Raw genomic sequence first — 288,358 nt, 5'->3', positions numbered from 1 at the left:
GAACAAAACAAGACAGAAAATGTGTGATGAATTGACAGAAGCAGGCTTCAGAAGGTGGGTAATAACAAACTTCTCTGAGTTAAAAGACCATGTTCTAACCCAATGCAAAGAAACTAAGAACCCTGAAAAAAGGTTAGACGAAATGCTAACTAGAATAACCAGCTTCGAGAACATAAATGACTTGATGGAGCTGAAAAACACAGCACGAGAACTTCGTGAGACATGCACAAGTTTCAACAGCCAAATCGATCAAGCAGAAGAAAGGATATCAGAGACAGAAGATCAAATCAATGAAATAAAATGAGAAGGCAAGATTAGAGTGAAAAAAAGAGTCAAAAGAAATAAATAAATGAAATAAAATGAGAAGGCAAGATTAGAGTGAAAAAAAGGGTGAAAAGAAATAAATTAATGAAATAAAATGAGAAGGCAAGATTACAGTGAAAAAAAAGAGTGAAAAGAAACAAACAAAGTCTCCAAGAACTATGGGATTATGTGAAAAGACCTACCCTACACTTGATCTGAGTACCTGAATGTGATGGGGAGAATGAATCCAAGTTGGAAAACACTCTTCAGGATATTATCCAGGAGAACTTCCTCAACCTAACAAGGCAGGACAACATTCAAATCCAGGAAATACAGAGAACACCACAAAGATATTCCTCAAGAAGAGCAACCCCAAGGCACATAATCGTCAGATTCACCAGGGTTGAAATGAAGGAAAAAAATCCTAAGGGCAGCCAGAGAGAAAGGTCAAGTCACCCACAAAGGAAAGACCAGCAGACTCACAGCGGATCTCTCAGCAGAAACTCTACAAGCTAGAAGAGAGTGGGGGCTGATATTGAACATCCTTAAAAAAAAAGAACTTGCAGCCCCAAATTTCATATCTGGCCTAACTAAGCTTTGTAAGTGAAGGAGAAATAAAATTCTTTATGGACAAGCAATTGCTGAGAGATTTCGTCGCTACAAGACCTGCCTTATAAGAAGTCCTGAAGGAAGTATTAAACATGGAAAGGAACAACCAATACTAGCCACTAGAAAAACATACCAAATGGTAACTAAACATAGAAAGGAACAACCAGTACCAGCTACTCCAAAAATGTACCAAATGGTAAAGAGCATTGATACAATGACGAAACTGCGTCAACTAATGGACAAAACAACCAGCTAGCATCAAAATGGCAGGATCAAATTCACACATACCAATATTAACCTTAAATATAAAGGGACTAAATGCCCCAATCAAAAGACACAGACTGGCAAATAGGATAAAAAGTCAAAACCCATCATTATGCTGTATCCAGGAAACCCATCTCACATGCAAGGACACACATAGGCTCAAAATAAAGGGATGCAGGAAGATTTACCAAGCAAATAAAGAGCAAAAAAAAAGCAGGAATTGCAATCCTAGTCTCTGATAAAATAGACTTTAAACCAACAAAGATCAAAAGAGATAAAGAAGGGCATTACATAATGGTAAAAGGATCAATGCAACAAGAAGAGCTAATGATCCTAAATATATACACGCCCAATACAAGAGCACCCAGATGCATAAAGCCAGTTCTTAACGACCTACAAAGAGACATAGATTCCCACACAATAAGATGGGAGACTTTAACACTCTACTGTCAATATTAGACAGATCGATGAGACAGAAAATTAACAAGAATATCCAGAACTTGAACTCAGATCTGGACCAAGCAAACCTAATAGACATCTACAGAACTCCCCACCCCAAATCCACAGAATATATATTCTTCTCAGCACTACATCACACCTACTCTAAAACTGACCACATAATTGAAAGTAAATCACTCCTCAGCAAATGCAAAAGAATGGAAATCATAACAAACAGTCTCTCAGACCACAGTGCAATCAAATTAGAACTCAGGATTAAGAAACTGACTCAGAACTGCACAACTTCATGGAAACTGAAAAACTGGCTATTGAATGTTGACTGGATAAACAATAAAATAAAGGCAGAAATAGAGAAGTTCTTTGAAACCAAAGAGAACAAAGACACAATGTACCAGAATCTCTGGGACATATTTAAAGCAATGTCTACAGGAAAATTTATAGCAATAAATGCCCACATGAGAAGCAAGGAAAGATCTAAAATCGACACCCTATCATCAAAATTGAAAGAGCTAGAGGAGCAAGATCAAACAAAATCAAAAACTAACAGAAGACAAGAAATAACTAAGATCAGAGCAGAAGTGAAGGAGACAGAGACACAAAAAAAAAAACCCTTCAAAAAATCAATAAATCCAGGAGCTGGTTTTTGAAAAGATCAACAAAATAGACAGACCACAAACCAGATGAATAAAAAAGAAAAGAGAGAAGAATCAAATAGATGCAATAAAAAACGATAAAGGGGATATCACCACCAATTCCACAGAAATACAAACTACCATCAGAGATAACTACAAACAATCTATGCACATAAACCAGTAAACCTGGAAGAAATGGATAAATTTCTGGACACTTGCACCCTTCCAAGCCTAAACCAGGAAGAAGTTGAAACCCTGAATAGATCAATAACAAGGGCTGAAGTTGAGGCAGCAATTAATAGCCTACCATCCAAAAAAAGGCCAGGTCCAGATGGATTCACAGCCGAATTCTACCAGACATACAAAGAGGAGCTGGTACCACCCCTTCTGAAACTATTCCAAACAATCCAAAAAGAGGGAATTCTTCCCAAATCATTTTATGAGACCAACATCATCCTGATACCAAAACCTGGCAGAGACTCAACAAAAAAAGAAAACTTCAGGCCAATATCCATGATGAACATACATGCAAAAATCTTCAATAAAATACTGGCAAACCAATTGCAACAGCACATCAAAAATCTTATCCATCACTATCAAGTAGGCTTCATCCAGGGATGCAAGTTCAACCTATGTAAGTCTATAAATGTAATCCACCACATAAGCAGAACCAAAGACAAAAACCACATGATTATCTCAATAGATTCAGAGAAGGCCTTCAACAAAATTTAACAGCCCTTTATGCTAAAAACCCTCAATGAACTAGGTATCAATGGAATGTATCTCAAAATAATAAAAGCTATTTATGACAAACCCACAGCTAATATCATACTGAATGGGCAAAAACTGGAAGCATTCCCTTTGAAATCTGGCACTAGACATGGATGCCCTCTCTCACCACTCCTATTCAATATAGTACTGGAAGTTCTAGCCAGAGCAATCAGGCAAGAAAAAGAAATAATGGGTATTCAATTAGGAAAGGTGGAAGTCAAATTGTCTCTATTTGCAGACAACGATTGTATATTTAGAAGAACCCATCATCTCTCAGCCCAAAATCTCCTGAAACTGATAAGCAACTTCAGCAAAGTCTCAGGATAAAAAAATCAATGTGCAGAAATCATGAGCACTCCTATACAGCAATAACAGACTTAAAGAGAGCCAAATCAAGAATGAACTGCCATTCACAATTGATACAAAGAGAATAAAATACCTAGGAATACAACTAACAAACGATGTAAAGGATCTCTTCAAGAAGAACTACAAACCACTGCTCAGGGAAATAAGAGAGGACACAAACAGATGGAAAAACATTCCATGCTCGTGGTTAGGAAGAATCAATATTGTGAAAATGGCCATACTGCCCAAAGTAATTTATAGATTCAATGCTATCCCCATCAAGCTACTATTGACCTTCTTCACAGAACTGGAAAAAAACACCTTTAACTTCATATGGAAACAAAAGGGAGCCCACATAGCCAAGACAATTCTAAGCAAAAAGAACAAAGCTAGAGGCATCATACTACCTGACTTCAAACTATACTACAAGGCGCAGTAATCAAAACAGCATGGTATGGGTACCAAAACAGATATATAGACCAATGGAACAGAACAGAGGCCTCTGAGGCAACGCTATACATCTACAACCATCTGATCTTTGACAAACCTGACAAAAACAAAGGATTCCCTGTTTAATAAATGATTTTGGGAAAACTGGCTAGCCATGTGCAGAAAGCAGAAACTGGACCCCTTTCTGACACCTTACACTAAAATTAACTCTATATGGATTAAAGACTTAAACATAAGACCTAATACCATAAAATCCCTAGAAGAAAATCTAGGTAAAACCATTCAGGACACAGGCATAGGGAAGGACTTCATGACTAAAACACCAAAAGCATTGGCAACAAAAGCCAAAATAGACAAATGGGGTCTAATTAAACTCCAGAGCTTCTGTACAGCAAAAGAAACAATCAATCATTAGAGTGAACTGGCAACCAACAGAATGGGAAAAAATCTTTGCAATCTACCCATCTGACAAAGGGCAAATATCCAGAATGTACAAAGAACTAAAACAGATTTACAAGAAAAAAAAAACCGATTCAAAAGTAGGCAAAGGACATGAACAGACACTTTTCAAAAGAAGACAATTTATGAGGCCAACAAACATATGAAAAAAATATCATCATCACTGGTCATTAGAGAAATGCAAATCAAAACCACACTGAGATACTATCTCATGCCACTTAGAATGGTGAGCATTAAAAAATCTGGAGACAACAGATACTGGAGAGGTTGTGGAGAAACAGGAACACTTGAGAAAAACTTGTGTGCTCATGGTACACAGTAGAAATGAATAGATTATTTTTCTTTTTTTTTTTTTTCTGAGACAGAATCTTGCTCTGTCACACAGGCTGGGGTGCAGTGGCGCAATTTCAGCTTACTGCAACCTCCGCCTCCTGGATTCAAGTGACTCTTGTACCTCAGCCTCCCGAATAGCTGGAATTACAGATGCCTGCCACCATACCCAGCTATTTGTTTGTATTTTTAGTAGACATGGGGTTTTGCCATGTTAGCCAGGCTGATCTTGAACTTCTGACCTCAAGTAATCCACCAGCCTTGGCCTCCCAAAGTGCTGGGATTACAGGTGTGAGCCACTGTGCCTGGCCAGAAGTCAATAGATATTGACTAAAGAAATGTAAGAATATGGGTATTATTATATGAATATTTAATTAGAAAGATAGCTACTGGAACACAAATATAAACATCTCTATCTTTTAAAAGTCATTAAAACACACAAACACACACACACACACACACACACTTAAACACAACTAATAGACCCCTAGGAAATTTAGTTAAGATTTTAATAACATTACAAAAACAGAAAACATTACATAAAATGACAGGAATAAGATCAAATACAACGTATGTGTCAAATGAGTACATGTAAATAAGTTTAAATCATTTACTAAAAAGAAAAAATCTTTTAACACTAGATCAAAATGGAAAACTCAATTCTTGATTTTTATAAAAGATAAATTAAGACAAAATGAAACAAAAAGATGAAAAACAAAACAATAGGCAAAACTATACTTGGCAGAGATTGGAACCTCCAGCTGTGGTGGGGTATAGAGATTGGAAAATCTTTGCCAAAAATAAAAAGTGTAAAACTGGTCAAAATTGTCAAAATCAACTATTCCAGGCTTTCCAATGGGAAGTCAGCCATTATTCATATTATTCTTCCCTTTACTGAATACGTTGACTTTGTCTTCCTGCTTAAATTTTTTTTGTCTTTGGTCTTCATCAGTTTGATTATGATGTGTCTGGGTGTGGATATCTTTGTGTTTATCTTACATGGATTTTGTTGAGGCTTCTAGAATGTGTATATTAATGTTGTTTTTCATTAGATTTGATCAATTTAAGACCATTGTTTCTTCAAATTTTTTTTTCTGTTCTTCTATCTCTCTTGTCTTTCTGGAATTCCACTGCCCATATGCATGGAATCGAACTGATGAATCAAACTGAAGAATCAAACTGATCATTCTAGATTTTTGTGTCATTTCATTTTAAACAAACTGAAATCTTTGCAAACAAAAATAGGCTCTGCAGTACAAAGAGTATGGATAATAAAATTAGAGAATAACAAAATCAAAGATGAAAAAGGCCCTTCCAACACACACACACACACACACCCCAGGGATTAGCTGATTCTTACACTAGGCAGTACTTAGACCAACAATGCAGGAAGAATCAAATGGCATCTCAGATGCCTATTAGCTGCTACAACAGTCAGAAAAGATCATCTAGAGTACTCAATACAAGTACAGGCTGTCCTGGCCTTTCTGGATCATGCAGAACTGATGAATTATTAAGGTTGGTGGAGGACAGTAATGGACACACACACAATGGAAGCTCACCTGGGATTAGAAGAGTGATAGTTAATACGTCACAATTTATGTGACAACAGGTAAAACAATAAAAACTGTCACAGCAATAAATAACTAGAAAGACTGAACATGCTCACCAGATGAAAATTAACTTCATCAGCAATGCATTTCCTCCCCAGAGCCTCTAAACATCTCATAGGCTTTTACTAGTCAAATCTAGAGAAACTGTGCTCAGTTGGGAGGAATAGGTTAGAGGGTAGCATTGGGGTGAGGGCAGGGGAAAGTAAGAGATGACCAAGATGGCTTCTTCCTGCCCCATGTGGTGACTTGAAGCAGCCACTCCTCATCTGGGAGCTCACACTTAGTCAACTGCAGCCTCCAACAGCCTTGTTGTATCTCCTGCCTGTGCTGCTTCTCTTTCTTTCTTGGGCCCGCCTGCCTTCTGAGGGCATCGCTTCTTTGACAGTTATGTTCCTGCCTCCTTCCTGCAGCTTCATGCATGACCCTTTTCTCTTTGTGATGTCTTCAGATCTCTCTTCACTTTTGCTTCCCTCCTTCTTCATTTCAAAGCACTCACAGCCCTGGCCAAATAGAATCCTCTTCAGGTGGTTTCCCATTCAGACTGGTCTCTGTTTGAGAATGGATCCAGATAGGAAAATGACAGTTGAATTATGAGCAGAAAAGTAAAGGAGAAAAAAGCTTTCACCTAGAGTACAAGAAAACCGGTCCAGAAATTGTGCAAGGATGGTATTCGTACAGATTTAAGAGCTAGATTTATATGAACCCAAAAGTTATTTCCTAAATAGTGCTACAGATTATAACAAGTGCTCTAAAAAAATGAAGTAGTTGCTTTTTCATGGCAGAGCTATAACTTCCCAATATGCCTCTGGCTTCAGTTATTTATGTATTTAACCTGGGTGCTCAATAAATATTTGCTGAATGGTGAATGAATGGGTGAATGTTTGTAGTTTTGATTAGACATATTATAGTAGTTGGTCCTTTCATGGCAGTTGAAAAAGATAATAATGTCATTTTGAATTATTTTAAGACTACATCACTGGAATTATGTGAGTAGAGAAGGCCTCAAACCTGTGCCAAAAGATTCCATTGAAGAACTGGATTCCTTGGAGTTAACTGCTTCATTGCAGACTCCCCACCAATGCAGCAGCTCTGAGCCATGACCGAAGCTTACAAAATCAGAAAGTGGGAGTGGGGATGGTTCCTAGCCCTACCTTAGCCTCTCACTATAGTTCATATGTACAATTTCCTCCTGGCTCCCCAAATAAACATCAGCTAGCTCATTCCTAAGCCTGTTGGGCTTGCTATTCTTTTCCATTTTACAGTTTTCTGTCCTCTAATCTCCTAGTTCGCTTATTTTAATGTCGATGTCTGACTCTTCTATACTTTCTCTCTCCTTAGGGTCCTTCCTCTGCTCCAAGTCAGTCATACCTCTCAATCTTCTGTTCATTCTGATGCGGTCTTCTTTTCATTATGTATTAATTGCATTATTAGCCCATGGCTCTTGGTTTTGTGTTTAAGACTCTGGCTGCTAGATTTTCCCCAGTAAACCTTGGTGTGATTCTGCGTTCAACAAGGCAACTGGCAAGCAAGATGTCCTTCTACTGTAATGAGAGGGCCATGACCACATAGCAGATGGACCCAAATGCTATATCATCATTATATGGAAATTTTTAGAAAAAAAATATGTATTAAACTAATAATTAAAATGGATTGACTTGGGAAAATATCTGTTGATAAAATATTGGTTGATAACAGACACTGCCTTGGAAGAGTTTGGTCTACTGAAGGTCTTCCTTGTGGCACACCAGGAAGACAGAGCAATATTGTTCTTCAGTACCAACAGGACACTCAATACTTAGACCTAGGAAGAGTGGGTAGGTTAGCACAGGGGGTGCAAGCTCTAGACCCAGAACCTGGGTTTGAATCCCAGCGCTGGTTTACCAGCTATGTAAACTCAATTCTCTCTGTATCCATTTCCTTAGCCATAAAAATGGAGATAATAATAGCAACTTCTTTAAAGTGTTTTTGTGACATGTACATGAGTTAATACATGAAGAGTGCCCAGAACAGAGCTTGGCACTTAGTAAGTATGGAGGACTATTTCTATTCAGCAAATATTTATTGAATATGTACTACAAGCAGGCACTGTGTGTTAGGAAATGGAGATGCAAGAAGGAACAAGATACAATGTCTGCTCTCCAAAAGCTTGTAGTCTAATGGCTCCATAGCAGATCATTCTCTTTGTATTAAAATAACATCTAAGCACTTGGCAATAAGCACTATGGCAAACCCTGTAGTTATTCTGTTGACACTCTGGCCATGAAAAAGATGAGCTGAGATATTTTGCACAGAACATCTTGAAAGTGAATGGGAAAATTGCATTTATTATTTGGGACTGTCAATGAGTTACATATTTCATTTAGACCAAAATGCTTTGCACCTGAGTTACTTGAAGAAATTGTCTGTCTCCACTTCCTGAGGCATGAATGAACCAAGCTCAGGGATTCAAATGCTAATTCTTTATAAGGCTTCCAATCTCTCATTGCACCTAAACTTGTAAGAAGCAGTGTGATAGCTATGTCAACCCAAAATCCATGCAGGTATGGAAAACATAAAGATAAAATTTCACATAACCCAGCTTCAGTGGGAGAAATCCCTAGATTCAGACACAGATCTCTGATTAACATCATTATAGAAAACAAGTTGCTAAATTAAATTGGAGAGGATGGCAAGATTGAGACCTCTGAATCCAGCACTTCCCTCCTTGAAATTATAAAATCGCAATTATAAAATGAAAATGACTGAAATCCACTTATCTTCAGGGATTGGTTTACGGATTACTCTGTAATAGACACACCAAATGATTGCAGTAATTGAAGTTGGGACAAGGTAACATTCAGTAGGCCTCCCACCTGAAATCTCCAAGGAAGCTGTAAGAAATCAGGACCTTTTTTCATTTCTTTCAAATACAATAATGTCCAAATTTTCTAAATAAGCTATAAATGTTAGTATCTGAGACGCAGGTTAAAGGGACAACAAAATTTTGTTCCTCGGTTTTCTTCTCTGCCTGCGGAACAAGAACAAACTTGGTTTGAAAGATGTTCAAATAGTTCTTTTCATGGGAATTTTCCTGTAATAGCACAAAGCTTCTGCAGGACCAAGTCAGTGGGATGTTGTAACTGTGATGTTATCCATTCCAACCTGCTTAAGAATTCCCAATGGGAATTCAGGTACCAGTAGAACTGATGAGTTTGCAGCCTAAAGGGAGAGTGTGGTGGCCTGGAAGCAGGGTGGAAGGTGCACCTACTCCTCCAAGCTAAACAGATGATAATAAAGAGAAACACTGAAGGAAACTGAAGAGTGAACAAAGGAGACTGGCCTCTCACTCTCAAACTGTACACCTGCAGAAATGCAGAAACTGGTTAGCCCACCTCACTCTGTCATCAGAGCAGAATACAGCAACAGGGTTCTTGAGCAAAACTAACAGGTATCCTCATGAGATTGAGGCATATATGAACACAGAGACTCATGAGTCCCCTTTTCTGTAAAATTCTGAAGGGAAGCCACAACCCATAACAAAACAGAAAGAGAAGGCAGCAGGGTGTCAGTCTGAACTCCCACTCCGGGGCATGGCAAGGACGATACCGTTTCCTTTGGGCCAAGTGCGTACCTAGAGGGAAACAGGCCTTGGGCTATCACTGCGGATACCTCATTCGAGAGGGTGCCAGCAGGAACAAGGAGAATTCACAGTAAGAGGCTACAGGATGTACTGCAAAAAAGCAGAAAATAGGGGGTTTGCAGAAGATTATTTAACCAAAGAGGGTGATACCAATGTTTTGGAACTGTGCAATGTGCACAGCTGGAACTTCCAGCTGTGCAAGGTCTTTGGAAGGCCTTTCAAATTACTCAACATGGACCCTACAAGGCAGCTTACCACATCCACCTGCAGAATAGACAAGCACCATTTATATGTTTCTTTCCCTTGTTCCTCTAATTGTCTACCCCTACAAAATTCAGGGAAAAAAAGAGAAGAAAGAGAAAGAATAAAGTATATGGAATGTACCTTTTTCTCACTACAAACAGTAGAGATGATGTCAGTGGCATGTGATGAATAATTTTTTATTTAGGCTGCATACTTTTAATGTTTGAAAGACTCACCATTATAGAAAACAGACTGATCATTATTACAGAAAAGGAATTAGAAAGTTACATGATCTGCTTAAGATTTGATCAAGAGGTAGAGAACATCTTAGATAGGGGTTGGAAAACAGTCATTTTCTATTAGTTGTCTAAGACATTCAGACTATCCCATAAACAATCATAAATGAATCAATCAACCAGGAAGCTTTTACTGAATACCAACTCCGTGAGAGATGGTGTGTTCTGCATAAACAATTTATAGTACCTTTATTCCACCTAGCAAAATTGGGCTAGACAGTAAATGGAGCTGTATTGCCTAGTAGAGACAGCCTACCATCTCTCTATATAATTTTGTACCAATGCTACCCTTCTCTATGAATGGGAATGGACTAAGTAGAGATGCCTGCTAGATTGGTAGTCCTGTCAACTATCTGGACTAGTACAGTAGTGGAACCTAATGTCTCTTCTAAAGATAGAAAAGTTTGGATACAAATAAATGACAAATGAGGGGAGAAATGCCAGATATAGGTGAAGGGGAGGGAGGCAGCAAATCATACTGCCACGTATGCACCTATGCAACAACCTTGCATGTTTTTCACATGTACCCCAAAACCTAAAATGCAATAAAAAAATAAAATAAAATAAAATAAATGACAAATGTTGATAAAAAATAGTAGCTGGGATAAGGAATAAAAAAATTGTTATATAATAAGGCAAATCCTATTGGATATTAAATTGGTAATTTCAGAGACATTCAAAGCAAGAGAAGGATATTGTCTCTTAAAACAATCATACTAGATACCCAAAAGGATAAAGCCATGTCTGCCGAGACCACCCCTGCTTTTGGAATCTGACAAGATCTAATGGAAGCCTGCAAATGTGAGAAGCATCACTTCAGGAAGTATTGTAGTCATATGATATGATGATGAATAAAACCAATTGTCGATGGCTGAGTGGAACACTAGTAAACTATCTTTTGACTCATTTTTCAGGCTGCATCTGCTATAAAGGACATTGTTTGGGGAGAAATTTCCAGAACCTACTCCTCAACAGGCCATGCAGTGTACAACTCCCAATAGACTGATCACTGTGAAACTGTAAACCTTGACATCCAAATACTCAGAAAGGTCCCTGGTGATAATGCAGAAAATGTAGCAGCCGCATTTCTGACATGCCACAGTGTACTTCTTACAAGTATGTTATTATCCTTATTTCCGTTGGTGGAAAGCTGTAAAACAGAATTTAAAAAATAAAATAGGTTTTGGAAAAGAATAAAGCACTAGGCTTCAGATGCTGAATTTTAATTTCCCAAGGGAGCAGCCACAACTTAAGGAAGTCTATGCGAGGCCTTGTGGCTTACTCAAACTATCAGCTAACCCTAGCATGAGGGACCCAACATTTTGAGATATGAAACATGTATCCTTATTGCACTTAGCCCTCTAGTACACAATGGTGTACTAATGTGTAGTGTACTAATGGTACACTAATACATGGCATATTAATTAGTACATTGGTGTACTAATACATGGTGGATTACACAACTTTGGCTCACAAAACAGAAAGTGTTCTGGGGGAGATAGGTAGCAGCCTAGACTTCATAGGACAAATTAAACTCACTTTTAAATGAGGAGATGTATTCAGAAGAAAAAGATGTATTAACTAGAATAAAGAGATTTGAGGAAATTCTTTTCCAGGAAGGATGCAAGGAATAGAAGTCATCTTGTCAAGATGATGAGGCTCTAATGAAGGGAGTGAGCAAGACTCAACAAATAATGACAGATAATGCCAGGATCCAGCACTGGACCATGGCCCTCCATCCTGGCTGCTGGGGCTCTAGGGCAACCCGTATGGGACCCTATGGATCTCTAAGCTCAGGGAAGTTATTGGGAACCATTGTGATTTGCACTGATGCACAATGACTGCCCTCACCCCAAGAACAGATCATATAAAAATTATATATAAGAACACATCTATATATCTATATATACATATATAGCTATATGTTTTATAAGAGCACACAATGGAAACCATTCTCAGTATAAGACTGTGAACAAAGGCAGGGTAACTGGGTTCATCCCTGCCTGGCTTGAAACCCACAAATAACCAAATCATGGCCAATTGTAATGTCAGCCCACAGTAATATCTGGCATATGGACAAAGGCCAATTCAGTTGGGAAGACATCACAAATACCTCTGTAGTTCTTACTGATTTTTTATGTAATTTACATAAATGGTACAATGAATTGTACCATTACTATATTACAATATGGTGTAAGACTGGCTTTGTTGGTAAGATTAAACTACCTTATATAAATAACTTATATAATAATATTCATACTAATGATCAAATATATTGGAAGAGGAAGTTCAAACCTCCCCAGGATGTATTCATGAAAAATGACAGGTCTGAGGAAGAACTGGATTTAGCTAAACATCAACTTATTCCTATGCTAAATAGTTCTGCACAAGTTAATCACAAGATACGAATAAAGGTAAGTGAGCAATTAAATTAGTACAAAAATACAAATGCATTAGTGCTCTTATAAAGCAGATTAGTTGTTTCTTCAAGTCTATCACTACCTCACACTAGTTCCTCCAAATATTCAGTATCTTCATGTTGATATTATTGTTTCATCTCTTATATAAATGCTATACTAAGTACAGATGCTCAGAAAGTTTCATCACTTTATTAAGAGAGCGAGGCAAGGAAGCAGGGGTGTGGACTGTGTGGGAAGGGGGTTACCGAACAGGCCTGGGTTGCTCAAACTCTGCATATTCCCAATAAGTGCCTACTTTGGGATTGGCCTTTGGCTGGCTCCTGGGAGATGAGCGCTAAGCATTTGGACTATTCTGCATGATAAGAATGCTTTTGTATGCCTGAGGCCTTGGGCCATCCAGTACCAGTTTGAGCAGATGGTTTATACTAACAATGTGATATGGTGAGTGCCCATTCTTGCTCTGGGGGGCTGGAGTCCGAATAGTTGAAAACATATATGCCTATGTGACTGAGCCCAAGTAAAAAGCCTAGACACCAAGGCTCACGTGAGCTTCCCTGGTTGGCTACGCTTTGCACATGTTGTCACACAGCAATGCTGGGAAAATGACGTACATCCATGTGACTCCCCAGGGAGAGAACACCTGGAGGTTTGCACCTAGTTTCTCCTGGATTTTACTCCATAGACCTTGAGCCTTTGCTTAGTTTAATCTGTATTCCCTCACTGTAATAAACTGTAACCAAGAATATAACCATGTTTTCTGAATCCTAATCATCAAGCCTACAGATGGTTTTGAGGGTCTCCTAACCTGTGAAGTAATTGGGAAGGGCTACATAAAGGAAATTGAATATGATCTGAGACTTGAAGGATGGGTAGATATCCTAAGAAAGAATAGGTAATTCAAGACAGGAAGGAGGCTGGACACATAGAAGAAAGTCCTCTACTGCAATTAAAAATCTTGAAAGAGAATAAAGAAAAACATTTCATCTCATCTAGAAGTTTTCATCCTGCTTTATGGCTTCCCGGAGATCTCTTTATGACTACTTGCTAACCCTGGCAATAAATACTATGAAACTGCATCTTTGTTTTCTAAATTATGTTTCATAAGTTTGGAAACATATTATTAACACCTCTCCAGTTAATTCATCCTCCTCAAAACAGAACAGAAACTTGTTTCTATTTTGAATGTTAATAAGTTGTGGATTTTATCTTTCACAGAATCTAATTCTTTAATTTGTATAGATAAAGCCCGCCTACAAATACAGGCCCCATTGACTGTCACTTTCTTGAGAAAATTCACAAATTGTGCCATATGATAGAACATGTACTATAAAAAGTTATTCCACATCATCTATCACCAAAAGCATCTTAATTTTTTTGTTTGGCCAAGGCTTTTTGCCAAGCATCTAAAAATGTTTTATCATGGACAATTAACTTCCTAATAAAGCTTCTAATTCATATATATATAAATTTATTTGTATTATATGGTTCAAATTTGCCTGTTATTCTAATTATACGAAGATATCTGCACCACAAAATGCCCTTCTTTGGGTATTTTTTATCACCTCTGCTATTAGCCTTTTATTCGTGACTGCCTCCAAATTTGAGGAAATTCTTTCTTGGCTCTCTAGCTCCCAAATCCAAGTTTGAGCTGTCAGAATGAAAACCTTCCACAGATATTTCAGAAGGTTTTTCTTCTCTGAAGCACCATGAAAATTATGGCTAACTTCTCATAGAAATTTTTCTTCTGTATTTTATATAAAAAATATAAAATAGCAATGATGGGTGAAAGCAACTCTATAGCAGGTAATCAATTAAGGAGTATATCTCGTGAGAGTATGTTGAGCTCAATTGATTATTCTGATTTGCTTCCTACCTGAGATGTATCTTTCAAGGACCTAACAGTTCTGAGTTCCTCCAAATAGCAAGACTTGTAGTAACATAAGCCAGCTTGCTAAATCACAGACTAGACACCCCAGAGCTATCAGTTCTCATTCTTATATTAAAATATAACCTGGTTAAAGTCCAGTCACCTAATTCTGCTCCTGTGTCACCAGGTGGAAGACAGTGCCAGGAGTACTAACCTGTCTCATTGGGTTGCTTAAACATTATCAAAAAGGGAAATTCTAAATAATTCTCCCAGCATAAAGCATTATACCAATGCTAAGTAAAAATGCATCAGTGATTTTAAAATATGGTGAAAGTGTGCTATAGTAGAGACTATAACAGCCTCTCACATTTTGTATTTACACTGGCAAGAATGATATTGTTGGCAGATAATCTTTGTGAAAGTAACAACAATAGTCAGCCAAGGACTTGCCTTGAATGTGGAAGCAAAGCAAGATGTCTTGGGTACTTCTGAAGTTGGCACTCTCAACTACAATTCATCTCTAAGCCCGGCAGTTACATTTAACTTGTATGAATTAGTTAAAATGGAGTGCATTTTACCCATTTACAACTTGGCCTAATTTTATGATTTGCTCTGTTCTTTAGGCACCTGGCACCTGACAGATTCTAATTTCAATATTTTAAAATCATTAGTAAGATTGCACTAAGCTTTACTTTTAAATGCTTGTAATCACTTGCTATAATCTGTTTCAACAATTTTTTAAATTTTTAATATTTTTTGGCTGTAAGGAATGAATGAGAAGGAGCTTCCTTGCTCAGAATTTATCCAGAGCTTCTTTCACTAGAAAGATAAGAAACCTGAAAGTCAGCAAGCACAAACAACAGAAAACAACAAATTTGCATTTTCTAAAAATAACTATTGAAAATCTAGGATTAGATAATCGCTTTACAAGAATAATTCTCCTTTAATGCCTCCTTTATGGTTTCTGAAGCTGACAGGTGCAAAAAGCATTTGATTCTGAGCTACATCTGTACAGAACATACTTATGAATGATGCTTCTTTTCAATCACATCAGAGAGACCCTGCTATGACCCCATTCCACTCAATACCCAACTTCTCCAAACTGCATCAGGAATTCAGCCTTAGTAGATAAGCATGCCAACAACGTCAGTGTAGAAAAAGTGGCAGACTGTGTCCACACTCTCTCTGCAGTCTCACTTCCTCAAGCAGGGGAGATGTGCTGTTCATTCATCATTTACAACTTGCTGCCATGATTCTGCAAAGTCAATACACACTACTACCTTAAAGGGAAAAGAAAAGAAAATTGAATTTCCTCTAGTCTGTATATACCTACCTATAGTGCAAACATATTTGTTTAAACATGTATGTGTGTGTGTGTGTGTATATATATATAAACATATATATAAACATATATATATGAGAGGCAAAATTCTGACCAAAAGTTTAAGATTAACTCTTACATTTCTGCTGAGACTGGAGCATGGGAAGGACCATGCAAACAAGAGTCACAGGAAGTAAAATGTAGGCAATTAGCAAGGTGTCTGTGAACTCTTTATCCCAGATACCATTCACCTGCCTGGAGAAGTTTGATTTTACCTAAAAACACAACTTAACTTTGTAATAAACAGTCAGATTCCAGTTTTTATATTTGGCTACTGACAGCTTTTAAGCTCCACAGCTTTTCTTCCCCTTCTCCCCACTGACTGAGCAAGCTGCTAAGAAAGCCCAGGGCTCCCTCCCTTGGGGTCAGCAGGAAATTCAAGCATGGAAGTCCCAGCTTTGTGAGGGAACTTTCATCCCAGCCCCGTTCCCAAATCACAGTAAAAGCCAAGTCAGTGCCCTTCCCTGCTCTCTCAAGCCATTTTCATACGTGCTCACAAGCCTCCCCTGTCCTCCCCAGAAAGCCTCATTATGTGAGTAGTAAACCTTTTCATCCCCTCTTGGTGCATGTATGACATCAGTTTAATAATGAAACCAAAATTTGGTGTGGGTGACATAGTCCACGGTGTCTTTGTGGTAGCCAGAAAAAGCACCATCTAAGTGTGATCATTATTAATAAGGTAAACTAGGATTTGAGTCATTACTACTTTCACTGTTTAGTCCAGCATTTTTTATTTATCAAGGAAGTACTATTAACCAGCATTTTATGACATTATTTATGTGAAACCGGTTGTAACTCTTTGATCATGATTATGGGAATAGGACTCTAATTTGTCTCTGGGAGTATCACAAGTCCCTTGCCTAAAGTTCTCCAGATACCTTGGGAAATTTTACTGGGCAGCTTAGTATTTTTAACACCAACTCCTTACATTGTAAGCACACATTCATTACAACGAATAAGATCAAAGGTTTAGTTAAATAAAATTTAAAACTATCAAGCATCATCCCACACTACATCATAACCTGTCATAAATTTTTCTGTATCTAATTAGTAAATTAATTCCAAAGACAAAAAGGACCCTAATAAAACAAAGAGATGATTTGGGGACATCCAAAATCAAGAAAAATGGGTTTCTACCAAAATCTTAATCTGTTTCTATCTTAATAAAAGCAAAACAAACTGACAAAAACTCAATAGGAGACACTTAGGAGATGCATAAGTGTCCCCTGAGTCTTGGGCTAAGAGCGACTACTACAAAGACAGGAGAATAAAAGGCAGACAGAAATACAGAGTTCACCCAAGTACTGTACTCTCCTGGTGGAGGGTGGGCTAGCAGAAGATATCTCCCTTCCTTGAAAAGACAATAGTGGTATTAAATACACAAATCAGGATAATAATGATCAGCTTGCAGTTATGAGCATCACACAACTTTATGAATTGAAAATGCTGTGTAAACTTAAGCACTGCATAACTTGTACTTGTGACTGTTTCTTTTTCCATATCTTACATGGATCTCCTAAGAAGCCATGATAATTCAAGTCATACAAGAAGTTCAGCTTGATATAAGTTCTTTTTATTACCTTTTCATTTGTCTTCTTAAATACCTGTGCGTGTTTGCAACAAGCAGATGTTGTATATTTGTAATGCAGAACTAAAAACAATAAATACAAGTCTAACAGGGTGAATTTTGTCTAGTTATGAGAAGAGACTTTCTAATTAAATCTGCTCTACAAAGAAATGGGCTTTCTCAAAAAAGAATTGAACTTCCAATGCCTAGAAATACTCAGAAGTCATCTGTCACGGGGTTGCAAACAGCATGTCTGCATTGGGAGGAAGATTGGAATAGATGATTTGTAGGGTGTCTTTCCATTTATTACTAAAATGTGATGACTGATTGTTCATGTGAACAGAAAAAAACATGTCATGAACATGAACATTATTTTTGTCCTCTTAAAAATTTTTTAAATCTCTTTTCTAAAGGAATGTTCCTAAGGCATGTGGTGTTGATCATCCCCTGGAGGAAAGACAAACTACTCAACCTTGATTTCTCCTCTCTGAGACATAATTTCAGATTAAGAGCCAGGGGTGGGGGGATAGTGGGGAAAATAACATAGTTAATAAACCTTATAGCACAGCCAGCACCATCAATTCACCAACAGCTGCATATTGAGTAGCTATTGTGTTGCAGGCAATGCGGGAAATAAAGGTTGTATAAACACAAAGTCCCTGGCTTCAGTGTCCTTGAAATATGTTTGGACAAATAAGACATAAAAAGTAAATGCTTTTAAATAAATAAAATAGGCTGCAAACAGCCTGCCAGGGACTAGATCCAACCTGCATGGTTCATTTGGCCAATACTGTCTTTAAAATTTTTAACTTAGAACGGCATTAGGTAGGAGATGCACCTTTCCATTCACCATGTTACCACTTCTCACTTTTTGTACTGGCCTGACTCATACATTGGCATCAAATACCTGACCTCTACATGCATTTACATTTTTGGCATGCTGATCCACAACATGAAAAATGAATAGCAGTAATAATATAGATTGGCATATGGTTACTTTCAAATAAATATTACAAATCACAAATACTAGGGAGGTGAATAAACCGGTGTGGGCTGTCTTCTCCAAGACTTCATTTGAAAGGGAAAGTCTAATCTGAGTTTTTTAAAAAAGGAAAAAAGTCAAAAGAAGAGGAGAAGCAACCCCAGGCATGATGACAGCAGAAAAAGTCAGAAGTAGAAAAGTACAAATTATAATTAGGAAGATGTGTTGACAGCAGTATAGAGTAGAAGAAAAAGATGAGGATGGGAAGGTTTGATCAAATTGTACAAGGGTTTGAAAGCCAAGCCATATTAATTAGAAGAATTAGCTAAAAGTGACAGAAGCCCAAATCAAGGGAGTTTAATCAGAACTAGGAATTCACTGGCTTTCCCAATTGATAAGTAAAGGGTAGAACTAAATTCAGATACAGCTGGATCCAAGCACTCAAATGACATTACCTACTTCCTTTCTTACTGTTTTTCTCACTCTTGCACTTACGAAAGGACTCTGAGTCCAGGGAAATGGGGTCCTGGGCCACATGCTGATCACTGTGGTCAGAGGAAAGCAAGTCTGTTAACAAAAATGATGTTCTGTGCTCTGGGCAGTCATAATAAAGGAAGGGTTTATTTCCTTTATTGCGCACCCAGGTTCAGGCTAGGGGAAGCCACTGATGTTTTTACATTGGAAAATGCTATGACCAAAACACTCTCTTAAAAAGTTTGCATGATAAATTGAGGAAAAGATGAATGAACATGGGGAGGCCAGTTGACAGGCTCATCTGGTAGCCTAGGAATGAGAACATAAAGCTCAGATTAAAACAGAGGACAATAAGAAACATACAAATGCAAGAAATATTAAGGAAGACAAATCAATAGGATACAAAGATTGATTGGATATGGGAAAGGGAGATTTCAATGATAATTTATTCAACAAATAGTCATCGAGTGCCAATTCTGTTTTAGAGGCTGCTCTAGGCGCTGGTGAATAAAGTAGACAAGATATTTGCATCATAAAGCATACATTCTTCCTGGCAATATAAAAGAGAGATACATAAGCTGATAAGTAATATAATTCCAACTTCCAATAAATGCTCTGAAGAAAAAAAAAGTGTAAATGGCATAGAGAGAAGTGAGCGGGAAGGTGCTATTTTAGATAGGGTCCTCTGAGAAAGCCTTTAAAGGAGGTAACACTGAAGCTAAGAGCTAAATGGTGAGAAGAAAGCAGACATATGAGGATGTGAGAAAGAAGTGTTCAGGCAGAGGACCAGCAAGTCAAGACTCCAAGACAGGAATGAACGTGGCAGAGTAGAGGGGCAGGAAGAAGACTGCTTGTCTAGAGAAGAGTGGACCAAAAGAGATGGAGAGGAGAGGCAATCAGAGCTGAGTAAGAGCCAGATCCGGCCGGATCACCTAAGCCGTGGAAGATAGGGTTTGATGTAAATTGCCACAGAAATTCATTGGGCAGGGAAAAGGCAGGATCTCATTTGGGCTGTTCGCAGACCACCCAGGCTTCAGTGTAGAGAATGGAGCATAGGCAAGAGGAGAAGCAAAGAGGACAGATATCAGGTTACTGTGGAGGTCCAGACAAGAGAATCTGGTGGCTTCTGCTGGGATGTTGGTGGTGGAGATGATGTTAGATGGTCAGAAAAATCCCGTATATTGTGCCTGAGTAAAAATGGGTTTACCATAAAGAGAAAAACAGACATGAACCGAAGAACGTCTTCATACTTAAACCTGAATGTATCTGCTACTCAGGATGTATAAACTGTTGGATTATATTCCCTTTACAAGAGTAAAGGCAGGCAAGTGTTTCCTTCTGACTCTAAAGTGAGAGAAATGTGAGCTTGCGCCTAAGAACTGCTTTTGACTAAAAGTTTTCACCAAGAGTGGAAGACTGTTGACCATAGCTATTTCTGACCTGGGAAAAACCCTAAAGGATATCCCAAAGAAAGAGAAAATATAGGAAAGGAATATAAAAAATAAATCAAAATGAAATATTTAAAAGAAAAATTATTTCACAGAGGAATTCTTGAAAACTTCATAGGAAAAAAAAATGAGTGTTTTTGGCCTCTGGCTTTGACAAATTTTGTACAATAACAACAAAAAAGACATGATTCCCTCCATTTTCTTCATCTTATTCTTTCTATTGAATTTTTGGTGATTTGCCAGAACAAAATACATTACAGAGACATTTCTATGTAGCTATTTAAAGTGTAAATATGTACAGATTTTCTGGATGGGATTTCGGCAGAATTTATAAAAGTAAAACACATTTATATCCTCTAGTCTGCTAGTTCATTATAGGAATTTATCCTAAAAAAATACATTTTTAAAATTTATATTAAAAGTTTATAATTTATATTAAAAGTTATTAATTACAGAATTACATATATCCATTAAAACTCTGAAATAACCTAAATGCACAACAGTAGGGGATGAACATCCATGCCATCAATGAGTTTTCTGTATCCTTGTGTTAAGTACAAACACATATGGGCAGGATGGGAATCTGGGGAAATCCAACAGAAGGGCCCTTCTGGAGTCTCAATGGATAAGCAAGGCTCTTCAGCTAGCACCTGGTTCATGAAAAAAAGTGAAATTCTGGCTTCATCAGAGGAATTCCCTGGATTATTTACCTCAGACTTCAAATTCCAGTTTTGAAATGAAAATAACCAATAAAAAGAACCAAAAAATTAAAAATCCTGCAGAACTGTAGGCTCATCATTCAGAGATTAAAGCCAACTGGTTAGCACCTTGAGACTAAAGACAGAGCAGTTCTGTCAATCATAGTTGTTTGCATTTTGATCTGGAATCATCTGTGTTTTGCAATGTTGTTTCTCTCAGGCATTCCTTGGCTGTATCAGAGATCTATTGCTATATCAGAGATCTATTGCTATTTTGTTCCTTGAAATGTCTAAAAATCGTTACAGTCTCAGCCTTTATCAAGTTTAAAGAAGGGACCCAAGGAGCCACACAAAGAGGATAAAAAGAATTAGTTGTCAATGGCTGTTTCAGTTTCATGTTGCAAAAGAAAGAAGGGTGCGGGGAGGGAGGGAGAGAGGGAGAGAAAAAAAATGCATGCAGAAATGAAGCACATTTAACGACTACCTTAAGGACTGTCTATGACACTAACACTCCCTCTCCATCTCCTTTGGGCCACTTCTGAATTATTTTTCACATTAATGAGAGAAATGAATAAATAAATGGGAGAAATGAATAAATAAATGGCAGAAAATTTAATTGCAGATGATAACCCTTAGTGCAATAATTGAGGCAGAGAATTTAATCTGATGACTTCAGGTACTAAATCAAAAAAGAAAGAAAACACAATGTGTTTATATTTTTTCATTTTTAATTAGTGACTTCAAAGAATTTTAAAAACCTGAGTTTGGCCCCTCAAATATCCCATTTTAATTAGTTTCCTGATTTCTCTTACATTGTGAAAAATAATGTTCAGGGTTTCTTTTCCTTTGAGTGACAAACAACTTCACATACTGTGACAAAGCCCTACTTTAGAACTTTAAAAAATACAGATGTGTTATAAACAAGATTTACATGTGGGTGACTCTGGTTTAAAATCTGTTTAAAACATAACCATGTGCCCTTGGTTATGATGACATTTGTATCACACTCATTTGGAAAAATTCTCAAGAGACATCATTCATGTTTAACGAAACACATTTGGTGCAATCAAAGCTGTATTTTAATGTTCTCATTTGCAGTATTGTCTCATAACATTGGCCTCTGCTTTGGAGGCTGAGAAAAAAGAAACAAACAATCCAGATCCTATTTTTCTTTGCTTCCTCTGACACTTAGTAGATTTCCATGATTATAAAATAGGGCTTTTTGTTTCTTTATGCATGATGATTTAAGTTCTTGCCTGAAGACCACTTTTTACATCACTGAGTTTCCCATTCAAGGAATGAGAGGATAATAACTCTGCCGTTGGATTGAACTCTGGGTCCATCTAGGTGTTTGAAGGGACATTTTCATCTTAATGACAAAAATGCATCTACCTCTCCTCCAGTTCTTACACTAAAAGGAAGACTGATATAACCAAAGATCCAAGTTCAATGAGGAATATAATCATCATTTAAGCTGTGTGAACAATTCTCACTCATATGATTGGGTTGCCAAGGACTTTTTGGTTGAATGAGAAATCACTCAAAGGTCACATTGTCCTAGAGAATCATGGTAGTCAAGGAAATGAAAGTGACAGCCCGAAGTGATAGCAGTTTGACATTGGTTGAAGAATCTGAAAACTTCCATAGCATGGCTTGTGAGTATTTATTTTGGAATATGCAGTGGTGACTGACTATGGCCATTAGCTTTTTCCTGTTGCGATCTTCCTTTTTTCATTTTGTGTGAGATTAATTTGTGACTGAGATTTATTAGCCTCAAGGAGACTGTGGTTGATGAGATTTTGTTGATATACTGCATAGAACACACATCAAGTCAAAGAGAAAAGATGAAAAATTGAAATGATAAAGTTGTATTGCTAGCTTGTGGCTGAGGTAATTGAAGTCCCTTGTGTTGTGCTGTGTTGTGATGGGTAGAAATAAAATATGTACGAATTTATCTAGATCATGCTTCCGAAGAAAAGGATGACAAAATATGTTCCCCCTCTATTTATGTGTTGAGAAAATCTCCCAAACCTTTGTTGACAGTGATATTGAAACAAAATGAAACAAAACCCATTCCGAATGAGCTCCAGGAGTGAAGCCAGCTCTGTGTTATCCATGGAAATATGCTAAGGGTTAGCATTGATCATTGAAATATGAGCATAATGTAAAAAACAAAACAAAAAAAAGGTGTTTTGTCTCCTAGGTGAAACCACAGCTCCATATAATTTCTTTTTAACAAAACTGAAATAGGGCAGCAAAATTGATTCAATTTTTTTTTTTTTTTCCTGAGATGGAGTCTCGCTCTGTCAACCAGGCTAGAGTGTAGTGGTGCAATCTTGGCTCATGGCAACTTCCACCTCCCAGATTCAAGCAATTCTCCTGCCTCAGCCTCCCGAGTAGCTGGGACTACAGGCGTGTGCCACCACGCCCGGCTACTTTTTGTATTGTTAGTAGAGATGGGGTTTCACCATGTTAGCCAGGATGGTCTCCATCTCCTGAACTTGTGATTCACCCACCTCGGCCTCTCAAAGTGCTGGGATTACAGGCGTAAGCCACTGCACCAAGCAATTGATTCAATTTTTTAACCTGATCAGCTTTCCCTCAGATGGAGATTCTAATTATCAATGAAATGCCTAAAATATACATACTCACTAGAATAAAAATATATGTAGAAAAAGTAAGGGTCATGACATTCATGAGGCACTGGAGTATCAGCGGCACAATCACAGGGATCAGCAGCTCACTGATGTGTCCCAAGCTCCGGGAACTCTGCTGGCACAGGAAAGGTGCCCACTGGGACTTTGCTGAATTAACCAAGTGCATGCTTGATCCTTCACTGCAAAGATCTGACTGGTTGGCATGGTATGATCATAAATCTTTCTTTACCTTCCAGAGTCATCTGGCAGATATACATGTCACATGAGGATCTGGTGCTTCAGAGAAGTCCCACAACACATGGCCAAGGATAATGGGCCACAGAGCAATTCTAGTGGGCACCCCCCTGCCAGGGTTGTAAAGAGTCCAGAGACTTTGGGAGGCCGAGGCAGGTGGATCACGAGGTCAAGAGATCGAGACCATCCTGGTCAACATGGTGAAACCCCGTCTCTACTAATACAAAAAATTAGCTGGGCATGGTGGCGCGTGCCTGTAATCCCAGCTACTCAGGAGGCTGAGGCAGGAGAATTGCCTGAACCCAGGAGGTGGAGGTTGCGGTGAGCCAAGAAGATCGCGCCATTGCACTCCAGCCTGGGTAACGAGCGAAACTCCGTCTCAAAAAAGAAAAAAAAAAAAGATTCCAGAGACTGACTGATGTTCTCCCAGTGAAGCCCATAATAATATTCCAGGATTGTTCTACAAAATTCTATTTCTTTAGTTCACTCAAACACATAACAGTGACCAGGTAATAGAGGACCTTCACAAGGTGATAGGACTTGTCTGTGTCCTCACCCAAACCTCAGCTTGAATTGTATCTCCCAGAATCCCCATGTAAGAAGTGCCTCCCAACATGATTCTGAGGCCTCCATGTGGAATTATAAGTCCAATTAAACCTCTCTTTCTTCCCAGTCATCAGTATGTCTTTATCATCAGCACGAAAACAGACTAATACAGTCAATTGGTACAAGGAGTGAGGCATTGCTGAAAAGATACTCGAAAATGTGAAAGCAAATTTGGAACTCGGTAACAGGCAGTGGTTGGAACAGTTTGGAGAGCTCAGAAGAAGATAGGGATATGTGGGAAAGTTTGGAACCTTCTAGAGATTCATTGAATGGCTTTGACAAAAATGATGATAGTGACATAAACAATAAGGTCCAGGCTGAATTGATCTCAGATGGAGATGAGGAACTTGTTGGGAACTGGAGCAAAGGTGACTCTTCCTATGTTTTAGCAAAGACACTGGTGGCATTTTGCCTGTGCCATAGAGATTTGTGGAACTTTGAACTTGAGAGAGATGATTTAGGGTATCTGGTGGAAGAAATTTCTAATCAGAAAAGTATCCAAGAGGTGACTTGGATACTGTTAAAAGCATTCCATTTTAAAAGGGAAACAAAGCATTAAAGTTTTGAAAATTTGCAGCCTGATGATGCAGTAGAAAAAAAAAATTTTTTTGAGGAGAAATTCAAGCTGGCTGCAGAAATTTGCATAAAAAGCAAGGAGCCTAATGTCAATCCCCAAGACCTTGGGAAAATGTCTCCAGGCCATGTCAGCGACTTGCATAGCAGCCCCTTCCATCACAGAGGCCTGGAGGCCCAGGAGGAAAAAGTGGTTTCATGGGCCAGACCCAGGGTCCCCATGCTGTGTGCAGCCTAGGGAGTTGGTGACCTGTGTCCCAGCTGCTCCAGCCATGACTGAAAGGGGCCAATGTATAGCTCGGGCTGTTGCTTCAAAGAGTGGAAGTCCCAAGCCTTGGCAGTTTCCACGTGGTGTTGAGCCTGCAGGTACACAGAAGTCAAGGATTGAGGTTTGGGAACCTCTGTCTAGATTTCAAAAGAAGTAGGGAATTGCCTGTATGTGCAGGCAAAAGTTTGCTGCAGGGCTGAAGCCTGAATGGAGAACCTCTGCTAGGACAGTACGGAAGGGAAATGTGGGGTCAGAGCCCCCATACAGAGTCCCTACTGGGGCACTGCCTAGTAGATCTGTGAGAAGAAGGCCACCATCCTCCAGATCCACCGACAGTTTCCACCATACCCCTGAAAAAGCCGCAGGCACTCAATGCCAGCCCATGAAAGCAGTCAAGAGGGAGGTAATTCCCTGCAAAGCCACAGGGGCAGAGCTGCACAAGACCATGGGAACCAACCTCTTGCATCAGCACGACCTGGATGTGAGACCTGGAGTCAAAGGAAATAATTTTGGAGCTTTAAAATTTGACTGCCCTGCTGGATTTCAGACTTGCATGGGCCCTGTAACCCCTTTGTTTTGGCCAATTTCTCTCATTTGGAATGGCTGTATTTATCCAATTCCTGTACCCTCATTGTATCTAGGAAGTAAGTAGCTTCCTTTTGATTTTATAGGCTCACAGGTGGATGGGACTTGCCTTGTCTCAGAGGAGACTGTGAACTTTTGGGTTAATGCTGAAATGAGTTAAGAGTTTGGAGGACTGTTGGGAAGGCATGACTGATTTTGAAATGCATGTGAGATTTGGAGAGGTCAGGGGTGGAACGATATGATTTGGCTGTGTCCCCACCCAAATTTCAACTTGAATTGTGTCTCTCAGAATTCCCACATGTTGTGGGAGGGATCTAGCGTGAGGTAATTGAATATTAGGGGTCCATTTTTCTGTGCTATTCTCGTGATAGTGAATAAGTCTCATAAGGTCTGATAGGGTTATCAGGGGTTTCCACACTTGCTTCTTCCTCATTTTCTCTTTCTGCCACCAGGTAAGAAATGCCTTTCACCCTCCCACAGTGATTCTGAGGCCTCCCCAGTCATGTGGAACCGTAGGTCCAATTAAACCTCTCTTTCTTCCCAGTCTTGGGTATGTCTTTATCAGCAGTATGAAAACGGACTAATACACAGGGTTAAGCAAAACATAGTCTGACATCAGTGTCTTCTCCATCCTTTTATTAACCTGCTATTCTCACATAAGTGAAATGAGGTTTAAGTCAACAAAATGCCTTGAAGAAGAAAAATTAAAAGCATGAAAGGAAACTCTGAAAGAGTTTTGAAAGAGGTTAATGAAAGCAAATGTGCTTCATTTTGATGAGTGAGGGCTATAAAAACTGACAGTATTTCTGAGACTCCAGATTTTGGAGGGGGCAATGGGAAGAGGTCTTTTTTGTGCAAATGAGAGTCATTTCCTTTCACTTCAGACTGCCCTCCACATAACTTTTGCAGCAAACCAGGGGTCTCTAGCCCCAAAGTGTGTCTATTTCAACGCCTCAGGGAAAACTAACCTGGGAAGAATCCACCTTAACAGCCTTAACCTGGGAAGAATCCACCACTGTTTTAGTACCTATTTATTTTAGTCTTTCTCACAACAGCCTATGCCCCAAAAGGCACCTGGAATATACTTCACATTTCTTGAATAAAGGTTCAGCTTGTGCCAAAGGACCCCATTATAGTTCTGCTCTCCCTCAAGACAGCTCTGACGTCAACAAGGAATATCTAAGACCCTTTTCTGCATTAATCTCTGAAAGGACATCAAAGTCTCAAACTGCCCCAGACAGAAGAAGTGTCTCACAAGTAGAGGAATGGCTAAAAGTGCTGGTTCTGGAAATTTATTAGCCAGGTGACCTTGGCAAGTCACCTAATTATTTCAAGGTGTATTCTCTTCTTACATTAATTGGAAATACAACACACAAATACCCACCTCAAAAGGCTGCTGTCTTGATTAATACATGTAAGATATTTAGAACAAATAAAGTACTGATCCATGCTACAACTTGTATAAAGCCTGAATACATTATGGTAAGTGAAATAAACCAGTCAGAAAAGACCACATGTCATGCAATTCATTCATATGTAAGCCCAGAATAGAGACATCTATAGAGACAGAAAGCAAATCCGTGTTTGTTTTGAGTTGGCAGAGGGATGAAAGGATGGGAAGGAATAGCTAAAGGGTAGATTTGAAAAAATATTCTAAACTAGATTGGTGATGGTTGCACACATCTGTAAATAAACTAAAACCATTGAATTGTACACCTCCAATGAGTGAATTATTTGGTATATAAATCATATTTCAATAAAGTTGCTTAAAAGGATACTTAGCGCAGTGCCTATCACATATTAAATGTTTTTTAAATGCCAGCCAGTATTATGTATTGATTCACTAAACAGATATTTATTAAGCTCCTATTATAAATCAGGCACTGTCCTTTTTGTTCTTCTTACAACTTTTTACCAATTTTACATTTTAAACTTTCATATGTGTATGAAATACGTGAAAGTTTTATTATTGCAGGAAAAGTCCAGAATGCTGTAGTAACTAAAATGCCTCACTTGAAAAGATAAAATTAATTTTGTGACTAAAATTCTTTAGGTATAAAGTTGTTACCTGAGATATAGTCATAACAACCCTGCAACCATATAAGCTCTTAAGAATACCAACAAAAAAGTTTTCATTAATTTAAAACTAGGCAATGTATTTATAGTCAATTTAGAAAGTTTTCCAAATGAGAAATACATAATTTAGTGACAGCAGAGCAGTTCTGTGTTCCTGTGGATTTGAGCATTTCATATTTAAGCATCGTATAAATGTGCATTGAATAGTTTAAATCAAATAGCAAGTTCTAAAAGCCGTATTTGCAACTCAGAAGACATTAGACAATTATTCTAAGTAGCTCTAAAGGCGCCATTCTCCCTACAATGCTTCCCATGGCTTTTCTAAAGCAATGAAATTCTCCTTCTCCTTGCCCTTTTCTCCATCATTGACTCCCTCATTTCAATTTTCCAAGAAAGACCATGGATAAAAGGCAAAATAATAGATTTATAACCAAAAAAATATATAGCAAAGAAAAGGAAAAGATAGAACTGTAAAAGCTATGCCTGAATGGGAAATTCTTTTACCAAAATAAAAAATGGATCTGCTTTGGCAAATACAGAGATTTAAATGGTGTCAGGTGATGCCAAGTTGGTGTGTGTGCCAGCTGGAAGCTGCCTTCACCATAATTGTGGCCTTAAGCACAAAACAGAACAAAGAAGCAAACTGAAAAGACAATTCCCCAGCAGCCAGATTTCCCTCTGCAAATCCCAGCTTCTTTGTTTGTCCTTTCAGATAAGTAGGCTGCCCATCAGAACCAGGGAAGAATGGAACGCATTGAGGACCCCTGTAACCTGATTTCTCCTAGAAAGATCGACTGAGATCTTGGCTGCAGAGGCAGGAACCCAGGTAGAAAAAGTAAGTCTGTGCTGGTGCAGGATTTTTATTTTAAAATAATGCTCTGTTGGCGTCCTCAATTCCTCCATAAACACACCAGTTTTGTTCGTTCACACTGTTCACTACATCACGAAAAGTCATTGCAAAAATGGGGGAAATCACCCTGAAAATAAAGCATTCTAGGAAGTATTTTTAACATGTAGGTGTATTCAGGATTCCTTTGCAAGCACAGATTCTGAAGCGAATCAAAGTAAAGAAATTTGAAAGGCTGAAAAAGCAGGAATTCACTCAAGGCTTATTACCAAATTTCCATGAGGATCTCACTACTATCTCTACTCCTCGAACACCCGGCTAACTTATACTGCTATATTAATGATGTTGTAAATTTAAGTAATTGAAAATTTTCAAATTATTACAGCAGAACACTGTCAGTTTTCTTTTTATACCAATATATACTTTGAAACCAGACTATATAAAGCAAACATCATCATCATCACCACCACCACCACCACCACCATCAGCATCACAAGTGATTTCTTCCTTCTACGAGACTTTTTTTGATGAATTAAATGTCCTATATTACCAATAATACAACGATGTCCTTGTAATGTATTTGTCAGGAATTCTAGGCAAGTACCTGCTTGCTATGTTTCTAGGTCACTAGCGCCACCCTCAACTTCTTGAGGAAAATAACCGTGTCTTGTTACTTTTTATCCCTCGGGCCTCACACGGTGTCTGGCACATAGTATCAATTCAGAAATTGTTTCTGAGATAAGTGACTCACCACTTGAGTTAATAATGTATACTTGGTCTAGTTTCAGAGATCTATGACCACTTAAAACAACTTCTTTCATAGTCAGTCTAAATCATTACCAAGATTTCATGGACTGATACCCCAAAAAAAAAAAAAAATCACTGAGAAGGGAACTTCGCTTCACTTTCCTCTTAAGTAGGTTTTGTTACTTGCTGGGAAAGAGGAAAGTCATTAAATGATCACTTGTTCAACTTCAGGAAAATATTTCCTGTTACTTTGAGGATTCAACTATAATAAGAATATCCCAGCTGGGTCTTAACATCCCCCAAAATTGCACTTGCTCACCATTTTCCACTTGCTCTCAGATCCAGACCCCCCAGTGTGGAGTGAGCCCAGATGAGGGTAGATAGAAATTCAGACACATGCCCTTCCTATTTGCTGGCAACCAATGCCTCTAGCAGTGAGCCTGGGTTGATTGTCCAAGGCTCCTGACAGTTGCTTTACTCATTCTCTTTCTCTCTGTTTCTTTCACATGCTTCATTCTTTGCTTTCTGTTAAGGATATGTATTGACTTTGTGAAACCACTGCAGTGAGCTGTAAATGATGCATTTAATGAAAAATCCTTGCCTTGTGCTCTGAGAAAGAACACAAACAATGTCGTGCAATCATTGCTGGACAGTGAGGGGTGTTGTAATATCACATTCATCTGCTCCACCATCAAGACAAATGTGTCAATTGGAAATATTTCAAAACTATATAGTAAAAAATATTAACATTTTAATCATATTCATTATTTGTTGTTTCTCCTGTCCCTATGGCAGTAAACCTTTATTCTTAAAGACTGGTTTCTCTTTTGTCTGAATGTCCCAAATCCTATATCCTAAAAGAAATGCACAAAAGGATTTTGAAAGATTACCTTTTTTGGAAGGATTATATTAAAATTTTGGTGTTCTGCAGAGCTCTGTACTTACTGCTACCATGCTGATATCTCAACATTGAATTTAAGATTATTGAAAAGAATATTTCTCTTCAAGTTTCTCTTTCTTTTTTTCTCTATTTCTTGCTTTAAAAACAAACAAACAAAATAAATAGGATTTGTACTTTTCTAACAATGCCATGAAGTACAGCCTGAGTGACAAAGTCCAATTGAAAGAGGCACTTGCCAGTCACAGTAAAGTCTCATGGCAGAGTCTGGTCCAAATGAGACTGGAGACAGTGACCAGGGCCCCGGGGTTCCTGCAGTGTGGTTTACACTAATGGTGAAGGAAAGTGCTGTCACTTGATTTCATATTTTCCAAGATGACCACACACAATGCCCTGGCACACCACATGTGCGTTTCCTGCTGTAGCCTGATTCACAGTCCACCAGCTGGTGTGTTAAGAGGTGCCCTCCATCGCTGAACAGCCCTGAAACAACATCCACATGGTGCAGCCAATGACAGCCACAGGCTAAGCTGCCTGCAACTCTTCCAGCTTGCCCTTACCCTACATCCTGCCGATCTGCAGCTTTGCAGGCTCAGAGAGAAGAGCTGGCTCAGTGATAACAGCCAGCAGGTGCATATGCTGGCCCACCCCCCAATTGAGCAGGCTGTCTCGGTTTCCCTTGTGTGAAGCAGAAGTCACAAATTAACCAGTTGACTTGTATTCACATTACTTGAGGTGCTGTCCTCCCTGGAGACCGTTTCTTCCTGTAATGCTCTAGCTTTCAACTACTTCCTCCTCTAATAGGATATCCAAACTCCAGCCTAATGATTTGTTTTAATTGGCATTATTATTCACTACATGAATGAAGAGACAAACTTTCTAGAGCACTATCAGTAATGCACAGACTGGGTTTGATTTTGTTTGTTTGTTTGTTTGTTTTTGTTTTTTTTTGCCTCATCTGACCACTAGAGCACATTTCCAAGTAAAGACAAAACTATTCTCTATGTGATATCTAAAGATTAGGTCAATTATGATGAAAAAAATAAATTAGTCAACTATGGTTTGTGTGTCACATACATAAAAATAACTAGTTGACAGGATTTTGTTGTTATTTATTATTTTGGCTTCACATTGACACAGTGTGAGTTTTAGAAATGGTTACTCATTTTTTTCCATTTATGTCTAATTTTGACAGGTTTCCTGGATTCTCCAGAATGGCATGCTGTACCTCCAGGTATCCTAGAGCATACCTGAGCCTTCTGAGAATCCTAATTAAAATCGTAGTTAGAAAATCATACTTCTAAGCATATCTCATCATAGAAATGTTAGCATGTGAAGATTTGTACATTATAACTAGAGTCCTATTCATTCCAAATATTATAGAATTCCTTATGTTTATAAGATTTTTATTTAAATGACTCCCCAATTTCCTATAACTGAATAAATTATAAAAATAATTCACATACAAGTTGTAGATGTATAGTTTCCAAAACCATATTTCCAGAAATATGCCATATCAACTTCTTATAAGCTCAATATGCTCATATCTCATTTATTTATTAATCACCTGTTTTATCTTTACTTTTCTGTTGGTTGTATTCATCTTACTAGTATTTTTAGAGTTTAGTGTCATCCATAATCTCTCACATTTAAGCTATATGAGACTGAAGAGACCTTATCACCTCAAATCTTGTTTTCTCTTTCTTTTTTAAAAAACAACTTCTTTTGGTCATTGCTAGTTGCCTCTTCTGTCCCTGATAATTTTGGAGCCTGTGTGACTCCAAAAATACTTTGCTGTGTGATATTCGGGCTGATGAGATGTTGCCGTCACTTCCTCCTTACGCTCTCTTCCTGGATGAATTGGATCTCCTCGGAAGCATTATATTGGCTTTATGCAGAAACCTGCTGTATGAAACATCACATATGTAACTCCAATACTTTGCCCTAGTTTTTCTGTTTCCTAAAGTATTTTAAGGATGATTTGAATGTTCTCACTCTAAGTCCATCATATAAGTACAAACCTTCTTTGATACTTTTCTGTAACATTTTGATGGTTTTCTTTGTAAAAACTCAGACTTTATCTCTCCTGGACCATCATGTTCCTCACCACATCCCTACCTAACTCTTTTTGCTTTCCAAAATATTTTTTCTCCTGCAGAGACTACCTTTCCACCAGGCAGGTAAAATAAGAAGTCTGTCCCCCAGTTATCACATGCTACCTTCTTAACAGAGAATCATACAAAACCCAGTAGCAACTCACTACAAGTTACGGCTTGTAGCGAAATGGGGCATTAAATTTGCCCGGATCTCCCATACTGTAGGCATGTTCAGTCAACATAAAATTTTCAACAAATTTATTGCGTGAGGATTATAGATAAGAACTTTTTCACATTGGAGTCACAGAAGATTAGCACCAGATAACAACTTAAACAAACTGCTACTCCTAGACCCCAGCAAAAATATGATTGGAAGACATGTTCTCTAAACTTCAGACAAAAATAATGAGTAAAGAAAATACTCCAAATCCAGCTGTTTTTTGCTCATGTTCTTTACTGTGTTCTCAAACAATGGCTTGTAAATACTCAATATCTATTTTTTCTGCATCTTTATTTCCACTTCTATTTAATTTTGTCTCTTTTTTCACTCTAAACTCCATGCCGAAACTCTTCCTGTCTGCCCTTACCCTTACTGAATGGATTTTTACAACTTCCCATTTTCTTATCTCTTGAGAATTTTTCCCTTTGTTTGAGGATCACATAGTCCATTTTCCTGGCATAACCCTTACATTTCGAATACTTTCTTCTTCTCCTTACTCCAGGTGGAGCATTGTCCATGTATGCTAATATAAGATAATGTTTGCTTTTAACCAATTTACAATTTACTTCAGTTACAATTTACTTGCCTCGGTGAAATAACTGTTTGTCTCTCTAGTGTATCCCTTTAAAAAAATCCACAATATGAAAAAAGCTATGACACACGTCTTAGTCCCATAATTTTTTCTTATCCACCATTGAGAGTAAAGACGGATGCCTTTCACTTTTGTATAGAGACTCATCATACATTACAGTAACTTGGCTCACACTTACGGCTTTGAATGATCTTGAAGAAAAAGTGTGTTTGCTGGATCCAAAAGCTGTTCTCAGTCTAAACCTAATAAAATTTCCTCTTTGGCACCTTCCCTTGGTTTTTTTCCTAAGACTAACATCAGTCATCTGTCTTCTGCCACATAAACTAGATGTGTGGAAGTGCTTAGAAACCTGTTTAATACTCTTTGGTCTTGCCAAGCTCCCCAGCAGCCAGAATTCTCCCACAAATTCTGTAATCAGTGCTTGAAATATCCGTGAAATCAAGTTCTAAGACTGCCTTCTCCTTCTCTCTGCTGGTCTCCCATGTGCTTTTAAGAACTATGAACATTTGTTCACCCAGACTTCAAAAATGCATTTAAATTAGAAATGTTTAATATCTCTAAGGACTTGATGCACTGCTAACTTTGAGAAGCACAAACACAATATTTCAAAAGAGGCCATCAATAATGATGTTCTTTGTAGAACTGTTTTAATGGCAGGAAACTAATTGGCTTCCTTTAAAACACACACACAGACACACACACTCTCTCTCTCTCTCTCTCTCACACACACACACACACACAAAAACTCAGACCCTCCTGTGTTATCCTCTCTTGGCAATTATTCCTATCCTGCAAGCTAAGAGAATCTGGGCTTGGTTTTACGAACTGAGCTGGGTTTCACTGATGAATGGGAACAGTGGGATGATCAGGAGAGAACCAAAGATCAGGTGACTCTGAAGGAACCTGAATCAGGACATCAAGGCCCAGCCCACCCTCCTATCATAGAGAATATCCCTCTTTTCTTCTCTTAGAGGCTGAGGGTTTCTTTACCATTAACTGCTTCACTTCTCTAGTCTTTCCGCCATCATTTCTCCACCTCCTTTAATCTCAGAACATAGCTCTACCTGATCTTGAAGCAGTTCTTAAAAGTGCTTCATTGTTCACAGCCTCTCTTTCAGCACCATCCAATCCATTTGTTTTCCTCTCCAGCCACGCACCCCCTTTAAGGCTAGAAAATCAAATTAACTTCCCTTTGCTTGACTTATTTTCTTTCCCAATCAACTTTATCCTACATATAAATTCTTCCTTTATTTGTTTCTCGATTTCTATTATTCTTGCTCTAATTAATTTTTTCTATACAAATTAATTTCTTCATTGAAAGGCTTTAGTCTCATTTCCTGCCTGGTAAGTATCCTCTCTCTTGCTTAATTAAGACATGCTTCATCCCTTGATGATCTTTTTAAATGGAGTTTCTGCTTATAGTTTTTTATTTCCACATATTTGAAAGCAAATTTATTTCTCCTACATAGACCTTAACTAGAATTTTCAGATTTTGAAAATCAATTTGATTGTTATCTTAAAATTATAAGGAAAAAGCAGTTGTCATTGAGATGTTGGATACACACATACATACATACATCCAGATGTTGTTAGACATTTTTCAAAAAAATATTTATTTACTGTCTCTGGTAGATATGGTGCTAGGCATTTGGGCTATACTGTTGACAAGCGGAGACCGACTCTCCACTCTCAGAGCTTTTAAGGTTTACTCTGGAACTAGGTATGCGAAGAAACAGATGCATCCATTGAAGCTCACCATCATGAGCAGTCTAAGAACCCTCCATAAGTAGGAAGTGATCAAAGAGGTCCCAGCAGGAAGAGGAAAGTGAAATTGACAGGGGAGACAAAGTTTGCCAAGCAGCCAGCTGAAGAGCAGGTGGGAGAGTGGACAGAAAGGGGCCTTTCAGACAGAAAAAGAAAACAACAAAAACCAAAACAACATCTTCTAAGTTAAAGAAGAGTAGAGAGCACAGCATTTTTAGGGAATTACATGTGCTAATTGCCTTAACAGAGATAAAAATCTGATAATGAAGCCAGCCTATTAGCAACAATAGCCCCTATTTATGGAAAATCCACTCTCTGTCCAGCAGTTCATGGTATCTTACTTAGTCCTAACAACTTTACACTAAAGACATTATTCCCACTTTATGAATGAAGAAACAAGGGCTTGGAGATTTTTTAAAAATGTATCCAACCTCAATTAGCTAATAAATGGTGATGTTGGGATTGAACTCATCTGTGTATGATTCCATAACCCCTGCACTTCTTCCACTACACAAGTATCTCTTCCAATTTTCATTCTGTAGATGTAGGGGAGCCAGCATACATACAATTTTATACAAAGGAAAATCCTGGTCTTATTTGCAGAGAACTAGTTTGAGAAGAGATGAATTGTAGGTAGGGAGTCCTTTATGCAGACTATTTTAATAATCTAGCAAAAAATTATAAGAACATTAATTGAAATAGGCAGCTATCAGGATAGAAAAAGAAAATGTAGCTCCAAAAAATAATTAGGATTTAGAAGGGAAAGACCATAATGACTGGCTGAGTGTTAAGGAAAACTAAGAGGGAAGCGTTTCAAGGGTGTCTCCTGGATTTCTGAGTTGTGCAACCTCATGGTCAGTTGTGCCCCCTAATATAGAGGAGAGTGGAGTGGGACAAAATTTGAGTGAATTTGAGTGGCCAAGTTGTCTATGGAACAGGCTAAGGTGTGCTACAGGCAGGGAATTAGGTGGAGGCTCAAGACTGAGGTCAGAGCTAGAAATTAAAGATGCAGGTAGTATGTGTTTGAAGCCATGGGAAGGTAGGATATTGGCCAGGAAGCATATGAAGTGTGAAAAATGACAGATAAAGACAGACTAAGGAGTGAGTAGGGAAGATAAGTTGATGGAGTCTAAAGGTCTCCATCACTGCAGAAGAGAAAAAGAGGAAAGTAGAGTTGGAGAAACAGAGACAGAAGTGATTACTAAGACAGCATGATCATAGCAGTGGCCAGGGCATTCCCCAATGAGGATGGCATCTCTGGTTCTCAAGCTCTGTGTAATCCCCTCCCTTGATAGGAGCTAAACTGAGCAGCTTTCTTCCCACTAACAGAATATAGCAAGTGTCAATGAGGTTAGGTAATAAAAAGACTGCATTTTTGTCTGGGGCTTTCCTTTAATCTCTCTTAAATCACTGACTCTTGTGGAAGCCAGCTGCCACGCCTTCAGGCAGTCTTGGGAAAGGGAAGCCAGCTTCCAGATTAGCAGCCTGGGGAAAGGCCATGTGGCAAGATACCAAGGCCTGCCAGCAACCATGGAGAGAGTCAGAAACAACACTCCACCAGTAGAGCCTTGAGGTGGCTGCAGCCCCCCACCAACAGCTTAACTCTTACCTCATGAGACTCAGAACCAGAGCCGCCCTGCCAAACTGTTTCTAGATTTCTGGTGTACAGAAACTATTATATAATAAATGTTTGTGGTTGGTTTGTAAGCCACCAAATTTGGGATAATTTGTGTGCAGCTATAGATCACTACTATAATAACCCTGCAAATGTAGCCCCAAGAGCAAGATAGGACTATAAGGTCTTCCACACACTCTGCAGTCACAATTTATATCTGTTGTTATACATACATCTCTCCATTTGGGGAGGTCATGTATCATTTTGTTAATATATTTTGGCCTGTAAATAGGTGGATAGATATGCATTAAGAAGCAATTGAGTGTCATCATAATGGACATAGACTGAAATCAGAACACTTGGACCCCATTTCTTGCTTTATCTCTTACTACCTGTATAACATCGAATGTGCTTTTTTTCCGCTCCACCTTTGATGTCCTTATTCATATGAAGGACAATAATAGCAGAACCGCTTAGAACTGTCAGAAGGAATACATGAGTTACTGCATATGACTCTTAAAACAGTTCCTAGGGCATTGTAGACAGTCAACTTAACTACAACTATTATTATTGTGGTGGGGTAGGGCAGTGAGGTGGATGTATAAAAAAGAAAGAAAGAAAGAAAGAATTCAATCTATTTTCTTATATTGACTAAATTGTCACCTCTATCAGTCATTCTTTATTTTCCATGTGTTCACCTTTTCTCCCTGAGATATACTTCTTTACTCAATACATTCACAAACTTGACCTTTTTTTGTTCTTGATTCACTTTCATATAAGCTCCTTCCCAGATTTCATCTCATGCATCTTTAGGACAACTATTCATCTAACCCTAACACAGCCCTAACCAACCCACCCCTAACCCCAAGCTTAATCATATTGACAAGTGTTATAAAACCACACGCCTATTTTCTTAATATGCAGAAACCCCTACTTCGTACTGTACCCCTGTTTTTCAGGCTACATTTTTGCCTGGTGTTGCCTGCTGAAACCCTCCAGGAGCAGGCCTCACTCACCTCTTACCTGCCTGAGCTACTTGCTTTAAAATTGTATGAAGGCACAGAGGACTTTTCTTAGATCCTCAAGGCCTCCTCCACCTTCTCCTACTTCTCCTAGGGCACACACTAGTTCTCTTCTCCTATACTCTTACCTCTTGGGTTTGAGTCTCATGTTCTATGGATCAGTCATTCTCATGGTCTTGGATCTCTGCAGTTCACACCTCTAGAAGGCCTGTTCACTTCTTTCTTCCACTATGGAATTGTCTTCTGGGGCAATGGACTGTCATGTCTGTTGTTGAGCAGGGCTGTCTTAATCCCATGCTGTTGACAGCTCTTCTGACTGAGCTCTATAATAATCACCCCCTCCCCATTTCCCATCCTCTCTGTGTTTTGCCTTCTGTCTTTCTTGCTCCCCTCATCCTATCTTGCCTTCCACCTGTAGGTGGCGTCCATGCACCGGTGAGGGCAGATGGCGCCGGTTCTGTCCCTCCGGTCTCCCCCTGGCTGGGCTTACACGGGGGGGGGGGGGGGGGGGGGGAAGATCTGCCCTTCTTCCTCACAGAGACTCTCCATCCACATAAAGACGTCATTCCTGGGCCTTTGTTCACCACACCTGGAGGCTTCCACTAACAGCATATTTACTGGAATAATTTTTTCAAACTGTACTGTACCTACAATTTGTTTTTCTTTGGACTCTGGTAAAATTAGCTAACCTGTCTCAGCCTGGCTGTCCTCATCTGTGGGGATAAGCGTGGCAGCCATCTTAAATGGTGGTGGTTTGACAGGCTGTTATTTCATCTTAAGCGATATAACGTATGTAATTGCTGGGTACAGTCTCTGGCACATGGTAAACATGTAGTAAATGCATTACTATCACTGTTGGTATCATCCTCAACACCATCAGCCCCATCATACGCAAACCCATAGTCCTTTGCTCCTTAGGTGAAACATTCCTGGAATGTGGTTTAACTTCAGCTTCTCCCACAGTTATAGTTCTATATCCCCAAATCTGTCTTTTTCTTTTCCAAAAATATCACCATCCCTAAAGAAGGCCTGATTGTTTCAATCCCACTGCTTTATTTTTGGAAAGAATGGTGAGAATTTTTAGTCCTAAACATGCTAAATAAAATCACGCATTTCTTCTAAGAGTCTTGCCCCTTTTTATCCTATACATTCTCCAAAATAAATCTATTTTCTCTATTGATCTAAAGCTCACATCAAACTTCTTACTGAAACAATGTTTGATTTACTGAAAAATATTTCCCTTGGGTACCCACTAAGTGAACTGATAGGGTACCCAGCCACACAATCTCTTGTTGGACAGCTCTTCTAATCTTTTGTAAAAAGAATCCTTGCACAACAATAACAACAACAAAAAACACCTTGAATGACACCTTACGATGCTCTCCTCCTCTTTCACAAATGTCCTAGATTTTCTTTTCTTCTCTATTTATTCTATTTATTTTTACTTATGAACTATATGAAAGGCAAAACAGACAAACTGGCCATTAGGATTTTAATCATTTCCTTCCTTTTCCTCCTCATTCTATTTTCCCTTATCCTTATTCACCCCCATCCAGCTTTTCCACATTTCTGCTGTCTCTTCCCTTCCAGCTTCTCATTGTAGTGGATTCTAACCATGCTAAAAAGGCATATCCAAAATTCTCTGTTTCAGCACACAGTACTCATGCAGATTACTGACCCCAGGAGGTTGTAAGAATTGGACATACCCTTGGCTCTAACTGCCTCTGTTGGTGTTTTAGACTCCCGTTGCAACTGAGATGACATCTGCAACCTCTTCTTGGTATATCTCTCACAGATGGATCTGTTTTGAGCTCCTAACCATCCTGGGAGGTAGTTTGATCAGATGTCAGATTGTAAATTAGATAATGCAAGAAAAGAAAAGAATTTGCCCAAAGTCCATTTGACATATAGAAACTGGGATAAAGTTACAACCCCATTACTTTCAGAGGTAAGCTCTTTTCTAATTATGTAAAAAAAAAAAAGTCCTTTCCAAATATTCACAATTGGATGGTTCAGTGCATGCTGCCCGTGTGTGAAAAACATTTCAATTTCCAATATTTTATCCCTCTTCCCTCTGTATATCTCATACGGACAAAGCCTGCTCCCTCTTGTAAAAACAAGAATCAGACTAATTGGCTCTGTAGAGTTGATTTGGTTTACGAATCCACATGATTCATGAATATGAATCACCCAGTATGCACATGGAGAGGAATAAATGGTGTGACTTTGGGCAAGTGCCTTTGACTCTCAAGTTTAATTTTTCTCAATAATCAACTGAGAAAGTTAGATATTTGACTATCTCTATGATCCTTTATATTAGAAAAATTTGTAATTTTATTATTTTAACAACAGCACAAATTATATTAAGCAAAATGTTTCAATCTCCTTTCTTGATGATGATGATAATAAAAAGCATAAAAGTACGAGGATATTTATGTCTTTATTAATAATAGTAACAAATATCACTTGTTCTCACTCATATGTGGGAGCTAAAAAAAAAAATGATTTCATAAAGGTAGCTAATGGAATGCCAGTTACCAGAGGCTGGGAAGGGTGGAGGAGAGGGGAGAATGAAGAGATATTGATTAATGGTTACAAAAATACAGTCAGATAGAAGAAATAAGTTCAGGTGTTCAATCGCATAGTAGAGTGATTATAGTTAACAAGAATTTATTATATATTTTCAAAATAGCTAGAAGATTTAGAACATTCCCAACATAGAGAAATGGTATGAGGTGACAGATATCCCAATTACCCAATTTAATCATTACACATTGCATGTATACATCAAAATATAATCTGCAACTCATAAATATGCATAACTATTATGTATCAATAAAACATAACAGTGGGTAATCGCTAATGTATGTTTACTCTGTGCCAGGATGTGCTAAGTAATTATCATGGATTGTCTTATTAAACCCTCATAAGAACCCTATGAGTTATGTACTACTATTATACCCACTTTACAGAGGAAGAAACACAGGCACAAAGTTAACTAAGTTGCTCAAGGTCCCTGGCAAGTAGCTGAGCCCAGATTCAAACTTAGCTTGGGAGAATCCTCAGGCAGGCTTCTTAGCCACTACACTTGACTACCTTGGCTTTCCTAATGCTTTTCAATGACTAAGAAATAGATAAACAGTGGCTATTAATTTCCCAGTGTTATATGGTATTAATCCTCTAATTTAGGAAATCTGCAACTTTACATTTAATGGGTTATCAATAAGCATATTGAGAGCTGTTTCTGGCAATTAGTTGTTGCATAAGAATTTCAAAATAACGTCAAGAATAACAAATAGTTTTTACTTACAAAGAGACTTGCAAATTGAATTTCCTTCATCTGGAAAATGTCTCTACATAAAATTAGTCATCCTATTTTATACTTTATTTTTAGGCTGTTTTATGTTCTCTTAACATTTGATGTGGTTGAATATCAAAAATTTCAGCAATTATATCTATATGTGAAGACTTTACTCACTTCCCAGAGGTTCCTGTTCAAAAATTAATTTAAAGTCCATGGTAATTTTAGGAATTAGTGTATTTTTAAATAACATTCACCTTACCCAGCTTTTAAGAGATTTGTTATGAATAAGGAGTAATCATCATGCCTATGTGTCATGCTGAGTGTACTTGTGAATTTAACAGTGAATATATTTCATATGATTTTTTCTGCCATTTACTTTATGCTTTGATGAAGCACGAGAAGTAAAATAATAGTCCAGACCCATACAAAGCTAAAACACAGAAACTGCTACTCAGTTACTGACAACTTACATTTTTATATGAAGATATAACATTTAATATTATTATTACTCTCACTGTTGAATTATTAATCAGTTCATATAATGAATGGAATACAAACAATAATAAAAGTAGAAAAAAGTTATGTACACGAATTCTTCCAAAAGACAAGCTATTCAAAAGTGAACTATAAAAATGACAATTTGAACATGATTGTTTAGGTTCAGTGAAACACAAATTGGGTGACTCAAACAAGGTTTTAAACACACTATGTGATTTTAATGCATTGATGCTGTATTTCACAACTCTTGAGATGCTAGCATTATACCTAGGTGTACTGTCTGAGGGGCCATATAGGAAACTTAATTGAAAACCCTGAGTCTCCTTGTTGCACATAGTGTGACATAATCTAAGAATATACACTTTGCCTTCACACCACTAAGGCTGTCAGGTATATTATTTTCAGACCAGGATTAAGAATTTTATAACAAAACATATTGCTATAGTTGAATCTCAAGATATCACATAACTGTAGCTCATGTAGCTTGGGCATTGAGTACCTTAAAATATTACAATACATCCAAAATAGTAAGCATGCTGGTTATCCTTTCTATATTACTTTTCCATTGCTGCTATGAAAGATAACACAATCTTAGTGGCTTAAAATAGCACAAATGTAATACCTTACCAGTTCTGGAGGTCAGAAGACATTGATCTCAATGTATGTCATTAGGAATAAAATGAAGGTGTCAGCAGAGTTGTGATCTTCCCTGAAAGCTCTTGGAGAGATCACTTCCGTCTTTTCAGACTCCCAGAGGCCACCCCCATTCGTTGGCTCATGGCCCCTTCCTTCATCTTCAAAGTCAGCAATGGCAGTAGGGTCCTCACCTGGTATCAGTCTGACTCAGCATCTTCTGTCTCCCTTTTCCACTTTGCAGGACCTTTGTGATTGCAATGGGCCTACTCACATGCTCCAGGATAATTTCCCTATTTGAATGTCAGCTGATTAACAACCTTAATTCCCCTTTGCCATGTAACATAAAGATACAGGTTCTGGCAATTAGGACACAGACATCTTTAGAAAACCATCATTCTGCCTACCACATCTTTTAAATGATTAAAAGGAAATGCTGATCAAATGTTTGCCAGTTTACAGGAGAAGTTTTCTTCAGACGTCAGAGAGGAGCCATGTTCTAGCCATGCGCTTTTCCAGCTATGCTCACCATCAGCTCTGCCAGATGTTTTCATCTTCTCAGACATTCCTATAATCAAAAGTCATCTTCAACCCCAGGCCTGCTCTTTTTCCCAACACCAATTAATAAAGGACATAGGAGAATATTTGTAGCTGGCCTACCAAAATTCATCACTAGCCAGGATTGATATTTTGCAATTTCTCATTTTTCTTGATGCCCCACATCGGTCGCTTTTAATTCCATTCAGCCAGCAATTATCAGTGCCAACAAAATGCCTGGCACTGCACTTGCCGAGGCACAAACAGAAAAACTCACGCCATACTCTTGAAGAGCTTGCTATGTGTGTGTGTATTGCATGCATGCCTGCATGTGCAAGTGTGTACATGGATCCATGTGTGTGTGCATGTATGTGCATGTGAGTGTGTGCCAGAGGGTTGAGAGCAGGGCATCCAGGGCAGGTAGGTAGAAACGTTATGTGAGTGTAGTGTTCACACACACACTGTGATTCTTTTCTATCTCCATTCCCCTTTCTGGTCCTCCTGCCAAGTCCCTGGTTCAGGCCATTATCACATCTTGCTTTGGCAATTACAGGTCTCCCACCTGCACCCCGTCCCTTCAGTCTCCCACCTGTGAAACGTCCCACTCTCAAATATAAACACAGCTGTAGTCATGTCACTCCCCAGCTCAAAAGCAGCACTGTCTTCATTGCCTTAGAATAACATATATATTTCTCCACACAGTGTTTAAGGCCATCTGGGCTCCACCTGCCTTTCAAGTCTTATCTCCTTTTAATGTCATGTATTCTAGGACTCAATGCAATCATAGCTGTCCCTGGAATCCCTGCTGCGCTTTCCCAGCTCCGTGTCTCTATCACTGACGATCACTCCACCCTTTCCCCCTTATCCAAATGACATCCATTCTTCAGAAACCGGACCAACAATCACTCCTTCCATTGAACATTCTTCTGTCCCTCCCCTACTGAAAAGAATCTTTCTCTACTCGTGGGGCTCCCACAGCACTTCATTTTAGATCCTTTAATAGGAACTCTCCATATCTGCCTTAGATCTTTTCCTTTGCTAAATATCAAGGCCCCTCTCCCAGATTGTAAACTCCTTGAGTGCAGTCATTGGTTTTATTCCTCTTTGAAACATTCACAATCACTTGCACAGCACCTTGCCTATAGCAAGGACATTGTGTCCAAGTTTGTCAGATTTGACTGAATGGATCAGTAGTGTTAATTTCAAGAATGTTGTCACAAGCACTGTTTCTACAGCTAGCTCTCCTTGGATGTGATGGTGTTGAGATACATTTTTTTTTTTGTCTATTTTATTCACAAACACAGTGAGACATAGACAGGAATTGATGGACATCTACAGTGAGGGAACCAATTTCTTCTTCTGAAAATGACTGATTAACCCACAAATTTAAAGGACAAAATAAGTGTATGTCTTACCCAAGAACAAAAGTAAGATAACACAAAACTGCAAATGTCCTTAATAAAATCAGTCCAGAAACATCATCTGAATTACAGACAACTACTACAGAAAATAAAGAACCTGTCTGTAGATTAGTAGGAATTCCTAACTTTGTGAATGTTGTGTGTGTATATTTTTTTAATCAACTCTTCATTAATGAGTATGTATGGAAAAGACAGGCTATGAAGGCAGAAAAGTGTTTTTGGTGTGTCATTGTCATCAGTTCTACTAAATAATTATCATTACACATCCAAAAATATCTTGAATGGATAATACTGAATAATCTAGATTGCCAAATTGCATTAGAAGTGTATTAGCTGACTCAGGAGACTAATTATAATGAGGTATTGAACTGCTTATCTCTCATCTCAATCTTAAAACCATAAACGACACTATATAGGCAGTGGCTGCCAATCAGGGTCAGTGTTGGGTAGAGAAAACAGCCTTGAACAAGGGGTCAGGAGTCTCAGCTCTGTCATTAACTCTGTAACCTTGGGAGCTCTTAATAAAAATCACCCTATATGAGAAAAGCAGAGCCCTTCTTTAAAGAAATACAGCTGTACTAGTGGCTGAAGCTGCTAATTCACAAAAAGTATTCTTAAAGTGCAGAAAGACTGCACACACGTACACACTCATACATACACTGACTCACCTTTCCCAGACGAATACCTTCTTGCTTAATGGGCCAGTTTAGTGCTACTATTAACCAGATGATGATTATAATTTGAGCAAGTGTTAGCCATCCATGTCCTAAAAACAGTAGCTGACATAAAAGTTATCAAACTGCTTTTCTCACCCATAGAATTTATCAGCCAGAGGTCAAGGCTAAAGTTATTATATTTGTTTCTGAATCTACTTTTGAATAATAATAATAATATCTTTATATGGTGTTTTTAAATTTCCAAACACCTACCAACATTTTGTTTAATCCTGATAGCCCAGTAAAGTCAATGGAACACATTTTCAAAAGTGTGCTAGGACTGGTGTTGGTGCTGAGTGCCTCCCATTCAGCTAAATTTGGGGACAAAAAAAAAATTATTAAGACAAAGTTTCTGACTTCAGGTTGCTTTTGATTACTGGTAGAAACAACACATGTGTTCTGATTATTTCTTTACACATCTTAGATGTCCTAAGGGAGCACAAAGGAGGGAATTGTATTTCCACCGGAAAACGAAGTGTGTGTGTGCACATGGCAGGGCTGAGGGAGGGAGAGCAGAGGGAGATGTCAAAGGCAGCTTCATTGAGAAGGTGACTTTGTCCCTGGATTAAAGTCTCTGTTCTATCCCTTCCTAGGAGAAGCTGAGTGTTACTGAATCTCTGTGAACTTGAGATTCCTCATCAATTAAATATGGATAATAATGCTGAATTCATAGGGTTGCCGGGAGGATGGAATGAGATAGCATATGGGAGAGCAATTTGCAAGCAGCAAAGCACTTAGTAAAGAGGGTATTTTTTTCCACTTTGCACACTCACTAGCTTGGTTCACTCCAAAGGAGAATGGCTTATCCAAGAGGGCCCCACACCCCCAACAAAGAGCCAGTGTCCCCGCTCAGATGCTGGTGGTCTTCCACCGACTCTGCCCACTGAGACTCTTGAGGAAATACAGAAAGCACTCATCCTGATAATATTTTATGGAATCTAAAATCATGTTAAAATATTCATATAAATACATATTCCTACATCTAAAGACATTTTTGTGAAATGTTGCTTCTAAATCCTAAGTGGATTCTCTCTATAAAAGGAAGAACTAACAGAGCATTGTAAGGGAGGAATCATGATTGAGAAAATCATCAGTATTTAATATGAGAATGAAACAGTCACACGCTTTTTTAAAAAAGGTTTAAAAAGGTTTTAAACTACCCAAAGTTTCAGAGAAGAAAATATGGCAGATCCTCAATGTTTAAAAGTAATTTAACTGTGTATTTGAATAGAAAACATTTGAATAGATATGTGTCTTGCATTTAGTGGGTACTCAAAAATTGAATTCAAAGATTTAACCTGATCATTATTATCCCTAAAATTATAATACTCAAATTTCTCCCTTTATATAATATCCATAAATTTTGCTTTAATCTAATATATTATAGTCCATTGTTCGTACTTTTAAATCTGATAGTCTCACCCATGTATAAAAAACAGGAAAAATAAAATATAATTTGTTTTTACCTTATTAATAATAGGTGTGGGAAAACTTAAGAAAAAAATTGCACACTGTGTGTCAGTGTATTAGGAAATGGAGACATTTGATATCTACAGGAAATTCACAAATAGTAGTATTTACTGAATATATTCATTTGTATTTGTTGAAGTTCTCCAAGGAAACAGAACCAACTAAAGGTAGATAGGTAGGTAGGTAGGTAGGTAGGTAGATGCAGCATAATAAGGAATTGCCTCATGCAATTCGGGAGGCTGACAAATCCATAATCTGCAAAGATGACGTCTGAGTTTGAAGGTCATTAGGCCAGAAAATTCTTTCCATCAGGCCAGAAAATTTTACCATTGTAGAAGGTAGAAGACGACATTTCTCATCCCAAAGGCTTTTCGTACGAACCTATAAATATATGCAAATATCCAGCCCTGAAAACTAGATACATACTCTGTGCAAAGAAATAGCACTTTATAATGTGCTGTTTTCTTTTTTTTTTTTTTTTTTGGTTAAAAAAAAAAAAGTTTTCAAACCCACATTTTGTAGAGGGTAAAAGAAGACATTTCTTACCCCAAAGGCTTCTCATAAGAAGAAGAACCAATAAAAACATGAGAATAGCCAGCATTTACTTGAGGGAAGATCAACCTTTTGTTCTAGTCAGGCCTTCAACTGATTGGATGAGGCCCACCCACATTACGGAAGGCAATCTGCCTCAACCAGTCTGCCAATTTAAATGCTAGTTTTATATATGTATATATATATATTATTATTTAATTTCTGAGATACAAGTGCAGATCTTGCAGGATTGTTACATAGGTATATGCTTGCCATGGTGGTTTGCTGCCTCCATCCTCCCATCCCCTACATTAGTTATTTCTCCCAATGTTATCCCTCCCCAAACTCCCCACCCCCTGCTATCCCTCCCCTAGCCCCCACCCCCCAACAGACCCTATTCTGTGATGTTCCTCTTTGTTCAACACCTGCCTATGAGTGAGAACATGCAATGTTTGTTTTTTGTTCTTGCATCAGTTTTCTGAGAATGATGGTTTCCAGATTCATCCATGTCCCTACAAAGGATATTAACTCATCCTTTTTTATGGCTGCATAGTATTCCATGGTGTATATGTGTAACATTTTCTTTATCCAGTCTATCATTGATGGGCATTTGGGTTGGTTCCAGGTCTTTGCTATTGTAAACAGTGCCACAATGAACATACATGTGCATGTGTCTTTATAATAGCACAATTTATAATCCCTTGGGTATATACCCAGTAATGCAATTGCTGGGTCAAACGGTATTTCTATTTCTAGATCCTTGAGAAATCGCCACACTGTCTTCCACAATGGTTGAACCAATTTATACTCCCACCAACAGTGCAAAAGTGTTCCTATTTCTCCACATCCTCTCCAGTATCTGTTGTCTCCAGATTTTTTAATGATCACCACTCTAAGTGGCATGAGATGGTATATCAATGTGGTTTTGATTTACATTTCTCTAGTGACCAGTGATGATGAACAGTTTTTCATATGTTTGTTGGCCACATAAATGTCTTCTTTTAAAAAGTGTCTGTTCATATCCTTTGCCCACTTTTTAATGGGGCTGTTTCTTTCTTGTAAATTTGTTTTAGTTCTTTGTAGATTCTGGATATTAGCCCTTTGTCAGATGTGTTGAGAAAACTAGCTAGCCATATGCAGAAAGCTAAAACTGGACCCCTTCTTTACACCTTATACAAAAATTAACTCCAGATGGATTAAAGATTTAAACATAAAACCTAACACCATAAAAACCCTAGAAGAAAATCTAGGCAATACCATTCAGGACACAGACATAGGCAAGGACTTCATGACTAAAACACCAAAAGCAATGGCAACAAAAGCCAAAATAGACAAATGGGATCTAATTAAACTTAAGAGCTTCTGCAGAGAAAAAGAAACAATCATTTAGCATGGACCAGCAACCAACAGAATAGAATAAATGCTAGTCTTATCCAAAAAACATACTCAGAATAACTTCCAGGATGATGTTCTACCAAATATCTGAATACCTTATGGCTCAGTCAAGTTGACCCATAAAATTAACCAACACACTATCCCCACCCAAAAAAAAAAAGGCTCATGTTTTTCCCTAAATTTAGGGTAAGGAATTGATCACCAAAAACAAGTAACTTCAACAAAACACCAAGAAACTGATCTTCTTTTTAGATAAAAAAGGCAGTGGAAGCTGCTGGAGACCTGAAGGCCCTGGCCTGCTAATCAAGCTCCTTTGGGTCAAGGTTGATCTCTCCACTTATGAGCTATATGACCTGGACACGCTACAGCTGATCCTTGAACAACAAAAGTGTGAACTGTATGAGGCCACTTACACATGGATTTTCTCCCATCTGTCATCTCTGACAGGACGAAACCAATCCTTCCTCTTCCTCCTTCTCCTCCACCTACTCAACATGAAGACAAGGAGGATGAAGACCTTTATGATGCTCCTCTTCCACTTAATGAATAGTAAATACATTTTCCTTATTATTTCTTTAATATTTTATTTTCTCCAGACTATTGTAAGAATACAGCATATAAAATGTATAGCATATAAAATATGTGTTAGTCAGCTGCTTATGTTATCCATAAAGTTTCCAGACAACAGTAGGCTATTAGTAAAGTTGTGAGGAGTCAAAAATTACATGTGGATTTTTGACTACATGAGGGTCAGTGCTCCTGACCCCCAAGTTGTTCAAGGGTCAGCTTCACTTACCTTTTTGAGCCTCACCTGCATCATCTATTAAATAGAGAAATAACAGTCTAGACTAAATAGAGTTGTTGGAAAGATGAAACGAAATAACATATGTAACACCTGTCTGTCACATAAGTTCTCCATAAACATTAGCTGCTCTGTTATTAGTAATTACTGTTATGAGTTCTAATTCTAGGCCTGCTGAAGCCTATTAAAATATAGCACAACTGCCCTAACTGAGATGCTATTTCTATTGTCACACACTTGGGAATCATATTGGTTATTTATATATATAATTTTATCAGTTCTTCATACACATTGATCATGTGGCCACAGAGCAGTTGTACAAATAGATTATTTAGTAATTTATCAATTCAATCAAAGTAACTTTATGTTTTACAATCAGTGGTGGGGGAGGAAACCCTCCAAGCACCTCACTTGAAGATATTAAAGAGAAATCTAGAAACGGCATTGGGCAAAGAGTCCCCCTCCAGCCACTGCAAAACTCAAGTTGTCATCAATAACTTGGCATTCTAGGGTGGGAATCAGGACTGGAGAGAGGTGATCTCTCCTTCTGACCTCTTTTATCTGACCTTAGAAGTAAGAGCTTGAACTACAGAACTGGAATTGCCTTTCTGGATTGGGCCTGTCACAGAAATTATGTGAATTGAAGGGTGGTCTCAGTTTTCACCTCAGAAATTTCTGACCCTTAATATACCTCTACCCCATCTGTACTTAAAGGTATAAAACTCTAAGATTTTCCTATGAGGAAAAAAAAAAAAAAAGACGGAAATCTGAGCATTTGAAGAAATTCTGAGATGTCAATGAGTGAAGTTTCCCTCACATATGCCATCTTCCCCTACCTCTCCTCTTGAAAACAGTCTTTTGCATCCTCAAGGTCAAGGTTAAACCCAGGTTGCTACTCATTTCCTTTCCGATCTTATTTCCATTTTCCTGTTCTCCTCGTCAACTGCCTCTTCCAGAATCTGTGCAAAATAAGTACCTCAACTTCAGGGGAAAGTTTAGACGTAAATACCCCCGCCCCCCTCCCCACGTCCACACATCTCCTTTATTCTCTCTTCCTCTTAACATTTCCTTCTGCTCTCAGCCAATAGAGGAGTTTAAACATTTAAATGAGGTATCTAAACTGCATTTAAAGAATTAACCCATTTTGCCCCTCACTAGTCTAAACCACAGGGTGCCAACCGGACGTTAATTGCTTTCATCTGGTGGGGTTCCAGACAGCTCCTCAGAAGGAAGGAGCGCACATTCCTGGCACCAATTGGCTAATTCAATTTACTTCAACGGCATTAGCCTCTGTCAGAATATTCATGAGCAGGGGAATGAGGACCCGCCGCTCAGGCAGGCGGCAGCCACTCCGGCTAGAGAAGGCTCGAGGGAGGGGAAGCGGACCGCGCGCCGCGCTTGGGGGACGGTGACAGCGACCAGGGGCTTCCTCTCACCGGACAGGCTGAACGCGGGGCGCCGCAGGAGGGCAGGGCAGGGCGGCGGCGGGGTTGGCGCACCTGCCAGTGCCCTCCAACTCCTGGTGACCGCACAGAGACTTTGCGAAACATCCGAAGGCAGAAAAGCTGTGACATTTCTGACAGAGGGGCAGGGGGGTGGGGGGCGGGGACAGCGCCGCGAGCAGGGACCGAACGGACTCAGTGGGACACCAGCCGCCCGGCGGGGAAAGCAGCGATGTGAGCTGGACGCCCGCCCTGGAGCAGTCAGGACCGAAGGTCTCCGGAGAGTCGCCGGCCGTGCCAGGTAACGCAGAGGGCTCAGGTCGGGCCCGGCTTGTGGGGCTCGGGACTCCGGCCTCCGGGCGCGCAGAGCCAGCCCTCTGGGGCGAGACCCCGGGCGCTGCGCGCGGTCCCGCTCCACGCCGCGCTCTCCCAGCAACTGTCCGCCGCCTCGGCGAGCCGACCGGCCGCTCTGAGTTCGACTTCCTTGGACTTTGGGGGAGAAGAGGACGGAGGGGGGCTGCCGGGACTCGGGGAGCTGCTCTCTGGAAGCAGGGACGCTGGGGCGCTCTGGGCAGGTGGAGAACGTGGCGCGCTGGGAGCGGGGACTGCGCGCACCGAGGGATGGTGACGAGGGATCAGGAGCGCAGCTTGCGGGGGCGCTTGGCACTGGCTTCACCCTTTCTGGCCCCGCGGGCAGCGGCGCCTCCCTCCGTCTGCGGAAGGGACAGGGTGGCCGCGTCCCTCGCAGAGAGCTGTGTGCCGGGAAGGGGGCCAGAGAGCGAGACTCCGGGGCAGCACAGGCACCTACCGGCCGATCCCCGGTCCGCGCCTCGCGCCGCGCCCCCGCCCGAGCTCGGCAGTGGGAGGAGAATGTGGTGGGGACTCGCGTCCCCGCCACCTGCCGGACTTCGCCAACTCCCCGGATTTCCTGTCCTCAGGCCCTGACACTCCCAAGGAAAGCTCTGAATTGCGCGCGCGTTGTTTGGTCTTTGCTTGTTGTAGTTGTCGCGGGGGAAGAGCCGGGGGCAAGGGGGTCAAATCGGGTGAAAGTTTCAGATTTGCAAAGAAAACGTTACCGCGGAGTCCCAACGTGCCCTTAGCCAAAGGAGAGACTGCAGCAGCCTTCGCCTAGCTATCCGCCTCTGGGGCGGGCGGCGGTGGAGGTTGAAATCTGGAGGGCAGCCCGGAGGCAGCACCAGAGCCTTGTTTTGCTTTGTTTTGTTTCTGATGAGGCCAGGCAGGAGGTGAGAGGGGCTAGCGCCAGAGAGCCAGGGAGGTGGTCGCCTGGTAGATCCGGAGTTTACTATGGTGTTGCTATTGTTATTAATGCTCGTTATTGGCACGAGCACCAGGAAGAATTTTTTTTTTTTTTTCTGATTGTTATAAATCGCCTGGAAACTGAACCTGCAGCCCCCTCCTTTCAAATGAAATGTCCGCGAACCTGATCTAGTCTCTGATGTGTGTCTTTCCACCAAAGGAAATTACCCCCTCAGAGCTGTGGTGCTGTCAGGGACTCAGCTAAATAACTGAATCTACCTAAGAATAACAAAAAGTTGAAACTAGGACGTGTTTGCACCCATGCTTACAGATGAGTATTATGTTCCTATCTGCTTACCTTCCTCAGCCACCTCTGGCTGGGGAACCCTGAAGGCAAAGCCATCTTGAGCCCCTTAGTTGACCCAGCGTTTCCCTTTCATTTATTATACAACCTGGGAAAGTCTTTTCCCTTTAGTGTGACCCTTGCAGTCCCGTTGGACATGCTGACAGGATTCAGGTCCCGCCACTGGAGGAATCCACAAGGGTACCTCTGGTTGCCACCTCTTGGCTTGACCCTGTTCAGATGTTGTCCAGGGTGCAGGCTTGGGCAGCTGATGAAGCAGAAAGCTGGGTGAGGGTGTGGGAGAACAGCATGGCAGAGTTAAGCTCAGAGCAGGAGATGAGGTCAAGCCTCCACGCTGGCCACATCCCTTCCTGCCAGAGAAAAGAGAGACAAATGAAGAGCAGGAGGGAAGTATGATAAATTGAAACCAAGCTCTTAGAGTCTACTTAGGCTGTGAACCAAGCTCTCAGCATATACTGAGGCTTTGGCCATTGACTTTGGCATGACCTTTCTTTTCAGTGCTTCTGATTTTCGCTTTCTGCAGATAACTCAAGTAACTGTGCCTTTTTAACAGGACAGTTGTCATGAGATGATCTAATTTTGTATCCAAAAAAAATGCTTTGAGCATCCTGGGAAAGGACAGTCTATAAAATATGCCATTTTAATGTTTTGTGAAAAGTTTGCTACACTGCAGGTTAAGGAGATACATTTTTAGTATGTGTGCCATGTGGCAGTGTAAAATTAAAATGGAAAAGGAAAGTACAAACATAAAAATGACTTAGCATTCTTGACATTCTTGTGCATACTTGTAGAAAAATTATCTTTCGTTTGGGGAGAGTTGCCGGGAAATTTCATCAGTGTTTATACTACTGAAACACCCCCTTCTACCTTTCTGCCCTGTAAAATTTTATGACCCAGTTCTCACCGGAAAGGCGATTTGAGTAGTGCTGAGGGCTGAGAGGAGATACTGAGAGTTGTTAGTGGAACTGTTACACAGGGTTTGTAGACTGGAATGGGAAAGAAGATGCCACCATCCTGGCAGAGCAGAGAGATGTTCGTCTGGAGAAAGCAGTTGAGCAGCTTAGGATAACGGATCTAGCACTGCTTGTCCTCTGCTCTCAGATTCAGGAAGGGGACTCCATGAGCTAGCCCGGAGGGTTAATCAAGGTATTTTTCCCTCCTCCATTGGGTAAAAGCACTGCCTCCTTCTAGACTTTGGATTGGTATTAACTTCTCTCTTCCTGTCTGTCGTAGTGCAGTGGTCTTCTCTTGCCATCTCCAAGAGACTCAGATGTACCCTCCACCCTCTCAGACCCTTATACATTTGTAAATATCCCCCAAGTTCTGAAGCTTCTCAAAGACCTGCAGCTGCTGGTGGATTTAAGTAAATAGTTGGAAATCATCAAGAGAGCCACTGAAAAGTGGGTATGTTTTCCCCTGGTGGAGAAGTTACTGAATGCCTTTTGAGCTAGAAAATTAGCAGTTTAGAAAAGCGGGAGGGATTTCCTTGACTTCCCTCTACCCATAAACCAGTAGTTGTATTTTTCTTTCCCTCATAGTAGTGAGCACTGTTTGGCTAAGCATTTTTTTTACAATTTTGGAACTAAAATGGGGTTTTGCTGATGGTGTTCTATGGAGAAAGGAAAAACGTAAAGAGATACGGAAGGAAGAGCTGCGGTGGCGAGAACATAAATCAGCCAGAATATATGGGGGGGTGATGAGAATAGGTCTTTTCACCCTAAAAAAAATGTCCACTTTGGAAGAAAAAGAAGTCTGATTATTGGCATCCATGGCTGAAACCAAGGCAGCTGATGCCGAGAGGAGCCAAAGGGCAGTTCTTCTTAGTTTAGAAACAGCAAGACAGCCTCTGCCAAAGATTGCTGTAAACACGGAATAAAGATTTCATTGTGGGCTGCTGTGACTAGAATAATTAGACAGTTAATTGTTCATTCTGATCTGGTGATGCTGCAATCAGTAGTGCAGAGTGGCGAAAATAAGAGCAAGAAAGAAATAGAAAAGTAACATTTATCACTTTTATATTCATTTGTTTCACTTTGATGTTACTTTGGGAAATCCTCATTATTTCCCCATAACCCAAAAGGCATATCCCCAGAATACCAGAGAGCTGAGACTCAGGGTTGCCATTTTTTTTCCCCTCCACATCGTACTTCGGATATGGGGGAAATTTCTTGTCCTCTAAGAACAGCATGTGAAGCTATAATAAAAATAAATGCATTATGTAATTCCAGTATTAAATAATGTATTTTATTTATATGTAAACCTCCATGTAAACTCAATCAACATATATGCAAATAGCACCAGATTTTTATACTTCTCCAATACTTTTTTCTCGGACATATGAGGCTTAAGAAGTAAATATTCCATTTTTGACATCTAATTATTGTCTCTTGTGAAACAAATCACTACAGTGATTAATCTTTCACATTTAATTGAAGAAAAAAATCTCCTCTGTAATTTGATACTAATTTAGAGACCGAGAAAACATACTTTATGTGATAAAGGTGGTTTTAAGCAACTGAGAATCTACAGTTTTTATATTCAGTAGACTGTGACTTATTGTTATTTACTAAAAGGTGGCACTGTCATCACTTCCTTCTGAAATGACTCCTGCAAATGAAGACATAAGCAAGGGACTACACACAGCATTAAGCACATGGCATCTGGGGAAAAGTAAATGAAGAACCAGGTGTTTATTAGGTTCAGCCCTCCCTGAATCCTGATATTGACATGGAATATAGAGCAAAGTTGTCATTATTTGAATGTAAAAAGAACATCTTTAAGTGTCAATGTTAAGTATAATTATTCTGGTAATAAAAGCATTGTTATCATAAAAGCATTATACATTAACATAAATACAACATAACTGTATAACATAAGGTCATACAGTCTCACAAAGAGAAATACTTAGTTTCTCCAAGATATTCTTGTCTGTTTAAGATGTGCAATACTATCTTTACTAACCTTTAGTTTATTTTATCCATCACAGATCAAAAGGGATTGCAAACGCAGAATACTTGCTGAAGTGTAAAACAGCATAAGTAGTACAAAATTATGAAACTAGCTCTCAGAAGACAAAATTTTGCTTTAAAAAATGCACTGTCTACAGCAATTAAAAATAGAAAATCATATTACCACATTAAGTTATTGCCACAACCTATTTTAAAGAGAATTTTATTCTTTTTTTATTTAATTGCTATCCACGGTTTGCTAACTAGTGTTTCAGAATAATCTGCCAATCTCTTGCTAACCAGGACTGTCTAGTTAAGAATGTTCCTAATTACATATGGATTAACTTAATTTTAGAACCCTGAGAACATTCAACTCAAAACATTACTCAAGTGCAGTGCAAAATAGAAATGATCCAATTTACCTCAAGATATATGTAATTTTTGCTTTGTTTTTAGCTTAAGAGATCACAAAAGAGAGGACATCTGGTCTACAAATATATCACTGAATAACCACTATAAAAGAGTAAAGGAAGCTGCTATAAACTGTTACATCCTTAAAACATACATAAAGTTTTAACAGTACCACTCATCTCTCCTTCCTAAGCAGTTAAGGGCTAGCATGTAAAGTACCACACAAAAGTGCAAATGTCACAAACATGCACAGCATTGCCTGAAATGGAGGTATTCTTGCTATTTATAAGAATGTTTAACAATCTGATCACAAGTTTAGAACATTTTCTCACTAATGCCATTATCTCCAAAGAGTAAAGAGGTATCTTGCATGGAAGACGGACTTTTTTAGAGTTCTACAGCTCCTAACTAGAATCTTGCTCATAATAGATTCTTAAAAATATATGTGTCGATCTGATTTTTAATAAGGAATATAGAATTGCATCAATTGAATTTTCAAGATAAATGAATCTGTAGTTTTTAAAGTCAAATATTTGATTGGTCCTTGTTACTTTGAATTTTTTTTTAAATTGACAAGATTTGCCTGTGACTATTAGTAATACTTATTGGCAATATTCTGGTGTGGACATGAGGGAGGTGAGAAAGTAGGAAATCTTTAAGTTAAAGGTTTTCTTTTTAAGTTTTACCTAACTCTTTCATGTGTTTATGCATATATAAGTTGTTAAAATGTACAATATATCTTTACAACAAAAGTGGCACTATCACTGAATCATTATTTACAAGTAGTAACATAAACAGATTCTACTCTTTAAGTACTGAGTCTTTTTTATTTTAGATTCAAGGGGTGCATGTGCAAGTTTATTATACATATATACATATATATATATTTATATTGCATAAGGAGAGATTAGACTTCTAGTGTACACATTACCCAAATAACGACCATTGTACTCCATAGATAATAACTCTTCAACAGTTAACTTCCTTCCAGCCTCCCCACTTTCGGAGACCCCAGTGTCTATTAATTCCATCTTTATGTTCATGTATGAAGTACTGAGTCTTAATCAGACCAATCATGACTAAATAACTGCATGTCTTCTGTTATATCAACTAATTAAAGGGTAATTAATGAAGTGATCATTTGATTCCATGCAATGGATAAACATGATGGTCACAGAAATTTTTTTGACATGTAGCCAGTGGTCAGCCAAACCATGCAACCACAACGGTGTGTTCAACATCTGGCAGGAGAACAAAATCTTAATCCTTAACACTTCACGTTGAGATTACTTATGACCAATACACTCCTACTTATCTGTTCCTGCACCTGGTTTATAACTAGAGTAAGCTATGTTAACCTTCCACCCAAAATGAAAAACAGATGCTAGTTAGGAACTAAAATGTCTTTAGGTAAATCTTCAACTTTTTTTTTTTTTAAGGCCTGACCTTAGTTGAATGAACAAGGTTGTCTTAGCATTTTCCCAGAGAACAGTACATAGTGCAATATGTTGGCATAATTGGGAGCTAGTAGTCAAAAGAAAACCGGGATAGAATTAGCATGAAGATCCAATTACCACTTGTTCCCAGAGAGGGTTGTTTACTGGGATTAGAGTTAAGGTTGTGGGCAAAATAGCACGGAAAGAAGGACAGGACAGTTTGTTGTTGTTGTTTTAGTTCTTTAGCTGGTATCTTTGAACAGAACCAAATTTTGATTTCCACTTTCCCCAGTAATTTAAAAATACAGCTTACTAAATAGCAGCTTATATAAATTGTTGGGTAGAAATTTTAAGTGTACTCATGAGTATAAGTATTATAGCTATATTTATACAAATCTTTGGTCAAAGCTATTAATACAAAATATTTTCATGATGGAATAGCATACATACATCTTTTATCATATTCACAATTACTTCCTTTCATTTGGTAAACTCAGCATCTTTGAACCCCTTACCAAGTCTTAAAAAGGGATTAAATTGTACATATTATACATGATTGATGAACTTACCATAATTTGTTTTTAAGCCAACAGACGTAATTTCCTTTAGCAATTTAATTAAAAACTGGCTAAAGAAATTTCATTTAGAAGTAATCTTAACCATCTTTGAAAGGGCTAACAAATACATGTTTCTTTTTAATTTGACAGATGTTGAGCACTAAATAAGAGTAAGAAAATAGATAGAAATGGACATTTAATCTTTGCATCTAAGGATATCTTTTTCCATGCACATGGCTTGAAGAGACATGCAGAATAGGCAGTATCACCTACCTACCACTGTTGAAGGTCAGAGAAGGACTGGGAGAAACCAACTGGAAGATACAGCCATCTCCGTGCCCACCTCCCACACCATTGTCACTGTTCTCTTATGTTTTACTCTGTCCAGGCTGTTACGACAAAATGCCATAGACTGAGTGACTAATAAACAACAGAAATTTATTTTTCACAGTCCTGGAGGCTGAAGTCCAAGATCAAGGTGCCAGCATGGTCCATTTCTGGTGAGGGCCCTCTTCTGAGTTGCAGACTGCTATTTTCTTGTTGTATTCTCACATGACAGAAAGAGGGCAAGAGAGCTCCCTATAATAAAAAAAATTATTGTCCCTTTTTTTTTAAGGACGATAATTTCATTCACAAGGGCTCTACCCTCACTACACAATAACAGCCTCAAGGCCCCCCTCCTAATGCCGTTCCATTGTGGGTTGGATTTCAATGTAGAACTTGGGGGAGACACAAACACTCACAGGTCATTGCATCTCATCTTCATTTTCTAATGCAAGAAACAAAGCAGGCCAGGCGTGGTGGCTTACACCTGTAATCCCAGCACTTTGGGAGGCCGAGGCGAGCAGGTCACTTGGTCAGGAGTTCAAGACCAACCTGACTAACATGGTGAAACCCCATCTCTACTAAAGATACAAAAATTAGCCAGACGTGGTAGCATGAACTTGTAATCCCAGCTACTCAGGAGGCTGACGCAGGAGAATCACTTGAACCCAGAGGCAGAGGTTGCAGTGAGCCGAGATTTCGCCACTGCACTCCAGCCTGGGTGACAGAGCAAGACTCTGTCTCAAAAAAAAAAAAAGGAAAAAGAAAGAAAGAAAGAAAACAATTTCCAATATTTCTTTTTCGAATCCCTTGATTCCCTGCATCAAAGACTTTCTATCAGTTCGCAGAGGCACCAACCATTATTACATCATTGAAAGCAAGCACCACCCTTGAGACCATGTGTCTTGTAGGCTTTTATTGGGATATTAAATAAGAATCTAAATCTATGCCTATACTTTGCACAAACTGGCAAGATCTCCCAAGGATGTTCATCTTATAAATAAAGATTAAATAAAACTTTTGTGCTAGCATTAATATCAAATTGCATTTAAAGTAAATAGTAGCAAGCAACCAAAGTATATCTTCATTAACATCACAGTTTGGAAGTGTTGTAGTTGTGTCTACCTTTATGCTTCACTTATACTCCTCATCTCCATAATATTGGGAACATTTCAGTCTAAAAATATGAGGCATACTCATATTTGAAAATAAAATCTTTGAGCAGTCATTAAAATATTAATCAGTTTGGCAGTTAGTATCTCAGTGGAATACTTCAGGCAGCTCAGCAAGAGGATATCATCCAACTCATGGAGCTGGCTAACATTTGAAGATCAAATTGTTTAGGGTTGTTTCTTTAAACACAGGAAAACAACAGATTTCTTCATGAAATACAAGTGCTATACATTTCTTTGGCTACATCTATTTATTTCACTCATGTCAATTAAAACATGTAGCATTCACTCAGGAGGCTGAGGCAGGAGAATCGCTGGAATCCAGGAGGTGGAGGTTGCCGTGAGCCAAGATTGCACCACTGCACTCCAGCCTGGGTGACAGAGCGAGACTCCATCTCAAAAAACAAAAACAAAACAAAACGGGAACAAAAAACATGTAGTATTCAGAGGAAAAATGGACAGAGCAAAATAAATAAATAACCACCATTTATTTAGTCTTACTCTCTGCCAGACACTGTGAGTGCTTCATTTGCATTGCCTCACTAATCCTCTCTTTGAATTCAGTATTGTTACCATCTTCACTTTGCAGATGCAGAAGCTGAGGCAGGATGAAGTGGTCATCACAAGCAGGTGTCAAACACCTGCTGTTGAGAACCACTGCCTTAGTAAAGTTCAGTTTTCATGCATTCCTTATTATAGTGCACATTTTTAATTTAAGAGTAGGGCATCTATTTTCCAGCTCATAATGTAGATAGTTCACTGCTTGAACCTGAGTCTGACCAAAATTACGAAGTCTGTCTTGTAACTATAATACTACAGTATGCCACCTCATCCTTTCAGCAGGGATGCACTATTTAATTTAAAATGTTGCCAGTTTTTAGAGTCTGAGACATATGGCTATTTAAAATGCAGATAACTAAAATATCTTCTGAAGAATAAAATATGTCATTTAAAAAATTATTTGCTGTTTTCTCTTATCCATGATGTTACTTCCTTCAAATAGTGCAAATTACCACGAGTTGACTTTAAGTAAATGAGCAAAATAGCATTTTTAGGGCTTTAAAAAAAATGTCTATAGAAGAAAGATTAGAAATGGCATTTCAGATGCTGTTCTATAAATTAGAGAATTAGAACCTAGACCTCCAGACTGCAAAGGACTAGTGCAAAACAAAATCATGACTTTCATTTCCACAAGTTCAGAAAATTCTAAGTATCAAGGGTTTTTTAAAGATAATTTTATCATTAGAGATCATGCTCTCTTCTGATGATGATTATCTCCTTTGGTTATTTTCTGTCTTATGATTATTCTGGTGAACATTTCCTAAAACCAAACTGACTTTGAAAACTACTTTCTCTGCCTTTATCATTTCAATGCCAGAAAGACACTGAGAACCTCTAAACCATTCTGCCAGTGGGCACTGGTTTTAGCCTATTTGTATCTCTGAGGTAGATGGGTTTACCGTTAACTTTGCAAATTAAATCTGGTGATTTCCAATTCTTAGTCAGTGCTGCCACCATTCCAGACGATATTCAGCAGAAGACTTAAAACACTGTTCAGCATTTGCTTTCTAAAGTTATTGCTGCCCTGGTCTATGTTCACTATTCTTGCAAAGAATCAAGGCAGTTGTAGAAGGGAGCCCAAGCACTGATCATAGGACTTAAAACAGCATCTTATGCAGCTCTTGGTGGGATGGTTTTCTGCCAAGAGGCAGGAGGCTTTGCTGGGCCCTGAGGCTTGCAGAGCTGTGGAAAAGCCCATTTCTTCATCTGTCATTGATCAGGGTTATCTACTGTTAATGAAACAGTTTTATGCTGAATGTTCATGACCCATCCAGGCACATGTCTAAAATAACTGCCTCAATGAACCTCTTACCATTACATTTGCTCATCAGGGTACCATTCCTTCATGTCAAATTGTGGCTTGAAGAACATTTATATGAATTTGTGACGTGGAATGGAGATTAGCACACTGATGTTTTTCCCCTAAATTTTTACCCTATTTCTTAGGGGGGAACTATATAAAAGAATGCTCTTAGTGTACTTCGTAGTGGGAAATGTTCTGAATCAAGAACCCAGATGGCTTAATGAATCATGGGAAACATCTCTAAAAAGCATGCAGGATGGAGTACGAACCTAGGAGAGCAGCCCTTCCAACCTACGTGAGCCACCCAGAACATAAGATCTGATAGGCTGTTTGGAGATTTGGACAAAACAGGCTAGGATTGACATGGGAAGGAAACAGGGGTGCCACCCTTTCTGGATTCACCAGACTTAAGACCAGACAGATCCTATGAGCATTGAAGAATATACCAGGCAAGCGCTGCTGCCAGTACCTTAGCCCTGGGCTTTCCAACTTCATTGAGCCAATGTGTGTCAGAAGTCATTATGGCATCCATCTCTATCCTTATGTCTAATTCTGAGAAGTGTAGCTGACCTCAGGTGGTACTGCCTTTAGAAGTCATTGGCTAGGTTTTTTAATAACTAGGACAGGAGTAAGTGCAAAATAGAAAAGAAAAAGAATGACCACTAAGTCATGCCTTTGTTTATCAAAAGGGAAGAGAGGAAATGCATCATTGTTATGAATTATTTCTATTACAATATGCAGTTAAGTTAGAGGGATCCGCTAACTTCCTTCCCCACCTTGACCCTACCATTATTAATTTTCCATAGAAGATAACAAAAATAACTTGCATCTTTGAGATGAAAGGAAACCTTTTATGCATTTGATTCTGGGCAAAAGAAATATTTAAACCAAATTGAAGGCATGAAAAATAAGTAACTGCATTGAAAAGTCACAGCCATGTTGAACAATAAACAATTTATGGAAGGAGCTCAGAAAAAAATTGTTTTTTAAAAAATTGAAAAGCATAGCTTCTGACAAGTATTCTTTATTTATGAGAGTAAGTAGAATTTTCAAGGAACGTGAAAATATTAAAAGTTTGACACATGTTTTTCTTTGAGGTTTTGCAAAAAAAGAGAAATCTAGGTAGATATGAGGTTAATTGCATAGTTTAGTTCAATTATCATTATCTACACTAATTGAGAGAACAGAAGAGGTCAGGATTATATGAAATTGTAAATGATCTGAAATAATTTATAGTTGAGTAGGTGAGTGATTTTTTATATTTGAGTTGAACACAGGTAAGCCCTGGATCTAGCAATTTAATTTTTCAAAAGAAGAGTGAAGTAAGTAAAGTCCAGGTGCCCAAACTTGGAAGTTGCTCTTGTTCCCCTTCCTATGTCATTTCAGCTCCACCCAACATGTCCATCTGGGACGCTGGTGTGCTGTACCCACCTGGCCAGTGCTGGGCTTATCTTCTGCTAGGTGTACTAGATAACCCAATGGTCCATCTATTTTTGCTCTTGCTTTCTGTTCCTTTATAGTTGCTGTGATTTTATAAATTTGACAGTCTGAGAGCAAGGAATGGGAGAAGATATGGAAAAGATTAACCGAGGAAGTTTTGTCAACAAATGTTAATGACACAACCCTAGGTCTAACAGTCCCCAGACTGTTTACTACTATCAAAAACAGGCCAGGCATAGCGGCTCATGCCTATAATCTCAGTACTTAGAGAGGCTGAGGTGGGTGGATCACTTGAAGCCAGAAGTTTGAGACCAGCCTGGCCAACATGGTGAAACCCCATATCTACTAAAAACAAACAAACAAACAAACAAACAAATTAGCTAGGTTTAAATTTCTATAGGTGTAGTGGCATACACCTGTAATCCCAGCTACATGGGAGACAAAGGCATGAGAATCACTTGAACCCAGGAAGCAGAGGTTGCAGTGAGCCGAGATCATGTCACAGCCTGGGCAATGATGGAGTGACAGCCTGAGGAATGAAGGAAGGAAGCAAGGAAGGAAGGAAGGAAGGAGGGAAGGAGGGAAGGAGGGAAGGACAGAAGGAGGGAAGGAGGGAAGGAGGGAAAAAGGGAGGGAGGGAGGGACGGAGGGAAGGCAGGCCACAAAAACAAAACAAAACAAAAAACATGCTTTGTTAAACACTTCTCTGGTTCCAAGGCAAATTGGAATATGCATTGTTTCAAAAGAATTCTATGTACACAAAGTGAATAGCTGTCAACAAAGATATAATTAAGGAGGTGCTGTCAATAAATGTGAAACAATGATTTACCTGGAACAGCCACCTTATATCTTATCTCTTCTCCAGTCTCTCCTCACAGGGACTCCTCTAGGCTAATTTAGAGTTTCCTCGATATAAATTAGGAGGGGAAATGCCTGCCGTTTTTAGAGACTGAGAAATTCATAAACAACACTCTTTTTTCAGATGGACATGTGGCTAATGTTTTCCTAAAACTCACAATTTATTTTTGGCCAAATATTATCAACTGTCCACCCCATAAAGAACTCAAACATAGTTTTATTAGTTGATGATTATAGCAATGAAGACACTTCCTGACCATATAGAATCTTACCTTTGCAAAGTTTGGCTTCACATGTATTATTTTATGTTTTCAGAGCTACCTACCATCAACCTTTCTCCTGATTATAATTGATTTCACTTTTTGGTGGGGAGAAGGTCCACTGGAACATTTTAGGTCTCAGTTAATGTTTTTAAATGAAAATATGAACTTTTTGTGCCAAATGTGTTACTTTCCTGACTTTTAGGACCTGTTTCTGCCACAAGCTTGCTCGTATCATTTCCACACCTTGAGGAAACTGTATTTCTTTTGAACTATCTCTGATCCTTTTCCCAAAAGATGGCTCAAAACTACTCTGTCTGAAGGAGACCTCAAACAATTAGCCATAGATTACTCTGCCCCACCCCCAAGACTGATATTCTCCCCTATATTAAATTACACTTATGCACCATGTTTGATGGTATCCTCACCAGTTCTTATCTCAGATGTTTAATTTCTCTACCCCCAGCTGAGTCATAACCTTCTTCTAAGCAGACAGGGGTTCTGCTTTCTGATGGCAGAGTTCCCCATTCTGAACAGTGGGGGCACACAGATACCAACAGCTCAGGGCTTTACAACACCCCGAAACATAGCTCTGTGTCAGTTCAGTGCTGGGAATGTTCTGAGTCCACATTTCTGTCAGTCAGCCCATTATCTGAGTCACATAGCCATAAAAACATGAGAAATCTAGATTGTCACCCCATTTAAAAAAAGGAGGGGTTGCAATGGTGGAAAGTGGGGATAAGAGAATGCAATTGGTGTGGAGAGACGAAAAGGAACATTCGGAGGGGAACTGGGAGGGAGCAGTAAGGCAAGACTGTGTGAAAAAGGAACAAACTTCAGCTTGGTAAAAATATGAATAACTACATTTTATTTTTATTCCTGGGAATCTAGGTGTAGCTTTGTGGGGCAGTAAAGCAGGATTGTGTGGAAAGGGGGAAATTTTTCAGCCTTTTAAAAATATGAATAGCTACATTTTGTTTGTACTCCTTAGAATCTAGGCGTTGCTTTGTAATGCGTTGGAGGAAGTAAATTTATTTTTAAACTGCATGTAGGCTGTGCTTTTAGACTGTGGGGGTTGAAATGTGTATTCTTTTTAAATGATCACTTTAGGAGTGGCTGTTAGAAACATTGGAATTACCAGAACAACTAACCATGGTCTCCATCTCTGAATTCTAGACAATAGATGGCATTTTGGCAAATCTGTTCTGTGTGCCCTAGCAGTTAAAAAAATCTCCTGTTTGACTTTCACCATCTGCTTCCTCCTAGCAGATCCAACCCAAATCCAAAAATGAACAGGTGAATTTAAGCCCTAGACATTGGCGCTATCCCAGGGAAAACAGGAGAAACTCATTAACTGTTAGCAGTTTGAAATACTCATTTGCAGGCTGAACCTAGAGGACTCCTTCTCTGAATATGTCTTCCCAGGTTGAGATGTATGAATAGGAGACATCCAGGAAACAGGCTAATTTAGAAGAAATTTAAGTTCTTAATGAATGTTTCCTACAGATTCTATAATGAGTCCATTCTGTTTTTGCCATGTAAAGAAGGATGCCCTTTTCACTGTTGTTGGCATGAACTTTTTAAAGATTCACTCCCACACAGCACAGTGACAATTATTTTTCCCTGGATATCTACAGATTCAGCACCTAGGAGTTCTGCAATGAGTATTAGAACATCTTCATTCAGGCCATATCTCTCCTAAGACCAAAAACCAAATGTAGCAACATCCTACATTAGGCCAGAGAGTATATAAACTTCTAAATTGCCACATGCCAGTGACAGATGGAAAAAAAAAAAAAAGACAATATCAAAATTGTATGTTTTGATGTATCTTACATTGCAGGTTGTCAAGTGTAATTTGGCTCGTATTTCCACAAACTACATGAACCGAAGATTTAAATGGATGACTAAAATATCAAGGCAGAAGTGACATTTCCACCAATAAAGCTTATTAGCTAATGTATTTGTTAAATTTACATTGACTCAAGCCCTAAGAAATCACTGCATGTTGTTTGGAATCCACTGAGTTTAAGTGACTGTCCTAGCAGTCACACAGTAGTTGACTAATCTGAGACTAGATTCCAGGACCTCCATGTCATCCTGCATGTGTAATACATTGTCCTCCCACCAGGTCCCTTCTCTCTGTGCTAAACTGCCTATATACTGCTTTGGTGGCCACTGCATTTCACATTGCTTAGCAGTGTCTATTGCTATCTGTTATTCAGAAATACCCCCAAAAATCTATGTCATTCTCTCTATTCTACTACTTTATGTTCTGGCCCTTATCATTGTTGTTTAAATTTCTATAAAAAATTATTGCTGATCTCCAAGCCTTCATTCTCTTCCTTTTTGCAGGACACTTACTTCCCAGTGGGACTGTACTCCCTTTCATAATCACCTTGGTTGTAGGACAGGACTTCCAGCATTCTTGAGTTAATATATCATGGTAATCATGTAGATGGATGATGATTCCATGCAAGATTCCATCCTTAATCCAAAGAAACCATAAGTGAATAACTGAATCTTATCATTCTCTTCTTGGGAAGAGGAACGGGTATAATCTGAGGGTTCAAAGCCATTACTGCAAACAGGGTTGAAGTGTGAACTGCCAGCTACATAGGGTAATACGTGCTAGTTATTCTAAGAAAAACACCAAGTCTCAGTGGTGTCACACCATAGTCTTCAATTTCTTGTTCGCATCAAAGTGGAGGTTTATGTCAGGTGATCCTTTTGAGTGCTTTTCCTCTAAGCAATGAATCAGAAATTTGGGCTGTTTCCATCTGGTGGCTCTACCTCCTCTAGGTAGAAGGCAGAAATCTTTTCTCAAAGTCAGCAGGGGAGCAAAGGCAGAAAGTGCTGAGGCTCTTTCAGAATGTTTTACAGTTAGTAAGAAAAATGCCTTTCATTGGCCAGAACCCTGCCATATGACCTCAACCTAACAGCAAGGGACGCTGGCAAATGTTCTTTTCTTGTGTGCTCAGGAAGAGGAAATGGCACTCATTAGCATCTTCCAGTCTCTGATATATCTCAGAACCTTTTCTCCACTAGCAAGCAATATCTTGGTGCCTATGTGAACTCTCCTGGTTTGATGGCACTGATGATGAGTGAAGGAAGGACACCAAATAATTGTCAATAAGTCCACAATAGCTATAGCATGAAATGCAAACTCCCTAACAAATCTTGGAAGACTCAAAGTAGCAGTACTGTGCAAAGGTTAAGTGCATTGTCTACAGAATAAGACCATCTAGGTAGAGATGCTGCTGGTCCCAGGATTACTTGTTGAGAGCCACTTCCCTAAGCCATCCCATTTTACTCCCACCATCCTCTGACAGGCTTCTATAGCCTCAGGTAGGGGATCAGCCAACAGATGTTATAGTCCGGTTGACTTTAAATCATGCTCCTGCCTCTCCCTGAGCAAGTTACTGGAATTTCCAGACAAGTTTCTTCATCTCTTTGACCAGGTTCACTCATTTGAAAAGTGGGAGTCATAATGCTGATCTCAAAGGAATTACATTTGATTATCAACATGAAACATTTTGTACCTTCCCTAACACATAGAAAACACAATAAATGGTACCTGCAAATATTATCAGGAGAAAAGAACTTGTTTATTTTGCCTCTATGTTACTTTTTGGACAACAAAAGTAACTGCAAACTCTTAATTTATAAAAAAAAAATTTAGGTGATATAGGGTAGTTTAAAAAAGCAGTACCAGAATGCCTAAATCTGTGTACAAGCTCTGTAATTTTAGTCAAAAACTTAATGTCTTTGTAAAAAATACATTCCTACTACCTGTGTCATGAGATGGATGTCATGAATACCCATGTCATAAGAAAATCTGTAGAAACATCTAGTATATTCTCAATATTCTCAGTACATGTTGAATTACAATTATCAACCTCCTCTCAAAATGCTTCCACAATGAAAAGTGATTTTCAAACTATGAGTGTGAGAATAAAGCCATGTATAAACACATATTTTGAGAAAATAAATGATTATCGTATAAAAAAGTGCTTATTAAGATATTTTTAATCTTTGACCTTCATCACTGCCCATACCCTCCTTGGGGAACAGCTTCTCAATGCCTCTATTTAAATGATAATCACTGTGCAAATCTCAAAGTCTCTTCATTCAGGAACTTACAGTACACATCTTAATAAACCACAATGAACTGGAGACATGAAGAATAACTGGATAAACAGGCTTCTCTCTCTAGCTGTCATGTCTGTTTGTGACAGCAACTGGTATTTCATTGTAAAAGATGCTAATTTCAATCTGAGCTGTGGCAGCATTGAGAGGAGCATAAAAGGAATTCTTGATCATCTATATCAGTAACTGTGGTCCCTGGGGATGCACTCAGAAACTTCAGATCACATATGGCAAGAGTGCTGTGATAAAATATGCATCAACGAAGCTTCGTGATTTATCATCATAAAGAAATGGAAAGTTTTGCCCTCTGTGATAACTATTTGTGACTGGTATTTCTCTTTTTACTATTTCTGGAATTGTAAATGACATTTGTTGTACTAATTATTACAGCATTTGGTACCTGGATCACCGTATCATTTCTATAACTTCTGTCAAGTTCCTGGGGGCTTGCCATGATACTGTTTTAATCATGATGATTCTCCCAATCTAAATGTAATAAATAATAATTACCTGAGTTGCTGGACCACATTAGCAAGTATGACCACAATATTCTTACTTGATAAAATTAAAGGTTAGTAACTCTGACTCTTTGCTTTTGCTGTTTTGATCAGTTCCTGAAACCTCAAAATCTGGAAACCACTTGGACTCTCTAACGACCCAGCACAAAATCTTTGAGTGACCAAGGCTTACTCACTACTTTGCAAAGTATCTGTTTCATTCATAGAAGTTTTTATTGTTAGGAACTTACTTGTTTTATTGATCAAAATCTGCATGCATATAAATGCTGTTTTGGCCCCTTAGTGCTGCATAGAATAATTCTAATTTCTTTTGACATAATAGCTCTTCAAGCATATAAAGAAAGCTGGCCAGGCGCAGTGGCTCATACCTATAATTCCAATACTTTAGAAGGCCGAAGTGGGCAGATTGCCTGAGGTCAGGAGTTCGAGACCCAGTGTGGCCAACACGGTGAAACCCTGTCTCTACTAAAAATACAAAAAAGTTGGCCAGGCGTGGTGGTGTGTGCTTATAATCCCAGCTACTTGGGAGGCTGAGGCAGAAGAATTGCTTGAACCAGGGAGGTGAAGGTTGCAGTGAGCCTAGATCACACCACTGCACTCCAGCCTGGGCAACAGAGCGAGATTCCATCTCAAAAAAAAAAAAAAGAGAGAGAGAGCGTGCCAATATGGTCTCCCAATCAGCGTCTTCTCTAGTAACCTTCACATGCTGTCCACGATTTCTACTTCACTGCTACCCCGGTCACCTTCCCTGCAATCTCCATGATGTGTGCCCCAACAAAAGCACGGGTCTGTTTCTAACTTAGAAACATTCATTTAATTGTCTACATAACAAAGCTCAAAGCTTTTAGTGTGGCATTAGTTTCTCTCCCATCTACATCTGGATAACCCTCTTGCATGACACACACCAATACACATCCTTTCCTTTGTTCTTATACTTCTCTACCCTGAGCTTTTTTCATCCACATGCTGTTCTCAATCTCTCTACATCTGACTACTCGTCAAGGCTCACCTCTCTACAAAGCCTTCTCAATGTTATGGATCAATGGTTACTTCTTCCCCTAGATTCTCATAAAATGGACTCATATTGCAATACCAGCACTAATCATTTGTCTACTTGTGGTCCTGTTGTTCTCTCTAGAAGATGATCTGTAATTGTATAGACACAGCTTTACTTGCTTTTAAATTTCCAACAGTGTGTATCACAATGATTTGCACATATTTTAATGTATGTGTTTTTTTCAGTCAAATTTAATGGACCCTCAAAAGCACACCACCTATCAAATGCCCTTCGACCACCATTCTCCAGTTTACCAACTCCAAAGGCACTGAAATCACTCTTGATCTTGGCCTGCCCTAGCCAATACAGTAGCTACTAACTGCACAAGGACATTCAGCTTTAAACTTATGTTAATAAACGTTTTTTAAAACTTTCAGTTTCAGCCGGGCATGGCGGCTCTCGCCTGTAATCCCGGCATTTTAGGAGGCTGGGGAGGTTGGATTTCCTGAACTCAGGAGTTCATGACCAGCCTAGGCAATGTGGCGAAACCCCATCTCTACCAAAACTACAAAAAATTAGCTGGGCATGGTGGCATCGACCTGTGGTCCCAGCTACTTGGGAGGTTGCAAGTGAGCCAAGATTGTGCCAGTGCACCCAGCCTGAGTGACAGAAGGAGACCCTCTCTCAAAAAAAAAAAAGAAAGAAAGAAAGAAAAGAAAAGAAACCTTTCAGTTTCTCCATCTCACGAGCCACATTTCCTGGGCACAGCAGCCATTTAGGGCTGGTAACTCCCACACTGCATGACACTGATCTGGAACATTTCCACCTCTGCAGATGGTTCTTTTGGCGAGTGCTGGTCTCAACACCATTCTACTTTTCCAACAGTAGAAATACTGCCTTCTTTCCTGTGAGATTACTCACTCTTGGCAAAAGTCATGCAAGCCTCTGGCAAATTAAAACTCCTAGGTCTCCTGGTGCGGTGGCTGATGCCTGTGGTCCCAGGACTTTGGGAGGCCGACGTGGACAGATCACCTGAGGTCATGAGTTTGAGACCAGCCTGGCCAACATGGTGAAACCCATATCTACTAGAAATACAAAAAATTAGCTGAGTGTGGTAGCTGGCACCAGTAATCCCAACTACTTAGGAGGCTGAGGCAGGAGAATTGCATCGCTTGAACCTGGGAGGCAGAAGTTGCCGAGATAGCACCACTGTACTTCAACCTGGGCAACAGAGTGAAACTCCATCTCAAAAAAATAAAAATAAATAAAACCCCTAGGTCTTTTTTAAATGAGTAGCTAAACTTCCCTCACGCTGTACTTAGACAATTATTTTTGAGGATCTAAAAGTAACCCCCTCCGCATTGAACTTTAATATATATTAATATTATTTTTTCTATTTTATTTCATCTGCTCACCTTATCCAGATTTTATTTTCATTTCTGTCATATTTTCAGCTATTCTATTCTAGGTTTGAGCCACTTACACATTTATAAGTACTTCTGATGTCATATCAGTTGTTAATAAATATGTTGTCCATAAATAGGGTGACCAAATAATTTGTCATTCAAATGGGTATACTTCTCAGAGTGAAAGGCAATGCTGTAAAAAATTGTGCTGAGGCACTGGCCTTAACTGGTGCTGTCTGAGGCTGACCAGGAGGGATTGCACTCCACCCTTAGAAGGACCAGGAGGGATTGCACTCACCCTTAGAAGGTCACATCTAGAGCCATTGCTGCATCACTGGAGTGCTTCCTCCAGATTAGGACTAATCCAATGTTCAATAATCTGTTAATATGTTGACTAAATTTTACCTTACTTCAGATCACTTGACTCCTTTTATATAATTATCATGAGAAATGAAATATTTTGCTGAAGTTCAAATTATCCTACTGTTTTTAGCATTCAGTAGAAGAACCAATATAGCTGTGTTTTTTGTTGTTGTTGTTGTTGTTTTCAGAAAAAGAAAACACACTAGGAAATAAAATTATTTATACATTGGGACAATTTGAGCAGAAAAAATGAATTTGTAAAGTTTGGACGTAGTATCATTCTTATCGTGACTTAAGCACTCCAAAGGTTTGCAGCATATCTGCCTGTACATGAGAGGCTAACAATAACCAGTAGCTACATTTTAGATTTTAAACATAAGGAAAGAACACAAGTAGCCAAGTCTACTTGAGAAAGTTATTCAACATGTGTCACTTTATTTGTGACAGTGTCTATGTGGAGACAAACCCCAGCTGATAGGAGTCATTAACTATTACTTGCCATTCATCTATGGCTACTGGACCAAAAAAGTCCTTGTAAAACTCTAAGCCATAAAACACAGGCTCTGATTAAAATAAACAAATAAATAAAAACTAAAACAAGTGCAGATGCCGAAAGAATGAAGAAAATGGAGTCGCACTGTCAAGTTCCCAATAAAATAAAATTAAAGGATTTACGTGGAATTCTGTTTTCATGGATTTTATGCAGAAATATTAATAAATTTGGGCAAAGATTGGGCAAAAAAAATCCATAAATTAATGTAGTGAAAAGTCAGATAAAGGTCTTAGCATAAGATTGAAGGAAGGAGATAAAAGTATTCTCTTAAACTGAAACCAGAGGAGAGGGACCAACTTTGGACTCCACCTCATTTTTAATTATTATTATACTTAAAGTTCTAGGGTACATGTGCAGAACGTTCAGGTTTGTTACATAGGTATACACATGCCATGGTGATCTGCTGCACCTATCAATCCATCATCTACATTAGGTATTTCTCCTAATGCTATCCCTCTCGCAGCACCCCGACAGGCCCTGGTGTATGATATTCCCCTCCTTGAGTCCATGTGTTCTCATTGTTCAACTCCCACTTAGGAGAGAACATGCAGTGTTTGATTTTCTGTTAACTAGCTCTGTAAACTTAGTCAAGTCTCCCTTACTCTCTGCACTTGATTCTTCATCATCCAAGAAACAATTCTTGGCCCTCAGGGTGGGTTGAGGAAGAGTAAAGGGTGATTCCACCCCTCAAAATCTATACTCATGGATTGAACCCAAAGGTTCTCCAGCTTAAAAATTCTGTAATGCTAGACATGAGTTTAGAAGGAAATACTTAATATCCATTGAAAATATAGTTCTTAATTATAATTGCAATAAACTCTTTCAAGAGTTGTTATTTATTCCATGGATCTTTGCATGTGCAGCAAGTGTATGCAATCCACCTTTTCTACTTAGAAGACATTTTTAAAGCACTCTATGGTATTATTCCACTTATTTCTTCTGCTTTTTAAGATATACTTTTCTCGTATAGTTTTTTCTTAATTTTGAAATCAGACATTTGTAATTAAGTACTTATAAGTGAAATATTATTTCAACAAAATCTTATACCTTTAACAATAATACTAAAATGAAGATTATATTATCTCTTAAGAAAATACTTATTTTCCTTTACAGCCTCAATATATAAAGGAAAACAATTTACTAACTCATAATTTGTGGAATGAGTATATGTTATTATTTTACTTTTGTTCTTATTTTAATTCCCAAGCTAATAGCAATTCACAGGCAGTCAAGTAACTCAATTTGGTCAATTTTTTAACTTCCATGTTTTTCATTAGGATGATCCTTAAGGCAGGTGGCTTTCAATTAGTTTGGCTGACAGCTCTGGCTAATGTTTTAATGATCCCTAGCAAAGGAAACAAAAAGGGGGTTAAAAAAATAAGGTAGAGGGAGATTTATAATGACGAGGATAAGCTAGATCAGGCAGGGAGACAGAGTACATAAACCACGAATTAACTTTCATCATCATCACTTAAATATCTGCAAGCTAAAAGTAGATACCCAAGTATCCCTATTCTGCTGACAAAGTTCTTGAAGTATTTGCTTTAGAGAGTAGCTCCTAATTCCATATTCCCAGACACGTAGAAACTAGTTCAACAGTCTGCCTGATAGTATTATTATAATATCTAATTCTTGAAGGCTTAACTATACCAAGATACTTGTAGTAAAACAAATGGAAGGAACAACAACCATCTCTTGCAGCAGCCTTCTAACCGTTCTCTCTGCTTCCATCGTGCCTCCCTGCTGCCTAATTTACACACAGCATCTAGAATACTCTCCAAGAAAAAAACTAGATTATACTAGTTTTTTGAGTAAAACCCTCTAAGGCTTCCTGTTGCAATTAAACCGTGGCAAATTAACCCTACAGAATCTGGCCCTAACCACTTTTAGTTTCAGCTGCATTAATCAGAAACCCATCTATAATGGCTTAAATATTCTAACCCCTAAACAAACAAGAGATTAAAACTCAACAAGCCTAGAGGTTGACAGTACAGGGAGGATACAGCTGCTCAACAAAGTCACTAGGGAGCCAAATTCTATCTGGATTTCTGCTCTGCTCTACTTAGCATGTAGCTTTTGTTCTCATGGTTGCAAAATGGCTGCTTTGTCTCCAGGACTGTGTCTATATTCCAAGCAGGAAGAGAGAAACAGCAAAAGATGAAAGTGTTGCATGCCAGCGAGTGTGTCTTTTAATCAGGAAAACACTTGTTTTCCTAGAATAACCAATAGTCTTCATCTCATTAGCCAGAACAATGTTGCAAGGCTGTTGAAGCACAACAAAATCAAGTGTTTGTTTTCATACGCTGGGTACATGACCCCCAAATGCAAATTTGGGGTTTGTAAGGAGAGGAGACTGAAGAGGGTAACCAACCGGCACACCTGCCGCCCAATCTTTCTTCATCTCCTGCCCTCTTTACTCCCTTCTCAAGTGCAGCCTCTCTGGCCCCTAGATACCCCTTCTTCATTCCAGCCTCTTAATTCTAGCAGTTGCTGTTCCCTCTGCCTGGACTTCTCTTCCCCAAATGGCTGAATGGTTCATGCCTATGCACCATTCAGATTTCTGCACAAACAGTCAATTCCTACAGGAGGCTTTATCCAATCCCTTTAGTGGACATAGTCTCATCCCATCTCTAGTCGCTTTCTTTTATTTTGTTTCTGCTATTGTTCCTTTATTTTCTTTACAGCATTTTTTGATATTTGAAATATTTTATTGCTTTTCTTTATGTGCTTCTCATCTACCCCTTGTATTTATATGTATAATGGTGTGGGCTTCCCTGTATTTTGCCTGTTACATCCAGTGCCTGGAAGAGAGCCAAGCATAGGGTGGGTACTGAGTTAACAGTTTGATTCTAACTTAATGAATGGATCAGTGGCTTTCCTGACCTGTCCTGAACTGTCAACCCTTCTCTTCACTATACACTTACCTGTTTTTAACTCTGAAATGAATAATAGCAATAATGCTACTTAATTCTATTTGAATTTTTAAATGTATTTCATGTTTTCTTGAATTTCCATATTGCTTAGCTGGCTCATGTAAGCATGACTTTTTGGTCATAAAATATATTTAAGGAAATGATTTCAAGTTGTGTGATACATCTATTGGACTTTTGGTTTCCCTATTATTTATAGGCCTCTGATTTTAATTATTCTATAATAAATATTGGTACAATGAACTTTTTTTGAATGACTATATTCTGGGGTCTGTTATTCACAAATGGTCTCAGAACCTTTCTTTTTTAAAATCTAAGCACACACATTAAGTAGTTTTTCACAAACATCTCTAGAAACCTTTCTGAAATAAATAAGACTTTCAATTTTCACACTCTACTATCAAATAAATCTCTAAATCTTTGAATACTAATATTTTTAATTATCTGAGTTTTGTTTCTGATTCCAATTTGGCAGATATAATAAGTGGCCATAATGTGGCTTTCCTTATTCCATCTACATTTTGTATTCCCCATAATACATACTGAAGAGCATTTTAGAGGGACTCAATTTTCCTTATCCCAAAGATTTAACATTTATTATGCTTCAATCTTCTAAAGATTTTTTTGGCATAGTCTTTTCCTTTATATTCATTTGTTCTGCTGCAGGCACAAAAAGCTAGTGAGCAGCAGGAAAAAAAAATAAGAAAGAAAGAAAGAAAAAAAAAGAAACCTGCAAAGCTTAGAAATCTTTTTCCCTTTCCCTCATGGGTATAAATGAGAACCTTTTCATGACTAATCTTCTAAGAATTCACTTTTCTTTTCACTCTAACTTCACTGAATAAGGGTGGGGAGCATGGATTATGTGGGTAAAGAAGTAAAAATAGTGCTAAACTAAGATATGTTCTTCTTGAGAAGCTTGAGGCATGGTTCATTTAAAAAAGAAAGTTATCCAATTGTCTCCCATCCCTGGGGATAATTTCTAAAGAGTCAAGAGCATTTGGATATACTGAGGAGAGTTAAACAGGCATGGAAACAATAGATGTTTCTTATAGGTGACCCAAAATGGATCCTTCTGGCTTCAGATTCTAGTCACTGGTGATCATGTGCCATCCATAATTACAGCTATTTCTTCTGCAGCCCATACTCTGTGGTAAGTGCTGGGCTGGTGTTCTGATTCCCAAACTCCATCCATGTACACCAAGTGACAAAAGACATAGGCAGCCATCCCTTGAGCAAAGTCAACTCTTCCAGTCAATTACAGAACATCATTAGCAACATCCCAAAGGAACAGTGGTTGTCAAATTTAAGTGTATATGGGAATCACTGGAGAGCTTGTCAAAAATGCAACCATTTGCCCTTTCACTTTAATTTCAGTGAATAAGAGGGGGGATCATGGATTATCTGGGTAAAGTGGCAGTAAAAATAATGCTGAACTAAGATCTGATAATCAGTGGGTTGATGTGGAACCTGGGAACCCACATTTAACAAGCTCTTCAGATGACTTTGCTGCTAGATGATCTGAAGGTTACCCTTTGAGAAAAGGTGCCCAAAACTACTTAAATGGGTATAAGGGACGAACATGGCTCATGCCTTGACAAGTCAGCTTGTTCTCAAAAGTTGGCAAGAGTAGATATTAGAGTGATGAATGGATGGGGGAAATGTACGAATGAATGAATGAGTGATTGGTTTTATTCACTCACACTTAATGGAGGGAATATAAAATGAAAGACACAATCCCTGCCCTAGAAGCGCTCAGGGTCTCTTGAATGATGTACATGCAACCACCAGGCCCCATGGTAAGTGAGTAAAGGAGGAGCCCAGGCAGGAGGCAAGGGGAGGGTAGAGCTGAGATTTTTGGAGCAGTTAGACTGTGTGAGGAGACAGATGCTGTGCAGGCTCTGCCTGGTGGCACTGAGTCAGACTACACAGGGGAGATGACATTTGAAGAATGGACAAGAATTTACCTGGTGACTAAGGTAGGAATACCCCAGAGAAAAGTAACAGTGAATACCAAAGCCCAGCCAGGCAAAAGGACCCAACACATCTCTAACACCACTTGCCCTAGGGCTGGATGCAGGCAAAGAAGTGGGGAGCAGCATTTGCTAAAGTGGCCATCAAAACCATAAATGTCTTCCTGCATTCAATACTTCCTCTTTCTGTTTTAGTTGCAATTTGCAGACATCATGTTATATTTCTCACACGGATGTTAGCAATAAGGAAACGACTGTGATTTATGCCACAATATTTTGAAGCAAGTGTGCATGTTGAATCTCATTCTAGGTTCTTGATACTATATTATTAAGGTGGACAAAACCCTGTATGGTGACTACAAGTATTTCAATTAGTTTGCAAAAGCAAATACCCTCCCTTCTCCCCTTTGCTTTGAGGGTACCTTTCTCTTCTGCTCTAGTCTCTGCATGGTGGTATCAGAGCTAGGGAGAAGGAAGTAAACATGAACTCAAGGACATCCATCACACCCATACTTAACAGACCCCTTTGTTGTACGTGCTGTATATACCTGAATGAAACTTTAACATGAGGTGGCAAATTATCTTTCTAGAAAATTTACCACACCGTGCCTTGTTTTTCAATTATTAGTTGTTCAACTTGTTTGATTTTTGTTTATGAATTTTATCATCTAAGTCAATCAGGCTTTTGAAATATGTGTATAAGGGAAAATCACAACTGTTGAGCTAAAAACAGATTCATATTTTTTAAAAATGCATCTCTTTGCTCATTCATTGGTAATAGTAATAGGACCAGAAGAATCGTAAGAGGTCACCTAAGTGCCAACCAGTGCCTGTCCATGACCATTTAAATATAGAAATTGAGACTAAGTTTGGCAATATTTATAGCAGTTTGACAGAAATACTTTGTCTAGTAAGTCTAAAAATAAATTTTAAATTGTGGCTCAGTTTCAAAATCTTTTTCGTTTTGTTTTTCTAGCAAGTCATTTTATTGTATTTAATAAAAGCATTAGAACATAATAGATTAGAAAATAAAACCATCTTTTCCATAAGCACCGATGATTTAAGATGCCCTCATCTAAGATTATCTCTGGCATTCCACAGACCTGTAATGATTATAATTAGAGTATTAATTACAGTTGCACAGTGCTTTACGTTTTTCAAGCATTCTCTTGGTCTTATAGTGGCCCTATTCGTTATCAATCTCCGTTTTACAGGAGAAGACATTCATCTCCAGGGAAGGCGAGTGAATCACCCAGGGTCACAGAGCAAGGCTGAGGCAGATGGAGGAGCAGAGCCCATAAATCCACTTACTCCAAGAAATGATTGTCCTATCTTCCCGTAACCCAAAAACTATCACTTAAAAAGCAAAATTACAGAAAATTTAAGAAAATCTAACAACATAGAAACACATATTTTTACATGTTTTTAGGGTAGAGCTCAAGGTAGTATTTAAAAATTATTTTTTGTTTACACATCAGTAATACACATACTCCTTTTTCTGCATTATACATATGGAAACAGAGACCCAAAAAATATAAGTGCTATTTAGCAGCAGAGTCAGTGCTGAATCAATGCTAAGTCCCCCGGCCCCATGTCCTTTCTACTTGTCAGCACTTTCATTAATCTATTCAACACGTATTTATGAGGATCCACAAGGCACCTCATAGCTGAGGATACAAACAAAAATCCCAGCCCTCTTGCAGTTTGCGCTGTAGTGGAGACAGACAGATAATAAATATAAAATACAACTAAATTAGCCATTATGTTAGACAGTGATAAGTACTATGGAGATGAAAGTATGAGGAAGAGCATGAAAGCAAGGAAGTAACGATGCTAAGTCAAGTCATCATAGTAGACCTTATAAAGTAGGTCTTTGCTTGAATATACATATTTATGTTACACCTGTGCATGTTTAATTTACTTATCCAAAGTTTCTCAAAAATGTCATCACCTTTGGCCAGTAATGAAATTCATTAGCAGCAAAATCATAGTTTACTAACCTCCACAGAAGATAAACCCTGTGAGTCAAGAGACTTTGAATATTTAAATGCCCCGGAGAAGATCTATGTCTTTTTACCATCATTGTGACTTAAGGGGCAGAAATTAAGGAAAGCAGATATACCTTTTATGATTAATTAATGAGTGTTTATCTTGTGCCCCTAATATGCCCAGATCTGAGCTTGATTTGTGAGGAAAACAAAAAGAAGATGTTTGGTCTTGTCTTTGGAAAATTTACAATGTAGCTTGGATGATAAAAAATAATATACTTAAAGCATCCCAAGAGCCACTTGGGATTAAGGTAAGCAGTATCGGCAGCAATACACAGCATGGCATATTGTAGCGGTTGTTTACAGAACCCCTCGGTGCAAATCTCTTTATTGAGCTGTGTACTTTTTATGGCACCCAAGAAATTTCCTACTTAGGAATTCTACTCTCCATCAATTAATAATGTAACATGGTATAATATCATCCTTTGTACTGTAGCTAATTTATAGAGGGGGAAAAAGTATCTCTCATGGATAAGAACTAAGACTAAACATAGATGACTAAGAGACATCAGGAAAATTAAAGTATAGCATTCCTTTAAGGCATTTGGTATTATTTTAATTAACAAATTAAAAGTGTGTTGTTAGTAAATTTGAAGCATTTTTTGTTCTTTTGGCTGAAAGAGTGCCAACCTTCAATATTCGTGTGGTTTAAAGCTTCTTTTCTGGGCTTGTGCTACGTGCCAAAAGAGAATAGTGACTTACTTATTGCGGATTTATGAAGAAGGTCTATAAAATTTTATTTTGTCTTACTTAAAACAAGAGTCAGGGAATTCATCCCATCGGATGGTAGTAACAGCCTTTTATTACATCAAAGTTGGTGGTAGCTTAGAGAGGAAAAATTGGCCTTCCATGGTATGTAACTTTATGACCTAAATGAAATAAGATAGATGATCCTCCCCAGGTGAATTTTTATATTGTTTTACAAAAGAATAGAGAGAATAAAAAGAAGAAAGAAAGGGAAGCACTAGTCAAGCTCATCTTACAGCACAGCTGCATCTGTGCTGCTGAAGTGAGGCAGTATCAGAGTCACTTGGAACTGCACCTTGAATCCAGCTCACAAAATGGCCATTTCTATGATTACTTTTGCTGGTGGGGGGAACATGATAAAGCTATGGTCCTAGAGTTTGGATATCTGTTCCCTCCAAATCTCACGTTTAAGTTTGGTGCACAGAGTTGGAGGTGGGGCCTCATGTGGGATTTGGGTCACCAGGGTGGAGCCCTCATGAATGGATTAGCATCTTCCCTAGGTGGAGGAGTGAGTGAGTTCTTACTTAAGTATTTCCCAAGAGAGAGCTGGTTGTTACAAAGTGCCTGGCACCGCTCCCTACCACCTGCTCTCCTGCCATGTGATCTCTGCACATGTCAGCTCCCCGTCCCCTTCCACAATGAATGGAAGCAGCCTGAGGCTTGCTCCAGATGCCTGTCTTCCAGCCAGCAGCACTGTGAGCCAAATAACTCTTTTTTCTTTCAAAAGTACCCAGTCTCAGGTGTTCCTTCAGAGCAACTCCAGTGGACTAAGACATGGCTACAGCTAATGTTTGAGAAATGAGTCATTCTAAATAGCTACGCTAGAGTTGAGGTATAAAACCTCAATTTTAAGCATCTAAAACTATTCTTATTATTTTAATGTTGATAGAAATCGCATTTCCTTAATCAGGAAAAGCCTGTGCTTTCCTGGTATTATGTCTAGAATTTCCTTATTTTCACATCTGTCTGCCACCCCAATAGATCTTACATGCACTGTCCAGGAGCAGAAACTGTACTTCATTCTATTTTGCTTCACACAGAGGAGATGATCAATACCCTTCATAGAATAAATCAGCAGTGGCTTTGCCATTACTACTGCAGCGTCTTGAAAAGGATTCCCTCCATGAGGAATGAAAGACATCATTATGAACATTCATTATTGGGTTAGACTACAACACAGTAATTCCATCTTCTGTCGGGTCCCTCTGGGGATTCTGAAAACTGCCTGCCTCTATATTAAATGGTCCCAGATGCTGTGGGTTTCTAAATTCCAAGTTTTGGAGTTTTAGCTATTTCTAATCTGCTGGGTAAAGCAGATAATCACACTTTTTTCCCAGATGTCTTGGCATAGAAATGGGTTTCCAGTGAGAGTGCCAGGGATAAAAAAGGTCCACTGAGTAAAAATAGAAGTTTCAATCAAAGGTTTTTTAAACTCACTTCTGGCAAGTCAAGACGACCTCCCTCCTCTTTTTTTTTAAACTTTTAGTTTAGTTTTCAGTTATGTATCAGAAAGATCAGATTGCTGACTGTATAGCTGAAATATTACAGTTTCCAATCCTAAAAACTCCTGCAGTTCTAGCAGGTTTTCAGGTTCCTGGTAATTGAATCCCTAAGCAGGCAAATGTTTTCTAGAATTCATGGATTCTACAAACTTGTAAGCTACTGAAATAGTAAAAGCTCCTTTTCAGTGTGATACAACCTTCGGCCATACTCTAGCTATCGCAAGTCTTAAGTTTTTTCACAAAATAAAAATTGACCTTTGAGGGCGTAGGTGTTCAATATTTCTAAAGTATTTAAAACTCCTTAGATACAAATTTTTTGATAGAAATATTGTGGGTTTTGTTACATTTATAACTGACAAAAAAACGACTTGCATCGTTGCACTTTTAAGCCTCTTATAGTTTTCATATGTATCATCTAATTTGATTTTCATGATGATAATTCATAAATATAGGCTATTGTGAAATCTTTATCAATTAATCTGTAATAAGGAACTCTCAAATTTCATTTAGTTCTAAAACTGGCCTCCTAAATTCTCTTATCCTACATATTATTCATTTCTTGTGTAAATGTCAGGGGCCAAAGAAAAATAAACTCACATTCTGCCATTTGGTATGAAGTAAGGAATCTAAACCAACATCATTAGTGTAGGCAGTATTTGTAGTAACCACTGCAAATACTGAGAATGTTTTTTAAAGTTAGAAGGAAAGGACTTTTGCTTCCCTTATGGCCTTCCTTTGACCATTTTAAATTTCCTTAGACTTTATTAAAGTACATCAGTTACATAGTTAAGAAAATTTAAATTAATGTTTGTAATGTGAATGTGGTATTATATCTCCAAGATATACATTAAAGAACAGGACATTACATAGAGGCTTATTCTTTTTTATAACAAGTATTTGATTTTTTTTAAAGATTAGCAGGTGGTACAAGTTACAAAGTAATAGGATTTGTATTTCTTAATTTTAATGTGAAATTAATCTGAATACCTAGCATCTCTGATTTCAGGCATGCCTTAATTATAATTTAAAATAATTTTTATACAAATTAGTCTAGAAAAAATTGAATGCTACTTGAAGATTTATAATGTTTCCCCTTCCCTCACACACATCAACTTTTCATAATTCCCTTTTCTGATTTTATGTCCAACAGTGAAACAAAGCAGAAATCGTATAAAAAAATCTCTTCCTGCATGGTTATATTTTTACCTAAAAAGTATCTATTAATTGTTCCTTTATACAATGCTAAATTACCTTGAAAAACTGTGGAATTATACATCAGGCTTATGAGAATATAAGATGAATATATTAGGACTCAAACAGGTAAAATCAATTCCTAATTCTTATGGCCATCTGTGGTGTGACTTAAAGGTGCATCTGAGATTATACAGTAATTTCAGACAGAAGAGAGAAATAAGAAAATGAGTCTATTGTGTGCCTTAGTATAAAGGGCTTCTTTAGCCTTTTTACAAAAGGTGCACACTTTTAAAACATTTCCTCTCATGTAGAGCAAGGGAACATCCTAAAAGAGTTTGTAATTCTTAAGAAAGTAAGAAGAGAAGAAGCACGACAAGTTCCTTTAAAAATGTTTTACATGTTATCTACAATAGCAGACAGGAGAAAATGAGTGAGAGCCCAAATGCTTTGAACCCAAAAGAGATGAAATCAGCACAAAAGAAAGTCAAGTAAGATACTAAGGAAGTCAGATTTCATACTAAGAGAAATTAAATTCACTCACTGTAAAAGTTTTCTATGGTGGCTATAACAAATTATTACTTTGTGGCTTGAGACAACACAGATTTATTATATCACACATCTGTAGTTCACAAGCCTAAAATAGATCTCACTGGTCTAAAATCAAGGGGTCAGCAGAGCTTCACTTCTTTGTGGAGGTTCTATGGGAGAATCGTGTTTCCTTGACTTTTCCAATCTCTAGACACTGCCTGCATTCCTTGGCTCATGGTCCCTTCTGCCTTCAAAGTCCATGATGGCCAGTGAGTCTTTCTCACCTTGAATCATTCTATGACTTTTCCGCCCTTTTCTTCTACATTTAAATGACCTGCATTAGTTTCCTGGGGCTGCCTAACAAAGTACCACAAACTGGGTGGCTTAAACAATAGAAATATATTGCCTCACAATTCTGGAGGTTAGAAGTCCAACCTCCAGACTTCTGGATGTCGGCAGAGCTGGTTTTTTCTGAGGGCTGTGAGGGAAGGATCTGTTCTGATAAATAATATTTTACTGAAAATAAGTCATAAGATACAGATAACTTGTAGGACCTGGAAATGTTCTGTAGAAACTGTGATTTGGGATTTGGGTTCAAACAAAACAACAAGAGGAAAAAGAGAAGCAGCACCATTTATTACGTAGGTCTACTCTGCATCAAGTGGATATATAAGATGTTGGTTTAGATTCCTTACTTATATATAATTATATATATATAAGGTCAAATAAGGCTACAAAGTAGAGAAGGAGGACTTTCAAATGTGAAACTGAAGTTCAGAAAATGATTTATCCGAGATCAAATACTTGTAGGGGCAGAATTGGAATGTGAACTCAGGTTTGTCTGACTGCAAAGCCCATATTCACTCCATGATATGTCCCTGGAACAAAAGAAAATATCCAGGTTGGGTTTTTAATTTCTTTAACTATATGACAGACTTTTAATGGGAGTCTATAATTCAAAGCAATAATTAATATGTTCAAACTAAATAATTTAAAAATACCCAGCTTGAATGTTGATCACTATATATTGAGCATCATAGTTTGAGGCAATATATTTAGAAGAGGTGTATATTCCATGTTTACATTTTCATTTCCTACCATTTGACCCAGGAGTCCCATTATTGGATATATACCCAAAGAAATCTAAATCATCCTGTAACGAAGACATATGCATGCGTTTATTCGTCGCAGCACTATTCACAATAGGAAAGACATGGAATCGACCTAAATGTTCATCAATTATAGACTGGATAAAGACTATGCCATAAAGAAGAATGAGATCATGTCCTTCGTAGGAACATTGATGGAGCTGGAAGCCATTATCCTTAGCAAATTGACGCAAGAACAGAAAACCAAATACCACAGGTCTTCACTTATAAGTGGGAGCAAATTGATGAGAACACATGGACACATAGAGGGGAACAACACACACTGGGGCCCAACAGAGGGTGGAAGGTGAGAGGAAGGAGAGGATCAGGAAAAACAACTAATGGGTACTAGGCTTAAGACTTGGGTGATGAAATAATGTATAATCTGTACAAGAAAGCCCATGACACAAGTTTACCTAGGTAACAAACCTACACTTGTACCCCTGAACTTAAAAATAAAAGTTAAATAAAAATAAAATTTCCAAGAGTTGTCCCTTAATTGTGACTTAATTCTGCTCTCATGAAGACAGTTAAACTTTATGGGGTACTTTTTCTGTTGTTTTGTCCATGTGATTTTCTTAATAAGTCCTTTGTGCTAAGGAGATGAAACAACAGCAAGTCTCCCATCTTGGGGCATAGAGTGTGGTGTTTACAAAGGCACTCTTAAGTTCATAGGATGACTGGTGCCTGACTTGTCCTTTTCCAAAAGGCATTTCAGGTGTAATTTGGTAACTTGGATAGCTTAAAAGTGAATATATCTATGCGTTAGGTCCAGGTAAGTCTATTAGCTACTGTATATAGAATAGTTTTCATAATTGACATTTTAAACAATCACAGTATTACTTCTCCTATATTAACATTTTCCTTTTTCTTTTCAACAAATAAAAATTGTATATATTTAAGGTGTACAACTTGATGTTTTGGTAAACATACACATTGTGAAATAATCACCACAATCAAACTGATTAAAACAACTCATCACCTCACAAAGTTATTATGTTCATGTTTTTCTTTTTTTCTTTTCTTTGTTTTGTGGTGGAAGAACCTAAGATGTACCCTCAGCCAATTTCAAGTATATAATACAGGATTATTAACCATAGTCTGATTGCTGTACATTGGATCTCCAGAATTTATTCATCTTGAATAACTAAGACTTTCTTGGTGGGTGAAAGGATACAAAGTCTCAGTATTAATCTTTTATTTGCAGTATTGGTTCTTTCAATAAGATCAACATCAAAAGTATCTTTTTTTAAAAGTATGATCATTCAGTGACAAATCAATTTTTAAGTTGAAAAGAATAATCAGGACACTCTTTTAAAATAGTGGTGGTATTTTCTCCAACTATAAAGAAATTAGACTAGGTGTTAGCCCCTGAAATAGTTATTAATGGTAGTAAAATCTGTATTACTGAAGAATAAAGGAACATTTTTAACACAATTCTTTGTTGATGGGGCTATGATCTCAGATCAGATCTTCTGGATTAAGAATGAATTTTAAGAACAAGAAATATTCTTTTAAAAGAGAGATTATCTTTCCTTGCATTTGTGTTTTCTAGGTTTGAAAAGGGGCAGAGAGCATTAGTAACCTGTAATTAACCTGCTGTATTTTCAAACTTCTCATTAATCAGAGTGCTTTCCCTTGTACCTGATGAGACAGAGCAGCAGGGTAATATTTCTTCATTAGTACTAGTTGACTTGTTTTTGGTTTTCGTTTCCTACTGAACAAAAAATTAACTGGCAATAATGAAACAGTATCTGTCTTGAATTGTCCCTTGTTATAGGTGCTGTATAGTGAATCGCTACAATCTTCTTTGAGGTTGTTATCCATATATTGAAACATGATATTGACTGAGTTAAACAGGCCAGACTCAAGAAAATAAGGTCTCCCATATTTTGGAATTCATTTATGGATATAAAATATGCATCGTCTTAGATATAAGGAGAAACATCTTTTAAATAAAATTAAAGAAAAATGATGTATTTTCTTTCCAAAAATATCCATGCTCTCTGTGTCACCAAATAATAATGACTGACAGCTGCCCGGAGAGTTTGGTCTCAAGAAAGGCTAATGAATGTCCAAAAGAAAAATAGCTCATTAGGAGTTAGAGAGCAATGACTTTTCATATCCTACAGCAAAATTTGTGACAAATATGATTATTGGCCTATGTTTTCCAAATGGTCTTCCTTCTTTCATTACGGTACAGGCATACACACCACGGCAAGTCAGCATCTCTTATAGATGACTCCAGTAGAGGACGGCTACCTGTAAATACCTTCATCACTCAGAAATGTACCAACTTCAAAAAGAGTGTTTTAAACGCAGTCATTTCTCCCTCATTCTTTAAGGTTATGTTCTTAAGTATCCCTGTGGGAGTAAAATTGCCAGTTGAATAAACTATTACTGGAATGAAAAAATAAGATTGGAGTTTATATCAGGAAAGAACCTATAAGAGCCCTTCTGCTTTTCACTCACACAATATGTGTGTATGTAAATAGTGCACAGTACATAAAAGTTACTTTTTAAAGTTTTACCCATTTTCAAATTTGAAATAATGGGTGCTATACTATTAATTTATATTTGTCTTTCCTAGCTCTCTAGAAGTTTCTCAAGATTTCTTCTCTCCATAATTTCACTAAATACATTTCATTTTGTCCTAAATTTCATTTTGTTCTGTTGCACAGAATATCCATGCTAAAACATCTTCTGTGTCTATTGATCCTTTCAAACGTTCAACTCATTTATAAGTTTGATAATGCCTTATCAATAAAAGAAAAATATTTTATTTAAAAAAACATATATTTCAGCATGTAAATGCTCAGGAAATACTTTATCAGAAGACAAAAAATATTCCCCCAAATTCTTTAGATGCTCCTTGGGGGGCAATATCTACCCCAATAAGAAACTCTAATTTTGACAAGAGGTCAGTCAACTGTAGCCCACTGGTTGTTTTGCTAGAACCCACAAGCTTAAGAATGGGTTTCCTCTTTAAATAGCTGGGGTGAAAAATCAAAATAATAATATTCTGTGATATTAAAAATTCTATAAAATTCAGTTTCAGTTTCTATAAATAAAGCTTTATTGGAACACAGCTACACTCATTCATTTATGGATTGTCTATGTCTGCTTTTGTTCTGTAACTGCAGAGTTGAGTAGGTGTGACAGAAACTGGTGCACAAAGCCTAAGGTATTTACTATCTGGCCCCTTATAGAAAAAGTTTGCAGACCCCTGATTTAGACTAAAACATCCCCCAATACATCATCAAGTTATATATTCTCAGTTGTATATTCTCTGTCCATGATAATCCTATGACCAAGTCTATGCCATGAACTACCTTTCACTGATAATGTAATTCTAAGGCAGGATTTTACTTTGTCTTCTTTTATCTTCCTCCCAACTCAGCGTATCTAACTTTCCTACTTTGGGGTTTTGTTTTGCTGTCTCCTTTTAATTCTCTTCAATAAGAGTGACTTTTATTGTCATAATAAAACCCATGGATTGCTGACCCTATACAAAAATAGATTATATGCATTTTATATCCCCTAATGACTATTACCTAAAATTACTTCACTTAATTGCCAGAAATACATCCCCAGCAGATTTCAAACTATTGTTCAGGCCACTGCCCTCCATCTTCCCTGTATGGCACTGCCCCAACACCCACTCTGATTTTGAATTGTTGACTGTTCTTCTCCAGGGCTCCATCCAAAGCATGGGACACAACTGAATTCCCCAAAATACGTGTGTATGAGACCAAGTTTTTAGTGAAGCCTCAGGGATGACAGAAGAAAATATAACACAAAACATATAACAACTGCTACTAGAATGGCTACTTTCAAACCTGCAGGGCCCAGAACTACCCATTTCCAGGAAATTACCACCTACCTCCTCCTTGCCTTGGCATCTAGGACCAACTGAAACCCCATCAGATGTGGAGAAAGTTGCCCCCTCTAATGTACCACCCACTTCACATTTTATGTCATATCTGGAAAGATCAACCTTCTCCCCAGATATTTATCTTCTCAAGGGAAACTGCTTCCTCAAAGATAAAGGTCTGAGTTGACACCATGGCTCAGAAAACGAAAGCCCAAGTCTTTCAATACAGTTTTCCCAAAGCCTGAATTGTCTTCCATGCTTTGTCAGTCTTTTCTGTAAGATTAAGTGACAAAGAAATCAGATTTGCTCTTCTCTCCAAGTCTCATGATCGTATCTAAATCAATTCATAATTTTCAGGCATACAGTAGTCTGTATTCAAATTTAGAGTGTGTGCATATTGGGGCAGGGAGGGAAGGGGAAAGATTTTTCATCCTTGGTAGCCATATACCCAGTCCCCATCATTAAACATAACCCTTAATACCTCAGTGTGAAACGCCTTTATAGAGTTGTCTTGTTGTCAACACTTTCTGAGAGTATTGAGTAGGTGCTTTCTTTATTTCTGCATAACTAACTACATCTACCATCATAGGGGCTTCTCCAAAATTAAAAAAAAAAACATAGTCTTCCCCAAATGAGGGGAAATTCCTGCAACTCTTTAAAAGTTCATTTTTCCATCTAAAAACAAAAAACAAAATAAGACTCCAAGTCTAGTCCCTTGAATGGAAAATGTAACCAAAATCATTACCATTTACAAAAGAGTATATAGAAACAAATTTGCATATATTGTTTTCCAAAAAAAAAGAAAATTATCCTTTTGTTAGAGATAAATATTTTTATATTCTGCCCATGCTTGTTTTTCAAAACATTAGGAAGAGATTAACTAGCCTTTTGCGCAGAATTATCTGCTCACCTTTTTTAAAACTTATACAAAATTTTCTGCTTAAACCATTTTAAACACTTTTAAAGTTTTTAGATTCTATGGACTTGAAAACTTTGGGTTCCAGTTGTCTGTTAAAGAGCTAATTTGTCCTTGCAGTTTCAGAAACAGGTAACTACTTGCACCTGTCTACACAAAGCAAGCACAACCGAAAGACACAAGTCTTAGTACATTTTGTAAAGGGTGTTTCTTTCCTGGTCTATATACCCTGGGCACAACCTTTGATTTTATCATGTGTCAGTTTCTCCAACCAATTTACATGCCTTTAGCAATCTCTAAAGCGCTTCTTTTATTTGCGGGATTTTATAAAGACAGCAAAAAGATTAGATTAGTTGAAAATTACTGAACTCATAGTGAGGGGTAAATCTTATATAATAAGTATTTGGAAATATATATAAATCAAGTAATATATAATATGAATCTGGCTTTAATTCCCATCCCAATTCATGAGAGAGGCTAAGGGACATGTCTCATTGTGCACCACTCTTCACCTGGGGTCCCGTCCAGGCCTTTCCACACTGGACCAGTCACTTCCTAGCATTAGAACTTATACTGTGGTGGCAGATAACCTTCAGGATTTGTCTATGGTTACTGATAGTTCATGACTGAAGTATTCATAGAAGGTGTTTAAAAGCTCTAACTTTGCTCTTACAACTACTGAAGCATTTCATGCAGCACTGAATTCTGCAGAGGTTCATCCTTCCTCAGACCCTACAAATTCCTGCTCCAGTTGGAAATGCCTGGGAGTGGCTTCTTTCTCTCTCTTGGCTCATACAGACTACCTTAGATTTTAGTGAAAAGAAAGTTGTCATGCTGAATGCAGTGAAAAACAGTCCCTTGTGCTACTTCCACCCTTCCTTCTTCCATCGCACAGACTTCCTGTACGTCACTGAACAAGAAAGTTGCTTCATTCTTCATTATTTTACATGTGCTCTTCTCCACCTGGAATGCTTCCTCATCTTCTCCTATCCTTCTAGTCAACTCCTTCTTCATCCTTTAAAGACCAACTCAAGTGTGACCCGTTATCCCCCACCCTTCTTAGTGGGTATTATTTGTTCATTTAATAACAAGATTTTATTAACAGTATACCATATGCCAGACACTGCCCTTCATTTTTCCTTACTTTTAATACTATCAGGAACCAGAACAACCATTTCACTACTACTGTCTTTAATCTTGTCCAGGGCTCATCTTGTTTAAAAGAAAAAAGTGAAGTATCCAACTGCATTCTCCTGCCACCATCTTTCTTTGTATTAGACTTAACTATTTCAGTTTTATATGATTAAGATCATGGAATTCAATGATTAAAATTTAATTATTAATATTTAAAATAACACCAAATAGTAACTTAATAGTACACTGACTGCTTAAAATATATGAGTTATTGCATTAACACAATAACTTTGTCTATAAATCTTAGAAAGGTTATTTATTCCTGCAGAGAATATTATAGAATCTGAGGCCCCTAGTAGTCTAGTGACTAGGATTTTGTTCCTTATCCTGGTTTTCATATCGAATGTATGAAAGACACTAAGCAGCACTACTAAAGTCACTTAAGGCAGCATTTCTACAAACCAACAAATTCCTTTCTTAAAAAAGGAATTAGGGCTATATATTTTTGTTGAAGTTTTAGATGTACATTTTTAAGGATTTTGGTTCACATTTTGATACAAAATATCACCTATCTGCTATTTTTTTAGAGAGTTACTTTTCCTCAAACTAATAGTAGTACACTGTTCACATTATCTACGAAAGATTTCTACATTAAATATGGAACACAGATGGACAGCTTCTTAGATGCTGATTCTGTTGAAAACTGAAGTTTTCCAATTTGATATTTCCTTCAAAATAAGTTGCCTTTTATTGGATGTATCATTAGTTATTCTAAATTATTAAAACACATATAATGCATATGTGAGACACAGAAAGAGAAAATAAACATATTAAAAACCTTAAGCCCTAAACTTTGATGGGATTATTGATGAGAAAAGGTATTCTGAAGACAGTTTCTTTATGCGTAAAATAAGTTTAGCATGCGTGTGTATTTGGAGGTATACCTTTAAGTTATTCATAAGATTCTTCTTATAATTTGTGAGCTATCTGAGGGTGTAACAGCTTTCAGAAGATCAGGAATCAGGGAGATAATGGTTAGGAATAGGCATGTGTGCAGGCAGAGTTGGTTATGTGTTGAGGGGAGGTATCAGAGGAAGCAAACCGAGGGATTCTCCTGCTGTTTCATTAAGAAGGATAAGTAGCTGTATTCGCTAGGCTCAATAAAGGCTTAGCTGATATGACCAGAAAAACAGAGAATAATTTATTCTTCTTTCATAACAGAAAGTGAGGCAGCTCTGCTCCATGAGGTCATTCAGGGACATGAGTCCCTTCCAGCTTGGAGCCCTTAGAATTTACACAGTCAAAGCTGATTCACCCCCAGTGCCTTTTCTTCACAAGAGAAAAGGAAGTCTGAACTAGGTAATTTCCTTCTGAGCATTTTATTGTAGAAGTTGTACTTAGTTCACCCATTCATATTCCACTGGAGAAACAGAATTTCTAGCCACAAAGGAGTCTGGGAATGTGGCTTCTAGCTGGGCAATCAACCCCCCAGATAAACCCTATTACAATGGAGCAGAGGAGAACAACAGGGGCAAAACCAGGAGGCAGCCACAGTAGAACTGAAACATTAGACCTGGCCACGTAAGTTTCCATTACTTGTATACTGCTCAGGTTTCCTCAGACACATAGAGCCTCTTAAGTGGCCAGGCTCTTAGCCCTCCTTTAGATTGTCCACTGAGAGCCCAATTCACTTTGAGTTTTTACTTAGCCACATTGCTAAATCTTTGGTGACCACTCAGAAATATATTTTATTTCTTAAATTAAAATGAACTAAAATTAATATTTTTAAATATTTTCCAAGTGTATAGATCCTTTTTTTTTAGTAAATGGAGTTTATTTGGCTCTCACCAAATCAAGATTAGAGATCCCTACCCTCAGTGGCTCATTTGCACACTCTATTATGGGTTTCCCAATATTACAGTATGTCTTGTTTTTTACATTGTGGGCCTACGTCTTGAAGAAAGAAATTATGTATTAGATCTATGTTATGGTTCACTCCACAGATCTGTACATATAAGGTCACTTGCTAACTCTTTTACTAATTTGATTATTGAGTCCACAGTCTGACAGATAATGACTTATTTACTTCACATTTTTGAAATGTCAGGATTTTAAGGAAGGATCCACCTAAGTGGAGTAATCTATACCTTTCTTAAACTGAGAAAATCTGTGAGGGACCCAGGAGTTCCTTTGATGTCCCCGTTTTCCTAGTAGATTCCCAAGGGTCAACAGGGCTCTGTTCACATCAGAAATGGCTAAAATACTAAAGTGTGGATTGCTCACTATTGGCTCATTCTACCCCAGGAGCAAATTAAATGTTTGTATGGGCATTCTAAATTAAATTTTAATACAATAGGTATATGAAACACCTTCATTTTCAAAATTCTGTGGACTTTGGTTAGCTGATATATTTGCTGTGGTGCTCTAGTGAAACAGAAGCGATGGTAGACATGTATCTGAGCCTGTGAAGTCTCAAGAGCTACAAGTAGCAAACTAGAGACTCAGAGGACTGATGGTGAAAGTTCCAGTCCAAGACCAGATCCAAAACAGGAGAAGACTGATGTCCTAGCTCAAAGACAGGCAGAAAGAGCGAATTCCCCCTTACACAGCCTTTTTATTCTATTCAGGCCTCCAACAGGTTAGATGATGCCGACTTGTGTTGGAGGGCAAGCTGCTTTACTCAGTCTACCGGCTCAGATTTTAATCTCATCCAGAAACACCCTCATGAAAACATCCGGAATAATGTTTGGCCAAACATTGGACATGCCATAGCCCAGTCAAATTGACATAGAATTAACCATTACAACTGTTGACTGTTCTTTTTCTCTTTAGTAAAAGCTCTGATTTAGATCAAATGTGACAAAACTTTCAGGTAGATAATAACAGAAACAGTTCTGCTTTTTTTCAAAATTAATTTCTAAAGAACTGGCATTTGGTGCTTCAGCTTAGGTGTGACTTGGGTGTATTTAAGGAAACAACCACATTCTAAGCACAATTAATAGGAGACACTCAGGGTTGCTCACCAGGAATAGAATATATACTGCAAACAGTCTGAGAAGGAACATGCAGTGATTTAAGAAAATCTTTTAATAAATTGAATGGTGGCCTTTTTCTCCCTTCTCAGTAGTTTTCCTATGGTATTAAAGACTTCCTAAGATTACTTAGATAAACATGATATAAAATTAAAATTTAAGAAGAAAATCTGCAATTAGGTTTTTCCCTTTATTATATAAGTTTCAGGCTTTTAGACTGTATCTCTTGAAGTGATATATAAAAATGATAATGACTCAGAAATCGTTAACACAGATAATCAGTTTAGATAATTACTGCAGAAGAGTGGGTCTCTTTTATTCCAACAGGCTATTTTAATAGATCAGATAAGCCTAATAATAATCAAACAATTTCTCCTTAATTTGTGCTGGGCACATAAAATTTCAGCAGCCTTGAAGCATCATTGTACTCCCTTCAAATTTTTCTTAGGAGTCTTTGGGAAACTTGTAATGTTGAAACATTAATGACTTTATTGAGGATACCAAACCTGAGAACTTTAATAGAAAACTCCCTTCCTAGGTTGTGTTGACTTCTCTGGCTTTAAGATACAGAGTATACAAACTTAACAAGTTTTCTCTTTCTAGGCTCACAATATAAAGCTTAAAAGAGAAAAGAAAAGGCTGTGGAATATTCTTTAGGACCACAGAGACAGAATGTCTATTATTAACTGATAATTTTTGGTATTGTGAGATAGTTCCCAGTATGAATCCCAAAGATAAAGTTTTAGGGGGCATTAAGTAGATAATAAAACATCAGCAAGGAGCCTAACATGCAAAACTATGGGCTGGATATTTACCTTTGTTTCCTCATCTACTGTCTTTGTATACAAAACAGTATTGTTGGGAGTGTCCTGATGTAATTTGCTGACTGATTCCAAGAATTTCACATACATGAGATAACATTACCATTGATAAAGCTGCCAAGAGGAAGAAAGTAGAGAGGTAGGTCTTTGATGATTTCATTTGGATTTTAACATCCTAAAACATTCAAAATTAGACTTCAGGCCTTATAGCTACTCTTCTTCAGCCACTGAACCAAGGCAATAAGCAAAGTGCTTCTAAGGACTGTCGGCTTGTAGTTGATCCAGGCAAAGCATCCTTGTCAGGATTCTTAATGCAGGCAGACACGCGGATGTTTATTTTAGATCATTTGCTCTGACAAGACTGTCGATTTGGAGTTGCTGCAACTGTGGGTTAGGGAAGTACTGAAAGTGGCTGCAGGCAGATGAAACCCCCTGAAGGGGGCTTCAGGGGAGGAAGGCCAATATCCTGATGAAAAGTCCTCTTGAATTTATCTACAGTTAGCTTTGAGCTTGCAAAAACTAAAGTGAAATCAGTGTATTTTCAGGAGTTGATAGAATAAAGAAATAACCATGGCAATTCCCTGCATTTCATGAGACCGAGGAAAGAAAAGGGGAGAAGGTGAATTCAAACTGCACATGTGTGTTAGAAATACCATAGTAAAATTAAGTAAGAAAAGAAACATTGGAAAGAGTGAAGTATATGAAAAACAGAGGACAAAGTATCAGTTGCTTTTTTGTTGTTGTTCACCCAAGTAGAAATTAAAGCCAGTTCATACTTCTATGCTTTAATTTTTGCAACTTTTGTTGTAAAACTTAACAAGACAGCTGGGTGCAGTGACTTATGCCTGTAATCCCAGCACTTTGGAAGGCCAAGGCGGTGGTTCACTGAAGGTCAGGAGTTCTAGACCAGCCTGGCCAACATAGTGAAACTCTGTCTCTACTAAACTGCAAAATTAGCCCAGCATGGTGGTGCATGCCTGTAATCCCAGCTACTTGGGAGACTGAGGCAGGCAAATCACTTGAACCCAGGAGGTGGAGGTTGCAGTGAGCCAACATTGTGCCACTGCACTCCAGCCTGGGAAACAAAAGCGAAACTCCATCACAAAAAAAAAAAAAAAGGACAATATTTAGAAAAAAGTCAGCACAGGAGTACTTCTTGGTCAGGTGGTGGCATATATTGCTGAAGTAGGATAAATGGGTTCTGATTTTGAAAAGCAATTATTCTGCAGAAAGCATATAGCCATCCTTTTAGTGAGATGAACAATGTGTTTACTATAAAATGCTAATTAGCCCTTCAAATTATTAATGTAATTATTGTTCATCTAAGGACATAAATCTGACAGCCCCTAAGGACAAGGGTGTTTCTCATTTTAAAGAAGCAGGCCTAAAGCACTTTTGTGCTTACCTATATGCTTATTTTAAACTAAATCACACTTAAAAGAAAGAAGAAATTTAAATGTCACCAAGTTGCCAGTCATTTGAAGAGGACAAAGACGCTTGGAGCTAAGAAAAGGGGTTCTGAAACACACTGAAACTTGTAATTATAAGTAAGGCATGACTTTTAAGCCTAACAAGCAGATTTAAAGGTATGTACTGTGAATTTCTCATTTAATCTCTGATCAGGCATTTTACTTGGGTACTCTCTGAAAGAATCATTTGGACAAGGAATAAAACAAAAAGTAGTGTTACTCTGTTCCCTAAATATAGAAAATTTGTGAGTGGGTCTATTTATGTGTAGTTCTTAAAAAAACTCCTAAGTTATGTATCCTCAGGGTAGTCTTGCTCTCCTATCCTCCCTGCCTTCTTTGAATGGAGAGGTAGCATTCTTGTTGTCTGCAGTAAATAAAATTAACTTGCTGCAAAGATGAAAAGCACATTAGAAATTCACCAATCATGTTCTAGGGGAAAGTCAGTAATTTCAAGAGAGGCAAAAGGGAGAATGGATGTTAGAGAGGCAATCCAAAAATGTCTGATACACAAGGCAATCCACCTGCATCAAAAACACCATTCAAGTTGCTCATTAGGAACCTGTAGAATCTCTAAGAACTGCAAATATTATCAGAAGACAGACCCTCATTTTTAGATGTCTGATATTTCTTCTTGAACATTCCACAAGTTTGGCACATTCAAGTGTTTAAAATAAAACTTGCCTTCCCTCTCAAAAGTTGTTCCATCTTGTATATTCCACATCTAAGCACATGAGATCTCTTCACCAATTCAAATAAACTAGAAATTTCAAAGCTGTCCTTGACCCTTCTTTCATGACTACTCCCCAGTATGGTCACAACTTTTGCTAATTCCATACCCAAAATGTCTCTTGGTTTCATCTCTTGCTCATCAATCCCATTTCCTTCCCCTAATCCATGCTGCATGCCCTACTGAAGCAATGCCTTGCTGACTTCTGGACTCCAGACACATCTAACTGCAATTCACCATTTCATTGCTATTGAAATTACAAACATCATTGACTGTTTAAAATCACCCTTCAAAAAGTTTCTTACACTATGATTGATATAAAGCCTTGGATCACTTCGTTCCTTAAGTCTACACTTCAAAACATTCTTCCAAATGCATCATAGTAATTAGGCTAAATAAGAAAAATTACTTAAATTGAAAAGTGTTTGGTAAAGAAACTAGAGAAAAACCTAATGGCCAAAGAGTAGGAGGAGAAAAGGGATTTGGAGTCAAGTAGTCCTGGACTGAGTTTCAGCTTCTAGCTGAGGGGAGATTCATCAAATCCCTTAACCTCCCAGTGGTAGTTTCCGACTCTTACCATGGGGAATATAGTCCCCACTTTGGGAGCTGTCCAGGGCTTTAAATGTGGTAACAGGGTTAAATATCTAACGTAGAATGTCAGATCTCAACACATAATTGCTCCTATTGTTATTCTTTGTAGTAGGTACTTCAAAACACTGGTTTTTCTTCCTTATCCAAAAGGAAGAAAACCTATTGCAGAATTCATACTCAGTAATGGTACATAATTCTAATAAGCTTTTTTATTCTGATTTTCCAGCCCAAATCCTGTAAATGGCAGCAAATTGAAAAGCAGGAAGAGTGAAAATGGTGAGAAATAGTAGATGTCAGCAGGGAAGCTTAAGGAGACAGGTTAATGTACAGATGTAAGAACTCAAAATGCACAATAATAGGACAAACAGCCCTTATTAGCCCAGAGCCATCAACCGTGTAAGGCACGAGGAAAGAATATCATATGGTGGTGTAGGCACAGATTCTGAACTCTGGCTGTATGGGTTTCAATCTCAGCTTCTCTGCTGACTAGATTACAGTCTTGGACAAGTTTCTCGACCTCTCTGGGCCTCAGTTTCTTTCCTGTAAAATGAAGACAATCATGGTACCTATGACATAGAGTTATATTTCAGTAAACATAGATGTAAATGACTTATTTGCTGAAAGGCACTTAGAACGGTGCTGGACCCATAATGAATGACCACAAAAGCACTCACTTGTATGAGTATGATGATACTCACAGTATCATCAATAATGCTTATCTGAAAGACTGAATCATCAAAAAGTTCAATTATGTTCTGTATCTTCTATTTTTAAAGAGAAATGGCAATACCTTTGAAAATTAGTTCAATCAAAAATGTTACATTTCACCCATGCATGGTGGCTCACGCCTATAATCCTAGCACTTTGGGAGGCTGAGGCAGGAGGTCAGGAGTTCAAGACCAGTGTGGCCAACATGGTAAAAACCTGTCTCTACTAAAAATATAAAAATTAGCCAGGCATGGTCGCGCAGGCCTGCAGTCCCAGCTACTTGGGAGACTGAGGCAGGAGAATCACTTGAACCCGGGAGGTAGAGGCTGCAGTGAACTGAGATGGCGCCACTGCACTCCAGCCTGGGAGACAGAGCTAGACTCCTCTCAAAAAAAAAAAAAATGAAATACATTCTAATGAAGGTCTGGTGCTTAAGAGAGAAAATTTGTTATCTGAATTATTTACATACCTGAAATTCTACTGAGAGTAACAGAAAAATGAGATACTACGTTTAGAATCTGAATTTTTAAGTTGATGTTATTTTCAGGACATTAAAAAGAGTCATTTCATTTTTCCATGCCTCCAGAATTGAAAGGAGAGACAGACTCTTGAAAAGAGTTCCTGAGCATGGCCATGGTGAGGCTCAGACTCAACTTTCTAGGATGGGGAGAGGGAGAAGCTGGAGTAGTAGGAGAAGAACAGGACATAATTCAAACGTTCCTAAGTGACCTGAAGATCCCATGTATGAGATTGCCAGATCTCGAAACAAGGCTCTCCTACCTTGCACACGTGTGTCATAGATGCCTTTTTTCTCTTTTCTGAAAAGAAACCACAAACAAATCTACTTATTCCCGTTCCCTTAATTGAGAGAAACAGGGGGTGGTGGTTCTTGAATTTTTACAGATGGGTGAAAATGGCTTACAAAACTCTTGTCAATAGACTATCTCAGGCTACCACGTATCTTCACGTTAGAGACCTTTAAAACTAGTAAATCATTCCAAAAATGCTGCTCTTAATGTTCAATCCAAAAGGAGACTCCATCTAAAAAAAAAAATCATTTATCATTGTCATTCATAACTTTTTCATTGTATCTCATCAGGAGAAAGAAAATAAGAATTGTACTGATTAATGGCCCTAGTTCAGGCTAATTTTGACAATAAGTTAACATAGGTTTCAATATTTCAATCTCAATCTTTGGAATAAATCTTCTGAAGGCAGAAAGCTGCCCTATGCCAAGAAAACTTAAAACCAGTGTGTTTTCTTACAACGTAGCATCTTTTCTCAAGTAATCCCACCTAATAACCTTAGGAAACCTAAACAAAAAGGTTGCTAGGCCTTCGTAGCCAAAAATATTGGCTGACATTGTCTTTCGACTGCAGTTGTGAGCACTAAATAAATATCTGATAGGTAATTCAAGGAGATACTGATTATATTTCCTAACAGAATCTGCAGGATTCTCTTATATTCACGGCTTAAACCCAAATAATAACCAATTTTTTCAAGGGTAACATCAGCTTAAGAATTATTAAAAGCCCCACACTAATATTTACCTTTAAAAAGATTAAAAAATCAAAGCTGAGAGCATGTACAAATAAAAATCCACAGTAGCCAAGTAGTTTATCCCATCAACACAAGAATATCTATTAGTATTAACTGTAATGTGATTAGCTCAATAAATACAAAGAATTTCATAAAATTCCCACCTTTTTCTAAGAATAGCAAAAATAATGGCTGACATTTATGAAACACCTCCTAGGTTACACAGGCCGTATGCTAAGGAGCTTAGATGCATTATCTTCTTTAACCATCTCATTAACCCTGTCAAGAAGATAGCATCACAGACTCCATTTAATAACTAAGGTTTAGAAACACTGAAGAACATGCCCAACATCTTACTTCCAAACCTGCCTTTAGTTTATCATAATATGCAAAGTTTATTTGTAGTAGAAAAAGGAATGTAAGTCAACAGTCTTAACATTATAATAAACTATATTTGCCTTAAGCTGATAGCGAATATGTATTAATGGCAAACAAAAAAAATCTATGCTTACTATCACCATGATTATGTGAGATTGTCAGTAAGCTCTTGTTAATGCAATAAGACAGAACAAAAAACAAAACAGATTTAAACACAGAAAAGAAACAAGAATATAGATTAACATACAAATAAATATCCATACTTAGGTTAGAAAGATACTTTCTTTTATTGACGGAGATAAATTTTCTAGGTATAAATATATGAAAGAAATATATTTCCTCCATATATTTGTGATATATTTCACTAATATATCATAAATAGTGATATATTTCACTACACTCAAAACATCAAAATCAAAAGGCAAAAATAGACAGTAAAAATATGTAATACCAATAAATATAACAGACGATACCTTAAGAAAAAATGAAAAGGCAAAAACAAATTGTGGAAAAAAAAATTGCAGTAGTTATGAAGAACACAAAGGCCCCCATATAAAAGATTAACAGAGCCAGGCGCAGTGACTTATGCCTGTAATCCCAGTACTTTGGAAGTCCGAGGAGGGCAGATCACCTGAGGAGGGCAGATCACCTGAGGTCAGGAGTTTGAGACCAGCCTGACCACCACGGTGAAACCCCATCTCTACTAAAAATACAAAAATTAGCCAGGTGTGGTGGTGTGTACCTGTAATCCCAGCTACTCTGGAGACTGAAGCAGGCTATTGCTTGAACCTGGGAGGCAGAGGCTGCAGTGAGCCGAGATCACACCACTGCACTCCAGTCTCAGTGGCAGAGCAAGACTCCATCTCAAAAAAATAATAATTAAAAAAAAATTAGCCCGGCATGGTGTCCCTTGCCTGTAGTCTCACCTACTTGGGAGCCTAAGGAAGGAGACTTGCTTGAACTTGGGAGGCAGAGGTTGCAGTGAGGCAAGATGGCGCCATTACACTCCAGCCAGGGTGACAGAGCGAGACTCTCTCTCTCTCAAAAAAAAAAAAGATATTAACAGTTTACATAGAAAATGCAAGTAGATTAATATGTAAAAAAATTAACTTCACTAGTAATTGAGTGTAATTTTAAAAAATAAAGTATGCTTTATACCTACCAAAATAGCAAACATTTCAAATATTTTTTGATATACTGCAACAATTACTCATAGAAGGGTAAATGTCTCTAACTTCTTTGGTCAGAAATTATTCACAAATACAGAGTCTTAGACAATTCCTACCTTTTGCTGTGGTCTGAATGTTTGCGCTTCCTCAAAATTCAAATGTGAAAACCTAATCTCCAGGGTGAAGGTATTTGGAGGTGGGGCCCTTGGCAGTTGACTTAGCAGTTGATTAGGCCCTTTTATAAGGTTACACAGGGATTAGTGCCCTTTTTAAAAAAGGCCTGAGAGAGACACTCTCACCCTTCTTTTCCTTTGAGGTCTCAGGGAGAAGGCACTGTCTATTTACAAGAAACTGAATCTGCCTATGCTATGATTTTGGACTTCCGAGCCTCCAGAACTGTGAGAAATAAATTTCTGTTGTTGATAAGCCACCCATTTGTGATATTTTGTTATGGAAGCCCAAACGAACTAAGACACCCTTTGGTGTAATAATTTCTATAATACATATTTTCTCTAAGGAAATAATTTAAATTTGGATGATAATTTATATAGAAATATATTATTCGACATTTTATATCTAGCATTGAAAAGAATGAAACCAGCCTAACTACTGAACAATAGAAGAATGGTTAAATTAATTTTATTTCATCCTTTTGACAGAATGTTAAGCTTTTAAAGTGAATATTTACTTACTTAAAAATGATCTATCTCAAAATGTAAATACCAAAATCTAAATGAAAAAAGAATAGAATATTTATATACAATATGATCTCATGTATCTGTATATTAAGAGAAAAAGATTGAAAATAAAATATATGAAAATGTTGTCAGTCAGTATTTCTGTGTGGCAGGTATATAGTTGATTTTTATTTACATTTTTATCCATTTTTACATTTTACAAAGTTTCTACAAGGAACTTTCATAATTCATACTCAAAAAAAAATTTACAAATACAAAAGTGCCTAAGCTAATAGTATCCTGTGGGTGAATAAATTGTATACCATCTCAATTTTTGTCATCCAGGAACTCCAGTATTAGTTATCTATTTTCATCCATACTTCTATTCAACCTTCACAAACAAAACAGTTTCCATGTCATTGTTGATGTTCATTAGTGTGAACTAATGCCAGTGACCAACAGTGTGGTCCTGATGGCAAGCATGCCTCTCAGACTGCAGTCCTAGAGCCTGTTTCTTACCACAGAACAGACTGTTAGTCCTACCAAAAGAAGTAGAGAACAGAAGAGTAGGAAGCCAGAGGTAGACAACTGCCAGGATCTGAACTCAAAGTTGCAGCAACATGTTCTTCAATGCAATGACACATCTGTCAATGCAACATGGTACTCGTTCCCAATTACCCGTAGACTATTAACTGTGAGAACCTACAGGAGCATGTTTTCACCACTTGGGATATGTGTCAGTTTGCTCAATTCAATACGTAACCAGTTCTCACTCGAGAAAAGAATTGGAATTCATTAAAGTCTGCTAAATTCTGTGATAAGGACGCATGTGATTTCTAGAGTCAAGTGCCTTCATGAAATATTTTCCAAACAAGCTTGTCCATACTTTGAGCAAACCCCTTCTTTATTCTAAGTATCAACAGAATTATGTGTGTATACAAAATTATATGTCTGCCAGCCACCTACACTGTACATCAAGAGTCAGACAGAGAGAGATTTATAGTCTTCTAGCACTTTGAAATCAACAATGCCTACCCAATTAAACTCAGTGCTTGTCCATGATGGAGGAAACATTAGATGAATTATTTCAGATGCTAAGCATTGATTGTATAGGGGCAATGCATAGGTGAAATGATTTTTGTTCATTTTAAATTCTGTTACATTTTCCCAAATTTTGTCTCACTGAGTGTATGTTACTTTTATAGTAGGGAAATTCTCTGCCCTTGCAGAAATTAAAAGCTGGCAAGGAGAGCAGATTTTGCAGCTAGCTATATGGCAGTATACAGAGTGCTACACCTACAGTGCAAAGTTCTAGGGGAGTTCACAGGGGAAGGAGAAGATTAATTCCGTCCAGGAAGGAGGAGGCACCATGAGGATAAATGAGCGAAACAGAGGAAGCAGTTTATGAAATGAACTTGGATGGATGAGTAATATTTTTATCTGGCCAAGAAAAGCATTCCAAGAGAAAGATCAGCATGTAGAAACTCAAACATGAGAGTAGAGAGCATACTAGGGGAAGGGCAGTTAATCTGGAGGGACAGCCCTTATCTGATGTGGCCACACTAATTGTCAACCCCTTTCAACCCAATGTTTAGTCTTGCTTAACTTTTAATTTCTCAGTACGCATTTGGGTTAAAACTCATTTCTTATTTTACCATGAGGCATAAGTAGGACTGCATGCCTCATCTATCTCAATCTGAAGATTATTTCAAAAATGAAACTAATTTCAAAATTAAATGGATTTAAGTGTTCAGCCAATTCATTTGATTTGCATTTTAGAGATTTCTGTTGAGAAATTATAATGATTCCTCACAGCTCATTCTTTTTTGCAATTTGATTAAAGGTTCTGTAACTTAGCTAATTCAGGTGTGGAAAAACATTTAGGCAAATATTTTTAAGTGGTTTTATGCATGTGGATGGCAACAGTAGTACAAGTTAGAAATTATTTCAGATATTTTAGCCAGAGTCTTCACTGAATCAACAGATAGCCAGGTGAAGGAAATCATTTGATGGCAACAAAAGGATTGCCTAAACAAGAGACAGAAGACTGGGCTCTCATCTCTGCTCCTCCAACTACCAGGCAAGAAATTACAGCAAATGATACACTCTGAACCTTCTTTTCCCATCCGTGAAACAGACAGAATAGTACCATGCATTACTTACTTCACAGGACCATTAAAATCACATCAGATAGCATGTGCCATAGTTGATGCAATTCTTAAAGACCTTAGAGATCATCTTACGAGGTTTGTACATTTTGCTCTGAGAAGCTCCATTCTCAGCAAGATGAAGGTAGGGTCAAGAGAGGCTCAAGGACGCTGCTGCAGGATGGGTGGGGCTCCCCCTCTCACATCCCTACTTTCGTCTGAGGAGTCCTCAATTACCTGCTTTACATAGGCAGCTCTAGAAAACCTTTCATATGAAGAAAATGTCTAACAGTTTAAAAGGATTGAAAACAACTGATTTATCCCAATTGGCTCATTTTACAATGAGAAAAGTAAAACCCAGAGAAGCTAAATAACTTCCCCAACTTTAAGTAGTTATAAACTGGTGGGGCAGATGATTGAATCCAAGCTTTCTGTTTCCAGGTCCAATGACTTTTCTATTATACCGTATGGTTAAAGTAACACAAATATTTCTTACTGACATGGAAGTACTAAGAATCAGGACAGTTTTGTATAAAAGATATGACATCGCCTAGACAGTATGAAAATTCCATTCAGCAATATAAAACCAATGTGTGTACTTATTCAATAAATATTAAGTGTCATATGTGTCCCAGACATTGTTCTAAGCACTGCTTTCAGCACTTTAAAATTCAGTTTCCAACAAAGAAGTTATGACATTAAAACCTAACACTGGAATAAAACATCCCAATTTTTGCTGAAATTGATGAATAATTAGCATAGTAGTATAGATGTGGTTATTGCCCATGCAAAAACACCTCTTTGGTTTCTGCAGTCAAATAAACACTAATCTGCTTGTATCTGGGCCCACTCTTTCTGAATTTTCTATTATTAATTTGCTCCTTGTATCAAAAGCTAACACATCACTTGTGGAGTATATTCCATCTACTTTCACCTTCAAGGAGCTAGATGTTGCAAGCATCTCCTTTTTCTTCTGTATACTTATTTTCTCTCTTTCTGGTGATTATTTTGCGGCACATAAATATGCTCCAGTGACTGTCATCTTAAAAACAAAACAAAAACCTTTCTTGCCTCCATGACCAACTGCCACTCAATTTCCTTTCTTCCTTTCAAAGCAAATATTTTTGGAAGGACTTGTCTGCAGTCACTGTGGCCTTCCCACCCTCACGCCACCTCATCTGTGGACAAAGCCAAGCTCCACTTCTTCTCCCCTCCAGAATATGAGAACAGGGATCCTGCCCATTCACCATGTATCCCAACACTCAAAACAGCACCCACCATATGCTTAGCTCAGTAAATATTTGTGGAATGAATAAATTATCTAGAACCATATACTGATTTAGTGAATTATATAATATACAGCTTGCCAATTTCTCATATATTTTAGAAAGATGGGTCACAATATACACCAAATTTTATTTGATTGCAAATTAAATTACTTCAGTCACTATTTGAAAAAATGTGAAATGACCCAGAATGCTAAAGCAAATCTATAAATGTAATTTAAGTCCTACCAAACTTGCAACAGGATATTTTTGTATACGTTTGGAAAATAATTCTAAAATCCATTTTGAAGAATAAATATTTAAAAATAACCAGGAAGACTTGACAAAGAAGAATAATGTGGGTAAAATTGCACTACCAGATATAAAAACTGTGTTACAAAATAACAGTAATTAAAACAGCGTGAATCTGGCACAGGATGAGAGATCAAAAACAGAATACAGAGTTCAGAATTGAGCTCAAATGTATTTGGGGATTTGGTAAATAAAAAAAATAGCATTTTTAATCAGGGAAAGAAATACTGGTTATTCAAGAAAAGGTATTAGGACAACTGCCTAGGTACTTACTAAATAAATAAGTATCCCTCCCTTACTCCTTATACTGAATTCATAATAGAAAATAAAGCATTAGAAAAATCTTTTTCTAGCCTTGGAGTAAGGAAGGCTTTTTAAATATATCAACAAAACTAGAACCATAAAGAAAATCCACTGACAGATGACAGACACTACTTAAAAGTGAAAAAACATATATAGTAAAAACAGAACAAAGTAGAATAGGAAACCCTGTCAACAAGATTAAAAGGCAAACAAAGACCTAGCAAACATTTTTGCTATGTACATATGACAAAGGGTTACAAAAGAGTTATGTTTCATCAACAGGGAAAAAGTATCATGAGATATAAATAGGCAAAATAAATAATCTACAAAATAATAAATATAAATGGCCAGTAAACACATGAAAAGATGGCCAGTCTCATGAATAATCAGAATGCAAGTTCAAATACTGAATTTTGTTTATCTACTAGCCAGCTAAAATTAAAAAGTTTCACAATACACTGGAGTTGAAAGGGGATAGAAAATGGATGTCACACACTATTAGTAAGAGAGTAAACTAGTATGCTCTGAGAGTTGATTTGGCAACTAATATAAAATATCCATTAAGGGAACAATCAGACAATTAATATATAATACAATTTGGAGAGTCATTCATAATTGAAAAAAAAGTCCATCAGTAGGAGATTATTGAATATGTAATAACTGATCTATACAAGGAACTATCACGGAGACCTTATTATGGAGACCAACATTTTTGAAATGTAGAAAGAGACCCACAGTGCTTGCTTCAGCAGCACATACACTAAAATTGGAACGATAACAGAGAATATTATTATCATAACCCCTGCACAAGAATGACCAAATTCGTGAAGCGTTCCATATTTTTACAAACCAGCATGTCTTACACATGTATCCTGGAACTTAAAATAAAGTTTAAAAAAAAAAGAAAGAAATACAAATGAAAAACAAAATATAACAATCCAATAAAAAATGAAAACAGGTAAATATTTAAAAAATAATAAAGAAAGGCATCCACAATATGTCAAGTGGAAAAAGCAGACTCTAAAAGTATTCTACCTCCTCAATATTTCTTGACTCAATTGCCTTCCTCCATCTCCATCATCACTCTGCAACATCCTCTCTCTCCTGGTCCCCCAGCCTCCTCTCATGACTTCCTCCTGTTGATCTTCCACACTGTAGCTGTGGGGAGAGTCCTACAAAGCTAGCATCTGAATCTTTTGCTCCTCACTTCAACACTGTAATAGCTTGCCATTGCTCAGCAAGGTTACTGCCCTTGCCTGATCTGCTCACACCTCCGGCCCCCTCTCTTCTCTTTCTCTCCCACTTGTTCTAGTGACCTTATTTCACTTCTGTTCCCGCCCCACCACTGACTCCGACCTTGCTTTTTTGCACTTGTTCTGTCTGGAACCTTCTTGCTCACACTCCACCTCCCATCTCCACACTGTGCCTATTAATGCCTCTACACCTTTATGCACTCAGCACAGACGCCATGTCCTCAGGGAAGTCTTCCCTATTTACCCACTCTAAATCAGCTCCCCTTTTGTAAACAGTTGGCCCTCTGTATCTGCAGATGCAAAAGCTGTGAATACAGAGGGCTGCCTGTAAAGGACTTGAGGAACTGAAGTATCCACAGGAAGTCCTGGAACCAATCCCCGTGGATATAGAGGACAGGCTGTACTCTTATAGCTCTCTTTCTTCTTCCCCAGTCACCTTGTTACAGCTTGGAATTATGTATTTCTGGATTATATCATGACTATCCATCTCCATCTCCATGCTGAAGACAAGGACCATGTCTCTTCCTCATTAAATCTCTGCTACATACTAAACACATTTTAGAGACTGACATGCTCAGACACCAAAGCATCTTGAGTGAAAAAAGGAAAGGAGGGTGAAAGGAAAGGCAAGAAAAAGGATTTACTACTCTTACTTGACAATTGATAAGAAATAGATGAGGAACTATAAGAACTTTTTAATCATTATGGTAAAAATGTACATAATTCATCACAAATTTTGAGCCATGAAAGAAGTGAAGTACTTTTTGTCTACTATATTTGTCCTTCCCAAATCAGAGACTCAATGGTATACTGCCTGGCTGTTGCACCTCACTTCCAGAAACAAGAACGAAGTCTCATCCCCAGTGGCAGGATCACTGCCCAGGTCAAATTTACAGCAAACTCTGGGATTCTGATGCCGAGAACCAGTCCCTATTGAACCCAGTGGCCTTATTTCCTAAAAGTTGTCCATAATGAAACCAGTTTTATTATCCGTTTGCATACTGTGAATCAGAAAGTCAATGTTGAATTGATCCCAGATTTCTTCTTCTTACTCTCTCTTGCCACGTTCCTAAGATAGTTTCAATTTCTTGGGAAAATTTCACTATAAACCGAAAAGGGGAAGATCAATTGCCCCTTCAAATTCTTTCTCTTTTCCTAGACTTTCCATACCATACTTCATAATGCCCACCAAATCCACCCATAACCACCTAGGAAACTCAGGACAGACATTTCCCACAGTTATCAAGTGGCTCCCAGCTCGACACTGAATTTTTAAAAATTGGAATTGCCAGTGTTTATCTGTGAATGCAGATAAGTTTATCTGTCTGGGCTCTCTCTTTGCATAGAGCCCAGCTGTTTCTCCCAGGTAGGGTACTCTGACCCCACTTAAGAAGATGAAGGATACTGAAGAAGACTGCAGTGGTTCAAGATGGCTAATGGTTTTATTTTTTAAGGATACAAGAAAATTACAGTGTATTTTGGCATCAAATACATATTATATAAAATGTGTATAGCTGTAGGCAGATTGGCACCTGTGGATAGTGGGTGGTTGAAGATTTATAGTCAATATTTAGTCAACAGCTCAGTCACTGTCATAGATAGAAATGTCTCTGACTTCTTTTAAACATTATTTGCTACTTCATGTTCATAAGCTTAGGTATCATTTTCCTGACCAATTATATAATTTTTAAAATAATACATCTCAAAGACATTTGACATAATAGAAAATGGGGCTGCACACGTGTTTATACACACGGTGTGACTGAAAGAGCAGATTTTCAGTTGGCAGACCTGCAGCAGGCCATTTAACATTTCTAGAACTAAGATTCCTTACCTGTAAAATTTAAAAATAAACCAAATTAGGTCCGAAGCCCTACTCCCCTTCTCATTAATCTTTTCGTTTACGTAATAATCTGGTTGTATCTCACTTACAGCATTAATTAGATCTGACTTGTGTTTTAGGCATCTGAGTTTGTCATACTTTACCCACTCCCTCTACCTCCCCAAGTTCAGGCCCTGGAAGCCAGGGGTTTTGTTTCATTCATCTGTATGTCCCCTGCTATACCCAGAAAGAGCCTTGAATGCTCGGGTGCTCAGAACAGACTCCCAATCGAATGCCACAGGCCAGGAGTGAGCAGTGCACCTAATGCCATGGTCATAGTCTGGATTGTCCCCCTAAAATTCAAATGTTGAGGTTCTACCCCACAGGAACTCAGACCACAACCTTATTTGGAAATAGGGTTCTTACGGATGTAATTAGTTGTTAAGATGAGGTCCTTAGGGTAGGCCCTAATCCAATATGACTGGTGTCCATATAAAAAGAGTAAACTCGTACACAGACATACACACAGGGTGAGGCTTCTACACACTAAGGAATGCCAGTATTCACCAGCAAACCTCCAAGAAGCCAAAGGAGAGGCTTGGAACATCCCTCAAGAGAAACCAACCCTGCCAACACCTTGGTCTTGAATTCCAACCTCCAGAACTGTGAGACAATAAGTTACTGTGTTTAAGCCACTCAGTTTGTGGTACTTTGTTACTGCAGCTCTAGGAAGGAATACGCCCACTGCTTCACCAGTTGCTGCCTCAATAGAGGTAGAGCAAAAAACCCCTCAGGGCCTCCATAGGTGTTTACCAATGTCACTGCCAAAAGTCCAAGCCCACCTGGCCATCATCACCAGTATCCTCATCCTCATAAAATCTGTGTGTCTGACCACCTCCCTCACCCTGCCTCTCCATCCACTCTCCTGTTTGGCCTTGGGGTATTTCAGTATTCTCCACTTTTTCTTAGAATGGTCCTTCCACCTCCTTGCCCTAAGAGGAAGCTGTGTTCCCCTAGAGGAAACTGCTGTCTAGAATCTGCAGCTCCCTTCAGTGGAGACTATTGTCATTCACTCCTCATGCCTCAAGGCCAAGACTCTGAGTTGTTCAAGACTACTTCTTCCTCTTCCCCTTGCAAGACCTCCCACTTCTTTAAAGTCCACACTGTACCCTCTGCCCTCTATCCCCTGGTCATAATTGTAGCATGCACAGATGCTGAGGGAAAAGTGGTAAAGAATGCAGGCTCTGGGACCAGGCTGCCTGGGTCTGAGAACTAACAGACTTGACACTCACTAGCAATGGTGCTTGGGAAAGTTTACCAACCATCGTAAGCCTCATTGTTCTCATCTATAAAATAAACGTAATGATAATATATAAAATTCATAGAGCAGTGCCTCGTACTTGGTAAGCACTGAACAAACATTAGCTATTATTATGTGAGTTTTTAGGTCTAAGTCATCTTCATATGCACCTTAATGGCCGTCTTCTTTCTCAGTGACTTCCATACATGTGTGGATGACCCATCCCAACCCTGGATTGCTGGTTCTTTGATGTCCTTACCTCCAATGACCTTCTCCTTCACATTCCCTGAACCATGGATGTCCCTGGTCTCAGTCCAGCCTTATCAACTGCAAAATCTATATTACTTCCAACTTCTGAAATTAAAAATATCCCATACTCCAATCACAGATGTTAATGTTTTGTCATATATACTTTGCATATTTTTGGAATAAATTTGTCTACTAGTAAAAAAAAAAAAAAAAATGTTCAAATGCTCTTACTATAAAAATTCTATGACCTTGAAAACTTGTTTGGAGATTCTAGCAGGGGAGTGAATCTCATGTACCTTTGACCAAAGAATACACTTCCTCTGATTATAAAATAAAACTTTTAAAAATTGGCCTGATACAGTGGTTCACACCTGTAATTGCAGCACTTTGGGAGCCAAGGTGTGAGGATCACTTGAAGCCAGGAGTTTGAGACCTGAGACCAGCCTAGCCAGCAAAACAAGACTCAATCTCTACCACTAGTGACAACAACAAAAAAATCCTATGGCCTCCCATGACTTCCAATCCATAGACGCCCTCCTCAGTATTCATCAGTTCCCTCCTGCCTTTATTTGTCTCTAGCAATTTGTCCCCCATGCCTATACTCAACTAGGTAAACAATGCTAGAGAAAACTGTAAAACCATTGATTGAGGTACATGGATTTAAAATTTTTAAGCTTCCCTCCCTTCAGTTGCCCACATAACAATAAACTTGTTCCTTCTAAATGCATTAATAGGCATGATGCTGATGACTCTCCCCTAATTGGGTATGTAAGCAGCGGCCTCTGGCTGCTGGTTCCTAATCCAATGGCTAGCCAGAGTCATAAATCCTGATAATGAATGTCTATGCAAGAAGCAAGTGGGTACCCTCCAAGCCTATCCTATACTCTCATGGTCTTTTCTGGCTTCCTGAGACCCCCATAACATATTTCAAGTCTGGATATTCCATAGCAAAATGTTTCTTTCTTTTGATGAAGCAAATTTTTTAAAAAATTTAAAGGAGAGCCTGTACTTTTCCGATAGTCTTAGAAACCATCTCCTTCTGAGACCGTGCACCAGCCTTGCAGTGAAGTCCTGTTCTCCAGTCTCTCTCCAGGCATAGTATCTCTCCTATGCAATCACACAGTATATGTGTGTGTGTGTGTGTGTGCTCCTGTGTACTCACACAGTATGTGTGTGCGTGCATGTGTGTGTTCATGCACGCACAACATGTGGAGAGGTACCTCCTGGTAAATTAGGAACAAGCACCATTGAGGGGATTCAATTCACTTTAACCTTAATAGCTATTTCTTAGAGAGACTACAGAAGAGTGCTCTCACTCTAGCGGCTGCTGCTATTAATAGTATTGCCCTTTCCTCTCCTGAAAGAGTATTAGTTCATTCAGAAAAATCACTGTCCAAGTTAGAAGCCATAAAAATTATTTTCAGAACTCCTCCTTTGTAGGTAGTCTTCTGGAAATCAATAATTTCATGTACTAAAAATTAACAATTTTTTTAAAACATCTACGGGTACCTTCACCTACTCATCCTCTGCTCAGAGGGCTTAAAACATTCTCTTATACTTTTTCAAACTCAGCCTCATCATAGCCCACTGATATTTCCAGAATCAACAGTGACTTCCAGGAATCAAGCTCCTTTCTGTGAGACAGCTCTCCCACAGGGTTACACATGTTGCCTCCAGATGACTTGGCTTTCATCCTAAAGTTTGTAATCAACCCACAGTGTGGATGCATGCTGCAGGTGAATTGTTAGCTCCATATGAAGCAGGTAGGAACTTCAGTCCATAAACTCACATGAGCAAGAGATCAGCTTTAAATTTTCATTATTCCCCTTCCATTCTGAGCCTCTATTCTGCAGAGGTGGCAGGCAGTTAGTCCCCAGTAAATAGCAATTCTGCTTTTCCTGGGGTTGACCTAACTTCCTGAGGCCGGGGGAGGCCTTCATAGTAGTGAGACATTGCTGAGGGCATTTGCAGTTTGTCCACACAAAGTCTCCTCTAAGAATCCCTTATGCTGTCTGTATTATCCCTTCAAACCTGGCTGTTCTTGCCACTATGTATGTTCCTGGGGACCATGAACTGTTTGCCTTCTACGCTGTATGGGGGCACCAGAGTCTCTGTGAAACTATCCAAGACCCCAGATATAACATGCTGCCAGTTACTCTAGTAGGAGAGGTAGGTGTTGCTTCCATGGGCATCTAACCTAGGATATAAGAAACAGATTGCCCCAATCTCAGTATCTTCTGGATTCCTGGGGGTTGACTACTTCCCTAAGACTTTCTCTGGAACCCAACTACGTCTCTGCCCTCCTTACTCCCCTTACATCTATTTCCCATCCTCACCCAACCTCCCCATACTGAAGGAATATTTTATCTCATCCAGGAAAATAATTTTCTCTGCCTCATAAAGTTTCTTCCAGGCATTTTACCTGGAGTCCTCCTGACCTGGCCTACCTGCTCCTGAGGCAACAAGCACACGACCGCCTGCTGCAGCTGTGCAGCCCTGTGGAGTTTCTTAGCATTCAAGGCCTTCTCAGCACCTGGATAGTCTCAGTGTTCCCTGGCTGGCTCCCTCTAACTAATCCTGCCTCCATGTAAATGTCACTTCCTGACCACCCTGTGCAGCCATTTATCATCTTCCACTACCTTGCTTGTTACAGCTCATCATTTTTATAGCCTTATCACAGTTCATCATTTTTTGTTTCTTTCTTGCTCACCTGTTTATTGTCTGTATTCCCTCTGGACTGTAAATTCCAGAAGGACAGAGACTCTGTCTTGTGGTTAAGAACACAGACTTTGGAGCCAGTTTGCCTGGGTTGTAATCTCAGCTCTGCCACTTACTAGCCATGTAAACTTGGGCAAGTTACTCAACTTCTGTGGCTTAGTTTCCTCATCTGTAAAATGAGGGAAACACACCTCATAGAATAATTATGAGAAATGAGTCAATGCCTGGCACATAGTAAGTACTATAAAGTGTTTATTAAAATAAGTATGTAGCACTTAGTATAATGCTTGAATCATAAGAGATGCACGAAACATATTTGTTGAATGTAGGAATTAATACAAGAGTGAATGAATGCTACAACTCCAAACAAATGTAGTCTTCCACCTGTGATTCACTTGTTCTTCTAGCTAAGTCAGAGTGCAACAAGATCAAGGCTATTTGTTTGAATCCTAACAAGGGCAGTGTAACTTACAGCTTCTTACCAACTAAATACATCCCTAGCCTGTGTAGCCATCTAGCAATTGAATTGTGCTGTTTACAGACTGTAATGAATGAGAGTGAATGAGTCAATATTTGTCTATCACGACTAGTATACAAATCATACATAGTACATGTCTTACTTACTCTAATTTTATAGTTTTGTCTGCTTTGTAAATGATAGTTCTTATTTCTAATAATCCTATAAAAACTGTGTAATTCTAGAACCTGAAAAGAGTAATATCAATTTAATTATGGTCTTCTTAAAATAATTTATATATATTTATATGTACATATTTACTCAAATGGCTGGTTATGATTAGAAGATCATAATTAGAAGATTAAATGATGATCCAAGTATTTAAGAGATAATCTATGGAAGTGTCTGAAAAACCTTTCTGCTGACCAGCATACTGACATTTTATTTTCATTGCATAAAAACAAAAAAGAAAAGGAAAATATAAAATATTTAAGAAGATGTAAAAATGGTTCTTATGGATGAGTTATTATGAATTTAAGAGAGTCTCCCATATCTACAGAGCACAGGCCTTCTTGTTTTATTCATTTGTGGGCTTTGAGACTTCTGAGTATATAATTTTCTGTGAGCTTTGCTTTTCCTTTGTCCACTCCAGGTCACTCTACAAGAATCAATGGCATAGTCACCATGGCCCTGTCAGAAATAAGCATGGCCCAGTAAGAAAGAAGATTACACTAATATTAACAATAGAAATGAGTTAGAAGGATGTATTTACTGTGGGAAGATCTAGCCTATACCTGTATGTTCTGAGTGGCCAGCTCAAGTCTTCCAGGGAGGACAGGGTGGTCTCCTTACCCCACGAAGGGAAAATTACTATTTCCCTGGCCCAAACTTGCCAGCTTTTGAGGAGCACAGGTTTGTCATGGGTAAATGAGAGTGCCTTCATCTGCCTGTTTATACAGTACACTTGAAGTCAACCATGGAACATATGAAACTTTTGTCCTCATGACTAATGGAATGAAGACATAAGGCAGACACATTTTGCAATGACCAACCTCTCAGATCCTGACTGTGTAGTCATTCACTGCTAATTCACATTGGGCTTTCAGCGGGGTTCATTGAACATCAGCAATTGTCTTACCCCACAGAGTAAGACATCTGAAAAGTTTAATGAATGTTCCTCACAGCAACATGTCCTATACTCTACCATTAATTCCATAAAGTACTCTAGTAGCCTGACTTCTAATACTGATCCCTTCTTTCTGCTTTCCTTGGGTCTCATGTTCCAGTTTTAAAACCCATATAGCTAGAAGGCCACATATGAAAATGGTATCTCCCTGTTACACTTGATTTTGTGTCAATATCATGATTCATTTTACACAGACAGCCCAATCTAGCATTTCCTCTCCGAGGAAGCCGAAATCCCATCATGTTTTGTTCAGCTCACTGGATCAAAAATACATTGCCGTATCATTTCCTCACTGGAAAACATACCACTGTCATTTTTTATGGATATCGGTCTTTAATCTTTGTTCACTGATATTCACCTCCCCCACCAATGCCTCTCTCCACTGCTGCTTAAAATTACTCATCATTCCAATAAGTTAATATATTGGAATGGAAAAACTTTGGTTTCAGTCTCAGGGATCAATTTATGATCATCTTAAATCAGCCTCTTTTTAATTGATGAGTCTACTGCAAATTGCATACTTTGGTTTACTCTGTAAAAAATACAATTAAACTAAGGCAAAGCTGGTTATGACTCATGTATAATGAAATGAAAACAGTACCATCATTAAGCACCAAATAAAGCCATTGATTCTGTGTATTATTCTGTCAGTTTTAATTGAATTGCATTTCCCCCTTTCAGTTCTTAATTATGCAGTTCATGCTGAATCTTTATTTTTATGCACAGAATGGGATAATGTTCTCTTCCTCCTTACCTTCGTGTCTAAAAATATAAGCCTATTGAGAACAGAAAAGTCTTTGTTGGTCTTAATTAAAGCCAAACACCTGCTTTTATCCTGGGAGCTGAATGTGTTGCTGTACTGTGAGACTGTTACCAAGTGAGGGGACAATAGGGCTGCTTCCTGTTGCATGTCCACCTCCCTGACCTGTGGTCACAGCCTCTTTCCAAATTCTATCAGAAGAGGAAAACATCACACTATCTGGCAAAGGAGGTCCATGGGCCTCTCCAGCCTGCTAATGAGCGTTAACTCTTGTCTAGACTGTCAGGTCTAGACAGAGAAAGGAAAAGTAGATACTGCTTAACTTGGGGGCAGATATGATTAGTGAGATAACAGTCAATCTGACAATTCATTCCTTTTTCAGTTAACTTACAAAAGACCTAAAGGCAAAAGCAGAACTCTCTTCTCTGGTATGTGTCACATAACTGAGATTATGTGCAAGTGAAAATGAGCAAAAGGAGATGAAATGTCTATCGAACCTAGATTTGACGGAAATCCTGCTACTACAATGTAATTTCTGTAGTTAAAAAAGAGACAAAGGAAACACAACCTCTACCTCCTCTCGTTCCATAATTGTGTTAGCTATATCAAAAGTGCTTCTGCCAGATTCAGGTAACTGCATCACGCTAATACCTGCACAATTTTATTTCTAGGATTCAATTCACAGGAGGCAGATGCTCTTGTTAAAGATATCAAGTGATAGTGTTAGAAAGTTATTAGTCTTGGACCATATAATAAAGGAAATCTCGGGATGAAGAACCAATGAATGAGCTCCGGTCAGTATTTGGTGTCCCACTGATATTCAATAGAAACTGGAAAATGACTGAAAGATTATTATCATTGGCTTGAAACCCCAAATGACAAGGGCCTGACTCATAATAAGTATTTAGTGTGAAAGAGGAAGTTGGCTACTATTTAGACTTAACCTTAGAGTTGAGGGATTGGCCTCCTCGGGCTGAGAACATTTGATCCGATGCGTTGAAGGGCTGCCCCCCCAGAATATCTCCTACCTCTGGCATACCAGACTATGCTCTCTGTGCAGCTGCATCTCCACCATCCATGCTAATAGAGGACACTATCTTGGAATGAGAAGAGGCACTAATCATTCTCGTACTTATTTTACCCATGTTCAAACTCATCTGCCAATATTTCCTTGTGCAATGTGCTGCACAGCATTCTAATAAGCTTATTCCAGTTTTATCTTTTTTAAATTACCAAACTATCCTTTGATAAAAGTAAGGAGAGAATGGAATATGCCCAAGAAATAAGCAAAGGGATTTAGGATGGGAAGAGGGAACTCCCATTTATTGAGTTCTTTTATGTTACAGGCACTATTGGGTTCTATACATTGGTGACTAGTTTTTGTTGTTGTTGATGTTGTTGTTTTTATATCAATGATCAGGGCTGTGTGTGTGTATGTTACACACATATATTTATGTACAGGATAACAGGGAAACAAGATAAAGTGACTTAGATACTGGACAACCAAAGGTTAAATGTAAGTGCTAGGACACGACTCTACATATTTATTATATCGCTGACTTCAGATTCTATAGTAATAGGTAGCTGGTAAGTCTATAAATAATGTTGATTTTCCACGTTCATTGTTCCTAACGTTGCAGACTAATGTGTATGCCATGGTAACATCTATTTCAAATCAATTTCCTACAAATGCCTTTCACAACTATTTTGTTTTTATTAATAAATTAAAACATAGCATACTTGAGCAATGTATTTTTTGTTCCATGCAAATTCACAGAGACCCAAAGAGATTATGAGGGAGATAAAATTTGCATTTACAAGAGACTCTCCTTCAGAAGGGTTTATAAAATTATTCTTTCACTATTCAAAATAGGAAACCATAAAACAAGGAGATTATAAGAAATCCTTGGCATAAATTCACATGAATACCGCCTGCCAACATTTTAATTAAGGATAATAGGTTGGCTTATCAAATAAAATTGAGGGAATATTGACTGAAGGTTGGTTTGTCTAAGGGGCAGGCAATGGAACATGAGGTTCTAGACACAGCTTCTCTCACATTTCCCCTTGACTACCTTTGTAAAGGGACATTTCCCCTCACCTTGCTTTCTCAGACCTAGAAACGGGTAAATCAGAAGGCCCAGCTGAATCAGATAGCCAGGTTCTGTGGAAGTGGAAAGCATTCTGGTGCTGATGAACTTTTCAAAGTTAGACACCAAAGGGATCCCCATGTCTTTGGGGATCCAGTAGGTTCTTGTGCCAGAGGAAGGCTTATTCTTCACCCTGGCTATAACTTGGGCCTCAACAAATTCTCTGATAAGATTTACTGAAATACTTCCAAATGTAGGACAACAAAGATTTTCCCTGCCAACACAAAGGAATAACTTTCCTGAGATTTAAAAACCAGATATATTCAAGGAAAAAAAGGAAATTGACTAGCAAAACTACCTTATGAAATACATCTCTTGATTCCTTAATGTCATTCTGTTTATGAGCCAGATTTTCTCATGGCCTAAACTACTCCCTGATTGTAAATTAAGTACCATATGAATAACTTGCCTAATGGTATTCCAGTGATCTAAGGTTAATGTTTAACTATTAACAGAAAATAGGATTCCAGGTACTATAACCTGGGAAGAGTACCATTAGGGTACCATTTAGCAAATTCTGTTTAAGTCTTATAATAAAGGAGCAACTTAACTGCTAGAGAAATTTGAGCCAATGAAGAAATTTATGTGAAAAGAATCTATCCCCTGGGCTGGGGTATTTTATGTTTCAATATTGAAACTTGAACATTTTTTTGCACCAGAAAAGTTATTCTTAGTCGTTGGCAGAGTAAATCCATGTTATCGTGCATTCTGAAGCAGTTCAGCTGAATCTAATTAGAACATCTGCAGATTTATGCAGCTTTCTGTATATTAAAGTCCCAACCCTTGTGAAATAAGTATTTCTCCTCAATCATTTATTTTTACCCTTCTCAGGGTTAATCAGACTAATATGGTATAAATTTTAACAACCATTTTTATGATCCTAGGATGAATGGTGCAATACAAGTCTAAAATATCAAGATCTTATAAATAGTGTCAGTATATACTGGCTTTCAATGCCTTCCTCCTGGCCATCAATTTTGGCTTAGAGAAAGGGAAATAATTATGAACTCAGTCACTTGCTTCTTTTTATTAGTTTTTCAAGATTTTCAAGGTGATCCATGAATTTCTGGGATGTTAAGCAGAACTTGTTTTGTCTCAATGTTTCTTGATAGAGAACTCATTGAATCATGTAGGCAATTAAGCAAAAAAAGGTCAATTTGGTTTTGCCGCTTAGACAAATTATGCAGACTCATGAAGAAAATGAGTGTTTTGCTAGAGCTAACTTTAAAATATTTCTTGGGAAACAAGGCTACCATTTTTCTTGGGTAACAAAACACCTAGATGCAGCACTTCACATTAGGACATTTTTTTTTGACTTAACCAGCCTTCTATGTTAGATCAGGCTCACCTCAAGTTGATGAGTAATTTCTACTTCAGTCACATAGCACCTCAAGGTGTTACCAATTAGTCTTAAAATTAGTTTTATTTCAGGCTGACAAGCAGTGTAGCAAAAAGATGCCTAATCCTGGAGTCAGAGAGCCCTGTGGAAGCACCAGCTATATGACTGGGCAATAATCACACTACCTACAAGCTTAAATAATTCATGGGTAAAAAAATACCTTTTGATCCAGCAATCTCATTACTGGGTATATATCCAAAGGAATATAAATCGTTCTATTACAAAGATACATGCACACCTGTGTTCACTGCAGCACTATTCACCATAGCAAAGACATGGAATCAACCGAAATGCCCATCAATGATAGACTGGATAAATAAAATATGGTACATATACACCATGGAATACTATGCAGCCATAAAAATGGATGAGATCATTTCCTTTGCAGGGATATGAGTGGAGCTGGAAGCCATTATCTTCTGCAAACTAATATAGGACCAGAAAACCAAATACCATATGTTCTCACTTATAAGTAGGAGCTGAACAATGAGAACACATGGACACAGGGAGAAGAACAACACACTGTGGGCTGTCAGGGGGAGGGGGCAGCAGGGAGAGCATCAGGATAAATAGCTAATGCATGCAGGGCTTAATACCTAGGTGATGCATTGATAGGTGCAGCAATCATGGCGCATGTTTACCTATGTAACAAACCTGCACATCCTGCACATGTACCCTGGAACTTAAAATACAATTAAATTAAATTTTAAAAATAAACTATTAAGAGAAGATCCTGTGATTCCAGAGTGAAGAGTAATGCATCTAATCAGAAAATCACGGCTTATTACTTAAAAACCAATAGGTGTATTTTGTCTTTGAATCTTGAATTTTATTTTAAGTATTTGTTTCGAGAATAAAGGCCACTAACCCACTAAAATATAATAATGGCTGATAAAGGAAGAAAATGCCTAGGAAAAATTTCAGCAGATTTCCCCAATATCAAACCCAGAGTGGATCTGCAGGGAGCAATGAAATTCTACATCAGGATGTAAGGCAAGATATTGAAAATGCTAAATGAAATCTTGGTTCTGTCACTTTAAATACAAGAAAAAATAGTAATAATAATAATTCATGGGTAAAATAGGGATTTACTCAGCAATTTTAAAGATTAAATAAAATAATGTGTGAAACTAGTACATGCTCAATAAATAAGAGCTGAGACACAGAGATGGAAGTCTTAAAAATGGAGCATGAAAAAAGAGACCCTTTTCCTTGGCAGTTAAAAAAATTGAACATTTGTTTAATTTTTTTAAAAAACCATTGTCAACTCTTTTTTTTAAAGCAAGCTCTGGTAAATTTTATCAAAGGGGAATTTTACAACCTTTACTTTTCACCAGTCTGTTCTGGCATGCTTCTAACGATATCAGAATCACCTGGATCAATGATAGCCAGTGTGCATACTCTGTAGTATTTTCCTCATGCTGTGCCCAGTTCAATATTCTTGCCACTGTAGTGATGGACACCAGTTCTGACCAGCATTGCACATCACTCTATTTCTGATTTCCTCAAAGTTGGGCAGATGTTAGCAGTTAGTGAGAATGACCAATTTCACTTTGCCTGTCTCATAATCTTCAGTCTGCTTGTACCCCAGACCTACTTTCCACTCTTCGTAATGATTTGGAGCCTAGAGTTGATCAACTCCAGCGACTTTTTTATCTTCTTTGCAGCCATCATCTTCCTACCTTAGGTGCAGGATGGCCCCCAACCAAGAGCTTCTGCTAAGATGGCCAGGGAGTGAGAAAGGCCACTGTAAACTCTTAAAAGACTGTTATAGGGTTGGGTATGGTGGCTCATGCCTGTGATTCCAGCACTTTGCAAAGCCAAAGTGAAAGATGGCTTGAGGCCGGAGTCTGAGGCCAGCCTAGGCAATATAGCAAGACACCCCATTTCTAAAAAAAAACCTAAAACTTAGCTGTGGTTGGCCAAGCTACTCCAGTGAGCTGAGGCAGGAGGATTGCTTCAGCCCAGGAGTTCAAGATTGCAGTGAGTTATGATCATGCCACTGCACTCCAGCCTGGGTGACAGAGCAAAACCGTATCTCTAAAAAGTTACATAAAATAAATTTTAAAAGACCATTATAAAGAAATTCCATCAGGTTCTTCTAATCAATCAACGCTTTAAAGCAGTGGTTCTCAAAGTGTGGAGCCTGGACCAATGTCAGCAGGATCACTTGGGAACTTGTTAAAATGCAAATTCTTGGGTCCCAATGCCTACAGAATCAGAAACTTCTTCAAGGGTGAGGCTCAGCAGCCTGTGTTAAACAATCCTTCCAGAGGACTGTGCTGTATGCTTCTGTTTGAAAAGCACTGCGTTAAGCCTTCCTTCAAATATCAGCATAACTTCAAGGCTTCCACCACCTCAAGGGTCTTGCAGAAGGTCCCTTCTTTGTTAGGATGTGCAGATTCCTAGTAGATGTGCTGAACAATCTGAGTCTCCACTTCCTCCTTCTTGGCATTCATCTCCTGCTCTTTTTTCAGGACTAATTGATGTTCACACTGGCCAATTAGTCAATGCTACAATTCAAATGGTCCCAGCTGTATCCAGAATTAACATGAAAGCTTTCCTAAAATATTTGAGTGGGTTTTTTAAAAAAAATCAGATTTTCCTTTACAAAACAAGCATTTGGGCTTATTCTTCTTCAGGTATGAAGGTGAATTTTTCATGTATTATTTTTTCAATATAATTATTTCACGTGTTTGTTAAATACAGAGCCCGCTAAAAATTTGTTGAGACTTCCACAGATTGATAAGGAACAAGATAAAAGTAGATGTACATCTTCATTATAATCAACTACCTGCATCAAGCACCTATTATGTCCCAGGCACTGTTCTAGGTATGAAGGCTTCAGATATAAACAAGACAGACGGGGTCGAATTGGACAGATGGTAGAGGAGTCTGTATCCACTAGAGCTTGCACTGTAGTGCAGGGCAGAACACTATAAATAAATCAACAAATTAATAAGTACAATAATTACAGGTTGTATTAAATACTCTGCAAGATAGAAACAGGATAATGTGACAGAATCCCTGGAAGCGGTGGCTTCTTTAGACAGAGTGGTTGAGAAAGGTGTCTTTAGGAATATTATATCTGAACTTAATCCTGAAGAATGAAAGGAGCTACTTAAATGAAGAGGTGGAAGAAAGTGGAGGATTTCAGGCAGAGGATTATATGGCAAGCAACAGCTTTGCACTTTTTGAAATATGAAAGAAAGCCCTAGCAAGTTCACAGGAAAGAGTGTTGGGGAAAACATCATTAAAAACAAAATCTCCTCCAAATACAGAAAATCTCTCTACAGACTTGAAGAGAAAGGAAGTAATCTTATTATTGAAAAAGCAATGAATAAGAATATGATGCCTATCACAGGGAATCTATTAAGAGATTCCAAAGATCAAAAGACATCTCATCCTCTTACCATGTGGTACATAGTTGTCATCAAGATAAACAATAACTAGTCCCCAAGTAAGAGGACTTGGTAACACCATTTGTCACACATAAGTCTTTCTATATTTACTTGGCAGTTGAGGTAACCATCTGTGTTAATGATTGCCTTTATTCAAAAGAAAAATAAACTTCTTTTTATGATATGAGATAATTTTGCAACTTGGAGTTAGGCACTTGACCTCCCACAGAAACCTGGAAATAGGGGCACTGTCTTCCCTAATTACATTTGGAGGAGATATCTCCCAGGTCCTTGAGAAAGGCATTCCTGGGTCTAAAACTGGCCAGAAGCTTATTTAGCTTTCAAAAAGATTTACACATATTTCACAGAGACAGAGAAAGAAGTTAACGATTACAAGTCTTCTAAGTAAATGCTCTAAGAATAAAGGGTTGGGGAGGGGGAAGTCTTTCTATTTTCAGCAAGAAGAATTAAGCCTCTTAATTTTAAATTGTATTGGCCTTTACAAAAGGCATGAATTAAAGTAAAGGGACCAAATTATGCAGGATCTTAGAAGAGTTCACCTTTTACTCTCAGAAAAATGGAAACCCATTGAAGGTTTGTAACATGATCAAATTTATATCTTTAACAAGGCGTTAAGCCCCCGATAGAATGTACTGAGAAGAACACAACATCACATTTGTGATAATTCTTGTTAAAAATGTGTAACCCAATCCAATCATAGAAAACAACAGACCAACCTAAATTGGGGAACATTCTATAAACGAAGTGACCAACGCTTTTAACAAATGTCAAGAAAGAGTAAGGATCTGTCACAAGTTGAAGCACGCTAAAGAGATACGACAAGTAAATGTAAGGTGGGACATTGGATTGTATCCTGGACCAGAAACATTAGTGGAAAAACTGGTGAAAATCGAATAAGGCTTAGTCAATAGTATTACATCAATGTTAATTTCCTGCTTTCCAAAATTGGTTATATATGTAAGATGTTAAAATTAGGAGAAGCTGGATGAAGAATATATGAGAACTCTCTGCTCTATTTTTGTAACTTTTTTTATAAATTTAAAATCATTTCAAAATAAAAAATTTAAATGCAAAAGAGCTTTTAAAACATTTTAAAATATCATTTAGGATACTGAGTTAATAAATGATTAAGGGGGGAAATAGAAGTGGGCAGGCCAGTTAGGAGGCTAATGAAAAAAAAATTGGTAAAAAATGAGAGTTCGAAGATGGTGGTAGCAAAGATGGAGAAAATAAAGACTCAAGATTCATTTTGGGTTCAGAGCTGAGACAGTACTGAGGTATCTACTGAGTGTGAAATTGAAGGACAAAGGTACTTTCTAGAACTTTGCATAAGTAACTGTTTTGATGTGCCATTTTTTTCAAAGAGAAGGAACTAAGAGAAACATAGGTTTCAGACTAGATGATCCCTGGTTTCAACCTCTCCTCTACAATATTGAATCACAAATCCAGTTCCCTCTGAGTGAGCAGTGAGCATTGATCAATGTTATAATGAACGATATATGATTTTAACATTATTCTTCATAGAGGTGGCCAGAGACACTTCAATCCCCAGTTTAGACCTGTATACAAGGTATACAAGACTTGTTGCTTACCAGCATTTAGTTTTAGATTGATATTTCTTTTCCTTCTCTCACCCCACATTACTTTAGAGAGCAAACTAGTCAGCAACAGGGAGTTGATCAGAACCCTGGCTAAACCTTTTGGTACTCTTAATTTAGCCAATTGTGGAAGCCAAAAAAACACCCATTACCTGTTTTTTTTTTTTACTCAAAAAGTCATATTGCACTATGTGGACTTACAGATTGTCTAATTTTAACTAAACTTCACCAAATGGATAGTAAGGATAAAATATAATACTTACTAATACAAAAAAAAAAAAATGACAGACCAGACCTTTCCAATTCTAGTCTCAGCTCCTCATCTGCCACACCACAACTTAAAAGTAAGCACGAATTTAATCAGAAAAAGCAGTAGCATTCGACTCTAGACTTTTAAAAGAATAAATAAATAATTACATCTTACCCCTTCCAGGTAAGGATGACTTTTTACAGAAACTGAAAATGTCATTACTTTTGAAAACAAGTTTATGCTCTGCCTCCATTCTGAGCATTTTTGAACCGGTTGCTTAGAAATGTTTTCGTTAATACATGATTTTGCCACCATAAACCATGCAAGTCTTCCAGATGGTTCTCATTATGGAGAAGAAAGGTCCCCACAGTGCTTCTGCGCTCCCACCCTGCATCTTTATCTCCACTTTTCCAGAGACTTTGAAACCCTGACTTTTAAGAGAACAGGCAACTGTTTCTGGGACAGGCTCCTTCAGCATGGTCCTATGGCAGTCCTGGGGAAAGGACAGCACATCTCAGCAGACCCTTCGATGAGTACATTTGGACTCAGAGGTCACACCACCTGAGTTCACAAAGTGACCCGGCCACTTGCTAGCTTTGTGACCTTAACCAAGTTGTGTATCTCCTTGAGCTCCACTTTTTCATTAGAAAGTGGGGATGGACATAATGCCTCCACACAGTAGTGAGAGGATCTAATAAGCCAGGGAATATAAAACTTTTAGAACAAAGCCTAATACAGGTTGGCAATTGTTCAACTAAATTAAAATTGGGCCTCAGAATGCCCCTGTCCTGAGTCCTTAGGTAATGTACTGTAACCTAACCTAGTACATTAACTAAACTCTAACTTAGGAGTTTACTCAAGTAACAAATGTTAACAGCTGGTCTCAGTCAATCACAGATCACAGTAGCTGAGCTCCAGCCAATCACAGTCAGCCAGCTGATTTGAATTAGACAAAACACCAAGCTGTTGCCTATTAAGCTGTCCCTGTGACTTCCATTTTCTGTCCATAAATGTCTGACCACATTGCAGCCAGGAAATTCTTTGAACCTTTTCTGATTCTGAGAATTAGAGGCTAGAATCTTATTTATGATTTTTAAATTATAAATAAAAGCCAATTCAGATGTTTAAACTAAATTCATTGAAATTTTGCCTTTTGACACTACTGTTGTCCTACTATGTTTCCTAGAGGTAGGCAGCTCCTTAATTTTTGGTTTCGGAATTGTCCTGTCCTGGATCAACCATTGTGTTCTCCTTAGTTCAAGCAAGAGCCATTTTTAAAACATGCAGATCTCCCAACATGAGCACATTAAACTGAACTGAAAATATTTAAAAGTAATAGCAAAATGTAACAACAGTATCAAGAAGAGTTCAGCTTTCCTAGTAATTAAAGATACATACAATAAAGCTTATGACATACCATTTTTATCTATGGAGTTAGAAATTTTAAAAAATATATTAAAACATATTAAATGCATATGTACACATATTAGTAAGGTGAAGTGAAATAAGTATTTGCATATGCTTTTAGTGAAAGTATAAATTAGTGCAGCTTTCCCAGAACCCCAAATCAATCTGACCCAACAATTTTGCTTGAGGAAGTAATGCTTTTTTCTTCCTTCCAGATAGCAGAACACATTATAAGGCTATAATAATTAAAACAGCATATTATTTGAACAGAGAACAGAACAGACAGACATGAACTTTTGGTATATGAAGCTGATATTTAAAATCAGTGGCAAATGACGGAATGGAAAAGAAATGATTTAAAAACAACTAAATATTCTTTGGAAAAAGCATAAAGTTGGATCCCCTCCTCATACCTTTAAGCAAAAACAAATTTCAAGTGGATTAAATATCTCTACATAATAGCCCTAGAAGGAAACATATGCAAGTATTTTTATAATCTTTGAAAGGAGAAGGCCTTTCTCAGCATAGGCATAAGACCTAGAACTCATAAAGAAAATGACTGAATTTGTACTACAATTAAAAATATGCATATGGCAAGAACGGCATAATAAAAAAAATCAAAAAATAATAGATGTTGGTATAGATATGGTAAAGGGCACTTCTACACTGCTGGTAGGAATGTAAACTAGTACAACCGCTATGGAAAACAGTGTGGAGATTCCTTAAAAAACTAAAAGTAGAACTACCATTTGATGCAGCAATCCCACTACCGGGTATCTACCCAGATGAAATGAAGTCATTACATGAAAAAGATACTTGCACATGCATATGTATAGCAGCATGATTCATAATTGCAAAAATGTGAAACCAACCCAAATGCCCATCAATCAATGAGTGGATAAAGAAACTTATTTACACAACACACACACACACATACACACACAATATGGAATACTACTCGGCCATAAAAAGGAATGCGTTAATGGCATTTGCAGCAACCTGGATGTGATGAGAGACTATTATACTAAGCGAAGTAATGCAGGAATGGAAAGCAAATATCATATGTTCTCACTCTTAAGTGGAAACTAAGCTGTGACAATGCAAAAGCATAAGAATGATACAGTGGACTTCGGGACTCGGGTAAGAGGGGAAGGGTGAGAAGAGGTAAGGGATAAAAGATCACAAATTGGAGTCAGTGTATACTGCTCAGGTGATGGGTGCACCAAAATCTCAAAAATCACCACTAAAGAACTTACTCATGTAACTAAATACCACCTGTTCCCCAAAAACTTATGGAAATAAAAAATTCTTTAATAATTTTAAAAGTAAAAAAAATGAAAAAATACCTGTATGGCATAAAAAGCACTATAAGTAAAATTAAAAGATACATGACGAACTGAAAGAACACATTTGCTAGACATAAAAAATGAAGAGGTAAAAGTTTCCATAAATCAATTAAAAAGATATATTTTAATAGAAAAATATACAAATGATTCAAAGAGAAAATTCACTGAAATGGAAATACAAATGGACATAAACACTGAAAAGATTATCAGTTTTTAAAATTATTATGGGAATATAAATTAAGCTACATGTGAGTTTCTGGTTTTAAGGTTGGCAAAATTTTGTTATGTTCAAGAAAGTGCAGAAAAGTGGAAATTCACACTGCTGTTGAGGGTGTAAATTGGTACAACTTTCTAACAATTTGGAAATATTAAAATTAAAAAGCCGCATATCTTGTTACTCCTCTAGGAAGCTATACTATATAAACACTTAACATGTACACAGATATATGTCAAAAAAAGATTACAACAGGTTTTGCTTATAATAGAAAAAAAAAAAAAGGAATAGTCCAACAGTTCATCTGTTGGAGAAGTATGGGTGGAGCAAAGGCACAGTGATTCAGCTGAAAAGGGGTATAGAATCAGAAAAGATTTAAAATATAGCCCAAGTGTTACAATCAAGCTACTGCTTTAAATAGCTCATCTATGATAAAATACAGCCATTAAAGATGATGCTTTTGAATATTTACTTAAATAGGAAAAGGTTCATGGCATACTGATTAGAATGAGGCTACGATATCATATGTTGGGAATGACCCATATTTGCAACATACATACTCTAAGGAAGGATAAACACCAATATGTGAACAATGGACATCTCTGGGTGGGTAAGAAAGAAGTTACAAGGTAGTTTAATTTATACTTTATGTTTGCATTTTTCTAGTTTTTTCAATAGTCACAATTAACTTTTGTAATTAAGAAAATGAAAGTTTAACAACAACAACAATAAATGAAGTCAGGAGAGGAAGAATTCCTGAACTACAGCAGAGTACTTACTTAATCTTTCTCCCCAAACCCTAACTATCTAAAATGAAATGCTTTATGTTTATTTTGTACATGCTAATACAAAATGTTTTAATCTTTTCATCTTCAAAGCATCCACTGTACCAAACACATCCACATCTGTTAATCTCTTATTTTGGGATTTCGGAATTCCTATGGTGGGATTTATGAAATCCACATTCTGCCGTCACTCTTCACATGAGGGGTTTTAGTAAACAGCATGAATGAAATGTGCTAACCCTGGCCTTGGAATGCAATCATTCTAGAAAGTATATTTATTTTTTATTTTTTTAACCAAAGAATCGGTAGATGTTTCGGCTCTATATAGAAAAATATTTACTTTCAATATGAAAGTTCAGCTGCAATGGGAAGAAAATATAATGCATTGTAAGAAAAGTTTAAAGTTATAAGCTTGTGTGGCCATGCATAAAAACTCCTAAAAACTGTGACCATCCAAGGATTTCTTTCTGAATGAGCCTTTTATTCCAATGAGTTGGCACAGTGAAAGATGCACTGCATTGTTCTGACATCACACCAGGGTGAAAACACACAGTTCTGTTGACATCAATACAATGCACTACAATATATTTTTTATATCCTCTGTAGGTGTTCTGAAAGGAACCTATTGGTGGAAATGTTAAAAAAAAAAAAAATGCAGGACAATCCCTGCAATGAATAGAGTACTAAAGCATTTCAATTTCCTAGGAAAAACTGGAGTCTACTTAAAAATGTGATGGTAACATGAAGCATACAAATGGAAAGAAATTTTCAAAGGGAACATACAAAACACTTTTCCTGTGTCACAGTTTACTATGCAAATTCCATACATCTTCATATAATGTATGCATAAGAAAATTAGTTTGTCAGGCAACCTGTTCATAATACACCTCAGCAGATCAAGAGAAACTTAATTTTGATGTAGATATAATTTTATTTCTCACCCTGCTCTGTTGTTTTCATGCTTTCTGGTCTTAATCAAAATTATCTTTTATTTGAATTCTTATGAATGAGTCTTCTTGTAGACTGCATGATCCCTCCATCGTATTTCAGAAGCTAAAAAATAAAGAATTACCAAATGTCGACGTGGTTGGTACTATAGATAGCACGAGATGAAATAAAACCAGTGGGAAGGAACATATGCAAAGTGTGGACTCCAAGGGTCTTGGATACTGAATATTCAAGTATAAGATCTCAGAGTCTTGTTACATGCAGCTTGATTCGGAAACAAGAGAAGCACAGGGGAAGCTACTCAGCAAAATCAATTCATCTCAGCCATGTGAATGTATTAGTCTCCTATGACCCTCACATTGTGCAAGACCGTAGCTCCAAACGAACTAAAGGAATTAGGGTACTTCATCATCTTCTAGTTTAATTAGATTTTTATAGATAGATATGAATTGAAAACAGTATAATATAGTGTGCTCAAATTAACATAGCCTCCATTGTATACAAGTGTCAAAATGAGTGATTTGGGATTCTGTATGCAAGCATTTGCTTTCTTACATGAACCTATCTATATAGTACAATATCCATATAATAGTAATTCTGTCTAAAAATGTGTAGAACACCTAAAATAAAGGCATGAATGAGACAAATCATCAATGAAAGAATTTTATAGAAACTAATTTAAGTTTTAATTTGATTAATGTACATGATTACCAGTGAAGACAAGAATTTTTTAATATTTATTTTAAAAAATTATAAAGAATTCTAAATATTTGTAATTGGATAGAATATAAATAATGTAAAATTTATAATTTTACTTATTTTAAGTGTACAATTTTGTGGCATTACGTACATTTTCATTGTTGGGCGCCACCATCCATCTCCAGAACTTTATCTTTCCAAACTGAAACGCCATATCCAGTAAACAATAACTCCCTATAGTAAGAAGTTCTAAATGTAGGAAAAATATCAACACGTACACAATGACATCATCTGCAAGTCAAAGTTAAAATAATGAGAAAAGGTTTTGATGTGATGTGTTTCCCCAACTATATATACAAACTCTATTATGATTTTGTGCTATATTCTAGCATTTTTATTCAGTAGTACTTTCACTAACTGTATATTTATCATCTAATTGGCTCCCTATTTTCAATTAACCCCCAAGAAACCAGGGAAAAAATCATCATTGTCATTTATCATCTGAGTCCAATGGGTCCTTTTTTTAAATATATTTTTTAAGTCATTTTACAAATAACTTATGGAATAATAAAGAGATAATGAAAAACATTTAAAATTTCATAAGAGGTTAAATACAGCAAACCTCATTGGGTCAAGTAAATGCTGGAGCACAGGCATTGTAAAGGATGAGCAGCACTGTCACACACTCTTTGTGAGAGTCCCATCACAAAATACTGGAGGACTGGATGGAATCCTTCCTGACTGAATGACAAACTGAATAAAAATACCATTTTTTTTGTGCACCTAGAAATGTATAGTTCACTCAGCTTTTCTTGAGTTGGAGGTAAGTCATGCAGAATATCACCCTCTGAAAACTCATAATCTCTAATTTTGCATGTATGATTAATTTCACCATCATCACTCAAAACTAAAATGCTGCTCTCCACCTCTTTGCATGTATCCTTTGATTCATCTTAAATTTTTTAACCAGATTTATCTATCTCTTTCCTTTATCATTTTGGGCAGAAAATATAAACTTTGAAATTCTTCATTGTTTTTAATGGAAGCTAAAACCAGACCACAAAGATGGTGTCTCCAGTCTCCTCTTATACTATTCTTAAAGGAAGATATAATACTTTGGGTGACACAATTAGAAAGCTGAAGAATTACTAATATTTTCTTCTTCAGTCTCAAATTTAGGGAATTTCATGATTCTTATGTCTTCTTATTAGTCTGTGTAGCCTAATTATTAATAATTGATGAGGAATGATGAAATAATTCCTAAGACAATGAACTAGCACAATGTTCCAAGATGTAAAATATAATAATATTAAGATCACTAAGAACTCATTATGTATCTTAGATTTTCAAAAGAGTTTAATGGGCCTATATAGTAATTACAAGATTTATTTTTTTTTCTGTTAAAGTAATAGATTTTCTCTTTGTTCTTTGGAAGGCTTTGAAGAAATAATAAAGTATCAGTCCTTACAAATATTTAAAACTGTTTTTAAAAATTTCAAATGCAAATCAGATCCAATGGACCTTAATGGCATACCAGTGACATAGATTTATTTTAGAACTAAATTTTGTATCGCTAACATGGAAAAACCAATAACACCTACCCTTTCGGTTAGGATTGTGTCCCTTTATATACTCTACGTAAGGTGACAATGACTTAAGCAGATATATTTCTCACCGAAAAGTAGTCCAGAGAGAGAGAGTCCAACCTTAGAAATGGCAGCATCCTAACCATTAGGAAGAAGTAGACTTCTACTTTTCTACTCTGTCATTCTTAGCATGAGTCTTTTTATTCTCAAGATTGCCTCATGATCCAATTTAGCTACTGTTGCTCCAGCCATCTCATCTATATGGGAGGCAGGAAGGGAAAATGGGCCTAGGGAAGAAAGTATGCATGTCTAGATTAGTCAGCGTCCTGTGAGCATCTTTACTGGGTGTCACCTATGGCATTTCTGCTTATCTCACTGGCCAGAACAAAGACACAAGACCACACCTAGGTGCAAGGAAAGCTAGTCCTAACAGTCTTTTAGCTGGTATGTCGCCACTACCAATAATAAAGAGATTCCTTAGGAAAGAAGAAGCAAATAATGGATATTGGGTAGCAAACAACAGTTTATGCCACAACTACCAAAAACGTAAGATAACCGCAAACACGTACTGGAAAAACAAACTATTATTAAACTATAATATATACTGTTAATAACTAAAGTTCAAAGCCCAAAAGCTTCCCACACTAGGTTTAAAAGGGAAAGATGAAGCACCAGAAAAATATTGATGATTTTCTCTTTTACCCCAATCAAAAGCACTGAAAGAGACAGTAACTATTTTCCCTCAGTGATTTGATAATTCAGTGATTTAGAATTATTTAATGTCATATTTGTGTGACATGTAAAAGCACTTTCTAAATGACCAGTGGTATGCAGCTCGCATTTGGAGAAACACCGGCTTTCACAAAGAAATCATTAAAGGAGATAAGATTATAGAGGTAAAATGAGGATAAAGAGTGATAAAAGACTTTTGTGCTAAATCAAAAAGATTCTAAATTAGAATTTTGGAATTTATACCTGTAAGGATATTTAGACATTATCTAGCCATAGAATCATAATCTCACTGTTTATTGCAGCACTATTCACAATAGCCAGGATATGGAATCAACCTAAGTGACTATCCATGAATAAATGAATAAAGAACATGTGTACATATATACAACAGAATAGTATTCAGTCATAAAAAAGGAGTAAAATCTTGTAATTTTCAACATGGATGGAACTGGAGGACACTGTGTTAAACAAAATAAACCAGGCACAGAAAGAAAAATACTGTAGGTTCTTACTCAGGTGTGGGAGCTAAAAAAAAAACAATTCAATTCATGGAGATGGGGAGTAGAATGATTACTAGAGGCCGAGAAGGGTAGTGTGGAGGGGGCAGATAGAAACAGATTGGCTAATGGGTACAAAAATACAGTTAGATAGAAGGAAGAAAATCTACTGTTTGGTAGCAAAATAGTATGACTATAGTCAACTTGAATATTTCAAAATCAGAGTAGAATTGCAATGTTCCTAACACAAATAAATGATAAATACTTGAGGTGATGGGTACCTCAGTTACCCACATTTGACCTTACACAGTATATTATTGAATCAAACTATCACATATACCTCATGAATATGTATAACTATTATGTATCCATAATAATTAAAAATCTAAAACAGTTGTCCCTATTTTCTTAAAAATATGTCAAGTTGGCCAGGTGCAGTGGCTCACATCTGTAATCACAGCACTTTGGGAGGCTGAGGCGGGGGGATCACCTGAGGTGGGGAGGTCGAGACCAGCCTGACCAACATGGAGAAAACTCTGTCTCTACTAAAAATACAAAATTAGCTGGGTGTCATTGCAGGGTTCTGTAATCCCAGCTACTTGGGAGGCTGAGGCAGGAGAATCGCTTGAACCTGGGAGGCAGAGGTTGAGGTGAGCCAAGATCACGCCATTGCACTCCAGGCTGAGCAACAAGAGCAAAACTCCATCTCAAAAAAAGAAAAAAAAAAAGAAAGTCAAGTTGACTTGAAATAATCATAATAAAAATGACAAAAATTAAGACAATAAAGAATATCGTAAGTTAAAAAGCAACAACAAAAAGTTTCATAGCCTTACAAAGTTGAAATTTGTTTCAGAAGTAATCTTGCCCATTGAATAGAACAATTCTTCTTAAAACATCTTTGGAACCTAGTTATTTAAGCTCTGTTTCAACCTTTTCAATGAGAATAAAACCAGTAAGAGGCAACCAATTCCATTTAAAAACATTTCTAATCCTAAAAAATGCTTCCTTATATGCATGGATATAAATTTTCTAACACGATTTACCATTTCTCCTCTGGACCAATGATAAAGTAATTTGACCAGTTTTCCACGTATAAATGCTACACAAATTTTATTCACTCAGTTTTATTTATTTATAACTTCCACTTATTATTGGTTCTTATAAAATAGAGACTTGAATACATTTTTATGCAAAAAATACAACTTATACAAATAAAGAGCCCTTTGACTCACCCTTAATCCTACTGAGTGAGCCATTGTTGTCGGCTTGCTATGAATTATTCCAGATATTCATCTCTTTATGCACATAGGGAAATATATTGTTTTATGGATTTTTCCACAAATCATAATATATATATATTACATGCAATATGCATTTATTTGAACTTGATAAATCTTCATGATCTCTACACATCAGAACCCATATATCTGCTTCTTTCATCTTAACTGCTGCATGGTATTCCATAGCTATGCCATGTATACAACATAATTATGATACGCCCTTAGGGTATCTTCTTTTTAAGACAGGATCTTGCTCTGTCACCCAGGCTGGAGTGCAGTGGTGCAATCATAGCTCACTGTACTCTGGAACACTGAGCTCAAATGATCCTCCTGCCTCAGCCTCTCAAGAAGCTGAGACTACAGGTGTGCACCCCCATGGCCTGCTTAATTTTTAAAATTTTTGGTAGAGACAGGGTCTCACTGTATTGCCCAGGCTGGTCTTGAACTCTTGGCCTCAAGTGATCCTACTGCCTTGGGCTCTCAAAGTGCTGAGATTTCAGACGGATATTTTCAGTTTGGAGCAATTAATAAAACTGCTAGAGTAAACATCCTTGTAAACTTTTTTGTGTATGTACCTTTGTGTACATTCATTTATGTACAAAAGTTTTCAAAATTACATATAAACAAATGTGCATTTTTAAAGTATTGATCATACCAAATTACTCTGCAATAGAACCATGTAATTTTATACCCACTAGCAGATTATGAGAATCTCCATTTCCTCACATTCTCACCAATACTTTATATATCAGTATTTGCATCTTTTCCCAATCTGAAACAATTATTTTTGAAGTCATGTGCAATATTTCTGTAAAATCTTTTTTTCTTCAATACTAACTCCCTGGTTCCTTTAATCTCATCTTTATAGGTCATGATTTTCAGACCTTTCACTATCCCAGCTTGTCTCCTAGAGATACTTCAATTTATCAATGTCTCTCTTCAAATGTATTTCCAATAACTGATTATAATGGTACAAGTGTACTTTGGCCTGACCTGTGTACAAAGGAGAATGACTACATATCTTGTTCTGAGCTAGTAGATCTTAGTATTTTGTGAGTCACTGTTCTCATTAAGAGTCTAATAAAAGATATGAGCTCTTTGCACACCCCACCAAAATACGCAGGCATGCAGTATGTACACAACGTCAAAGATTTCATGAACCACAGACCCAAGGTTACTCATTTATTAATGCAGCTGCATATCACATTTATATTTTGGTAGTGACTTCACAATACTGTTGATTCATATTGAGTTTGCAATCAACTACATCTCAAGTCTTGTCTACATTAACTACTAAAACATTATATCTTTCTCAGCCTATATTTTTCATACTTTTTGAAGCCGGCTACTGAGCGTTTGCATTATTCCTTTTAATTTTGCCTGTTCCATCAGCCTATTGAGCTGTTGGAACAGTTAATAAACTGTAATCTGCTGCTAACCTAATTTATGAATATCTTCATTCATGTCAATGAAAATGATTTAAAGTAGGAGCACAACATGTCATTCAGCTTGTCTTCACAGGCTTTTTTTCAACAGATATTTTTTGAGTGACCTCTGTGAGCCAGGCTCTGGAGTAACTATGCTGTGACCTGACACACTTTTCTTCCCTGCAAAGCAATCATGTGCTAATTGTTCAATATCCTTTCTGAAATTCAGCTGTACTTTATGCATGGTACCCACAGTCTACTGAATTAGTAACCTAAACATTGATACTAGTTTTCATTTCCTGATTTGTTTATTCTGTAAAACTTTATTGAGTGGTTTCTAGGAGAGAGGTGCTGTGCCCAAGGGCTGGAACTGCAGTGGTGCATTGGACAAAACAAGGCCTCCCTTGCAGCTCGCAGTCTGGTCAGGAATTGTAATGCTCAGGCTGACTCCTACTTACATCACCACATTCCTTGCTGATCCTGCAAAAACTCCTATTAAACAATCCAGCTGGGCGCAGTGGCTCACTCTTGTAATCCCAGCACTTTGGGAGGCTGAGGCGGGCAGATAACCTGAGGTCAGGAGTGTGAGGCCAGCCTGGTCAACATGGCAAAACCCTGTCTCTGCTAAAAATACAAAAATTGGCTGGGCATGGTGATGTGCCTGTAATCCCAGCTACTTGGGAGGCTGAGGCAGGAGAGTCACTTGAACCTGGGAGGCAGAGGTTGCAGAAAGCTGAGATCACACCACTGCACTCTAGCCTGGGTAACAGAGAGATACTGTATCAAAAAAATTATAATAGTACATGCTAAAATCTTATCAACTATAAAAAACAAAGAGAAAGGATTATGACCTTGCTGTTTCCAAATTTAAATAGCTAACTAATGATTAAACTTGAATTATTTGATAAATAGTTAGAGTGGCAAAATTAATGAAATGGTGTCTAAAATAATGTTCGAGAAATTTTTTGTAAATAAATGAAGCAGAGCAGTAAGACAGAGATAGCAAAAATATTGCAGCTAACACAGAACATTAAAAACTAGTGTAATCTAATCCATGGACCATGAAGATAAATTTCATTTAATGAAATTCATAATATTCTCTTATTATCTTTGCAAATTCACTGTTATCACCAGAGGCGTAACTCCAACTTTATATTCCAGAAAAGAAGTCCCAGATCTAAATCTCTGAGTCTCTGACAATCGGGCTTAAATGTTTCACTATCTAATCATGTCATTTATAATTATAAAGTGTACAGCTCTATTCCTGGATTTGTGGGTCTCTCACAAATATAAACTATCACCTGGTGTTCAATAGATCAGTAGAGTGACTATAGTTAACATGAGTCAATTATATGTTTCAAAATAGCTAGAAGAGAATATTTTGAATCTCTATAGCATAAAAAAGAAATATTTTGGGTGGTAGATATATATACCAATTAACCTGATTTGATTATATGAATGAATGCATCAAATTATCAAATGTACCTGAAAAATATATATACCTAATATGTATCAATAATAAAGTAGATAGATAGATAAACTAGATAGATAATCATGAGCATTGCTTCTCCAGAGGGACACATGATAACACAGAATTAATTCCAATTCCACTGGAAAAATTTTGTTTGGTCTGATTAGTGCCAATGAGGGAGGAAAACCCCATAGTTTTCATCTAGATAGTCACAAATTCCATTTTCAATAACATTCATATCATAAAATGAGCTCATTTTTCAAGCCACTCTTCTAAAATCTATACACTATCATGCTTACTGTACTTAATATCTAAAATAACAAAAGAAGCATATTGATTTGAGATTAATATGGCTTCAAGTCTATGCATTCATGACTTTAATAAGGATGGTAATATTTTAAAAAATCATGAAATTCACTATGAAATTAACATGAGTAGTTCTTTAGCTCCATAGGACAGAAAAGTGATTTCCTACATAAGCTTAAAGACATAATTAAACATATATTTCATTTCTCTTTCAAGAATATTCTTCTGAGCTTATCTAATACAGCTACAGGGAAGGTAACTGGCAGTTTCCAGGCAAAAGGAAAACTCAGTTCTTTATAAGCTGCTTTTTGGCTTGTCAGTTTCTCTTTTTGTCTTTCCATATTGTCCTCCTCTGTCTTCATATTATTTGTTAAATTGGAAATTAGTGTTTTACTGGGAAGAAATAATGTTGCTATAAGTAAAAAAAAAAAAAATTAAATAGCCAAATTAATGAGAATTTTTTGAATTACTTTCTAGTTAGCCAGGCAGTTCTGTTGACCTTTGCTCTGTGTTGTTGGGAGAAGCTGTTATCAGAAGAAAACTCTACCGTTGTTACTGCACATTACATTTTTTTAAAACCCTCAAACTATTTCTACATTCAGGGAAGTATTTTTACTCAGCATGGAAGCCAAGATTCTGATAAAGATCATTGCACTGTGAGCTTTTGATTACAGGAGATTTAATAAATTATTCACAGTATACGGTATTAAAAAAAATACTTTTGTTTAATGTTTAAATATATAAATATACAAATTATATTTATAAATATAAACTTATATAAATGGTCACATTTTATACAATACAGTTACCAAGCATGAACGAGCCTATAATTCATAAACAAAACTGTCCGTGACTCATCTAACATAAATTTTATGAAACAGTAGGAGAAAATAGTTCTAACGACTATATTTCGCTTTCAGCTATGCTTATAAAGGAATTCTCTTTTGCACAGATAGCACAGTTGTTACTTTTGTAACTTAGAATAAGTCTTGTGGGTAGGTGAATGATTTAGCTACTAAATAAAAATACAACTGTATCATTATCACTTGGTTTTTATTTCTCTCTGTTCTTTTTATTGAGAATATTCAGTGGCTTGTCCAAAGGGAGAAGAAACAGGGCAAATCCTGGGGAGGTCAAGAATCACGTGAAACATGGACCGCTAAGAAGGTGGTCAGCAGGCTCAGATCAGCATGAGGTATACAGAGTGCAGGGAGAATTACTTGGGGAGGGCCCCTGACCTCTCATGGTCTCTGTTATCAGCCTGGCTAGGTCCACCCCATTAGAGCACTTAGTGTTACAGAGACACAGCCTGGACCCTCTTCCATCTTGAGCTCCTCTAAGTGTGGCTGAGGACTCATGCCTTCTTGGGAAGAACCCACTTCTCTGAGAGTCATACTTCCGTAGTACCATCCCATCCATGTGTTTTTCAATAGTCTCTGCATCATCCACCAGGGCCAAGGCCCTATTTTACCACTACCCTGAATCCCCTGAATATGCTATACTACAAGATTAAGCATCTATTAATTCCAGGCTGACTATCTCTGGAAATTTCTTTTTTTTCTATTTTTAATTTAATAGATCTATGCTACATTATAACATCTAGCAGTAAAAGCCACTGTTTAATCATGATGTATGTCAGACTCCCCATTCCTGCTTCTCCCCACCCTTCTCCCTATTTAAAAAAAAATGCTAAATTCAAAGCTTTGTGATCTCTTTCTATAAATCTGAAGTTCTGGAAAATTATTTTGCTCAATATAAATTGTCTGTATTTCACTTCCAAATGCTAGATTAAATTCTTTCAATGTGATAGTGCTTTACAGTTTTCTAAAATACAAAAATTAATTAGAGTATAGCATATGCACAGAGACAATGATATCATTTTCAAAGATTTTAATCCTTTCTAAATGTTTATAATTTTTTCTAATTTTATCTTCCCCCTATTCTCTGGCAAGTAGACTCTTTTTTGCCTCCTACACTCATCAAAAAATGGCAGCAAGACAGGCTCCAGCACCGCATTCTATGCAGATTTTAGTATGTGCGACGGTGTCTTCAACTCGTGTTTGTTTGTTTTACTAATACATAATAATTGTTCATATTTATGGGGTACATGTAATATTTTGATACATGTATATGATCAGTAATGATCCAACCAGAGCAATTATGATATCCAGCACCTCAAACATTTGTGATTTTTTTGTGTTGGAAACATTTCAAGTCCTCTCTTCTAGCTCGTCTATTTTGAAATACACGATAGATTATAGTTAGCTACAGTGAGCGCTTCACCAGCAGACTTAATCAACTCATGTTTATAAGCAGTGTGCTACAGGCAGTGAAGACTTGCTTGCCATCTTGTGCAGTGTTTACTAAAAGGGAGCTGAACCGAAACCAAAATGTGTCTCTCTGAGCACTGGAAAGCACTGATGATTATTTGTGTCTAAATTAGACTTAATTTGCTCTAGGTTAGAGACTATGGCCTTCCCAATCAATACAATATTTGTCATGCCATGGAAAATTACAAAATATACAGTGATGACTGAGCTCTCATCCATCTAGACGTTTGTATGTGCTAATTTTATTTAATGTCAAATAGCATTGATTTAGAATTAGTCAATGTAGTCTGTGAAAAAACATTTCTCAGCATATTCTTTTTCATATTAACTTTGACGTAGACTTCTTAGTGTCATTGGGATAATATTGGAATCTAACCTGATATAAGAACTTGCCCTCTGCTAATACAATTTTAACTCACATATTTCTTCTTCTTCCTTCATATGTCTGTTTTCCAACAATAAAAGATATGAAACAAGAAACCAGCCCTGGGCCACAAACCATTTTGGGAAATTTCTCAGTATTCTCATCTCAATTTTTTAACCAGGGTAAAAACAATCAGTAATTGGGTTAATAATTAGGTTCCTGAGCTTCTAAAACATCTCTCTTTACTTGATGGGTTCTTTTCTCTTTCTCCTTCTTCCAGTTCCTCTCCCTCTCTCCCCACCTCCCCCATCCCCCACCTCACTTTGGCTCAAGGTCTAGCTCTATCTCAACTCCCTCCCTCCCTCCCTGCCCACCTCCTGAAAACGTCTTACTGAAGATGCAAGACAAAGCTGAGATATGTTGAGGGAAACTAAAGTCCTAGAGAGGCTTATGTCAGATTACATGGCCTGTATTTACAGTTCCCCAGACCCTCCTGTTTAGGTTTGTTCTCAAACACAGGAAGATGGACAGGGAAGTGGTGGGAACTTCCAGTGACAAGTCTGTCATTGCTCCATAGAAAAGAAAGTATCCTATACCTTCAAAGAAGCTCTGAAGGAGACAGAGACACAGAAGAAGGGGTGTGAGGAATGGCTGAGGGGGCAGAGGCATGAGTAGGGCCCAGTGCCTCCCTCACTGCTCCTCAAATGGCAGTGCCCAGGTGACCACAGCAAAGACCTGCCCGGAGCATGTTTATCCCAACTCACTTCAGCATTTGGTGCCCCCAGATTTTTCAGCTACTTGGAAGGAGTTGGAGGGCATTATTCTAAGTGAAATAACTCAGGAATGGAAAACCAAATATTGTATGTTTTCACTTATAAGTGGGAGCTAAGCTATGAGGATGCAAAGGCATAAGAATGATATAATGGTCTTTGGGGACTCGGGCGAAGGATGTGGGGTGAGTGATAAAACACTACACATTGGGTACAGTGTACCCTGCTCAGGTGACAGATACACCAAAAACCTTAGAAATCATGACTAAAGAACTTATCCGTGTAAACAAATACCACCTGTTCCCCAAAAACTATTGAAATAAATTTTTTAAATAATTAAAGATCTAAATAAATGAAAACATGTTCCATGTTCATGGATTGGAAGACTTAATATTGTTAAGACAGCAACATTCCCAGTACTTTATTCTTTTTGATGCTATGATAAATTGAATTTCATTTGCAAATCATTCATTGCTAGTAAAGAGAAACAACCAATTTTTGTGTGTTGATCTCATATCATGCAACTTTGCTGAATTCATTCATTACCTCTCATAGTTTTGTTTTGTGTGAATTCTTTGGGATTTTCTATATATGCTATTATGTCATCTGGAAATAGTCATTTTACTTCTTTTTGTCCAAAAATAAAATAAAATAGGGAAAAAGCCCCTTTTCCAAGTTGTTGTGAGGGTTAAATGAGTTAACAAAAATAAAGCTCTAGAACAGGGGCCAGGACATAACCACCTCACCCTCAATCATTTTTTAAGAAATACAATATGGCGTATAAGAGGGCAAAGGATGGAAAATTTAGAAAATGTTTGGAAATGGCTTTTCAAAGCTTTAGGGGAGGAGAAGGATTATAGGAGAAAAATGGTGTTATCTTCTCAAAATATAGAATGTTTTAATAGACCTAGCAAACTGGTAAGGGAGCCGTTTTTCAGTTTATTTGCTTGTTTTGCTCTCCAGCAAAACCTAAGTAAGGCTCCCTAACTGCAGCCTTACAGTTAAATCAGTTCCTTTGCATGGGTGGAGACTGAGTAGAGTGAATACATCTGCCCAGTGACTCCCAGCATTCTCTCCATGACAGGTCAGTACTGCTTGTCTCACAAGGACTGACTTAATGGCCTACATCAGCAGCATATTATATGATTCATTTTCTTTGCAGGGAAGTCAGTCATAATTTTAATAAACATTTGCAGTCACTGCTCACCTTTGCTGCAGTGTTCCTGGGACACGTCTTAGTGGTTTTGTTAAGCGGCAGAGCCTGTGTGCTCTGGCAGGACATCAGCTATCCCTGGTAATCTCTGTGATGACTCCCCAGAGAAAGTAGAGCCCCAAACAAAGGAGCACAGTCGTTTGGTCTGTAGTCAGTTAAGTGGGGACCTGACTGAGACTGCAATGACTGAAGCATGTTTTAAGAAGCAACAGTGTGAAAGGGATGCAGAGCAAATCAGGGGTCAGAACAGAGTGAGAGGCAAGAACAGAATTCTTAAGAGAATATTATTATTGTTGATGGGGGGAGATTTGGGATAAAGAGAGGAAACAGGGTCAAGAAAGAAGAATCTGTTGAGAAGTATGGGAATGTAGATTTCTCTTCACTTCCCTAAGTCTGTTTTTCACCTGTATAATTAATAATGACCAATAATTGTAAGGCATTTGCTATGGGGCAGGCCCCATTCTGTTTAAATATTTCAACCCATTGTATCCTCAGGACAACCCAGAGAAAGAGGTACTAACATGTTTGTCTTTATCATAACCCACTTTACAGCAAAGTGAAGAACAGAGATTTAAATCATTTGCCCAAGGTCACCCACCTAGGAAGCAGAGGAATCATAATTCCCACCGATATAGCCTTGCTCCGGGGCCTGTGTGCTTAACCATAATGCTGTACTGAAAAGGTAGAGAACTAACTACAAACGTGATCTCAAACTTTTGTCTGAGACTACCAAAAAGTCGGGGCCTTTGTTCTTTTCATTCCCAAGCCTTCATGAAGCAATACGACTTCAATAACACTACAAAGATGAAATACTAAAAAAATGATTGCGTGATTGGATGTTACAGCAGTGTCAAATTACAATAAAATTTCTAAATGTTTCCATTTCTGTGTTTCTCTTATCACAAAATGATAAACAGTTCGCAGTACTGGCCGGTTGTCCAACTCTGTGGTTCTGAAGAACAAACTTTGAAAAGCTGGCCAGGTTTCCCTCTTCTCTACAAAAAACAAATTCCAAAGGAGGTTAAAATTAAGCCTAAATAAAGCTTCTAAAACAATGCCAGCTTTATGTTAGACATCTTCCATTCATTTACAAGCATTTGCTGAGCACATACTTTGTTTCTGGTGTTGTCTTGGGTGTTAAAGATAGAAGGATAAAGATACAGCCCCCTCCACAAACTTACACTCTAGATGGGAGGATAAAAATACATCAAATGCTGTAAGATTGGCACGAGCTGATGACATTTAAAGCTAAAAAAGCAAAAAGAAGAGACATGCTTTCCTCCCTCCCTTGAGTACCTTTCAAGGAATAAAAGGAATGAATCCTGTGTTTCCCAAGTAATCCTTTTTACCTGCTGAGTATAGGGTGGGGAGGTGTCAGGGTGGTATAAAAATGGAATCTGCAATCAAGCATGAGATTTCTCAGGCTCTGTTCTGACCCATGCTACAGCAACTCTGACCTACTGTCACCTTAATATTACTACCAAAGAATTCTAGGCAGCCCCAGATGTCTCATGCGTACTCCATAATGATTGCTTTTGACACCATGGGACATCACAGGCCATTTTCCTCCTCCTCCTTTGATCTGGTTCATTGTAGTAATGTCTTCTGCAGCACCTGTGCACAAGTGGTAGCACAGCCACAGATGGCTGCTGGGGTCTCCTGTGCCTGATTAGGAGGGTCTTCCTACCGGATCGAGCGCTCCATTTCCCATAACTGTAGAATATCCTTGTCAATACTGACACCTTGCATCTCAATAGCTCAGCTCTCTTAGCTTCCACTGGTTCTTCCATTGTGCCTGACTCATTTCCTTTGTATAGAACTCAAGTATCTGTTCACAGTGGTTGGGAAGACACAGATGGACTCTGCATAGAATCACCACATCCCTCAGACACTAGCCCATGGTTTCTGAAGCAGACGTTTTTCTCTGAAATGTGCATTTCACCTTTTCCTTTGAGATAAAATTATCCAAATTCCCTTAGTTCTTTCCAATAAAACAGACCCATAAGAAGTCCCCCCAGCCATTCCTGATACAGGCTTACACTAGAACACCTATTCAAGAATATGCCAAGGCTCAACCATATGCCCCCTCTTCTTTTTTTGATTTTTAATGATTACCATTTGTCTGTGCCACAGTAGTTCCTAGCTTTAGTTAGCCTCTACAACACCAAACCCCGTGACATATCTTAGGGCACACACCAGTGGAGAGTGTCATGTAGGAATTTCTGGGTGGTGAGAGGGGTTTCATCTGAATTTCTGAGAGGTGTGGGAGTATGCAAAAAATCACAAGTTTTTGACTCCCTTGCTACAGTCACAGTTCTTTTTCATTTCAAACAAGGATAATTTTTAGGAAAGTCATAATGTGCTGGATTTTTAAAATGCTAATTCACATGTCTTTAGACTTCCATTTCTCAATTGTCCTCACCCCAAACACAAACCATTGAGTGTTGATTCTGTGACTACCTTTGGGAATTTTGCAAGATACCTCCTACTTCTTAGAGTTTCATTTCCTCTCTCAGATGTTCTAACTTAACTAAACGTTGGCTTTAGGATGAGATTTTTTTTGTGTGTTTTCTGACCTTTCAGTTTTTTATAACCCCCCAAATAATCACAATTATTATATGTGTTGTTCAAGAACACAGCAAGCCAACTCAACTTCTCCCATGACTTCAGCTCCAAAGAGGAATTGTGTTTTTCTACGGTAGCCACAACTTAATTTTTTCTAGCTTTTGTCAAATTTGGTTTATCTTCTCCAAACCACCTGGTGCAGAACACTCTGCCCCCCTCTTCTCCCCAGCATACCTGGACAGCCTTGTCTCCTCCGATTCTCTCCACATAAAAGAGTTAAACCACCTCAGCAATTCTCTACAATTCCTACGAAGGTGCCTATCAAATCAAGAGCATAGAGATGCTTTGAGGAGTTCATCTGAGTAGTCCCTTCCCAGATAAACAGTGATGGCTTACAATTATCATTTCTTCATTGGAATTATACTCTTCTCTCTCAGATTTCAACAAACTATGTTCATTTGTAGTGGGTACTCGGAAAAGAGGACTGTAAGCATCCTGACACTTTGGCTCCTATATATTGTGTCACATATACATGTAACTTCAAGGGAGCTGTAACTTCAGAGGCAACCCACAGGGGTCATCCTGACAGCACAGGGCTCTATAAAGAGGCTCAACAACCAGAGTAGAATATTCACTCCTGTTGTTTTCATTTTATTTTTTTATTGTACCCTTACTCCTAGGCATCTTTTTTATTTTATTTTTTCAGAAAGAAATGCCTGAATTGTTTTGCAGTTTGATTTTGGTCATGCCTACAAGCATAAATCTCACAGTATCTGGATTATACAGTATCTAGATTATAAACTCTCTGAGAATAGAAATACATCTGTTTTTTTTGTTGTTCAAACAGTGATGGGTCTACACAGGGTCCTCAGTAACTACCAGTCAGTTGATTTCAGAGGTAAACCATGAAAGGAGAAGACCACAGAGGTAAAGTACTATTCTCATCACATCATATCAGGATACAAGTTGATAGTATCAACATGACATCACTGTCGATGTTAACCTTGCTCACCTTGCTGACACAGTGTTGTCAGGTTTCTCCACTATAAAATTACTCTTTTTGCATACTGTACTCTTTGGAAGGAAGTTACTTTGAAGCCCACATTTAAGGACTTAGATGTTATGCTCCACATGTTTGAAAGCAAAGTATCTACATACATTATTTGGAATTATTCTGCAGTGAGATGTGCCCCTTTTCTCCCATTTAATTTATTGTTTAATAATTACTTTATTTCAGTATGAACTAATGGATATTTATTGTATACTTTGGGTTATAATCCAATACTATATCATTTTTTGTTGTTGTTCAAATTGTCACAGCTTTGGCCATTGGGAGCTCTTTCAGATTGGCTCTTGTGACCCTTTGACATGCCATCATTTGTTTTTCAAGCATTTTCTTACTTTCTGGCAGTACAAGACCCTTCAGGTCCATCTTGGGTATTTCCTGCCCCAATCCTAGAATCAATCAGCCATTTCTTTTTTTTTTAATTAATTAATTAATTAATTTTATTGCATTTTAGGTTTTGGGGTACATGTGAAGAACGTGCAAGATTGTTGCATAGATACACACATGGCAGTGTGATTTGCTGCTTTCCTCCCCTTCACCTATATCTGGCATTTCTCCCCATGCTATCTCTCCCCACCCCCCACTGTCCCTCCCCTATTTCCCCCCAACAGACCCCAGTGCGTGATGCTCCCCTCCCTGTGTCCATGTGTTCTCATTGTTCAACACCCACCTATGAGTGAGAACATGTGGTGTTTGATTTTGTGTTCTTGTGTCAGTTTGCTGAGAATGATGGTTTCCAGGTTCATCCATGTCCCAACAAAGGACACGAACTCATCGTTTTTGATGGCTCAATCAGCCATTTCTTCAAGGAGCCCTGGTTCCTCTTCCTGGAGAATGGTACTGGAAACCAAGATCTGGGCTCTAGGTGTGATTGTGTCTACAAGGGTTTCATTACTTCTAGGCTCTCTCAAGTGACAGAGGTAGGAAATATATGTATGTATGTGAAATTGTAGGCCTGTGTATCTATAATTGCTTCTCTGCTTATATCCATCTGTATCTGTGTTAAGCTAAATATGAGTTCATGCTTATGTCTTGGACTCATCCAGCACCACATAGTTCTTTCTGGCTTCCCATGTTGCCTACCTGCAGCCTCCCCTTCAACAGTGAGAAATCTCACTGTAACTCCTGCGCAATCATAAGAAAAACATCAGACAAACGCAAATTGAAGGACATCCCACAAAATATCTGACCAGTATTCATCATAATTGCCAAGGTCATCAAAGACAATGGAAGTCTGAGAAATGAAGGAAATATCATGACTAAATGTAGCCTGGATGGGATCCTAGGACAGACAGAGGATGTTAGGTAAACACTAAGGTAACCAAAATAAAGTATGGACATTAGTTAAGAATGATGTATCATATTGATTCATGAACTAATTAAGTCCATTAAAGTATGGACTAGTCAATAATAACGTATCAATATTTGTTCATTAGTTCAAATGTACCATACATAAGAGGAAACTGAGTATAGGGTATATGAGAACTCTGTAACATCCTTGCAATTTTTCTGTAAATCTAAAATGATTCTGAAATGAAAAGTATCATATCTTAAATTAAAAAAGGCCTAGAAAGTACCTACCATATATAGTTCAATAAATGACAGCCCTATTATTTTTTACAACCATTTTTGCCATCTTGAAAAGTGAAAAGAAACATTTTTGTTGCTTTAATTTGAATTTCTTGATGATTAGTGAGGCTAAGCTTCTATAAAAGTTTGGTTTTGCTTTTTATATCTACATCTTTTATCTGGTTTTTGTAGCTCCTTGATTATTCTGAATTACCTGACTTCTTGGGTGATCAAACTTCCCAGTTTGTCAGGGACAGTCGTGATTCCTGTCTGCTGTACCAGCTGATGATTAACATGAATGCTTTGTGTTTAGAAAGATAAATTCTAGGCCTAACATGGTGGCTCACACCTGTAATCCCAGCACTTTGGGAGGCTGAGGCGGGCAGACCACCTGAGGTCCAGAGTTCGAGACCAGCCTGGCTGACATGATGAAACCCTGTCTCTACTAAAAATACAAAAAAAAATTAGCAGGGCATGGTGGCAGGCGCCTGTAATACCAGCTACTTGGGAGGGAGGCACAAGAATCGCTTGAACCTGGAAGGCGAAGGTTGCAGTGAGCCAAGACCATCCCATTGCACTCCAGCCTGAGCAACAAGAATGAAGCTCCATCTCATAAATAAATAAATAAATAAATAAATAAATAAATAAATAAATAAATAAAATGGCCACCCTACTGTGCTGCAGTGCTGTCCTGCCCAGCATGCTTTTCGTCTGTTCCCTGACACATATCTCCCAGCACCCCAGCTGCTGCTTCTTACTCCATTCCCATCCACAACTGGTGCCCAGACCTTGGCAGTTAAACAGCGTACTTTTTTTGGTAGATAATAGTCTTCTGCCAAAAAACTCAAAACATTTTGCTAAATAAACACTCTTTGGAGGAGATACGACCTTCCATTTAAATTACAACCCAATTCAGTACTGCAATACTAAAACTTCCACAGTTGGAAGTACTCTAAACGTGTGGAGGTCCCTTTCCCACACCCTTGTGTTTTGAAGGACATTTTCTTCTGCTCCTGTCCACCTTGTTGAACTGCATTCAATACACCCCCAGGAGGAGGGGTGATAGCACAGAGCTGTGCACAGTCTTACAGCCATGCGAGAAAGACAGCCTTTTTCTTGCCTTCCTCCTGCCCTCCTTCTGTTCTTCCTCTCCCTTCTCTTTTCCTTCCTTCCTTTCTTTCTTTTCACTTTCCCTTCTTCCTGTCTTCCCTCACCTCCTCCTACTGCTTTGGAAAGGGAAAGTTGTTCGTGGTTTGATTTGTTTTTCCCCTTTATTAAAAATATTTATTTTATACAAATAATACAAATTCATTGAAGAAAATTAGAAAGCACAGATAAGCAAAAAGAAAAAACATACACCACACACAGACAGCAATTAACATTTTAACGTATCTTTCTCTGTCCTATCAGGAGAAGCATAACCATGTGGAAAGCACTGTTAGACTCGAGAGCTTCTTGACTCCAGTATATGCTGACTATGTGACCTTGAATGAGTGACCTCTCTAGGCCTCAGTTTTCACATCTGTAAAATGGGGATAAACAGTGTATTATCTATTATAATTAAATACCACATTATATCAGGATTCAACAAGATAATGTATATAAATCACTAAGCACCATGCAAAACATAGAATAGGTGCAGAATAAATGGCAGGTGTTACTAATACATGTCTAGTCAAACATTCCAGTATGGGCACCTTGTGTTTGTAAACACAAACAGAACGGTTTGAGATTAAATCTAGATCTGTATTATCATTTTTTGTGTTTATTTCTTTGTATCATATTTTTTATTTTAAAATATGAGGACAAATATATGTTAAAACATAATTAATAAACATCATGTATTATCACTACAGTAGACACTCTCTGGGAATTATTTCCCTAAGATTTTTAAGTTTCAATCTCACACGTGAAAATGTGTGGGGCCACTTCAAAGTAGAAACATGAGGCCAATGATATCCTCGGATGCCCTTGCTTTCATAAATGCCAGCTCTTCACCCACATGTACCTTCTGGGTCCGGGTTTGATCTTGAGGACTAATGAGCTCCAAGGAACAATCTATTTAGGCCGAATATAGTACTGATCACCAAAATATGAATTGAAGGTGTTTTCTTAATTTTATTTGGGCACTTGTCTCTCCTTGTGTTTGCTGTTATATTTGGGAAAATGATGTTTGCTGTTGTCATGTCTGTGTTGTTCAAGAGCAGGGGTTTGGCTTGTATTAGCTTTCCTAACTGAGAAGTAAGAACCCAGGAAACAGTATAGAAAATGTCACTTCTGTTTGCTCTTAGTAAACAGAACCTGAGAAACAAATTCGGGGGTAGAACGAATACAGCACAGAGAAGGTACTGAGTTCCTGGGTGTTTGACCAGATTTTCCCTGAAGAAAGGTCTGGGAGGGCAGATTGTTAGGGGACACATATGTATATGTACTCTTTTAGGCCCCAAAATCCAAGTAGTAACAGCCCTTTACACTGTGACGTATGATACAGGTTATAAGCAGCCTGTGTGTTTCTGGATGTATCTTCATATAGCCTTCTATATGAAAAGAAAACCATAATGTGTGTAAAATCAGTGAAAGGGGGCTTGATGACATAAATCTTGTCAGTTAATTGGCCCATTTCATCTATTAGAAGAAGTCCCCAATAGGGCCAGCTAGCACAGCCCCTGGCATTACAGGCAATGATAGATACCCACTGAACTAATTTGAAGGTAAATTGTTAGAAAACATGGTACAGAATTCTGTATTTAGTGTACAGGTTATGTGGTAACAAATCACATCTTATATCTTCAAAGTATCCTTCAGAATTCAGCACAATTGTTAAATGCTAACTAAGTGCTAGATACTGTAATAAGTATTTTGCATGGTAACCTTACTTTATCACCTCAGGCCCTGTAAGAGAGCTATTATAATTACCTGACTCTTATAGATAGGGAAACTGAGGCCTCATGAGGCCTCACAGCTGTCAAGAAGCAGAGTGAAGTAGACATTTACCCACTTCTCCCCACTGAAGAACTTTCCTGGGCAGTCTGGAGTTTCTTGAGGTCCATGGGCTGGTCACTGTGCCTGCACCCCAAGCTCCCTGAGCCAGAACTTTCTTCCTAAGTCTTAATTTGTCATGCAGTTTTCCTCTTACAGGTCATTAATTATTCAGCTAAGGCTGGTGAGAAGTATTAATATACCACAAATGAAAATCATGATGCAGGAGGACATTTTGACCCATAAAGTGAATGTTAATTGAATTTATTTCCAATTTTTATACATCTTCACAGTTCCTTTAGAATATTTTCTCTTAGGTGTTTAAGATAAGGACTGAGACAGAAAACACAGAGTTCCTAAATTTCCTGTGTTTACCCTTTTACTGTGACAGTATCTGGGGACAGAACTAAAAGTCAATAATATAAAGACAACAATGACAAAGTATTTTCCTCCATATACAGACAACTTTATGTGCATTCTCATTCAATCTTCACAATTCCTACACATAAGACTTACTGTCCTTTTTCTACAGATCAGGAAATTGAGAGACTCACAGGGGACAAAGAGTTATTCAGGTCACCCAGTTGGATTCACACCCTGGCCCCATCATTTACTATCTCCATGACCCTGAGCAAGGCTGACATTCTGCCCATTACAAAATACTGCCTCTAATGGTACCACTATATACTACACACAGTACCAAGCACAGGTAAAATCATGGCATAGGCAGGATGCTGTCCACACCTAGCATATCCCATCCTCTGCCTTCTCCTCCTTTCAATATGCCCTCTTTCCCTAGGTTCTCAGACTCTCAGACTGTTCAGGATCTCCATAGCACAGAGAAAAATGCTTCTTTTCTTCCCAGGACAGTTTGCATCATAAAGAGACCCTAATACAGGCCAGGCATAATGCTAGATGCAGGTAGATAAATGGAAATAAGAAGTTGGCCCTTATAAAGAACATACAATATAGCCAGGAAATGCAGGAGAGATGCCATTATCCAGGAAAGAGGAAATAGAAGAAGAAGCAGATTTGTAGGTAGACATAGGACAAGTAAATTGAAGATACATATCTCAGCTTTAAATTATATATTAAAACCTTGATATTAAATTATATATTAAAACCTTGATATTAAATTATATATTAAAACCTTTAAAGCTGATATATATATATATGTATGTATGTATATTCAGCTGTGTTGAGATAGAATTCAAACACCATATAATTTACCCATTTAAAGTGTACAATTCAGTGGTTTTTAGTATATTCACCAAGTTGTGTAATCATTACCATAGTCAATTTGGGGACATTTTCAATATCCCAAAAAGAAACCCAGTACACATTAACCATCACTCTCCTGTTTCTGCACACTCACCATCACAGCCCTAAGAAACCACTAATCTACTTTCTGTATCTGTAAAGTTGCCTATTCTGGGCATTTCATATAAATGAAATCATATATAGTATGTGGCCACTGTAGTTCTTTTACTTAATGTTTTCAAGGTTCATCTGTGTTGTAGCACATTTTAGGACTTCATTTCTTTTCATTTCTGAATAATATTCAATTATGTGCATATACCACATTTTATTTATCCAATCACAAGTTGACAAATATTTGGGTTGTTTCCACCTTTTGGCTATAATGAATAACACTGCTATAAACATTCGTGTACAAGATTGTGTATAAACATATGTTTTCAGTTCTCTTACATAAATACCTAGGAGTGAAAGTGCTGGGTAACTGTATGTGTAACCTTCTAAGAAACCACCATACTGTTTTTCAAAGCACTATTTTACATTCCCACCAGCAGTACATGAGGGTTCCAACTTCACATCCTCATCAATGCTGATTATTATCTGTCTTTTAATTCTAGCTAACCTAGTGGGTGTAAAGTGCTATCTCATTGTGCTGTTCATTTCCTGATGACTAATTAAGTTCAGTTTTAGATACCTGGATTTGACATGCCTGTGAAACATCTAGGACACTCCTGGAAATTCAGCTTTAAGTATACAGCAAGTCTAAACTGGGGATAGAGCCTGTGTTTATATTTGAGAATCATCAGTGTAATATCAAAGAAACTATTTCTATTCGTGGCATTTTTAGATACTATGGCATTAGGTAGACACTATTTGGGACATGATATTCTCCCAAGAATCTCAGATTATACCATGTGGGTATCTACCAGCTCCATTCACATTCAAGACTAGCCTTGGCTAAGCAAATCAGGGTTTTCCTGTTCTGTGTTGAGTCTGGAGACTTTCTGAGGACTGAAGAGGCTATAAAATTAGGAGTTAAAAGCACAGCCTCGGACAATAAATAGCTGTGTGAATTAGGGACACAGCATTTCACTTAACCTCTCTAGTCTCAATTTCCTTTGCTACAAATGAAGAATAAAAAATGTGTTCCTATATCCTAAGGTTAACATGAGGAATAAAAAAGAAGTAGAACTAGTCCTGGAACATAGTAGGCACTCAATAAATAATGGCTGAATGAATGTACTTAGCACAGTGTCCTGCACTTGGTAATTTTAGTTCAACAGTCACAGTTAATACTCAATACACTCAAGCAGTAAAGAATAATGTGCAGCAAGGGCAACTGCTCCATTGCCACCATCAACCTTTGGCCAGAACAAAACATAAATGGCAGATGTCTTTATATGTTCTGCCCACTTGCCAGGTGGCTCTCTGGGGGCCTGTCAGACAAGAAGGTTCATGTCCACAGTCTCTCAGCTCTTTGAGCCAAGCAAATGTAATTTGTGAGCTGCCATGCTCATCATCCTCTTCCATCAGGCCATTTATGGCCCTTACAATTTCACTCTTGATGAGAATGCATAAAATATTATTGGCCCTGTGTGCTTACTGTATAATATATGGAACTTACAATAGACATTATTAAATATTGTTAAATGAAGGGCTGAATAGGCACACTAAAGCGCCTTCATGTTGAAAGGATTTGTTAACCCTGCTGGTGCCATAGGAAGTAACTGCAACATTTCCCTGACTCCTCCTTGCACAAAAGTGATTGGCAAATGGTTCAAAGAGGCTATGCAGAAATTAAGTTCTTGGTTAAGAATAGTATCCTGGGAACAGGAGCCTTGAGTCAAATATTGGCTCTGGCATTCACATTACCTTGAGCAGGCCACTTTACTTCTCTGGACATCAGTTCATGTATAAAATGAGAGGCTGACCATTGTAATGACTAGGTTCTCTTCTAGCCTTTGAATGCTATGATTCTATAAAATTATTCAGCGTAGATTTTTATTTCTACTACTCCTTTTCCCCCATGTGAATTTTCTATTCATTCTGTCCACACTATGTTTTCCTGTTGGGTTAAATGACTAACACAGGGAATCTCAAAGTGGAATTGTCTAAATTGCTTTTATTTAACAATTTATTAAATTGCTCCAACCAAGAAGAGAGGATTTGACCAGTAGAGAAAAGTCCTGTGGATGACCAAGAATAAATATTTTGAGGCTAGAAAGTGAGATCAATGGTATCTAAACAGGTACATTTCAGTTTGGCTGGCTGGTTTCCAACTCTTATACATTCAAGCTTACAATATCTCAGTTCTACCTATTTCCCACTCTGTATTAGCTCTCTATTCTTTATTGCTTTTCTGCCCATTTCTTTTGTTTTCTTGCCCCTTGACTCCTCTGACAATGAATGTTTCTAAGAAACATAACAAATTTCTTCTCTGGCATCATGTGTGCTCTAGTGTGCAGGTGATAACAAGAAAAAGAGAGGAAAAAATTCAGAGATGTAGAGGAGATGGAGAAGGGTTCCTGAAGAGGGCATGACTCTCTTCCAAGCACCTGTGCTCCTGCCAGAGGTGCTCTGACACTTTTGATGCAGGAAGACAGACAGGCAGAGGTCACCTTTAAAGAATAAATCCACAGAATAAACAGATCCAAAATATCTACGTTTTTTTTTTTTCAAAATGTTATTAATGATGCAAATCAAAACCACAATGAGGTATCATCTCACACCAGTCAGAATGGCTACTATTAAAAAGTCAAAAACAACAGATGCTGGTGAGGATATGGAGAAAAGGGAACACTTACACATTGTTAGTGGGAATGTTAATTAATTCAGCCACTGTGGAAAGGAATTTGGACATTTCTCAAAGAACTTAGAACTACTATTCAACCCCGCAATCCCATTACTGGATATATATTCAAAAGAAAATAAATCGTTCTACCAAAAGACACATAAGCTTGTATGTTCATCACGCACCATTCACAATACCAAAGACATGGAATCAACTCAGGAACCCATCAATGGTGGACTGGTGAAAGAAAATGTGGTATATATATGTCATGGAATACTAACCAGCCAAACACATGGATGCATCATGTCCTTTGCAGCAATATGGATGCAGCTGGAGGCCATTATCCTAAGTGAATTAATGAAGGCACAGAAAACTAAATACCACATGTTCTTACTTACAAGTGGGAGTAAAACACTGGGTAGTCATGAACATAAAGATGGAAACAGGAGGAGGAGTTCCAAGATGGCCGGTTAGATCCAGTTCAGGATTGCAGTTCCGAATTAAAGTGCAGAGGGTGAGTGGACACCGCATTTCCAGATGGATTTTTATTGCCCACAGACCAGGAGATTCACAAGCAGAGAAGCCCCACGGGTTGCCAGTGCGGCTGTTTTGCCTGAGCCCCAGCACAGCCGCTCCCGGTGCAGAGTAAACGGGACTGTGTTCCCACGTAGCCAGCAAGGGGAGCTGAAACACGGAGCCAGGCCAGGAGATTCCCAGGCAAAAAAAGCGCCACGAATCTCAGAGCCGCGGTTTCAGCGGCGCAGTGGGTCACTGCATGGGAAATCACACAGATCCCGGCACCTATTCAACAGGCGACCAGGACACCTGGGAGAGGGCCGACCGTTCAATGAAAAAATAAAAGGCTCTGAGGCAGGGAGCCAGGAGATCAGGCCTGGCTGGTCCCACCCCAACAAAAACAAAAACAAAAAAACAGCAATTGGAAACGCTCTGGGTTGAGAGTTTCACAGCAATGAACCCAGGACGGTCCAGCTCTGTGGGGGAGGGGCGTCCACCATTACTAAGGCAGCCTGCTGTTGCTGCAGCAACCCGCCATTACAGAGAAAGTCTGTGATTACAGAGGCCGGCCAACATTGCGGAAGCAACTCTAACTACACCCATATAAACAGGACTGCAGGGAAGTTCACACGGCAGCTGGGCAGAGCCCACAGCAGCTCAGCGAAGCCTCTGCAGGCTGAGAGTGACTAGGCTGCCTCCTTGTGGGCAGGGCAGCCCTGAAGAAAAAAAAAGGCAGCAGTACAGCAGAAACTCATAAAGCCCTAACTCCCTGGGACAGAACACTTGGGAAAAAAAGGAGGGGGCGGTTATGAGTTCTGCTGCTGCAGACTTAAATTTACCAGCCCAGCGGCTCTGAATGAACAATGGGGCTCACAGCTCAGTACCTGAGCTAATATAAAGGACTGTTTCCTCAAGCAGCTCCCAACCCCCGTATATCCAGAGTCACCTCATAAAGGAGCGCTCAGACTGACATTTGGCAGGTATCCTTCTGGGACAAAGCAGAAGAAGAAACTGGTAGCAACCTTTACTGTTCGACAGCTGCTGCAAGTGCTCCCCAGGCAAGCAGGGCCTGGAGTGGACCTCAGCAGTCCTACAGCAGAGAGGCCAGACACTTAAAAGGAAAACTAAGAAACAGAAATAACTTCATCAACAACAAACAGAACGTCCACTCAGAGACCCAATGAGAAAGTCAACAACTACAAAGCCGACAGGTGGATAAATCCACAAAGATGGGAAGAAACCAGCACAAAAAGGATGAAAACACCTGAAACCAGAACACCTCTCCTCCTACAAGGGATCACAACTCCTCACCAGAAAGGGAACAAGACAGGATGGAGAATGAGTGTGATGAAATGACAGAATCAGCCTTCAGAAAATGGGTAATAAGATACTGCCGTGAGCTAAAAGAAGATGTTCAAACCCAATGCAAAGAAACTAAGAACTTTGAAAAAAGATTTGATGAAATGCTAATGAGAATGGACAACTTAGAGAGGAATATAAGTGAATTGATGGAGCTGAAAAACACAACACGAGAACTTTGCAAAGCATGCACAAGTTTCAACAGCCGAATTGACCAAGCAGAAGAAAGGATATCAGAGGTCGAAGATCAACTCAATGAAATAAAATGAGAAGGCAAGATTACAGAAAACAGGGTAAAAAGGAATGAACAAAGTCAACAAGAAATATGGGACTATGTGAAAAGACCTAATCTACGTTTGATAGGTGTACCTGAATGTGATGAAGAGAATGAATCCAAGCTGGAAAATACTCTTCAGGATATTATCCAGGAAAACTTCCCCAACCTAGCAAGGCAGGCCAATATTCAAGTCCAGGAAATACAGAGAACACCACAAAGATATTCCTCTAGAAGAGCAACCCCAAGGCACATAATCGTCAGATTCACCAGGGTTGAAATGAAGGAGAAAATGCTAAGGGCAGCCAGAGAGAAAGGTCGGGTTACCCACAAAGGGAAGCCCATCAGACTCACAGCAGATCTCTCAGCAGAAACCTTACAGGCCAGAAGAGAGTGGGGGCCGATATTCAACATCCTTAAAGAAAAGAACTTTTAACCCAGAATTTCATATCCAGCCAAACTAAGCTTCATAAGTGAAGGAAAAATAAAATCCTTTGTGAACAAGCAAGTACTCAGAGATTTCATCACCACCAGACCGGCTTTACAAGAGCTCCTGAAAGAGGCACTACACATAGAAAAGAATAACCAGTACCAGCCACTCCAAAAACACACGAAATGGTAAAGAGCATCAACACAATGAAGAATCTGCATCAACCAACAGGCAAAACAGCTGGCTAGCATCAAAATGGCAGGATCAAATTCACACATAACAATATTACCCTAAACGTAAATGGACTAAATGCCCCAATCAAAAGACACAGACTGGCAAATTGGATAAAAAGCCAAAACCCATCAGTGTGCTGTATCCAGGAAACCCATCTCACATGCAAGGATACACAAAGGCTCAAAATAAAGGGATGGAGGAAGATTTACCAAGCAAATGGAGAGCAAAAAAAAAGCAGGAGTTGCAATTCTCATCTCTGATAAAATAGACTTTAAAGCAACAAAGATCAAAAGAGACAAAGAAGGACATTACATAATGGTAAAAGGATCAATGCAACAAGAAGAGCTAACGATCCTAAATATATATGCACCTAATACAGGAGCACCCAGATACATAAGGCAAGTTCTTAATGACTTACAAAGAGACTTAGACTCCCACACAATAATAGTGGGAGATTTCAACACACCATTGTCAATATTAGACAGATCAACGAGACAGAAAATTAACAAGGATATCCAGGACTTGAACTCAGACCTGGATCAAGAAAACCTAATAGACATTTACAGAACTCTCCACCCCAAATCCACAGAATATACATTCTTCTCAGCATCACATCAACCTACTCTAAAATTGACCACATAATTGAAAGTAAATCACTCCTCAGCAAATGCAAAAGAATGGAAACCATAACAAACAGTCTCTCAGACCACAGTGCAATCAAGTTAGAACTCAGAATTCAGAAACCAACCCAGAACCGCACAGCTTCATGGAAACTGAACAACTTTCTCTTGAATGTTGACTGGATAAAAAATGAAATGAAAGCAGAAATAAAGATGTTCTTCGAAACCAAGAATGAAGACACCACATACCAGAATCTCTGGGACACATTTAAAGCAGTCTCTAGAGGAAAATATATAGCAATAAGTGCCCACATGAGAAGAAAGGAGAGATCTAAAATTGACACCCTATTGTCAAAACTGAAAGAGCTAGAGGAGCAAGATCAAAAAAACTCAAAACCTAGCAGAAGACAAGAAATAACTAAGATCAAAGCAGAATTGAAGTAGATAGAGACACAAAAAACCCTTCAAAAAATCAATAAATCCAGGAGCTGGTTTTTTGAAAAGATCAACAAAATAGACAGACCACTAGCCAGACTAATAAAAAAGAAAATAGAGAATAACCAAATAGATGCAATGAAAAATGATAAAGGGAATATCACCACAGATTCCACAGAAATTCAAACCATCATCAGAGATTATTACAAACAACTCTATGCACATAAACTAGAAAACCTGGAAGAAATGGATAAATTCCTGGACAGTTGCCTCCTCCCAAGCCTAAACCAGGAAGAAGTCGAAACCCTGAATAGACCAATAACAAGGTCTGAAGTCGAGGCAGCAATTAAGAGCCTACCACCCAAAAAAAGCCCAGGTCCAGATGGGTTCACAGCCGAATTTTACCAGACATACAAAGAGGAACTGGTGCCATTCCTTCTGAAACTATTCCAAATAATCCAAAAAGAGGGAATCCTTCCCAAATCATTTTATGAGACCAACATCATCCTGATACCGAAACCCGGCAAAGACTCAACAAGAAAAGAAAACTACAGGCCAATATCCATGATGAACATAGATGCAAAAATCTTCAATAAAATACTGGCAAGCCGATTGCAACAGCACATCAATAGGCTTATCTACCATGATCAAGTAGGATTCATCCCGGGGATGCAAGGCTGGTTCAATATACGCAAGTCTATAAATGTAATTCACCACATAAACAGAACCAAAGACAAAAACCACATGATTATCTCAATTGATGCAGAGAAGGCCTTCAACAAAATTCAACAGCCCTTTATGCTAAAAAACCTCAATAAACTAGGTATCGACAGAACGTATCTCAAAATAATAAAAGCTATTTACGACAAACCAACAGCCAATATCATACTGAATGGGCAAAAACTGGAAGCATTCCCTTTGAAATCTAGCACTAGACAAGGATGCCCTCTCTCACCACTCCTATTCAATATGGTACTGGAAGTTCTAGCCAGAGCAATCAGGCAAGAAAAAGAAATAAAGGGTATTCAATTAGGAAAGGAGGAAGTCAAATTGTTTCTATTTGCAGACGACATGATTGTATATCTAGAAGACCCCATCATCTCAGCCGAAAATCTCCTAAAACTGATACGCAACTTCAGCAAAGTCTCAGGATACAAAATCAATGTGCAAAAATCACAAGCATTCCTATACACCAATAACAGACTTAAAGAGAGCCAAATCAAGAACGAACTGCCATTCACAATTGCTACAAAGAGAATAAAATACCTAGGAATACAACTAACAAGGAATGTCAAGGACCTCTTCAAGGAGAACTACAAACCACTGCTCAGTGAAATAAGAGAGGACACAAACAGATGGAGAAACATTCCATGTTCATGGTTAGAAAGAATCAATATAGTGAAAATGGCCATATTGCCCAAAGTAATTTACAGATTCAACGCTGTCCCCATCAAGCTACCAATGACCTTCTTCACAGGACTGGAAAAAACCACCTTAAACTTCATATGGAACCAAAAGAGAGCCCGCATAGCCAAGTCAATTCTAAGCAAAAAGAACAAAGTGGGAGGCATCACACTACCGGACATCAAACTATACTACAAGGCTACAGTAATCAAAACAGCATGGTACTGGTACCAAAACAGAGCTATAGACCACTGGAACAGAACAGAGGCGTTGGAGGCAACACAACATATCTACAACCATCCGATCTTTGACAAACCTGATAAAAACAAACAATGGGGAAAGGATTCCCTGTTTAATAAGTGGTGTTGGGAAAACTGGCTAGCCATGTGCAGAAAGCAGAAACTGGACCCCTTCCTGACACCTTACACTAAAATTGACTCCAGATGGATTAAAGACTTAAACATAAGACCTAACACCATAAAAACCCTAGAAGGAAACCTAGGCAAAACCATTCAGGACATAGGCGTAGGCAAGGACTTTATGACCAAAACACCAAAAGCATTGGCAACAAAAGCCAAAATAGACAAATGGGACCTAATCAAACTCCACAGCTTTTGCACGGCAAAAGAAACAGTCAATAGAGTGAATCGGCAACCAACAGAATGGGAAAAAATTTTTGCAGCCTACCCGTCTGACAAAGGGCTGATATCCAGAATTTACAATGAACTAAAAAAGATTTACAAGAAAAAAGCAAACAAGCCCATTCAAAAATTGGCAAAGGATATGAACAGATACTTTACAAAAGAAGACATACATGAGACCAACAAGCATATGAAAAAATCCTCATCATCACTGGTCATTAGAGAAATGCAAATCAAAACTACATTGAGATACCATCTCATGCCAGTTAGAACGGCAATCATTAAAAAATCTGGAGACAACAGATGCTGGAGAGGATGTGGAGAAATAGGAATACTTTTACACTGTTGGTGGGAGTGTAAATTAGTTCAACCATTGTGGAAGACAGTGTGGCGATTCCTCAAGGACCTAGAAATAGAAATTCCATTTGACCCAGCAATCCCATTACTGGGTATACATCCAAAGGATTATAAATCGTTCTACTATAAGGACACATGCACACGAATGTTCATTGCAGCACAATTTACAATAGCAAAGACCTGGAATCAACCCAAATGCCCATCGATGATAGACTGGACAGGAAAAATGTGGCACATATACACCATGGAATATTATGCAGCCATCAAAAACGATAAGTTTGCGTCCTTTGTAGGGACATGGAAGAACCTGGAAACCATCATTCTCAGCAAACTGACACAAGAACACAAAATCAAACATCGCATGTTCTCACTCACAGATGGGTGTTGAACAATGGGAACACATGGACACAGGGAGGGGAGCACTATACACTGGGGTCTGTTGGTGGCGGGGGGACAGCAGGGGGTGGGGAGTTGGGGAGAGAAAGCATGGGGAGAAATGCCACATATAGGTAAAGGGGAGGAAGGCAGCAAATCACACTGCCACATATGCACCTATGCAACAATCTTGCATGTTTTTTACATGTACCCCAAAACCTAAAATGCAATAAAAAAAAAGATGGAAACAATAGAAACTTGGGACTGCTAGAGGGGGAAATCAAGGGAGGGGAGCAAGGGTTGAAAAACTAACTGTGAGTACTATGCTTACTACCCAAATGATGAGATCAATTATACCCCAAACCTCAGCATCACACAACATATGCATGTAACAAACCTGCACATATGTACCGAATTTAAAATAAATTTGAAATTATTTTTCAAATGTTATTTCAAATCAGTTATTTTGACAAATGGCTGACACTGAGACACTAGTATATATTCATTTTTAACAAAGAAAAATGGTTTTGTGACCATCACACTTTGCAAATAATAAATGGACACTGTTCAAGGGAAGACCTGTCAATGAAAGAAGCAATATTAAGAGTCAACCACAACAAGCAACGTCTAGATTCTGAAACTCTCAGATAAAGAAAATTCCAATATACTATATATAATAGATGTTAGAATGCTTTTCTGTGTAGCATGTTATGTACAAGGTAAAGTCCTCCATTTCTATAATAATATTAATTTAGTCTCTGATTTACCTGTTTCAATTCCATTTATAATTCAAACTAAAAATCATTTTATAATTAGAGTGCATATTAGCCTACAGTAGCATATATGACTTTTTTCTGGCTCCACAATTTTTTAGAGTAAAAGAAATATATTCCTATTTTTATCATACTGGAAATCCAAGGAAACCTCACTAAATGTGGAGTAGATAAAATTATAAAACCAAGAGAAAAAGCACCACATAACCCCCATATGGAAAGAACATAAACATAAACTGGAGCCAGATAGGTGAGTTGACTAAGGAAAATGAAAACATTTTTGGCATATTCCTATTTCAAAGAATTTGTGTTTCAGGAAAACAATATACCATGTTCATACTAGCATATTAATTGTTACAGGTCTTTGATGGGTTATTTTGGCTTTTTCTATGGCAAACTCTTGCTGCATTAATGAGTTCCGTCAAGTATTTCAGAAAGCAGTTTCCCATTTTGCCTTCTGGATAGTTCTCCCTAAAGCCAATCATTGTTGATAATTCATTGTAACTTTCCTTGATACAATTACTCCTCAATCCTTTTGCCTATGACTTTGCAGAGCCTTGATAGTGTAGATAAAGTAGGCATAGTCACATTGACTTTTAGCTTGACCATGTGACTTTCTTTGCCCAATAGGATGTAAGTGGGTTTGATACAAGCAAAGACTTTATATTTGCTTGCATAATATAACTTGACTCTGGTGTTTCTGCTATCATGAGAGACATATGGAACAGTCCTGGACCCTACCCAAAGCCTGAAGTAGAGGTATCACAGCTAACCTCAACGCTATCTGAGAAATAAAAAAGGAAAAGAAATAGTAAAAACTACTACTATTAAGGAATTATTTGTTTTACAGCTTTGTTGCAGCCATAGCTGACTAATACACTCCTTCTGTGTCAGTTATCTATTGCCACAATAATGGTGTGTAACAAAGCAACAGACTTATGGCTTAAAACAACACCCACTTATAATCACTCACAAGACTAAGATCAACTGGACAGTTCTGGCCTCAGCTGGATTCAATGAAACTCACTCAAGAATCTGTAGTCAGCTTCAAGCCAGCCAGAAACAGTTTCTGATCTTGGCTAGACATCTCAACATCTAGAAGCTTGCCTGGGGCAAACGGGCTTATTTGGCTCTACCCCACATGATCTGTCCTCCCAACAGGCCAGGCCTGTTCTCATGGTGTGAGTTCTCAGATAGGAGAGGGATACAGAGGATGGAGGAAGTGCACGAGGTCTGTCAAGGTTTAAGCTTGGTACTTCTGCTTGAGGCCACTGTCACTTCTCCAGCATTCTACTGGCCAAATCAGGTCACAAGGCCAACCCAAAGTCAGAGTCAAAAGAGCAGACTCTCTGCCTTCCGATAGGTGGAGCTGCAGTTACATTGCAGAGCATGTGGATACAGGAAAGGGTAAGAAATTGCAGCTACTTTTGCAATTAATCTAACAAGTCTCAAAGCACACGGAGAAATAGCAAACTAAAAATCCCAAACAGAATATAGTGAAAATTTACAGTAAATGACTGCTATTAATACTTCTTAATCTAAGATCTTCCTACCTTCAAAAATTGATTGATCATGGGGTCAGATATGATAAGCTCCCTGTGATTTCACAGCCCTCTAAGGTTCCATCCTCTCACCTTTGCATGACTCCCTTTTCTTAAAATTCACCTCCTTAATTTTCCAGTTGGGAAAATGCATAATGATTTTGTATGCAGTTGTGTTTAGGTTTACAACTCCAATCTACTCAGTGGTGGTATTCTAATTATTATAATTTTCTAAATCCTTTTCATAATTTTACTTTTTAAATTCCCTCCCTATTCATCTTGTAAAGTATTGACTAAGTGAAACATATTTATGTCTCATGTGTGTTAAACATTTCGATTAATCAATTTTACTGAACTTAAGAAAGCACCAAATTAAGGGACTGGAGCTTATCCAGGTACTGTCCTTTTTATTAGGTGAACCAAATAAGCAATAAATATAGACTTTACACACAGAAGGTGTCCAATAAATTACGTTGAAGATGGTGAGACAAAGATTTAAAAAATGAATAGTTTTGTGCCTGTAAAATAGTCATGTGGATAGGGACCCCACAAAGTCCCTAAAGGCAAAGGCAACTTAAGTATTTAATGGTATCCAGCTTTGATCATTCCTTTATTGTGTGTCCCTTTCAACATTTTTGCATTGTTCATCCTATAGAGTATTTTGTATTTAGTAAAAGTACTTTATTTTTTATTTATACAATGTGTGCCTAAAAGCATATGATCTAGATTAATTATAATACAGTTTTTAGGACTTTCCTGTACACAATTCTACATTCTCTGTCAAGTCACCTCCAATTAGGGTTCCTGCGTGTGAAATTTACAAACTATATTCTTCTACCCACAAGTCTAGCTTCAAATCTGGAATTCAGTTGGCTTTTAATTGAGGAAAAGATGACCCCAGTACCTGATTCTTCTCCCTTCTCTCTCAGTTCAGGACCCACAAAATCCTATAGTATTTTATAGCAAGTAAATAAAAACAAGGAAAATGCAAAATAAAACCCAAATGGGCATGGTGGCTCATGCCTTTAATCCTAGCACTTTGGGAGGTCAAAGCAGGATGACTGCAGGAGGCCAGGAGTTTGAGACCAACCTGGGCAACATGGCAAGATTCTGTCTCTACAAAAAAAAAACCACTAAAAATTAGTCAGGCATGGTGGCATGTGCCTGTAGTCCCAGCTACTTGGGAGACTGAGGCAGGAGGATCTCTTGAACCTAGGAGCTCAAGGCTGCATTGAACTATGATCAAACCACTGTACTCCAGCCTGGGCAACAGAGTGAGACCCCGCCTTAAAAAAAAAAAAAAAAAAAAAAACAGAAGCAAATGGTGGTCATGAGGATTTGCCAGGCAGAGCATCTGTCTTAGAACATTACAGTGGTTTTCCAGAACTCTACCTAAGTCTGGCCAAATGAGAGCTGCCCAAAATCGAGTCTGCTGCATCACAACACGTACTCACTGATAATTTTCAGTTTCAGTTAGCATACTTCATACAGCACAGAAGAGTACAATTAAGCCTTCAAACCAATGGGAAAACGGCATCAAAAAGGCTCTAACTAAAACTGGGACTATTATATGCTTTCACAGAAGTCAGATCAAACACCATTTTGTAAAATTTGTAAGGATTAGAGGGAGCAGTGAAAGGAGAATCTTTGTAACAAGAAGATCATTGAACCATTAGAAACCAAAAGGCACTTTCTAAAGCAATACTTTGATTTGACCTGCTCTCTTGGGAAAGTTAGCAGTAATTCATCTCTCGGCAGTTAGCAATAGTACACAGATCTGGCCTTCTGAGACATCCTCTGAGGCCCTCACTGTTTTTTCAGGGTCCCGGGGAATTAGATCTTTAAATCTGATTCCCCGGGACCCTGAAAAAACAGTGCTTGCCAGATTGGAACTACTTACTAGTGATTTTGCTGAGTGGAAGAGCGTATGCATATTCACCTTTCCCAGTCTCATCATTGAGCAGCTTCCATGCAGTAAGTTGTGAGTACTTTTATGATGGAAAGGGCAGGAGAGAAGACCTCATGAATGGGTGAAAGAATAAAGGAAGTAAGAGAAGGGACATTCTTAATCACATTCCAACCATGTTTTTCCTCCCAGGGCTGAGTGACAAGTGTTCTTGTTCAATGAGCCCACTGATCCTTAGGGGTTTTGAAATCAAATGCCTCTAAGGGCCAGCAGACAGCATGAATGGACCAATTGGGCCAAACATGTTCCTTGGGTTCTTTAAAGGTACAGGCCCCATATAAAAGGGACAGTAACTTCTCACTTCCATCTTTCTTTTGCTATGTAGGAATATGGAATCCCTACATATCAGCTATTAGAGGGACACGACATAAAAACATGATGAAGAGATATGGAAAATGTGGAATTTTATTTAAAATATTTACATTTTCAAATGTTGACAACAGTATGCTGGCCAGAGAAAACATGACTGCAGGCTGGATGCAGCCACAGGGATCCCAGATTTACAGTGTATGCTCCAGAGCCGAGCTACTTAGAGTGTGGCCCACAGATCAGCACCTGTCCACAATCTATTTGCTCCCAGTCTGCAACAAGGCAGGGTAGAATGCAAGTCAGCTGCATGACTAAGCACACCCTGTCGTTCAAGTGAGATTTTTTCCCATAGCAAGATTTTCTTTTATAGAGGAAGCAGGGCAGATTTACATCCGGGCATAAGCTCCTTATCCCATTGTGGGTTGCAATTTGGACAGCCTTGCTCTCTAGAGAAACTCTCAGGGTCCCTCTCCCTATGGTACTCTATTGGGAACTTGAATGGCCCAGCAGACCATGTTGGGGACACAAAGAGAAAAGGCAAGAGTACAACACCAGTAGGGATCTTGGAAATTGCAGATGGCCCTAGATAGCCAGGGGAAGGGAAGTCTACCACTGGAAATCTCTAGTGGCTCCCAGTGCACAGTGTGGGCAGGAAGTCAGCTGTATGGGCCAATTACTGTTTCCCCTTGCCTTAACATTTCCCCTTTTTCCCTCCCTCCCTCCCTCCCTTTCTTTTTTTTTTTTTTTTTTTTTGAGATGGCTTCTCACTCTGCTGCTCAGGCTGGAGTGCAATGGAACCATCTTGGCTCACCACAACTCCACCTCCCAAGTTCAGGCGATTTTCCTGCCTCAGCCTCCCAAGTAGCTGGGATTACAGGCATGCACCACCATGCCCGCTAATCTTTTATTTTTAGTAGAGATGGGATTTTTGCCATGTTGGCCAGACTGGTCTTGAACTCCTGAGCTCAGGTGATCTGCCCACCTCGGCTTCCCAAAGTGCTGGGATTACAGGCATGAGCAACCATGCCGGGCCAACATTTCCTCTTAACATCTCAGCCCTTTAGAGTTTGGGTTGTAGCTAGTCAAAGTATATTGCATGTCTTATATATTTTTCCTGGTGGAACTTGTGTATTTATTTATTTATGGTCTATCTTTCTGTCACTGCCACCTCCCTACCGATTCTCCATCATAGATTTTAACCTCCAAAAGGGTAGGGTGTCTAGACTAGTGTCTACTACATAGTAGATAATCAGTAAATGTCAGATGAATGAATGATGTTATGCCAAAGGTATGGGTATTTACGACAAGTGTATACATCATGCTTATTAGACAGATAAAACAATTTTTAAAAAATTTTCCAAATGCTGACATATATCTTTCTTGGCAACTGTTAGGTATAACTTGTTTTTATGTCCAGACCAAAAGAAATGTTTAATGGCTATTAAATATGGTATGGGATATGCTTGAAGGCTAATATCCCTGTAAAAATAGACTAAAGTTGCCAGCTATGGGAAGAGTTAGTAAATGAAGGTTCTCAGATATTGAGCTAGTCAATTACTTGTCAGTAGTCTTTTAAAGAAAATAGATTAATCTGTCTGAGGAAGTTCAAGAGAGATTCAACCCAAAGGTGGAGGACTGCTGGAGAAGTGCAAGTCCTGTGCAAGGCGACGTGAGTGGCTACTGTTAGAGGACACAGCAAATTACGGCCATGAGTAGTCTGCTGAATGAGGCAGAGCTTTAAACCTTCCTCTTCTTTACTAAAATTCTTCAAAATAATCCTACTTAGCAACCATATTACTTTCCTGCCAGTCTTTTGACCTCCCTTGTTCTCCATAATTTCAAAGTCATTATGTTGGAGTTTTGTGGCCTTTTCTAATATTTAGAAACTCATTACTTTTTTAATCTCCTTAGCCTATTTCCTCCCATTCCCAGTACTAGTTGAAGAAAGGGGTTGCTCTAAATGCTATTCTAAGTCTTTATTCTGCTCTCATCATTCAAAAGTTTCTTCTTTGAAAGTTTATATCATTTATTAATATCATCCTTTCTGAAACTTCATTACCATCTTCTACTAATGCCTGGCACCTTCCTCCAACTCTCTCAAAGGTTTTAATGCTTGGCTATGAATTTTCTCATCTGCCCTACTCCTGCCAGAGCCATAATATGTTTAGAGTTAAAACAGTAATTGTTATAGGTATAATTATATCTACTACTTATTTAGTGCCTACCATGTGCTGGTCAATATGTGGTGTCTTATGGGCACTCTGTTTCTAATCTATAACAATCCTGCAAGGTAGGTTTTATCCTCCATTTACACAAAAAGAATGCACAAATCAGAGAAGTTCCATAAACTGTCCTAAGCCACAGAGTTGTTAACAATGGAACCAGAAAGAAAACACAAATCTAACTGATACTAAAGACTAACCTCTTTCTAAATTTCCCTAATAATAAAAAGGATTGCCACCATTTTTTTACTGGCAGCCATTAACTTCGAAATGTCACAACAATCCCACAATTACTTCCAAATGTCACAACAATTCCACAAGGTGCCATTATTCTCATTTTAAAGATAGGAAAAATGAAGCTCAGAAATGTTAAGTAACCTATTCCAAGTCACATAAATGGTCAAAGATTTGAACTCAGATTATTCAAAGTCCAATATTCTTGCTCTTTGGACAACAACACTGACAGATACAGAAATGTCTCTGTTTAATACATTGCTAAAACCCTATTCCAATTTTCTATTGCTACAAACAAACCACCAAGACTTAATGGCTTAAAACAACTATAATCATTTATCTTTCTCACAAATCTCCACTGGGGGCAGGGCTTGGGAGGGAGGGCTCCTCTGTGCTCCACATGGCCTCAGCTGAGGCTGGTCAAGCAAAGATTTGAGGATCTGCTTCCCAGATGGTTCACTTACAGGACTGCCAAGCTAGTGCTGGATTTGTCCAGGAACTCAGCCTAGGCTGAGGGTCCCAGTCTTAAGTGTCTCTCTAAACAGATCACTCCATGTAGCTTGGGCTTCCTCAAAGCATAGCAGCTGGGTTCCAATGGCAATCATCCCAAGAGAGAGCCAGACAGATGCCGTCTCATCTCTTAGGGCCTAGTCTCAGAACCCACACAGCATCATATGCACTGTATTTTATTTGTGAGAAACATATCACTAAGGTTAGCCATACCTATGGAGAAAGAAACTATACTACACTTCATAAGGGAAAAATATCAAAGAATTTACAGACATGTTGTAAAACTACACACACTGTTTCACATTTTCTCACCCACTTCACCTCTACTCTGCCCAACTATTCATAAAAATAACACACCTCAACACCTCAGCATCACTGAAGAAACCATCAAACACAAGATTTTCACTCTGGAGCTCTCCTTCTTTAACTGTTTCATGCTCTCACCTCTCTCACTACCTTACTTGCTCCTGAACATGACCTTCTCCATCAAGAACTTGAATCTTTTTCTCCATATCCTTTAAGTCTGTCATCTCTCAGTTTAAGTTCCATGGTCAGGAGTTTCACAGTTGCCCTTTCTAGAACCTTATAAGTTTGTATACCCTCTTCATCATCTACTCTCTTTTTCATCACCTTGTAATCTTTCTTTTCCACAATTTCCCTCAATTTACTCAAAAGTTACCTCCTAATCCCCCTAACTACCTTTTCTCATTTCTCATTCTCCTGGTTTCCTATCATTTGGTATAGTTTCTTACTCTGTCCTTCTTAAATTTTCCTCTTGTTGATATCATCGGATATGTTTGTCCTTGTCTCAATTCATTTCCATTTAACAGAATAGTCCAAGCCAAACTGACAGGAAGGCTCGTCCTAAAAGCAGAACAAGGTGTAAATACATGAGGATTGGTAGCACAGCAAAGCAAGCTGCCACATGTGGAAACCAAGTAATTGTTTTACATCCACTAGAGGCATGAGATTTAGATGAGAAATCTTGCAATATCCAACATTTTAAAATCTACATAGAAGTATGTGCCCCAACCACTGGGACTGTGATTCATGGGCAAGAGTCTTCTCTTAGGAAGAATACAAAGTAGTTCTACATTTTTCTTGGACCATGAAACTTTTAAATTAGCTAGTGAAAGTTCTAGACCTTCCCTGAGACATAGACCACCACCTAAGGAAGTCTGGCCTGCAGACCGTGACTCAATGATGGATGAATGAATGCACTGTCACACCATTCTGGTGATATAAGTGGGCTAGGGATGCCCACTGGCTGCTTTCAGAGGGCGAAATGTGGCCAATTGACCAAAACTCCTTGTTCATCCACACTTTTATTTAGTAGACTTTACAATACAGCTTCTATGTTAACACACTTGTGGATAATTAACATGGCTTAAGAAAATGGTTTTAAGAGAGAATGGTTAAGAGACTGACAAAAGCTTTAGGGTCTGGGGCTCAGAGTAAACACTATTAAGAGGTAATTCCCCTTTGATCTTCCCCTGAGAGGACCACTCAGCACAAAATTTACATGAATAAACAGAGTGGAGACAAAGGGATGTGGAGTAAGCAGATTTAAACTTGTAAGGCCTTTGATCATCTCCATCTCTTTCCTATGCTAATGTTAATGAGGTGGCTGCCTTCAGTATGCCTCAATAAAACCTTTTGGCCTTCCAAAAGGTTTGAGATTACTTTTCCTAATAGTTAATATCTTGCCAGCCACCCCGAGTGAATATCAACACTTCCCCTTGAGGGAAAAATGTATACTGAAAGAGAAACATAAATGTTTGAATGGGGGTGCCTAGTGAGTTCAGTTGGGACATATTAGATTTATTGAAGTTGAGATGCCTGTGGGAATCCAAAGTAGAGTTTACTAGGAGATAGTTGGACATACAGCTATGATGCTCAGGAGAGAAATTTAAACTGAACTAACAATACAGGAGGTATTAGACAGGATAATTAAAGCCACTGGTCAGAGTTTATAACTCCCCTAAAATGTAAGTATGGTTAAGAGGGGAAGATACGGACACTTAGCATGTATGGTAAGGGTGGACTCTTGAAACATCAAGAGATCTAAAAGAAAATACAACGCACAAAGGGATTGGTGAGGAGAAACCAGGGAGTTGGGAGAACAATCTGGAGTGTGTGGTTTCCTAGATGTTAGAGAAATTCAAGAGGAAACGGAATTGTATCATTCAGGAAACATTTATTAATTGCCTTTGTATTAAAGCTTGAGGATGCAGCAGTGAAAAAGTGAGCAAAGTCTATGACTTATGCAGTAAACAGACATTTATGCATTATAAGTTTGAGGAACTAAGCCAACAATTCTCTTTGGAAAGACTTTAAATGTAAGTTCACATCATGACTTTAGTCACTGTCCTCTGCTCCCCTGGATGGCCAGTCTGAATCCATGTTGCTGACTCTCACATGTACATAAGCTTACTTTTTCCTTCTCAGCCTCCTGTTTTCAGTAACATTCTACCACCCCAACTAATGTTTTCTCCTGCCACTGCAACAGATGTCCTGAGCAGCCAATTTCTACCCATGCAAGAGCTGCTCTCAGCAGTCCTCTGTTACTCTATACCAGGCAAGGACTCAGTGCTGGTTTTGAACTCAGCCTCTGCCACTTAACTAGCTATATAAACCTGAGCAAGTACTCACCCACTATGAACTTCAGTTTTCTCATCTGTAAAATGAAGGTGAAGCTACTATATATTGACGTTGCAGTGTACTGAATCAGATAATATGTCTAAGGCAGAGAACACAATGCTTGGCCTAGGGCTTATTAAATATCAAAAAGGAAAACAATAGACATGTTCAGCACAGTTCAATTCCTCTCAATTGTAAGGAAAGCTATAGAAAGCCCAGCCCTCACCCAATCACAGCATGTGTGGGAATAATGGCATTCCATGTATGTCAGACTATTTCTAAGTGCTTTCCCCCTCCATCAGATACATTAGAGAGGTCAGTAATTTAAGCCTGGACAAAGTCTGGGGACTGTGCACAAACATCTTGAGTTTCAAAGCCATTTCAATTGATGAGAAAAGGCAAAAGCCAGGTCTCACCAGGTGATCTAGAAAGTGGTAAGTGGTGAAAAAGTGAAAATTATGGAAACTGCCCTTTCAGGAGTACGATTGTGGCAGGAGGAAGTTAAATTAGTTATTATTTCATTAATAATTAGCTCATACTCCTCTACAGGCAGTCACCCGAGTCTTCCCTGAATCCAACTGAATTGATCTTCTTGGCCTTATTTGAACAAAACCCCTTTGTTTTCATGAAGACATGGGACATATTAAGGAGGTTTTAAATATTCATTCTGTCCTAATCATCACATTTCTAGCCTGCCAATTTGATGACATTTCCATATTAAGAGAAGTGACTACAACTCTCTCTGGAGGTATTTAAGAAATGGATAGACATTGTTGAAAGGATTAAACTTTGGTTTAAACGAGGTGACCTCTGAAGTTCCTTTCTCAACAGAAGTCAACACTCTTCAGGTTCCTCTACATAAAATCAATTCTAAGTGGCCATAGCAATGTCTTGACTGAGAAAGGAAAGCATATATTCCTACATTACCTTCCCTTTCTGATGATATCAGATGTACACCCAACTGCAGGTACTTACAGAAGCTACTGATGGCTTTCAACCTCATTGCCCCATTTATATTTTGCTTTCAGTGCCAAAAAAGTTAAGAGGACCATATTCACATAGCACTTTTCTCATTAAAGTCAAACATGAGCCCAAACCCTCCACCTTTACCACTCAAACCCATTAACGACCTCATTTAATTCCAGCACAGAACAATGTCTTTCACTTAAAATTAATGTCTTGTCCACATAAAATTGAAATACAGAATGCAGCCTTCCTGATGATAAGTAGAAAGCATAAAGGTGACTTTTAAGGAGATAAATTTATTCTGCCAGGGAAGGAATAAAAACCTTTTGCTATTCACCTGTGACTTGAACACTCCTAAGCAATGAGTTCATCCCTTATTTGTAACTAAATATGATCTGTCACTCAGCCTTACCTTGCTGTCATGTGTTAAATTAAAATGTATCATTTATATATATATTGTCTCTGATTCTCACATGGTTAATGGCTCCGCATTAATAGACCAGGCAGCATGTTGGCATCCGATAGCCATGTACACAGAATAATATATTGTTCAAGCAAATAGGTGGTAGGGAACATGGCACTTTAAATTATTTAAAATAGCCTAATTGTATGGTTTCCATTTACAGAGAATATCAAGTAAGGCAGTACAAATTGCTTTGAGTTAATGGAATCATAAAGAATTAGGATCATCCAACAGAGATTTCTGGAAATAAAATTATACAGTATTATTTGTGTTGCTTAATAAGACAGCCCAGATTTTAAAATAGAAACACACACACACACATAAATATTTGTGTGTGTGTATATATATACACACACACACACACACACACACACACACAGGAAGGGGGTACTTTAATAAATGAAAATCAAGTCTTGCATTCAATCTTTTATTATTTAGATTCTGGATATGACATGGGATAAATTATATTGGCTATTCTCTAGAAAAAAAGAAAACTTAGGCGTTTTTTTATTCTATTACTTTCAGTGTAGATGCAACTTGTATTTGCCGAATACATACTAGGTGTCAATATTTTAGTAAATTCAATCCCCACAACAAATATTTGAGGCATATTTAGTAGTAGTAGCAGCAGCAGCAGCATCCTATTCTGTATGTAAGAAGAATAACCAAAACCTACTCAATACCAGGCACATTATTTTACCCCATTTAATATAATAACTCTATTAAACAGGTACCACCATTATCATTATCCCCATTTCCCATAGGGAAATTAAACAGCAGAACATTTAAATAACTGGTTCAAAGTCATCAGTGAAAGAGTAAATAGCATGGATGAGAACACAGTCTACCTGCCTCTCAGATAAGGAAAATAAGGCTCAGAGTAGGTAATTATCCCAATCAAGGTCACACAGCCAGAGGAAAATGAAGATGAAAGGTAAATCCCTTTTTTAAAAATAAACTTTTTGCTTTTTACCATGAGAATTTTCAAATAAATACCCAACTAAAGAGAATGGTATTATGACCCAAAGACTTAGTTTCAAGTCTAAAGCTCCCTTTCTAGAACATTCTGAATCTATGAGGTAGAAGTATTTATCACAGCAATTTTTAATAAAAAGAATCTTTTTTATTATAGAGGTAATACACCTTCACTAAAAACCATATAAAATAGAAAGATTTGCCTCTTTAACAATTTCTGCATATCCGTCCAGATTTTCTCTACATACATATGTGCATGTATAGAGATAAAATTTTTTACAAAATGAGATCATACTATATTCACTCTTAAAGCCTAATGATTTTGCTCTTAAATGTACCATGGCCATATTTCCATTACAATAAACATTGATCTACAGCTTTATTTTTAATGTTCACTTTCTATTCCATTATATCAATGAACTATCATTTCCTTAGCCAATCCCGTGTTGGTGAACACTTGTTTTTTCACTTTTTTTAATAATAAAAGCATGTGGTAAGCCTCCTCCTTATACATCTTTATACATTTGTGAAATTAATTCTTAGAACTTGCTGGTCATAATACACTCTCAATAAATGTGTTGAATTAATGAATAAAATATGGCTTGGTCAAAGAATTGGTAAAGTTTATATTTTGATATATATTGCTAATATATAAGGCAACTAATCAATTTTCTGTTATTTACATCTTTTTTATACTTTATGATGGAAATATTTCAGGAGGTTTAAAACCTTTTACTTTGTGGTTCTGCCTTAGGAACAGTGATATTTTGGAGTAAGAGCACAGAAGCTTATGAAAGCCAATTGCCAAATTTTCAGGAATTTTGAACTACTTGTAAAATGTAGCCATTATTTTTAAATTTGGGAAATTTATAATTAAATTATACTAAAAACAAAGGTAATAAGTACTCAAAGTATAGTGGCTCCTAATTATTTTGCTATTATCTATGCTCTTGAAGTCAGTTATGACTATAACATCTGGATAGTGGGACTACTAGGCAGCGGTGTACTGCCCTCCGTCTCTTCCCAATTCCACAGTCAATGACTATGTTGATAGCTTAATATTGATCATAGTGGATGTATTTATATTATGGAAATCAGCAAGTGCTAGAAATCAGGGCCTGATTTAGTGCTGAAGCTGAAGGAGTTTTTAGTTTAATTAATAATTTATACAAGGGTGAGAAACAGTTTAACAATAAGCCACATATCAGATTTAATGGCAATAAATTTATTGGGAAAAGAGTTAGCAGACTGGAATAAGCTCCATTTGTCAAATCATGGCTGTTGACTACAGAGTCAAAGAAAAAAATCAAGAGAAACATTCTTAGAGAATCAGTTGACTATATGGAATTACATTTATTTACAATAAAGAATATTGTGTATATTTTATTATTTGCAAGTTGTATGCTATGCATCCTTTATATTAGTAAAATTTATAATAAATGTATTTGTATATATTTACGAACTTTCTCAGAGAGCTGATAGTTAAATGTCTAATAACATACTACTGCTTAAGGATACTTGGAAAAGCTTTCCCTTTATAAAATCTGAAATACTACATGTACTGAATTCTAATAATAACTGAAATATCACATGTACTAAATTCCTCCTTGTGGTTAGCTATTTCTGAAATTTGTGTTCAGTTCCATTGATCTGTCTGTTGTGGTCTTAGTACTGTAATGATTGAATCATTATAGCTTTAAACTACATTAAGTATCTGGAAGGACAAATACTACTCATGACTTTCCAACATCCTGGCTATTCCAGATAAACCAAAAAAAGAAAGAAAGAAAAGAAAACCTCACTCCCCACAGTTCTCCAGTGATATCTTCTCCTTCCATATAGTTCTTATTTTATATCATTAAACTCTTGTCATTCTCTTCATATATGTCCTAACCATTTCCAGTCTTCATAACTCTAGGTATTTGATATTTTTGTGTTTTATGTACTGTATATGAGAAATGTTATGTTTTTAAAATTTATCACAGATGTTTTATCACCACTTAGAATTATGACAAAACTATTGTACCAAAAACGAAGTTAAAAAGAACAGATGCAAACCAATTCCAACAAGAAAAATGGCTGGATCTTTGTACATTTGTTATCATTCTTCCAATAATTCTCAGTTTTTTCCACCAGTCAGTTGATTTGCTTTAAATTTTCTGTTTTATAGGAAGAAAAGTATGCATCATTGTATTAGAAAGTGATTTCTTGGCTGGGCACAGTGGCTCCCGTCTGTAATCCTAGTGCTTTGGGAGGCCGAGGTGTGGAGATCATGAGGTCAGGAGTTAGAGACCAGCCTGATCAACATGGTGAAACATGCCTCTTCTAAAAAGACAAAAAAATTAGCTGGGTATGGTGTCAGGCACCTGTAATCTCGGCTACTCGGGAGGCTGAGGCAGGAGAATCACTTAAACTGGGGAGGTGGAGGTTGCAGTGAGCGGAGACCGCACCACTGCAATCCAGCCTGAGCAACAGAGTGAGACTTGGTCTCAAAAAAAAAAAAGAAAAGAAAGAAAGAAAGAAAATGAAAATGAGTTCTTGAAGGCCAAAGTTTTATAATACCAATAAAAGCATGAATGTATTTATCTACCAAGAATTGCCATATACAAACAGGTATAAATAAAGTATTTCTAATATGTCAAGTTTCTAATATGGTATAATATGAAAATAATGTGGGCCCCAAATATGCACCAGTCTTTGAATTACTTGTATTTTTCCATCTACATGACAGATATGTAATATTTTTATGTTTCCCTCTTGGCTGTGACTGAAGGGAAGCAGTGAGCCAAGTTCTGTGTCTTCACAGTTCCTTAATTAAGACCCACAACTGTTTTACATTCTCCTTCCCTCTCCCATTTGATATTTCTATTGCACTAATCATTTGTGAATATCTGATCATTTTTTAAAATTCAAACAAAAGTATTTTCAGTAAAAAGTAGGCCCCCTTTCTTTCTAAACTCTTTGAGAAAATTTTAAGTTCACATAAGGTTATAAGAAATAATACAGTGAGATCCTGGCTACCCTTTACGCAGGGAACCCCACTGCTAACTTCTTGGTAACTAGTCCAACATCACAGCCAAGATAATGGGATTGATATAGTCCAGGTACAAAACATTTCCAGCCCCACAGGATCCTTTATGTTACCCTTTTATAGCCACTCCTACTTCCCTCCCACCTCCACTCACTCCTTAATCCTTGGCAACCATTAATCTGACCTCCATTTCCAGAATTTTGTCATTCAAAAAATGTTATACTAACATGACGTCTCACTCTGTCACCCAGGCTGGAGTATGGTGGCACAGTCTCAACTCACTGCAACCTCCACCTCCCAGGTTTAAGTGATTCTCCTGCCTTAGCCTCCCAAGTAGCTGGGATTACAGGCACTTGCCACCATGCCCAGCTAACTTTTTTGTATTTTTAGTAGAGACAGGGTTTCACCACGTTGGCCAGGATGGTCTCAAACCCCTGACCTTGTGATCCACCCACCTTGGCCTCCCAAAACACTGGGATTACAGGCATGAGCCACCGCACCTGGCCGGTCTAACCTTTTCAGATTTGCTTTTTTCATTGAGAAATTTATCCAAGGTATTGCATGTATCATGACTTTCTTTATTGCTGAGTATTTTCTACTTTGTGGAGGTGCCCCAGTGTGTTTATCCTTTCACTCACTGAAGGACAACTGGGTTGTTTCCAGTTTGGGGGCATTATCAGTAAAGCTGATATAAACATTCGTGTACATATTTTTGCGTAAACATGTCTTCATTTCTCTGGGATAAATGCCCAAGAGTGCAACTGTTGGATTATATGGCAGTTGCATGTTTAATTTTTTTAAGAAACTGCCAAAGCATTTTCCAGAGTGTTTGTACCATTTTACATTCTCCTCAGCAATGTATGAGTAATGCAGCTCCTCCACTTCCTCACCAGCATTTGGTGTTGGCACCGTTTTATGTCAGCCATTCTGATTGGTATATGGCACCGTCATAGTGATTTTAATTTGCATTTCTCTAATGACTAACGATGTTTAACATCTTCTCACGTATTCATTGGCCATCTGTATATCTTCTTTGGTGATACATTTCTTCGTGCCTTTTACCCACCTTACCCACCTCCTAATTAGATTGTTTGCTTTTTCTACTGCTGAGTTTTGAGAGTTCTTTATGTGTTCTAGGTACTAGTTTTTGTTAGATATGTGGTTTGCAAATCTTTTATCCCACTCTGTTAGCTTACATCTCTTATTTTGGTAACTACAGCAAAACACCTTAACACAGAAAGTAGAGATACAAAAAATTCTACTACATAAAACATAGAGTTATGAATTACAAGATTAATGAAAACAGTGTTTGAGTTTTTGTTTTGGTTTGGATTTGGTCAGCCTTCCAGTACCTGTCTATAATGGAAAGGGAGGAAGAAAAAATTATTTTCATTTATCAGATAGGTAAGGAAAAGAATGATCATTGTAAAGAAAACACACATGGCACACTGAAATAAGAAAGTCTCAAGTGAGAGGAGGAGTCACTTCCTACCTCACTCCCTTGCAAAAAAAGATAAACATTTCTGCCTTTCACCCACCGTATTCTAAAAACAAGGTCTGGGTAGAAGACTAGGGCCACTTCCAATCATATTATATCCAAATAACCTGCAGGATCTTGCTATGTTTTTGCTTTACTCTCTTTTATTATAAGCCAACTCCAATCATCTTATATATAATTCAAGTAGACCTGAAGTAGACAAGCACCACCTGACTTTGTAACTCCACTCACAAGGCATTCTATGTGAACAATGCCCCTGCAGCATAAAACAGCATCTTCAGAGTTTGTAGGTCCCCACTGTGGTAAGGTGTTCATTGGGCAAAGATAGATGCACTATTTGCATGGTGTCTTGAAAAAACATCATGTGTGAGGCAAAAGAACTGAGTACTGATCCTGGCCCTGCCTCACCAGGCATCTGACTATGGGGAAGCTACTAAATCATAGAGCCTTGTTTTCCAAGGCAGTAAAACCAGGAATTCGGACTCATCAATAAAATGATTTCTAAAGTCACTTCCAGCTCATACATTCTATGATTTCTATTTTTAAGGTATGAAATTTTTACTAAATGGCATGACAGGTGTTCTACAAAATACCTAACTGGTTCTCTTCAAAAGTGTCAATATCATGAAAGAAAAGGAAAAATTAAGGGACTGTCACAGATTAGAGGAGACTAAAGAGATGTGACAAGTAAATGCAATGTGGGATCCTGGATTGAATCTTGAAATAGAAAACAGATATTAGTGGGAAAATTGGGGAAATCCAAATAAAGTCTGTAGTTTGGTTAATTAAAGCATATGATTGATGGATAAAATTTTTAATAGATCAGTTTGTAAGACAAAGATTCTGGAGCCATTAATGAAATTATTTTTTGGAAAAGATGGTATGTCTTCTTTTTAAATATGAATATGCAAATTTAAATAACCTTGAGATGGCACAAATTTTGAATCATTTATTCCATGTTTTGGGTTTACTCAATATGCCTATTTATAAGACCACTGGAAGGTCATATTCTCCTAATAATATTTTTTTGACTACATAATCATCTTCTAAGAGATTCTCCAAGTGTAAAATTATTTGCCAAATGTGGGAATATAAAGATATGAGAACCCACATTAGAGAAGCAAGCAAAAGAACATGATTTACCATAAAGAACAAGAACTTTATAATTCTGTTCTAAATGACATCAAAAAGATGAACTTTCAATTTTATGTCAAATTAGTATTCGTTATCTAAATTGTATAGGTAACAGCATCTTCACATTGAGCATTGCTTTTGTAAAGAACTTTTCATAAATTACTGGAAAACGTTTAAATAGAGACATTTAAGTTTAAATTCTGGACCCCCTTCACTGTAGAATTTACCCTACAGAGTTCTAAAAAAATGAACTCTCATAACCCTATCATTTAATAAGCTTCACCGTTTGGGGTGCCCCCATTCCACAGTCTATTGCTAACCTCAATCCTCTAGCCTATGGTTTGGGTGGCCCCATTCCTTTATTTGCTCCTAGGTGGGTATAGAAACCAAGTGGCTGCTACATAATAAACTTCAATGTTTTTGAAGTAGTAGGTTCAAATTTTTTCTTTCCTTCTTTTAGTTATCAAATGCAAAGCGTGACCTGGCCTGGATATTCAATGTTCTCTACAGGATTTGGGAGTTACCCCTCTGAGGTTTTTCCATCCCTAGGATTGTGGGTTTTTTTTTTTTTTTTTTTTTTTTTGGTCATTCTTCATAGGTAAGACCACAAGATGATGTACTTTTTATATTTGGCAGTTAAAACCCGCAAACCAAAGCTCCCTCCAGTGCTTTAAGGACTTCTAATCTTAATAGAGCTGCTTTTATGTTTAAAAAATTAAAACTATGCATGGTTAAACAGATAATTATACAACTTTTTAAAAACAAACAAAAAGTTTGGAGAGAGATGACTTGGGAGCAAAACACTTTTAGCCACAACAACCTAGTTTTGGATGGGAGACATTTTGCAGTGGAAACACTTTTAAAAAAAAGATTTATTATTGATTAATGACTCTGTCTCAGGCAGTTCAGGCTTCTAACAGAATACCATAGACTAAGTGGCTAAAACAACATTTATTTCTCACAGTTCTGAAAATTAAGAAGTTTAAGATCAAGGTGTTGATAGATCTGGTGTCTGGCGACGGCTCTCTTCCTGGTGTGCAGATGGCTGTCTCCCGGTTGAGAGAGAAATAATCTCTCTGTTATTAGGCCACTAATCCCATTCCTTAAGGCTCCACCTATATAACCTAAGTACCTCCCAAAGGACCCACCTTCTAGGGAGTTAGAATTTCATATGAATTTTAGTGGGGAGACGAACATTCAGTGCATGAATGCATTTCTGGTAGAATCTTTTCCAAACAGAAACCTTCTAAATAGACCTCATGTTCTGCTTGAAACCTCTGTTTCTTCTTCCATTGTAAAGCATCAGTCTGTGTTTGATGAATTCCCTGATTCTGAAAAGAGGTAGTCATCTCTGATTTCTCACTGATTCTTCAATGGTTGTCTAACTACAGTTTATTAAAATGAGCTGTGGATGAGAATCTAGAATACCTGGTCTGAATAGCTTTCTCTCTCTTAATAATTACAATCATACCCAGTATTTATATAGCACTTAAGAGTTGTACTATTGCATTACATTAAATGCTAACAACCACCTTAAAAGTCAGGTATTCTTATTATCATTCTCATTTTACTCATAGATTAGGAAATTGAGGTACAAAAAGTTAAACTACTTGCCCAAAATATCCTGGTGGCAGAGTCACTCCCTATTTAACCTCTATGAATATGGCTACTTCTAGCTGGGTAATTTTCCCTAAGAAATTCAATGCCAGGTCTGTTTCCTCATCTGCCTTTTGACTGAATGACACTGGTTCATGAATGCCTGTTCCTTCTATTTCCCAGACTTGATGGAAGGATCAAATATGATGGTTGGGGAACATGTTTGGAGGGTTTTCCCCCATCTTTGGGGTTATATTTTAAAAATATAAAATATGTAAAATGTGACAAGGCCTTAGCTCTTTGGGAATTGAGGAAAACCAAAATTTAAAACAGAGGAAGCCGAGAGTTCTCCAGCCCCTACCCCACTCAGCTTTCCATCCAGGCGATCCACAGCTGGCTGTGTCCCAGTTGACTTCACACAGCTGCTACTCTCTTCTCTACGTCCTCATTTTAAAATGCAAATTTTTAGTGAATAGTCTGGGTTCTCAGTCTACTCCTTTTATGAGTAAAGGAGCCAGTCTTCCTTCAAACACTTTTAAATAAAACCCATCTACAGCATAATGTGAGTGTTTGAACAAACATGACAGTGTTTTTCTGCTCATGGCATTTCCTCTGCAACCTGTGTCTTTTCTCCAGGTCCGCTTCTCTTTTGTTGTCTGCTTGAGTATTGGTATAAGACCTTCTCCATCTGGCTGGCTTCTCATTCCCTATAACCCCTTCCTGTATCCCTCTATCCTCTCATTTTGCTGTATGTCATCATAATATTGAAACATTATACAGTATTTATTCTATCTCAGAATAGGGCTTTCCTTGCTGAAGAGGAATAGTGGAACATTCTAAATATCCCATTTGAAAAAGAACTCGAAAATACCAAAAGTTGTTAATGATTTATTTGGCCCTTGATCATAATTTATTAGGCCCATTCTATGCAATATTTGGAAAAGCAGGGTCAGGAAAGTTGCCCATCTAAGAGGCATCTTGGAAAATATCTCTTCCCACTGGAGGCCACCACAACCCTCTCCATTCCGGAGCCAAGCAGCTGGGTCTGAGTTCTGCCAGACAATTGGCAAGCAATTGTTCTCCATAAACCTCTTTGATTCTGTGTACTGCAACAGAGCCTCCCTCAGGGTTGGGGAATCAGGCTTAAGGCTCATCATGTGTGCAACCTGTGATTCCTTCATGATCTGAACAGAGGCTAAAGGGCCCCATATGCAGTCACTTAACTTGAAGCTAGATTGCACATAAGCATCTGAAAGTAGAAATCAGCCCTGCAACTGCATGTGAATTAATGAAGGCAAATTAGCCCAGGATTTGTGTTTATTGTGTGGGAAGGTGATGGCAGCGTAAATCTTCCAAATTTAAGTATATTTTATGTTAATTGCATAAAGTAGCATAGATTTGTTACTTTAAATCTCATCCATGGGGAGCTGGAGTTGGCTTGTTGATTTCTTTTATTATCCACTAAAATGACTGCAGTCCTTGTTTGTATTTACTTGAGAAACACACATCTATTTCTGAACAGCTTTACAACTTTAAGTGTGTTAAGAAACTTCTTTTTAATACCATCTAGTTAATCGTACGATAATAGCTCCTAAGTGGAACATTATATCTATCAGTCTTAAGTGCTGCTGTGGATATAATAGCTTTGGTCATATTATTATCTTTTTTATTTAGAGCCTTTGGAAAGCTGAAAATTAAATATGTCTCAATCTGCTACCACTGTGGCCATTACTTACCTAAGTGCTAAGAACATAGTAAGGAAACTCTATCACCTCTGGTAAAGTTATATTCTGAATTATCTGATAATGGAATATAGGTTCAATATAAATAAACCTCTTTCCTTGTTTTTGCACTGTCTTCTCAATTAAAAATGTTTGTACTGCAATGGCAAGTTTCTGTGCACATTGATTTTTAAAATATCAGTTAGTGCATCTGTGGGGAGAAATTTGGGATGAAGGAGAAAGAGGAAGTGGTGGAATTACATCCATGTGTGGTAGATATTACTCAATGCTAAGTCCTATATGCAGGCCACCATACTAAGCCCAGAAATGGCCAGGTTTTCGGAGAAAGTCTGGACCAAAAAAGTTGGCCTAAACTAGACGTTCTCAAAGTGTGCCACCCCTTGCTACTCAAGATGCAGTCCACCAACTAGCAGTTGTTTATACCACCTAGGAGCGTTTTAGAACTCCAGAAGCTCAGGCCCAACTCTAGGCTGACCTAATAAAAATCTGCAGCCTAGCACAACCCTCAGAGGATTCCTATGTACTTTCAGGTCTGAGAAGCCCTGTCTATGCTACTCCAGGAGCCTCCCCTGGAAAGACGGGAAAGTGTTGCTCCCCTCTGCTTAGCGTCAGGTAATAACTAGGAATACTCTAATGGTTCCTCTTAGCAGAGAATGGTGCTATAGTGACAACTGAGAGTGAAAGGCTGTAACTCTTTAAAAATTTAAATCAGCCATTGAGATTTGGTGTCTGGGGTGGGAGAGATAGGGAAGAGGGAAAGTGTCCCATACTGAATTTCAACCAACTGTTGAAAAAAAAAGCTCTTGTTGGAACAATTTGACCTTCTTCTCTGTGTGATGTTATTGGATTTGAGTGCCTTTCTTCTACAGGAGGACACATTGGTTAAAAAAAAAATGACCTAAATTCAGTATTCCATCCAGATGCTTTCAATTTGGCAGACGGGAAGCAAGTTTTGCATAGAGACTGAGCTCACTGAAAGGGATTAGAATTTTGAGTTTAAAATTCCAAAGGCATTTTAAAGTCAAGAAACTGTTTAAGGGGAAAAAAAATAAATACAAGTGACCTTGATATGATTCTGCAATGATATTCACATCTCAGAGCCATCCTGGAATGAACTCCTTTGGGTACCTTTGCAACTAGTCTTCCTGGCACTGAATTCAAAACAACAGACTTTATGATAAATTTCACTTAGGCAAATGACAAAAAAGTGAGAAGCTGAGTAAGATCCAAAACACATCTAATTTAACAGGAGGAGCAGCTCACAGAAACCTTATGCAGGACAGGGAGGCAATGAAGTAAACAGGCAACCACCACTACAAAGGCTGTCCTTACTCAGCTCATCACATCTCAGAACTAGCTGCCTTCTTTGCTGTTCAAAACAGTCCTGGAACTCACATGCATGACAGACACCCATGGGAGTGACTAGGGTAGCACCACCATCTTTCCCTGAAGGTAATTTGCAGGAGCAGACGGACTGTGGTCTCAAAATAAATTTGAGACTTTTGATATCCCTTGACCATATGGTTTATTTATTGCATAAGCTGTTTCAGAGGCTTTTTCCTTAGCCATTTGTGATCTTCTCTTGTTTTTGCCATTGTTTTCAATAATTAGATGTCTTAGATGCAAAAAGTGACTAATGTCAGGCAATATTTAAATACTTTTTTTAAAGTATTTATTTTGAAGTAATTTTTTGACTTAGGAGTAAAAATATCTTTTGGTATTAAGTCAGAATCTTATTTAGAATATCTCAGGTAATAAGTATTAACAAATTAAATGACACTGTTATTTATATTTTCTGTTCACTAAGGGTAATACATTAATTTTTTAGTTTTAAAAGGAAAATAGCAATTTTGCATTTTGTGAAAAGGTAAATTTGAGTCATCAGGTATATAAATAATATAAAAATTATACACCTGGCCTATACAAGTAGGGTATTTGAATTTATTATTAATTGGGAAAATATTTTGGATTTTTATTACTCTAACAAGTATTATATTTCAAACAGGAGTACATAAAACTAAACTCATTCAAAATAGTATCAAAATGATTACTAACTATAGAAAAATAGTTATTCATGGTGTAGTTTCCTAAGTTGAAGTAACAAAGTACCACAAACTAGGTGACTTTAAAAAAACAGAAATTTATTGTTCCAGTTCTGGAAGCTAGAAGTTTAAAATTAAGATCTTGGGAGGGTCATGCTTCCTCCAAAGTCACTAAGGCAGGAGCCGCCTTGCCTCTTTCAGCTTCTCATGGCCCAGGCATCCCTTGGTATGTAGCAGCATAAGCCCAACCTCTGTCTCTCCCATCTTCTCATGACCTCCTTCCCTGTGTGTCTGTCTGCTCCTGTTCTTAGAAGGACATCAGTCATATTGTTACCAGTGGAGGGTGTCCAGGTTCTTGATGTTTTGAACAAAGAATTGGACAAAATGCACAAACAAAGCAAGGAAAGAATGAAGCAACAAAGCAGAGATTTATTGAAAATGAAAGTATATTCCACAGGGTAGGAGCAGGCCAAGCATAGGGGCTCAGAAGCCCCGTTACAGAATTTTCTGAAGTCCAAAAACCCAATAGAGGTTTCCCATTGGCCACTTGGTATGCACCCCATGCAAATGAAGTAGTGGCCCTCCATGAGAGGCTGAAGTGAAGTTATAAAGGTTACATTCCTATGTGAACGTCTGACTGGTTGCTTTCCACAACCAATCAGAGGCTAAATAGTTATGAAGTTGCACTCCTATGCAAACAAAGACTTGGCCAGCAATCAGGCTGAAGTGAAGTTATGAAGGTACACTCCTATGCAAACATCTGATTGGTTTGCATTGGATTGGAGTATCAGTCAGAGGTACTTTCAATCTTCCATCTGCCAGGCAGAAAGGGGAGGGGAGTGCAAAGGTAGTAGCCTCTGGTTTTTTGTTACTTAGGTGTGGAAAGTCGGGGTTTTCATTTTTCTTTTGATTGCAAAAAGAGTAAATTTCAAATGTTCTCACCATTAAAAATAAGAGTGTGAGGTGATGGATATATTAATTAGCTTGCTTTAGTCATTCCATGTTGTATACATATATCAAAACATCACCTTGTACCCCATAAATACAATGACAATTTATCAATTAAAAATAAGAAAGTCAGTATGAATCAGCCTTAGGTTCTCTGCTTTCAGACCCTATTCTCCAGCCTCAATATTGGATTAAGGACCCATTCTAATAGCCTCATCTTAACTTGATTATATGTGCAAAGACCCTATTTCCAAATAAGGCCGCCTTCATAGGTACTAGAGGTAAGGACTGCAACATGTCTTTTGGGAGGGACACGATTCAACCCATCGCATACGGCTATCATTTTCTCAGTGATGGGATACAGCCTGTAACTTTACCAAAGTAACATATTATCCTTTCTCTGCTCCAAAAATTAAAATAATTTGTTCACTTGGCTTCACAAAAAGGAAACAGAAATCAAACAATAGTTGCTAATGTAAGATGCCTGACTAGTATTCAATAATGATTCTCTTACAAAAAAAAAAACAGAAGGGCATCTAGGGCATGTCAATGGTGGCAGCACCAATAATAAGGGCTAATAACTCAAGATCCTTGAAGTTTTCCAGTAACACACCTGCCTGGATGGCATAGGGTTCAAGAAAACAAAATTCAAAAGGTTCCTCAGGGGAAGAGATAAAAGCACTTTTTAGCCTAAAAGTGCCTAATGTCATTTTCTCCGTAAATATCATAAATAATTTAGCATGACATTTAGTTATTCTTTGATAGCAGTTGAATGTTTAGAAAGTATAATTCACACTAAGGTATGTACCATTCAGGATTTAACATATTGTAGTAAACAACTTCTTATTATTACAATTCTATGTTTGTATCTAAATACCTCACTTTCTTCCCTGACTTAATTGTCTTCCCGGACTTAGAATTTCCCATCTCCCCATTGGAATACCATTTCGAGAGCCCTTTCTGCTGTCTTTTTTCCCTTTCCCTTTTCCCCTCTGGGCTGCTCTCTTCCTTGCAGGCACCTTCATGAGTACTCTCAGCACTGTTCTCCTACTCCTTGCTTCTTCTAATCTCAGCCTCAGCTCCTCACCTCATCCCAGTATCATCCTTAATAGAATCAATGGCTGATAGATTCTCCTCAACTACCCTCCCTCATCCTCCCACAGCTTTTCCTTAGTGGTCTGTGTGAATCTCTAAATCAAGGAGTGTTAACTTGAAGTGTAAATATTGGTACATTTTTCTGAAGAGTGTAGTCAAGATTGTTGTCAGATTTTCAAATAATTCCCTAATCCCAAAAGATGAAAGAGCCAGACTCTAAATAGTGAAATGCCAGACATTGTCAAGAGACATGTTTGGAAGGGCATAAGAGGGGTGGAGGTGGTGGGGCCTTCTCTGCAACACACCCTTTGGCTTCCTTCTCTTCTCTTTGGGAGGTTGTGTGTTGGGAGAGAAAGAGGAGAGCAGTGCTGGGGGCGGCAGTGAGTCTCCTACTCACAGCCTCCTCAAAAACTCATTGTGTTTCTCTGAGTTCTGCTTCCTGGTATTCAAGCAGAAATCTCATCTAAAGGTAGGTTTGGTCAACTCCCAACTCTGGGCGCTGTGTCCTCACTCTGTCCAGGGGTGACTAAGATTCTAGGGCTCAGGAAGTGCAAATTCCTAAACCAGGGAGATACAACAGAGGCCTGGACCATTGGGAAAATGTGTGCCCCTGCCAAAGAAAAGAGAATTCTGCATCTTTAGAAGGGCCCAGAAGTGTCATTTCTCCCTCTTCCACCCACACTGGAAACACCTTGTTAGCTATACATTAAATGAGATAACATATGTAAAGCACCCAGCATGGAGCCCGGCAGATATTAGGGATTCAATAAATATTAGTTACCTTCCCTATTAAAAGTAACACCAGCTACAGTGTTTATGTGATTCGCTTGCCATTATTACTACAGAACACAGTAAGAAGTGTGTGCATAATTAAATATGTACCACTATGGTAATTTTGTTTTTAAATTTTATTGATAACATCATTATACACTTTATGTAAGCTCAGAGTTTTTGTGCTTATGCAGCATGGTTATGCTTCTAACTTGCAAAAAAAATCAAGGGCACATCTGAGGGAAAAAGAGTTTAGTGGTTTAACAAGGTGTAAAAAAATTTTTTTCAACATATTCCTGTAGTGTATCACTTCCTCATTTGTTTTTTCCTGTCCAAACCTAGTCTCAACCCCTCATCCCTGATATCTCCACCAACCCATTGTCCTCTCTGCCCATCACGCAACACGTCCTCGCTTTGCCTCCATTAAATAAATAAATAGATAGATAAATAAAACTAAAAAGCTTCACATGTCACTGCTAGCAAACACCAGGCTATCTCCAGGAATATCCCCTCCCATCTGTTTTTTGGATGCTTTGATTCACTGCGCTGGTCAACTTAGAGTCTGGGAACCCCAGTAGGGTAGGGCTTGCTACAGGAGTTGACAGTCCCCTGCCAAAACTATCCTCACTACAGAATCACTGACCAAGACACTGGCTGGAAGTAAATGTGGGCTGTGACTCAAAGCCACAGGGAGCTGAAAGCAACCACACCCATTTATCAATATCTAGGACTAGAAGGAAACATTAACATCAGAGTGAATAATAGCCAAACCTCTCAGATTTGAAAGCAAACATTAATGAACCAAGCCCAGAGCTGACACTGAAGTCGAGGTTGCGGCAAAACCAGTTAGAATCCTCCATCACGGTCTAGATGGGAATGATTAGTACTAAAAGAAAATCTAAGAAGACACTGGACGTATTTAGAAAATCCTCAACAGGATCTATCACCGTTTAACAATAATCTTGACTCATAAGTAACTTCAGGAAATGACAATATCCACAAATGGAATCAATCATTTCAAAATAAGCCTTGTAATATTAAACAACTTCAGCTCCCAAGTAAACCCTGGAGTGTATTTTAAACATGCTCTTCACAGAGCTCACTAGAAATAAACCAATCAGCCTGGCTGCCCGAGAATATGCCCTAGATATTGTTTTCAATTGAAATTGAAAACAGGGTCACTGTCTGCGGGAACTAGAACACATTACTTTCTACACACTATACCCCTACAGCCACTAAAAAGAAAACCAAAAAAAAGCAAAGAACAGCACCAAATCTATTAACTCTAGTCATTCTCCAGCCCCCGGCCTCTCAATCATAACTTTGGATCTGATAGTTACAACTGTCATTTTTCATAAAGAATGGCAAGTTAGCTCATCTTCTAACTGCATGGACCTTTTGCTAGTGCCACACATATTGCCCATTGTACTAAATAAAATAAAATAGAAGTAGCAAAACTAATCCCAGAGTTTTTAGAGTTACCAGATTTGCAAAACTGAATTGACATTTTGATTTCCAAAACATTTTTAAATTGTGATAGCTTGGAAATAAATTAATTCTTAACTCTCAGAAAGACTTACATGGAAGGAAAAACAAAACTATGTGTGCTGGAATTTTGTTTTCAAACCAAGTGCATTGTAATGGTTCATTCTGAAAATCAACACTGAAATGAAGCAAGAAGGTCAACAGCATAGAGGATCAAAGCATCCAGAAAACATATGGAAATGAATATTTGTGAGTTTCTAATTCTATTTCTAATTCTACAGAGAAATTTAGTGACCCACCAAGATATGGAATCTGCTCTGGGAAGGAGGTATACTAGTCACATAAACAATATAAAGCTCTGACCTGGGCAACATGGAGACACCTTGTCTCTATAAAAAATTTTACAAACTAGCCAGGCACGGTGGTGCAGGTCTGTAGTCTCAGCTACTCAGGAAGCCGAGGCGGGAAGATGACTTGAGCCCAGGTGGTTGAGGCTGCAGTGAGCCATGATGGTGCCACCGCACTCTAGCCTGGGCAATAGAACAAGACCCTGTCACTTAAAATATATATATATCTTAATGAAGACATATTTCTCAAGAGAAGCAAATAGGTTTTTACTGTGTGAATAGTAACTCATTACTGTTTTTGAAATAGATTCTAATTTATAAAAGGTAAATAATTCTGAGAGTGATTCTCTAGTCACCTTTTGCAAATGATTCTTGTTTAGTATTTCATAAATTTTCAAACTTACAATATTTACAATAGGAGCTTACTATTTTACTTAAATGCTATATTATACTTTATTTCCTTAAAAGCTAGTATTCAAAAATCCTGTCATGACATGATGTTCTAGTCATGCAGAGTTACGCGACATACGGCTCATGATGTCACTGCCATTTCTTCAAAGGACATCTTGTTATGACTTTTCTCTCCACAGTTCACCTAATTAATAAAGGTGTTCGAAACAATCTAGGGTACAGGGAAGAGGATTAAGTCCATGGAAATCTCTAAATGGTTTCTCCCTGGATCCACAAGTTGAGGCCAGTTTCCTGTGAGATACCTATCTAGGGACTAACCTAGTAAAGTTTTGGGAACTCCTCCTAGTAAAGTTTTGATCTGAGGGAAACAACATTCCCTCAAGCTGACTTTAAGGAAAAGAAAGATATTAGTGCACAATTACAGAGGTAACTCACGGAATCCACACACAGGAGTTTGGGCTCAGCCTCCAGAGGGACTGGAACAAGGAGCAAGAGCCTGCCCTCTTCCCATGCCCTCCCTGTCTCCCTCTTCTCTGTCCCACTTCCTCCGCTCTGCTTTCGCAGGGCACAGTGCCCCAGCCATCCTTGCGGGTTCCCTTCCATACTCCCAGGAAACAATGTGCTTGGCCTGGCTTGGCTAAGTGTCCATCCCGTTCCTGTTTCAGCCTGGGGGAAGGGCACGTCTTTTGTTACAAACAAGGCTGAAGGGGCCAGTCCTTTAGGGATGGTAGTCAGTTCTAAGACAGAAATAGGCTAGACAGACACTCCAAAAGGTGTCTGGTACTGTCTCTAGTAAGAGTATATATATACATAATGATCAGCTGCCATTGGGGATACTATTGCCAAGATATCTCATCAGATTTTGTTAGAATCATGTGCAAATTATAGTATTGAAAAATAAGTTTCCTATTCTCTATTTGGAGAGACTCGTGAGACATAATTTGCCTTCTCTGCTTGAGAATCTGACAATTTCCACATCATCACAATGAAGAAACATATTTATGGTGTTTGGGTTTTTTTCCCAAAAAATGTCAGGTATAAAGTGTCTTTTTGACAAGTCAGGTAGAATTTTATATCTCATTACTAACAAGCTTCCATTTCTCACTATCCATCAAATACAGGGTTTGCAACTTCAATCGCTTTGGGGAACCACCACTCCTGGCCAATAACTAACATGAAATCCCAAGTTAGAAAAATTCACTCCCTCCAAAAATAACAAAGGAAAAGATCCAAACAATCATGAGGAAAGATTAACACGATAGTTTATACCATAGGGACATTTTCTTCTCTCCTTTTGGAAAGACAAACTTTTATTGAGCATGTCTTATGTTCTATGCACTGGGCCTTTCCGTGGCACACATGAGAGGATGTCATGCTTATAGTAGCCCTGCAACTCTATGCACTGGAAAAACTCAGAGCCTCAGAAATATTAAATCATTTGCCAAAAAACACAGAAGTAGAATCTAAAGCTGATTCTGCCTGACCCTAAGGCTTACGTTCTCTTACTAGTACTAACAACTATTGAGCATTTTCTGTGTGCCAAGGCTCTGCCCCATTGCCTCACATATACTGAGTTATGCAGTAGACGTAGGAACTCACTACTATTAGCTCCATTTTATAGGTGTGGAAGGGGATGCACAAAGAGGGTAAGTACTTGCCCAAGTTTACACAGCCTGTACACGGTGGAGCAGAAGTTAGAACCAGGCAATGTAGCCACACTTCCCATCAGGTTGCCTCCCCTGGAGAATTTGATTCTGTACATATCATGGGTCCCTTTGTGGCTACTCTCATCAAGTTAATAGGCCTCAACTGTATCTGCAAGAGCAGCAGTGATTCAATCATCAGTTTCAAAATGAAACTAAGTCAAAATTGCATGGTTTGTCTTTTCACTGCATGTGTGGAGAACAGAAATGACAATGCTGATAGCCAAGATTCTCAAATCCTTATTTCTCCCTAAAACGATTGTTTTTCCTTACAGCCCCAAAAGATTCAAGACATCAAGATATGCTAAGGATGTTCTGAGTGAGGAAAATCCTTTTTCACTTCTGTTTGTAGGGGTGTGTAGGTATGTGTGTGAGTATGTGTGTTTGGGGAGGGGAAGGACATAGTACTAAATAATAAAGGTAAATCTTTTCTAAGAACATTCTTTTTCTTATCTCTCCTAAGTATATTTAATGCTGTGAGACTTTTAATGCACTGTGCTCCTCTAGCATCCCCTTCCTACCCCACTACCCCCACCACTTGCTCCATTAAAAGTCTTCCAGTTTCAAATCACTACAATGCAACTGGCTTAGATAATGTACTGTCATCCATACCTCATACATCGTGTCCAGGGGACTTGCCTTACTGTAAGCATCACTTCAATTGCAGCAAGCTGGCTATGGGCCATGACCTGTGGGGGCCCCAGTGCCCGTTTATTGTAAACTATGGCTTGTGGGTGATGCTAATGAAGTTCTTCAAAAAGCCACATTTGCATGACTTTACATTTTGCTGTGTTTCCTTAAAAATTGCCAGTAAAAGACTGGCAAAGGTGTTCTTTATTAGGAATTTGTTTCCCTATTTCTTGATCTCTCCAGTCTAGCGGAAACTAGTTCTATTCATCCCACAAATCTCAACAAATCCCTTCATAACCACTAACAACTAAACCCCTCCCCTCAAAAATCCTAAAACACAAATGTGGTCATGGCCTCCAGATTTGGAGCTTTATATGCAAATTGTTTATGACATTCACATTGGGAAGTAACTGCAATAGCACTGTGATTCTGGAAAGAAGAAGCCAATTTCAGAATTCAATTTTCAAAAGGAAATGCCATGTTTGTTTCAGGTCAGCCTCTGTTTCAGATCAGAGTAACAACAACAAATGAACAAAGCTAAAACCACTGCTCTGGCGGGTTATTTCCAAGCAAAGCAGAGGCAGATGGAAAGCCACTCAGTTGGCTGTAGCTCCTCCTGTTGTCTACTTCCAGTCACTTTGGAAGCAGCTGAACAAAACTTAACCCCAGTTAGTTGAGAATTCTCTCTTTCTCTTTCTCTCTCTCTCTCTCTCTCTCTCTCACACACACACACACACACACACACACACACGATTAATATGTTAATAAATAACATTATGTTAAAAATAGACTGGGCTGTCACACACACAGGTGTTCTGGCTTCTTTAGCAGTTTTGAAAAACAGGCTGGCTGCCCAATTAGGGTAAAGCCTTGTCTCCTCTCCCTTCTGAACCACCCTTTAGTGGTAACCCAGCATACAACCTCGGTTGTATATGCGGCCCTCAAGCAAATCCAATGTAATCTCTCATTAAGGAAAGATTTCTAGTAGGAAGCCTGTGGCATTTTGTAGATTTAGAATCAACCTTTGGAGTATAAACATATGTATGTATGTAAAGAGACAATCACTCATGCCATTGCATCTGTTTGCATTTACATTTATGTATATACATTGTCATTTTCAGCTACCTATATACATATGAAATTAATAAAATAAAAACATGTTAGCTACACATACACATACATACACACACTTACTACACCAAACATGGGGAGAGGGATGTAGGTACAATAAATATATCAACGATTCATAGAGATTCTGATAAAGACTTGTGCAGGGAAAAAAAGTATAACATGATTTTTAAATGAGTTTCTTCACCCTATGTTCAGATTTCTTACTAAAGACCATTTTTCTCATTGCAATCTGGTGAAAACCGTTTGGAAGTTGCCTCTGCTGGTCATCACCAGATGCAAAAAGAACACAAGCACCGACCCATCACATCTTTTGTTTTCACTGTGCCAACAGCTATATATGCATGTCATACACACCGGAAAACATGGGGGCAGGGGTGAGGCGGGGGGAAATCGGGGCTCAGTTAGCTGTGTGATGATGGGGTTGCATCTTATCATCCCTGTACACAATCTATCCCATGACTGTGGTCTGCAACACAACCGGGCACTGGCTGTATCCAATCTATTTCTACGCTGTATTGTTAACAGTCAAAAATGGCCTTGTTCCCCTATTCCCTCCATTTTCCAACTGAAAAAGGAAAGGAACTGATAAGCCTGAGCTCAATTTGTTCTGGCAATTATTGCAAAGTTCTGACTGTGAGGGAGGCCCTGGCCACTGGTGCACAATGATATGCAGCCATCCAGAGTCCAGACAAAAGGAGACCCTGCTTTTCTCCAAGTGTATTCAGCCATGTATAGACATATTGGCAGAGATGCCTGCTCATTCATGTCTTAACAGGACAAAGAAAGAGATAAGAACCTGAAAAGAAAAAAAAAAAAGATTGTCGAATGACACTAGATAGAGAAGGGATAAAAACAAGATGTGAACTTGGTGAAGAGGAATAAAGGAAATAATTTTGACCACAGAACAGTAAATCACTGATATAATATGGGTATATATGTTTTAGTACTATTCACCTAAATTATGCTTTTATCACAAATAGAGGTTTCTATAATGATACTGAAACGTGAAATTGCAGAAAGTTATGCTTGGAGGTTGGATTTTATGAGACTTCTTCTATCTTCTCTTTCTCTCCCTCCTTCTCTCTCCCTCCACTAAGGCACAGCTGCACATTAATTCAGCCAAATGTAACTGTTCGAATGAAATACCACCAAGATGCATTCTAAAGTGTAATTTTTCTGAAACAAGTATGTAACTTGATTAAAAAACCAAAGTACCAGTCAAAAGGTGAAAGAAATATATTACATTATGATGAAAAAGAGGTCATTTAAGAAAAGGCTGAAATAGCACTTCTTTTGAAAATGGCATATGGAGACTTTTATAATACTGAAAAAATAGGTGACTTTTTCTTAATACTTGTCCTTATTCTCTGCTCATGAACAGAAGGAAAATGTTTGTAGATAAGGTCACTTTAAATTCTAGGCCATAGCACATGTTGCTCTCTGAAGCCAAATGCCCTCATCTCTCTTCCTTTCAAATCCATCCAAAGATAATTGTTCCACCTACTCAACTCTCCTGTCTACTAGGAAAACAGTTGACAAGAGGTAATGTCAGAGTTAGGTCTATGACATACCAGAAATTATTTCTCCCAGCAAAAGTCATTTATTTCAAAGGGTAAGTAATACAATGAACAGGAGGAAATTAAGTTGATTTTAAAATCTGTTATTAGTTGCTTCTCTTTAGTCATAATGGAAATGGGGGAGAATTACAGATTCGATAGCAACATGCATTTTTTCCATTATGAAGAATGGTTTATTCAATGGATGAATCACTAGAGAATGATCCCCGTGGCCTTGTGGAACTCCGCACGTAGAAGCAAAAAGGAAAAGTTCAAGATCTAAAACATACTATAAAATTGTTGGAAAAAGTGAACTACAATCCCCAATGAAATTACCTCTTACGGTAATTAAGAGCCCGTTTGTCGGAGCATTTATAGCCTCAGGCAAACTCAACAAACCCATTCCTGGTTGCCGCTAATGACAGATTTCTTAGGGAGTATTATTTAATTAACAATAATTTGAAAGAGCAGCTCAGCTTAGATACTGCATTTACTTATTGGAAACACTAAGCAATAGTAAGTGTAAAAAGACGTGCGATTTGTTAGCCTTCCCATTATCTTTTGTTTCTGAAATGCATCAGTAGCTGATAGGTATTTGCCACTAGATATTTTCAGCTGGCTGTGAGGCCAACATGTCCAAAGAACTTTAGCTCTTACTGTACAAGGCTGAACAGAGTCCTTTGCTGCTTGATTCCGTTAAGAAATCCCCCAGGGCCTCAAATGTTCAGCGCCAGCATTCTTTGTCCTTCCCCTTCCAGACAACGGCAACTGCCAGCTCCCCTTCCTTGTATACCAGGGTCCCTCCCACCCCCATACATCATTTGCTGCTAATCACCTAAGTGATGCCTTTTGTTTCCACTCCCTTCCCAAGTCACTTTAGGCTGCACCAGCCACCTGGGGGCTGGGTCTTACTCCCCCCACCCCAGAGATGTGCTCAGACACCAGGGTATAGGCAGCAGGGGAAGGAAAAGCTTCTCCCCTCAGTTACTGAAGTGATGTCCTCACATCTGATTGCCTCTTTTAGCGCTGATTCTCATTTAAAGACTAATCTGGAACTGGCAAAAGGAGGGCCACTTTAAGTTGTCCTGACATACAGTGGGAGCTGGCAGCAGGAAGGGAACTCCACCACTCAGTGGCAAGCTCGGGAAAATGCAAAAATAGCGCACTCCAGGAAAGGAGAAAAGTAAGTTATAAAACTTTCATCTTGTCTGTCATTTCTTTGCCATATCTTCACAAAATGTTCAAGATTGGTCAGTGAAATAGAAAGACTGTCTTGGGAAATGAATGTGTCAATTTAGTTCCTGTGGGAGCCAAACAAAGCGATCTGAGATAGTCAGTTTAAATTATTATCGGGTGGCTGTTAATTGTAGTCACTAGTGCCCATTATAATTCCTGCCAACAGAAAATCTTTATCTTGACTTGATTTGTGATAAACTTAGAAATGAGCAGTCGGTGTGGAACACGGTTATTAAGCAAAGCAAATTTCTTTCATGGCTTCCGAAAAAGACAAATGTGAAATCCCAACTAGTTAGGTCGTGCTTATGTTTGTGAGTAGATTAGGATGGGGTGTGTATAGAACACTAGTTTCCACAGTGGATAAAGGCGGATTGCAGGAGCAAAAGATTTTTCTCTTTGATTCTTTTGAGTCTAACGTAGCTATCACTCAAATAATACCAAAGGCATCTGATTAAACACATCTCCCAGCAGGATTCTATCATAGGGCATACTTTATTATGAACACTATAATCAGATTGATGTAACATGGCATCAGCCAGTGGATGTCTTGTTTTGAAACAACTTGTGGAAATAGATTTTATCTCTTTCTTTAATCCTAATTTGGTGCTATTAACCAATTCTATTATTTAAATTGACTATTAAGATTGGAATCAGTTTGATTTATCAGAATGTATTTCCCATTAATAAGGCTTTCTTGTCAGCGGCCTCCTTTAACCTTCATTTACTTTTAATACTGTGAATAGAAATGTTTGCAAAATCTTTTTTCCATAATATGGATTAAAGCATGTGGCTTGGTTCCAGTTAAACTATTCTTAGCCTTATAGTATAAGAACAAAAACTAGTAAAGTTTTTATGGGTTTCTTTTAATAATTATTTACTGTATGGGAAAGATAAAAGGGATTATAGGAGAAAGAAATAATAAATTTTGCAAAAGATAGGTAAGAGTATTTTCCATTCCAAGAAAGCCTAAATTCCTTTACCAACATAGAAAAGAAATATACAGGAATTTTAACTGGTAATGCAGTTTCCACTAGAAACATCTGAACATCTTTGTGGCTTCATTATATGGTATTTAAATATCAGAAAGGGGAAAAATGTCAGCATAAAAGCAGTGGAAGCTGACTTGTAATTCCCAAATAATAACATTTTTTCCAGACAGCAGAGCTAACAATTTTGCCTTGCTGCAAGTGCTACCTGAGATCAATCAGCAGGTCATAAAAATATTTTTTTGTACTGATACTTTATAGCCAGTAAGTGCAGAAATAGCTAGAATCAAGCATCATCATCAATTGATTACACTCAAAAAGGGATAGCTCATTCTTTTCACTGTATGCTTATAAATTCAGCATTTCTCCTAGGCAAAAAGGAGTGAAATGTTATGAATGCTTACACTATGTAAAATCAGCATTTTAAAACATCATTGATTTCTAGGGTTTGTAAAAGACCTTAAAATCCTTTGCTTCCATCTCCCACGTTTGGCAGGTCTTCCTGGCAAAGTCAGTGGCAAACTTGCTCCCCTGTAGTCCCTTGTCCCTATCATCACTTTCTACCCAAAGGGCAGGAGATTTCTTAATCTCCCTAAGCAACCTGTCCCAGTTTATAAGCTTCAAGAAACCTGTCATTGTTTAAATCTCTTCTGCTACTGATTAAGGCTGTGTTCCCTGTTCCTGGTTCCTAAAGAGATGCTCATCTTCTGTGAAGATGAATTTTTAAAATGTGGATATCATTATTAAGCTGCACTTTGACCTTTTCTCCCCTTGCCTTAAAGATTTTCTCTTTTCAGACACTTAGATTTCATCTTTAGGGCTCCGTGGATTTCTTTGAACCTGCTCCAAGTTTCAAGCGGTCCTCACTCCCCAAACCTCTTTTCGTTGTGTAGCTCTCAGAAACTGACAACTTCTGGAGAGGATCCCAGTCCCACCTGCTGGTTCCTCAGGATTCTACTCTTTTAATGTTGCTGTACAAGTGCCAAGATTCTCTTCAAGATGAGAATGTTATATTGCTGAATTGTTGTTCACTTTTTATTTAAATAATTCAATTCCAAGTTTTATTAAATTCCTGTTGGCGCCGACACCATGCTAATGCTGAGAATACAGAGGTGACAGCCACTGTCCTCAGAGAATTTGCAGGCTAGCATGAAAAGCAAACCATGTGGGCTGTGCTGGCATCATGGCCAGAGTGGCATGGGGCACAGAAGACAGATCCGGGGATTAATAGCTGTTACCTGGAAGAGAGATTGCTTAGCAAAGAAGGGCCTGGGAAAGGCATCTTAGAGCAAAAACATGAAGGTGTTAAAGTACAGGGTCAATTTATTGGAGGGACCCAAAAATGTTGAGAGGAGCAGGGAAAGATGAGACAGATGGTAGATAGGGAGCCAGATCGTGTAGGTCCTTAATGTCCTGTCAAGGAGTATAGATTTTATCAGTTAAGGAATGAGGATCCATTAGAGAACTTTTAGCAGGTGAGTGGTCAGATAAGATCACTCTGGCATATAATAGGATAAATGAGAACAGGAATACCAGCCAGAGGGCTGCTGAAGGTGTGGGATTTATAACACCAGAACTATGGCAATGGCAGCAGGAATGGAAAGGAAAGACAGATTTGAGAAAGACTTACAAGATAGAACTGGTAGAATTTGACAGGTCTAAGTAACTAGATATAAGGGTGTGAAGGTGGGGATGGAAGAAATCTTACACTGACTTCTGGATTTTGACTTGGATGCCTAGAAGTGCCCATCCTTGGGCTAGAATAAGCAGATCAAGGGGAGCCCTAAATAAAATCAGGAGTCAAACTGGAAATAAATGATATTCACTATGACTCACTAATCTTATATTGCTCAATGAGTTTCTCACTTCCCGAAGTTATTGGGTTCTATTGTATTCATCATCACCGTTTATCTCCTAATACTTTGCCAGTGATCCATGTGTCTAAAGCCAAGCTACAGATTTTACCATCACTTTTACTTGTTGCATATTCAGAAAAATTTCAACGTTTAGTGATCATGACTTTACACATCCTTAAAAGTATGAATATTAAATTACTGATATAGAACCTACTCCTGTATAATACATGTTATTGCACTAAAGTTGAAGGTGATCCATTGATAATTCTCCAGTCACTCAGTATTAAACCATCAGAATATTTTTCTTTTGTTAGGCCTGAACAGACATAATCAAAAGTTTTGTACATATAGCCTGCATAGAATTCTCTTCTTTAGAGACACCTATCTCTGTCACATTATGAATGAAAATTACACCAGTCTGACTAAACTTGTTCTAATATGTTTTTTAAATAGAAAAGCAACTGTTTTCCCCACCCCCTTCTGAATGCAACAACTTGCCTTTTCGTCCTTGGTAGGGATTGGCTCTTTGTATTCTGAGATTGCTAAGGTTCTTCAACATTGAACTCAGTGGTCCTGGATGCCTGACTGGAATTCCAGGTGTGGCCAACTGCATTTTCTAAAGACAGCCACACCGTCTCCCACCCGCAGGCTCTTCTGGAGTCTCACCACAACCCATTAAGAGTTGGAGTCCAATTCCCTTCACCTAGGATGCGTGTGGACTTGCAGTGACTCATAACCAAGAGAATGCAGCAGAAGACATGGCTTCTGCTTTGAGAACAGTAGCATTCACACCACACCCTTGATTGAAACTGCCATCCCAAAAGTCATCACACTGTGACAAAGCCCAAATTAGTGCATGTGGAAATCACATGTGAAGGTGCTAAATGAGACCATATGGAGAGACAAAGATGCCTAGCAGCCCCCAGTGGCACCAGACCCCAGCTGTCCAAGTTCTAGCCACCATCTGACTGTAAATGCCTGAAAAACTCCACACCAGAACCACATAGCCAAGACACATCTAAATTCCTGACCCATAGAAAACTGTGAAAATTAGTAAAATGACTGCTGTACTAACTACATTTTGAGGTGATTTATTTTATAACAAGAGCTAGCCAGAAAATAGGACTTAGTACCAGAATTATCCAGTACATGGTCAACTGACTAAGGACCACTGGATAAAACCTCCCTTTTCTCATTGCCTGAGAATACAACTGTGCCCCTTAAATTCAGGACTCAGTCTAGTTGATTACCTTGATACCAAAACTAAACTGGTTTCTGATACACTGAAATGGCCAAGAAGATTCTGACTTAAACAGTTCTCATTCCTGATGGTGCCAGTCACGGGATGGCTTCACTTTGCATTAAAGTATACCTAGTTGCAGATCAATTTGTCTTGGGCCATTTGGGAATCTCTCTTTTTTAATAAGTCCTTTGTTAACATAGTAGAACTTCCCAAGAAAAATTAAAAAGTATATATTCAATGATCTTATCAGAAGTGAATTGGACTGGACTTTGCAGGGGGCACAAGCACTCTGAAATGTGCTGAGAGTTCTCATTGAGAATACCTTGCACGCTTACTTGAAAGGTGGTTCCAGTTACTAAACCAGAGAACACTACTGAAGAACCATCAGGAAATTTAAAAAAACAGCCTAGAAAAATGAGGACACTGAGCCAATCCTTGCCGCATGATTTTATTACTATGGTATAATTAGAGGCAGGTTGCTACTGCAGTCTCTAGGTCAAGTAACAAGTCTTATCATATTCATATGGCTGGGAATGGTCTGTTGGGGAGATCCAAGACATAGTGGTACCAAGGAGAAGAGAATGTTGCATCTCAGGCTGATAAACACCTTCTACAATTACCTTCCATAAAGGTAATTGGGATCTGCAGATATGGATACTGTCACACTGTCAGTCTAGGGTCAGCTAATTCTAACATAACTTCACTCACTGTACTAGTTTTTTTCTGAGGTATTTCTATAGAATAGATTTTGTACTTATAAAACTGCAAAGTGGCTAAATTCTGTTTCTGCAGTTAAAAGGCGTGTGGCAACAATATGTTAGAAATTGATAATAAACAGTGTTCTTGAGAACAGCTTTAAAATCAATGCTCAATCTTCCTTCAAAGACAGTTGCATGGTATTCCTTTGCATGAGTATGTCATAATGTTTAGAATCATCTATTGTTGCAAATATGGATTACACTAATTTTCTGCTATAATAATGCTAATAAATAAAAATTAAATATATATATTATAATTAGCTCCTTAAGATCCATCAGTCATTTTAAAGACATGGCACATCACGCAAAATTGCCTTCTAGAAAGCTTTTATCAATCCACACTCCCATCCATATGTATATGAACAATATGTGCTCAGCAACATTGGTTAGCTTAGTTATTTTTTAATGTTTGCCAATTTAATTGGTTGAAATGATATTTTACTACTTGCATTCTTAAGCTAATTGTGAAAGTAAAATGTTTTTTGAGGCCAGGCGCGGTGGTTCACTCATGTAATCTCAGCATTTTGGGAGGCCGAGGTGGGTAGATCACTTGAGGTCAGGAGTTCAAGACCAGCCTGGCCAACATGGCAAAACCCTGTCTCTACTGAAAATAAAAAATTAGCCAGATGCGGTGGCACATACATGTAGTCCCAACTACTTGGGAGGCTGAGGCAAGAGAATCACTTAAACCCAAAAGCCGGAGGTTACAGTGAGCTGAGATCACACCACTGCACTCCAGCATGGGTGACAGAGACTGTCTCCAAAAAAAAAAAAAAAAGTAAAATGTTTTTCATATATTTATTGATCATTTTATTTCTGCTTTTATGAATTTTTCTTACTGTCATTTGATCACTATCTTTTGGAATAATCATCTTTTTAACATTGAGCATAAAGATTTCTAAAAATGTTAAGGACAATAAGCCCTTATTTCTCATGCATGTTGCCTATTTTTAATACATAAAATATAACAATTTCTAATCATTATTTAATTCAATATCTCAACTATTTTCTTTTCCACCTTTGATAAAGGTAGAAAGATAGGGAAGTTTCTTTGGGAAAGGTTCCCCAACCCAGTATTATAAAAAGAGTATTCAGCTGCATGTTTTCTCAGTTTTGTTTGTTTTTCCATGCATTATACTAACCCTCACGTTGTAATTTTTCCCATTTAACTATTCAATGCATGAGGAGTAAATGGTGGATGGTGAAGGACAGAGATATAGCCTTTTCTTTACCCCCAGTTAACCAACTTAATGAAGAAGTTTTTCTTGCCAAATATGTAACACAGAGTAAGGTGGAGCTTAATAAAAGGGAAAATGGTAATAAAGAAAGGGGGATAAGAAGACAGCTGAGCCTAGCAGTTTCATAATAGATCTCGAGAAAGCTTTAGAATTTCTAATGTCTAGAAAAGCACAGTTCCGAAAATCTCTGTACTAAAATATTTCCACTTCCTTCATCCTGTGAAACCGCAATTGAAAGACACCATAAATATAATAGTCACAAGTTTTGGAGGGACGAACACACTAACATATAAGTGTACACATCGATATATCCAATCTGCTCTCAAAAACACTTGAAGGGTGGAAAAAAATAGTTCTGAAGTATATAAAATATATTCACTACATCTGTTTCAAACCTTTCTTTTCTATTCAATTCCTTAGTATTTACTTTGCCTATTTGAATGTTTTTTTCAATTTTTGAGTCAGTTTTTATTTTATTGAAAGTAGAATATTTGCATGGGCCAAAAAAAAACAAAACAAAACAAACAAAAAAAAAACCAGGATGGCTCTGAAAGACTTATAATAAAAGGAAAACCATCCCCTGCTCCAACCTCTAAACCCAATCTCAGAAGATAAACCCCAAAGTTATTTTTTCAAGTATTTGTCAATACATTTCTAAGTCATATGCTTATATTTATATATATGTGTGTGTGTGTGTGTATATATATATATATAGAGAGAGAGAGAGAGATCTTAGTTCTTTTTACACATTATTCCCATCCACTCGCCCCTCCTTCACCTTTCAACATAGTTATATTTCAGTAGACATTAAAAGAATAGCCAATGTTTATTCATTGTGCGTAAGTGTTGTTTTCTACTGAGCAAAGTTATATCTGAAGATTTAATGCCTTTCTTATAGAACTTTGTGTTTTTCCTGGTCAATAATTGCCTAGAGTTTTTCTTGTCTTCTCTATGTATGTATCACTATTTTTTTCCCAAATGCTCAAAAAATCTGTCCCCTGTGCCTATCAATAATTTATCCAAATCCTGGAAGCTTCTCAGTCACTCCAACACTTCATTTCTTTCCTGGAGCTCTCCCTCCCCTCACCCAGCTGCTGTACTCACAGCCTGCTATACAACTGCTATCCTGGGACTTCTCCTTGCCAGTCTCTTATGTTGAATCCCCTTTCTCTTGGGTCCCTTATCTTTGTAGTTTACCATTTTGTTAAAATATGCTGAATTTCTCATTAGTAGCATTAGGTGCTAGAAGACAGTGGAGCAATTTTCATCATAGACTTCATGATGAAAGTTTATCTTGGAAAAACTCTCATTGAAATATAAGGGTATAATAAAAACATTCTAAACAGAAATGTGAATATAGTCTTAGAGTGAGGATTGAACTAATGAAGAGATCAAAGGTTCAAGAAAAAGGGAATTACCAAATAATAAGTGGAGGTTAACCTTGAAAAGAATTAGAGAAAAAGAGATCTTCTCATATCATCTCCCCTCCCCCAAATTAAAAAAGTAAAAATCTAAGCCAACAGAGACAACTTTGATAGTCATATCCCTTTAACTTAACAATATTACATATTTTTAGGTATGGACCTCGAATATCTGAGACAGGTCTCAGTTAATTTAGAAAGTTTATTTTGCCAAGGTTGAGGATGTATGCTTGTGGCACAGCCTCAGGAGGTCCTGACCACATATGCCCAAGATGGTCAGGGCACAGCTTGATTTTATACATTTTATGGAGACATGACACATCAATCAACATACGTAAGACATACATTGGTTCTGTCCAGAAAGGCGGGACAACTTGAAGCAGGGAAGGGACTTCAAGGTCATAGGTAGGTGAGAGACAAATGGTTGCATTCTTTTGAGTTCCTGATTAGCCTTTCCAAAGAAGACAATCATATATGCATTTATCTCAGTGATCAGAGGGATGACTTCAAATAGAATGGGAGGCAGGTTTGCCCTAAGCAGTTCCCAGTTTGACTTTTCCCTTTAGCTTAGTGATCTTGGATCCCAAGATTTATTTTCCTTTCACATAGGTCACTGTGATTTTTCAAATCTCAATTTCCTCATAAGATTTCTAAGTATTTCTGCAAATGATGCTTTAACCTTTTATTACAAGTGATGCAACAGTTTTAGAAGACTTCTGACATGTAAGGGATTTTTAAGTTTTTTGTTCAAGAACAAAAATAGCATTTGTGGAAACGCACTGTTTTCTTGACTTTTGACTTTGTATTGTCTTTGCTTATCTCTGCCTCTCAATATGTTTACTAACGTGTTGCAGGCGTGAACAGACATTAAAATCAGTATAGGAATATATTAATTAAATCAAAGTAAAAGCTTGAAGGCAGAATAACATTAAACTGTTAAATACTTTTTTACAGTTTAAAAGTACATTGACAGTTGATATTTACTGAGCACCTATTATGTGCCAAGTACTGCCCACAGATACATGGATAAAAGATATTACCCATGTCTTCAAAGAGCTCACAACGTGGAGAAAAGACAGACGAGTAAATAATTACAGTACAGAATAATGAAGTGTCAGGAAATAAAATGCACAAAAATACTTTGAGAAGACAGATGAAAAGGGAAACACATAGAAAGTTAAAATATATATTTTTTCAACTTAAAGTATTAGGTCACGATAATCTGTAATACTCCTTTAAAGAAGATTATTATTCTCATATTTGAAGCTCAAGAGGATTAGGCAATTCACCTGATGTCACACATCGAGTGGCAGAACTGAAATTGGTCTTAAACCATAATGTCCTGATTCCAGATGATACACCATGCGCCAAAAGAGATTTTCTTTTTTCTCCTGAAAGCATGTATTAGAAGACAAGGTTTTATTTTCCTTCAACAAGATACATAATAAACCTCAGTGAGATTTTTGTTTTGTTTTGTTAGGGCATTAATAGACAAATTTTTCTTTTTCTTGAACAGACTGCCCAGTTGTCTTCTAGGTGTTCATTTCATACACGTTAGAAGAATGAAAGATAACACACCCACTACTCTAGTGTGAGAGGGGATTGTGTAAACAAGATCTGAGAAACTGACAAATCAAAACAAAATCCTAGCTAAGTTGAAGTTCAAGAGAAGTCTTAGGAGGTTAGCCATACAGAAACCACTTCCAGGTACAGCACCAGAACAGGGAGGCTGAATTCAGAGCCATATCTCAGGGAGGGGTGAGATGTGCTCTAAGAGAAAGAAGTTCACATTCATTATGCCCAAAGCCACTTTGAAGTGTTGGACTAAAAAGAGAAAGTTCCTGCCTCTTTAAATAATCAGACATAGAATGATGAATTTTTTATTCCTGAGTATTAAACCAAATTTATCACCTTGGCTCTAACTAGCGCCTCCTCCCATCTTCCTGCCCTAACCCAAGCACAGAAGTTTAAGTCATGATTGTTTCATCTTCTCCAGTTCCCACTTTTCTTCATATCCAGTTAGTTTGCAAGTATTAGAGACTCTGCTTCCTTGATGTTTCAGACATCTGGCCAATCCTTCCCTCCCCTGGATCCTTGGCTGAAGTTCTCCTTACCAATTTTCCCTGGACTCTCAACTGATTTTCCCACCTTCTCTCCAGAAACACTACTAAACAGAGACTTGATCAATATTACTTTGTTCCCTTTTTTCTTATGTTTTCTTTACATTTATATGGCATCTGATGCCATTGCCCATATACATTAGGATCATATTCACTTTATTTTTTTTACAAATATATTTTTTAAATAGAGACGGGGTCTTGCCCTGTTACCCAGGCTGGTCTTGAACTCCTAGCCTCAAGCAATCCTCCCCCAACTCAGCCTTCCAAAGTGCTAGGATTACAAGTGGGAACCACCACGCCTGGCCCAACATTACTTTAGCACACTCAAAAACCTTCAGTTGCTCACTATCACCTATCAAGTATATTCCAAATACTTCAATCCAATATCCCCAGCCCCTAGTCAGTGGTTTTTGTCTGAATTTCCTGCCTCCATCACCCCTCCTCAGTCTCCTAAATTGACCCTATTCTCTAAGCAAATTAAATTATTATTATTCTCCCAGACAGGCCCTTTGCTTTCTGTATCTGCTCCATGGTTCATATGTTCCCTTAAGCCTTTATCCTCCTGATGGAAATTATTTCTCCCTTTTCTGACCTGGTCTAGCATCTTTTTTTAAGGAGTCTTGTGACCCTCATCACAAATGGATCTCTGCTATATATAGTCAGTCCTGTACTAAGTACATCCTGTACAGTCACTCCTGAGGAAGAATCCCAGTTCATCCTCTTCCTGACTATGTAGCATTTGCTAATCGCCATGGCATAAATACACCGTGGCCAATTTCAAGGCATTGAGAGGCCTTAAAAGTGAGAGAGGTGCAAATAGACTCTGGTGAAAGGTGATAGGAGCTGAACCCAGAACACAGATGTTTGTTTCTTCATAAAATAAGGAAATAAAATGTAGAATTCTTGTAAAGATTAAAACACAAAGTAAATGTAAATTGCCTGACACAGCCTTGCCTAAACACTCCACTTCGTTACCTCTGCTATTATTTGCTCCTGTTGCTGCTGCTGCTGCACTATTATCATTGTTAATAATGGTGTCTATACCTAAGCCTATTCCTATTATTATTTCCAACACTAGTATTAATGGTAATATCTCCCTTCTAAACTATTAACTCCTTGAAGGAGGAAAAGGGAACCAACGTTTATTGAGCATCCACTACTTTTCAGGCACAAGACTTTAACCATCTGTCAAATGTGTAAGAGTTTTATATATTTTTTTTTCTCACTTAATTCTGACAACTACCCTGTGAGATAGAGTGTATAATCACTTGCAGTTTGTAAATGACAAACAGAGACCTAAAGAGTTTAAGTCACTTGCTTAAGATTGCAATAGATAGTAAGTGATAGGGCTGAAACTCACTGAAGTTTATCTGGCTTTGCAATCCATTCTTTGATTAAGCATATTGATACTCAAGATTTAAGTCTTATGTTTAGGCAGCAAAATTCCTTTGCCAAAAATTCTTCTTCCTGTGAATTATTTTTTATGGGTCCAGGGAAAACTACAGGATTTTCCTAACTTCCTAAAATGCTGTACAGAGGCAAAGTCATAAGAGAAAACACTAAGTAGCAATTACTGGCAACTTCTTATCAAAGAAGAATGTTGGTCAAATAATTTCATTTTAAATACATACTTTTTATAAACAATGAGCACAGATTTAATGCAATTATAAATGTCAGTAAGACGAGAAATTAGTAGGCATGTGGAACAACTCTCAGAAATCAAAATTGATCATTCTTGTCTAAATGTAGTCAGAGAAATTGCCCATAGACTGGGCTATAGTTTCATTAGCTTGATTAAAAGTGAAAACTGGAGGAAAAGTAAAGTAGGTCAAAAACTTCCTGACTCCTTGAGGATTAAAACATTTACTAGATACTAAGTATGGGTGATAGGATCAGTGAGAATCCATTTGCCGGCTTTGGCAGATAGGGAAAGAAAGACAGGGCACCCTGGACTGTAAAAATTGATTATAAGAAGAATGAAAAGTACAGAGGAATTGGGCATGAACTCTAGAGCAAGGATTTCCTTTCTTTATTTATGACCCAAGCCAGGGAATTCATAGCTAGAGGGTCAGCATGTATACATGTAACATATAGCAAGTGTTATTATGGGACTAACCAAGTTTTTCAAAACCAGGACTCTTAATTATATAATTCAAGCTTTCTACCAACTTTTTTGCTCTACTCCACACACACATACCCCCTACCCTTATACAAAATTAGATATTGTTCCTCAACTTCAATTAAGCTACTATATACCTCCCCCTCACCCACATCTACCCCACAGTTCGATTTATGAACTCCCAGTTTCGTTTAGAAAACAACACTCCCTCACATAAACTGGTTGGGTGGTAGGAAGGAGAGGGAAAATAAGTAGGAGTGGTGGGAAAGGGAAGATTTCAAAGAACTGACAATGGCTTGAGTGAACATGGTAACAGCTGAAACTTTAGGCTCAGGAATTCCACCATTTTTGAGGAACTTAGTGGAGAAGGAATTCATAGAAAGATAAATAATTAAAATTAGAATAAGCAAGCGGGGTGACCATCTTTTCCAAGAAATCTCCGTGGCAATTAATTCTTTTTCTTCTTCTGTTCAATTTTTTTTTAGGTAATACTGTAATTCCTTGATTCTGCATACATCATCAACGTATTAACAGCTTCTCTGAGTGAGGGAAGCCTACTATGAGAACATCAAATACGTAAACATTGATTTTAAGATTCTCTAATTTCAGAAATGTTAAGTTGGGAGGAGGGGTGTGGTGAGGCAGGTGAGGGTTCGGTAGGGAAGTGGAAGTAAGAGTACAACTCAAAATTCAGGAAATCTAGTACCTGGACTACCTCTTCTGGCCCTGTTGGGAGTCGGTTGCTTCCATAGATGGATGGCATTGGGTGGGCTGGTGAGTTGATGACCACAAAGAAACATGGAGCTTCCACTCACCTAATGACTATTCCAGAAGAAACTGTGATGGATAGAACCTCGGTGGTAAATGAAAATTAAGCTATCACTTTCACTTACAGAAAGAACCTCAAAAATGCACTTAGAAGAGAGACTTTATGGAGATCTTAGATATTACAACAAAACATGACAGTGTATCATAAGGTGCATCAACATTAAATCAGAATACAGCTCAATGTCATAATGCTATTCCACCTCCCAACCAAGGTCATCTCTTGAGAAATAGAAGCAAACCCATTTTACTTAGGAGTTAAAATCCCTCTGAATAGAGAACAGAAGAAATACAATAAAAACATAGTAAATGAAAACAACTTCGGGGCAGAGACCTGTGTCTCCTTTCAGCATATAAAACCATACTATCCACCCCGTCCAAGACATATTCTTAGTGATGGACTTTGATCAGTAGCACAGACATATGCAAACAGATCCAGAAATGTTGAGTTTGTTTACAGGAGTACTAAAACGATTTTCTTGATTGGATTCCACAATAGGAATATTGTTGTTTGTGAACCATACATACTCAAATATACCAACAACTCTACTCCAATTTATACCCGTGACCACCTGTGTCATTCTCTGGGGTTCTATACTCTATACAGAAGGATTTTAACTTCTAAGTAAAATGAGTTTGTTTCTATTTCTCAAGAGAGAACCTTGATTGGGAGGTGGAATAGCATTATGACATTAAATTGCATTCTGATTTAATGTTGATACACCTTATGGTTCACTGTCATGTTTCATTGTAATATCTAAGATCTCCATAAAGTCTCTCTTTTCTTTTAAGTGCATTTTTGAGGCTCTTTCTATAACCAAAAGTGATAGCTTAAGAAGTTTAGCTCTTAAAACCACGACACCACTGTCTGCATTTACCTCTCTAAAGGCATTAGGCTACATTAGAACATTAAAACACCCGTCTTCTTACACGGAGTCACAAACAGAGTCGACTGACTGCTTCTACAGAGATGTCATTTGAGTTTTGCTAAGTAGTACTTCCATTAACCATGAAAAGCTCAGGAAAACTGGAATAATGAGGAAAGAAATCAGAGGAAGACCATAAAAGCCCAGTTCATTTCAAGGAGAAAGCAGTAACCCTTCCTCCCCCCTACATTTTAAATATCTCAACAAATTTAAGTAACAAAATAAACAATTCACTGAAAGCACACTTTATGTACAACTTTAATTTCTTCCTACTGTGTTCATTACCAAGCTGTTTTCTTTCTTTAGGGAGGATGGGGGAGAAAAACTTTTAAAAGACTCATTTAACACAGAAGTCAATTTCCACTAATGTATTCTTCATGTGGCATATGTAGTCTTCCAAAGCAGATCTATATATACAAATATACATGTATCAGTATCTTCTTTTATAAGAACAACAGCAATTAGCCCACCCCAAAGACATTATTGCTATTCATATCCTGTAGGGAAAAAACATGAATATGAAAACTACCTCATTTATAATAAATGCAAACTGATTAGTATTTTTGATAGAACTGTTTTGTAAAAAAAAAAAAAAAGCTCTAATTGTGAAACGAGTAATGCAACTATTGTGTAAACCAGCTTTTACCTTCTAGAAAGTTAGGCAGGGAGTCTTTTTCATGCATTCATCCCTGAGGAAGTAGAAATAAAGTGCTTTCCATCAATTGTTGCCATCAAGTTATGTAAGACAAGTTATATAGTACAGACACTGCAGTTTTTGTGACTTTGGGTGTGTAAAGGTACCATCAGCTTTCACAGAATCACCAAGGGCTCCCAAGGTCAAGATCCCAAAGCCACTTTTGTATGTGTTCAGTGGAAGGCAGGAAAGAATTTGCACTAGTGTGTAGGAGGCCAAAGTAGAAAAGAGAGGGAGATGAAAACAGAGGCAACCCAACTGCCTACAAAATATTCATCACAGATTTCAGAGAAGGCTTTCTCCTTGAGCTTTTCAGATCATGCCTTAGGTAGAGGGATCGGGGGTTTTAATTGGCAAGAACACATGTCTAGCTTGTTAGAAATGGGGAATATAAAAGACACTACTTCAAATCCCTCAAATCTCATTCTGTACATAAAATGTGGCCAGTGGAAGCAGGAGAGGAGACATCTGCACATACCACACATGCATGCACACCCACACTTAGATTCAAAGCAAGATGCTACAACTAGCCAGAGAAAAATAACAGACATGTGTGCTTAGGCAAAATGTACGTAAGAAACACAGACATTAAAGGAAATACACTAAATAGAATATATATGTATGTATGTATATATGTAGAGTGAGTTCTAGCTTTAATCAATGCAATCCACAAAATAATTTTCTCTGCTGTTGAAGAGTTTTCTAATAGCTAGCCCTCCATTAAATCTCATCAGATGGAAAGTCAGTGTTTGGTTATTACAGAATTAGACTGAGCCAGAATCTGGTACCAGATGGTACTTAACACACATGTAAAGATCTGAAAAATAACAGATATACATTATAAGCCCTTTCAGAATTCTCCCCCCAAAGGTGCCCATAAAATATATATTTCTGGCTTAGCCCCATTATTTTTACATATGACGCAGGTACTTTATCTGACTGTTCAAATGTCGGTTGGCACCTCAGTCATTTACAGGGCACTTTTATCTGCATGATCCCACCAGATTCTTGTGGTGGTCCACTGAGGTAGGTGAGAGAATTATTGTCCCTGCTTAATAGATGAGAAAATTGAAATTCATACAAGTAAATAAGTAAATAATTCAGAGGTAATGAAGACAGAACCAGTAACCAAACTGTCTAACTCTTAGTCTAAAGTACTTTGAGGAATTACAGATACGTTGTGCCTTGCAATATACACTATATTGCTTTTATGCTTTACTGGTTACAGTATTCTGGCAGTGGCTTTTTTTTTTGGCAACGCCCTTTAGTCTGCCTTCTAGGTCCCTAAAACAACACGGCTATTTCTCACTAATTTTTCTCATCAATTCATTTCCTGGGTTAAAGTTCCTTCTTCCGCAACATCTCCCTGTAGACAGGGATCAGAGAAACATGAACTGGGCTTCTCTCTAAGGGAAGACATCCACCAGTCTAAAAGAGAGAGAGAGAAAACACTAATATTTGGTAACCCACCTGCTGGCAGCGCTATCGTTCTTTATTAGCAAACACATTGCCCTCAGGTGCACCTGGCTTGCTTTTTCTCAATCAATCTGCTTCGGAGCTGGAGCTTGTAAGAGGCACAGCGTCCCATTCTGTTGCAAAAATTCTATAGTCTCCTCAGCTACTTTCTCTTTATCATTTCTCATGAAAGTGATTTCTTATACAGAGATGAAATGGCATATTGTATGAAATAATTATAAAATATTTTAAAATTTCTTTTGTACATTTCAGTCATGAGTATTTGAGAGGAAGCTGAAACCAGTTCTGATGATGACAGGTGGAAGGTAGTAACTGAGTTAGCATCAATGCATTCACTTCAAACCACTTGTAAAAATGAAGTAGTATTTAGTTGCACAGAGCTGCAATCTCCAAATACACACATTTGTTTTCAGATGACAGCAGTTCTTCAAATTAACAGTGAAAATATTAAGCTTACAGAAGACATTTTGGTTGTTTTGACAGGTTGATTTGATCTTATTAAACCAAGCCAAGTAAAGGAAGAAAAGATTGATGAGGCCATAGCCCAGGACTGAGGTCACCAGCAAAATCTGACTGCATAGCAACAAAAGAAGTTTGAGTGATAAAGATGTGTCCCCAGGGTAGAAGTCCCTTTGCCTCAATGAGTCTTTCAGGTCAAGAAAGGAAATTTGTTGATTAGATTCTCTTAGCTTGCTCCCATAGGCATGTGACTAATAGCACTTTACAGTCTACTGTGAAGAATATAATGATTAACTGACCATTTAAAACCTAGAAAGGTCATATTAGCAGCCCCTATCAGTGCTTCGAAGCCAAAGCAGTAGAATGTGAAACCTGAAATCCACTATGAGCTCAGAAAATGATTAAAGTCAGAAGTGATCCATGGCTGCTTATAAATGAAGTCCAAGATTCCTAGCGTTATCAATAACAGCAGTAGGCACCAGATCATTATAGGTGACAACAAAAAAAAAGGCAGTTGGATTTTCCTATTTTTGTAATAAGCAAAGAAAAGCAGTTGGGCTAATGGAAATATTAGTTATTAGCTGTAAATTTTGTAAATGAATGCTATTTTTAAGTTTAAGAGGCTGTCTCATCATAAATATTTCAAAGAGCACACTATTAATTCAAGCCAATCAATAATACAGCATAACCCTCCAGCTAAGTTACAAGTGAGAAGAAATTTATTCATCAGTTTTATTCACACCTAATCTATATCCAAAGGTTTGGGATTGATTATAGCAAGATGTGTTGTCTTATTATCAAAATAGTATTTATTACTGAAACATTTCTAAAGCAATAACCTGTTATGACTTTTTAACTCATTGAATAGAAAGTTGAATATTTACTGACATTTCTTGAAAACTTGCAACCCGCCTGCGGGAAAGAATTTGACATCACCACACTGTGTTTTCTTTATCTTGACAGGAAGTTAACTTCAAGAAGATTGACTTGAATTGGGATCTCATTTGGAAAGCATCAGTGTCCAATAAAAACTGTGTGTTTTTTTTTTTTTCGTTTGGAAAATACTCAAGTTCCAGTTGTTTATCATCTTCCTTTACTTTCTGAAAACCTGGCAATCCCATGTGGACTTCTGGTAGAATGAGCAATGCAAAGAACTGGCTTGGACTTGGCATGTCCTTGTACTTCTGGGGACTGATGGACCTTACGACCACTGTTCTCTCGGGTACTGCAACACCACAAGGTGAATTAGAAGCGCTCCTGTCAGACGAGCCACAGTCACATCAGCGGACCAAGAGGAGCTGGGTTTGGAACCAGTTTTTCGTTCTGGAAGAGTACACTGGGACCGACCCTTTGTATGTGGGCAAGGTAAGAAATGCCAGGTGGAAATGACCTGGGTAACGGATATTGAAATTGAATATGAATTGAATATGAAAGTTTACCCGGCTGTGTCTGAGGCCAGAGAAAAATTGGAACTAGTGGTATGCTACTTGACATCCAGCTGAAATGTAACTTCTGCTTTGTCAGATACCAGTCACAAAGGAAAGATTTATTTCCTTGCCCATGTCTCTGTTATGAATGGGAAAAACTGGGATCTGGGATTTGAAAGAAAAGGCTGAGACCCTACAAGAGCTATTCAAGTCCTGAAAGAGGCAGTAGCAGCTGTCTGAGGATGACAGAATGAGGAAGAGAGAAACTGGGAAATGCAAGGAGAAGAGAACAGGGTTTTTTGCTTTGTGTTTTTGTAGGGTTTCAGAGCCTTTCCAGAGGTATTGCCTGAAGCCCAAATTTAATGAAAAAAAACTAAATAAAATATTTTTCATTTCAGAAGATCCTAACATGTGCTTTAGGATAGTTGGAGACAATAAATGAATATATTTATAAATGTTATACTCGAATTTTCTTGATTTAATCTATCATTATTTCATTTTTAAGCCTGGATTTTTCCTGTGTTTACTTTATTGGGGTGTTAATCGGAGACCATTTTGTGAAAGCAACCAAGTGAGAGAGAATGGGAGACAAGGAACTAATTAGAAAATAAATAATTCATTCAAATGCTAAAATAAACGCTTGTTTAGCAGAGGCTGGGAGCATGGGTTTCAGATTCAGACACATGTGTGTTCAAAGCCCAGCCCTGCCAATTATTTCCAGAGTGACTTTGGACAGGTCATCAAGCCCTCTTCGCCTTGGCTTCCTCAAATTCGAATGAGGAGGATGAGAAAACAGCCCTTTCTCAAGTGCTGCCCACCCCAGCTCTTTCCTCAGCTCCCACCTACTTCTTAACCCAGGGGTCTGGCTTCAGTCCCCACCCTTGACCCAAAGCTATGTTTTCACCACTTCTCAAAACCTCCCTACTGCCCAGTCCAATGGCTTCGTTTTATGACAACCTCAGAGAGTGATGACCTGTCTCTCCTTGACTCATTGTCCTCTCTGTGCCATGACCTTCACAATCCCATTCTTCCTCTTATTCTTAGCCGCATTTGTGGGTCCTCTCCTTCCACCTGACCCCAATTGTGGGTGGTCTTGTCAGCTTTGCCCCGGCCTCTTCTCTACACACTCATTCCCTGGGTGGACTCGTCACCTCTGCAGTTTTGAAGGCCACGTCTAAGCCAGTGAATGCAAAACCTCTATCTCTGGCTTAGACCACTTCAGGTTATAAATCCTACTGCATATGTGACATCTCCACATTTTTTACCCATAGGTCTTTCAAATGTAGCATGTTAAGCAAGAAACGCTTGCTTTTTTCTCCCAAACATAGTCCACCCCATCACCCACCCATCACCCAGTTCCTAAAACCAGAGACCTGGAGATCATTCCTCCCTTTCCCCTGCCCCCACATTCTCTCCATCTGCAAATTCTGCTGGTCCTATGTCAGAATAAACCCCAAATCCTGCATTTCTCTTATCCCTGCTTCCATCATTATCTGTCACCTGGGCAAATACCTAGCCTCCCATCCAGTCTCCTCATGTCCACCTGCACCTCCCTCCAGCCTGTTCTCCACTATGGTCTTTTTATAAATCAAATCAGATCAAGTCACTCCTCTACTTACGTCTCTTCTATATATATGTGTGTGTGTGTGTGTTGAATCCTCCAGACACCTCCCCACAGCTTACAAGATCATTCCTTCCTGGTTCAGCCTGCCATGGCCCATCCCATCCAACCATGGCCCATGCCACTCTCTCCCTCATTCTCATGTTGCAAGGATGTGGCCTTCGGCATTTCCTGCATCCTGCCAAGCACTGCCTTTATTGCTCCCACATAATGAAACGCCCTTCCTCTGGCTTCTCTCATGCCTTTCATAACCATTCTCCAAGGCAAGCCCCTCTGTTAGACTCCCTTTCACAGTCCTAATCACAACCACCATATTTATTTTTTTATTTACATGTTTATTGTCTGAAGCCTCTGACTAAACTAGAAACTCAATGAAAGTGAAAACATTGCTTCCATTTTACCACCAAGGCCTAGCACAGCATTTATCTTGTAGAAAGTGCTCAAGATGATATTTAATAAACGAATACCTCACTGTGTAGTAAGGATGAAATAAGCTAATGCATGTAAAGCACTTTGCACAGTACTCAGTCCAGACTAAAACTTTAACTATCCTTACCCTGTAGTAGTAAATAGTACTGTAGTAGCAACAATATTAATAGTGGTAATAGTAACAGTAGTTTAAGGAGTTCATTATGGGAACCTAACAATTCAGTAATACCTAACGAAACGGCAAATCCTTTGGCCTCAAAACCTGTGAGATTTTGTTGATGTCTTCTTTCCTTATCTCCTTTATCCTTCACGTGCAATCGGTCACCATATCTGCCAATATTTCCGTGCCAGTTTCTCTCAGATGCACCTCCTCCTCTCCAGGCTCTGTCATGACTGTGAGCCTTTGGTCTCTGTGATTAGAGTAACTGTGCCGGTGCTGCCTGTCTCCCCATCCCTCCCCCAGGGCGCTGTAGCTCTTGAATGCCATCAGAGCTCCTAGCACACAGTTCAAGGACTTCCTCCTCCCTCACCCAACCCTCTTGCACAATTTCTCAAATCAGGTCCTCATCCCAATCAAGCTGGACCTCCTCAGCTGGTTCTGCCACACATAACACATTTGTCCCTGACTCCACATGTGTGCCCACGCTGCTGCTCTGCCCAGGACAGGCCCTGACTTCTGCTCGTCAGGCCACATTCAAATTCCTCCAAGTTTCTGCTTAAAATCAGACAATTCTATCATTAACACATCTTGCGTCTACTCAAAATTCCGAAGACTTCTAGCTTCTCCATATCTATATAACATTACTTCCAAATAGATATACGTGGCCACTGCTAAGTTTAAGAAAAGAATATGTTCATATTCGGTAATTTTCAGTAATTACTTATATGCACATACAATTCAGGGCTCTCTTCCCTCCTCCTGAGGGTAGAAATTGAGACACCACTCCCCAACTTTGTCTGCATGCCCCATCTACACCCCTATGCTAAGACGCTGAGTACTTAGCACAGAACTGGTCGCACACACGGAAGAGTGAAGAAAAGGGTAGCTAACGTTTTATTGGACTAGCATAGTACTACGTGTTGGTCACATTCACATAAAGCAGGTCATTTAATCATCGTAACAATGCTGCGAGGTGAGTAAATAACACAGGGAATGAGGTTCAGAGAGGCTATTTATGTTCATTGCCCAAAGTTACACCGAAGGTAGCAGTGAAAGCCCGGACCAAAATATCCATCGCTTCCACGCTAAAGCCCTGGCTTTCCTTTACATTGTAAAGAGCCTGTGGCCTGAGGTTTTAGACTAAGCCGGGAGACACGCACAGGAGTCAGTGGTGTTTAGGTGGGATCAGGAATCTTATTGAGCCAGGCTGCTTCCTGAACCCTTTAACTCTGACACGGGGAGTTCTTAGCCGTGTAGCACCTTGAGTACTCACAATTAGCGCTCACCCTTTCCAAATAACCCCAACCAAGACAAGACACCTACGCATCTCAACAGTCATCTGATCCAATCCTCACACCAGCAACCAAGGGAAGATTTTTACGCTGCATTAGGTGTGTTACCTCTACATGAAGAAGGTATTATACATTCACTTACTCAGGCACTTTTCCCTTTCTTTTCTTTTGAAAGGGAATTTATCCACTTTCATTCTCTTTTCCCAGAGGCATTCTGCTTGTCACCTTGAGCTCCGGAAGATGTCTGTTTAGAGAGCTTGCCAGAGTATTTGCTTATTTCAGAAAGGAGTATGGCAACAATTATCAGCTGTAATTGGTATGGCCTTACAAAATCCACACTGGGCTTTCCAGGGACAAGGCAGTGTCGAGTTAAAGCTAGATTATATTGACATATGCAAAGAGAGGGGGGCTGAGAGCTCATGCCTGTGCAAGAATCTGTGGGTCCAAATCATGCCGAGGTTAACAGCTACATGGAAGCTGCCTGACCACAGATTGAAAGCACTCACTGCATTGTCGTAACTATTCAAGGCACTCTGAGAGACGACAAAAGGAGTGAACATCACCCTTGTTTCAAAATCCTAAATCAGCTAAGATTCTTCAGAATCTGCTTGTACTTCCCATCACTCACTACTCCTTTGGCTGAAGATCTTAAGAACTAAAGAATGATTAGAATAAGTGAGGCATTCACCTGTCTTATTCTGCCTAAAAGACTCTTCCAGGGAGACAAAAATATTTTCCCAAGATGTACATAACTATGTGCTACTGACTCCACTTGGAAGCGTCTTACCTTCCTCCAAATAGCTGGTGTGCAGTCAGTGTTTGCTGAATTAAATATGGATAAATATAAAACACATTTTTATTACACTGCCAATTTGCTGAGTGACTTGTAGAAAAGATGTTAATGTCTGTTCTTTGCAATTTTTGAAACCAATTGTGTATTCTATGGCTGGTAAAGCAGAATATTAAATGTGCATTGCTGCATGGGTTATTAAGCTGGTGTCTCTCAGCCCTATGCTCACCTTACCATACTCTGCTTTGGATGCTGGGGCTGAAACTCTCCAAGCCATAATTTCTCCAATTCAACCAGCTCCTCTCCCCGGTAGGTTCTGCCTGCCCGTAGAAGGTACTAGAGGGAGCCCAGGAGGCAGGAGGAGGGAGAAAGGACTTGCTCCTGTTACCTCCCAGCCTCATCACACTTACTTCTAAGAGGTCTGAGTCCCAGGGGACAGGGGACCAGGGACAGGCAGGAGCACCTCCTGGAAGCTCTTGAGGCCCCAGCCCAAGGGGCAGCCCTCCTTCCTCAGAGGTCTCAGGCCCAGCCTCAAGGGGCTCCCCTCCAAACCTGCAGATGCCAGAGTCCCTACCTCTGCCCCGTGTTGCCCCAGCCAGAGGGGCACTGGCTGCTTTTCCTGGAGTTGTGAGCGTTCTCTCTCTCTCTCTGATGCCTCGGAGCTTCCTTTTTGCCTTCCAGATCTCCACAGGAAATGCTCCCTGCTGAAACCAGGTGTGAGTTTTGTTCCCTGATTAAACCTCAAACTGATAGAAGTATTGGCCTCAGAAACCACTTCTGTGTAAGCAGATCCTGACATGCTTCAAAGCGGGACCCTTCCTGCTTCCCTGGGGGTGTACTCTACCCCCTCCCCCTCCTTTTCCCTTCCCCCATCTTCTTCCCTCTCCCCCTTCTCCCTTCCTCTCCCCTCCTCTCCTCCCTCCCCCCCTTTACCTTTCCCCCCTCCGTTTCCCCCTTTCCCTCTCCCCCTTCTCCCTTCCTCTCCCTCCTCTCTGTGGGCTCCATCGCTCTCCCTCCCTTTCCCGTCCCCACTACTTTTCTCCCCCCTCCTCCCTTCCTCTCCTTGTCCTCCCCTGCTCCTGCTCACACCTGCGTACAGACCGAGGCTCCGAACTTCCTGGAAAGGTGCTCCTAGCTCTTTTAAGCAGGGCTAGCGCCATCCTCAAAGAACTTTTGCCCTCCCCTAGACCCTTCTTCCAATACAGTTTCATTGCGCACTTACAAGACGTCAGGCCCACACCAAAATGAAGGTCGCACGGAAAGCGAGGGCCTCACACCGAAGCCTCAGCCCGGACTCCACGAGGCACCAGCCTGCCCGTCGACCCCCAGGAGTCAGGAGTACCTGCGGCAAGGCTGGGCCTCTGTCGTTTCTTAAAGTGCTTAAAGTGCGCTTAGCTGCAAGGCATCACAGGTGTGCTGAGTATTTCCGGGATCACAGATCAAAAGGTTTTCATAAATTGAGCACCTTGGAACAGTCCTGGGGTGACCTTTCTGTCAGCTTCTATTTTTCCTTCCCTAATCTGCAATGCCCTAAATTAAACCTATTTCATTAAAAGTCCTATGCCACATGCCATAAAATTACATACATACAATATTATATATGTAAACACACACCTACATGCATACATATTTTTTAACTCATTCTAAAATCCCTGTTCTCCCCCCAGTTCTGTTCCTCTGCCTGAGAACACAGTTCCAAATGGAATAGATTTTCATTTCTTTGTACGCAGGACCAAATGAAATGGCTTTCTATTCTGCACAACAAGAACTGGGCACCTTTACTTTTTTAACTGCATAATTAGAAGATTTGGATTGAAAAGAAAGAAAGAAAAGAAAAAAGAAAATACTGTATACTGAATGAGGAAATGTGAGAACTTCATATTCTAAATAGAATAAATAGAAAAAAGTCCGCAGCTATTTTTTTTTTTTTTTTTTTTTGGTCAATTTTATTCCCTTAGTTCCCTTTTCTAGATAAGACACAGCTGAGTTCCTCCAGGCAGCAAAACCGTTGCCTGCGTGATTTGGCCGTGAGTCAACCTGAGATCAGCTCAAAGCCAACCGCAACCTCCAAACCCATCCGTGTCGGAGGCTGTTGTGGATGCATTTGCAGGTGTTTTATTGGTGTTCATGCCGTTTAATCCTCAGAGTAACACTGTCCCTGCCATGCTCCAGGCAGAATTCTGCAGCTTTTGCCACGAGACTGGGCATGACCAAAAAGCCAACAGGTTGTTTTAGCCTCTCTGCCACCCTCCTGGAGGTCTGCAGGGAGCAGAGAAGTGAATGTGCTAATACCGTTTTCTCTATGCACATGTATCATGGTCGGCCCCATTTATGGTTTTCCTACAATGGGAAAAGCGCTGTGCTGGGTGCCTCATGTGCATTAATCTCTAATGAACCTAGTGACCCTTCAGAATAAGTATTAGTGTTGTCCTCGCATTTATAACATAAGGAAATTAACGGTTATAAATTAACTCCTCAAGGGCCCTCAATTTGTAGCTGGCCTAGACAGTGTTCAGGCCAGATATATTGGCCTCCCTGCTCCAAGCCTAATACTTGGCTGTTTTATGAACTAATCTCATGAACTTCATCCTGAACTATGCAAAGAGCTAATACTCCAGGCAACAACAGAGTGGCTGACTAAATTTAACTAACTGTTTGGTTACCGCCTTTAGAAAGAGACCATTACCTACAGAGTTGCCTATAATTCCAGGGTTCTTGCCACCCACACAAACTATCTGCAATTAATTAGATATTATAGATGCAGAAATATGTTTATAGGCCTGAGATTTTAAAAATATATTGCTCCTGGACTTCTTTTGAGAGTTATTAAAAGTATCCTTGCTGGGTATGGTGGCTCACGCCTATAATCCCAGCACTTTGGGTGGCCGAGGTGGGTAGATCACCTCGACCAGGAGTTCAAGATCAGCCTGACCAACATGGCGAAACTGCCTCTCCACTAAATAGAAAAATTAGCCAGGCATGGTGGCGCATGCCTATAATCCCGGCTACTTGGGAGGCTGAGGCAGGAGAATCACTTGAACCCAGAAGGTGGAGGTTGCAATGAGCCAAAATCATGCCATTGCACTCCAGCCTGGGTGACAGAGCGAGACTCCATGTCAAAAAAAAAAAAAAAAAAAAAAAACTTATTCTGAGAGGAAATATAGCTGCATGGTCAGATAAAAGCATGTTCCTAACTCAACCATCCACACACAGGTTTAAGTAACTCAGTTATGAACCCAAGAACCAGTACCATCTAAAGGAGAGACACACTGATGGAAAAAATCACAACCAGCAGTTAAATTCCATTTGACACGTGAAACACAAGCCCAGTCCTACTGAATGAAACTGCAGAACTAGGATCACAGAATGGGAGGAAGAATCCATGGAGGTCATTCACTTTTCTCACTGTGGTGCCCTTAACCTTTTTATAGACTGCTTCTATCAGCTTATCAGCCAACTTGAATTGTCATAAAACCATTTGATACTACAAAAATTACAGGAATTCCTTCATTTTAACACGTTTAGGCTTATCCATTTTATTTTATTTTTATTTTTCTTAAATGGAAAGGCAGGGTTCCTCCTTATTAAACTTGTTCTTATTCTAGCATTGGGGGATCTACACTTTCCAGAGTTCCTGTTTTCTATACTTCTCAGGGAGAAGAATTTTTTTTAAATAATAAGTTCAGGATGCAGAATGTGACATGGAAAACTTGGCTTATTCATCAACCTATATCCACTCCTTGATACAATCGTGTTCAATGCATACTAGTTCTTTGTAGACAAACTTATTAAACATTTGAGTTTAAAAATCTCATGTAAAGGGAGGTTATAAGTTTGTAACAAACTGAAAATCAATGTATTTCTGACACCTGTTGACCTTGATGATGAGAATTAGGTGCTTTCCTCCCCCAGCTTCATTCAGATATGGACAGGGGAGACGGATCCATCAAATACATCCTCTCGGGAGAAGGTGCTGGCATCGTGTTTACCATCGACGACACCACTGGAGACATCCACGCCATTCAGAGGCTCGATCGAGAGGAAAGAGCCCAGTATACTTTAAGGGCTCAAGCCCTAGACAGGCGTACAGGCAGGCCCATGGAGCCAGAGTCAGAGTTCATCATCAAAATTCAAGACATCAATGACAATGAGCCCAAGTTCCTGGATGGACCTTATGTCGCCACTGTGCCAGAAATGTCCCCAGTGGGTAAGGTGGTGACTCGCTGATTTTCACAAACAGCACCTCCTATACACACACACAAGCACACAGAAGCACACTCACATACACACGTATGCACACATATATTCAGAACAGGAGAGCATGAGAGGAATAGCTTACGAATAGTAAAGCAACCAAGGTCGGGTGCGGTGCTCATGCCTGTAATCCTAGCACTTTGGGAGGCCGAGGTGGGTGGATCACGAGGTCAGGAGATCAAGACCAACCTGGCCAACATGGTGAAACCCTGTTTCTATTAAAAATACAAAAATTAGCTGGGCGTGGTTGTGCGTGCCTGTAATCCCAACTACTTGGGAGGCTGAAGCAGGAGAATCGCTTGAACCAGGGAGTCGGGGATTGCAGTGAGCTGAGACTGCACCTCTGCACACTGGCCTGGCAACAGAGCGAAAGTGCATTTCAAAAAACAAACAAAAAAAGCAACCAAAAATGATGACCAAGACTTTGGCAGTCAGGAAGCTACTTAAACATTGGAATCAGCGAGAGAAAATAATAATAATAAGTCTATTATTATTTTTTTAGTTCTGATTCTTTAAAAACAATATTGCTAGACAGACAGAGAAATCAATAAATGGTTGAATAATATTTGATTCATAAGAGAGAAATGTTTTGTTATTATCAAAGGCTGTGTTCTTACCGGTCATTCCGAATTTAAAACACAACTCTCATCTCCGCCAAACAGGTATAAGAGTTATAGAAGCTTGACCTAGAAAGGGGACTCTCTCAATGAACCACATACATTTGCAAATGCTTCAAGATGTACCAGGATTGCATCCAGCCTTTAGCTGTTAGACTTGAACAGGTTTCTACGTCTTCTCTTCCCCAGGTACCTCTGTCATCCAGGTGACAGCCACGGATGCAGATGACCCGACCTACGGCAACAGTGCCCGGGTGGTGTACAGCATTCTCCAGGGCCAGCCATATTTTTCTGTGGACTCTAAAACAGGTATCTGATGCAAGGGTCCAGTCAGAGGTGTTTATTCCCTGACAATTTATAACTGCTGCTATGACAGACCCAACTCTCCTTTTCAAGTACTCGCCAGGGAGCATATTAACCAGAGAAGATTGTTATAAGCTTTGGGATTAAGAGAGTAAACCAGCACTACCCTGATGGATAAGAGCAGCGCTATGCATAAACAGTGGGTAGTGTCTGACTGGAGAGTAAGAAGGCGCACACATAAGAAATGACTCCCCACTAGCCTTCAAAAAAAATCCTATGGTTATATTTATTCCCAGGGACTACGGTGTTTTATAACCCCGTGAAGACCCAAGAGGATTAACACATTCACCTGGGTCATTAGAGAACTAGAAGCATTGATTGTGAAACTGGAAAGGGCCTTGGGGGAATCATTCAGTCCATCACCATTTTCTTAACAGATAAAGAAATTGGGAAACTGAGAGCTAATAAAGCTCATCTAGGGTAGAGAGGTCTCTTGACATGTGATCTGACGTTCTTTCTATTGAACCAACGACTCTGCACTCACCAGAGATCCAGTCCAAAATGAATGGTTGCCGGGGCAGACAGGTTTTGATGAGAGAGGAAACACCACGTGAGATGTGGTCCCCAAAAGGCAGGTCCCGATTGGGAAGCTCTAATGGGGAGGCCATCAGAGAGAACTGAATGGGTGAGAAACATGTGGCAGAAAATGACAAACAGAAGTTTGGTGTTTTGTTTGCTTATTTATTTCTGTCTTGCCCGAGAGCTTTGACTACAGAATTTATGTTTGGATCTATGAAAGATTTCATGTAATATGTCTGAGCTGGGCAGTTATTGTGATGTCATTATTATATTTGTACCAGGCTTCCTCTTCTATTAAGTACTTTAATAAACGTTGCCATATTTGAGCTTCCCAATAATCTTGAAAACTAGCAAAAGATATAGAAGTATTATTACTTCCATTTTATGTGAGGGTAAACATAGAACCTAGGAGTAATTAACAAGGAACTTGAGTAAAGAAACTTGCAGCCACAGGATAAAGTTAATGGTGAGCATTCTAAGTCACCTCTTTATTTGAAAAAGAAAAAATACATTTCTATTACTGCCAACCTGATAGAATTTTTTTTCCCAGAAGTCCTGAGGGGAACCAGACATTCAGAAAATTGTATCATAAAAGTAGTAAGTAAAGGAGTTTAAATTAGGAGGAGGAAAGAAGAAAGATTGCAGTTAGGGACTTGTATAAAACAGTAAGTTTAACAATTCTACTAAGGGCAAGGGGGAGAATGAAAGGATGAAGGGGTGCCCACAGGGAGGAAAAATACAGGGAGGAAGAGGGTAATGTGTCCTTTATATCCTAAGAAGAGTCTTACATTATTTTGACAGCTCCCGGGGGCATCTGTAGTGTTAAGGTCAAAAATACATGAACAGATAGTTATTACTGTACCCATGGGGGCCTTTTAAAAAAGAAAATGCTGCATATATCATCACTTGAGAATGTTATAACTATAATGCAGTATATACATTATAGGGGTAAACTGGGGACAGATTATTATTCCCAATCTTTTCCATTTTCATGCAAAAGGTCTATCTAGCCAAGAGTCATGTTATAAATCTGTAGTAAATAAGCCTTTAATCTTTGCCTAGTGTGTACAGTCAACTTTTTTAAGTTGAAGGGTTTAAAGGGAGATAAAAAATTACTGTACAGCCTTGGCAGGATCACAACACATTTCAGCGGATTGTGGTTTAGGCCCCTCTTCTTAAATGAAACCGTATCTGCTGCTTGCTGTCTGGGGAAGTTCATCTCATATGCATGGTAAAAATAAACAGCTCACAGAGCATCTTTCATGTCTCAGCTCACAGAATTCAGTAAAGCACAGAGGTAAACAGAAGACTATCACAAAACAGAATGAATATGTAGCAACAGGAAAATCCAATCAGAATTCCCACCCTGTTTACAGGTAGTAAGTATGGAGGGAAGAAAAAGCAGGAATGAGTTACCTAAACAAGAGCCATTCACACTACAAGGGCTCTAGGGGCTGAGGAACTGAGGGAGAATTATCTAAATTCACAGATTTGTAGACATATGAGGCTTTGTTTTCTGGACCCAAAGCCCTCAGTTTTCTTTGATGAAACAACAGCTGTCTGAAACCGCCTTGGACTTCCAATTTCCCAGATCTGTAAGAGAAACATTGCTGCCATCTCCTGTTCACTTTAGGTAATGTTGCCAGAGGAAACCAGCCCTCTGAGCTCTTCCCGCTGGAATAAAATAGTTTTCATTCATCACTGGTTTCAGTACAGCCCGTTTTTGAAGCTGAGATTTTTGCCTCAAATTTAAAAGCACAGGTGACTTGCATCTCACTTCTAGGCATTAGGCACCAAGGAGACACCGAGAAACCAATCTTTAAAAAATGGGAACTGTGGTTTTGTTTTTAAAAACAAAGTTGTTCCTATCCTGCAGGTGTAATTAGGACAGCGCTCACGAACATGGACAGAGAAGCCAAAGAATACTACGAAGTGATTATCCAAGCCAAGGACATGGGAGGGCAGCTTGGAGGATTAGCTGGAACCACAACAGTCAACATCACGCTCTCGGATGTCAATGATAACCCACCCCGCTTTCCCCAGAGTGAGTACCTGACCCACGAGAGCACAGACCTGCCACCTAGAGGGACGCACCTGTTACAGTGGTACAGGAGAAAGGCCAGTTTGGGTTTCCTCGTTTAATTCAATTATTCATGGATTCCTTTCTTACATTCATCATGCAATTCTCGCATAACTAGTTCCTTCAGGGCCTCAGCTTCCCATAGTACTAAACCAGGGTTTCTCAAACTTTTTTTCCATCTCCCTGTGGAATCTTTTTAGACTTTCTTTCCTGATTGCCATGCCCACCCACCCTACATAAAATTCAATACTAAGGAATAAGGTTTGTTGGGTAGAGCTGAACTTTAGTGGGCCACAAACTTGTAATGGCTAAGATTTTTTTCATCACACCCTCTCAAACCTATCTTTTCCCCAGGAGGGGGCAATACTACTCCATTGAGAATGCATGCACTGATAGCCAGTGCTGTAGACGGACACACCCACCCACGTGACGATCTTCACCAATCAGTCCAGTAGGTACCAAGCACTTACTTTGTGAGAGCGCTGGGCATGAGTGGCACAAGACACTTGGAATCCAGTCCCTGACCCTGTGAAGCTTCAAATCCACTTGGGAGGACACATTTTACACACGGGAAAAATTAACCCATAGTAGAACTCGGTGCCACTTGAATAGTGCAAAACTGAGATGAATGCATAAACTGAGATGAATGAAGCCTCCACAGAAGGGTGAGATTTCAACAGAGGGTTTCAGAATATAACAGGTTTATTCTCAAACAAAAATAGATCAAAAAAATTAAAAACAACAACAACAACAGTAAAAACAGGTTTATATAGACAGGAAAAAAAAAACATTCCAGAAGGGGAAATCATTCATTCATTCAAAAAAATATTTATTTCAGGCACTAGTCTATTAATGGAACACAAAGCTGTGTACAAACAAAACAAAGTCTCTACTGTCCTAGAGCTCATTTCAGTAAAAACCTGCATGGAGGGAAAAAAATCCTGCCTGGAAATAAGTTTTCAATTTCATTTTATGTTCAAAGACTCCTAAAATTAAAACCTACTCTTTAAAATGTGTTGTATCTCTAGTGGAAGCCATAGAAAATTTTTTGAGCAAGAGGGAGACATAAAGAAAGGCTGACTTGGTAGCCACGTAGAGGAGGGGTTGGTGAGGGCAGAGACTAGGAGCAGGGGAGTCGAGAGTCAGTTAGGAGGTGTTTAGAGTGGCCCGGACTTGAACTGCTGAGGACTTAAGGAAGCAGCAGGAGGAGTGGAACGGTACAAATAAGAAAACATGGGCTTCTGCCTCTTGATTTCCTGGCTAAGGGAAAACCATGGCAGAAGGTGGAGTCAAAGATGACAATGATGTTTTCACTCTGGATGACAGGGAGAAGGATTGTACTACTAATAAAAATAGAGGATGCATAATGGAACTAGTGGCAGCGAAGGAGGGAGACAGATTCAGATTTGAATATGAAGTGACAGCAGGACAATGAGGTTGAACATCCTTAAGGAAAGTGGAAATATAGAGCTATGACCATGAAACAGAGCCCAGGAATGGAGACATGAATTTGAGAAGCAGATGCCTGAAGGGAGCAGCAGGAGAAATGAGAGCAGGAAGTGCAATTGCAGGTGAAAGACATAGCTGGGGAAATGGGGCTTTAAAAAAAATAACTAAACTAAAAGGAGAGAGTCAAGTCAGACTACCCAGAATGTCAGATGAATAGTTGCATTTTGAATCAGCCAGACCAAGTGAACCTTCCATTGTATCTATGTAAACACAGAAAGAGCTCAAATATTTACATACAAATCGAATACACGAAGTCCTCATGAGCATTCATGATGGAAAAGGCAGGATAATAGATAAGCATTTCACAAATGGTGCAAGTAAGTTCCTAAGTTGCTTGGTCCAACAGTGCAGAACACGAGAGCATCACAGAACAGTTTGTGAAATGCCACGTGGTTGGGCTTTGTGTTGCGTTGGTGATCGTGTGGGTTCCATCTTCATTACTTCATGAAGGGCTCACATTACTCACACTATAGACTATAAGTTCTTGAAGACTCTTGAACTATTTTGCTTTTACAGTTGACACTAGACAGGTGTCTCTGATGAAGGCAGAAGGGACAGAAGAACCAGGTTATTACATAGCTCAGGTTATTAATAGCTGAAAGGTAGATGGGTTTGGACATATTGTCAGGAGTCATGAGTCACGTTACCCCAAGCATAGCAGCTTCACAATAGCAGAACGCAACACAAGGATTACTGGGGTTTTAGTCTTGCCTCCCAAACCAATTTTTTTTTTTTTTTTTTTGAGACAGGGTCTTTATCTGTCACCTAGGCTGGACTGCAGTGGTGCAATCACAGCTCACTGTAGCCTCAACCCCCAGGCTCAACTACAGCTGGAACTGCAGGTCCACACCACCATGCCCAGCTAATTTTTGTATTTTTTGTAGAGACGGAGTTTTGTCACGTTGCTCAGGCTGGTCTTGAACTCCTAAGCTCAAGTCATCTGCCTTCCTCAGGCTCTCAAAGTGCTGGTATTACAGGCATGAACCACCGCACCCAGCCCCAAACCAACATCCTAACACCATTCTAAAGCACACATTTTAAGTTGTCACTTTTTCAAAATACAGTTTTAGTGGAGACTCTAGGATAGAGTAGAAGTATGGATTATGTTTCAGGGAAGACAAAATAGAAATGTAAAAAAATTAAATCTCTGTGTCTCTATGCATTCTACACACATTATCTCTGCTTCCTCCTTTCTGACCTTTTAAAACTTTGCATTCTCTCTTCATTAAATAGTTCCCCATCTGTTTGCTAAAACTAAGTTTAGATGACCTTGATATTCCATAAACTTATCTTGGATATACTCTTCTGCCTAATTAATCTTCCGATTCCTCATTGTAGGAATTCAATTTTGCTTCTTTTTTACAAATATTACTATAACTGAATACAGAATGCCAACAAAATGACACACTTAATATTTTACATTGAATAAGCTCAGTCACCTTTAATGGAACCAAATGTAATAAAACATCAAGATCTCAAGCTCTCTATTTATAACATAGCGTATCGTGTGCAGAAATTGTATGTGGATGTTTAAACATATAACATAGCTTTCCTGGGATGAGGAAAATTGTTGACAGATGCTTGTTTTTCCCAAAAGTTCTGCAACAGCAAAGCGTAATCCATCAACAACTTTGGAAGTAAATGGAAAAAGATCATGAAATCCAATCGCCTGCCAGCTTAGTACAAATATTAAAGATTTCCTGGCTCATATGTAAAAAACAAGCATCATTTCTTCTCCTGTGCAAGGCAGGGTGCTATGAGCTGGCTGGGCGCTGTCAGCCTCCCTGAATCTTTTTGAAACTCGAGCCCTCACATCCCAATCTTCCCCATTGCTTACAAAGCGTGTTAGAATAAAAGGGAATATGTACATACTGAAAACGTGATTGTGTGATTTTTCTTTGCTATTTAGTTAGCCACATTATGATTGACAAAATAACAAAGAACATCAAAAAGCTGATCCCCAGAAAAGGCAAGTTGGTAAAAATACAACTTCATGGAAGTGAAAGTGACTAAATTTAATTGTGAGCTCAAGATATCACGTCTAAAAGGAGATTGCCAACTCTGAGCTTCTTACATATGTGAGAACCATTTTGGTATTTTATTCTGAAACAAGAAAACAGGAAGCATGAAGGGTCTGTCCACAGAGAGGCAGCCCGAGGCAGTCTCGGGTGCAAGGACACACTGAGGGGCAGCACATGGAGCTGCTGGAGCTTGTTCTCCACGGCTGCTCCCCCTTTATAGATCACTAGTCTCCACGACCTCTGAGCAGGTGGTCGTAGAGATGGGCACTCAGCACATGGGCCAGACCATGAAAGAAAAGGTGAACATTTGAAGCATAAACAGAATAAATACGCCCTTTGTGACCACAGTGTTTATTTTGTCGTTCTCATAAGGAACTGCAATTTGAGGAAATACTTCAGTTCACTAGGAAGTACTAAAAGATTTGAATGCAAGATACTTCTACCACTCAAGCTACAGTCACTAGGACTAAGTCGTTTTGCTTTCACCCTGTTCTACTCAAACTTGTTTGACTCCTCCTTATTGAACATCCAGTACAGGCCATGACCAGTATGACCGTTTACTCAGCCTTTCTGGACCTCAGTTTTTATCTGTAAAAACTCCAGTTTTACTTTTAGAACCCAGAAAAAAAGATATTTTGCACAGCATGCCTGATAAGATATGATAATGTGAGGCATTTTTTATAGTGACGGATTATCAAGAATGCGTGTCCTGGCTTTTCTTTGCAGAACATTACCAGATGAGTGTGTTGGAATCAGCTCCAATTAGCTCCACTGTGGGGAGAGTGTTTGCCAAGGACTTGGATGAAGGCATCAACGCAGAGATGAAATACACTATTGTGGATGGAGACGGTGCAGATGCCTTTGACATTAGCACAGATCCCAATTTCCAAGTTGGTATCATAACTGTGAAGAAGGTAATCCAACTCCTTTTTCTAAACCATTTTCATGGGTGCTTTGAATGTATATGGAATGCTAGTAAGGACTGCTGTATTATTGATATGCACTGCCCCAAATCCTCCGATAAAAGCACTTTCCTATTATTAAAACACACACAGACACACACAGACACACAGACAGAGAGAAAACCTCTTGATCCTTATGCTTTTATGCAAACACTGGCTGTGCCATCATTTTACTGAAGATACCAGGTCATGATAAAAAATATATTTCTAAATACATTCCTTCTACCCAGCCACTTAAGAAAACTGTTGTAGAGGCTGGGCGCGGTGGCTCACGCCTGTAATTTCAGCACTTTGGGAAGCCGAAGCGGGCAAATCACCTGAGGTTGGGAGCGTTCAAGACCAGCCTGACCAACATGGAGAAAGCCCGTCTCTACTAAAAATACAAAAAATTAGCTGGGCATGGTGGTGCATGCCTGTAATCCCAGCTCCCTGGGAGGCTGAGGCAGGAGAATTATTTGAACCCAGGAGGCAGAGGTTGTGGTGAGCCGAGATCACTCCATTGCCCTCCAGCCTGGGCAACGACAGCAAAACTCCATCTCAAAAAAAAAAAAAAAAAACTTTTGTAGCTTAATTAGCTAATGATGTTAATGACTTGATCAATATTTGCACTTGAATAACACATGCATTATAGCATACCATACATAACAATAAAGCAAGCCATAATATTATTTATGAATCAATAAATAACATGCAGGGAATTTTTAATTGCTTCTCAAAGATTCATAAATTCTAATTAAACTTGAAAAAGTTTTATCAAACATAGCTGCTGAATGACTATTACTTGAAATTCCTTTGTTTTATGATAAGGTGCCAAGATAAGCTATCTATTCTTTCTGTGACATAAAGCACATACGGATATACTTAGCTAGAATATAAAACTTTTTACAAATTGAAGTTTTAACTCCCTAGTAAATATATACCTAATGAAATACATTAATTTTAAAATTCATTGACTTAATCTTCCATCTCTATTTTGAATATGTTTTAAAACCCAATATATTTTAAATGATTTATTCAACAAATATTTATTGATTGCCAGCTATGTGCCAGATATTGTTATAGGCATTTAGTGTAGAGTAAATAAAACAACCAAAAATCTCTGACCTCATGGAGTTTACATTCTAGCAAGGGAAGAAGACAATCAAAACAGCCAGTCACTAAAGTAGTTTATTAGAAGGTAATATCTGATATGGGGTGAATGGCAGAATAGAACAAAATAAGTGAGGCTAGGAAAGCTAAGCTAAGATCATTTCAAATTTAAATTGGGTGGTTGGCCAAATGTCTATCAGTCAAAAAGTGGATAAAGAAACTGTGGTGTAAATATATATACACATAATGGAATACTACACAGTTATAAAAAGCAATGGACTAACAGCATTTGCAGTGACCTAGATGGAAAACCAAACATTGTTATGTTCTCACTGATATGTGGGAGCTAAGCTGTGAGGGTGCAAAGGCATAAGAATGATACAGTGGACTTGGAGGACTTGGAGGGAAGAGTGGGATGGGGGGCGAGGGATAAAAGACTACCAATATGGTGCAGTGCATACTGCTTGGGTGATGGATGCACCCAAATCTCACAAATCGGCACTAAAGAATTTACTCATGTAACCAAATACCACCTGTACCCGAATAACTTATGGAAAAATAAAATAAAATAAATTGGGTGGTTGGAACTGGCATCACAGAAAAGTGGCATTTATGCAGAGACTTACAGTGAGCCGAGTCATACCACTGAGTGGAGCAGGTTGATGGTGTGGGAGGTGCCCTATAAATGACCTTGGTGAAACGTGTACATGGCAGTCCCAAGAGAATGGGCATGGAACTATCGAGGAAAGTGTTCCAAGCAAAAGGATAGCCAAAGCAAAGGCTTTGAGGTGGGACCACACCTGTTGTCTTTCAAGAACAGCAAGGGCGGTGTCATAAGGCTGAGTGTGGGGGTGACTTTTAGGAGATGAGGTCTGAAAAGTAACAAAGGAGCCAGATCATGTAGGACTGTATAGGCTGACTGTAAGGACTTTGGTTTTTACTCTAAGTAAAGTGGGGAATGACTGAAGGATTTTTAATAGATGGATGACATGGCTGGGGTTCATTATAAAATACTCAGTAGGCTGTGTTGAGGTGGGGGGAGTTTAAGAAGAGAGGAGTGGAAACACGGAAACCAGCTGAGAGGCTATTGCAGTAATCCAGGTAAGAGATGATGAGAGTTTCCCCTAAGTAGTGGGAATGGAAGTGATAAAAAGTGGTTACAATCTGTACATATTTTCAAAGTAGAGCCAACAGGATTTCCTAAAAATGTGGATGAAGATATGGAAGAAAGAGAAGAGTCAACCGAGCAACAAGAATGGAGCTGTCATTAACTGAGACAGGGAAGTCTGCGAGTAGAGCAGGTGGCAGGGGTGACAGGTACTGGAATTCAGTTCTGGGCATGTGACATTTGCAGAGTCTATTAGACACCAAGTAGAGACATGTCATGGCTATTTGGTATCTAATAGACATAAGACACAGTTATAAGAGTGAGGAGTTTGGAGAAGGGTCCTGGGCTGGAAATATGAATTTGGGAGTCATAAGCATATAGATGGTACTTAAAAAGCAAATACAACAAATGAGATTCCAAAGGACTGAGCATAGACAGAAAGAGGACAGTGAAACAAGCCCTGAGGCACCCCAAGATGAATAAGTCAGGGGAAACATAAGGACAGGAAAGGAGGCTGAGGAGAGACCAGGGGGGCAGGAGGAATATCGAGGAAATGCAGTGTCCTGAGGCATGAAGAACATTCTTCCAAGGGAAGGAGTGATCACCTGTGACAAAAGCTGCTACAGGTCAAATAAGAACATCAGGAATTAACCACAGGCTTTAGGAACATGGAGGTCACTGACAACCTTGACAAAGGCAACAGTCATAACATTAAAATGTAACACGAGTTAATATGTGTGTATAGTAACTTTTTTCATGCTATTTGATAGAACTGAATTAACACTGCTTTAGAAGGGAATAAAGGACGAGTTCATATGCTTGTTCTGTATTTATTTAAGATGCAGTCAATCACAGCAAAAAAAACAGAATCACAGCAAAGGATCCCGAATTCCACAAACCGGAAGACTTTCTAACCTGTACATGGTGACTTTGAAATGCTGAGATTAACTTCTAAATTATCAAATAAATCTAGATGTAATTAAAATACTAGAATTTCTTATATTATTCTCATTCTTTGAGAATTAATATCACATGCCACAATTATAATAGGTGATTAAAATAATAATACTAATTTGGTATATGTCATAGGCTCCCCTACTATGTGGTATGCCTCAAGTAGATGATAATACATTGCTAACTATGACTGGTAACTGTAAATAAGGCAAATGCTCCAATTTCTGAATTACTGGAGTTTTGGTTGGTTGGTTGTGACAAAGTCTCACTTTATTGCCCATACTGGAGTGCAGTGGCACAATCATGGTTCACTGCAGCCTTGACCTTATGGGCTCGAGCAATCCTTCCACCTCACCCTCCTGAGTAGTGGGACTACAGGCATGTGCCACCACAGCCAACTAATTTTTTGTTGTTTGTTTGAGACAGGGTCTCACTCTGTTGCCCAAGCTAGAGTGCAGTGGCATGCTTATGGCTCACTGTAGCCTGTAGTCCCAGCTACGCAGAAGATGAGGTGGAAGGATTGCTTGAGCCCACAAGGTCAAGGCTACAGTGAGCCACGATCATACCATAGCCACCTAATTTTTTTTTTTTTTTTTTGTAGATACAAGGTCTCCCTATGTTTTTCAGGCTGGTCTCAAACTCCTGAGCTCAAGTGATACTCCTGCCTTAGCCTCACAAAGGTCTGAAATTACAGGCGTGAGCCACTGTAACTAGCTTTATTGTTTCTTTAGTACAAAAACTCTATTCAAACAATTAAGCAATCAGAAAAAAAACTTTTGGGATTCTCAATATTTAAATGTTATCTATATCTTATTATGTATAATTTTAAATAATAAAATAATAGCAATTTATGTTGGGTTATCACAATATAGTTTAGATTCTATTACAAGCAACTTGTTTTAAAAAGTCTATTACCTGTAACAACTCTGTCTCTGAAAGAAATTTCAAAATGTGTTTTCTCCAGCTCCCTTACCTGCAGAAAAGATGAAGCCTCTTAAGACGGAGAACTGTTTTTCACTGTCATTACTAAAATGATATCCATGTTTAATCAAAATATATATCAATTTTGCCAAGGTCATTTTGATTTCTCTTCTGAACTTAAGAGTTGCCAGAAAATGGAATTAAGAAAGAGGTCAATAAGTTGCATAGATGGACAAATCACATATAATAAATACTCTAGAGGTCACTGACCGTTCTCAAATCTATGCCTTTGGAACAACATTCACTCAGATGTCTGTTCCACGCCCATCTTCCCACTTTGTCATTAATAATGTCATATAAATTTGAAACAAAAGTTCTGCTTTTGATTTATTTCCATTAGGCCTATTATTTGTCTAAGAAGTATATACTTTTTCAAACAGAGATTGAGTTGCGTCGATAGAACTGGGTCTTCAGGAAACCACACTGATTACTACCCAGTACCTTTGGTCGTTTGAGCTTTTAAGTAATCAATCAATCGATTTTCAGTCTCTTAACTTAAATGCTTGAAGTATAACTTAAAATACATAATTTTCAGGATGATCTTTATTCTGAATGAGCATGATGTGCCATTTTCTAGTCTTCTGCGTATCTTATGTCTTATGGCAACAAGAAGCAATTGTTTAGAGTCCGTTCTCCTCTTATGCAGGTCACAAAGAACAAAAATTCTATATTTCATCAAATGTAAGATGTCATGAATTATAAATCTCATCATTGTTTTACAGGTCATTTAAGAAAATTTCTTACCAATTTAAATAATACCATGCTTTCTTATTTCCTAGTTTAGTGTCTATAAAGTACTCGTGTAGGCACAGTTAGACAAATTTGTTTCACCAATGTTAGATTCACTGCATGCTGCTGTTTGCATGCTGTTCTCTCTATACGATAACTCTTGTTTCAATGCCAAATCATAATGTAACATTTTTAAAGACATTTTAGAAGGCAATAAAGCTCAACACGTGCAGTACCAACAATGTGCAGAACTCCGCCAAAGTACGACATGAATAGCTTTGACTAGGTCTGGCTTACACGGGCAGTAACAACTACTGCTTATAAAGATCCCTTTGCCCCTCATTGAGACTATAGCAATTGTAAGGCATTGTCAATTGGAGAAGCAACCCTATTTCTAAAATACCAAAATATGAAAAATTGTGCATCTTAAATTACTGAAATACATTAACAAAATCTGTATATATTATCACTCAACCAGTAAATGTTAATACTCACATTGAGAAACTTTTTGCACTGTTCAATGTAACCATTTTTTTTTTTTTTTTGCTACCTTTTGAGTTTCTGGTTTTGCTAGGCACGGGGAATAAAAAACTGACTAAGTCGTAGCCTTTGCCCTTGAGTCTGGGAAGTGGGATCAATGCACAAAGAAATACTTGTAATACAAAAGAAGAGCCAAAAAGGAGGTATATAATGTGCTGAGAGAACAAAGAAGGGAATACTTCATTCTCCTTAATTAGTAATTAAAGTTGCATTACCATTTTGTGCCTTAATTTTCATGACTCAACTTTTAAGGATATAATGGATTTTCATTTTTGTATCCTCTAACTTGAAGAAATTTCTTGAATTTGGAAATTGGGTTCTCAGATATTACTACTTTTTAAATTTCTATTATGAATATGGAAATAAGCAGTTATTTGATACTTAAAATAAAAAGAACACAAACTATTCAAGAGGGAAAAGCCAAAACTCATATATCAAGTGTGGGCAATTTAAATTTTAAGAGCTGAACATAGTGGTTGCAGCTTCTTGGAATGGAGGTGGGAGGATCTCTTGAGCCTAGGAGTCAAGACCAACCTGGGCAACATAATAAGCAAGAGTTTGTCTCAGTGAATAAACACATAAATAATAAAGTTTAGAGTACTGAGGGCAATGTTTTTCATTTTAAATGTGGAAATGAGGGAGACAAAAATCTTACATAGTTTAAAGTCTTAAGTAATTTATTTAAAAAGAGTTTCAATAATAATTAAAAACTCACTCTAGCGCTTTCAACATGCTGGAACAATTGGAAACAATTTGCAAAAAAATAAAGAAATAAACCTCGATTATACCCCATGAAAAACTCAGAATGAATCATGCAACTAAATGCAAAAAACTAAAGCTATAAAATTTCTGAAAGGAAACATAGGAGAAAATCTTCGTAATCCTGATTGGACAAAGATTTCTTCCATATGACACCAGAATCCCAACCTACCAAAGAAAAAGCAAGACTTCATTAAAGTTTTCTGCTCTTCAAAGGACACTGTTGTGGCAAAACAGCCGAATAGGAACAGCTCCAGTCTGCAGCTCCCAGCCATATCAACACAGAAGCCGGGTGATTTCTGCATATCCAACTGAGGTATCCGGCTCATCTCTCTGGGACTGGTTAGACAGTGGGTGCAGCCCACGGAGGGTAAGCCGAAGCAGGATGGGGCATCACCTCACCTGGGACACACAAGGGGTTGGATAACTCCCTCCCCAGACAAGGGAAGCTCTTAGAGACTGTGCCATGAGGAACAGTGCACTCCTGCCAAGATACTATGCTTTTCCCATGGTCTTTACCACCTGCAGACCAGGAGATTCCCTCAGGTGCCTACACCACCAGGGCCCTGGGTTTCAAGCACAAAACTGGGCAGCTATTTGGGCAGACACTAAGCTAACTGCAGGAGTTTTTTTTTTCATACCCCAGGGGCACCTGGAACACCAGTGAGACAGAACCGTTCACTCCCCTGGAAAAGGGGCTGAAGCCAGGGAGTCAAGTGGTCTAGCTCAGCAGATCCCACCCCCATGGAGCCCAGCAAATTAAGATCTACTGGCTTGAAATTCTCACTGCCAGCACAGCAGTCTGAAGTTGACCTGGGAAGCTCGAGCTTGATGTGGGGAGGGCCATCCACCATTATTGAGGGTTGAGTAGGCGGTTTTCCCCTCACAGTGTAAACAAAGTTGCCAGGAAGTTTGAACTCAGTGGAGCCCCCCCACAACTTGCCAAAGCCAGACTGCCTCTCTAGATTCATCCTCTCTGGGAAGGGCATCTCTAAAAGAAAGGCAGCAGCCCCAGTCAGGGACTTACAGATAAAACTCCGATCTCCCTGGGACAGAGCACCTCAGAGAAGGGGCCGCTGGGGGTGCAGCTTCAGCAGACTTAAACATTCCTGCCTACTGGCTCTGAAGAGAGCCACAGAGCTCCCAGCACAGCACTCGAGCCCTGCTAAGGGACAGACTGCCTCCTCAAGTGGGTCCCTGACCCATGCCTCCTGACTAGGAGACACCTCCCAGCAGGGGTTGACAGACACCTCATACAGGAGAGCTCCAGCTGGCATCTGGCGGGTGCCCCTCTGGGATAAAGCTTCCTGAGGAAGGAATAGGCAGCAATCTTTGCTGTTCTGTAGCCTCCGCTGGTGATACCCAGGCAAACAGGGTCTGGAGTGGACCTCCAGGAAACTCCAGCAGTCCCACAGCAGAGGGGCCAGGGCCTGACTGTTAGAAGGAAAATTAATAAACAGAAGGGAATAGCATCGACATCAACAAAACGGACGTCCATGCAAAAACCCCATCCAAAGGTCACCAGCATCAAAGACCAAAGGTAGATAAATCCACGAAGATGAGAAAAACCAGTGCAAAAAGGCTGAAAATTCCAAAAACCAGAATGCCCCTTCTCCTCCAAAGGATCACAACTCCTCACCATTAAGGGAAGAAAACTGGATGGAGAATGAATTTGATGAATTGTCAGAAGTAGGCTTCAGAAAGTGGTAATAACAAACTCCTCCAAGCTAAAGCAGCATGTTCTAACCCAATGCAAGGAAGCTAAGAATGCTGAAAAAAGGTTAGAGGAATTGCTAACTAGAATAACCAGTTTAGAGAAGAACATAAAAGACCTGATGGAGCTGAGAAACACAGCACGAGAACTACGTGAAGCATACACAAATATCAATAGCTGAATTGATCAAATGGAAGAAAGGATATGAGAGATTGAAGACCAACAAAATGAAATAAAGCATGAAGACAAGATTAGAGAAAAAAGAATGAAAAGGAACAAACAAAGCTTCCAAGAAATATGGGACTATGAAGACCAAACCCACATTTGACTGGTGTACCTGAAAGTGATGGAGAGAATGGAACCAAGCTGGAAAACACTCTCAGGATATTATCCAAGAAAACTTCCCCAACCTAGCAAGACAGGCCAACTTCAAATTCAGGAAATACAGAGAATACCACAAAGATACTCTTTGAGAAGAGCAACCCCAAGACACAGAATCATCGGATTCACCAAGGTTAAAATGAAGGAAAAAATGTTAAGTGCAGGCAGAGAGAAAAGTTGGGTTACCCACAAAGGGAAGCCTATCAGAATCACAGCACATCTCTCTGCAGAAATCGAAAAAGTCAAAAGAGAGTGGGGGCCAATATTCAACATTCCTGAAAAGATTTTTCAACCCAGAATTTCATATCCAGCCAAACCCAGTTTCACAAGTGAAGAAAAAATAATATCCTTTATAGACAAACAAATGCGGAGAGGTTTTGTCACCACAAGGCCTGCCTTACAAGAGCTCCTGAAGGAAGCACTAAATATGGAAAGGAAAAACTGGTACCAGCCACTGCAAAAACATACCAAATTGTAAAGACCATTGACACTATGAAGAAACTGTATCAACTACCGGGCAAAATAATCAGCTAGCATCATAATGACAGGATGAAATTCACAGATAACAATATTAACCTTAAATATAAATGCCCCAATTAAAAGACACAGACTGGCAACTTGGAAACTTGGATAAAGAGGCAAGACCCATTGGTGTGCTGTATTCAGAAGACCTATCTCATGTGCAAAGACACACATAGTCTCAAAATAAAGGGATGGAGAAAGATTTATCAAGTAAACAGAAAGAGGAAAAAAAAAAGCAGGGGTTGCAATCCTAGTCTCTAATCAAACATACTTTAAACCAACAAAGATCAAAAAAGACAAAAAAGGGCATTACATAATGGTAAAGGAATCAATGAAAGAAGAAAAGCTAACTTTCCAAAATATATATCCACCTAATACAGGAGCACCCAGATTCGTAAAGCAAGTTCTTAGAGACCTGCAAAGAGACTTAGTGGCACACAATAATGGTGGCAGACTTTAACATCCCACTGTCAATATTAGTCCCACACAATAATAGTGGCAGAGTTTAACACCCCACTGTCAATATTAGACAGCTCAGCAAGACAGAAAATTAACAAGGATATTCAGGACTTGAACCCAGCTCTGGACCAAGAAGACCTAATAGACATCTACAGAACTCTCCCCCCGAAATCCACAGAATATACATTCTTCTCAGTACCACTTCACATGTATTCTAAAATTGACCACATAATTGGAAGTAAAACACTCCTCAGCAAATGCAAAATAATGGAAATCATAACAGTCTCTCAGACCACAGTGCAATCAAATTAGAACTCAGGATTAAGAAACTCACTCAAAACCACACAACTTCATGGAAACTGAACAACCTGCTCCTGAATGACTACTGGGTAAATAACAAAATTAAGGCAGAAATAAAGAAGTTCTTTGAAACCAATAAGAACAAAGACACAACGTACCATAATCTCTGGGACACATTTAAAGCAGTGTCTGGAGGGAAATTTACAGCACTAAATGCCCATAAGAGAAAGCAAGAAAGATCTAAAACTGACACCCTAAAATCAAAATTAAAAGAACTAGAGAAGCAAGAGCAAACAAATTCAAAACCTAGCAGAAGACAAGAAATAACTAAGATCAGGGCAGAACTGAAGATGATAGAGACACGAAAAACCCTTCAAAAAATCGATGAAACCAGGAGCTGGTGTTTTGAAAAGATTAACAAAATAGATAGACCACTAGCCAGAATAATGAAGAAAAGAGAGAAGGATCAAATAGACACAATAAAAAAATTATAAAGGAGATATCACCACTGATCCCACAGAAATACAAACTATCATCAGAGAATACTATAAATACCTCTACACAAATAAACCAGAAAATCTAGAAGAAACTGATGGATTCCTGGACACATACACCTGCCCAAGACCAAACCAGGAAGAAGTCAAATTCCTGAACAGATTAATAACAAGTTTGAAATTGAGGCAGGAATTAATTGCCTACCAACCAAAAAAACCCCAGGACCAGACGGATTCAAAGCCAAATTCTACCAGGAGTACAAAGAGGAGCTGGTACCATTCCTTTTGAAAATATTCCAAACAATAGAGAAAGAGGGACTCCTCCCTAACTCATGTTATGAAGCCAGCATCATCTTGATACCAATACTGGCAGAGACACAACAAAAAAAGAAAATTTCAGGCCAATATCCCTGATGAACATCGATGAGAAAATCCTCAGTAAAATACTGGAAAACCAAATCCAGCAACACATCAAAAAGCTTATCGACCACTATCAAGCTGGGATGCAAGGCTAGTTCAACATATGCAAATCAATAAACATAATCCATCACATAAACAGAACCAATGACAAAAACCACATGATTATCTCAATAGATGCAGAAAAGGCCTTTGATAAAATTCAACACTGCTTCATGCTAAAAACTCTCAATAAACTAGGTATTGATGGAACATATCTCAAAATAATAAGAGCTATTTATGACAGACCCACAGCCAATATCATACTGAATGGGCAAAAGCTAGAAGCATTCCCTTTGAAAACCAGCACAAGACAAGGATGCGGTCTCTCACCACTCCTGTTCAGCATAGTATTGGAAGTTCTGGCCAGGGCAATCAGGAAAGAGGAAGAAATAACTGATATTTAAATAGGAAGTCAAATTGTCTCTGTTTGCAGATGACGTGATAATCTGTTTAGAAAACCCCATAGTCTCCACCCAAAATCTCCTTAAGCTGGTAAGCAACTTCAGCAAAGTCTCAGGATACAAAATCAATGTGCAAAAATCACAAGCATTCCTATACACCAATAACAGACAAACAGAAAGTCAAATCATGAGTGAATGCCCGTTCACAGTTGCTACAAAGAGAATAAAATACCTAGAGCTACAACTTACAAAGGATGTAAAGTACCTCTTCAAGGAGAATTGCAAACCACTGCTCAAGGAAATAGGAGAGGACACAAACAAATGGAAAAACATTCCATGCTCATCAATATTGTGAAAATGGCCATAGTGCCCAAAGTAACTTATAGATTCAATGCTATCCCCATCAAGCTACCATTGACTTTCTTCATAAAATTAGAAAAAACTACTTTAAATTTCATATGGAACCAAAAAAGAGCCCATATAGCCAAGACAATCCTAAGCAAAAAGAACAAAGCTGGAAGCATCATACTAACTGACTTCAAAGTATACTACAAGGCTACAGTAACCAAAACAGCATGGTACTGGTACCAAAACATATATATAGACCCATGGAACAGAACAGAAGCCTCAGAAATAATGCCACACATCTACAACCATGTGATCTTTGACAAACCTGACAAAAACAAGCAATAGGGAAAGGATTTCCTATTTAATAAATGGCATTGGCAAAACTGGCTAGCCATATGCAGAAAACTGAAATTGGACCCCTTCCCTACACCTTATACAAGATGGATTAAAGAATTAAATGTAAGACCTAAAACCATAAAAACCCTAGAAAAAAATGTAGGCCATACCATTCAGGACATAGGCATGGACCAAGACTTCATGACTAAATTACCAAAAGCAATGCCAACAAAAGCCAAAATTGACAAATGGGATCTAATTAAACTAAAGAGCTCCTGCACAGCAAAAGAAACTATCATCAGAGTGAAGAGGCAACCTACAGAATGGGAGAAAAATTTAGCCAAAGGGCTAATATCCAGAATCTACAAGGAACTTAAACAAATTTACAAGAAAAAAAAAAAACTCATCAAAAAGTGGGAGAAGGATATGAACAGACACTTCTCAAAAGAAGATGTTTATGCGGCCAACACACATATGAAAAAAAGCTCATCATCACTGGTCATTAGAGAAATGAAAATCAAAACCACAATGTGATACCATCTCACACCAGTTAGAATGATGATCATTAAAAAGTCAGGAAACAACAGATGCTGGAGAGGATGTGGAGAAATAGGAATGCTTTTACACTGATGGTAGAAGTGTAAATCAGTTCAACCATTGCGGAAGATACTGTGGCAATTCCTCAAGGATCTAGAACCAGAAATACCATTTGGCCCAGCAATCCTATTACTGGGTATATATACCCAAAGGATTATAAATCATTCTACTATAAAGACACATGCACACATATGTTTATTGCAGCACTATTCACAATAGCAAAGACTTGAAACCAACCCAAATGCCCATCAATGATAGACTGGATAAAGAAAATGTGGCATATATACACCATGGAATACTATACAGCCATAAAAAAGGATGAGCTCATGTCCTCTGCAGGGATATGGATCAAGCTGGAAACCATCATTCTCAGCAAACTAACACATGAACAGAAAACCAAACACCACAAGTTCTCACTCATAAGTAGGAGCTGAACAATGAGAACACATGGACACAGGGAGGGGAACATCACACCCCGGGGTCTGTGAGGGGGTGGCTGGCCTAGGAGAGGGATAGCATTAGGAGAAATACCTAATGTAGATGTCGGGTTGATGAATGCAGCAAACACCATGGCCCATGTATACCTGTGTAACAAAGCTGTACATTTTGCACGTGTCCCAGAACTTAAAGTATAATAATAATAATTTTAAAAGAGGACACTGTTAAGAGAATGAAAAGGCAAATCACAGATTAGGAGAAAATATTTGCAAATCACACATCCGATAATGAACTTGAATATAGAAATAAAGACCTCTTCAAGAAGGCATAGAAAGATGCATCATGAGGCAGTACAGAAATGCAAATCAGAACCACAATGAGATACCACTTCACACACAGGAGGAAAAATAAAGTTTTTAAAACTGGCGAAACGAAGTGCTGAAGAAGTGAAGAAACTAGAGCTTTCATACATTCCCGGTGGGAATTCAAACTGGTACTGCCTTTCTGAAAATTCATTTGGAAGTTTCCTATAAAGTTAAAAATATATTTACTATACAACCCTGCAACTCCACTCCTAGGTATTTACCCCAGTGAAATGAAATTTTATGCTCACACAAAAGCCTGTATGCAAATATTTATAGCAGCTTTATTCATAACTGACAAAAATTGGAAAAAAAACATAAATGTTTCTCTAGTGGAGAATGGATAAATCAACTGTTGTACATCTGTACATCTACTTGGAAATAAAAAAGAAAAAAACTCACCAGGCACAATGGCTCATGCCTGTAATCCCAGCACTTTAGGTGGGCTGATCACCTGAGGTCAAGAGTTCAAGACCAGCCTTGCCAACATAGTGAAACCCTACCTCTACTAAAAATACAAAAGTTAGCTGGGCATAGTGGCGCACACCTGTAGTTCCAGCTACTTGGGAGGCTGAGGCAGGAGAATCGCTTAAAGCCAGGAGGTGGAGATTTCACTGAGCCCAGATCATGCCACTGCACTCCAACGTGGGTGACAGAGTGAGACTCTGTCTCAAAAAAAACAAAACAAAAACAAAAACTCCTTATTCATGCAACATGGATGAATCTCAAATGCATCATGCTAAGTGAAAGAAACCAGACTCAAAAGATTACATACTGAATGACTCCATTTATATGACATTCTTGCAATGGGGACAGAAGATGAATCAGTGGTTGCCAGAAGCTGGGTGGGAGGGGAGATGTAGATTACAAAGGGGCACAGAGTGCAGGTCACGGGGTGATGAAACAGCTATATTGCTCAATTATCACAGTGGACACATGGTTAAATACACTAGTCAAAACCTGCAAACTTTACACTAAAAAAACAAATTTTAATGTATGTAATGTATGTAAATTATATCTTAATTTGTATGTTTAATTTTTAAAACATACAAATTTCACACAAAATTAGAATAACAATTTAAAATTAAAGGGAAAACAAGTTTTGCCTAGCTCATACCTAACATGAACAACAGTGTCCTCATTTGTGTTACAAATACATAAAGAATTTTAGGAGCATATAAATGTAATTACCAAGAAAGAAAAATGTTTCGATTTAGGGAGCAAGCATAAGTGAACTGGTGAAATAGTTCTTCAAATAGATCATTAATCTGACTGGTAGATTTCCCTGTTTATTAAAACTTTGCCTTTTCAATGACAACTAGGGAAGCAGGCTGGCTGGTAGAGACGGGCTTCTTGGTTTGAATGGAAACGGTTGGCAACCCCTGAAAACAAAAGTACCATGTCTGGTGCTAAGTAAATGGTAAACAAGCAGTAAACCAACAACAGCAACAAAACAAAAAAACTTTTTTATTAAAATGTGAAAATAGCAACTATATGAATGTATTAAATAGTCACATGCACCCTGGAAATAAGTACATCTATTATGTATCAATTTTTAATGTAATTTTTTTGAGACAGGACATGTCTCTGTCACTCAGGCTAAAGTGCAGTGGTGCCATCATAGCTCACTCTAAATGGAGCTGAAGCCATCCCCCTGCCTCAGCTCCCAAGTAGCTGGGACTACAGGTGAATGCCACCATGCCCTGCTAATTTTTTAATTTTTTTTTTTTTTTTTTTTTTTAGGAGAGACGTGGGTTTCATTATGTTGTCTAGGCTGGTCTTGAAATCTTGGCCTCAAGCGATCCTCCCACCTCAGCTTCCTACAGTGTTGGGCTTACAGGCATGAACCACAGCTCCTGATCAAAAAGTGTAGTTGATTTTTTTTTTTTAAAGAAAGAAAATAATAAATCTTGTTAAAGCAAGTCCTACTGACTTTTTTTTCCGAAAAGCAAAGCAGTTGTTTAAATGGGTACATGCCTCTCTCTAACATGAAATGTGCTGCCATGCAACATATTTTATGAAAAAAAGTGATGTTTAACTAGAAAAATGTATGTAAGTTATTGCAATGCTAACACACAACTTTTAAGTTCTAGTAACTGCTTTGCTATTTGCTGTTATTTTATGGGACTTAATATTCCAATTTATTTTTAAATATTGATGTTCTGAAATACTTGTTGCTTTAAACACTTAAACATGTTCATCAGCTTTAAACAAAAATAGATTATTCTTCAGAAATAGCATTTTAAATTCACTTTTTGCCCTGGAGCACTGTATTTATTTTTAAATAAAACATTCTGAAGATAGGAATAAACCAAAAAACAGAACCAAAAAATATATTTTATGCAATGGAATTTTATAGACAAAAGCCCTTGTGGACGAGCCATAACCATGTCAGTGTACTCCAAGCTTCTGAGCTTCCTGAGTGTTGGGTTCTTCAACTCTAAAATGTCAAATTAGGGTTTTAAAAAGGATTTTCAGCTGGGTGTGATGGCTCATGCCTGTAATCCCAGCAATTTGGGAGGTTGAGACGGGCAGATCACCTGAGGTCAGGAGTTTGAGACCAGCCTGACCAACACGGCAAAACCCCGTCTCTACTAAAAATATAAAATTAGGCAGGCATAGTGCCACATGCCTGTAATACCAGCTACTTAGGAGGCTGAGACAGGAGAATTGCTTAAACTTGGGAGGTGGAGGTTGCAGTGAGCTGAGATCACGCCATTGCACTCCAGCCTGGGTGACAGAGTGAGACTCTGTCTCAAATAATAATTTCAGTAAAAGGGATTATGTATGATGAATTAAATATACAAACATTGATCTGACACAGGACCTGTAAACCTTATGAGGCACAGTTTCTTGGAAAGAATCAATATTGCCTTTGTACTCAAAAACAACTTTTTAAGGAAAAAAACAAAAGCCTAGGCCTCAGTTGCATGAATATTCTGGAAGACAGATAGATAACAGATAGGTAGGGAGAGAGAGAGACAGAGAGAGACAGAGAGAGAGAGAAGATCTGGAATATATATGGAAGTTTGTGTTTAGAACACAAACTTGTTCTAAATTGTTGTGAGGTCTTTTCAAATGAGCAAGCACCTCTAAAGATGATGTGACCAACTGTCCTGGTTTGCCTGGGATAGAATAGGGTCCTAGGAAATGAAACTTTTCATTTTGGAACTGAGACAGCCCCAGGTAAATTGGGTCCAAGACTGAGGGGATTCCTAGGAGGATCTCTCTAAAGACCAGGCTGATTGAAGGGTAGACAATTAAAGCCAAGTTTGCTCAGAACAAATGGGCAAATTATTACTAAACTGGCTTCCTTAACCATCTTGTATCTTCTTTATATTCTTTACCCTAAGTATTGAAACTGACATTAAGACCAAGAATAACAGAACAAGACAAAGATTTCCCTTCTTTCCCCTTTACCTTTTTCCCATTTAATGAATTGGGGAATCTTCCCACCAGCCATCAATATTGGGCATCCTTTTGAACCTTCACATATTTTGAACCTTGAACCTCAGTGGTCAATCAATTTTCCTATCATTACTTTTCAGCCCCTGAGTTTTGAAAGCAAGAAAAGCTACACCTTAAAGGTGGAGGGAGCCAATCCTCATCTAGAGATGCGCTTTCTGAACTTGGGCCCATTTCAGGACACAACAACAGTGCACATCAGTGTGGAAGACGTGGACGAGCCCCCTGTATTCGAACCTGGCTTTTACTTTGTGGAGGTGCCTGAGGATGTGGCGATTGGAACAACCATACAGATCATTTCTGCCAAGGACCCAGATGTGACCAACAACTCAATCAGGTTTTCCTAGATTTCACCTTTTCCTTATACGCTGGAATCTTCCCTTCACCTGTATGTACTTTTCTAGCCCCTTTCCCTTTGTTTCTTTCTTCTCTATCCCATTTCTGGAGACTCTCCTCCGTTTTTTGTTGTTGTTTTTTTTCCTTAAGTAACATGGCCTTGTAAGGTTATTTAGAAGTGAAGCATCATGTCTACAACTCCCTTTCAATTGGTTCAGACACACACACACACACACACACACACCCCCACCCCTCTTAGTTCTCAATCATGGTCCTATTGACATTTGGGACTGGATAATTCTGTGTTGCTGTAGAGGTGTTCTCCTGTGCATTGAACCATGTTTAGCAGCGTCTCTGGCCTTCCCACTAAATGCCAGCAGCACCCTCTGAGTTGTAACCAACTAAAATGTCCCCAGATGTTGCTAAACGTCCAGGGAGGTGGTGCAAAATCACCCCTGGTTGAGAACCACTGACTCAGATAAAGTATAGTCAGACACACAGATGTCAAATGTTAAAATCTGTTGACTCTCAGTGGTGAACATAAAGGAAATCATTATGCATTCTTCCATCTTTTATGGATCTTTGGCATGTTTTACTTTTTAAAACCGGAGAAAACAACATCTACTATATATATTCCATATACTATAGAAAGAGCAGACATAGAAACTACTTCTTTTGTCAGTGACTTCAATGCCTTGTAGACTGGCCAGATAGATGGCTCTTTGTATGCTAATACCACATTTCTATCTCTCCAAAGTATGTTTTGGAATTAAAGATTCCAAACAAGATGCTTCTGCTCAAGGAGATGAGAGCTGTTCTTACAGTCATGGCCATCTCTCATCAACTGGAACCAAAGTGTAAATAGCTGGTGGACAGGTTGACACACAACCTTCCAGAGCAGCTGCCAAACCTATGAAGCTTGACATGAAAGATCAGATTTCCAAGGCTGCTGGAAGCCATCTGTCACATTAATTGTTGAAAGCCACACAGTAAAATGAATCTGGGGCTTTATTGTAGATAACACATTTTAAACATACCCACTTTATCAAATGCCTTTTCTGTCAGCTGGCTACTTCTCTCACCTAGTGCTGTTTTGTATTTAATGAAAACGTGATTTTGTAGTTTCACAAGAATGGCTTTCTCCAGAGAATAACAGTACTAAGGGGAAATTCACTTCCTCTAACCAACCAGTAAACATTTTACATGTTCAAGCATTCAAATGGCAAAAACGATTTTGTTTGAATTCTGATATTTGATTTTTTCAAAGGCAACTAATGTATTATATAACAACTTTATAGATGTTATAGTTCAACCTGAAGCTTTTTAAATATAAACTAGGATGGGGAGAGTTTAGTGCAACCATATTATTCCTAGAGCAATCACAATGAAAACAAAACAGATTCCATTTTAAGTGTGTATTTTCAGAAGCCAAGAATATATACCTTCTGATCCTAAATTTATTAATTAAATATGTATTAATCCACCGTAGACTAATTAATCTATTCCTGTAACCAAAGACTATATGAGAGAAACTTTAAAGAATAAAATTTTCACTACTGGCATGAAGTAGACAAAATGAAGAAATCTTGTCTCGCTAACAGAAAATACTGCTTCAGATGATGACCAATTGAAAACTATCAGTTAGCCAGCACATCTGTTAGCATCAGGGAGGTCTATACTGGAGTGTCTGGCTAGTCCACTAGAACCCAGGAAGGATGAATGCAAGAGTGAACAGGCCAGAGGGCGGAGTCCACCGGAATTCTTACTTTTAGATATAAGGTCCCTGACTCTTTATACTATCCCAGAGCAACCAAGAATGGTCCCTGGACCCAAAAAGAACCACCAGGGGTCCTAGATTCTCAGAGGGAAATGCACCTAAAACTTAACTCTCTGGATCTCATTTAAAAACCAATTTGGGAATTCCTTTCTTCTGTTATCTTTCACCAAACTGCTCTTCTTTTCCTTATTTTTCATATTAAAGTTACTTTCTTTTAAAATAATTTGTATATTTATATGCTGCATGGCTAATTCATCATCTGCATTTCTATTACAATGAACAAATGAGATTTATATTCCTAAGGAGAAAGTATCTATTAAATCATTCAAAAAATCAACATATAACCTGAAGTTAAAATGTTACAGATAAAAGGCCATTTAATATTTTTCAAAGATTATTAGGACTTTTATAATTTCCTTTCTAGAAAGTTGATGGTATGTTCAGGAATATATGCTGGTCCTCATTTACTGGTAAGCCCCAAAACAGAATCTCCAGATTTAGTGATATGTACATGAAAAGACAATGCTTGAATCCCCTGAATTTTTAATACATGCTCAAGGACTCTGACAAGCAGGATACTGAGCCATTTGGCAACTGGAAGAGGCTTCTGCTGATGTGGAAACTGCCTCCCCGCAGTTCCTTCCCAGAATGTGTGTGGATTTAGCCAGCCTTCTTCTGATACCCCACCTCCAAATTGCTCCCAAATTTAGATGTCCTCAGCTAAGCAACAAGCAGGGAGTCTGGAAAGCACCAGCTACCGCTGGCTCTGGGCAGCTTTGTACCTGTGTGTTGCCGATTCTGCTCACAGGAGGTAAGAATGTAATGGTTAGGAAAGGAAAATCACCTACATAATTCACGAGTGTGTCCCAATTTCCTCATTTTCCATCTGAATCTGTATCTTTAATTTTTCTCTGCCTCCTGAAAATTGACCCAGCATCCCATTTCGGGAAACAAAAGCTATTATTCCCTCAATTCAGGCCCTGTTGGAGAAATTGGAGAGGGATTCCCCTGGATGAGGGAGGCTTCTCTGAGGAAGGCTCCTCATGTGTCAGCCCTGGCAGTGCTGTCAGGGGTCCTGTGGGTTAGTTATTTCTATCACTCCCTTTCCCATGCCATCTGTGACACTTGCTATGGTGCCATAGGTTTGGGTATAGAAAGCTGCTTTCTCATAGGCTGCCTCTCCCCTGGCATCATGCCTGCAGCCTGAAGAGCTGCCATCAGGGAGATTGCTCCGTGGACCACATGCTGGCTCTTCGCATGTGTGAAAAGCTGAAAGAGAAGACTGTCATGAGCCAATCAGTGTTTTGTTTTGTTTTTTAATTTAGAGAAAATTCAATTCTTAAAATAGTAGAATTTAAAACTAAGTAACAGTTTATGCTTAAAAATAATAATCTAGTCCATTTTAAATGAATTCTGCAGCATGTGTTTCTCTGTATTAAAAAGGCAACTATTCACCGTCACTCTGATACGGTTTGGCTTGTGTTCCCACCCGAACCTCACCTTGAACTGTAATAATCCCCAGTGTCAAGGGTGGGACAAAGTGGAGATAACTGAATCATGGGGATGGTTCCCCCATGCTATTCTCACGGTAGTGAGTTCTCAAAAGATCTGATGGTTTTATAAGGAGCTTCCCCTTTCCTTGGCACTCATTCTCCCACCTACCACCATGGAAGGGACATGTTTGCATCCCTTTTCTCCATAACTGTAAGTTTCCTGAGGCCTCCCCAGCCAAGCTGAACTGTAAGTCAGTTAAACTTCTTTCCTTTATAAAATACCCTGTCTCGAACATGTCTTTATTAGCAGTGTGAGAACGGACTAGTACACACTCTTATCTTTAAAAGATAAAGTCTTGTTTCCTTAAACAATCTCCTATAGACTATGTGTCAGTAAGGCAGCATGGCCTGGTGGCTGGGAGCAAAAACCTGCAGCCAGACTGCCTGGGATTGATTCCCAGCACTGTGACCTTGGGCAAGGGACCTAAACTCTTTACTTCTCAGTTTTCTTACCTGTAAAATGAGGATCATAATGGTGCCTACCTTGTGGTGTTATTATAAAGATTAAATGAGTCCATATAGGTGGTGTGTGCTGAGCAGTGCCTGGCATACAGCAAATGTTCACTAAATAGGGTCACAGGAAGAGAGAAACATTAATTTTCTTCCTTAAATTTCCTAACTCTTAGGGAGTCATAACTTAAATCATTCTGATTTATCTAGCCCTTACTCATCAGCTTTCTCTTTAATTCCTAATTTCTAATACACTGTATTTGAAACAATACATTTTACCAACAATAGCTATATATGCACAACCATATACATGTATATATACACACATATATATAAAACAAAAGTTTTACATCAATGTTTACCCTTACTGCATGTGATAGTCTGGCATGCATATATTCTATTCTATTTCATTTTCTTTCTATATTAATCATAACCCACCATATTGATTTCACAATCCACTAACCTGCCTCTGAAAAACAATGCACTATAGTAAAGAAACTGCTTATTCCCTGCAAAATTGCTGCTTCTCTGTCTCCACAACTTCAAGATATGGATTGCAATTGCTGGTGACTTTAAATCAAATTTTGAACCCAATATATGCCCCAGCCCCTATTTAAATAATCTATAAGAACACAGTAATTATAACTTTGTATATATGGCTTAAAGTCAAACACAATACTTATAACTCTATAAAGATGGCTTCATATATTACCTCTGCAAATTGTTGCCTGTTTAACTGCATAAAAGTGACTACAGCTGGTTGCAGTGCCTTATGCCTATAATCCCAACTACTAGGGAGGCTGAGGCAGGAAAGTAACTTGAGGGTAGAAGTTTGAGACCAGCCTGGGCAACACAGCAAGATTCTGTTTAAAAAGAAAAAAATTAACCATCCAAGTAGGGTGGTACATGCCTCTAGTCCCAACTACTCAGGCAGAAGGATCACTGGAGCCTAGGAGTTTGAGGCTACAGTGAGTTTGGTCATGCCACTGCACCACTCCAGCTTGAGTGACAGGGGGAGAATCCATTTCTAAAGAAAGAAAAAAAGGTGACTTCTTTAAGCCTCAGTTTCCTTATCTGTTGATTGGGATAATAACTACCTCCCAGAGATGCTGAAACAATTTTAAAAGAAGCTGTGTATTAAGTACATAGTGAAGTGCCTGATATTCAGTTAGTGGCAACTGTTGTAATTACTGGTCTTTTAAACATAGGGTTGTTCTCTTGTTATTGAGTTATTTATACATTTTGGATATTAGTCCCTTATTCTATGAAAAGAATTGCAAATATTTTCTCCCAATCTGTGGGTTGTCTCTTCATTCTGTTGATTGCTTCCTTTGTTGTGCAGAAGTTTTTTACTTTGATACAATCCCATTTGTCTATTTTTGCTTTTGCGTGTGCTTTTGGGGCCATATCCAAGAAATCATTGTCCAGGCCAACATTGTGGAGCTTTCCCTCTAAGGTTTCTTCTAGTAGTTTGATGGTTTCAGGTCTTAACATTTAAGTCTTTAATCCATTTTGATTCTTGCATAAGGGGTCAGATAAGGGTCCATTTCCATTCTTCTGCACGTGGATATCTAATTTTCTCAACACTGTTTTATTGGAGAGACTGACCTTTCCCCATTATGTGTTCTTGGAACCTTTATCAAAAATCAGTTAATTGACTGAGACCCATTAGTTCAGTTCTGAGTTCTCTATCCTATTTAGTTGGTTGATGTGTCTGTTTTAATTCCAGCTGTTTTAATTACTACAGCTTTGTAATATTATCTCAAAATTAGGACAAATGACCCTGTTTAAAAATGTGCAAAATGCCTGAACAGACATTTCTCAAAAGAAGACATATAAATGACCAGTAGATACATGAAAAAATGCTCAACATCACTAATCATCAGAAAAATGCTAATTAAAACCACAATGAGATATCACCTCACACCTGTTAGAATGTCTGTTGTCAAAAACAAGAAACTTAAGTGTTGGCTAGGGTGTGTAGAAAAAGGGAACCCTTGCACACTGCTGATTGGAATGTTAGTATAGCCATTTTAGAAAACAGTATGGAAGGTCCTCAAAAAAACTGAAAAGAGAATTACCATATGATCCAACAATCTCACTTCTGGGTATATATCCAAAGGAACTGAAATTAGTATGTCAAAGAATGTCTCCACTTTCATATTCACTGCAGCATTATTCACAGTAGCCAAGATACAGAAACAACCTTAGTGCCCATCAACAGATGAATGGGTAAAAACAATGTGGCATATATACACAATGGAATATTCATTTCAGCCTTAAATATTCAATTCAGCTTTAAAAAAGAAATGAATTCTGTTACTTGCAACATGGATGAATCTAGACAACATTATGCTAAATCAGCCACATACAGAAAGACAAATGCCACATGATCTCAGTTATATGTAGAATGTAAGAAAGTCAAACTCACAGAAATAGCGAGTACAGTGGTGATTGCCAGAGACTGGTGGGCAAACAGGGAAAAGAGTCAAAAGGTTCAAATCTTCAGTAAGGGATAATAAGTTCCTGTGATCTATTGCACAGCATGGTAACTATAGTTCATAATAATGTATTGTATATTTCAAAATTATGAAAAGAATAGATTTTAAATGGTCTTACTGCAAAAAGAAATACATATGTGAGGTAATAGACGTGTTAATCAGCCTGATTTCATCATTCTACGAAGTATACACGTATCAAAATACCACACTGTATCCCATAAATATATACAGTTATTACTTGTCAAGTAAAAAAATTAAAATGGCCAGGCAAGGTAGCTTATGCCTGTAATCCCAGCACTTTGGGAGGCTGAGGCAGGTCGATCACTTGAGGTCAGGAGTTCGAGACCAGACTGGCCAACATGATGAAACCATATGTCTACTAAAAATAGAAAAATTAGCCAGGCATGGTGGAGGGCGCCTATAATTCCAGTTACTTGGGAGGCTGAGGCAGGAGAATTGCTTGAACCTGGAAGGCAGGGGCTACAGTGAGCTGAGATCACGCCACTGCACTCCAGCCAGGGCAACAGAGCAAGACTCCATCTCAAAAAAAATTTTTTTTAATAAAAATGATAAAAATTACTTGGCCTTTACCAAAGACTACATAAGGTTCTCATTGATGGTTCTCAGTCATAGCTACATATCAAAATCCCTTACAGAGGGTTTTTAATTTCCACATACCTGAGCTTCCCTCCATATTTGTTAAATTTTCCAAGATGGGGACCAGACAAGGTAACACAGGTGAGACTACACAACAGAATTCCAAATCAGATTCAACCGGAAATACAGATCTTACCCAGGACCTAGTTAACTAATGGCTCAAATGATACAGACAACAGCAAAATATGAGTCATTGTCCCCTTGTAGAGTGCTGAAACTGCCAGGCACAGGTGCCCATAAATGTCCTTTTCTTGCATAAAGATGCATGTTGGTCCAGACTGAACATGAAAGGTGGAAGCAATGGGTGAAGTGCATTGCTTGAACACAAAGATCCATTTTTGTTATGGAACATTTGCTTGTTATACACCATTAGTTACATAGCTTATGTGACATTTTCTAGCAGGCTGTACCCCACAAGTTCATACTCTAGGTTTTTTTTACAGTAAACAACCTAGTCAGATCTGGTCCATCCTGCTAAAAGCATACCATCGTTAAGGACTCTCCAGCAACTAAATACACTATCATTATTTTGTTTGCCAGAAAGTGGGTCATTAGCATGTTAACAAAGGGCCTGGTACAAAGCTTTTCTTCTCAATAGTTGATACAGATTATAAGGACTGGACCCACTAAACTATACCTTTTCACCTTTTCTAGTTTCAGATTAGCATTTGAGAACTCATTTGAATACAATTTCTTTTAAACAAACATAGGTAGGGTTTGATACTCAGGATGTCCCAAAATTCTTGGGGTAATTCCAAGCATTAAATAGCATAAACCAATATTTAAATAGCTTAAAACTGCCCCAAGACTGTTGGTATACTGTTTATTTCATTTTTTGAATGAGAAAATTGAAGCTGTATTTGTTTTGTTTATTGGAGGAGGAGGTGATTTTTTTTAACAAATAAAAACACGAATGCAGTCTTCCAGTAGCCATAACTCAGAAGTGGTGGAACCATGTTTCCACATGGTAGGCACTCAGTTCTCTCATGTGGTATGAGGCACTCAGCTCTCTCATGTCATATGCTTATCCAAATGCAAATGATGAATATAATCCATGTTTCTGCAGATACTCCATTGATAGAAGCAGTGACCCTGGAAGATTTTTCTATGTTGACATTACAACAGGTGCCCTAATGACTGCAAGACCCCTGGACCGGGAAGAATTTTCTTGGCATAATATCACTGTCCTTGCTATGGAAATGAGTAAGTAGCATAATAAATTGGTCTCCATGCAGTGACAAAACACAGGTGGTATAGAAAGTGGAAGTTTCTAGAACTTGTTGTGACAAAAATTACATCATTTAAGGGAAGAAATGGAAGTCATGCTTTATGCAAGTAAATAAATGCATTCGGTGCAAATACTTTTTTGAGGATCTCCTATATACTTAGTCCCGTGCTAGAGATAAAAGCAAACAAAACATGGAAAAGTAGTAGATAGCATTCTTATCCCAAGCAGCTATGAGGAAAAGGGAAGATTCCTGAGAAATCTAAGGGGCTTTCAATCTTTCATATAATTGTGAATGTACAGAGTATAAAATATTATTGTATGAAAGGAAGCATTTATAACGTATCACTCTTACTATACACATATATACATATCCATGCCCACAAGAATCTGAGACATCTTACAATAAAAGGCAAATTGATTAACATAATAAACTTGTAAATGGAATGGAAGATTAATAAGAACTAGATTAATATATATTATAAACTTAATAAAAATTAGATTATACACTACTACATCCCATTTTTTTTCATAATATTGGTGACGGTAAAGGCTTAGAAAAACGGCAGTCCCTAACCTATTGGCTATATAATTAACAGCCATTCAGGAGGGCAGTTTGGCAATACGTATTGAGATTCTCCAAAATATTCATACTCCTTCTCTCAGGAATTCTACTGCCAATCATCATATTAAGGAAATAATGACAGATATCAACAAAGATTTATACGTGAAAATTTCCACTGCCATGGTATGTTAAAATAGGGAGAAAATGGAAATTGCTTAAATGTCTACTAATAGGAGATTAAATAAATTATGGTACAACCTATAGTAAAATGACAATATAATACAGACATCAACACCCATGCTTTCAAAACATATTCAGTGACAAAGGATAACCTTACCCTAAAATATTAATGTTCTGAATTTGATTTTTCTGTTTTGCTTAACTGTAACTTGTATGTCGGGGGAGGCTGTATAGCTCCAATTTTGGACACCCATGCTATATAATGTCACATATCTAATGGATGTCTCTGGTGGTAGGATTGTGAATCATATTCATCCTATGCTTTTCTGGAATTTTCATCATTCCTTAGACAAACACCACTGTTATAGTGAAGAAATACATGTTAATGTTGTTAGCGCATTCTGGTAACCAAGGAATAGAAGTGTTTGGGGGAAAACAGTAGAACATAGATATTTTGGGGAAAGAAAAAAAGAAAAACATGATCCAGAAGAAGAGTGCATTTTGGGATTTAGTAAAATTATTAACCAAGAGTAATTTCTGTCTCTTGCAATTTCTGTTTTGTCTCCTTGGGGTGGTGAGCAAAACAGAAAAAGACAGGAGGGGCATTACCAGAGCTGTGAAATTGTCTCTGCATGGCAGTGCCAAGCAAAAGACACAGGCCACAAAGACACAGTCCCCCATAAGTGACTATGAGCAACTTCTGCCCCAACCAAAGCTATGGATTTGGTGTGTGTTTGATCCTGTAATATCCTGTCCCTAAGCAGAAATAAATGTGTAGTGTTATCTTTATTCCAGTGAATAACTTGAAACCTTTGCAAATGTAATTCAAAGAACGGATGATTCCACAGGAATAAAACCAAGCAATGCCACACAGTATGCATCCAATTAGCAATGGGCTCTTTTAAAGCCCAGAATATAAAACTGACCTGCCTTTAATTCCAGAACTTGAAGTCTGAGTCAAATGAGAGGTTGAAAACCTCTTTTTAAGATTCATTTTTTGACACTGGCTCCCTCTGTCTCACCCTTCCCCTCACACTGCTGATAGCAAAAGCTCACCAACACACGCCTCGTTCTGTCCAAACTCCTCATGTCCGGCCACATTGTTAGTAGGCAACATAGGATCCAATGCTCTTGCTATAATCTCCAGGTACTTTATCCACTCCTTTCAACACAGACTCACCAGGTAAATACCTACTTCTAGCAACGACCATTGCTCTTTTTTTTTTTTTTTTTTTGACATTACTAAACTCTTACATTTGGTTTTCCTTGTGTTCTCTTTAGACAATCCCTCCCAGGTTGGAAGTGTTCCTGTCACAATCAAAGTCTTAGATGTGAATGACAATGCTCCAGAGTTCCCCAGATTCTATGAAGCTTTTGTCTGTGAGAACGCCAAGGCAGGGCAGGTAAGGTGGCCTGTGGGTGGTGCACCTTGTTAACCCCTAATGTTTGGAAACCATTGTTACAGATAACCAAGTTCACCGTCAAAGCTATTTTGACTCCAGAAACCAACAGTTCACAAAACAGAGTCCCCAGTTCCCATATATCAGGTTTGAACCATTTATTTGTTAAGACAATTATTTGAGATGAGGTGTGGTGGCTCATGCCTGTAAACCCAGCATTTTTGGAGGCCATGGCAGGAGGATAGTCTGAGCCCAGGAGTTTGAGACCAGCCTGGGCAACATAGTGAGACCCCATCTCTAAAAAAGTAAAAAAACAAAAAGACAACTATTTGGAACCTACATTACCTTTTATGGCTTAAACAGCACTTTGAGGGTGGCTTAACACACAGGATAGCTGCATAAGGGTTGTGCCCACCTGGAAACTGAATTGTGTAGCGCCAGTGGTGATAACACCTGCTCTGGGGCCTGAAAGTGTCAGGTAGACCAGGAAAAGGAGGAAAAATCTGATTTCTTTTGAGTGTGGTACCAATTCCTCAAAAGATTTTGCATCAGGGCAAGTTTATTTTCTATATCTTTCCACCTCCCTTTTTTAACTTCTGGCAAGAAGTACCTTATTTAGGGACTGCCTGGCCTATCTCAGAATGCTGCCACCTCGAATGACCTACCCTCTCTTCTCCCTCAATTAAAACATGCACTTTCTTAGTGCTGCTCATGTCAGGTAAGTTTTGAGAGGAAAGTAATCTGAAGGGACAAAGGTCTACTTATTTGAAATATACCTTCATAATCTTCAGAGACATATTAGTATATTTTTTAAAGTATGCCCTTAAACCTAACTGAATATTTAGTTGATGAGATTCTAATTGAACAACAGTTAGAATTTGAGAAACTCTGGAACTCCGTTTGGAGTGCCCATGTAGTAATGCATGTGTCAGGCTGTTGCCTACCCTATAATTTGTCCGTCTATCTCTTCCATTCTGTTCCTGCTTTTATAAGATGCTTTCCTCCCCTGCCTTTGACCCAGCAACCTGACAGATCCCCTAATAGTCCTCATTTACTCCCCTTCCCCACCCCAGTATATCCTGTGGCCCTATGGATGCTGGTGCTGGATCAAATGGATTGGGATGGTTTTAACATGAAAGTTGGGGAAGTACATGTTGATAAGGCAGGGGATCATGTGTTGGTAATTCAGGCCTCTGACTGTAATCTAATTTTGCCTTCATGTAGTAGTCCGTTTTCATGTTGCTGATAAAGACATACCCAAGACTGGGTAATTTATAAAGAAAAAGAAGGTTAATGGACTCACAGTTCCATGTGGCTGGGGAGGACTCACAATCGTGGTGGAAGGCGAAGGGAACATCTTACTTAGTGGCAGGCAAGACAGAATGAGAGCCAAGTGAAAAGGGAAACCCCTTATAAAACTATCAGCTCTCATGAGACTTATTCACTATCACGAAAACAGTGTGGGGGAAACCACCCCCACGATTAAATTATCTCCCATCAGGCCCCTCCCACAACATGTGGGAATTATGGAAGCACAATTCAAGATGAGATTTGTGTGGGGACAAAGCCAAACTTTATCACTTCACTTCTCTCACTCCCTTGGAGCCGTCACCTCCAGCACCTCGCTGCACAGAGAGACTTAGGTCTGCATAACCAAAACTTATGTCAGCACCCTGAACTCACCAAAGATGGATTCAACACATCTTTACCATTTACTCAGCCAAAGCAAAAAGTGATTCACATCCCTCAGGGGAAGAAAGATGTTCTATCATGATTCTAATCTAAATTTATCTATCAATCCTTGAAATTTGGTACAGTGGCCTATAGCCCTCCTAAAAAATTTTTTTTCAACAAGTCTAGGATAATTCTCCTTCCACATCTAGTGAATTTTTAGTCTAGTAAGACCTGAAATATTATGCAGCTAAGAAAAGTTACAATGTAGACTTTACTGCACAAGAGATGATCTGTGTTATTATAAGTAAAGAAAGGAGGCATAAAAACTACACATACATGTTTGCCGTTATGTAAAATTATGACTGCAAGCGAACAATGATTGAGAGGGAAGATGCAAAAAAAGTATAGTTACTGTGCTAAGGTAGGTGAGTTTAAGTGAGGAGGTTTGGGTCTTTAATAATTTTGTTTTATATTATAATAAAATATATATGTAATATAATAAAAACTTTTGTTACAAAATTATATGAATATTTTGTTATGATGAAACAAGCTAATTTTAGTCTATAATACAAAGAGGGTGATAAGTAGCACTGTAAATTAAACTTCTTTTCCCCCAAAATAAACCACTCCCTTTTAAAGGGCTTCAGAATAGGAGAACTTACATTCTGACGAGGGAAGAGCATTTTAACTCTCTCTCCTGTTGCTGTAGTCAGACAAACATAGTCCCCATTTCTAAATGCATCTGTTGACGGTCTGTTATACAGTGCTCTGAAGCACAGCTTATCTGCCACTTCAAGTTCAGTCTGTCCCATTTGTCACCTTTAGACCAAGATACTGAAAATCCTACCCTTTGATCTGGGTTCTGGGAAATATTTTGAAGATTTTTCAAAAGCATGCAGCACAGAGATACATCTGCCTCATAAAGAATCAGGCCTCCTTGTGTTTATGTTGGATACTGTTGTCGGCTTCACATCTGACAAGTCCAGATACATGCCTTCCTCTTAGTAAGCAGCCTTGAAGGAAGTCATAAATCAGATAACATACTTGGTGATGCCCAAGGGCGGAATGAAACCAGTTGAGCAGAATATTGCATGACAAGTGAGACTGAGGAAGAAATCTGACCTGCCAGGAGAATACAGAGGAGGAGAGCAGGCCATGTGCTCCCAACCCAGACCTAGCGATTTGTGTCTTCACTCACTCACACTTTGAAGCCCTGTAACCAACCAGCTCTGTGCCTCAGGCCCGAATCTCACCAATATATACACAATACGCAGGCCAGATGTTCTGAAAAACTTTCCCAACTATGTTTATCAAGTTATGTAAAATTACCTATGTATGACATGCCTCAAGAAATACGTTAACTCTATATGCATTTGGAACTACAAGCAAGCTGAAAAGTTCTGGCTCTATCTCCAGGCAAGGATAGGACAGGAGGATAATCCTGGAGTGCGAGCAGCACTGACACGAGGATCTCTTGTGGGCAACTTGATCTCCATGACTCTCCTGACCTTCACCTTCCTTGCATCTCCATTCCCCCTACTTTCAGGTTCAATAGTTGGGATCTCCAGGAGGCATACCCTGAGATAGAGTTCCAGTATAAGGTGTTTACTAAGGAGGGCCCTTGGGGCCAGCACCTGTGGGAGGGAAGCGAAGGAAGCAGGACTGGGCAAAAGAAGTCTAGCTGCAATGCAGACTCACTAACTGCCTCAGCTGACTTCTCAGAGAGTTCCAGAACTAGAGTTTCCCCAATTTGAGTGGGATGGCCAGGCCTGTATACTATCATATTAATTAGTCACTGGACATCCATTGCCCTGGAAGGATGTAGTGACTGTGGGCATCTTAGTCAGTTTGTATTGCTACAAAGGATTACCTGAGGCTGGGTAATTAATAAAGAAAAGAGGTTCATTTGGCTCACCGTTCTGCAGGCTGTACAAGAGGCATGGCGACAGCATCTGCCTCTAGGGAGGGCGTCAGGCTGCTTCTACACATGGAGGAAGGGGGAAGGAAGCTGACATGCGCAGATCACATGGCGAGAGGAAGCAAGGCAGGGAGGGGAAGGTGCCAGGCTCTTTGTACCAGCTAACACAGGACCAAAGAGAGCAAGAACACACTCATTACCAGGAGGACTGCACCAAGACATTCATCAGGGATCTACCTGGATGGCCCCAACACCTCCCACCCAGGCCTCACCCCCAACACTGGGGATCAGATTTCAACATGAGATTTGGAGGGGTCAAATATCCAAACCATAGGCGTGGGTAAGTGGCTCTCTGCAACTGGCAATCCCCAAAGGGACTGGTAGATGATGGCTGGGGGAAAAGCCCTTCATTGAAGGGGGATCTGAGCATCATGGTGTCCAAAAGGCCCCCTGCTAGGAGCTCCCCCCACCCCTCCCCCATTACTTAATCTTCAGCATATTGTGAGGGTAGCTTTACCTCCCCTAATTTACAGCTGAAGAAATACAAACTAAGCAAGCCCACGGGGGCCCTCAAACTGACCTTTGACATCTTGGTTCCTACGCTGGTAGAAGCATAGCTGGCTTTCAAATAGCAGGAGTGGCAAGTCTACAGGGCTGGTCCCAAGATGGGTAGGAGTAGTCTGTGCTGTTTCTTGGTACAAGAGAAAACACATATGAAGGAGGCTGCCGTTCAATGCCTCTTCTGTATCCCCCTCAGCCTGCAGGCTACTGTTCCAGTTGTCTGTTTCACATAGATTTCTTTAATAGCTTTTACATCATGGTCTCCATAGATGTCCTGCAACTTACTCCTTTGAAAAACATTACAGAAAAGGCAAAACTTGGCCAAGGAGTCCGAGAAGAAGCCACCTGACCTCCTGCTCTCTCCGCCCCTGAGTTCTGCTTCTGACTCGTCTATTCTGCATTTCCCACTCTAGGGATCCTGTGCTCTCTACCTTCGCTAGCTCTCCCTCCTGCCAACAAAAAGTGACTCCCTGTGACCCATTCCCTCATGTCTGTTTTCTGTTAACCTGACGTGGCCAATGCCCATGTGTCACTTCCTTTCAGGTCATGGTCATTCTTAAATAGGGGCTTCTCAAAGACAGTAATGTAGCCCTGAAATACTGGGCCAGTGATGAGGTTAAGCAGAGAAAGTGAGAGGAAAATGTGAGGTCAAGCAGGCTTTGTGGCACCCGAGCCCTTTAGACTGTGCAGAAACAGCTGGCCAGGTGGAATAATGTAAGTTATATTGCTGTCTAACCTCTGAAGTATTTAGATAACATTTATCCTATGCCTACTAACATACTTGAGCCCAACCATAAAGCAAAATTAAATCCCAAGGGAGGTGATAGCAGGGAGATTCTGCAGGGAAGTTTCTTATAAAACGGGAAAGTTCCCTTATCCGTACCCCACACCCCCACCCCCTCATCTCCCAACCTCTGCCCCAGTAGGACAGGGGAGTGCACTGCTGCTCAAACCCCTAGGGGTAGCAGGCAGATGAGCAGGTGCAGAAGCCTTGGGGAGAGCTTTTGGGCTCTGGCCCCACGGTAGTGTCTAGGACTCCAGAAGCCCAAGTGGGCGTGTGTTACAGTGTGCTCTTTCAGCTGTGCCATATTAGCTCAATAGACCCTCTGCCTTATCACAGGACAGAAGGCCAGTGTGACAGCCTGAGTTCTTGCCCATGTACTGGACAATCACACGTAGGCTGGAAGGTTTAGTGCAAGGTTTACTGAGTGGTGGAGGTGGCTCTCAGTGAGATGGATGGGGAGCCGGGAAGTGGGGGATGGAGTAAGAAGGTGGTCTTCCCCTGGATTCAGGATGCCTAGTGGCCAGAATCTTTTCTGATTGTCCTGTGCTGAACTCCCCTAGGCATCCATGTCATTCTACCGGTGCCAGTCTGCCAGTGTCTGCCAGTGTTTGCCGGTGTCTGCCGGTGTCTGCTGGTGTGCTTCTCTTCTCACCTCAACATCCAGCTGCTTGTGTCTGTGCCTACTAATGTCTCGGATTTTTATGGGTACAGAATGGTGGGTGTGGCAGCCAGAGTGGTCTTGGAAAATGCAACATTTGGGCCTGAAAACAGGAGTGCCTGTTCCTACTTAGGACTATGGACATAGGCCAGAGGGTGGAGCCCTCCCCAGGGACCATGCATGCCCTTCTCTATACAGCACTTCCCTGCCCCTCTCCCGTATCAACGATATCCTTCTTACTAGGTAAAACAACCCACCATCGCGTTTCCAGGTTTGGGATTTAACTGGGCCCTAGTGCTTTTTCCTTTGGCTCCAGCTCACCTGATTTCATGTCCCTTCCTCAGCTGATCCAGACAGTGAGTGCAGTGGATCAAGATGACCCACTCAATGGCCAGCATTTCTACTACAGCTTGGCTCCTGAGGCTGCTAACAACCCCAACTTCACCATAAGGGACAACCAAGGTAATCAGGTGGATAGTTGGCTATCTATGCTTTTCTACAATGTAGGCCGGCTACTTTGGGTTACTGTCTTATGCGAACAGTGTCAAAGGCTACCTGCTCCTTAACAGCAGGGAGGACTTTAATAATTCACAGTGTCTTTTTTTTTTTTTTTTGAGATGACATCTACATTGGCCAGGTTGGTCTTGAACTCTTGGCCTCAAGCAGTCCTCCTGTTTCTGTCTCCCAAAGTGTTAGGATTACAGGTGTGAGCCACTCCACCCAGCCTCACAGTGTCTTTTAAAGTTTTGTTTCAGAATACCAAACATAAATGACCCTTTGACAACTGTAAAACTCATTCAGTCAGTAAGTCGACAGATGTTTACCGAGTGCCTGTCCTGTGCTAGAAACACTGCAAAGCACAGAGGCAAAATCCTTCATTTCCACTGGCAGCAGCCCTATTCACATGTTCTGTAACAATGGGAAGAATCTGAGAAACAAGAAAGTGACCTAGATGAAAAAGAAAAAAAAACCTGGGGGAACATTTCTAAGCAGAGATCAAAGCAGGAAACAGTAAAAAGCGCTCCAAACAAAAAGGAGACAAAGGCTAAGTAAAAGAGATAACAAAGGGCAAATACAGGAGCACTGGCATTGAAACAGCTTTATTACTTTAGGATGATTCAGAGACACATTTTCAGGTAGGCTTCCCTGTCCAGAAAATGCTCCCCGCTTATAGCTTTGATGGAATAGAATTCTAGACCCTCTTTTCCAACAAGCATTCAGATCAGCTAAGGGGCTCATGGACCCAGCACACTCTTATTTGGGCCCAGATGGGTAAAGGAAGGACTTTTGTTCTCTAGCCAGATGATTTGCTTCAAAAGAATAAAAAAGGTCAGGGCAATGGAAAAAATAAGTTAAACTATCAAATGAACCTCATCTGTTGTTAACTTTGCTGCCAGCTAGCCATCTGACTCTGGGAAGGTCATCACTTCTACAGATTGCAGTAGCCTAATTTTCATTCCAGTTCTAAAATATGAATTGCCACTTTGTAAAACTCTAAGCAAAGGGTAACAAAAAGTCATGATTAGGTTAGGCACACCTGGCTTTAGTCTCAAACATCAATTATTTGAGATTAAAAGTATTACTTCAACCCCACATGACAGTTTTCTGCTGTAAAAATTGAGATTCAAACCTGTTTTCTTCTAAATGGGAACACATTCTTCTAAGTCATGCCTTCAACCTCCTACATGTCAGCATAAAACCACTATAAAATTCTGGAAGGAATGGCAATATGAATTCTAAAGGCAGAAATACTTCAATTAAATATCCTGAAGTTTTTATTGAGTCAAAATTTTGAACTATTCATTTATCTGCTTTGTAGGGAAACTATTTCTGCAAAAAGTGGTTTCAGCTTCCATAGGACTGTTTTACAAAGGCAACCCTGGGGGAAAAAAATAACCCATTATAGCACATTATATTTTTTCTTTAACTGTTCGGCTAAGCTATCACTCTAATGAGTGAAACAAAATGCAGCAAAATGTTGAAAAATTCTTAAAGATGACTTTGGGAACCAATTTATGGAACCAATTCCTTAAAAAGATGGGCCACTGGCACAGGACGACTATAATAAGATGTAACTCATTTCTTAGAAGGTTTCCCAAAACAGAAGTCAGCACATCTTCAACAGAAAGCATGAACTCTTAATCTCCAAATGACAATTTATCCCATGAGTATCCTTTACTGAGGCTCATTTAAAAACTGACTGAGTCTAGGCACAGTGGCTCATGCCTGTTACCCCAACACTCTGGGAGGCTGAGGGAGGAGAAATGCTTGATGTCAAGCATTCAAGACCAGCCTGGGCAATACAGCAAGACCCCATCTCTGCAAAACATTTTTTAAAAATTAGCCAGGCATGGTGGCACACACCTGTTGTCTCAGCTAGTTGGGAACCTGAGGTAGGAGTATCACTTGAGGCCAGGAGTTTGAGATCAGCCTGGGCAACACAGCAAGACCCCATCTCTACCAATTTTTTTTTTTAATTAGCTAGACATGGTGGCATGCACCTGTAGTCCCAGCTACCTGAGAGGCTGAAGTGAGAGGATCACTTGAGCCCAGGAGTTCAAGGCTGCAGTGAGCTATGGTCAAACCACTGTACTCCAGCCTGGGTGACAGAGCAAGATCCTGTCTCTAAAAAAACCCAGCACAACAAAAACTGACTAATATCTTACAGGGCAGATCTGCTGTCAACTACCTCTGTTCCCATGCCTGAAACATGATGTACTTTTATGAACACAACAGGGCACTATCTCAAGTAAAGTCTTTTTTTACTTTTTAGCCCCAAAACATTATGAAAAGAATTATGTGCATACAGTACTTTACAGTTTCAAAAGTATTTTCCCATACCTTATTTGATATTTACAATAATTCTGTGAGGCTTTAAGGAAACTATTAATCCCTCTGATTCTTATTGTCCCATCTGATGGATGAGGAAAGTAAGCAAATGGCCCAAGACCGGAGAGTCAATAAGCATTAAAATTGGGACTAGAAATTGGGTCCTGTTTTACTATGCCCCCCCACCACAACGCCCCCTGCCCCTCCACACACAAAGTGTTCTGTGTTACCTTAGGAAAAAATGCTGTTTCCAAGTAAGTTACTAAAGCCCTAATTATTACATTCAACAAAAATTTTCCAAGTGGCTACTATAGGCCAGGCTCCTTCCAGCACTGGACTTAGCAATGTGATGCTCTGATATTTCTCTTCAATCTTAAATAATTCTTAGATGGAGAAACATGTATGTCATAGATATAATACTTTCATGAATTGCAGCTCGACAGTCTTTCTAAGTCTTATGACCTCACCTGGATTAAACCAAAGAATTTTAAAAAATAGTTCTCATTATAGAGAAAAATTTGATTTCTGAAAAAAAAACAAAAAACTACAAAGTGGAATCAGTAGTACTTAGCTATTAAGTATGGAAAACAGAAAGGTGTGTGGGTTGTGTGGTAGGTGGAAATATGAATATAATCCTCAGGTCCGCATCCTTTCTCTTCTGAGAAGAAAGTAAGAAGTAGCTTGTATCAAAGCAGGAAGAGATTATGCTTATCTGCGTATTTTTTGAAAATTAATATTACTAAACTAAATAAGTAGTTATATAGCACAATGGAAGGTGTGCATGTTTTGGAGACAGAGAGACCAAAGTTCAAATCCCAGCTCTGCTACTAACTAGGTTAGTGACTTCAAACAAATTATAAAATCATTCTAGGCCTTACTTCTATTTCTGAAAAGGAGTAAGATTATTACTGTCTCACCAAATTGTGAAGATAGAATAAGATACTGCATGCAAAGTGCAAGTACATGGCACGGGAGCCATGTAACAGCCTTTTTATAGCTGTTAGCATAAAAAGCAGGGGGGAGGAGGAAAAGTTAATTAAGGGGTAATGTGTTAGTCAGAATAGCCCAGATTATGCTATAGGAACAACTACCACGAAAATCTCAGTGGCTTAGCACAACTACAGTTAATTTCTTGCCCTCTACAGCCTACTGTGAGTCTGAACTCAGTGTCCCAGGCTGCTGGGCTCTGCATTTCACACCCTGTGGTTCTTTTGTCTGTAACTACAGCAAGGAAAGAGCATGAAGACTCACACATCAGCTCATACAGACTTCTGCCTAGAAGGAACACAAACCACTATTGCTCATCAACTAAAGCAAATCACACAGACACATCCACATTTAAGAGCACAGAAAACTATAATCCTTTATTTCTGTGTTCAAAAAGGGAAGAAGAACCAGAAATATTGATGATCACTAATAATGTTTACTTTGGTTAGGCTCTCAGAATTTTTGGTGATGTTCTAGGCTCTTTCCTATGAACTATGAAACATATCCACAGGACCTCTGTGTTGGTGGCATTAGCTTTGAAAATCACTTCTTGTATGTCCTACCATATTTCTCAATTTTTCCTCTGCAGAAAATAATCCGAGCTTTGCAAAAGTGTATCTACTTTAGAATTCAAACCTACTCCAGGAAACTAGAGAACAGAGATTTTAGAAATGAAAAATCCCACAACACAATATATGAATATAACTGTAAACACACACACGCACACACCCTTTGTAGAAACACATCTAATAATTTGACTAATCCTCTTTAAAACTGGAGGAACGATTTCTAGTATTGATCAGGAACAAATTTTCACCAAGTTCATATTAACTGCTTCAAGTTAGACCACCAACTCAGGAGAAATAACAAGGTATGTCATATGATTAGGGGATTTCAAATAAGCCTGTACTATATGAGCAGGTTCTTTAGGAAACACAGGAGGAGTTGGTGCTTGCATTTCAGAGGCATAAAAGAAAACAGTAAAAGACGTGAATTCCAGCCAAAGTGGCAAAAAGAAGCAATCTGCCACAGCCACATGGGTTCCTCAGCATTCTTTTCCTGGAGGCACAAAGCAGCAACGGGGCCTTGGCGAGCTGCTGAGCAGGAACAAACAGGGACCACAAGTCACCAGTGATTGTTCATTTCTGTCAAGCTTTCCCAGGGACATTTTTGTTAGATCTGAAGTCTGACAGTTTGCCTTGGGCACTTTATGTCACAAAGGGTAGGACAGACTCAAAAAAAGGCTTTCTCTTCTAGGCCTCAGGGTTTTGCCTAAAAGCAAGCAAAGAGCATGGTTTCTGAATCCAAATGCTGATCCAGGCAAACCTGCCATAGCAGACCAGCACCAGGGAATATTTGACTACCCTCTCTCCTTCCTATACCCTGCCCCTGCCCCCTTGCTTTCCTCAATCCAAGAAATTAATCCATCTTCCCTTTTCCAATCCTGGAACCCCTTGCTTCTTTCAGATAACACAGCCCAGATTCTAACCAGGAGGTCTGGTTTCCGGCAGCAGGAGCAGAGTGTCTTTTACCTGCCCATCCTGATAGCAGATAGCGGGCAGCCCGTGCTGAGCAGCACAGGCACATTGACCATCCAAGTGTGCAGCTGTGATGACGATGGCCATGTCATGTCCTGCAGCCCAGAGGCCTACATGCTCCCAGTCAGTTTGAGCCGGGGCGCCCTCATTGCCATCCTGGCCTGCATCTTCGTCCTCTTAGGTGAGTAAGGAGCTGCTTTCCCTTCTGTGGAGTTCCGCTAGTGCCTACTCAGACATCCGTTCATTACCATCCTGACACAGCTATTCAGAACTGGTCTTCCACACCTTGCTTACTGAAAAGGTGGTACAGTGAGGCTGCAAAAAAAAAAAAAAAAAAAGTAAAGAAACTGAGGACAGTCCCTTCTTCAAGGTGGCTTTGTCAAGATCAAAGCACATATATTTATAAAGCATCTACTATGAGTTGGGGCACCATATGAGGTGCTAGGATTAATAAAACAGACATATCCTGGCCTTCCTGAGTTTATTTCAGAACAAAGAATGTTCATTCTGACATCATAGAACCAAAATTACAATTTTGGACAGGATTTGATGATCACCTCTTCTAACCCCTTTGTTTAAGTAGTAGCTAAGTCACAAAGGGGTGACAGGCTAAAAACCAAAGTGAGAGGCAGAGTCAGGGCTGAAATGCCGGCAGGCCATACACTGGGCACCCCTGTGTCTCAGAAACACTGCCTTTCTCCTAAACGCTCATCCCCTGATTCTGGAGGTGGTATTACAGGGAAGGAAAGAGGGACAAGGTATCTTGGGTGGACAAGTGACAGGGATAGATGCCATTTCAAATAGAATAGTCATGGAATCCTTCACTGGTTAAGACCTTTGAGCAGAGAGCTAAAGGAAGTGAGGGTGTAAACCACACAGATTTCTGGGGAATAAGCTGTTTGGGGTGATTAGTACCCCTCCCAGGCACCATGGCTATCTAACCAGGAACAGTGACTAAACAGGGTCAGTTTGCCTCTGCTGAGGAAATAAAGACATACCAGGTTAGGAGTCAGAGAGCACTTAAGGAATCCTTCCTTCCTCCTCTCAAGTCATACTGCAAGGCAGCTCCCCAACCCCCTTGGGCATAAGAGCATCCTTGCAATTGTTTTCTAATTCCACGCTCAAAAACAGACAAAAACACCTAAACCAACTCTTGCAACCAAGAAAATATCTGTACGTATATCTTTGATCTTATTGAACTAATCTATAGCATATATGTCTTGCTTAGAGAAAAACAGATTTAGTAGATACTAGTTTTATTCAATATAAAAGAAATCCGAGTGTTCTGAGGGAAAAAAGTAAAGCCCTGAGGACTGAAATTAGAATAGATGTATAGATATTCACATACACCCTTGATCCTAAGTTCACCTCTATACCAAAAGACAGTCAGACCAAAGAATGAAGTTCTGTGTAAAATGTCAGCTCTTTGATTGACTTTCTAGGTAGATCTGTGAATGTGCTTCTCAAAACACACTTAAAAATACAACATGCAGTTTAATTTTGTTGTTTTAGTTCTGCGCTATACAAAGAGAGAAAGAGTACAAATAAGAAACCTTTCTAAGTTCTTGGATCCCTGTATCAGAGAAAATTGTTATGGTTTCTGGTCCCAGGCTGCACTGACAAGTAAAACCTCCCTGCAATTCCTTGAATTTCCATAAGGTGGCACTGGGAGTCCTTCAGTGCAGAACTGGACAACCTGCAAGGCCTTTGCAAAAACTTATTCCTGGGAGAAATTTCCAGACTGGCTGTCCTTACTTCTATCTTTGGAAAATGTCGAAGTTAAAAGTTCACCCTGGCCCACAAAAAGCCATCATTACAGAAATACTGATTTAAAGAGACTGGCTTGGAGTGGCTCTCAAGTTAAAATGGTGTGCAAGGGACAATTTATTTTATCCCTACCACACCCATGATGATGTCTTGTCTTTTGAACTGTACAGAAAAAGTAAACAGTTTTCAGGAGCTAAATTGAGCAGAGCTGTCATAAAATCCTCAGTTTTAAGTACTCTTACTTCTAAGAGTACACATCCTGTATTAAAAATAATTCATGAAACTGTAAGATTTGAGCTGCATTTGTCAACAAAATCCTGTATTTTACAGACAATTAAATAAATTAATTCTGACTTGGTGGGTTTTTTTTCATGTCTCAAATATATATCTAGTTCCTAGAAAGTCTCATAAGCTCTATGCACCGTGCCTATAGTATCCAAGATATAAACCATCCCTAGAACTGAATCTCTTCTGTCAGAGAAGACTCAGCTGAATAAGGCCATTTTCCTCAAAATCTGATTTTCAGGGCATTATGTAATATTTTTATTTAAATTAGATTACCTAAAAAAAAAAAGACATGTACCAGTCTTTATTTTTCAAGAGATGGACTAGTTCTATATAAACTGCCTAATTTTCCATGACCACCAGAATTCTCTCCAGCAGGTACTCAAAAGAATTCCAATTTTGCTTCCTAGCATTTTCCGAAATACTGCCCCTGCCACTTCAAGGTCACCTGTGTGAAGCCCTTCCCAGGCTTCCAAGTAAAATTCACTGGCCCTGCCTCTCTGTACTCTCCTGGTGACACTCGTGCCTCTAATAGCCCTTCCCTTATCACTATCTGACTTGCATTAATCATTAGCATCCACAATCTCCTTAGATTACAAGCTCACAAGAGCAGAAACCATGTCATACTCAATACTGTTTGCCCATTGCTTAGCATAGAGCCTTAAAAATATCTGGGCTTAGTAACTTCACTGAATCCTGCAAACACAGCATGCTCACTTTGAATCTCACATCTCCAGTCTGCATCAATCCAAATCACAGTCCAACCTTTCATGCTCAATTCAAGCCCTCACTTTCTTAGAGTCCTATTATTCTCTTTCTCTAGGAATCCCACAGTCCTTTTAGTCCTTACTTTGTATTTTCGCACACAGAGAAAATACACACGAGCATATCATCATTTCTTTCCTGTGTATGTTTTATCACCAAAGCTATCCAGGAAAATATTATGTATTAGGTCATTAATTGCAATTTATAAAAAAGCACATCTACATTCAAAAAAATTTTAAATCATTGTTGTGAGTTTTATTAGTCAGTCTGTAATCTTTTACTGCATGTATGAGTGTACTCCACTTTTTCCCCTTGGATAAACTGGGGTCTTATTTTGCAGTGCTGTCAAATTGTCACAGTTCAGCAGCTGTAACAAAGCACACCAGGAAAAAAAAATCAATAGCAGTTCTACAGCTAAAACCTCAAAACACTTCCTGGAAAACGTTTTCAGTAAGGGAGATAAACAACTCAATGGGATTATCTCTCTCTCTCCTTTAAATCCTGGCGAACACATTCTAGTGGGGGAAAAAATGCATTTGTTGGGATAAAATTTTATCCATACCTGCAAGGGCACATCTAACAGTGTGGTGTTTCTTTGATCACATGATGAATTATATAAAATGTCACTGCTCATTCTCTCCCTTCCATAAACACCATTGGGTCCAGAAAGCCACAACCACCTCTCTAATGAAAGGCTTCTCTGAGGAATTTGAGTTTATTGGACCCCAGGGATCACTTATGTTCTCTTGTTTCTTAGCAGTAAAAAAGACTACAGCTTTGGCCCATACACAGAATGTGTGTCTTTATGTATATTAAGATATGATTATATACAGAGTAGAATCCTATGAAGATGCTAATAGAAGGAAGCAGAATTCCACCTGCATAATAAGACCTCCACATTATAAGAGGAGATGTGTATTTATCATCATATAAACAGAGCACAGGATCTGGTCCTTTGTGTATCTTGCTCCATAGCAGGCCTTTGTGCTTTGTTAATGGGATTTTTAAATTGGCTGTTGGGTATAAACACACACAATTTCAAAACAGCAACCTGATCTCAAGAGACCATATGCAACTTTTTCTAATTAAACCGTCTGAAGAAATCAGGGCTTCACTGTCCACAATCTGACTGGCAGAAAGAGAACAAGGTCGATTTAAATTAGAATGCCCCGAGGTTTCAGATATCCAAGGTTGTCTCAGTAGCTCTTCCCCTATCCGTGGTGAATCAAGACTTTTTTTTTTTTTTTTTTTTTTTTTTTGAGACGGAGTTTCGCTCTTGTTGTCCAGGCTGGAGTGCAATGGCGCGATCTCAGCTCACCACAACCTCCACCTCCCGGATTCAAGCGATTCTCCTGCCTTAGCCTCCCGAGAAGCTGGGATTACAGGCATGTGCCACCACGCCCAGCTAATTTTGTATTTTAAGTAGAGACGGGGTTTCTTCACGTGGGTGAGGCTGGTCACTAACTCCCGACCTTGGGTGATGCACCCGCCTCAGCCTCCCAAAGCGCTGGGATTACAGGCATGAGCCACCACGCCCGACTGAATCAAGACGATTTCTAGTCACCGCACACATAGCCCCGTCTACTGGATAAACAGCTTCTCTTTTTTTTCCTGGCAGTGCTGGTGTTGCTCATTTTGTCCATGAGGCGGCACCGGAAACAACCATACATCATCGATGACGAGGAAAACATCCACGAGAACATCGTCCGCTACGACGACGAGGGCGGCGGCGAGGAGGACACCGAGGCCTTCGACATTGCGGCCATGTGGAACCCCCGGGAGGCGCAGGCAGGGGCCGCCCCCAAGACGCGGCAGGACATGCTGCCCGAGATCGAGAGCCTCTCCCGCTACGTGCCTCAGACGTGCGCCGTGAACAGCACTGTCCACAGCTACGTGCTGGCCAAGCTCTACGAGGCCGACATGGACCTGTGGGCGCCGCCCTTCGACTCCCTTCAGACGTACATGTTCGAGGGGGACGGCTCTGTGGCGGGGTCGCTGAGCTCCCTGCAGTCGGCCACATCGGACTCGGAACAGAGCTTCGACTTCCTGACGGACTGGGGGCCCCGGTTCCGGAAGCTGGCCGAGCTCTACGGGGCGTCGGAGGGGCCCGCGCCACTGTGGTGACGGAAGCCGAGAGGCAGGTGCGTGTCCAAATCCAGACGTTCTCCGCGGGTGCTTCGCTGACAAGGTGCAGCCGACCACACGAGCAATACTGTGCTGGAGAGTGAGAATGGGGGTGAGCAGGCGAACAGAGCTCTCTCTGGATCAGCTTTACTTGGTTAGATTAAGTTAAATAAGCAAAAGGAACCCCAGGAGGAAGAGGGGAGAATCTTGGATTACCATTTTTTTTATTTTCTTTTTGATTTCTCTAACGCTGTGTGCGAAGGCTTGGAGTCCAAGGTGTTATGGCAGGGATGGCTCTTCTCTGCCATTCGCCAAGGCCTTTGTCACTTTTCCACCACAGAAAGACTCTGGCCTTGGATACAGAGATGCCAATTGAAAGCAGAAAGTTCTCCTCTCATATCTGTTTTTTACCTTATCTTATTCTCCGTTTAAGAGTTTTGCTGGCTCATCAAACCACGGAAACCAACCCACAAGAAAGAACAGAAAACTTGTTATTCAGTGAAATTAACCTACTTGTTCTGGGATGGATGGAATTTCTTGTAACCCTTTTGAGACAAGGTTAAGACTGAATCAGCCTTGCATGGGGGTAGATGGGTGGGAGGGTGGGTGAAGACTTTATGCCCAAGTTTAGTGGCTGAACCAAGAGGTGTTAGCATTACAGCTCATCCAATGCCATCAAGTTCGAGTGCTCGTGTTTCCTCTCAGCTCTTTAACTGTGCCCCTGCAAAATTGTTCAGAATGAAACCAGAAAAATCTGCCTCTTTTGCACTGTAGATGTCTCTTCCATGTGCCAAATGTGGAGATTAGATGCTACAAATGAAAGCCAAATAAAAAGAAGTATCTGATAAAAGCATGGGTTAGAGGGCTTTCCTAATCTGTGTGAGGTCAATCCAAGGGATGTTTACATACTGTAGATAACCTACTTGAACAAAAATCAGTATTATAGAGAATAAATGGATGTAAGAAAATTACATGTACAAGTTTTGTATATTTGTTAATAATTTTGGTAATAAATATGATGTACTGCATCTCAGTACCTTAGCACTTCTTTTAATAAAAGTTAAATAGAAGGAAAAGTCTATTGAGAATTTGTTTAGTTGCTGAACAGGTAGAAGATGACTTTGTAATCCTGATCTAGCCTCAGTTTCCCAGGATTGGGGCTGATTCGTAAGGCGAAAGCAATGCAAAGAAGTGTGAGGTTGCATTCTATTTCAGTCACTAATCATATGAACATTATGGTTCAAACTGTTAAGCTTTCAATGAACACTCCATTTCCTCATCTCTGAAAAGAGCAAAGGGTGGTTTGGTAATATCAATGATACAATGGTGAATTTAGCCCATATTTTTCATTTTGCAAAAGGTTATTACACACAGCCACCAATGAGGCAGGCTGCCATGCAACTTACATCTCTATTTCATTGGCAAATTGAGCTTACAGATAACTGAGACCATATTTTATTCATCTTTCCTTTTACTACAATGGCTAGCACACTCCTCTGCACAGAGTAGGTGCTTAACACATACTTCGTGGCTACATGACGGGAGGGATTTCTTTATTTGACATTCTATTACTAAAGAATATTTTACACAATTATCTTTACAATTGAGGCTAAATTGTGAACAAAATCACTTTCTGAGAGCCTTGGTTATAGCAAGAATTCTCAAATTTTAACTTATCAGATTCACCTGAAGAAATTGTTAAACTACCTCACCCCCAGAATTTCTGATTCAGTCGCGATTTGGGGCAGTTTGTATTTCTAACATATTCCCAGGAGATGCTGATGCTGCAGTCCAGGAACCACATTTTGAAAACCTCTGGTATGTAGTTGCTCACTTTCTAATATATGAAGATTAAACTATAACCCATCTGCATTGGGTCTCATATTCTCGCAGAGTGGTGTTGTGAATCGTTTTCTCCAGTAAAACAATAACAATTTACAGAAATGTATGAGAAAGTTAATGAGGGCCTGGGAGCCAGCAGGATGTGCTTTTTTGCATATTACACATTACATGGTACAATTACATGGTACATTAACAGCCACCAAATTCTCTTCAGCCTTCAGCATGCTAACCCTTTCTTCCCATGAAAGGCAGGCAGCTCTCACACATCCTCATCAAGGATAGAGTGCAATGTAAAAAGGAATACACTTAACAAAGCAAAAAAAAAAAGCACGGACTTGAGTCCAAACTGGGCTTTACAATATACTAATTATATGTATGTGGGCAAATCAACCTCTATAACATTCTTCCTTCCTACCGCAGCCTTGAGGATAATTTTGTGAGTATTTCACTTTGTATTGCTTGTGTTACAACTGAGAACAGCTGTTATCCTAACCACAGGGGTTTATCATGCCCCACATCCTGCAAATGTGGTCCCCATGATATTGGGCATCAAGTGATTAAACAAAATCTCCTGAATCTTCTGGTCCCTGGGAGGATGTTTAATGGTGTAATACAGGAAGTGTGAATGAAGCACAAAATAGATCTATTTCAGCTTCATACTCTAAGCTAAAAGAGATTCCCCCTCCAAATGAGTTTTAAAATTCCCTTTCTACTGCCACACTGTAATACAAATGCTGATCCCTCTGAGAACAAAAAAAAAGAGAAAACCATCATCACCTCTATATGGACAATGTGATCAGGTTAGACCAGAGTGCTGTAAAATTGTTCAGCCATTTCTTTGTCAATAGGTAAAACAGCTAGCCTATAATTTACAGGTTTGAGGGAAACAGGAACATCTGCAGAAACCAATTGATGAGACTGAGTCTGAAACTGTATTCTGAATAAGAACACAAGCAAAGATTAAAAAGTAGCAGTGAATTTTCTGAATCTAAAAAAGAGGATATTCAAGCATGGCATATAGCAAAGGCAAAGATGGAGTGGTTCACACAAGAAAGAATCTGTAAATCCTGAAAATAGAATTCAACAAGTTAAAAATCAGTGCAGGCACATTGATTAAGAGTTATCATTAATTCACTAGTAATGCAGAATAAGGCCTTGATGACAGAATTCACAGTATTTCCATATAGTGCTGGGACTATATGAACGTGGGACAGACACACTTTACAAGTAGTTCTCATTGCAGATTGACTCACTGTCATATCCATTTGTCATTTTTATAATGAAGAACCTTCAAGATATTGAAGGAAGCAAAGATAAAATTAACAATGAATTTTCTGAATCTAAGAAAGAGAATAGTCAAGCATGGCATATAGCAAAGGCAAATATGGAATGGTTCAAACAAGAAAGAATCTATAAATCCTGAAAATAGAATTCAACAAGTTATTGAATTCCATATTGAAAATGGTTATTGAGGAATAATATGGATTGGGGAAGCTTCTGCTTTATTCTTAAAGATCAAGTTTCTGATAGAAGAAGTGGATAAAATTAGGCCAAGCGGTCATCTTTTAAAATGACCTTCTCATTCCCTTTGAAATCTGGCACGAGACAAGGATGCCCTCTCTCACCACTCCTATTCAATATAATACTGGAAGTTCTAGCCAGAGCAATCAGGCAAGAAAAAGAAATAAAGGGTATTCAATAGGAAAGGAGGAAGTCAAACTGTCTCTATTTGCAGACGACATGATTGTATATCTAGAAGACCCCATCGTTTCAGCCCAAAATCTCCTGAAACTGATAAGCAACGTCAGTAAAGTCTCAGGATACAAAATCAATGTGCAAAACTCACAAGCATTCCTATACACCAATAACAGACTTAAAGAGAGCCAAATCAAGAACGAACTGCCATTCACAATTGCTACAGAGAGAATAAAATACCTAGGAATACAACTAACAAGGAACGTAAAGGACCTCTTCAAGGAGAACTACAAACCACTGCTCAGTGAAATAAGAGAGGACACAAACAGATGGAGAAACATTCCATGTTCATGGTGAGGAAGAATCAATTTCGTAAAAATGGCCATACTCCCCAAAGTAATGTACAAATTCAACGCTGTCCCCATCAAGCTACCAATGACCTTCTTCACAGAACTCGAAAAAACCACCTTAAACTTCATATGGAACCAAAAGAGAGCCTGCATAGCCAAGTCAATTCTAAGCAAAAAGAACAAAGCGGGAGGCATCACACTACTGGACTTAAAACTATACTACAAGGCTACAGTAATCAAAACAGCATGCTACTGGTACAAAAACAGAGATATAGACCAATGGAACAGAACAGAGGCCTCAGAGGCAACACAACATATCTACAACCATCCAATCTTTGACAAACCTGACAAAAACAAGCAATGGGGAAAGGATTCCCTGTTTAATAAATGGTGTCGGGAAAACTGGCTAGCCATATGCAGAAAGCAGAAACTGGACCCCTTCCTGACACCTTACACTAAAATTAACTCCAGATGGATTAAAGACTTAAACATAAGACCTAACACCATAAAAACCCTAGAAGAAAATATAGGCAAAACCATTCAGGACATAGGCGTAGGCAAGGACTTCATGACCAAAACACCAAAAGCATTGACAACAAAATCCAAAATAGACAAATGGGACCTGATCAAACTCCACAGTTTCTGCACGGCAAAAGAAACAGTCATTAGAGTGAATCGGCAACCAACAGAATGGGAAAAATTTTTGCAGTTTACCCATCTGACAAAGGGCTGATATCCAGAATTTACAAAGAACTAAAGCAGATTTACAAGAAAAAAACAAACAAGCCCATTCAAAAGTGGGCGAAGGATATGAACAGATACTTTACAAAAGAAGACATACATGAGGCCAACAAACATGAAAAAATGCTCATCATCACTGGTCATTAGAGAAATGCAAATCAAAACCACATTGAGATACCATCTCACGTCAATTAGAATGGTGATCATTAAAAAATCTGGAGACAACAGATGCTGGAGAGGATGTGGAGAAATAGGAACACTTTTACACTGTTGGTGGGAGTATAAATTAGTTCAACCATTGTGGAAGACAGTGTGGCGATTCCTCAAGGACCTAGAAATAGAAATTCCATTTGACCCAGCAATCCCATTACTGGGTATATATCCAAAGGATTATAAATCATTCTACTATAAGGACACATGCACACGAATGTTCATTGCAGCACTGTTTACAATAGCAAAGACCTGGAACCAAACCAAATGCCCATCAATGAAAGACTGGACAGGGAAAATGTGGCACATATACACCATGGAATATTATGCAGCCATCAAAAACGATGAGTTCGTGTCCTTTGTAGGGACATGGATGAACCTGGAAACCATCATTCTCAGCAAACTGACACAAGAACAGAAAATAAAACACCACATGTTCTCACTCATAGGCGGGTGTTGAACAATGAGGACACATGGACACAGAGAGGGGAGCACTACACACTGGGGTCTGTTGGGGGGAAATAGGGGAGGGGACAGCAGGGGGTGGGGAGTAGGGGAGAGATATCATGGGGAGAAATGCCAGATATAGGTGAAGGGGAGGAAGACAGCAAATCACACTGCCACATGTGTACCTATGCAACAATCTTGCATGTTCTTCACATGTACCTCAAAACCTAAAATACAATAAAAAATAAATAAATAAATAAATAAAATGACCTTTTAGTGACTTCTTTGTCTCTTGTGATTCATGTTATCCAAAAAAAAAAAAAACATGAATACTAATTTATATACTATGTAATTAACTATAACAGCAACCCAAAACAAGTTTCTTACATCTTTCTTCCTGGGACAGGAAGCTGGCAAATCTTACCTTATTTGTTTGGCCACACTGTTGGTTTTATGATCAGATACCGATGATTAGAGTCTCTTTCACTCCACTGCTTTAGCTACTGTGGTCACCTTCCTGGTGCCTATGATGCCAAGGGCTCTATCTCCTATCCCAGAAAGCCTTAGATCACTTCTCTGAGAGTAGCCACTCTCAAAAACTAGTACAACTACCCACAGAATCTTTTCTAATCTTTCAGGAGGGCTGGATCATTGGTCTTTTTTATTGTTACTTCCATTTCTTCCCTTTCTTTCCTATCACCTGTTTTACCATTGCTGCTGCATTAAAAAATTTTTTTTTGATTAAAAAACTGGTGAAAATGATAACCATTTTATTATGTTCGTAGATTCTGTGGTCAGGAATTCAGAAAGTGTGCATCTGACACTTTGTGACACTTTGCCTCTACTCCACAATGTCTGGGGCCTCAGCTGGGAAGACTCAAAGGCTAAGGGTGATCATGGGCTGGGATTTGATGTATCCATTGGTTCATTCACCCATGTCTTGGTGGTTGACACTGATTATCAACAAGGACATCAGATGGAGCAAATGTCAGTCAACCTCTGTATATGGCTGCTTGGGCATCCTCCCAGCATGGAGGCTGAGTTACAAGAGAATAAATATCATAAAAAAAACAAACAAAAGCTAAATCACCTTTCTTGACTTCAAAAGTCACACAGCATTACCTCTATGGCAGTTGCAATCTTCCCCATATTGAAGAAGAGGGAATGCAGGCTCCACCTCTCAGTGAGAAGAGTGTCAGAACTACATCTATATTATAAGAAGAAATCCAAGATCTCTTCTTATAAGAGAGAGATCCAAGATGGCTGATCACTAGCAGCTCAGGATTGTAGCTCCCAGTGAAAGCTCAGAGAACAAGAGGACACCACACTTTCAGACGAATTTTTGTTGCTCATGGACCAGGAGATTCCCCGTGGAGGAGCCCCACAGGTTGCCAGCGCGACTCTTGTGGCTGGCGTGGCGGTTCTTGGTGCAGAGTAAACGGGACTGGGTCCCCTTTTGGCCAACGTTTCGAGCTCCGGGAAGATAGAGTCGAAGGGAGCCAGACTGGAGATTCCCGGGCGGAAAAGCGCCATCAATCTTAACACTGCTGTTTTGGCCAGCACAGTGGATTGCTCAGATTTCGGCGCTGGGAATCAACAAGTTGGATGTCCACTCAGAGACCTAATTAGAAAGTCAGTAATTACAAAGACGACAGATGGATAAATTTATAATGAAGGGAAGAAACCAGCCTAAAAAGGCAGAGAATACCCAAAATCAGAATGCCTCTCCCTCTACAGGGGATCACACAATAATAGTGGGAGACTGTAACATCACATTGTCAATATTAGACAGATCAATGAGACAGAAAATTAACAAGGATATCCAGGACTTAACTCAGACCCAGAACAAGTAAACTTAATAAACATTTATAGAACTCTCCACTTCAAATACATAAAACATACATTCTTATTAGTACCATATCACACCTATTCTAAAAGTGACTACATAATTGGAAGTAAATTACTCATTAGTAATTGCATAGTATTTCATAGGTTTAAATGAAATATTGGTTGGCTGCTTGTTTGTTATTTTCTTCCCTCATTCCTTCCTGTCTCCATTGTTAAGCACAATTATTGGCATAAAAGAGGTTTTCAATTCCCATTTTTAGACTGCATTCTAGCCTGGGCAATAAAGCAATACTCCCATTCTCTCTCCCTCTTTCTCTTCCTTTTTCTTCCTCCCCTTCATTCTTTTTTTTCTTTCTAAAAAAAAAAAAGAAGAAATAATGTTCCCATTGTTGGAAAATACAATCTGCCATATTGTCTTTTCCTTTTTTAGTACCCTGCCTCTTTTTCCTACTCCAGGAAATCTCTTTTGGTTCCACTCACCATTTCCTTATTCTCTTCCACTCCCTTCCTTCATTATAGAATATATTCTTACTTCTATAAATATATTATTATTCTTTGAAATACAGCACTATCCCTACCACGAAGTACTTTCAGAAGTAAATGAATATTTCATGAAAACACCTAGCAAATTATCTGGTGTATAACAAGCATTCAATATATATATTTTATTGTGGTATAATTGACCTCAATAAAAGGTCAATTACATTTTTACTGCAGTATAATAAACTGCACATATCTAAAGCAATTTGATAAGTTTTGACATACGTGTACACCCATGAAATCATCACCACAATCAAAATGGTGAGTATACCTGTCACCCACAAAGGTTTTCTCCTGTCCCTCTGTAACACCTCCCTCCCATCCTGACCTACTCCCCTCCCACTCCAAGCAACTACTGAGATGCTATCACTATAGATTGGTTTGCATTTTGTGGACTTTTACATAAATGGAGTTATACAATAGATACTTTTTTCTTTGATCTCACCACTTTCACTCGTAATTATTTTGAGATTCATCAGTGTTGTGTATATCAATAGTTTATTGATATACAATAAACTATATCAATAGTGTATATCAATAGTTTATTGGGTTTTGTTGCTGAGTAACATTTCATTGTAAAGCTATAGGACAATTTATTGATTGATTTGCATATGGATGGATAATTGGGTTGTTTGCAGTTTTTGGCTATTGTAAGCAAAGCTGCTATGAACATGTATGTATGAGTCTTCATATGGACATATATTTCCTCTTCTTTGTAAATGTCTAGGTGTGGAATGGATGGAATATATAGTAGGTATATGCTTTAAGAGGAAAAAAGAAACCTGCCAAACTGCTTTCCAAAGTGTTTTTACCATTTTCTATTCCCACCAGCAATAAATGAAAGTTTAATTTTTTTTTCATATCCACACAGACATTTGGTGTGGCTGGACTTTTTATAATAGGAGAATTGTGGCATCTCACTGTGGCTTTAGCTTACAATACCTTAATGACAAATAATGTCGAGTATCTTCTCATGTGCTTATTTGCCATCCATGCATCTGCTTTGATGTTGTTTCCAGATATTTTGTCCATTTTTAATTGGGTCATTTTCTTATTATTGAGTCTGAGATTTATTTATATTTTCTGGATACAAATCCCTTATATACTTTATATCCTTTATATGCTTTTATATGTTTTAGATGCTTTTTTAAAATTATTTATATGCTTTGCAAAGATATAGTCCCAGTCTGTAGTTTGCCATTTTATTCTCTTAATATCTTTGAAAGGGCAGAAATTTCTGATTTTGATAATATTCAGTTTATCCATTTTTTCCTTTTATGGATTGTACCCTTGGTGTCATTTTTAAGAAACCTTTATCTAACTCAAGTTCACAAAGTTGTTCCATGTTCTCTTCTGGAAGTTTTGTGTTTTTAGGTTTTACATTTAGGTCTATATTCACTTCTGATTTTATTTTTGTAGATTGTTAGGTATGATCAAGATCCTTTTGTTTTTTTGCATATGGGTATCCAATTGCTCTAGCACCATTTATTGAAAAGGGCTATCTGTTTTTCATTGCATTGTCTTTGAGCCTTGTTGTGGGTTGAATTGTGTCCTCTAAAAAGATATGTTTAAGTCCTAACACCCAGTACTGGTGAATGTGACCTTATTTGGAAATTGGGTCTTTGTTTATTGACATAAATTAAGATGAGGTCATGCTGGATTACAGTGTGTTTTAATCCAAATACCAATATCCTTACCAAAAAAAAAAAAAAAAGGAGACTTGTCATTGAGACAGAGACAGAGAGAAGATACCATGTTGATGATGGAGACAGAAATTGAAGTGATGCTGCTACACACCAGGGAATGCCAAGGATTGTTGGCAATACCAGAAGCTGAGAGGGAGGTCTGGTACAGATTCTCCCCCAACACCTCCAAGAGGAACCACTCCTGTCAACACCTTGACTTCCTACTTCTGGCCTCCAGAAGCATGAGACTTTTTTTTTTTTTTTTAGTCTTCAATTTCTATTTTAAGTTCAGGAGTACATGTGCAGAATGTACAGTTTTATTACATAGGTAAATGTGTACCATGGTAGTTTGCTGCACAGATCAACCTATCACCTATATATTAAGCCCAGCATTCATTAGCTATTCTTCCTGATGCTCTCCCTAACCTCACCCTTCCCAACAGGCCCCAGTGTGTGTTGTTTTTCACCATGTGTTCTTATCATTCAGCTCTCATTTATAAGTGATAAAATGCAGTGTTTGGTTATCTGTTCCTGCGTTAGTTTGCTGAATATAACAGCTTCCAGCTCCATTCATGTCCCTGCAACTTACATTATCTCATTCCTTTTTATGGATGTATAGTATTCCATGGTATATATGTACCACATTTTCTTTATCTAGTCTATCATTGATGGGCATTTGGGTTGATTCCATGTTTTTGCTATTGTGAGGAGTGCTGCAATGAACATATGTGTGCATGTGTCTTTATAAAAGAATGATTTATATTCCTCTGAGTATGTACCCAGTAAAGGGATTGCTGGGTCAAGTGGTATTTCTGCCTTTAGGTCTTTAAGGAATTGCCACACTGCTCTCCACAATGGTTGAACTAATTTATACTCCCAAAAACAGTGTAAATGCATTCCTTTTCTCTGCAAACCCATCAGCATCTGTTGTTTTTTGACTGGTGTGTGTTGGTATGTCATTGTGATTTTGATTTGCATTTCTCTAATGATCAGTGGTGTTGAGTTGTTGGTTTTTTTCCATGTTTGTTGCCTGTATGTATGTCTTCTTTTGAGAAGTACCTGTTCATGTCCTTCGTCCACTTTTTAGCGGGGTTGTTTTTTTCTTGTAAATTGGTTTAAGTTATTTGTAGACTGGATATTAGACCTTTGTCAGATAAATAGATTGCAAAAATGTTCTCCCATTCTGTAGATTGTCTGTTCACCCTGATGATAGTTTATTTTCTTGTGCAAAAGCTCTTTAGTTTAATTACATCACATTTGTCAATTTTTGCTTTTGTTGCAATTGCTTTTGGCATTTTTGTCATGAAATCTTTGCCCAAGCCTATGTCCTGATTGGTATTACCTAGATTTTACAATTTTGAGTTTTAAGTCTTTAATTCATCTTGAGTTAATTTTTGCATAAGGTGTAAGTAAGGGGTCTAGTTTCAATTTTCTGAATATGGCTAGCCAGTTCTCCCAGCACAATTTGTTAAATAGAGTCTTTTCCCCATTGCTTGTTTTTGTCAGATTTGTCGAAGATCAGATGATTGTAGGTGTGTGGTCTTATTTCTGAGTCTTCTATTCTGTTCCATTGGTCTATGTATCTGTTTTCTGTACCAGTACCATGCTGTTTTGGTTACTGTAGCCTTGTAGTATAGTTTGAAGTTGGGTAGTATGATGCCTCCAGCTTTGTTCTTTTTGCTTAGGATTGTCTTGGCTATTTGGGCTCTTTTTTGGCAGAACCATGAGATTTTTAAGCCATCCAGTTTATGGCAGTTTGTTACAGCCACCCTAGGATATATACATATATAATGTAAACATAAATATATGTAACACATTTTAATCTATTTAAACATTAAAAATAATGAAACACAGGCTTTTATGTGCCCTTGCCACTTTGACTGTACCTACAACACATACATAACACATACACACACCAGTTTACCTATTAACTAACTAGTGCATTCATTTTGTGAGATTTTCTTTTTAACTCAGCCATGACACACAGTTTGAGTGCATAGAGAGGGCCTCTGAATGTGCCACTGGAGTCTGGCAGGCTATGGTGGCAGCAGTCCTCTCTAGCTGACTTGGCAGTGTGTGAGCAGCTCTCTCACGATGCCAGACAGGGGGTAGGGAAGAATGAATCACCAGATGGCTGAAACAAGGCACTTCCATTCGTGTGACCCCACTGATGTGAGCTGTGCAGAAAGATTGCGGAGAATGGAGATAGGCTCACGCTTGCTGGAAACAGTACTCAGTGCCCCTGCGTCCTCAGGTACAACAGCAAAGAAACAGTGTTCAGAAAGGTGCCCCATGCCCTGCTTGACTGCAGAGCATATGGACCAGGCTGGCGAAATCCCGGTTGCCATGACTCTGTAAGTGAAGAGTGCCCTGCAAAGTGAAAGAATTAACCTTCAAAGAGCAGGCTGTGTGGTTTCCTTCTGTCTCTCACACTTGATATTCCCCGGTTGCCCCAGGAACCTGATGCAATCCCTTGCATTTCCCTGCCAGGCCCATTGTCAATGACGTTCAGTCATCCTGATTGCTTTTCTTTGCTAGCCTACCGAGGGGCACTTGCAGTCTGGCCCGGGGTGTCTACCCCCAGGAGTAGCCTCATCAACCTCAAATTTTTACATTTGCCAGTGACTTTTCTGGGACTTTGACTGATGGCCAGTCAGTACAAGATAAGATTCTTAAATGGGAGTCATTACCTGAGGATGAATATTAACTATACCCAAGAGGCACACCAGGCCTCGACAGCATTCTCCAGGCTGACATCCCACTGCTGAGCTGCAAAGTTTAGAAAAGAGAGTGGAGAAGGAAACTGCCCACTATTGAGCACCTACTGTATGGAAGCAGCATGCTAGGTGTTTGCACATACATTGCCATATTAAAACATAAGCTAAGCAAAAACCTAAAACCAGAAAAGGAAATGGAGGCTATGTGTGAAACACTCACCTTAGATATGGATATCATTGACTCCTCCAAGAATAGTAACGCATAGAATGAGCCCTGAGAATGTTACTGACCTTCAATTGTTGATACTCCCTCTATACCTTAAGCCCTGAAGAACTGAAGATTGGCCTTAACAGTGAGCAGCAAAACCAGGGAAGGACACTGGCATGAATCCTCTGAGAATCAGTGAGTGATCATTATTTCAAAATTCCACTCTTCGGTTTTTTCCTGAAAGCATGATTTCACTATAATATGTAAAGATTTAAAAAAAAAAAAAAAAAAAAATTGATGTCAGCCAGGTGCAGTGGCTCATGCCTGCAATCCCAGCACTTTGGGAGCCAGGGTGGGTGGATCACCTGAGATTAGGAGTTTGAGACCAGCCTGACCAACATGGCAAAACTCTATCTCTACTAAAAATACAATAATTAGCTGGGCATGTTGACGGGTGCCTGTAATCCCAGATACTCGGGAGGCTGAGGTAGGAGAATCGCTTGAACCAGGGAGGCAGAGGTTGCAGTGAGCCACTGCACTCCAGTCTGGGAGACACAGTGAGACTCTGTCTCAAAACAAACAAACAAAAAAGTCATGTAGGATTTTGTTATCAGGGACCTTGTATACCCAGGTTAATTGCCTCTCAAAAGAGCAAGGGTCTCTTTCTGGAGGACATGGGCACACTGCCATATTTGCAGTATGTCCCTTCCTTATAAACAGGGTACAAATACTCTGTAAACTCAAGGCCACAAACCACATCCAGACTCCGACATGGATCTAAGCATATGCCATGTATATCTCAGGCACATTTGGCAATCAGATTATTTATGGGACTTGGCAGAGAAGTCTTTATCGGGGTTTTTAGTCACAGTCTTCATGACAGCATCCACTGTGACATTGAGCAGGTAAAGTGAATAATAATATATCCAACTTGGAAGGTCAATTCCTGCTCATATTTCTAATTATTAAATATACCATCATTGAGGGCCTCCCAGTAGAGCAGTGTCCTGCTGTGAAGCTAGACTGTTCATTATTCAAAGTAGTTCTTTTGTTGCAGGCAACAGCGGCACAGCACATGTGGAAACCCTATTGCTATTATTAGCTACAGCATCCTTTTTTCAAATAAAATAAGACAAGGTTTTTTGGCTTCTAGTACTTGTTTCTTCTCTTTTTATTTCAGTGCCATCCTCACTGTTAGAGTTCATTGGCAAATCTCAACACTCTACCAAAATATAACTTTATGAAGGAACATTTTTTAGTATCACCTTAATTGGTTTGTTTCCCTTCTGACCAAACACTGTCCTGTGAAGAAAAAGAAAATCATGGGAACCTCCCATTTGATCTAAAAGAGAAGAAACAAAATTTGAAGCTGCAGAAATAGAAAGTCACAGCATACAAGTTTCTATAGGCTCCCCCTAGCCAAAGTTAGACTGTTGACGGCTGTTGTGAGACCTCGGTTCTTGTCTTCTTAGCTTAAAATAATTTAAACAAGAGACACAGCAAAGGAGATGGAGTGTGGAACCATTTGTTACAAAGGAGAAAGAATATTTGAAAGTTAGGTGCAGGGTTGGGTGCAGTGGCTCACGCCTGTAATCCCAGCACTTTGGGAGGCCAAGGCGGGCAGATCACCTGAGGTCAGGAGTTTGAGACCAGCCTAGCCATCATGGCAAAACCCCATCTCTACTGAAAATACAAAAAACTAGCCAGGTATGGTGGTGTGCCTCTGTAGTCCCAGCTACTCAGGAGGCTGAGCCAGAAGAATCACTTTAACTTGGGAGGCAGAAGTTGCAGTGAGCCAAGATTGTGCCACTGCACTCCAGCCTGGGCGACAGAGCCAGACTCCATCCCAAAATAAATAAATAATTAAAAAATTAAAGTTAGGTGCAGAATGGAGAATAAACCCTGAGAGAGAGAGAGAGAGAGAGAGAGAGAGAATAGAAGGTGGGCTGCTCATAAGGATGAGACAGCATTTATGTTTGCTGGAGAAACTCCCTTTATGACAATGTATGTGATTACTCATAAGGAAGTGGGAAGAGGTGTTCCTAGTAAGCATGTTCTGGGTGGTCCTCTGGGTGCACATGCGCAGTAGCTGTCCATGCTTGTTCATATATTGCATGTCTCATTAGCATCTTAACTCTCCCCCAGGGTTATGTTTTTCACTATTATAATGAGCAAAAGGTCAGTGTGAGGACAGGTAAAATCAAAATGCACATGCTCTCTATGAGGGAAATTCCCTACTGAAGATAGCTTTGCTTGAATGAGCTCAGTTACAAAGTGAATGCTGAGGTCTGTTTGGTTGATTGTATGATCACCATGGTTGCTGCATCCCAAGATCATGGTAACTTCATTGGATACCTCTCCTGCCTCAAAAGTAGATGTAAAAATGCCAATATGGGCTGGGCACGGTGGCTCACACCTGTCATCCCAGCACTTTGGGAGGCCAAGGTGGGTGGATCACCTGAGGTCAGGAGTTAGAGACCAGCCTGACCAATATGGTGAAATCTCATCTCCATCAAAATTACAAAAATTAGCCAGGCGTGATGGTGTGTGCTGTAGTGTCAGCTACTCAGGAGGCTGAGGCAGGAGAATCGCTTGAACCCAGGAGGTTGCAGTGAGCCGTGATTGCACCACTGCACTCCAGCCTGGGCAAGAGAACGAGACTCCATCCTCAAAAAAAGAAAAATGCCAATAAAGGAGAAATGTGGCCATCTAAGTGAGGGGCACATTAATTGTATTATTCAACTGTCCTTGGCTAAGTTTTCTAATAAGGTCTAACTGGATAAACTACACGAATAGCAAGCTTAAGTAGATATGTTATTTTTATAGTCTCTATGTTAACTAGCACACCTGAGAGCCTAAATTATTGAATACTAATCCTAAGACTCTTCAAGGGATGGCCACAGACCCTTTGTCCTTCTGTTTTAAGTCTTTGATTACAAACAGCACTATGACCCATGGCTGTGTTCTAAGAGGCTTCTCAGCATCTTATTCAGTTGCTTGGTCAAAGTTCCACACTGCAGGAGAGAGTTCTCCCTCTCCTCAACTGAAAAGAATGGCGATGCCAATGTATATTAACTCTAAAGCACAATAAATCTGCATCTTGATGTGGTAGTCATTAGGGCTTTTCCCAGATATTCCAGTTCTCCTCTATTATAAACTGCATTCTTGTGACCTCCAAAATTCATCTGTTGAAATCCTAACTTCCAATGCAATAGTATTAGGAGGTAGGCCTTTTGGAAGGTAATTACGAGTAAGTGAGTTCATAAGGGTGGAACCCCCATCGTGGGATTATTGACCTTATCAAAAGAAACAGAGACTAGAGCTTACTCTCTTGGCCATGTGAGGATACAGCAAGACAACAGCTGAGTACGAGCCAGGAAGAGAGACCGCACCAAAAACTGAATCTGCTGTTACCTTGATCCTAGACTTCTCAGCCTCAGGACTGTAAGAAATAAATGTTGTTTAAGCTACCCAGTCTACGGTGTTCTGTTATGACAGCCCAAACTGACTAAGACATCCTCCTTCCAGGTACACAGTGGGATTGCACTTTGCCACTTCTTTGTAGTTAAATATGGCTTTGTGACTCCATTTAACTAATGAAGTATGAGCATGATCCCTAAGAGCCTGTGCATGATTTGCTATGTTCTCTTCTCCCTGCTATGGTGACCTTTAAGGCCTATGGTAGGATAGAGCCTCTGCTGCTTAAGGTCTCTGAGTGACTGTATTGAGTAGACACAACAGCTGTCACATGACAGAGACATCAACTTTTATATTGCTAAGCTACTAAGATTTTGGAGTTATTTGTTACTTCACCATAACTTAGCCTATCACTAACTGATACGACAACAACAATTATTCACTTAAGAAGAGAAACTGATTGTATTAGTCTGTTCTCACACTGCGAATGAAGACATACCTGAGACTGGGTAATTTATAAAGGAAAGAGATTTAATTGACTCACAGTTCTGCAGGGCTGAGGAGGCCTCAGAAAACTTACGATCATGGTAGAAGGGGAAACAAACATGTCCTTCTTCACATGGTAGCAGCAAAGAAAGCTGGAGAACAAAGGCAGAGGAAAAGCCCCTTATAAAACCATTAGATCTCATGAGAACTCACTCACTATCACGAGAACAGCATGAAGACAACTCCCCCCATGATTCAGTTACCTCCTACCAGGTCTCTCCCACGACAACATGTGGGAATTATGGGAACTACAATTCAAGAAGATATCTGGGTGGGGACATAGGCAAACCATATCACTAATCAATGGTATGACATGACCAATATGAATAGGATAATGACTACTGATGCCTCATCAAAAAACATGTTCCCCAATTGTGGGGTTTTTTTCCCATGAATAAGAATGGATTTCATTGGCCAATTCACTTT

The 288,358-nt window shown here is 38.7% G+C and overlaps 1 protein-coding gene, 1 non-coding gene and 1 pseudogene across 3 annotated transcripts; 2 read left to right on the top strand and 1 right to left on the bottom strand.

The window, feature by feature from the left end:
• The first annotated feature begins 50,681 nt into the window (after window positions 1–50,681).
• Window positions 50,682–272,799, top strand: CDH20 (cadherin 20). 2 transcript variants are annotated; one of them, XM_021672029.2, is made up of 12 exons: window positions 50,682–51,080; window positions 211,636–212,037; window positions 220,304–220,598; window positions 221,452–221,571; window positions 224,021–224,188; window positions 228,481–228,668; window positions 245,236–245,489; window positions 253,493–253,629; window positions 255,678–255,799; window positions 261,736–261,853; window positions 266,675–266,926; window positions 271,181–272,799. In XM_021672029.2, the coding sequence occupies exons 2-12, from the start codon at window positions 211,792–211,794 to the stop codon at window positions 271,684–271,686; spliced, it is 2,406 nt and encodes an 801-aa protein (XP_021527704.2). In that variant the 5' UTR covers window positions 50,682–51,080; window positions 211,636–211,791; the 3' UTR covers window positions 271,687–272,799. The 2 variants fall into 2 exon arrangements, with proteins under 2 accessions (XP_021527704.2, XP_021527705.2); XM_021672030.2 differs by having other exon boundaries at window positions 50,998–51,080; window positions 245,332–245,489; window positions 271,181–272,267.
• LOC135276118 (U6 spliceosomal RNA) lies at window positions 105,522–105,629 on the top strand. The gene has a single exon (XR_010343685.1). It is a non-coding gene; the product is annotated as a U6 spliceosomal RNA (small nuclear RNA).
• Window positions 119,403–119,753, bottom strand: LOC105712978 (large ribosomal subunit protein eL30-like; annotated as a pseudogene).
• Window positions 272,800–288,358: the final 15,559 nt, after the last annotated feature.

The sequence above is a fragment of the Aotus nancymaae genome, unplaced genomic scaffold (genome assembly GCF_030222135.1).
Source record: "Aotus nancymaae isolate 86718 unplaced genomic scaffold, 86718_ANA_hifiasm-v0.15.2.pri h1tg000020l, whole genome shotgun sequence".
In the NCBI taxonomy this organism is placed as follows: domain Eukaryota; kingdom Metazoa; phylum Chordata; class Mammalia; order Primates; family Aotidae; genus Aotus; species Aotus nancymaae.
This window is presented reverse-complemented; position numbering and strand designations above follow the sequence as displayed.

Bases quoted from the DNA above. Each gene is read 5' to 3' on its own strand.
- CDH20 (XM_021672029.2), top strand. From the start codon at position 211,792: ATGTGGACTTCTGGTAGAATGAGCAATGCAAAGAACTGGCTTGGACTT. The intron at 212,038-220,303 runs GTAAGAAATGCC...TTCCTCCCCCAG, and splicing joins ACCCTTTGTATGTGGGCAAG to CTTCATTCAGATATGGACAG. The intron at 228,669-245,235 runs GTAATCCAACTC...ATTACTTTTCAG, and splicing joins GTATCATAACTGTGAAGAAG to CCCCTGAGTTTTGAAAGCAA.